Source organism: Psittacula echo (genome assembly GCF_963264785.1).
Source record: "Psittacula echo genome assembly, chromosome: 10".
Lineage (NCBI taxonomy): Eukaryota > Metazoa > Chordata > Aves > Psittaciformes > Psittacidae > Psittacula > Psittacula echo.
In genome coordinates this window covers 6,674,941-6,912,816 of record NC_137741.1, presented here as the reverse complement: position 1 = coordinate 6,912,816, position 237,876 = coordinate 6,674,941, and the positions used below count along the sequence as shown (strand labels likewise).

The window sequence follows — 237,876 nt, the reverse complement described above, 5'->3', positions numbered from 1 at the left end:
GCGACAACAGGCACGGCAGGGATGTGTTATGGGCTAATGATAAGGGAAGGCAAGATAAGGTTCTACAATCCCTGTTCTAGTGACAGGCTTACTGAAATCAAATCTTAAATCAGCAGAAGTAGATAATGCTCTAAAATCTTCTTTTGCACTACTGGGAATCTCATATACATTCTGACAATATTAAGACTGAAAAAAATGAGAGGCACAATTTAGGATGAAAATACAATTACACTCCCTTTTTAGCTTGTGATAGGGGCTTCTAATGTACAACTGCTTCAGTGGCATCCTCCAAGCTGCAGCCAGTCAGTCTCCCACTGCTGACAACAACCTACTCTCCACCTAAAAGTGTCAAGGCATGGGCCAAGAATAATTAGATTATATGCACTAGCATTAAACTCCACTATCACAGAGACCATCCATCTATCTTCTAGATACATCACTGTCCTAGTATAAATATACTATCATGAGTGAGGTTTGTCCCAGTCACACATCCATTCAAGTGCAGCAGTCATACATAATATTGTAACTTGTATTTATCTAAGAGATCAGTCTGTTCTGAGCCAAGTGCATTGGAAGGTCATTCTCAGGACAGGCTTCAGAAGAGGTAGACGTTTCATGGACTGTAGGCAGTAGAAAGACTATAGAGCTTGTTTTGAGGTAAAGTCTGCAGTGAAGTTACCTAAGTAAATAAAATTAAGAACTTAGTACCTTAATTTTCTCCTTGGTTTTACACTGAAAAAAAAACCCCTATGAAATAACTCTCTTAACCTGAAATAATCTTAGAGGAATCAAATTGTTTTTCAAAAGCATGCTAGGTTCAAAGAAATATAAGCATCTTTCAGCTTTCTGTAGTGAAGGAGAGTATCTTGTCAGACAGAGGAGTTTGCCTTGAGAAATATGATCAGGCTGCCTCTCTTGCAGAGATATCTACCATATAAATTTTGGACTTTGTTCAGCTAATGGGTCCACACAGGCCTCAGAGCTAACAGTGGGATGTCCAGATGCTTACCTTAATCTGGAAGCTGCTGATTGACTCCTGTTAAAAATAGGCTGTTCATCTGAAAGGCAAAAAAGACAGGGTATTCTTACTTTTTACACTATATAAAACACAAATGCTTCAAGTAAGATGTTCTGAAAGGTAATATATAATTGAGCAACACTAAAGAGAAACAAGAGATAATGCCAATTAGAATTAGAGGATAAAATGTCTTCATTAGTATCTGTTTTTGTCTCTGTAATGTCCATCAAGAAGTATGGAACATGATATATAAAATGTACAAAACAAGTTAATTTGTTAATATCAGATTAATAGAGTATAATTATTGAAAACTATAGAGCTACTTCTGAAATAACTGTAATTGTTTTGCAAATTTAAACAAATTTAGGAATTTCTATTGCATTAAGAACAGGAATCACATTCTAGGCTTTTAAAGAAGTTGAATAAAGATTTGAATATGCAGCCAGGCTCCATCGTAAGTCTTTATGCAAGGGACTGTTGGCAAATTTCTTAGATACTTAATTTCAGATACTTAGATACAAATTTCAGATACTTAAAATAAATTTATGTCCCAAACCTGCTACTGTAAAAATGAAAAGCAATGTTCTGGGACTTTCTCATACAGAGCCCTTTTTACAAGGTAAAGAATTCTAAAAGCATACCTGCTTCTTTCAGGTTTATCGGCTTCTCTTGTATCTTATCTATGAAATGCCTACCACTACAATCAGATTAAGACAAAATTTTTTTTTTTTCAATAATTTCTATATAAGAATAACTTGTATTTTTTTCTGACAGGTATAACATTCAAATTGAAATATGACATTCAAACTAACATAGCCACACCATTCTTTTAGTCCACATTTGCTACCATTTAAAGGTGAAAATGATTTTCTTGATAGGATTGCACAATTGTAAATGACTATTTCAATTACAATGTAGCTAGCATTCTACTAATGATGGTGAGAATAAAATCCAGCCCACACTTACTCTCTTATAACTTGTGTGGGCAAGCAGTGGTTTTTTTTCAGTCAGCTAATGATGACTACATACACAGAAGGATAAAGCAATGTGTGTTCATTTTACAGTTTTTAAGGCAAAGTAACATCCCTACAGGTTTTCAAACTGATTTGATGTTCTGTCTATGGAAGACATAGATTTTCCAGTATTATACTACTAATATTATTTAACTACAAAAATTAATTCCTCCTCCTTAACCTTCCTAATAATTTCCAGTTAACCACCCTTCATTGCTTTTAACGCTTGATCTCTCCAAAGACAAAGAACTCATTAAGAGTGTCTTGAGAGCTATAGATATACAGGCGCATACTGGGCACTTGAGTTCTTTTAAATTGTTAGTGACACAGAATTTCAGGACAGTTGTATACATCTGAGATTTCTTGGCTGAAAATGCAAAGCCATCCATCTCATTAACTACACTAATACAACTATTATGTTTCTAATTAAAATCTGTTGGGCTTATAAGCAATATATTTATCTTCTCTGCTTCCTGCATAATGAACAGGCCTAAGTAGAATGTAACCTAGTATAGTCTTGAGACATATATTACACACACACACACAAGACAATCACTGAAATACTCGTCTCTGAGCCATAAAGCATCAATGTTGTTCACAGCATTTTTCGTAGCTGACAGTGCCACCTTAGGACCTCAACTCTAGGCAAATATTGCATTTCATATTATTTACATTACAGCATCTTAATGAAAAATTGTCACTTCAGCATAGCTTTATTCATATCAGATACCTCCAGCCAAAGTATTTCCCACCACTATTGACCAATGTGTCTGCTAAGCGCTACCCTTCACTTCAGAACTATTTACACTGAGGAGCATCTCTGATTATATTGTACTGTAGTATTCAATTAATGCCAAAAGCACTTGTTCAACACCATGGTGTTGAATGTGAAACTTCAGAAGGAAGGCATAAAACAGATTAAAGGTGTAATAATAACTGAGTCACACCTAAGGCCACTACACAGTTACATGTTCAGCTATTTTTGCTTAGGTATCCAGAAGGTGGGCACCTTTTTAAAAACATGTAATACTTACATAAATACATGTAATACTTACTTAGCTTGACTTAATCACCATCTGATTTTCAAACTAACTATAGTTGCTTTCCTTACATTAAAATAATACGGGAAAAAAAGGTTGTTTCCTCTTCCTTGTGGCCTCACTAAGCTTTTCAGAGGCTTTTTTCCACATGCCCGAGCAGTGCTCGGGGAGGCGCAGAGGACAGTGCGCGGCGGGAGCCACCTCATACTCCTCCTTACCTGAAGAGGGCTTGGCGGGAACCGCTGGTACTGCTGTCACCCTGTCCCGCTTGCCCTGCCCCGCCCCGCCCCGCCCTGCACAGCGCCTAACCTCACCCTCGCCTTTGTTCTCTTCTCACCTCACCCTTACTCTCCTGCCCACCTTGGCCCACAGTGCCTCCACACGGCCGCCCCGGCAGGTGGTGAGGCATTTGCCTCCAAAGCTCGGTTACCGCTAGCCCACAACGGTCATTTTTAGCTGGGCAGGGGGAAGATAATTAAAATGGGGCTATTCTAGGCGCTAATGGGATTAGAGACGAAGGCAGCGAAGCGGCGGGGACAGGGCACTGCAGCGCGAGATCAGGGCTACGGCATGGCGCCCCTCTGATGGCGGGAGGGCAGAGCAGCAGCTGCGCCACATGGGCGGGAGCGGGATACCCCAGGTAACTGGGGAGGTGAGCAGGACGGGAGCACCCCTGGAACCGGGAGGGAGCAGAAACGGCGGGAAAGGCCTGCTTGCCCATGGGGAAAGGGGGGGGACGGCCCCGCCGGCTGCTCGGCCTGTGGGGCGAGTGGGTAGAGGGGGAGGCCGAGGCCCCTCCAAAGGCCTAGTGAGGGGAGAAGGATGCTGCGGGGAGACAGCCCAGGTGAGGAGGAACAAAACGGGGTGGGGTGGCCAGCGGCCTGGTCCGGGGCAGGTGCAGGGAGCATGACAGGGTGCAGAGAAGGGGGAGCCCACCGCAAGGCGGAGGCGCAACAATAAATCGGGGGGAAAAGCGCGAGGTGTGGGGCGCTGAGAAAGGGAGTGCGACAGCGGGAGGAGGAGAGGAGCGCGGGCCCGGGGGAGGGCAAAGCACGGCGGGAGGCGGAGGAGAGCGTCAGCTGGAGCAGGGATAGCGGGAGCGCGGCGGGAGGCGGAGGAGGAGAGCGTCAGCTGGGGGCAGAGATAGAGGGAGTGCGGCAGGAGGAGGAGGAGAGCGTGAGCCAGGGAAGGGGGGGGGGGCAGAGAGAGAGGGAGCGAGGCAGGAGGAGGAGGGGAACAAGCGCGACGCAGGGACGGCAGATGCCTGGAAATAAAAATTTGATGATTGCATGCAGCGGCTGGAGAGACTCTGTCGGTGGCGGCGGCGGGGACGAGGCAGGGACAGGGGGGGCGACGGCAAAATGAAGTATCAGAAATACCTGACTGTCTTACAGATGGCCATAGGGGTGACCGCCTCCAACAGGGGCAGTCTGATGCCCTTAAAGAGGAAGCTGTGGTGAGTAGGCACAAAAGGGGCTAGCGGCACTGCGGGCCGGGCGGGGAGCGCGGCGGGACGGCCGGGCGGGTCGTCGCGGGGGGTTCCCTCAGGCATGACGACCGCGTGAGGGGTGCCGGGCGAGAGCGGGCCTGCGGCTCCCGGCGGGCATCTCCGGGGCGGAAAGTGCCCGGTGAATTCGCCGCCCGTCTTGTAGAAAACGCCGGGTGGTGCCGGTGGAGCTGTCCGCGCCTCGCTTCGCTTCGCCCGCTCCCGGGCCCGTTGGAGCACACCCGGTGATTTGCGCGGCTGGAAGCACGGTTATCCTGAGGAATGACTCCTTCCCGGGGGTCACCGTACCCTTCCAGGGAGCTTGCGGTCGGGTGACTGTCGGAGCAGGGCTATGGAAGCCTCGGCTGCGGGGCGAGGGAGCGGGGTCTGCCGCCCGCCTGGCATCCCGAGTGTGGGCTCCTGCCCCGGGCCGCGCTCGGAGCCCAGCCCCGGCTTTTGCTGGCCTTAAAAAACGGGAAGACGGAGATACAAGTCTAGTAGGTTAGAGAGTGACACAGAGGCAGTACTGTTCATACATGATAATTTTTATTAAAAAAATTCCACGACTTGTTTCCACTGCTTCTGTGCTCGCTGATTGTGCGCTGAACTGATTGTTCTGGATGAATCAACAATATGCTATGGAAGATGTGTTAAAATATAATGGTGTAATGTGGGTGAGTAGGGCACCGACAAGCATATGGCACTGCAACACCCAGTCACTCATGGACTTGTAAAAGCCCACTGTTAGCTTGATTGAAGAAATGGGATGTGTGTGTGTCATCATCAGGACAATTGTAAGGAGGAAATACGTGAACTCATGAAGTGAGATTTTCTGGGAGGAAAACACTAAACAAATTTGTGCACTGAGAATTTTGTATCTGTAAAATATGAAAAGTGATGTTTAGGTGGCAATGGTCAAACAGTTTTCTTTCAATGTACTTTCATGTTCCTAGTGAAGGAAAGTAAAGTATCATAGAAGGCATGATAGGTAATTTTATTTACAAATAGGTAGTTCATAACCAGAAATATTATCATGTCAGCAGTTGTGACAAGAAAAGGCCTTACATGAGTTGTAGAATATAGGGTTTTTACACACCACTACCATTGTCAGCTAGCATAAACAATGTCAAGGAAATACATCACTTGAAGAAACAGAATGTGGAACTAATAAGCTTTTTGTCTTAATTTCCCAATCGCACTATTCCTTGTAGATGAGAACAAAATTTGGCAAATTTGTGCCTAACTGTAATGTACAAGATAAAATGTCTAAGACAAAAATATGTTGCCATACAGATAAGTTTTATTATATTTAATCAGACGTTTTTATAGTTTATTTGGTGGTTTGATTTTGATTATGTAAGTTACATAGTGTGCCATACCTATTTTATTCTCCCCAAATGCCACTCCTGTCTATGTGCAGCAATGTATGTATTGCTGTGTTACTACTTTTAAGAAGTTAAATTTTGGGTAATATAATGATAATGATTGCTCTATTTCATATTTCCTGTGTCTACTTGGAAATGATTTCTTTGCTGGAGTGTTAAAGTGGAGCTATCTATATTTGCATATTTTAAAAGTAAGTCTGAAAGAACCCAATTCAACTCATACTTAATGTCTTCAATTGAAGTTAGATCAGCTCTGTATTGCCTAGTTTCATGGTGAGAGACTGTGCTTTTTTGAGGTACAGCAAAACAATATAGTGGATCGCCACTAATGCTGTAAGCATTGCATTTCATAACGTTTGTAACTTGACATCATGTTGCTGCAGTGCAAAGTGTTAAGGAAAAATAAGGTTAAATAACTTTTTTAATTTTAAGGAGACCTATGGCTTGAGCATTTGAAAGCATGTCTCTAAGATCTTCTTAGTAATAGGTGATATGATGTTATGTATTCATATTGCCTTTGAGAATTTTAATACTGTTAGGCATAATCTGTAAGGATAGAATTTATGCTTATGAATGAAATATTATTTTCTGGAGAAATGCTTAAGGATACTCTGTCATGTTAGTTTTTTCTTGTTTGTGTGTAGTCTGTATCAAATAATGCATTAAGAAAACCTGAATATTGGAAGAGAATGTTGCTGTTATTAAAATCACTGTGATATTAGTGCGTATTTCTGAAAAGTAAAACAAGAGTGTTCCAATACTCCATCACTTGGAATCTCAAAAAAACTTAAGAAAATGTATAAATCAAGTCAGTCTATAATCAGAGAATGCTTTAAATCTCATTTTGTGTTTAAAAATGTACAACATTATTTAACCTATCAGATTCATAAACTAATTTGTTAATACATGTTGTAAGCAGAAGCAAAGACATAATTTAATAAAAAAGGGTTAAAATACTCATCATCTTGTTGGTGGAGATAATCCACCTGAATCCTACTGAAAGAAAATGAAAAAGGTAACAGCAATATTTTATTTCTTTATAGAGCATCTGTCACTCGTAATTTTTTCCGTCTTCCCCCCAAAAATGTAAGTTCTATTCTGTGATGCATGAAAGCAGAGGTACAAATGAAAAAAAAAAAAAAAACAAACCAAAAAAAACAGAGGACACAGATATACAATGACTGGTTAAGAGTAACTTATTACAAACTAGCTGAGAATTAAGTAGACAGTTGAACAAACAGAAGGAAGCTATGCCACAGGCTTGCAGTGGGAAGTGGTGGGGCCAGAAACTGGTTTGTGTTTAGTGTGGAGCTAGATCACTTTATGATGAGGTTTGCTTGGGGCACTAGAGTTTTGGACTCAGTGACAGAAGAAGTTGCTGGAGTTCCGGACTGCTGATTCAAGCCCTTTCCCACGTTTGTGCAGCACTAATAGAATATGTAGGAACCTAAATGAGATGAGTAGGATGTTTTTAATTGTCTTGCTGGGGGACAGTATTTGAATAAAAACCCCACTATCATCATGCTGCTAGGTAGAGTGCAGCGCAGACTAACATTTGCTAAGGTGTTCAAGAAAAACTAATTACTGACCTGGGAGCACCTTTAAACAGTAAATGGACATAAATATTTACTGAAATCCCGATATGTGCAACCTGAGTGCTTTTACAACAGGGGAATGCTAAATCATTATTAAGGGGAACTACACAAGTAGGCCCTAATTTCTTGTCACACTGAATATTATATTTCTGTGCTGCAAGGAGAAAGAGCAGGCAATCAAAACAAAATAAAAAAAGAGGATATCCTAGTAACCCTAGTAATTTCCTTCAGTAATATTTCTTCCTGTTTCTTACAGCATTTGTCTCTACTTTGAAAGGCTTTCTGTGCTTTGGCTTACTCCCCTTATACTCCCCTTGGTGCAAGGTTGTGCGGAGTTATGAAATAAGACAAAAAGTTTGGTCAGTGCTAAGTTTTCATTGTGAAGAATATTATGGAAATAGCTGAGACTGTTCTATATTTAAATTTTCTGTGTCTTTTAAGAATGGTTGTTGGTTGTCTGAGGCAATCTAGGTTACAGAAAAGAGTGTAGAGGCATTGCACTACAGAATTTGACTTTTAACAGGATACAATTCCCCTGTTTGGTACTGTTGTTAAAAGACAGAAGTCTAGATGTTAAATGATAGCTGCTTCTTGTAAGATACCACACAGGCACTTTTATTTCCAAGCATAGAGGTAAACTTATTTGAAATCAGTGAGGAGTAATCAGCATGGCTGGAATTAAGCGCTCGTCTAAAAGCTTTGTTGACTCAGAGGGTTTGTATTCAGGCTGGGGCTTGGATGTAAAGGTCCAGGCTTATAATGAAGGATTTCTCTTCAATCATTAGAACATCCCTAGAGAAAAAAGTGCCATTGTTTATTTGTTTATGTCCTAAGTAGAGTCATACATAGAATAATTAAATAATGGAAAATGTCACTTTAGTATAGGAAAAAGAAATCATCAAAGATTGAACCTCTTGGGTGTCTCTACAGAGCTACATGGAAAAATACGGATCACCAGAATGGATGTTTTCCATTTTTGATTACTGGTTCTGGTTAATATTTGATTGAAGTTGGGTAACAGTTTAGTTTATTGTGAAGATTTATTCATAGAATCACAGAATAGTTAGGATTGGAAAGGACCTTAAGATCATCTAGTTCCAAACCCCTGCCATGGGCAGGGACACCTCACACTAAACCATGTCACCCAAGGCTCTGTCCAACCTGGCCTTGAAAATGACAGGAATGGAGCATTGACAACTTCCCTGGATAACCCTTTCCAGTGCCTCACCACCCTTACAGTAAAGAATTTCTTCCTTATATCCAATCTAAACTTCCCCTGTTTAAGTTTGAACCCATTACCCCTTCATGTTGTAAATTAATTCCTTTATTTGTTTTCTTTTTCTGATGAAGGTAGGATACTGTGCTTAGAACTGAAGATACTTGCAGAGGTGCACAAGAATTTATCATAGCAGCTGACTGCTCGCGTTGTTTCAAATTTGCCTTTTTTTTTTTTTTTTTTTGTTCAAACAAACATTAATTTTAAGCAACTGTAACTGTTAGGCTTTCAGTCTGATAAATGGGATTAAGTTTCAGCTTTTCCACTCTTGTGTTTTAGCCAGGAGGTGTACTGATCACATTCAGCTGAGTCCAGCTGATGTCCTTTCTGTAGTGTTGAGGAAGCCTTGTCTTCTGATGGGAAGACATAATTATGGAAGTTTTATACATCTGTTGACTGAGATCTGTCTACTAGAGGTAGAAGTTTCTGAGAAGTTTGGATTATATGTTGTGAAACCATTTCTAATAATGTGCTAGAGGTATCTAAATGCTTTTTTATAAGATAGGCAGACAACTTCCAGTATATGAAAAGCGTAATAGTTATGTCAGCATTGGAAGTCTTGTTGGGGCTAAACAGTTGTCAACACCTTGTCCTCTCTGCATTAACTCTGCCATTAATACTACACTTGGAAAATGGATACAGAAAATGTGTCATTTTAATACTTGAGTTTTAAATATTCTGATGTCTTTTTATAAAAATTTTCAGAACTCTAATTGCTAAACAAGAAGAGAATCTTTTAGGTTCTTTAGAGATGTTCAGTCTAACTTGTCTGTCTAGAAAATAACATGACATTAGTCATTTCAGACAAAGTGTAACTACAAAACCATGTTAGGTAATACTGAAAGTTGTTAGTAATTATGTGAAAGGTGAATATAAATAGTTTTTATTAATAAAAAGTTGTTACATACATTCTACCTAAATGTGTTATGATGTATATGAAGTTGTTAGCCCTTGATGTGATTTTGTACCTTGAAGCCGCTGTTGTGTAGGGTTTTGTTAGGCTAGCATATTCATCAGTGGAATACAAATACTGGAAATTTTAGGGTTTTTTCCGTATTTTACAAGCTAGAGAAATAATTTAGAGTCATGGTTATGTAATGTGATATATGATCAGGAACCAGTCAAGGTCAATGAAACTGTTTTAAGAATTGGGGATAATAAATAAGGGCCTCAGGGTCCAGGTAGGTTTTACAAAATGGTTCAATTTTACTTGTCTAAAACTTCCAAAAACTAATGAATTGGGGTGCCTTAATTTAGGATTCCTGTGATGAGCTCCATTAGAAAGGCGGTGTATTTCCCGAATATTAAATGCATTCTTTGAATAGAAATGGCACATTTCAAACAAGGCATCCGAAATTGTTCACTCCTTCAAAGATCTTGGTGCTATATTCTATTTTTTAAAGCTCTAGATTGCCTCGAATATGTAATTCTTAGGCTTTTATTCAAGAGCACTTGTCTTGAAGTAGTTGATAAGCTGCAGACATTTTTAAATGGCTTTTACAAATCTTTCAGCTTTAGTCTGTGATAATTCCTCTATACCCCTGGTGCATGTACTGTAGCCAGTGACTTAGCAATTCATTTATTAATTTTCTATTATTAAGCCATTCAAATAAAAGATGGAAGGAGATGATCAGATGTAGTAAACTTAATTAATAATTAATTTTTTAAACCTAAGGTTCAGATGCCAGTACCATAGAAAATTGCATTGTAGTTTCAGTATTCATTACAAGATAATAAGCTCTGTTTCTCAATTGCAGTGAACACTTCGAGAAGACAAAGCAAGATTCAAAATTGAGAAGGATTTTCAAAAGCTGGTCTTCAGTTTTTTGCGTAATGTAGTTTCAAGTCAAATTCAGACACTTTTGGCCTTGTCTCATGAATTTGAACTCATTAAGGCATATGCTTGTGTTTATCTTGCAACTTTATAGTCTTAACTTTTGAGTTGTATTCCTTGTGGAAATTTCTAGTACTTGAAAGAATTCCTGTTGTAGTACTGCACAAGTGTTACTGGAAGTGTATTATTGAGAATTTCTTTGCTGCATCCAGCATTCTGAGAAGTTAGGTTGGAATAGATCCAAGTCTGTCTCAGGTTTGTTACTGCTTCTTTTTGCTAAAATTGTAGGAGTAGCAGATGCACTGGAGAAGCTGGTGTTTAATTTCTTTACATTTGTCCCAAAGTTTCCTCATTAATCACAGAATCAAACCCCTATGATTCTCTAAATTTGGATATATCGCCTCATATCCTTCCTTTGGTGCAAAATACAGTGCAGAGCTTCCTGATTCCCTGTAATGATATTGATTGGATTTTCCTTTGGTTGGTTGAATAGTACTTTGTTTTCTTGTAAAGACATTGATATAGAAATTAATGATTTTTATAAAGGATTGAAGGGAATCTTTCAATTGTGATATTTCTTCCCATAAAATTATATTTTGGAAGTTAAATGTGATTTTAAAAGCATTTCTGAATCTCAGAAGCTAGCAAGTAATAGCCATAATTTATTCTTCTGCACAAATTAAATGATGGGTGGATTCTGAGGCAGGGAGCTCATCTTCTCAAGTAGCTTTAAAGAGTGGAGCTCCCAAGTGGAAGGGCCTTCAAAACATATCATTAGTTTAGGTCCTTGTTTAAACTACTTAACTTTGATTAGCATGTTATTTTTATTTGATTTTCTTTCCCATGAGGTTTTTCTTATTTGCTGTTTTTGTAAAGGCTTCTCAGTATCCAAAAACATTGCACTTACCATAAGACTTGCACTTAAAGAAATGCATGGTTAGAGGTAAGGCACTGGAATAAGTGGTTTGAAATACAGTTCTAATTGAGAAAAGCACAATGTAGCTTACAGCTGTTTAATACATTTCCTATTAAGTGTAAGGAAGAAGTCTAATATACCAAGTATTTAATTTGCCAGAGGTGCATGTGAAGATTTATTGACCCAAGTGATAAGTAATGAAATAGGCAGCGGTCAGAGATTTTCTGGAAAGAGAATAAACACAGACCTCTAACTGTACGGAAACAGTGGATCTCTCTGTGGGCTCCAACATCTGCATTTGACATGGACTCAGAATATGTACAGTTACCTATATGTGGATTAACTTTATCAGAGATATTTGGAGAGCTCAGTCACAGAAGATACAGTCATACAACAGTAATGTACTGTCACTGTAAATGTTACACTCTGTGGGACAAGAGTTGAGACTGAGCAATTGTCTGTCTTTGGAAATTAGTCCTTAATGATTCTTTAAGATGTTTTAGCAGGGAATCTCTGACATTTTTGCAGTTTGTGTTCTGTGAACAAGTGTGTTACTCTACTAGCCAGGCATGTTTCTCAGAATTTAACTCATATCAAAATATCTGGTGCAGTTTTAGCAGGATGTTTCTAATGTAACTAAAATGAATATTACAGTTAATCTTCAGTTAGAAATTTTTATTTATCTTTGTGGTTAAAAGTTGGCAGTAAATTTACCCAAAGGGAAAAAACCCATCTAAACCCAATTACTGTATTATCAAGAGAGCTTGCATCAAGCAGTTGATGTGTGTGTCTGTGTGCATGTGTTAAAAAAAAAAAAAAAACTACCCAAAATCCTCAGGTATATGAAAACAAAATATTGATTTGGTAATCACAGTAATTCAACAGAAAGTGAAGGCTTTATCTTTTTTAATCTCTTGTTCAATTTATAAAAATCTGTTTGTTTTAATTTTCAAGTGTGTTTATTGCAACTTTTTCTTCTCCCTAGCATTCTGTGAACATGGCATTTGTACCTTCTATCCTTACCGTGAAGCTGTGTAGACCTAGGAGTCTCACTGATCAAACAAGTATCTTCAGCCTGTGGTTACTGTATTTTGCACCTTGAATTTTGTATTTTGAGTGCTAACGTGGCCTACTAGGCAATGTCTTCTTGGTGATGCGTATCTATAAGACATCTTCATCTTTTTTTCTTTTTTGTAAAAACATTTATAGGCATACCAAAGCTGTTAATGCTAAGTAAAAGGACCTGAAATACTTTTTTTTTGGGGGGAGAGGAAACTTAATGTTATAGAGAAAACGACTGAATTACTGTCCAAGGTCTTAGGAAATGCAAGTGATGTGTATTACTTCTCCTTTAAACTAGTTTTTGAACTCTCTTATGGCTGCAGTTGAGAAATTATATGAAACAAGTATAAATCTTTACATTAAGAATTTTATGGGTTTTGAGTGATTCTTGGTGAGCTTACTTGCTGTAATGCAGTTTTCCTTCTTCTAATGTGGTATCAGACTGACTAGAGACTATTTTGCATTTAAAATATTGACCTCAAAAACCTTAATACATTTGGTTAATTGTTAACCCTGCTTACTTGTTAGTAACTTCCACCAAGCTCCTTGAAATATTGATTGCTTACTCGCAGTATTTTAGTTAATGGACTCCGCTGTATATGGTCTATGTGTAGACTACAGTGTGATGAAAGGCCTTACAAAGTGTAGTTCCTTAATATATTGCCTCTATTACTTTAACAGGTCTTACTAATTTCACTACTGTTCATCATTATTCATTGCTAGAATAGCTGAAGTACCATTAGCACTCAAACTGGAAAAGGTCGAAAGCCAAATACTGCCAGGCTCCTACTGATTTAACTGACAGCCATCAACATGTATCACAGGACTCAATTTTTCACTGAATTAATAGAGGAAAATGCTCTCTTTAATTTTTCAGAAGCTAAATATGTTTTCTCCAATTGGTCCTTTTTTCCCCTGATACTTTTCTCTTTTGTACAAAAATGATGAATATGATACGGTTTTGACTACATCTGCAAGCAGTGGTGGACTTGGTCGGAGCTAGATTTCTACATAGTTTTGTGGTCTTATTTTGGCACTTGATTGAAAATAAAGCTTGGAATGGCATTCCTTCTTTGTATAGCATGGCAATGTTTATTTACTTTGTAAATTTTCTGCTTTATGCAAATGCATTGAATAAAAGCATATATTCTTTGTCTAATATGTGGCTTTTTTTGTTTGGCAGGGTAACTCCATCTTCTGAAAATCCCAATGGTGCTACCTGTAGTGTAAGTCAGGGAAAGCCCTCTTTAAGAAGAATAAAAGGGAGAATACACAGAAGCAAAAGTCTTGATAGCATTGATTTCTGTGAATTCACTGTAAGTACCATATCTTTTACATTTATCCTATATGAAGTTATGGGAATCTCGCTAATAAAGCAGTTTTCCTTCTTGTGTTGGGTTTATCTCTGTCAAAATTAGAAAAGGTATTGTGCTTAATGATGTAATAGCAGTTTGACACTGCCAAATGTTAAGAACGGTGATGTCACTTGTCTAACTGGTGATGCGTGACTGGTTTTGTTCTTCAGGCAATACAGAATCGTAGAATGGTTTGGGTTGGAAGTGACTTTAAAGATCATCTAGTTCCAACCCCCCTGCCATGGGCAGGGACACCTTCCACTAGGGTAGGTTGCCCAAAGCCGCGTCCAACCTGGCCTTGAACACTGCCAGAGATGGGGCAGCCACAGCTTCCCTGGGCAACCTGTGCCAGCACCTCACCACCCTTCACAGGGAAGAATTTTTTCCTGATGTCTAATCTAAACCTGCCCTCTTTCAGTTTAAAGCCATTTCCTAGATGTCCTTGTAAAAAGTCACTCCCCAGACTTCTTGTAGCCCCCCTTTAGGCAGTGGAAGCTGCTCTAAGATCTCCCTGGAGCCTTCTCTACTCCAGGTTGAACAGGCCCAACTTGCTCAGTCTGTGTCCATAGAAGAGGTGCTCCAGCTCTCTGACCATCTTCATAGCCCACCTCTGGACTCACTCCAGAAAGTCCCTCTTGTGTTGAAAGCCATGTATAAATTTTGATGTCAGATTCTAATAGTCATCTTCATAAGATGAAGGAATTAACTGGAAATGGAGTAATTATGAAAAATGAATTATATATTTTCAAATTCTGTTTTTATATTTTGATTTTGGAAATTGCCATTAAAATAAAATAGATAATATTTTAGAAAACTCACAAAATTATTATAGTTTTATGTGGCTGTAATAGAGTACCAGAAAAAGAAATAAATGTTCCTAAAAAGATGGATGTGCTTATAGCACTTGAAAGCTAGTATCACAGGTGATATCTTACTACAGTTAAGAAGTAACTATACATAACTGGTATATTCATATTTTTTTCTCTTTGTTATGGTCTAGATATATTTGTCTTAAGGTTTCAGAAAATTCAGTGCGATCATGGTTTCAGGGAATTTGTGTATAGATGATGGTTTAGAGATTTTGCTGAACTGAGAGAGAAAACTTGAACAGTTTTTTACACAATTCAGGAGCAGTTATTTACATTCAAATAATGGAAGAAAATAAATTGTTACTGTGAAAGAGTACGGGGAATGGGGGTGCGTTTCCTCCTATTTATACTGTTCAAAAAATACTAAAATTAGTCCTAAACACAGTACGTTTTCAAACATTTTTTACTCAAAAACATTGAAAACTACACCTGTCAACCTAACTGAGGGGAATTTGGCCCAAACAAATGATACTCTGGTAAATTAATATCATGTAGTTCTGAAATACAAAAATAATGACAAAGGGTATGTTACATTATAAACCAGTTATTAAATATGAGGATGAAAAAGGTAGACAGGAAATATGTGCTGTCTTTAAAATGTGCAAATCAATAGTGATGTGGAGATACTGCCTGGCATTACATGGTAATATAAACAATATAACTAAAATTTTCAGATGCGATTTTAGGAAGCATCTTTATCTAAAGTAAAACAGTGATTTGGGCACGTTACATCATTCAGTTTTTCACAGGTGATAACAGTAGCAGAACTGGTACTTTTTTCTCAGGTCTCTTTTGTTTCCAATTATAAAATCTTGTAGTGCTATCTTTGGGATAAAGAACTTGTTGTTTGCTGTTTAAGGATGTAATTAGTAGCAGGAATTAGTGATTTAGTGTATTGTATGATGTTCAGGTACTTGTAGAATTGCCAATACTGCAAAATCAGGTTGTGTAGCTGGGGAAACACATGTGCGGTGAGCTCATCGTCAGTTCTGTGCTGTCAGTAACTCTCACTGCATAACTTGAAGCTGGTTTTGATGTGTCTATGCAAACTGTTGTCACAGTAGTCATATCAATGTAATCATTACCTTACTAAATGTTAAGAATTCCCTTAGGGAACAAGATTACTGAAACAATAATTTTAGCTTGTGCTACATGGGTCTTCATCTGTGTGGTCCTATTAAGGAGTTTTATCTAAATCTATCTCTACTCTTGGGGCTTTCAAAGAAAAAGAGATTATAGCCAATGGTAAAAAGAATATGTTGCATGCCATAGAACCTTTGCAAAGAGATTTGAGACAGATAATAATAGGTGATGTCTGTAGCATACAAATGTGTAGCATATGTATAAATTCATGTATTAATGCTAAGCATTGATAATTAGGATCAGGAAAGGAAGCTTACTTTTTATTCCGAGGTCTTATGTTAAAGGATGATACAAATTTAAATAGCTAAGCACAGAAATCAGAGTTATAAATATGGATTTTCTTGCTACTACATAATTTAGAATCATACATCATATTTCTTGCTATTGTATAATGGTACTTTTATTGGTTTAAAATTGCGATTAAAAATAGATCTAAAAAAATAATTGAGGAAATTAGGGTATATGCCTAAATCTTTCCAGTGTGCTCGAAGAATAAATGTTTTTCATGTTAACCATCTTTTCCTAGTAAGAAGGGTCAGAAACTGGCAGATAGAATTAAATTGAAATTAAAAGAATTAGTAGAAGTGATAAATTCTTTTACACAATGAAGGGAAAGAGCTTTTTAGAACTTTTTATTTTCAATATGCTGTAGAATATCCATTTTATGCACTGCAAAGATAAAAAGTTTCGTATTTAAATATGTGGATAACTTAAATGTTGACAAACTTGAAGTCATTTGAGCATCCAGCCAACTGTTGGTTTTACTAATCATATAATGAGATTGAGATCCATTAAAAATTCTGAATGTTATTGTATTGTTATTACTTTTCTGTAAACCTGTTGTTCCTTATCACAAAGCAAATTCTTACTGAGGACAAATCCGAACAGCAGGAAGACATAAAAATTAAGTTATATTTTGTTTTCTCCAAGTGTGAGGAAATGTGTCCCCAGTTAGAAGGTTCTGGATTTTCATGCAATATTCATGTAGAAAAAAATCAATATATGAAAATATTGCATTTATACTTTACTGTGACTTCAGCTGTGGGACTCATAAGCTGGGAGGCTCATAAAAAAAATAAAAATGGGCTACTCTTTGCAAGGGTGGGGTAATAACCAGCGTTATTGCTGTGTAAAATTCCAGCTGAGGCCAAAGAGTGACTGCCGTGGGTGCCTTCAGAGGGTTGTCTGAGACAAGGTGATGCTGCCAAGTTTCTTGTTTACCACAGTTAATAAAATCTGAAGTTTGTGATATTAATGGCTTTTAGTTATACCTGTGGCTCTTGTTATGGATGATATACCTAAGAATGCTAGAGAGTTCTTTTTCTATAAAACTGGCTTATTGCAAGCCTCAGGTATTTGTGAGTGTCCAAGTGCATGACTACTGATTGGTGCTTTGCATACCTGTGTTACCTTTCCATAGCTGGCTCACACTGTAGTATCCTTAACATCCTTTTATGAGGTATAAATTCTCCATGATTACAAGTGGTAGGAGTCTGCTGCCAAAATGTGGGGTTTATTTCTTAGTAATACCTTTGCTTTCTGGAGAGGATGATACTGGTGTTTGTAATAGTGATGTCTCTTGTTGCCATTTGCTAGGACAGCAGGTGAGAAGGTAAAGTGGTGAAACAATGTTTAGCCACAGTGTGATGATACAGCTGCTTCCTTAAATCATGCATCTGTCTTCAACTTCTTGCATCCTTTTTCTTTTCTTTATCCTCTCAAGGTATTAGTGCTACCACTTAGTCAGAATAGTTCTTTATTCCACAAACTAAGTGAAAGCTGTTTTATTGCCCTTCAGTTTTTCTTTAAGGAGGATCGTCATGCTATGTTTCCCCAGATAATACCCCTTGAAATAATCAGCTTTAGGGGTATCTATTAAAAAAACCTAAACCAAACAAACAAAACCCCCAAAGGCCCCTGTATTCTTTTGTTGTGTTTTGGTAGAGGGTTGTCTGCAACCTAGAGATGTTGCTGAACTCATTCTTCACATTGCGGAAAGATAGGGAGAAAAGAAAAAGAATAGGATTGTCAGCTCTTGGAGGAAGATGTGGAATACATACTGCCTTGTAGAATGAGCTTGTCACACTACTGTTAATTACACCTATATTTTAATGTTTGTTACACTGAAACTCTGGCTTTGCATGTACTACCCTGTTTAGCAATAGCACTTCTGAGTCCAATTCATCGACAGGGATTTTGTTGTACTAGACACTGTGCAAACACAAAGTGTTTACTCTCAGGAATCTTAAAATCTATTTATACCAATAGGTAAGATGTGACTAACCTTTGATTCTTTAGCTGCATATGGCTTTCAAGCTGTTCAAGTGCCACACTGATGCTAGGGCTTCTGAAGGTCACATTGGGATGCAGGTGGATTTTGGAACTGCCCTGTGTGATAGAGCTGGGGCTGCTGTGGAGTTGTCATTCTCATTTGTGTGTGTGAATGGATCTTGTAGTTGCTGACTATATGACAGATTCTGTATGTGGCTCATAGCATTACAAACATTGGCCATCCCTACAGTGTGTAGATGCAAAGAAATTGTTCTCTTTTTTCCCTATGAGACAGTGATGATGTTTTGTGGGGATGACAGATTTTGAAAGCATTTGCGTAAGGAGCTCATCTCATGAACTTTAATGGAGGTGTAATGTCTAAGATATCTTAATTTTTGTTATTGTAACTCTTTGATTGGACTTGAGAAATAACTAAAATCACCATCTTGAAAACTGTATATTTAAATGAATATGGACTTAACTCTTTCGTGCTAAAATTGGCAGTTGTGGATGAAGGACCTTTCCTTGGAAATCGGAGCACTGCAGTTATTTATAGTATGAACAAGTCCACTTCTACATGTTTTCTGGAGGCAGCTGGTGCTAGTGTGCTTTCAGTAAACATGCACACGTCTTCCTCCCCCTCACTCCCCTTCCCGTCTTTTCCATTCTTTTCAGTCTTACCTTTTTCAGACGTATTGTTCTGTCTCTTCTCGCCATGTACTGACAATGAATTGAATTTGGGTTAAATTGCTATGTATTATTGCTTTAGAGCTCTGTGAATGTCAACATACAAAGTACAAAAGTAACATAGTAGGGTAGGAGATTACCCAAAAGAAGAGAAGATAGACAACTAAGTAGAAAAGGCAGTCTGAACAAAGCACCGTGGAATGCATGACAAAATTGAAAAGTCAACAAAGGAAGAGATACTCTGAAAGTGAGAATTAGATAACGCGTGATTGCTTTTTTTAGATAGGGGATACACATGTTCACCTATAACATTAATTTTTAGTTGACTGTAGTAAGTATTACGCCACTCAGTGAGTGTGATGTTTTGTATACTTACTTGCAGAGGAGATGTAGCAACTCTATTTATCTCTGTGCTAGCCTGCTGTCATTAGCAGGATTCAGTGATTGACCTCACATGCTCTCTGTGGGGATACGTGTGTGCCCAGCATGCTCTGTGTGCAAGGAGGTGCACGCTCCGAGAGCAGCTATGAGTGAGTGTACATTATTTTGCTGTGGCTGTTATTAGGAGTTTCACATGCTTTATAATTTCTAATGAAATTTCAAGGCTGTTTAGAGGCTTTAGTGATTAAGTTCATGGATATTTGTGATGACATCCTTATTTCACTTCTGCAACCTCTTTGGTAGATACTTAAAGCATATGGCAAGCTAAAGAAACAGTTTGTTGTTTGAAATGTCCTTGCCAGTATTTTGGGTAACTTGCAGTGATTAGCCCCACTCTCCCTAGTGAAAAAATTCTGGTGATCGAAACAGGACACTGTACTACACTGCTTTACTAGTTTGTAGAGTGTATTGCTGAGCAAGGCAATCTAGTTTGTACTGAAGAGCATGGGTTTATTGCAGTTTTTATTAATTCAAACCCAAACTCATCTTCCCTTTGAATCATCTTATAAATGGCTTCTGAGGTCATAGATATGATCCTGTAGTTTGATTAATATTTGTTTTTAATAAAATTGTACTGGTTTTATGCTTTCATCAGTCTTGATTTTTCCTGCTGATATTTTAATTTGAGTATGTGTCTGTAAAACTAGTACAATGATAAGTTAATAATAACTCAAATGATATGTGCTGGAGTTTTTTCTTAGGATGGAGACATAAGAACACTGACATTCTTTAAAAAGTCCTGCAGGTATTTTCATCGTCTGTAGATGTGGAAGGAAGAATTCATTAGCACATCTGGAGTCTTGTGGATGCCCTTAATTTATTACTGTTCAGAGAAGCATGGTGGTTATGCAGCTGTTTCCTAAGAATTAAATCCTCTGTAGTAGCTTAGACTTGCTTCACAATATTGTTGTTGTACTGTGACTCATTTATAATAATAATATCTATTGATGGATATATGAACACAGCCCTGACATTATACTGTAGATCCAGTTTTGGCCAGTTTGTTTTACCTAAGACAGTTAAAATGTTAAAAAAACCCCACCAACAAATATTTGTTTTATTTAACTGCTTAACAAATTTTAAACTTAATGAAATTAAAGCACTTTACATAGTTTTTTGGTATTTTATCAGTCATGTACATAGAAACAATGCAGAAAAATAAATATTCCTGGCTTCAACATATATAGTTAATAGCTTTAAATACAGAGAAAAAAAAATACTTTTTTCTTGGTTTTATTGAAACAACCTTTGAATTTACTGGCAGAAATAGAAAAAACTGCAGGCTTTTGATCAAAATTACAACTCCTCTGTGAAAGAGGAGTATATTTTCAGCATTGTTTAGTGTATCATCTTGCTTTAGATCAAGCAACTTTTTAAATCTAAAGTTTTATGTAAGAGGCATTCTAAATGTCAAGGTAAATTATTAAGTCTCAAGCGTAATACTGTGTGAAGCCTATGCAGCCTTGAGATTTATTTAACCTAAGGATGTTAAGATAAATGTAAGTAATTACTATTAACAAGTAATTTAATTTGTTATCTTCTAGATTGTGATTGACCTTGATTTCTATTTCTGAATTGGTTCAGACTGATTGATCTATGTTCCTGAATAAATTCAGCATTCCAGTTTAAATCTACCAAGGATATTAACTCTGTAATAGTCATTATACTGGTGACTGAGTTTGCATTTAATTTTCATTAGAAGTGTTTTTGAGTGAGTACATTTTTGGGGTTATTTTTTATTTCTTTTCAGAATGGCATTATGAATTGGGGCAGGCAGAGCTGTATCAAAATACTTTTTGGCATTTGTTAGAGTAATGACCTGGTTGATTACTTCAGCACCATCATCCTTGGCTTATGATTGTGACTTGTCAGGTCTCTCTCATTTCTTAAAATGTTGGAAGATATGTAGGCCATAGTGTAGTTTGCCTTTAAATTATATAATATCAGATCCCATTTGTGTGGGTGTATAGGCTGCCAGCATAACGTATTCAGTTTCAATATTACAGTGCACATGCAGTTACCTACCAGTGGACTGAAGCCTGAAGCAGGATGAAGGTTCAATTGTTTGTCCTTCAAATAGCCCAGGGATCAAGGGAAGCAGAGAGGTGACTGGGTGGACTGAAGCCTGAAGCAGGATGAAGGTTCAATTGTTTGTCCTTCAAATAGCCCAGGGATCAAGGGAAGCAGAGAGGTGACTGGAAATGACCACTACCTCTGTTTTTGTGATGCCTTTGTGAGCTCCCTTGAATATCTTAATTTCTGAGCTGGATTCTGTATGCATCCACATGATGGATCAGCGTTGTATTAAAAAAAAATTGATGGGATGACTCAGGGAAAAGAATAACATTTATATAAGCTTCTTTAGGTAAATGCTAAACTATTTTTTTTCTTCTGAAAATCAAGGTTTCTTGCAATAGATTAAATACTTTAACGTTTTGTTAGGTATTACATATTTATCTAGTAAATAATTGTTTCTGTCTAAAAAAGTCTATGTGAGTGAATTTAAAGTGGTTTTGAGTCTAAGTGCATTTATCTTTCATGCCAGAAATTCTTCACTGATTTATTTTAAAGTAGAAGTTAAGATCATATTGCTCAATCTATTTTCCTGTTATTGATATATTTTATTTGTTTGACCTTTCTCCACTGCTGTGCTCAAAGAAAGGCAGACTGGTTATATATGAGGAAACAAAGAGTGCAAAAATTTCTGTTGCAGGCTCTCAGCCTTGTGCTTAAAAATAGCAAATAACTGGGGTGTCAGTATGAATGGCTTTTAAAATACATCACTGGACTGTATATGCTGAGAATTCTAGTAGCATATCTGTTTTAATATTTTTATTAGGTTGTTGGTTTTTTTGGGGGGGGAGTCTTGTTTGTTGTATTTCTTTTTTTGTTGGTCAGTTTTGGGTTTTTTTGCTTTTGCTACTTTTCTTGCCTCACCAGTACTGTTTCCCTTTGGAAACCAGGATTTGTGAGTGATTAATTCTAAAGGTCTTTAAAATGTGTTTTTTATTCTTAAAAAAAAAAATAATTTTTTGTTCACAACAGCTGCTTTGAATTTTCTGTCATGAAATACATGTCTAAATGTGGGCACCACTGGCAAGTCTGCAAAGCGATAATAATTTCATGGAAATTGTAATGATCCTATAATGCAAGTCAAGTCAACCTCAGCCTGCAGTCTTCGTGGAGGCAGAAATTATCCTTGCTACTTTTTCCATTGAAAAAGTTGAAATGTCTCCTGTGACCTTGAGGCACCTAGCTTCTGTTACAGTCTCAGAAACAGGATCCCTTGGTCTGTGCCTGGCAATACTGCAGGAAAGCTCCTGGTTAAGGATAGGAATATTGGTATTCCCCACACACTTAAAAAACTTGTTCATGCACTGAAATGAAGAGAAGAATATTTTCTTCCTGAAATAAGGGAACTGATCTACGTGAAAAATCAGTGCATCTTTATAACGTATGCACAAAAACAATAGCCACAGTTATAATTAAGGTCTTCAGCTTTACAGGAGTTTTTAGGCAATGAGCCTTTTGGTAAGTGGGATTCTCTTAAAGTGCCCATCTGTTGGTATTCTCACCAAGCAGCATTTTAGTCTGACAGACCAGCTTGGTATGGAGGTACTTCTGGAGTTTTCCAGGAGGAATAGACACAGATTTGTTTGTAAATGATGCAGACAGAATGTCTGCAAATGTTGCAGTCATAGTCAGTTTTGTTTTAATAAGCCCAATGATGCACTTAGGCAAATATGAAAGGAGAAACCGAGAGGCAAGCGGGGCAAGATCTTGAAATATGTTTGGCCTCATTGGAAGGTCTTTTGAGATTCTTCTTCTTTTTTTTTTTTTTTTTTAAGTTACTATAGAAGAAACTGTGATTTAGTCAGAGTTGCTACCAAAACACTCTTGAAGTGGGTATTTCACAGCACTGGGTTATATTTCTTTTGTTATACTTTAAAGACAGTCTTTTTAGTTACACAGAGAGATTAGAAGATAGTGTGAATTTTGAAACAGCTGCAGAATACCTCTTTTTCAGCTCAGCCATGTTCAAGGTTATCCACCACTATGCAGATGCTGTTGTGCATATCTATATAAATTATATAAAAATATACATGTATTTTACATATGTACACACATGCATGCACTTTGCATTTAATATATAAGGTTTTACTGGTTCAGGTCACTTTTTGTCAGCATGTTCTCTACATACATCTTAGTTTTGTTGACTAGACTCTGCCTGTCAAATTGTAAGTCTCTGTCAGTAGCAAGCATCTCCAGGAGCAAGGCCTGACCCTAAACAGGCAGACCTTCAACAACAGTTGTAAAATGGCATTGTCACAGGTCTGCTTTTACCAACTTTTTTCTTTGGTCTCTTGAGGCTCCAGTGGGTGTGCAGGAACATGTCATTTATCACTGAAGTAAAATACCGCTTTTTTTGAAAGATTCTTCACCATTCCGAATAATGCTTCATCTAGTCCTTTCCCCATCTTTGTCATCTGACTGGCTGAGGAGTATGCCCAGGCAGGGGACAAACGAATTTGCCTATAGCAGATGGCTTATTATAAGAGGATGCGCCAGTACTAATGTAGAAGAATTGACAGGATACTCTCAGCAGTCAAAGTTTTTTTGAAATATGGGCTGTAGCACAAGGTTTTGCTGCAGTCAGTGGAAAAATATTAAAAGAAAGAAAATGTTGTTAAAATAATAGAAATATAATTCTACACATTGAAAATTCATAATAAAGTACATTCCACCCAACACTTAGTCTTCAACCTAAATGTAGAATAAAATAAAAGAGATTGATTGTAAGCACCTTGGAATTCAGACTGCATGAATTTGCAAAAATGCTGTAGCAAATATCTAGGAAAATGGTGGTGGTTTGGGTGTTTTTTTTTTTTTTAGTTAATTTTTTTGTTTTGTTTTGATGTCTGGGGCTATGAATGGAATGCAAATTGTTTATAGTGGTGCTTAGACTGAAAAAAAGAGACTGCATTAGTGGAATAGGGCAGTTAGCATGGGCTGGCTCATCGTTCTTGCAGCAACAAGACACTTTTAGTTTGCAGAGATTCTGGTTTCTTTTGGCACAGATGTCCTTTTTGTCCTCTGGCACAGTTTTCCTTGAGTTTTCAAAGAAATATTGGGTGTTTGTTGCCTGTCTATATCCAAGAAGAGCAGCTTGCTTCTCCCACTGGTATAATATGCCTTTGCTTATTGCTGTCTATGAGGGAGCATTCAGGACTGGATAACCTCTAAAGAGCAGCTGCCTTTGGATATTTGGCACTGTTATTAGCAATATACTATTGGGATCACAGGCTCCTGTAATAAATTTAGCAATCTTGGCTGCACTATGGTTATACTTATCGTGCACCCCTCAGAGCTAAAGAATTTGAAAAGTACATATTCTGTTCTCACTGTGGTGAATGCCACTGCATGAATATAAAGCAAATAAGTGTATTTTTATGAAGATTTGACATTTAAGTTTTGATATCTACTGACTTCGTCCAGCTGTATACTATATTGCCTTTCATTGTGCTTGAGGACAGCCCAAGGGAAGGGGGCTGAAAGGTTGTTAAAGAAGGGGAAAAATCAGCAGATTCAGATCTGTTGCTGTGCATTCTGTGAGGGAATCCTGGGGCTTTAAGATGAGTGCACGAATTAAAATACAATTTTGGAAGGAAAACAGACCATTTTTTAGAACGAGTTCAAAATGAGGAAGATAATGGATGAGTCAGGAGGATTTGTTGGGCTTTATCCCAAACACCTAAAATTTCCTGACAGGAGCTTCGTTTTTTCTTCTACCACAGCAAACTTTTCCATTTAAGATAGTACTTAGAATGGTGCCTGCATTCTGTGGAGTGCTCACAAAAGTGATAACGCACAATTTGCAGCGTAATATATCTTCTGCTGATACATACTGTCTTGTGAAGATATACTGGTATGGACAGCAATTGCAATTCTAAGTTATCATCAAAGCATTATATGTAGCTCCCTGCCAGCAGGATTCTTTCTTATAAACTTTCTGATTCTGCAGATAATCTGGGATTTTCAATATGGAGGTTGTGTTCTTTTCAGACCATGCCTTAAAAAGATTCTTTGATAAACTGATGGGACTAACACACTGTTCAGGTTTGGGATGAGGCATTAGGTGTCCTTGACTAGATCATGCTTCATGACTTCCAAAAAGACCACCTGAAGATCTGCAGTTGTATTTTGTACCTTGGTAATTTTCCTCACTCAGGTATTGCAGTGGCTTTAAATTAACGTTATGTCTTCTGTTTCTTGTTTGCATCTTCAGCTTTTGTGGCTTGTAATATTTATGTTACAATAGTACTCAGAACATGCTGTTAGCTTTGGAGTGCCACTGTTTCAGATGTTCTACAAACACAGAGGATTCAGTTCTCTAAGCATCAAGTGTAGTAAACTGTGTTTAAAAAACCACTATTGCAGTTATATAAATGAAAATTAATAATGTACAGACGGCTTATCACCATAGTGATAGTTAGGGTTCCCCTAATTTTATCTGAAGCAGGGCACTTCGTATAGCTCTTTGCTCTTCAATCTCTTCACTTTCATGCAAACATCCTAAAATATTAAGTCTTAAGCAATATTAAATATTCATAACTTTTTGTCAGGGCCACTGACGTGGACACTCTTCTGTGGTTGCTCTAATTACAAGTGGAAGTGGGTGCTCAGCACCCCATCAATGGGGAAAGCTGTATACGGATATTAGAATGGAACTCATTGAAATGAGGGGTTGCTGGCAGAGCGAAATGAGCAGGGTAAATGTGGGATTGAATGAAACAACCGTGCTGTAGGGGAGCGCATGGGAGAAAACTCAACCAATGTGTTTTCACCCAAAGGCCATAGTCTGGAATGTTTCTTCAAAAGCCGTATGTTCTTAGTGGGAGTATCGTCGAGCAAACACCTAGAGTGAAATAAAGTACATTTGAGAGGAAGAGGGGAATGAGAGTAACAGCTCTTTTTAAAAAATATTTGCTTTTTGAAAAAGGAGGAGAATTCTGAAAATACTAGTTACCATTGTTTTGTTTATGGCTTATAATATGTTAGAGGAGAGAGCAGTCTGTTTTAAAATTATTGAGGATTTCATAAGCCTCAGACATTTTGTTCACCTGTAATAGTGTAGAGAAAGCAAACTAATTTCAGAACATCTGAGAATAGAAGTGGCCACTCGTTAATGCAACTGTTCCTGTTTTCTGCAGTGACAAGAAATGTTTTCTGACAGTTCCTTGCTAGTCAGGAACAAGATGACAAAGAGAAGAATGAGACCTATTAATTCATAATTTTATGCTTCCTGGCTAACTCATGAGCCTGATCTTGGTATTGTATCTAACTAAAGATGGTAAATGCATCTAAACATTTCCTGTGGCAATGCTTAAGAGTTGTCATCTTAGCATATGCTTGTCTAATATTTGGTATACTTACCTAATATGTGAATGTAGTAGATTATATTAGGGCTGGAGGGCTGGGAATCATTCTTGTACCAAGAAAGTTTATGGGGCTTTTCTTTTTAAAGAGGTGATAAAGAACATAGAGAATATTACCAACGTGTGTTGGAATTCTACCAAAGTTTAGCTGGCTTTGAGAGAAATGTGCTGTGTAAACTGTCTTATAGGCTCAAGTCAGAAGTGGGCAGTAATTACCTCAGCTGTTTGAGTAGAAGCCTGAAGTACGACAGTTCCATAGCCTCCAGTCTAGTCAAGATTTTTGTGCGCCACCTTTCCTGCTGATGGATTAGACTAATTGTACTGAGAAGGAAGAAGAATCTTTGCCTATAGAATATAAAAAAATGATAAAATGAGTGCAGGGATGTATACCTAATTGAAGGGGCTTTTAACCAAATGGACAGGAATCTAAAAACTAGCAAAATCTTCCTCTTTGTTACACAATGCATTTTCGTAGTAATTTTGGAAAAATACCAGTAGGGTGCATGCTTGGTCTGCACAGTGGTATGGAGTTGCCATTTACTGTAGTTTTAGTTCAACCTTCTTGATGTGTGTGATGTGGTTTTTTTAAATTGTTCTTCCTGGGGAAGATTTTCATTGTTCCCCTCCCTCATAACTATGGGAACAGCTTTGGAACTTACAATATTAACCAAAAACTCAAATCAGAATGGACAAAAAAAAAATCTGTCAGACATGAAAATTGTGTCGGAAACCCACACTCTGAAGTCACTTATGACTCACAGTTTTGACTGACTGAATGTGGCATTTTGGGTATATTTATGGAAGCCCACAATAGTGGGTTTTGTTATCCTTTGTATTCAATAATTCAACATGTTTTAGTCTTTTTGAATCATGGAAGTCCTTTTGAAATCTTTTTGGGAGTGAGAGTTAGCTTTCAGTTACTTGAAAAGCATGATTAAATAGATTATATAAAGAAAGTGTGATCTGCTGTACAGGTTTTCTATACTTTAATCAGGGGCAGAAAACCTGGGAGCAGGGCCAGAGTAAGGAGTTGGCAGGGATTGTGCCTCCTATAGAAGAGGGAAGGGAATTTGGAGTCTAAACCTGAGCAGACAAGGGGATGGAGGAGAATAAGCCAAAAACAGGGTGTGCAGCTTTGAGGAGAACGAGCAGAAGCAGTGGGAAGTAAGGCTTACTGACAGAAGCTGTTTGACCACACCAGACTGTACCATCTCTTTCACAGCTGGAGTCAACCTGCATGTGGTCTCAAAGTTGCAGTCACCTGCCCTTGTCCTGTCCTTAGGGACAGAATTCTGCAGAGCTGTGTCCCCACATCATTATCTTGCTTCTGCTCCCTCAATAGCAGGTCCCTTGAAACAGGGTTGTGGGCACACAGCCCTATAGCTGTCACTCTTGGTGCTGGAAAGAGCCTGTCAGAAGCCTCTGACAGACCCTCTGCACTACCCTGGGCCCTTCCTGTAACAGAAAGCTGGAAGAAATTGAGGATTTCAGCCTTGTTTTGAGGGAAGAAGAATCATCTAATCTAGCTCCCAGGACGAGTCAGCAGAATAAGTAAATATGTGCAAGATTCTAAGTGTTTGGTATGCAGGTGAATCAACAGCCAAGCTTGGCAGATTCTGAGTACCCGAGCCCCAGTAAACTGTGTTTTTATTAAATTTGAGTGAAATTATTTGGACACTCAATGGACAACCATCTAAGCCTGCTTTCTACTCTTTGATTAAACAGATTTGAATGCACTAGAATGTAAGGTAAATTAATCTTACAGAAGATACTAAAGTATTATACAGTAATATTGTTGTATGTCAAAGGTGCTTTATGAAATTAGATTATGTCAAATAAAAAACTCCACAAACAGTCATTTTACAGAGTATCAGAACCCAGATGGTTCTGGAAATTTCATATTTAAAGAGCAGTTTTGAAAGGATATCAAAGATAACGGTAGTATATTAAACTCTTATAGACTGGTTCTCAGAGTTATGTAGGTTTTTTTCCAAAAACTAGTGACTGAAATTTAGTTAAAGGTAAAGCTGTTTGAATATTGGCAGAGCAGTACAAGAAGTGATACAGCTGCAGTCATTTCAAGTTTCAAGTGCAGAAGTTACCTCTCCTTGGCCAGTCTCTTGGTACAGCAGCAAAGACTTGAAATACAATGCACAATATTCTCCTTTTGATTATTTTTTTTCCTATTTAGTCTGTAAATACACTAGATGAATTTTCAGTCACCTAGGGACAGTTTCTGTGACTTATGTACTCGTACTTTGCTTAGCTATGATTTTCAGTTTATACAGTTAGTCAAACTAGTGAAATGACAAAGCAAATAAAGAATGTTATGTTGTAATGAAGTTCCTTTTGGGGGTTTGAGTATTTTTTCTTCTAAAGGCATGTAAGAAAATCCCGTAGCTGTTTTTGGAGAGCCATCCCAAGCTCACTGGTGGCTGAGAACCACCCATATCACTGTCTGTGATCATGTCAAGTAGGTTACAGGGCATATCACATCCATTGTTGCTTTTACAATCTCTCACTGAAGGTAGTTGAGACATGCCCTATGATACTACAGTAGCAGTGCATAGTGGTTTATACACTAGACTACACTTTCTTGTTCCTTTTTTCCCTCCTTTGTTTTTTAACCATTCCACATTTCCAGACTAATCTTGTTACACTTTTAGTGACAAAAGAAACTTCAAAACTTTTGACAACTCCTTCACTATGCGGCTTTAACAACTGGAATTGTCTGAATTAGGCTAGCTATCTTTTCACAGTTCTACCTAGGCTAAATTTTAATGTGATGTAAATGATGCTACTATGTCAGTTTGAATGCAAGGAAGAAATGAAGTTTTAGGCAGGAAAAGCAGTTAGAAGAATCGATGAGGCAAACTATTTTAACTGATACTACCTGTAACTTTGAAGACTTTTGCGCCTGATTAGGACATTAAATAAGGTATGCAGACCTTGTAAATACAGCTTGATGCTAAAAATAAGTTCTTGAAGGGAATGCTTTTACCACAAATTAATGCCTATAAACATGATAGAAAATTTGTTATATCACAAATAATCTAATCACAGAAAAGTAGGATCTGGTAAATTAGTAGAATTTCTTAGTATATGGTCAAACACTGTTATAAACAAATTAGAAATGTTTCCATGGGGAAGCCTATTGGAGTTTTCTTAGTAATGGCCACATTCTTTTCTTCTTTCATATTGCTGCATTTTCTCCCATTTTCCAAATCTTGTGCTAATTAGCCTCCTACCTACTTTTTCCCAATGCCAATTCTCACTGTCTCACACCATGATGAGTGCTTGAATCCCCTTCCTTCTGTCTTGTGCTGGCTGAAATCCATCTCTCTGCATGCTAAATATGTTAATTAATTTTCTCCTACACTGGACTGATATATAAACTTGTTTTACCTAATCACACATATTGGTCATATTGTTTCTTACAGAATATATGTACTTCCATGTATGTTCTGTAATAAAATGGGAAAATTAACTTAAGAGGCCGTATTTCCAAATATATACTTCTCCATCATCCCTGGAAACTAAAAGCATTGGTCAACCAGAAATCCATCATGAAGCAGTTCATTTCTGGTAGCATTTCTGCTTTCCCTGTCCATTTTTAATGCACTCACGATTTTCTCTGTGAAAAGGTGCAGGAAAGGGAAAGCTGTAATGGTAGTGAGCAATAAGATAATATTCTAAGTTAGAACTGTTCTACTATGAAGTATGTTGCAGTGCAGAGCAGTAGAAAGAATTTGAACAGAATAGTACATTGCATTTGGGATTACAGTGTCTGTGTAAGGGATCATTAGTAAATGACCATTTTGTCCTGATGGATAGGTACAACCTCTGCTACTATTAAATACTCTATTTACATAGTCTTACTATAATAGGGTAACAAATGATAATATGTGTACTGATTACACTAGTACAGCTTCCCGTCTATGAGAATAGCTAGACCCAGATGCTGGAGATGTTTCAAGTACAGGTATAAAGTCTTTCCCTAGATGACTCCATGTTGCTTTTATTTCAAAAGAAATCAGCTTAGGCCTTAAGCCAAAATTTTAATATCGTTTTCAAAACTGTTGACGCTGTTTGTTCATTCTTGAGATACAAATGTCTCCTCTTTGGTGTATAAGCAGGTGAGACGAAGTTTCTGTCCTGAAAACATCCCCTGGCAATGAGTCCCAGTGTCTAACGAGAATTTTAAAATTTTGTTAAATGTGTTTTGTAGTTGCTTTTGTTTTTGTTTTTTGTAACACGTGGTTTTGGCAAGTTTAGATACTAATTTATTAATTTATTAGATTTTCTTTCTGGTAATCTGAGACAAAAATCTAGTCTCACCCATTGTGAGAACATACCAGTTTATCCAGTTACAGGCTTTTTCTTTGTAAAAGAGATTCTTCTATACAATCTTGTATCTTTTCTCTGGGTCTGCAGCCCTCTTTTTAGAGGGAATGAGATTTAAACATGGAATTCCAGTGAAGATTTAGTATTGATTCCCTCAGGAAATTATACTGTTTTCAGTGCTATTCTCCATCCTGTTCGCTGTGTATCTCAGCGTTCTGTTACTTTTCCTTGCCACAATGATCAAATATTTCTGCTAAGCTTTCTACAGTTAAATTAATGGTCACAAAATGTGTTTGGTTTGATACAGCTAATTTAGAATGCTTTTAAAATTTTTTATATATTTTTTTTTAATTTCCATTACTTTGTATTTTTGAGCATTAGGTTTTACTTGTCTACATGTTATCTGTTCATTTGGATTGTTTTGGAATTCTGAAACTTATCATGGCATTTTTAGTTTTGATGTGTCAGGTTTTTTTATGTCATCAGTATATATTTCATTTATTACTCATTACTGTTTCTAGGAGATTTAGTCAGAAGTATGGAGCAATTCATTGCCATAGTGACTGTGAGAATGTGCCATAGTGACACTGTCAGTGTGCTTTACAAACATGGGTGCATCCAGAACCAAACTGAGGCATCTTGCTCAATAAGGACTTTTTGCTACCTCATGGTTTTATTTCAGCTGCTCTACCACATACCTCCTTGCTTCAACAGTGAGGAAACTGCATGAAAGCAGAGTGAAATGAAAAAAAAAGCCCACAACCACATTAATTGAACGGAAATCCTAGGTGAATTTTGTTAATGCCTACTTCTAATCTTTGCTGGTTTTGTCTTTTCATTGCCATATAGTGTTACACCTTATTAGTGCTATCTTGCTTTGTTAGTGCTATCTTGCTTTGGTTTTAGTAGCTTTTATTTAAATCTGCTGATACTCTAAATGGGGTTACTTTTTCTGATGTCCAAGAAGGGAATCCTCAGAAGTGGATTGCTACAATTTAAAAATCAGCTTATTGCTCCCACTAATACAAAATCTGAATTATTGGTAATCATACCTCCTTCAAAGATGTGAATAAAGTTGTGTCTGTTGAAAAAATCTGGCATGGAAGTTACAGAGCAGAGAATTAGTTTTTACACATCCTCCCTTTTTCATCCTTGTCCTTTGGAATGTGGTTTTGTGGACCTGTGTTCTCTGCATTTGCAAAACAGAATGCGGTAGGGTAACTTTTTATGGGTTACTAGATTTTCACAGATTTTGGGGTGTACCACATCTGCAGGCACAGGCCAGGACTTAAAGGGCAGAGCACTACCATTTGGTCTGGTGGGAGGAATGTGGTATAGCCACAGTGAAGGTTCTGTTATCCTGAGTAGGTTTAAAGGTTTGCTGGTGCTTTCAAGTAGATCTAGCTTGAAGCCTCTATTTATTCTGAACATATCTTTGATAGAATCATAAAAGTAATAAGATCATTGTCACTTACTGTTTTAAACAGTCATGTTTAAAGGAAATCCTTGAAACACCCTACATTCTTAAAGATGCTTGTTTTAATTGGGCCTGTTGGCTTTATTTTACCAACTTTTTACAAGCAGCAGATAGAAGGACTGAGAAAGACCAGCGAATTTAGAAACACTAAGATGCTGACTTGCAATAGCTGTTTGCTATCAGGAAGGGGTTTATCTTATTACTTTTCCCTTGAGGTCTAAGTATAGCCCACTCACACACCAGGATATCTAAGTATGTGTAGAAACTACTTTTCAGACCTTTTTGAATCAAGTTGTTTCTCACCTCAGCTGGCTTAATTTCTGTTTTGGCCTCTGCTGGGTTCGCATGTTGAACCTGGAATTCTTTCATTAGTGCTTCTTTAAGGAAAACTAGAAAAACTGCTGACACAAAGGATTTTGCCAGTTGCATGAGTAAATCTTTAAATGTCAGATTATGTTCCAGGTGCTTCATTCTTAGTATCACTTCAAGGCTTAAGTTCACGTTCTATGGAGGAAAGCATGTATAGCATGAATCATGAAGAAACCTGCGGACTATCTTTGAAAAAAATATTTATAGCGTGTCTCTTATTCTGAACAGTAGATCTGAGAATGTTGTAAAGAAGGTTGAAAAGTCTAAAACAGTTAAGGAAAGAAAACCAGGGATGTAGAACTAGAATATTAGAGTAATTTCTGTAACAAATAAGTCAGAGGAACTTTTGAATATTCTCTGGAAACTTTTTTAACCTTTCTGTTTTATCTCCATAAAATCTAAGATTCCTGAAAACACCAGTGATTTCAGCAAATAGATGTACTCATCTCAGCTTTTGAGCCAAATATGCTGCCTCTAGATGAAAGTTGCGCAGCTGACTAATGAAATTAATTTCACTAATTATTTCTTGTAAAGAATGGAAGGTGTGATAACAACTTGGTTTGGAAGGGAAGCATGCTCAGATTAAGCTTGTAGGTCACTCATTGAAGTATGAGGTACCATTGCAGAAAAATACAGAAAAATTCTTTGGAATCTTCTGTTTCAGAAAACAAAAATTCCTCACATTGAATTCTGTTTGATGTTTAGGAGTGTCAAAATCTCTTTTGTAGAAAAGACACAATGTGTAACATCATCTAGCAGTGGACAGAATGTGTAACATCATCTAGTGGTGGGAATATAATAATTACATGATGAATCTTTCTACAGTGATACATATTACTGAATTTGTAAACATTAAAGTGCAGACATGTGGGTTTGTTATTCATGTTTATACAACACTCTTGACACTGCAGGGGTACCTTCTTGGTAAATTTAGAGAATAGTAAGGAAGGGCAGCTTTAAAAATAGTGTGTGGGAGCACAGCTGGGTTGGATGGTGATCAAGCATCTCAGAAGCCCTTTAGTGACTCACTGTCACAGCTGTCTGGGTACTCCAATTCCAGAGCAGCCACTCTCCAGGACAGCCACACTGTTAACCCTGTGATGTATCAGAGCTGACTTGAGCTGCTTCAGAACTACGTGTAGCTCAAAAGCCACATGTTGGTCCCTCTGGCACAGATTGTTCAATTTTGTTATGTCTTATGGTTGTTGGGTATGCTGTTTGGTTTGTTATCCCACTACGTTATGTAGGTATTATGAGGTAAGAAGCATATCCCTTGTGATGATCCTTGTGACAGAATACATACAAGTGTGAAATACAGATACTTAACATCTTTCTGAAAGTCTCTTCTTTGTAACTTCAGTTCTACAACAAACCTTATTTTCTGAAGTTCAACTTCAGTTCTTTACAGGCATTGAGCTTTAAGCAGTGAATACTGATTAACATAACTGACTTTGTGCAATTTGTTTCTGAACAATTTTTTTATATTGTAGTTTCTTTTTGTGCCTCCACTATGTGTAAGGTATTAGACCTTTACTGTTTTTATTTTATATCATATTACACCTTTCTTCTTTCACTGTAACAAAAAAACAGTGTGAAAGCATGAATCTCATATTCCTTGTTTCTTCATTTACTGCTTTGACTACATCATAGATTTTGGCTTGTACAGAAGACACAAGCACTGAGTACTTTTCTGACTCTGAAATGTCTTTTTGCCTACTGCCATCAGAACTGCCTCGTGTACTTTTTCAGCTGATGCTGATTCTTACTGATCTTAATCCTTCTTCTGAAGAGAAATGCCTGTCGAACCTTGTAATACTGTCAAAAATCATGAAGTTCAGAGAATAAACTAGTCATGGAAAAGTCCTGTTAGGTCATCCAGTCTCTCTCTTGCCAGCACAAGTTTCCCCACAGAGGTACTCTAATGCTCTGCCTACTTGAGAACAGTCTGTAGTTTTTCAGCTGGAAACCTACAGATAGATCCATTGTATGTATAGATGTCCCATTGCAACATTTCTGCTATGTATTTGCTTAAACCTTGACCTGGATACCATTCAGGTAATAACTGATTGTCCGTCCGGGGCATCTACGTGTAGCTGTGGTGTATCACGTCCAAAAAGCATGAATGAATACTGGCAAAATAACAAAATGTCTAAAGGGACACATGACTGAGCAGACTTAGTATCCTATTTCTGCTCTCGCCAGCAGTTCTTGCCAAGAAGCTGAGTACCAGTGGCTATGTTTTTTAGTTAAATAGAATGTCAGCTGTCTTCTCAAGCACCTCAGTATTATATTGGGATAAATTTTGAGCTTAGCAAAGCTGCTTATTTCTTTCAGGTTACCTTACTTACAGGGTAGTATGTAAAGCTGTACATAGTACAATCAAAAGTAATTTGTGATACTAGAGGATCTTAAGTAAGTTTTTATGGCTTGATATTACTGAAAATCTTGTTGTCAGTAGTCTTAAGTGAATTCCCACGTGGAGTACTGCATCCAGCTCTGGAGTCCTCAGTACAGGAAAGATATGGACCTGTTGGAGAGGGTCCAAAGGAGGGCCACAAAAATGATGAGAGGGATGGAGCACCTTTCCTATGAGGAAAGGCTGAGAGTTAAGGTTGTTCAGCCTGGAGAAGACTCTGGGGAACCTTACTGCAGCCTTTCAGTCCTCAAAAGGGGCCTATAAGAAGGCTGGGGAGAAACTTTTTAGCAGGGCCTGTTGTGATAGGATGAGGGGTGATGGTTTCTAACTAAAGGAGATTCCGGCTGAATGTGAGGAAAAAATTTTTTACGGTGAGGGTAGTAAAACATTGAAATAGGCTGTCCAGAGAGGCGGTGGATGCGCCATCCCTGGAGATATTCAAGTCCAGGCTGGATGTAGTTCTGGGCAACCTGATGTAGTTGAAGATGTCCCTACTCATTGCAGGGGGGTTGGACTAGATGACCTTTGAAAGTCCCTTCAACTCAAACTGTTCTATGATTCTGTACATCTGAGAGTGTGTTTATTTAAAGTATATTATGTGCCTATTAAAAGTTGAGATATTCTTAAGGAGGAATCCTGCTTCTTTTACATGGTCCTAGGGCATGAGGCTTCTTACCTGCTACAGAGCATGTTGAGCAAAGGCTGGGGTTTGTAGCTTTTAATTTTGGAGGCTTTTATATGTGTATATGTAATGATTTTACGTGGACTCAGAAAATTACTCTCAAGGAATAGCCCGTAAGTCTGAATTGGGATTTGGAGTTCAGTATATTCTTTGGGGCTGTATGGAACAGCTACCAGATCTCTCTGGCAGGTTTCTAAGCTGCACAGCCACTAGTTATAAATTTAGTTTGTAAACTATATGTTGTAGTGACTAGTCACTCACATTGCAGACTTTTGATGAGAATTACCTTAGTGGGTCCTTCAGGACTGAATTCTTTGAGTTACTGAACACTGATCAACATAGCTCATTAACAGATTGTAAAAAGGTGATTCATCCTGAAGTTAAATTTTAAACTCTTTGTAAGGAAATGCTGGAGTAGAGACAACAATTTAAAACATCTCTTTTCTTAGATACATGGTAAAATCTATATATGTGGTTCTCTTGTGAATTTCTGGGTGCAGTGCGCTATATGAAGTATCAGTTCTGTGAATATATGATGGAATCAAAATCTGTAACAAAATTGATATTTTAAATTGAAATATAAAATTCCATATGGGGAAAAGTACTGTGACGTGCAGGCACAGGAGCAGAATCAAGGCTAAGAGGTGGCCTTGCAAATGTGAACTGGTGTATATCATAAGAAGTATGTAAATCTATGTGTATGCATAAATCTAGGTCTTCTTAAAATATTAACTTTGTCTGTATCATTCTCATCAGCAAAAGAAAAAGAAAGATGAACTGGAAAACTGTGCTTGAGTTTGAGCAGTCATCAGTGTTACATAAAATTTTTACACATTGTTACACATTGTTACAGAAAATTTTTTTCTTTCTCCCAGCTAGGATTTGAATTTACTGTCCATGTGAAAACTGGTAAAAATGGGTAGGGTTTTGAAAACTTAAGTCCTTAATTGTTTATGTACTCTTAAACCTCAGAGAGCAATGTAGTTATTTGGACAAAAATATCATGTAATTTATGAAGTTAATGGAAGATAAAACTTTAGACATTCCTTAAATTTTAATCTCTCTAGCGCATGTGATTTCATGTGATTTCTCACTCTCTGAGAAACTGCTTCATTATCTTGCATAACAGTTTGGCAGATCTCCATCTTTGCTCTGCTGAATAAAGGAATAGTGTTTCTGCAGAAACAAGTTTGAGAGTTTACAAGGTGGAAAAGGATGTCTAGGTTTAAAATCCAGTTCTTAAATAACTGCTTCTTAGAAGCCAAGCTTTTTCACTGTAAGTCATGTTGCTCTTATTATTATAATACAGTTACTTTTGTAGGAGCTGAATTTTACAGAAAAGTTTTGCAAAATATTTAGAAGCTGTTTTAATTCCTGAAATAACACGCTGGTACTATTTTCTTTTGTCTTTAGAATTGACAGTTCAAACGTTGGTTTAATTATCTTTTGTAGTTCTCGATTGTTAACTTCATTCTGGTCTCTTTTCTAAGCTTGTGCAAGTATAAACAGGACCAGAAGCAGATAGCTGTTATCATGACTATTTTGTTATGTTGTAGAGTTAAAGGTTTTTGGTTTTTTTACCTAAAGAAAGATGCTATTAATATTTTATTATCTAATCTGCGTTAAAAAAAAAAATCCCCTGTATTTTTTTTTTTCCCTCAAAACACACAAAAAGTCTGGACCTGTAAATTTCAGTTCAAAATTTCTTTCACATACAAAGAATTCCCAGAGTGTGGCTGAGCTTGTGTAGGGGAGAAAGGCTGCATGGACTGATTCTGTGTGTCTCTTTACTATGTGAGAGATGTGAACTTAGTGTCCAGGGTGAAAAGAAGCTACACAGATCAATTGCCTGCAGATTATGTGTATAAGGTTGCACTGGGCTGTTGTTGGACTGAGAGGTCTGACAGCATGTGTTGAAACAATTCTGCACAATGGCCTGAAGCTTCCCATAGCACTGGGGATTTAAGAAGACCCTGTGAAAAAACTCACAAGAAAAGGCACAATTTCTATTCAGTTACTACTGGGATATGCAGATAGTGCTCTATACTTAGCTCATTGTTAATGTATTTTTTTTTCCATGGGGACATATTAGCCAAATACAGTTCTGAAGTTCAAATAATGTCCTGCTATTGGTAATTGTAGTTCTTAAATGCCAGTTTTTAAAGGAAGTGTGGCCAGTCTATGCAGCAACTCCAGACCTGTGCTGTGACTTCTGTTACTGGTAATCCAATCATAACACTGATAAAAAGAACCTGCACATTCTTTAGGTCTGAAAAAACAAGGCACTTGGCTAAAGATTGTTGTGTGGGGCATGGATCTATTCATGTGTGTGCATGCATGCATGGACACTAAAGGTCGCGTTGGCTCAAAATGCCAATTTGAAAATATTCATTTTACTAGTAAACACATCAATAGCAATCACTAGAGGTTTCATTAGATTAATAATTTACAGTCGTATAATGTGATTGATTTAGTTATTGTGGATGCACTTGAAATCTTTTGAGATGCACTTACATAATTTTAATTTAATGAATTAATGGATGAAGCTAATTCCTCGGAGTGTTGTTGAAATTGATTTAAGTGTGTCTACTCTAAGTTGGATATGAAAGTAGTTTAATTAATTTAGAACACTACAACAAAATAATTCACATGTACTGCTATAGCTGATACTTCTGTGTACAGAAGTGGTATAGCATCTTTTCCAGTTACAGAACTTTTTCAAACTTAGTGCATGACCAAAGGAGCAGTCAGCTTATTTTGTTCCACAGACATTCTACACAAAACATAATCAAAGAGGTTAAAAAAACGATCAGACATTCCTACCCTGATTTGCTGTGTTCTGCTGTACAGTTCTGCACACGATGTGAGTGCTGCACTGGTGACAGCAATCATTCACTAAAGAGTCAATCTGTTAATCTGAAATAACTCTGTTTACTAATGATTCAGTAAATTTAGCCACCTTCATAGGCCTTTTGCTATCTATGAAGTAATCAACACACAAAACGTTCTTATTGCTGCATTAGCTGCTGATTTGGAAAATTCATCTGTGTCTTGGGCATGGAAATTTAAATCTTGAGAGAAGTTAGGGAATTTGTACTCCTAATTTAACACTTGATTCCTTTGTTCTGCTAGATTACTATAGTAAGTGAGTAGTTCCTACTATGAAATGGGGTAGAAAGAAAAGCTATTGAACTTTAACACAAGAAGGTAGGGAGAAGGTTTGTCTCTGTCATAGCAAATAGAGGAACAAGCCCTGTTAATATGTTCATGAATGGTGTATGTCTTTGCTACAGAAAAAGGATGAGAATGCTTACAGTCTGTTGTTGAGCTGCCGATGTCCTTAGGGATAACAAGGAAGTTTCTGTTAAGTAACAGTATCTAAACTTGAGAACATACAAGTGAAGTACTGGTAGTAAGACTGGTACTTTAAACCAAAATAACTTGCCATTGGCTAAAAATAAAGTTTGTAGATATGACAGAAAGAGCCCTGGTGGAAAAACATGCCATTGGGACCCACAAAGACTGTAAACTTTTTATGATATATGCCAGCTCCATTTAGATTTTCCTTTTTAAAAAAAAAGAGGGGATGAGTGGACGCAGTAGATGTAATATTTGATTTACACTTTAGGTAAAGTAAGGGATTTTCTGATGGGCATGTTTAAGGATATATACTGCTCACTTTAAACAAATAGTTCTGACTACAGTCGCATTTAAGAGGAAAGCCAAATTTGTCCTTTGGGGAAAGGTACATGGCTTTCAACAGTGAAACTAAACTTCAGCTTATGCATGTGTTGCATAAGCTATACTACAACTTACACTACAACTACAGAACCACTGAATTAAAATTCTAAAAAGTTTCAAAATTTTTGTGTTTCTTTTATTTTGTGTCTGCTGAGTCCAAATATACCCCATGGAAAGAATTTCTTTACATTTGTGGAAGCAGTTGGACTAGTGCTTAGTGAGCTTTTCTACTTCTATTTCTACTTTTGATCTACTTTTAATTGGCCCACTTAGATTTATCACTAATGTACACAGGCTGAAAAATTAAAGTTCTTGCCGAAAGGCAACAAGCGATCCCTAAAACTTAAGTCTGTTGGATCTGTCAGTTGATAACTGAGTAATTCATGATTTATTTCTAGGTCATTTGGGCATATGAGGCAAAAATCTTGCTGATGGTGCAGCTGGTATCTTTTATCCTACGACATTTTATCATCTAGAAGATTTCCTTCTTAATTTGACTGAGGTTGAGTGAAATATTCAGGAAGTACAAGACATGGGATTTGTATATGGCATGTTGAGGAAAAAGATTTTTCAAAAAGCAAGAAGATAATCAAGGGCCGAGAAAGTATTTTTTTTCTTTAAATGAGACAGTATGGACAAAGAGACTCTAAAATTAATAAAATAATAAAATATTATTAAAGGTAATACCATAATGTGTGCAACAATAATACTGAAACATTGAGAAGTGATTAAATGGACTGAAAACCTGAAAGACCCACTTTTCAAAAAGCAGCCCTGATCATAAATAATTGCATGGAGAAAAGACAAGGACTAACTTAAATGAAAGCTCAGGAGAAAAAAAGGTGATCTTTCTCTACTGTGAGTTTGACTTTATGTGAGTAGTGCAGGGTATCCCATGAAAACATCCTAGCAAGTACTTCTTTGCAGCAAAACTTTATCCACTTTAAATACACAAAAATGATAGAAATGTGGTTTAAAAACAACTGTATAGAAAGCTGTCCTTAAGTAGAACCATTATGCAAACCAAGAAATACCACAGATTCCTGGCATTCTCATTCTGTTAGTACTATACTTGCTCACTCCAAGCTTTGTTAAGGAGCAGAGGATCTGGGCAGGGCTGTGTTTCAGTCTGTGATGTACCCTCAAGACTCCCCATATCAAGAAAGCCGCAAGCTGCATCTAAAAAAAGTTTCTTGACCAGGAAATGCTCTTAGGACGGTGAAATTGTTGTTACCAGCCTGCCAAAACCGATCTTGGTAAGGAAAAGTAAACAAATCCAGTGAAAGTAGAAAGGTGACTTTTTTGCTTTCCTTTTAGTATTCCCACAGGGAAGGGTGGAGTCACAGGGAATAATAATACATGTTTCCTTTAACATTTAGACTCAAGTTGATTCCACTAGCAGAGTAAATATCCTGTGTTCCATTAATGTCTTGCACTTTGTATTTTGGAGTGATTTCAGAAATGGAAACTCTGCATTGAATTTTAAGTCATAGCACGTCTCTTTATGGTCTTAGATTCTGATTAAGTTTTAAATTTTTTTTCTGAGTTTTAAGCAAATTCTAAAAGTGATGTTGTGGCTTTTTTTAATAACAGTTATAATCTCTGGACATAAATAAGGCTTTGTAAATAAATAAGGCTAACCTTTGAAATATAAAGGACCTGTTCTCTTAATTATACAGCTGATGCCTAAGACCAGCTTCCAGGATTAGCAGTTTCACATAGTGCTGCCAGTTTTGTATTTTGGGTTTCAGTGTAATCAGCTGTAGGTAGTTTAATACCATCATGCCAAATTCCTGGCTGTCAGTGAGATTCTGTGAGTATCATGGATCCAGATATATGAATCTTTCATGTAAAAATCAATTTCAAAGATCTGAAAATGCAAAGGGCCTAACTAAACTTACATGAATTTTGGCAGAATTCGAGTCTCACAAGAGTTCAATATCTGTAAGAATGAGTTGGTGATAGTCACAGTTCCTCTGGCAAGTGGGAAAACCATGTGCTAATAATGGTAATTTTCTTTCAGTCTGCTCGAAATACATCTGTAAGTTAGAGGAGGCCGAGCAAAATGTTTTACTGGTGTCTGCTTTTATCCCCCTCCCCTTCATTATTTTCATCTCGAGTTGAAGCCCTGTTCAGTTTGCAGACACCTCACCACTGTTCTATATTCACACAAAAGAACAGAGGTTTTTAGAGATGTATTTACTACTCCCACAAAGATGGTCTAAGTGTGAAGAGTTATACTTTCTAATGTTATATAGAAAATATAATGTACATTTCTGTCTTACAAAATGTGGCTGTTAGATATGTTAGGTAAACATTTTGAACATTTTATAAAATTATATGCTTCTTTTTCAGCATGCTTACTTTTAAATGTGAAATGTATGAGACTGGGCTTCTGTGCTCCTTGTTCGATTTTTGAGTTGTATGAATATTTCAGAGGAGAGTTCAAAGCACCATGTGAGAACATTCCTACCTTGCACTGCAGTTAGCTGGAAGAAGAATTAACTAGTATCTGCAGCATTCTTCCAGAGCATTTTTCCTATGATTTATCTTTCCATTGATGGCTCCTCTTGTGGAATTTTTCTACTGTTTTAATTGAGGAAGAATAAGAAATAGTACTACTTTGTTCAAATAGTAGCTCATTTGCTTAACAGTCATAACATTTGGAGCCTTGACAGTTGGTTTCCCACTAGAAGAAGAAGTTGTGATCTAGACTGTAGCACACTTTCTGAAAGGGACTATCTACCAATCAGTTATCTTTATCTTGGAACTAAAGATATCTACAGATGGTGAGTGTATTGTCTTTTCCTTCAGCCCAGGTGTCAATAGCTTAAGTAAAACTACATAAAAATCTATATTAGATGTAGAAATTGAGAAAGCAAGCTCTCTCACTATTTGTATGAAACTGATTTATTGTGACAATAGCAAAGTCTTTCTTCAGACACTGAAAATTATCTGTATGTTAATGAAGACACTGCTGAAACCAAGAGGCACAGTGTCATCCAGCAATTTCCAATCTAGTGGTGTTTACTGTTACTTGCAGTGGTAGCACTGAGAGACCTTAGCTGGTGACAGCATCTTACTGTGCTGAGTTCTAACTGTGTATATATATATATAGCAAGAGACAGTTCTTGTCCTGAAGAGTTAAATATAAAAGATGGACAAAGCAAAGGAAGAAAACATTTTAAAGTTATCCACCAAGGCAGAGAGAGTAGCAATGGCATCTATCCAGGGTACCACTGGACATCCAGGGCAGTAAACTTGCTTTTTTTTATTTTGAGAGGATCAATGCACAAAAATAGATGTGTTGTGTTTTTTTTTTTTCCCCTAGCTATTTCTTTTAGACACCTTGAAATAGAATGTCTGGCCTCCCAAATGCACCCTTTAGGTCTAATTCCTGATGATTCATGTGTATCCTGTGGAATATATGGTAATATAGATTAGAAAAAGCAGTGTCCAGAGTGAACAGTGTTTGAATTGAGCTTTTCTGAAACATTAGAAGAATCCTCCAGATGGCAGAATAACTGTTTCAGTGTATATACAGCAGATGGAGATGTAGTTTTATACCTCGCTACAAAACATTGCTGTTTTCAAATAGCTCTTTCAAATATGGTATCTGATAAAGTAACTGACTTTTTGAAAGCATTTTTTATCACAGCCTGTGGGAAATAACACAGTTTAAGTAGTATTTGCTTGTTATGTTCAGGGTGCTGACTATCTTACTTTTGTTATATTCTTAAATAACTAAAAGTTAGAATCAAACTTAGGCAACTGTGGAGTGGCTTAACAGAGTTTATTAGCGGTGCAAAGAAGGTGGGTATACTAGGAGCATGTTGATGTTTCAAGTCATGTCATGCATTCCATTTATTACTGCCCAGCACAGCAGTGGTGGTAAGGAAGCTTTGGAATTCAACAGAAACTGAAGCAAATTCTGTTTTGACACTTATGTTTTAGTGTGCTGTAATTGCCAAAGAAAATAAACTTTCTTTTCCCTTCAGAAATCTGCCTTGCTTAATGTGTCTTTGGTAAAGTTGTATGGAATAATAATTTTTATGCAGAATTTGTCACATATGCTATCTTCATATTTTTTTACTCTTCTTCTTGTGCCTAGCATTTATCTTGGCTTCTTTGACATCTCTTGAGAATGCATAATCTCTTTATATTTTCAGAATTTCTCCTTCATTATACAGTAAACAGACTTAATTTTAATAAAGAAGATCATACCATGAAACTATTAAATATATTTCAGATTTCTTCTAATGCAATTTTTCTGCTGGAAGCATCAGGAGAAAAAAAAAAAAAAAAGAGAGAATTTTGAGCTATCCAAGTCCTTACAGATTAGGATATATACTGTAGGTAGGTGATAGTTCATCTGCCACAGAGTGAGAGATTCTATACTGTTTTGGCATCTTCATTCTGGCTGCTTCATTTGTGGAGAGGCATCAGATAGATGCATGCCTCCCTTCACTATTGCTTTGGAGTCCTTGCATGATGGTGAATAATTTCTAAATCAGCACTTTGATAAATAAAACATGAAACACTCTTGAAAGATGCTGGTCCAGAGTTCTCCCTTGCTGAAGTACAGGGTTTGCTTTGAGAGACATTTTGACACATGTGGATGCGCAGCCTGTTAGCTGAAGGCAAACAGACATTGCAGTGGTAAGGGACAGCTGGGTCCTGCTGGCTCAGCACACTGGAGGCTTGCACTATAAATGCTGACACTGCATCATGACCGCGGTTCCTAGGTGATCACTCCATTGCCTGTGACATAAGAAATCAGCAGAAAGTTGGCTGAGAAATGATTCATGCAAACTCAAAGAATGAGAAAGCAAAAGAGAAACCACAGCTGACTCTCTGAAGAAGAGGCAAATGGGCAAGTTTCTCCATTACAGAAGTTTTGGCTGGTTCATTCCCGTCCTCAAATTTAGAGCTAAGTTCAGAGTCACGTGAATGTTTTGTCAGTTGTTACACCCTGACATCAATAAATACAGAAAAAATACACAGTAATTTTTTATTTAAATTCACATAACCTGTATAAATGCATAGGGCCTTTTTCATATTAGCTCTCATTCTCTCTATCTATTTTTATGTTTTTGCTGATTCCAGGGGGATCAGCAGAAGGAAAGAACAAATAAACACACGTGGCTTGTTTATCATTCAGTATGCAAAAACACCTTTCGTTGGTTGGTTTTTTTCTTCATTGATAGAAAATTTGGAACACCTGAGTGACTCAAGTCTTTATATAAATTTTTTTTCATTTACTATGGGCCTTATTTTTTGGCAAGTAAAAATTGAAATAAGTGCAGAAAGGAAGAAATGTTCATAAATATTTTTTAGGTTAATGGTGTATTACATTTTAGTTAGAGCACTAAAAGCAATTCCAGAGGGTTTTTATTTGTTCAGAATTTTAAGCGTAGAGTTTGGCCCTGGGACTTTGTGCTTGTAAATAGTTTGCAAGCCAACAGTAAATAGGATTGAAAAGCATTAATTCCTGCATTACTTTCGAAAAGTCATGTATGGTTGCTGGAAATACCAACAAAAATGTTAAGATGAGAAATCCTGTTCTGAGACAAACACTTTTCCTCTGTTATATCTCTTGTCCAAAACAGGCAATGTGTGTACAAATTGAAGTTTGCCCTTCATGTTTTATGTTTAAGCTAAATTAGATGCCTTGACTGCCAAAGAACTTCTTTAACAATTCAAAATGAAAAGCTGTAAAGTGCAGTTCTCTCTTGAAAAAACAACAGTTTGCCAAAGGAAGGCTGTTAATCTGTGCTGTTTGCTAGAGAGGTGCTGTAATGGGGGCAGGGGGAATTACTGTATCCACTGATTTGGCAAAATAGGGGGTTTTTGTGATTAGTTTGTAGAAATGGTGTTGAATGGTAGACATGCTATATTATTGTTAAGTATATGATACATCAGCATGTAAATGAGATAATTTAATCATGGAAATCTCCATACCTGTCAATATTTAGAAGTTATAAAAAGACATAATTGTGAAGAAATACCTTTTAAACTATTTTGAAATGTATTTGCTTAGAAAATATTGTTGTAGATGCAGAACAGGAGAGTTAATTATTCTTCTTGGAATTCTTGAATATTTATTTTAGGCTTAAATTTAAAATGTAAAAAGCAGGCATTTCAGTTGTGTGGATTTTAACTTGGCTTTAGTCATCATCACAAGCACAGAAGATAGATGCAGAGAGGGCTAGGATATTTCAGCAAAGGATAAAAGTCAGTTCAGAACAGGAGGGGAGTGACTTAAACTGTGTTTAGATAAGTTCGATGTATTCACATTGGCAGTTTGTGATGGAATTCATCCTAGATTATTTTTGTAAGTAGCTGAAGCAATCTCTGAAGCATTAGCAATTATCTTTGATAACCCATGGTTATCAATTATCTTCGATTATCATGGTTATCAGTTATCTTTGGTAACCCATGGGGAGAGGTCCCAGTGGTCTGGAGATGCACATAATACATACAGTATCTCTCTTTAAATAGGAGGAAAAAAGAGCTAAGGAGTCAGACAAAGAAGCTTCACTAGTATGAGCAAGATACTAGACCAAATTGTTTAACAACCAGTTTATAGCATCTTGAGGTTAGTAAGGCACTAAAAACATTCAATGTACCTTTGTGATGTACAGATTATATCAAGTCAAGTTCCTTACTTTTTTCAATAGTTAAGTAGCCTGGTGGATAAGAAAAACTCTGAGTGGTGTTACACATCTGACTTTAGCAATGCTTTGAACACAGCTCCATATAACATTCTGATTATGAATTTAATGAAGTAAAAATAGAAATCCACTGTAAACCTTTTCAAAATAACATGCTCAGTGTATTACTGTTGGTGGTTCGCTATCAGAAAGGGTAGCTGGTTCAGGTGGTGGTCATCCTTCCATTGCTATAAGGACAGTTTTCATGCATAGAGTAGGCTTACAAACCTTCTGAATGTTAACAACCTGAAACTGCTTCTAAATCCTTTGAGGGAGGGGTTGGAATTTGGAATGATCTTGATTAATTGAAGAAATGATTTGAGATCAATAAGACATAATTCAGTAAATTCAAAAGCAGACAAAGAAGAAATCAGATGCAAAGCAAAATGGAGTATTAACTGGTTGGCAGCAATAATGCCAAGGATGAATGGGGAATTGTGGAAGGCTGCAAACTGAGTATGTCACCACTCTGATGCTGTTTAAAAAACCCTCAAATGTTAGTCTGAAATGCATTCACAGGATTGTCAATATCAGATGCTAGTGAGACCTGTGAGTTACTTATTTGCTTTTTGGTTTTGCTCTTAGGAAGAAAACAGATAATTTAATGTAGAGAAGAGAGCAGCAAATACTGTATTTTAGAAAAATTTGCCAAGTGGGGTTTGTTAAACCTAGAAAAGGGAAGGAAAGAATAACCATCAGTTTCCAAATTGGTAAAAAGTTGTAGAAACACAAACAGCAACCATTGTTCCCCAGGACCACTAGCTGTAGGATCAGAGATATAAAGTGCTTTGTTTGCAGCAAAAGTGACAAATGCAGGTGAGTGCAAAATCCATCAATACGTACTTTTGCCTTCGGTCGCCTTCCTGTTACATTTAAACAAAGTCATGAACTGTGGTTTGTGCTGAGGTGCGCAGGTACAGACTGTGTTTTGGAGATTTAGTTTTTGACTCAGTGGGAGGGAATGGGCTAAATAATACATGACATTTTAATAAAGGCTAGATCTTGCTCCTACAGCTTTACCTGATTTTTAATGTACAGTCTTGACAGATCATTTGCTGTAATCTGTTAAGGGATGTGTTGCCCAAGCAAAGATGATGATGGGGAGGGCAGCACCCCCAGAACAATTCTTGTGACTCATAGCTTGGTCCTACTTACTCCTTGGGAAAAAGGAATGGACTTTGGCCTGGGTGAATTGTCCTTCAGGCTGTCAGTCAAGCCCTACTGGGCTAGATGATCTCTTGACGTCTCTTACAGCCTCTAATTCTGTGATTCTGTAATTATTTAAATGTCATTTTCTGTGGTCAGGCTAAAGAAGCAAGTTCTATTTAGACATTTCACTTTATGGTTCATTGACTTAAAGAACTGTTCTGGTCTGTTGATTTACTGTGGGTGATAGATGTGCAGCCAGTCAGTACTTGGTAGGGAAAATTAATATTTCTACAGCAGTTAGGTTAAAACAGTTGTCCATTTGTGTGTTCATATGTTTCTTTAAAACAGAAAATGTATTTTTAAACTTGGAGAAGTTTAGAATATGAATAAAATTGTGTTAAAATATTGATACAGTTGGTGAGATAAATGAATGTGAAATATGAATCTACATGGTGAGCTAATTAAATCTCTTGTATACAATTGTTTTCCATATTACTAAAACAGCCCACGTGTTACATCTTAAGGCATATTGTGATCATATCCAATAATTTTATTGGTTGACAAAATAATATCTAAAATCAGTGTTTTGCTAAAAACTTTTAACAGGCTGTTGCATACAGAAAGGTGTCACTTAGGAGCTAGACTTTGTATTAATGTTGTTTCTCTGTTCTGTTACTTTTGGTAACAACTAAACACATTAAAATGTGCATGGTCCTGCTGCATTCCTGTATGTTCATAGTCCAGGCAGATGTATAGATAAGATATATATGGCTAGTTTATCTGTTGTTACTGTTTTTCTGAGTATACTGGACTGAAATATGTGAGGTGAACTCCCTCATGTGAATGACGCTTGTATTGTGAATTCTGTGTCTAGTTATATTATATTCCTTCTTACTGTAGCAGCAAGCAGGCATTTTAGAGAGTAGAAATCTTTTCCTAAAAGTGACATTAAAGCATTTTTTAATCACCTACTATTCTACACTAAACAATATGTTAGGATGTTTGTATTCAAACTTCCAGCCTAGAGTTTTTTGAGGAGAGGGAGAGCATCATTAGAGGTCACAGGCTGAGAAGCTATGTGATGCTCTTAGTGAATGACTGCATTAGAGTACATGGAAATACTGTGTCTCTGTGGGATAGTGTGCTTTCCTTAGTCATGTACTATTTAAAGTAAAAGGGCTTTTAGTTTAGTGTAGGCAGAGCAATTAGGATTACCTTAGGGGGAAGTGTATCATTATTTTGGAAAATAAGAAGCACCATCAAGAAGTTTCTTAACATTCCCAGCTAATTGTTGCAGTACTGAGGGAATTTTCCAGGTTTTGCTTGTATTCTTTAATACCAGTTATTTCTGGTTCCTATCTCAAGTCATCTTCTAAGGGGCCAAAAATCCTACAGAAATGGAGATGTCTTACAAGATAATATTAAAAGCATTGATAGGAGTAGCAAAGAAGCTATGTAGCTAGTAGAATGTAATAATAGAAATACATTAATTTATGCATGTGGGGATGTGGGAAAGCTCTTTCCCTTTCACTGATATCTTAATGTTTGGTTCAAAGTTGAATTCCAGAAGTAGGAGAAATTTTGTTTCAGTAAATTGTTAAGGTGTTTATTTTATTATTGCTGAGAGCAAGATTGTGATAAGCAAAAACACTTCCTGGAAAAAGGTGGAATATTAAAAAAAAAAAAAATAGAATTCAGTGGACTTTCTCTCTCTAATAATGTACTTGAAGTGCTGGTGTAGAAGCTAGTTGCCTGATACTTGGTTCTTTCTGGAGCATTACATAATTCTCAATTTAAATAGTTATATACAGTGTGCAATACACAAGATCCCAAAGCTGAAATTAATCCTCATTCTCAGGCCAGCATGAGGTTTGATATATACTTTCATGATGGACATCCAGCCCATTGGTGAGGAGAGTACCTAGAAGCTCCTACTCGATGACCTGGCTATCTCTGCAGGGTGTTCCACTGCCTTCTCCGCTGTGGGTTAGTAAGAAGCAGGGTGGATCCACAGTGTGGCAGGTCGGTGGTCTGTCCATTTGTCCTGACGTGGTTTTGGCAACTATTTGAATGAGCCCCACTGTGACTTCTGGCGGCACTTTGAAGTACAGGCTTTATGGTGTGTTTCTGTGCCAGAGAACAGAGCAATTTTGTGCAAATTCTTGAGCAAATCCTATGGAGCTAGTAAACAGTAACCACAGTCTGCATTGCGCTGGAAACCAGATTAGTAGTTTGTGTTATTGTCTGTGGTTACAAATGGAGCTGCCACATCAGCTGAGGAAGCAACTGCTTCTGGGCTGGAGCCTGTTGATCCTTATACACATGAAATACTGTGCCACTGCTGATGAATGTAGCAGTACTTCTGAACTATAACCAACATGAACATGAATGTCCTAGAGGAAGGAAAGAAGATGTACTTGTGATCTCCTACTGCATTTGCAGAGCCAGAAAGTGGCTTGCAGTAGTAAGTCACAAGCTTTGAAAGAGACTAAAATGATCCATGTGTGTTGTTAATAAAATCTCCACAGCTCCTTGTCTGGATTCCACTGAGAAGTCTCAGAGATAGCTCATCTCAGCAGCAGGATATCCCTGCAGTAAGGTCTCACGTAAATCTGCCTAATTCTGTTTCATTTCACCTGGGCACATGTGTTTGATTACTCTGTCACATGCTATGCTTTCCTTCATGTCTTTGTACTTGCTTTCTGTTGAGACAGCAGATGGGCTCATCTTTGCCTATGTTAGCAGCAAATTTGGAATCTGTCCTTTTACAAAAATCAATTAAGTCAGCTCCTGTTCTGTGCAGTGGTTGTGTAACTGGAGCTACTGTGTTACCTACTAGACAGGAATAGCTGGGAGGGGGCTCGTTTTGCGTAGGTGGGTTCCAGTAACTTAAAGAAGGGTGCTAATGGCCAAGCTGGGAAATAATATGAACCACTAGAAATGAGGAGGAAGGTTATTTTCTGTAGCAGGCATTTGGAAGATGACAGAACCAAATGTCTGGAATGCTGAAGTGGAGAGAAAATCAAGTAGACACCTTTCTGGTGACCACAAGTCCACAGCTGTCAGAAGCATACTGCGTACTCCTCCATTGCTTCCCCATGGTGACAGATGTCCTACTTTTGCAATTCAAAACTCTGGTCATGCTGGCTTATGAATTATACAAGGGAAAAAACCCCACAGAAATCACTTCACCCACCACTGAAAAGAAGCTACCTCTAGGCTGCAACATTGTCCCTGTTTAACGGTGCAGGACAACTGGAGAGAGCACTTAAAATTTTAGGAAATGTTAAGTATAAGATGGCTATTCATTTTTTAAAAATGGCCAGGTTGCTAACACTCTAAGGTTGCATGCATGGAAACACAGACACGTACGCACTGCTTTTTCATGGCTGTGCATTTTCAACACACTTTTTCTTTTATCTGACTGAAAACAGTACTTTAATGCCGTATTCTATGTTGACCTGGGGGAAAAACTGACTTATTAGATCACTACTATGAGCATTTCTAATAATTTCTAATCTGCACCTTCTCCCTGCTGACCTTTTATACAAATAGATAGCCAAACTAATCTTGGTTAAAGGAAACAGTGAACTAATTTTCCAACAGCTCTGCCCAAAAGTATATTTGCTTTGATTTATGAAAGTTTAAAATCTTCTGGGCATGGGGGATCAAACTTCGTGCATGCTTAGTAGCATTTTTTTTGCATTATGTATGTCTTAAACTGCAAACAATAGCAACAGTATTTATACTCAGGAAATGTCCTGAGTGAATTGTCTGCAGAATAAACTTTCCCTACTCTAAGAGAGGTAAAAATACAGTTAACAGAAGAAATTTTGAGAAAATATTTGAACAGAGAAAAGTACATAGGAGTGGCAGACCACTCCTGGAAAATAGTGCAGTATTATTCTCTGGCGATACACCAAAAACCTGGCAAACATTCAGGTATTGTGGATTGAACTTGGGTGGGAATGGTATTTTAATATAACTTGCCTTTTCCATTTACAGAGAAAATAGCAAATACTCAATGTTATGAAATGAAGAGATGGCTCTAACCCTCCCAGTTCATTAAACAGAAGGAAAAACATTTACTCATTTTCATTCAGGATAACAAGGATCAATTCACATGTTTGGAAACAATCCTTTTTTTTTTTTTTTTTTTTTCTGTCATGTGCAAACATTTTTGTTGTTAATTTAAGCATCCCAGTACAGAAGTAGTAGAAAGTTTAGATGGGCTCCTCTCCTTCTCCTGCTCTCCTTCTCTTTGTGGCATAATCCCGCATTTGCATCCTCACATCCCACACAGTTCAGCAGACATGTGGCTTTCCGAACTATAAATATGTGAAGGCTGTGGTGGCTTTGCTATTGGCCAACATTTTTTGAAATGCTCCATTGCTATGCTCACTTTCTGTTTTCTTGTAAGTACTATAAGATTACTGCTTTGCCCTATCCTCCAAATTCGCTTGAGGTTAAATGCCATATGGGGTTTCCTGTAATTCTAGTAGTTATTTCTTTGCACAGGATCTGGTGGGAGAAAAAACAGTTTGCAGATGACATTTACAGGAGGAGCTGACGGCACATGCTTAAGACTAAATGGAACCGTCAGACACTAATTGAGTCTCATGTCAACCTTACATGCTTACATGCTACACATGTAAGGTGTATATGGAGAACTAGAGCTTGCAGCTTGTCTAGCACAATGTTTGTTTCCAGTGTCAGGATATTCTCTCTAATCGTCTCTGCATTGCACGTACTATAATAGACTGAGAGATCAGCAAAATACTTTTTTCTAAGAGGTTTAAGTTTTGCTATGTGTTTGAAGATGGATAGTCTTGGTTGTTGCTTCTGTCAAAATAAAAGTGTCTATATGATACAGTGGAATATGTAAGCGTAAGTGCTGTCATTGCAAACTGTCTTTTGGAATTTCTGGTAAAGGTTTGATTGATTAGGGCAGCCAGAGCTGAGATTCCTTTCTGTGTAGATACTGTGCTTGGATGACCTTAGAGGAGGAGAGAAAAAACTGTTTTGAAATGTTCTAAATGTATGAACAGGAAATGCATACTTTTCACTCTAATTCTTTCAATGAACTTAATATAAAAATAACCTGCAATTGCTGTAAGGTTAATGGTGCAGATAATTTTTGCTGGAGTTGGGCTGTCTTTGACAGTTCACTTTCATCCTCTGTCTTCCAGGCCACGTGGTGTTTCTCATAGCAGAGTGAGCTCAGGCTCTGTTTAGAAATGCAAAGCTTCGTGGATGCACAGCTGCATGTGAAAGCAAGAATGTTTACTTTCCGAGTAATTGAAACGTATGAGAGAATAAATGTGTGTTTTTTAGTATACATTTTATCTGCTATGGCAAGTTTATCCTGAGTACCCAAATAACAAACATGCTGTTTGAGAAAACAAGCAGTATAACTATCCTACACATCTTGAGCCCCTGTGTTTGTTCAAAACCATACTGACTGTCCCTCAAAGCTTTTTCCATAGTGCTCCCAACTACTTTGGTATTGCTGCAGTGCCACACAGTAACTGAGAAATCACCCAGCAGCTGTGCAAAACACCTTCAGAAAGGCTCCAAATCCAGCTGCTTGTATATATTGCAGTCAGTAAATTAAAAAAATAAATTAAAAAATCAGATTTATATATCTACAAAATGCTCTGACAGTGCTTTGGCATGTATGTCGTGAAGAAAGATGAGCTGTTGCACTTTTTCTTTCCTGAACATTCTTTATGTAGACTTCTACTGTAGGATTACAAGCTGGCAGAATAATGCCTGACAGGAATTGATAAAGAATTGCAACATAAACCCCTGCAGGGCACATTGGGGCAAGTTTGTTATAGGAACAGTCTTCCTCTGTTTACATGAACAAAAGCTGGGTTTGACAGTTTCACTGATCAGCAGCTTTGGGAGTGTGTGAACTCACTGTTATTCTGTGTGGTTTTTTCTACAGTTTTCTCTATGGTAGCAACAATCTCTCTTTTTAAACTGTTCTCTTTCAGAGTGTTCTCACCCTGATTCTCACTGCTATGCAGTAATTTCCAATGCAAAGCTTATAGACAGAGTGTCATTGAACACATTAAATGCAATTTACCTTGAACGTAGATTTATAAATGACAGCAAATGAGGAACATGAATATTGGGGGGCGAAAGTGTCTGGTTTGTAGTTTGGTTTTCATGTTCTTTCCACTGAGGTCTATTTCTATAATTATTAGGTAACAATCCATTCAAAATGAAGATGTGCTCTGACTGAAAGCAAGGTTGCACTGATGTCGGTGCAGATATAGAATCATAGAATGGTTTGGGTTGGAAAGGACCTTAGGATCATCTAGTTCCAACTCCCCTGCCATGGGCAGGGATGCCTCACAGTAGACCATGTCGCCCAAGGTTCTGTCCAGCCTGGCTTTAAACACTGTCAGGGAGGGAGCATTTACCACTTCTTTGGGCAACCCGTTCCAGTGCCTCACCACCCTCACAGTAAAGAACTTCTTCCTTATATCTAACCTGAACTTCTCCTGTTTAAATTTAAACCTATTACCCTTTGTCCTATTGCTGTAGTCCCTGATGAAGAATCCTTCTCTGGTATCCTTATAAGCCCCCTTCAGATACTGGAAGGCTGCTATGAGGTTTCCACGCAGCCTTCTCTTCTCCAGGCTGAAGAGTCCCAAATTTCTTAGCCTGTCTTCATATGGGAGGTACTCCAGCCCCCTGATCATCCTCACGGCACTCCTCTTGACTTGCTCCAATAGCTCCATGTCATTGAGGACACCAGAACTGCACACAATACTCCAAGTAGGGTCTCACAAGAGCAGAGCAGAGTGGCAGGGTCACCTCCTTTGACCTGTTGATCATGCTTCTTTTGATGCAGCGCAGGACATGGTTGGTTTCTGGGCTGTGAGCACACACTGAGGCTGGCTCATTGTTAAGTTTCTCATCGACCAACATCCTCAAGTCATTCTCCACAGAGCTGCTTTGAGTCACTTCTCCACCCAACCTGTAGCTGTGCCTGGGATTGCTTTGACCCAGGTGTAGGACCTTGTAATTGGCTTGGTTGTACTTAGTGAGGTTGGCATTGGCCCACCTCTCAAGCGTGTCAGGGGCCCTCTGGATGACATCACTTCCCTCCAGTGTGTCAACTGAACCAAGTTTGTCATCAGCAAACTTCCTGAGGGTGCATCAATTCCACTGTCCATGTTGCTAGCAAAAGATGTTGAACAGGATCAGTCCCAACACCAGCTCCTGAGGGATACCACTTGTTACTGGTCTCCAGCTGGACATTGAGCAGTTGACTGCAACTCTCTGTGTGTGGCCATCCAGCCAATTCTTCATCCACCAGGTGATCCATCCATCAAATTTATGTCTCTTCAGTTTAGAGACAAGGATGTTATGTGGGAAATGTATTTACTGGACTTAAAGAAATATAATGGTAATTGTAGGTAATTTTCTTCACTTTCTTTTTTTCCCCTTTTCCTTTCTGTTCATTTGTATTCTTTTCCCCTCAGTTTAGGGTGTGACTGCACAGAAAATTATCCTCTCTGGCAGATGGAATAGAATTCCATTGCAACAAAAAATTGCAAGGCTGCTGTAGCTATCCCTGATTTGTATTCTAAAAATAGTAATTTTCCTAACCATATGCTGGGAAAATTTGCATCAAAATTAATGGGAAGTGCAACAGCATTTTCCGCTTTAGGATGGTCGAACTTTTAAGTCCAAATTAAAAAGGACTTCAGTCTATCATTCAGCTTCTTGTTATTTGCTTTTCCTGCTACACCCACTTCCGCTACTTGGAATTATGATTAAACAAAGAAGTAGCAGAATCAGTTGTGGCCAGAGATTCTTGTGTGCCCCTTCTTTTGCCTTGACTTCCTCTAATTTTTTGCTGGCAGTCTCTGTGAGAACAGTTGTCATAAGTAATAAGGTAGCTTCAGGTTACCATTTCTTTGAAAAATTTCTGCTACTTCTAAAACTGTTTTATTGCAAGAGCAAGATATGTAAAGTAAGTCCAGATTCTGTTCTGCAAGGGCTGTGAATTTTAACAGATTGATTGTCCTGAGAGGGAGAAAGAGGTGCAGCCAGGGAACTGCCAGTTCAGTTCACAGGATTCAATTCACAAGCTTCATCTCCAAAGGTGGGTGACAACTGGGTCTGAGTGAATGTTTAGATTCCATTGCTGCACAACATTTCTTTTCATGTCCATAATAGTCATTTATAACATGCACATCATCTTTCATAATAAAGCTATAAATTCACTTCCCAAACAGGTCTTTGTCGAAGAAGAGTTTCATTCTTTTCCTAGTACCTATTGTAAAGGTAGTTTGAATAAGTAGTACAGTCATAAATGATACTGTAATTTCCAGGTAACTTCACAGGGCTGTGAAGTACATGTGAGATAGCCCTTCCATCTATCTAGTGTAGTCTCATTTCACATCTCAGACTGCAGAACTGGAGGGAGAGACAAAGGAGACAACAGAGGACTGTTACATTCAGTGACTGTTGTCCTGCCTCTGGATCTGCAGGCACATTACAACCCAAAGTATTTTTCAGACTCACAAGCAATTTCTTACACAGGACAGGAAACAGCACACATCAGGAGAGCTCTGTGCTTGAAAGAAAGAAATGCACTTTGTAAAATGGTAGAGGGTGCAAACAGTATTTTATTAACAAATAGTAGTCTCTAGACAAAGTTTTCATTAACAAGCATGAGTTAATGTCTTCTGAAGGTTCACTTAACTTCAGTGGGTGAAAAATAACTTTGGTCTTTATTGAAAAGCTATTTAAATATAGTATGATAGCATCGTCACTCCAAGGACAAAATGGCAAGAAAGATAAAAACCAGAACCTTAATTCATGGTGGTTCTGAGGCTGATATGCATTCATTACATCATCAGGTGAATGAGTACTTCAGTGTGGAATTAGAATTTTGTGTACAGAAACAGATGTATTTGCAAATGCTTGTTTAGGAAGCCATCCTGAAAATGAGATTTAATGGCAAAGAGGAAATCATAGCCCTTTATGAATAGTCTGCTTCAACAGTTTCATATCTCTAAAGCCTTTCTTCTTTTCTGCTGAGCTAATTAGAATTTCATATAACCTAGTGTCATCATTTAACTTATAGGATATTCATTCTCTTTAGAGAATTATGCTACTGAAGCATCTTCTAATCAGCCAGTATTAGTCCTATTGTGTTGAGTATTAGCAATAGAATGTGTGTGGGGTTTGGAGTGTGTGAAAAGGAGTCAGACTTTAAATGCTAAACCAGACCAAGAGCTATTCTTCTACTACAAAGAACCAGGGATTTATCAACACTGCTGGGTTACTTTTTGGGTTTTTTTTCAGATTGTGTGCAGGTCTCTTAACTATTAACAGAAAATACATGCAAGGACTGATGTAACCTTACTGTGTTTTCAGTACATACTTACATTATCTGGCACTTGCTTAGGAACTTCAAATACCTCATTATATCTGAAGAGAAAATGAGTGAATAGTTCTGGAAGTTGCATGAATTATACAGTGTAATTCAAAATCAGGTTTTAAGATACTTAATTATAAATCACAACTTCTGACAAGTCTTATGAAAAAAATGCTGCGGGGACATAGTTTTTAAAAAGCTCTGACAATTAATTTATAACAAAAAAATTGCTAATATATACCTCATTTAGCATTGTGTAGATACAGATAGAAGTCTTATGTGTGTAGGTTACTGTGGACCTCATTAAAGCTGAAGTTTATATTCTTTTCAAGTTTACATTACTTTCAAAACCTATTCATTTGAGCTGAAATATTCCATTCATTTTGTTACCTAAAATGTATGTTTTGGAAAGGCTAAGCAAGAGTTCAGGGATGTGTTTATTTTTTTGGCTTGAGGGGCATTCTTTTGTTTGAACAATACTTAAACTAAATCATAAACTGAAAATATCACCTGTAAATAATCGTTTCCAGATGAGAGTGCATAAGAAATTGGCTTTGACCTGCCTGATCTGCATGCACTTGGAATCTGATTTCCGAGTGTTTTCAGCAGGGGTATTTTCTTTATTTTGCTGAGCTCATTATTGTGCACCTAGGAAAGGGATCTCCTTTATATGCATGTATCCTAATGACCTTTGTAGCGAGCTGGCTGGCTAGCCAAGGTCACAATTAAGGGGGGTAGCTCTTACAGTTGTGTAAGGTCATTCATCCAGACTCCTGAGCAAAGAGAAGAGAGAATCCTTTTCTGCAGCCTGGCTGTATTCCTAACACATAAAGTTAGTTAACATATGCAGTTAATAATGATATTTTTACAGCAAGATACTGCAGTGAAATCCCTGATAATATAGCAGAATTGGAAGAGAGACTATACTTTAAACACCTGCAAGAGGCAGTAGGCTTTAGATCATGCTGTTATTTAGACAGGTGTTATTACTGTGCAGGACTCCACAGATACAGAACAATAAGATGATTTCTGCTCAGAGATCCTACAACTTCAGTGAAAAGCAAGAGGCAAGTGATGATACAAAAGTGGCAGCATGGGGAAAAAAAGGGTACAGCAAAGGTCAATATGTACTCAACACCTCTATCTGTCTGATGTCTGCCAAGTTCCTGTAGACAAATGAGAAATTAAGAAGAGTTCTATTGCAGAGAGCTCTTTTCAAGAATTAAGGGGGTACAAAAATGGAAACTTAACGAGCCTTAATAAAGACTGACATATTTGCCAAATTGGAGAGGAGAGCTACTATTTCAGTGTTTAAGCAGATGTGACTGATAGGTAGATTGAGGAGGTCTTCATGTAAGGGAAGGACATGAAGACTGTGGATATAAAGGCAAACTTTTTACTATTCCTTTACTTCGAGTGTATCCTATATTTTTCATAAAATTCTATGACAGTCTCTATATGTCAGTTATCTATACAATTTTTTCTTGCTCGAAATATATGCTTAAATACATAGGAAAAAAAAAATACTGTTTTGTCTTTTATGAAAATACTTTATAGTACTTGTAACTGAACAGTAAAAAAGCTCCGTAACTAGAAACAAAAATGCTGTCAGTTCAGGATTCATTTAAACCTGGTATTTATAAAGTACCCTTACTTACAAAGACTACTTTGAGTAGCTTGTAATAGCAGAGCCACTTGGATCATAGCATAGATGAAAGAGGTTATTCCACTGGGAGTATTAAATTTAAACTAGTCACCTCTGGTTTGGCTTTTGAATTATGACAGGAGAATCAATGATTGCTGCTGTTAGAAGTCTGAGGAAGCCTCTGGCTTACTAACAGTCTAGATATTAACAATTTTGAAGTCTCTTCATACCAAGGGACTATTAAGATGAAACAGTAGCTTTAAATTAAGTACCATCATTCCCTCAATTTGTCTTGAAGGAGAGAATTAATTAGGCTTGTTTATCTGAGAGAAATGAAAGATTAAATTACAGGGAATGCCTGTAAACTGACCCTGTGACTAAGTTGAGTTTGCCAGAGACTTCATCTTTTTCAGCATTTTAGCTCCCATTCTTTTCAAGCATGTTCCCTCTTGCTGTATAAACTATAAAAAAGACAAACCATGAATTAAATTTGTGTATTTTCCTGTTAGCAAAGTCTATGATCCCATGCTTCAGAAATCATACATCTTTTTCTTCTATAAAGGTTAGGACAGTACTGTAGCAAGAATTTTGAACTGTAAGTTCAAATATAGAATAAAGGCAGAATTTTTTGTTAGTGGTGTAATACTCCTCTGACTCTTTAGTTTCAGCTACATCCTTTCTCTTTTTCTGCTTACTCCAGGTGAAAGTACAACACTTTCCATGAAAATGCAAAAATGAGGATTTCAGGACTGTAATGAACTAAATTCCCAGATAGTACTGTGTCAGTATAGCTGTCTTTTTAGCACATTGTAACCTTTTACTATGCCATAGGTGATGCAGTGAAATGAAGAATTTTGACTGTGTTGTAGGTAGGCCTTTCTAGCACCTTTGGACAAACTTTAGGATCTATATCAGCTCCTAACAGAATGATTCAAGGGCAACTTTGCTGCAGTTAGTGCTAATGAGCAATCACCAATGAAAAGGAAAGCAGAAGAAATTTTAAGGCCTTGGAAGTCATTAATCCTGAAAAAATCTTGTAAAATGATTTTTTTAAAAAGAGGGTGTCTGATTTCTCTGCTGGCTATTTTTATACATGTTAAGTTTACTAAGTAACTAATTTCATTGATCTTTAAGAATAAAATTCACAAAGCAATTTAAAGAAACTGCTATGATAGCTTTTCCACTTTTCCCTGCTGAATATTTCACACTTTCATTATATTTCTTCTGCTTCTATTTTTAGTTAGGGCATGCAACTCATTCCATATTTAAAGACCATTCAGAAGCATAGCTTCAAGCTAAGCAGTGGCCCTGTTTGAGACAAAATAGCTTTGTTGAAAGCTAGCTCTCTCTTTACTGTGTGGTAGCAGGCTTTGAAGAAGATCATCTGTATGTGAGGAAATGTAACCTAGATGAAGGTGTTAAGAGTAAAATACCCAGTTTTTTTATTTCTGATTTTGTCACCTTCTCTACAGCTTGTCCAAGTGGTTAGATCTCTCTCTATTTTTTTTGTTTTCCAACGTATTTAGATGGTAAGATGTTTGAGCCAAGCTTGCTTCTTACTACATCATTAGATGTTTCAATAGTATAAATGCAAATAGCTTTAGATGGTAATTGTAAAATATGTTGTGCTTTATATGCTATATGCAGTAATTTACACGTGTGCATGGGCACAAAATGGACTTGCTTTCTCATTTATATGAGGAAAAGCAAGAGGGAGGAGGATCTGGTTATCTATCTGTAGAAAGGAAAATGCTGTTTCACTTAGATGTTAGTCTTGCATGTCCAGCTTCCTCTGCAAAGCATCTCTCTCAGCAGTTACCCAGACAGCCCCCGAAGACTGGTATTCCCCTTTTCTGTCTGACTGAAGGGGTTTTATGCTTCCGTCTTTATTTATGCTTCCCTCTTTATTTATGCTTCCCAACTGGCAAAATAAGACAGATTGCAGGATCCTCCAAGATAATACAGTCTTTTGGATATGTACAAATTATTCCTATCTGAGGGCCCTGATGTGGCTTCTGGCTTGTTCTTCCAGCAGTTCACCTTAAATGGTCTTGGTATAGAAGTAATGCCTGGCTATCCTGGTTAAATTAAGCAGACTTCACTTTGATTATCTTTCCATATTGTGACATTATTATACAGTCACATCTTGCCCATCACAGTTGTCTTACATTACTGATGGGTTAATTAGTCTCATATACTGAGCAGGTTTCTTTGTAGCACTGCAGAGACTTCAAGGAATTGTGACTTTATGCAACTTCTTTGTAAATTCTTGTATTCTTTCAAATTGAACTGTGGGGCTGCTGGAAGTCAAGAATGACGCTGAATGCTGTACATGGGCCAGTGTAACCTTCTGAAGCTTGCTGAAGTCACATCTGCAGTGACTCTTCAGGCATCTGTATAGATATATATGTAGCTATTTCAGTATTTTCATGAGAAATGCTAATAATCAGTGAGAATTCAGTCCAAGCTCATGGGATTAAGAAAGTGCTTGATTACTAAAGAGAAACTTCCAATTTATGTAAACTTATATTATGCAGCGTGACTGCAAGTCTCACACGTTTATTTTTTGTTAAATTCTGACATTTGGAATTAAACAGTCCAAGAGGGAGAGAATATTTCCAGCATATAAGGAACTGTTGTTTTAGTCTGTTTCATGCTCTTCCATTTAATGTGCTTTTCAGTTTCTTCAGAGGATTTTGTCATTGACTTTGATATATTTTCGCAAACATTGTAATTTGACATCATAATTAGTTTTTCAAGTACTTGGAAAATATGACCTGTTATATCAGTTTAAAATTATTACTAAGGGCAATAAAATAATCATTATATGATGATTAATATTTATTGTAGAATTGTTCTCTTGCTTGAGAACAATTGATAATGATTGAATGTAGAAGGAAAATAATGTGGAACTGAAAAGAGCTGAAGAGCTCCAGTCCTTACCAGAAGGAAGGTTTTGCAGGCAGTGCTGAAGGTAATTTTTGCAGTTTATATAATCATACCCAAAACTGTCACTCACCTGCAGTCCCTGGAGACCGTCTCTGAGGCCAACCTTTGTAACCGTATTAGCAGCCTGCATGTCTCACAGAAGTTTCTGAGATTCACAGTAAAAAGTAATGCTGACTTCCATCACTACTGATACTAAAAATCTATTTAGCCTAGTAACATCATGTGGAAATTGAGGATGCTAAAAACCAGGTAGGGCTTCACATCAGACAGACTCAGTTTGAGCTAAAACTGTAACATAGCATCTGTACAGGAAGATACTGTAGTAGACTAATTGGAACTTGCTTACAGAGTCTGGGATTGAGATCCTTCAAACATTTATCATATTTAGTACTCAATAATAGAAGTCACAGATTTAGTTTTAGCATAAGTACATGTAAAAATTGGCTGTCTGTCCTTAGAATGAGATGCTTACTATGCATAGAAAACCTTGGAAAGAGCAGGCTTTTGGGGGAAGGGAGGTGAAACCAGGTGTTAAGAAGTGCTGAGGAAGTGTTTGATCTATGTTTGGTATCAGCAGACCACAGTTCCCCTTAGCAGGTATTCTCATGAAAAATGCATGCCTCTTTTCTGTTCCTGTGGCACAGCAGATAAATGTAGAACGATTTGAAAAGTAGTCCTCTTCAGAAAGCTTTCTAATTTGTTGAAGAAAGTGACTGTGCAGAAGAGTTAACTGTTTCTTAACCACCTCTTTATTTTGGTGACATTTCCTGGGTTTTTTTTAGCAGGAAAAGCAGCTAAACCACAGTCCTAGAAAGCAGCAGTGAGCTTTGTTTATATATTTGTAAGTCTTTTTGTGTTCTGTCTTGAGACTTCATTATCAATAAGACAAAGTTATATTATGACCACAGAACAGTTTTTAATTCACAAATAGAAAGTGTGAAAAACAGTGAACTCCAGAGAAAGAGTGAAAATTACAGACTAGATCTTATTTGTGCATCAGTAGTTAAGGAAAGTCATATATGGTGCCAGAACATGTATTGCATCCTGTGGCTGCTGCTTTCTATATTTGCTAAGCCATGGTGTGGTGGCATGAAGCCAAATATGTCAGGTTTTCACCACCTTAGTGTTTCTCAGTCAGTAGGGAATCCCCACTTTACTTACTAAGGAAGATCTCACCTTCTTTTTAATTAATGCTAAAGGGGTGGAGTTGGAGCTGAGCGGACTGTGACGTTCTCTAACATTGTATGGCCTCAAGGCTTTCAGTGTATACATATATGTTAACTGATTTAATGTTTCTGTGATTTTTACCTAGATGAATGTTTCATTTTGTCGCAGTAATTACATAACGATATAAAAATCCATCATTTAAACCCTAGGCTGTCAACTTCATGATTCTCATACAAATTCAGAAGTTTATGTGTCATACAGAGTTTTGTTTTAGACACAGTATGTCCTCTTAGCTGAAGAGGGTGGTCTGCCAAGAAATGAAATAAAGAGAGAAGGTACATGTGGTGCTGAGGAGGTGAGTAGGAGTCCTATCAAAAGTGTAACTTTATTATGCTTTAACATTTTTTAACACAATCAAAATAACTTTCCACTTTCTGTGTAAGGCAAGAACCTAGAAGAGTGCATAAAAATGAAATATTCTCCAAAATCTGACAGCTGAAAAAAGCTTTTCCTTGAGCATCAGAAATACTGATCTGTGATTTCCTGTGAGCTAGTGCTGGAATGCTCTGCACTTTTTACTGCCACATCTTTCCCCATAAAGATAGCCTCTAAATTGTTCAATATTCACAGCTGTCTTGTCCTTACTCTTCAGACATAGCAGGTAGACAAGATGATAACCCAAGGTTTTTTCCTAGGAAACCTAGAAACAGGATGAGCAGACACTTTCTTACTTTGAACGAGACAACTGATTAATATAATCAGGATTGTCAATCCCATTTGGCACTAGCTATTGTTTAAATATCGTCAGCAAAGCATATTGCAAGCGAGCTTGTAAGAGGAAGCAATATAGTCATGTTGTCATTTCACTGCAGGCTGTTAGTAGTCAGGGGATACATTTACCAGATCTTTTGCTTCATCTGGAAAGATCAGTTTGGAATGATAATCAATTAACATTGCATATTTCCAGTGCCCTTCCAGGTTGCAGTTCTCTTCTTTTTGTCATTAAAACATGTGAATGACTTTTTAGTTTAAATTATAAACGTTTGCGTGCAGACTTTCCTTAGTAAACAGAGTTGGCAGTGGCAGTCAAAAATTTAATCTTAATTTTCAGATTAAATAAAAAAAGATTTACTTTGACAGAAGAAGTAACCCTTTTTAGTAGTTCACCTTTTTTAATTTCCATTAATTTTTCTTCCTACAACTTGCTGCTGCAAAGCACAAAATCATTTTAATAGTAAAAATAGAATTTTTAGATGAATGTAAAGGACATGATGTGAACTGTTAATGGATTTGAGGAGTTATAAAAGCAAAATTCCTCTTTCAGCTGTTTATCACCATGTTTAGATATGTTTGTGGTACTGTTGATATCTGGAATTTATTTTGTTCAAGCTAAAAACCCCTCAAAAACAGTCTAAGCTTTTTGCTAAGGGTTATTTCTTAAGTGTTACTGTTATGACGGATAATGCAAGTTGACAGGATCTATAGTTGAGGGGTAATTCATATGGAATCTGCATTCAAGGGTTATATTTTGGCAGGCAGAGGACATTTACAACTTTAACGAGTTGTGGAGCCAAACCGTGTATCAGGCAGGCAGAGGACATTGCATATTTGGAAACTCTTTAGCAGAATGATAGTTTTACTGCTTTTTAGAGACAGGTTCATGCCAGGCATGTGTACAAACCATTGATCTAGCCCAACTAAGTGTCTTTGGAATATAGTGTCATCACAAAAGCAAACCATATTTGAAATGGCATCAGATATTAGACAAATGCTTCTCCAGCACGTGTCTATGCATGAATGGAGGAAGATTCTACATTGCAGAGGTGACTGATGGCAGTGTTTATTTTTAAGACCATACACAAATGTTATTTCTAGGCTCTGTGAACTGTTCTTGAAGTCTGGTAGAGAAGAATAATGTTCATACATGGTTTAACTGCATTTCCAGTCTGGCAACTCTGTGTTAGAATTTGTTTGTTGGTCTGCATCAGAACATTGTCTGCAGCTGGTTTTGCACTGTTGCATGGGTGGGACACTGTACTGTAGCCAAGGACACCTGGTTTTCCCTTTTTAATCATGGAGTCAACTTTCGTGTGAGGAACTGAAAAGTGTAGCCTCCAGTGAAGTTGGGAGCCTGTCGGGGAAAGTTTGTTGGAAATGTTTGTGTATTACATTGCCAACTTCGGCTAGAAGCTATTTGTGGCTTTGCTTTGTTGAAAGCAGAGATTTAGACTGCAGTTACTGCATAATCGCTGTTCAGAGCAGCATGCACGAGATGCCACCATTTATCAAATGCCCTAGTCCAGGCTAAGTTATTTAGATGCATATGAACTGAACTTTCTGTTCCTGCCTTTCCTCAAACAGCTCAGGCCTTCTCCACCCTGAACTCCTCAGAGTTCAGTTCATTGCTTAAATTTACCTTTTATTTTGCTTAAGAGATCTTAGAGGCAACTGCAATGCAACGAGGCAAGCCGAGTCCTGAGATTAGTTGAATGTAGCCAGGTAGAGAAGTTCAGAATAGGACAGCATAACACAAGAAGGTGACTATCAAGTATGATAAGGACTGTCAAGTATAATAAGGAATGGAAAACAAAGGGGAAAACAGTTAGGAATATGTTGATTTAAGGGCAAAAGTGGGAAGAAGAAAGCTAAAACTAATGGTGGACCATCCTGCCAAATTTTTCCAGCTCAGGAAGCTAGCTCCCAGTCAACATGGAGCCAGTAATTATTCAACTGCTAAATGGGGGGCAAAGTCCCTTTTTAGAAAGTTGAAGGAGAGAGTGCTCTACCCTGAAAAATGATTTGGAAGCAATGTTTCAAGCAGTATACTTGTGATTAAAAAATGCATCATAGAGCGTAATACCAACATACCTAGAAACAAGAGATTTCAGTTAGGATGGACGGGGAACACAAGTGGATTTCTTCGCTAATTTACACAAGTGAAAAATACCTCAATGTGTAACACTGGCATCAGCAGTTTTCAAGGAGTATTATGGTCTCCTACTCTTCATATATGTGACAGACCCATTAGGAGAGATTGTAAATGCAAGCACAGCTTTGTGAACTGGAATTTCTTGAAGTACACTGTGGTGGTGCTACTGACGGTACAGGTTTTTAAAACTGCTATTTTCTTCAGTGAGGAGATCCTATACTTGTAGAGTTTCTCGTTGTCTGACTAATTTTAAGAACTGCAGTAGACAGTGCATTATGCCTGCGCTTAATTAAAACATCAGCTAAAACTTTGTGCAGTCATATTAGGGAGAGGGTGGAGAAAGATTGCTGATTATTCCTTAATATCCTAATAAAACCTTTTGGCATAACTGTGGCTTCTAGTTTCACTCAATTAAGTGAACAAGTCCTGAGCATGCAGAAAGACTTGCAGGTAGACCTGAGGAGAGATTAAAAGCAATGAAATGAGACTAGTTACTGCCAACAAGGAATTAAAACTGAAATATAATAAACCCCACAACCTGTCAGACTTTTTCTTAAATCAGGCATTTTAAGTGGAGTAGTATCTGGTCCTTTCATTTTTCTTTTCCTCCCACCTCTTTTTGCAGTATTTTGGCACAGTATTTGGTATGAATCATGTGCCAGGCGCTTAGGTGCCTTCTGCACTTGCTCAAAATTCTCCATCTCCCAGGGAACAGGGAACAATGTCAGTCCTGAATGACTGCAGGTGGTGGTGGTGCTGAGGAGCAGGCAGGGCTGGCAGCATTCCTTGGGGAGGAAGGGGCTGTTGATCCTTCACGTACCCGTCTGCTGGTAATAGCAGCAGTGTGAATGTGCGATACCTTTATCACACAAGGGCCTGGCTTGGTGGATGCTCACGCAGGGGACAGCAAATTGCCCCTGTGAATTACAGGTTTCTGTACAGCTGCTGACCCATCGTCACAGGTGCCTGCTGGAACTTGTCAATGCTATCACTGTTAACGCATATCTGTAGAAATTCCATTCAGTTTTCCATTGTTTCAAGAGCATCAAGTCTTGCAGCTCCTGTCTTCCCACACCTGTGGTAGCTCTTGGAATCCGGTGCCCTACTTTTGCATTTCTTCAATTAATGTTACAGATTGCTCACTTCTGTTTTTCTCTGCAGCAAAGGGGTTATGCTTACACCTGGGCACAGTGGGTGTTGAAGTGCCTGCAGAGAATAAAACAGTTATCCATTAATGAGATCTGGAGAAAATGGAGACAGTGAATTTCTGTCATGTCAGTTCTGTACCTCAGTGTTTGCAAGGTTTCTAATTTCTGGTCTGCAGTCTCTCCCAGTGGTGAATTTATCTGTGTGGGAGTAGCAGGTGGCAAATAGGAAGTTTAAAGCTGAGAACACCTAGGCAAGTTTTCTTTATTATTAAAATTTAATAACTGTATGTGGTTGTGGAGTTTTACATAGCCCTGGCCTAGTGAGGTTCCTAGCAGAGCAAGGTGGTTCCTGACAGACCGTATGATACCCTCTTGGGTTTCATGATTGTTTCTAGGTTAAAGAGCACATAAGAGGCTATTTTACTGTTCCTGAGTAAATGAGATGCTATTCTTTGTTCAGAAGGCACTTTCTTTAGCCTTTCCAAAGGAAATGTTTAGTACTGCGATGGCAGTAAACAGCAGAAACAGTGATGTACCCGAACAATGTTTCCATTACCATCTTAGCTAATCAGTTGGCTAAAATTCCAGTTGTATAATTAAATTCCAAGCATTAAGTTTACAGAGAGACTTGGGAAAGTATGGGGAGGCCCAGAGAAATACTGATAAAAGAATGAGTGCTTGTTTGACTGCTAACTGCAAAGTGACTCTTCAGTAGCAAGGAGTTCATTCCTCCAAGAAGAACAAAAATGGTTTGGTAGGAATTTTGTCACTGCAGTTACCTGGATGAATTTTATGTGCTGAAGGGGAGCTTAGCACAGCAGCCTAGAGATCCTTAAGACATTCCCAGGGGGAAAGGATTAACAAGGGTAACACTGACATCTGATAGCTTTTGACTGTTGTATGTTGATATATGTTAATTACTAAAGAAGCTTCCATGAAAAATCAAAGTTTTACTTTTATATAAAACTTACAAGATGCAAGTATATAAATATAGTAATTTTATATGTTGTGTAATGATTTATTATTAAGATAGGATATAACATAATAATGTATAATTCATAGGGCATGTAACATAATGAATCCTAAAGGGTCTGTTATACTGTGCATTTTCGGTTGTCTTGTGCAGATATTTTCCCTCTTAGGAAAACTGAAAATCATAAAATTGGAAGCAGAGGAGGTGCAGAGAGTACTCTGTAATAGGGAGAAGGCTGCTGAGCAAATCTTTTTCTTACAGACAATACCGCATTGCCACAAATTCTTAAATGCCAAGGTGCAGGGGAACCAAGATTCTTTCTAGCTGTGAGCTTAGCCATCTAACAGGAGATTGCTGTCTCTTTTAGCTAAAACTTGCATCAGCAATTACAAATATAATAGAAAGTGCTCATTAGTTTCTAGCACTATGTCCTATTTTTCTTTGATTTTTGTAGTGAGGAGAGGGAGCACAGGGCATCCCATCCATCTGGTGCTGAACAGGTCTTTGGAATATTTTCCCTGAATGTTCAGATGAATAATTTGTTGCTCAGGGTTTGCTTGGGACAGAAACAGCACTGTCACAGTCACATCAAAGGAACTTACCCAAGAATCTTCTGCCTCTGTAAAAAAGGCTTCTGATGAAGAGCATCACTGGGGAAACCGGCTTCAGTGCTCAGAGCAAACAACTCATCATGCAAAGGCATGGAGCCTTGTGGTAGCATTGTTTCATCTCTGATACACACCTCTGCTACAACTCAGTGCAATATAGATACAGTGAACAAGCTCACCTTAGTTGGTGCTGTAATAATTCCCTTGCTGCCATGGTCAGAATTATAGTGTCTGAAGAATTCCTTCCAGATATTCATCAAAATGTTCGTTTGTTCTTGCCACTAGCAGCAAATCTGAGTCACACCCCCAGTGTGGCTGAGAAAGAGTTAGTCAGCAGTCTGAAGCCACATAGCACATGCTAAAGTCTTAAGCAGCATGAGAAAAAGGCCGAACAATAGGCAGGAGGATATGAAGTGCCACTCAGTCTCTTGGTGGAACTGGGTAGGACGTGGCTCATAAGACAGAGGAATAGGAAGCTGTGGGATTGCCCCTGGATTGTCTGAGCCTGATGTTCTTCATTCACAGCTATGTGGCAGCCACAATGGCATGTCAGTGTGGAGAACTGAGGAGCAGCTGCAGTGAACACAGACTAAGACCTGGTGAACTGACACTGTATTTGCCTTGTGAGATGATGTATGGATAGCAAAGAAAAAGGGGGAGAAGTGAGGTGAAGACTGTGGAAGCCTGGCATTGTCAACATGTCTTCATAGTGAAAGCACTACAGGGTGGGAACTTATCCATAAATCCATTAAGACTAACTTACATGTGCCACAGACCCCTGGTACTGTGATTTGATAGAAGAAAAACCTTTTCAGGATTTCTTTTTCTTCTCTAGGCAAAATGTTTTGCTAGTCTTTCTTCAGCCCACCTACTACACTGCCATCCTTTATGTGATCCAGTCTCTTCCCCACTTCTCTTACCTATTTTTGCAGTTATTGAGAGTTCAGTTGATTAATAAGGCCCATTTGTGGAGAAAATGTGAACAATGTCTTGATCTTGAACTGCTCACATATCTATATTAGTAAGTCATGGAAATAGACGTTGAGTGCTTCAATTAGGTGTTCTTCCCTTTCCTACCATTTTCTGCTTCTCTTAAGGTTTTAATCTCTGTGTGTCAGAAAATGCCAGCAGACTGTGGGGATTGCCAGAAACTAATAATAATTGAAATTCCGTGCTATAAAAAGCAGTGTACAGTGTTTGAGCTGAAAGCTTTAGAATACTTTCCAAGAATTCCAGTACATTAAATTCTGCTGTGACATTTGACTTACAGCTTGGTAATTTTTTTTTTGCTTGAGCACAGTGTAATGACAGTAAGTCTCAGTCTTGTAAATATGCTCCCACACAAATTCTTCATGACATCACATGTGGGAGTTCACATAATAAAAAAGGAATGTTCCTCTCTCCTTCATGTTTCTTTACAAACCTGTCTTCATCATTTAAACCAATGTCAAATTTTCTTTAAAGACACAATATCTATCTGTCTGAGCTACTAGATCTGGGCTTGGTTGCTTATATTAATGTTCAGAAGTGCTGTATTCTTAATTGACTTTATTGATAAGCAGATTAAAAAGAAAAAAAAGAGAAAACCTTTTGTAGTATTCAACAACAGTTACTGTACTTGATTGAACTGGCTGATTTGGGGTGTTTTAGTGGCAACTGCAGCCTCAGAACTGGCTTAACTAGTTACATAGGGATGCCCCAGCTGGCATGTTGACATAAAAGCAGCACAGCTACCTTCATCACCAGGCTCTGGTTGAGGTTCAGATTACAGAGGTGGAAAGGAGAAAGCAAGACATGAGCTCAGGTCTATGTCTGTACTTCGTCAGATCCTGTGAAACTCCATTAAGGTCCTTACCAATTTAGTTAAAGTTGTACTGATCTGTTTCTGAATGATGCTGGAGACTAAATTTCAGGGGCAAAATGGATGATTTAAATCCACTTTCCACACGATCGCTGATGTGTTGACACTAAACCTACACTGTAGCTACGCATTTATATGCCCATGGGTCTACAAGCAAAATCTGCATCACTGGACCAAAGTAAGAATAACTCCTTTTAGTTTATCACTCACGTACAGGACAAGTAATCTACTCCTTTTTAGTGATCCGTGTTTGGTTAACAAGCATTTGTTTTATATGTATAAAAAAGTGTTGATACTTTGGTATTAGCTTCACAAAAGGAGAGCTGTGTTGAAATGAAGACATTCCAGGTGGTTAGTGATTCTCTTGCAATGCTGTAGCTTCATCAGAGATTGCATTCCCCTCTGAAACTGCCCGCCTTGTTCACAGAACCCAAGCTCTGGCCAAACTGGAACTGTTTGGCACTCACACATGAGCACTTTTCTAGAACAAGATCAAATATTCTGATGTCTGACTGTTTCTCTTGCGCTAAGGCATAATGGAGCTGTGTCAGATTTATTAAAGGGAAAATATTACCAATTTGTATTTTAATTATAATTTGATTATTATTGAGCTTCTTAGTGGTGTAAGACACATTCAGTTTCTGTGTTGCAGTTGTTCTGTCTGTTCCACCTGCACTCTGAAGCAGTTTTGTTACGGTTGCTCAGAAAAATGTTTTAATAAGTTTCTTCTGATAGAAGTACAGTTGCTGCTTCCGAGATTGATCTGGGATACACACTCAGCTGTAGCTGGGAGGAGTGGGGGCCACTGCTGTTGCCTTTGTGTGCCTAGGATACCTACACCTGAAACATTAGTACCTGAATTTCCTTGTTAACAAAAACAATAATGAAGCTTTGCATTGAAATTAAGGATGTTTGTAAGCAAGCAGAGAATGTATAAAGAAAATAGATATTCATGTGTGCAGAATGCTTAGTTGTGGTTGGAATGAGGTTTTTATTTTTTTTTTCCTTTGTTATTTTTTGTTGTGGAGAATTCTGTACAACATATTGAATACTTTGAGGTTAAAAGCTGGTGGGATCTAATTCTTTGCCCTATATTCTTTTAGCATCAAAAGCCATACAGTTTTCTTTGTTTTCCTTGATATTTTTCAACCCATGTCTCCTAATAACTGCTGTCTTTAAAAGAAGTTACTTTAATCTTCTCATAAGACAAAAATAAATTGTATATCTGATTAGCTCGATAGAAGGAGAGTGAGAATGGAAAGCAAAGATGGAAGGGTCATTCTCAGCAATTAGACACCTCTTTCTCCAGTAACAAAGTAATCGCCAATTATACAAGTGAATTCAGATCAATGATAACAGTATTTTCAGAGCCGTGACCACACAACAAAACAACCTTTTATTTTCTGTGGACATGTCCTTTGTAAATCTGTTGTATTTAAATAATCATATTAAATGGAACCTCTGACATTTCTGTATGCTGGCTAGCATCAGTATTTGTTCTGCTTTTCTGCTTTTTCTGGATGCATATATGGTCTCTATAAAATTAAAACAGGAAGACATGCTAATGTTTCTTTTTTTGTATCGTCTGTTCAGCTTTGAATACTTCACACCACGCTGTAAGGTGCTGTGACATATCAATTACTTATAAATGACTTATGTGGTTCTGGTATTACAGTAGGAGTCACGTGGAAAATGCCATGACCATCTGCAGAGTGGAAATCTGGAAACACTGTATTACTATATACAGCATCCATTCATTCTGCATGGCACTGAAATCATTCTGAAGAATACCACTGTTTGGCTATAAAATGATTGAGGCTGATGATACAAACAGCTTTTAAGAGTGCCTGAAAGTATCTGTACAGTACCATATCAATATTTTATATAAGCTATTTCAGATACAGAATACTAAAAATATTAGTCGTATTCTAAGGAAAATAACAGGGTAGTCACATACAAAGCAGAAGTTACAATGGACTGGGCAGTAGTTGAATTTTTTTTAAGACCACAGCATCATCACAAGTAGCAGACATGCAGGAGGACGTGGAAGCCTGGCATTCACAATTCTGTTGCCATCCTGGTCCTCCAGCACTTTTCCAGTGTCTTGGCTTCAGTGCAGGTTTAGCTTAGAGTTTCATTTTTCAGGTTAGGAGTGTTATTTTCATAGCCCTTTTTGCTTCTGACAGTCAAGGAAATACACTGTCATGTTGAGGGGTAGGGGTTGATTCTATTTTTCACTTAACTGGGAGTCTAGTTTCCTCTCATCTTCCTGTGTGCTGCAGTGACATGGAGAATTTCAGAGTACTTGAGAGACTCCAAGAGAGAATTCCCATGATACGCTTGGTGCCGTGTTTTTCCCACTCCAGCTCCCATGGTAGGAGGTCCACTGAGGACATGAAGAAGTATGCTTGTAGCATTGTGCTAATTTACACAGGGAACTGTTGTAACCCTAGGCATGGTCAGAGTTCAGGCAATATAGATATGACTTAATATAATTTTTGCCTTCCTCTGGGCTCCACCTTCCAGAAGAAATAAAGTACAGTATCTACCCAAGGAAATAAGGACAGATAAAAACTTAATTTTAGTTATTCAGGGTCACCTGGTGAGCAGGGGACTAAAATGAAAGATCAGCTTTGAGATTCTTTGATTGTACTCCTGCATTTGGTGACTAAACTCGATTGATTCTTCCACAAAGCTACTGTAATGCTCTTCCTTGTTATTACATTGCATAAATAACCAGCTGTTAACGTCTTTAAAAGACAAATGAAAATGAGGTACGTAGCATCCTGATAATTTTTTCCTTTGAGATAATTGCTGTGGTTGCTGTGCTTCTACAAGCCAGGAAGAGCAACATTGGCATAGACGGAAGGCCTCGCACAGATCAACGTGAGAGAAGAAACACAGATACAGGGCAGTGTTGTAACTCCATGACTCCTAACTTGGTTTGATGAGGATCTTACTGTGTGAGGTGCTAGTAGCAGTGTGTAAGGAATAACGGAAACCATTCCTCTGGAAAAGCACAGGGGCCCCTGATTTAGAATAGAATTTATTTTTAAATGGGGGCTTTTCCAAAATATCTTTGTTCTGCTCTGGGATTATTGCCAAAAATATGTTTTTGTAACATTTTGTAATTGTATCTGCATCCTTAGATAACATTATTTTTGTTGTTGCTCAAAACTGTTAGAATAAGAAGCAGAAAGAAGGAGGTATAAACTCTTACCAAAAGTGCAGGCAGTTACCTAGCAAGACAAAAGGAAAATGACAGAGAGAGTGAAAGACAAGCTGGATTTGAAATGCAGCAAAAATTACTATCTTGCAAAATTTTTCCAGCGTGTGAGTTTGCTACAGTGAAGAAATGTGGCTGAAATGCTTATCATCGTGTTCAGGTGAAGGGAAGTTTACAGGCACCACATGAAGTTAGGAAGTGATTCAGTAGGTTAAAGGCAGTCAAGAGTTTGAGATTGCTGATGCAGCACAAATGAGACAGCAACTCCTGTCTGGGGATCAGGATAAACGTCAGAGAGAACACAGCTGAAAGTAGACAAGTTTTTCAAAGTTGAAAAGTAAAGGATGTCAATGAAGTATTGTCAAAACATTTCAAATTCTGTTTGAAGATAAATAAGAAGATTGTGAATGTAGCAAGGAAATGTTTACTATAATAAATACCATTTATATAATGTATTCATCATAAGTTCTTGAACTAGTTTACAAAGGCACTTACGTTTTTTATTTTTTATTTTGTAGGTGATTGAACTGAACAAATTAAGTGACTTGAGCAGTTACACAGAATGTCAGTAGCACAGCCAAACTACTGATCAAGAGCCACTACATCCAGCAGTCTAAATGTAAAGATGCTACAATATGCTGTTTCATGTAGGTAGCTGTCATTTCTGTGTAAATGAGACCACAAAAAGGCTAGACTGCTGTATTATGATCCCCATGTTAGCTGAGTTCAGAGCATCACAAAACTATTGCTAAGCATCGGAAACGGATGACAAATGTTTTATCAAGATGATAGCTTGAAATTTCTCTTTGCATTTTGTCTGCATTTCACAGCATATTTTAAGTGGCATGTCAGAAAAAAGTAGATTCAGTCTTGCCAGCAACAGAAAGCAAAGAAGGAAGCAGCGGTACTTGGCTCCCAGCAATGTTCTCTTGGGAACAAGTCTGAACTGAGGCAGCTTTAGGGCTGTTTAGTTAAATTAGAGTTTTCCTTCAGTGCTCTGCGTGATGGGGTTGTTCTTTTAAGGACACCACCATTTTGCAACATCTGAAAAAATGAAATACACTCTTAGGAAACAGGCATCTTACTGCATTGCCTAAGTTATAATACGTTCCTGTCCACAATGCACAAAGAAAATATCTATCGGTACCATATGAAAAGAGAGCAGAAACATTCCATAAAACACTAGAGGAAAACTGTCTTTGGCTGATAAGGGTTTTTTTGGGTTTTTTTTAAGGCACAAAAGTCTTGGGGATGTAACAAAGAGCCACAGATGACTTACAAGGAACAAAAGACAGTTGTGGCTGTCCCCATTACTGGGGTTCCGAGGCAGAGCTGGAATGCAGCTCTGCGTGTCAGTCTTCTCTGTTGCTTGCTATTTCTAGCAATACAGGGAGCTGAGTTTTAGAGACTGTTTACATGATTATTTCAGTTGTTTGAGGCTTTGTCCAGAAAATTCATCTTGTTCCTCTATTTTGTTGTTACTTGCCACTTTTAATACTGTGCTGTATTCAGTTTGATCTGTGGATTAAGTTTACCTAAATGAAAGAAAGGCCTGGGTACATTCCAGGCCCCAAAACAACTGTTTCCTACCTTCATTTTATCATCGCCTGAATCACTAGGGAATACAGGCTCTCCTATATTCCCTAGTCATTATATGTCTGAGATGTGCAGCAGCTTCTTTGTAGTCATTATCATGACACTGAAATGGTTTAATAGTGCTTCCTTCACGTGACTTGTCACAACTGGAAATGGTGGTGATTGTCCTGCATGAACTGGATAAGAGAATGAAGGATGAACAGATAATCATAGAAATTTTTAAGTTTGGCACTGTGATTTATTGCCTTACAGTAGTGCTCAGTCCCACAGTCCTTGGTACTACAATCTTAAACATGGTGTACTGAAGAAGTCAACAGATCTCAGAGCAAGAGGATGTGGACTGACTTGGAAAGGCTCCAGTATGGAGTGGCCACAGCAAAAGGAAGAAAAGTGGTTTAATCATAGGATAACCATGCTATGGTGACTCACTGATCATATGTGGATTGCTCCTTTTGCATATCCAGAATCCACCAGGAGCTTTAAGTGTGGACAGGCTTTGGCAAGAAACTGAAAAGCCTGCAAATGTTTCTGCAAACAGAGAGTCCTTTTTTTCTGTAACTTATCAAAAGCGTTGTCTCCTTGGCTGCCTGATCATGAGGATGGCAGTACTCTGACTGTTTTGCTCAAAGCTGTAAGCAACCTTCAGTAATGTGGATAGTTGGAAAATATGCCAGACTTATGTAGTGGCCCTTAAGGAAAATTACTCACTGGAGCCATTTATACCAGCTTATACTTGCAAGGAGGGTGAAGGGTAGGGGGAAGATATTTTGGTCTAGCATTATGGATCTTAAATCCATAAAAGTAAAAATACTGAAGCTGTTCATGTTTGCATATTGAACAGTGCTTAAAGGAGATAAAATACCAACAATTTGTGGAAAAAACTAAGTATAGATAAGGTGGAAGTAAAAAGACATGCAGCTTACTTGGTAATTTTCTCTTTTGGTTCCTGACTCCAGCAGTCATTAAGTTTTGTATGTAAATTATTTTCACATTTAGCTGTTAAAGACAGGAGAAATTCTCTTAGAGGTGCATGCTGAGCTGACCTACATTTTGTAACTCCTACACTATATCTTCAAGAAAGGAATAAGGGGAAAAAAAAAGTAAAAGCACACTGTTTGCCAAATGGCAGTAATGTTTCCTGTCAGACAGTGGAAATTGGGGAAAAAGGTGTAATAAAGCTTACTGCTATTACTTAAAAAGCTTGTAAAAGTGACCTCCACTGGAGGTGGAAAACACTTTAAAAAGCTGGTTAGGGAGGCTGAAAATGTAAAATTAATATTCTGTTGTAAAAACAAACCAATACAGAGGTGAAAACCCTGAGAAATTCTAATTTGCACTGAGAAGAAGCAGTAATCAGAGGACTGTGGAATAATTCACGTTAGAGGGGACCTAATGAGGGCTTCAACCTCCTCTCGAAGCAGGGTTAGCTGTGATGCTAGACCAGGTTGCTCAGGGCTGTAGCCAGTCTGATCTTGAAAACCTTCCAGGGTAGAGATTACACAACTGTAATGCTGAAGGAGAAATTGAGCTCATAAGATAGAAATAATATTTCATAACATGGAAAATTAAAACTCAGTTTATACTTTGCAGTTTAATGTAGCTTTCAAAAAAGCCCACACTGTCTGCATCTGCAGAAACTTCATACTGTGGAAGAAAGTGGCAACAGGTGGCCTTCTTGTTAAGAACAATCTGTCAAATTCCCATACTTTGCCAGTACTTAATAAGCTATAATAAGCTACCTTGCTGAAGTGACAAACACCTTAAGACTCTAAGTCAGGAGAGAAAAAATGAAGTTAAAGTATTAGCAAGTGAATGTGCAATTTGCATGAGGTTTTAATTTTGACTTTAAAATTTTAAATGTTTAATTTTAACTTTAAAACTTAAGAGGCTTAATTTTGTCTTTTTTCATTTACAGTTGTACAGCAGTACTGTGTATTTACCAAAAGTTAATTTCTAAAGCACGTAATAAAAATCTTTGTATTATTTGGCCATATAGACCCCAGTGATGTTTTTCTGTTGTAGAGAGACATGATTAACCCAAGATCACTGAGCTGGGTAGTAAAACCTGGGTGTCTGTGCTGTTTGTGTCTCAAGGGTCCTCCTCCACAAGAAAGAGGTGACAACAGTAAGGTCATACAAGAGAATTCTCTGTGAACAATGCATACTGTCTTCTAAAAAGGTCCTACAAAATTCTTGAAAAAGGGATGTTGAGAAGCAGTATGCTTCATGCTGTGTATTTACACTTTTCTTTTTCTTCAGATACATAGTACAGAAAAAATTAAGAGCCTAGTAAATTATTTTCATATGAAGAAACCCAAAAAGTAGAAAGGAAAATGAAAAAGACTGGATTGGAGAGCATTTACAGAGCTGGAGAGATGTGAGTCTGGTGCAGTCCAGAATTTAACATCTGTATCCTGCTGCTGCTAAAATACGGGTGTAGTCACAGTTGTTTGGCCTTTCGTTGAGAAGTGGAGGTTAATAAACATCCCTGATAATAGAAGCAGGTATGATTTAATCACAGCTGTTACCACAGACAGGACTGTGCCAGTTACGTTTATATTGCATTTATATTTACAGGAACGAGTTTGTTCAGAAGAAAATTATCTGTCTGTGAATCTGTGCTTACATCAAAGTATGTCTATGAAATACTTCTTCCATACAGCAGAGAATGGGAATGGAAAGATAACATCACAAATTACATACTAGTTTAAATATTGAAATAAATGCTAAAAATAGAAAAAGAAATGGTCAGTTTCTGGAGCATCTTATTGTTAAATACATTTCATAATCAATACTGACTTCCTCAGAGAGGATAAAGGGCAGAGGACTGTTTCCACGATAACTATCAGATTGCTTATGAAGGTTACTACAATATTTGTCTTGCCCATTCCATGCTTTGCTGTGCAGTCAGAAACAGATTTCTGTGTTTTCAAGAGCTCTTCAAGCATAATTAGGGGCTCAAAACCGTATGAAGTCTCAGCTGGTGGCCTGGCAATTTGTTTTCATGCTGCAAGTCATTCAAGATTTTTATATGCGTAACTTTTTGATGGAGTAAGCGGATATTCCCAATCCAAATACTGTGTTATACCTCAATTTTTATGCAAGATATAATGCACTCAGTATCCAGCTACGTGCCGTCTTCTGCCCCTTAACGTGGCAGAAAACTAGTAGCTGCTGTGCTCTCTGAGGCAAAGACTGCAATATAATTGTAATAATATTATATAATGGTGCATTTGTTTAATTTGTAATATATTGCAGCAACAGGGTCATTTCTAAAAATATTAGCATTGCAGGGAGTCAGGCTCCTCTAGAGTCTGAAGGTTTCCATAACAGAGGCTCTGCTCGAGGGAAGAGGGCTGTGGCATGCAGATGGAGCATTGAGAAGTGAGCAGAGCAGGTCAGAGCGGGTGCGTGGGGAAGGTGCCTCCAGAGGAAGTGCACTGACTCACTGCGTCCTCTAACCAGCTCCTTTGGGAGGGTTTTGGTGGAGTCCTCTAGGAGAGGTGGAAGCTGCCTTTTCCCTCATCAATGCAGATTGTGGGTGAACACCAGAACTGTCACCTTCTGTCTTTCAGATGACTCCCCCACCAATGCAGGGGGACTGTTTGTCTAAGGGGGTGCAGCCCACAGCCGAATGCACACACTGAATAAGCAAAGAAGTTACTTCCAAACAACTTCAGATGCATGACTTCTTAAAACATCCCTGTTTCCTTATTTTTAAAGAGACTTTTAATAAAGGAGTGCATATGTTGGCTGAATCAATTTCAGTTTCAAATACAAGAACTGTCTCTTCAAAAACAGAGAATGTGCTGGTGCTGTAGAATACTGGTTTTCATGCTATCATATTATATTATTATGAATACTGGTAAAGCAGATTGTACCTAAGTGTACTCCTCACTGAGATGGTTCCTTTCTCTGTCCCTGACTGCCACTCATTAGCGTATAGGTGGATCACTGGCCATCTTCACTGTTAAGAGATACCACATTTTTTGGAAGGAGAGTTGGAGAGTCATGTAAACTCTGTACTTGCCTTGTCAGTGCAGGCAGGAAGACAGAAAATAATGGTTTTATTTAAAAATCAAGAAGCTTATCTGCATATATAACACATACATTTGGGAGACAGCAACCAACTTGTCCTTGAGACCCCTGGAATTATTTTTGCAGTGGCATGAAAGAGGACATGATGCAGATATCCTTTAGTTACACAAGGTAATCTGTTCACTTAGAAACAAAATACTAATTTCTAAATGAAATACAATACATAATGAAATTTTAATTAAAAAGTTTTAATTCAAATAATGTTCATGTGCTCACCATCCGGCTCCAGTCACGACACTAAATCATGTTTTGATAAGATCTCATTACTTGCACTGTAACATTGCAAAGTACTAACACAATGACATGTTCTGAACACATATTTACCTTATTGCTCTTCTGGCTTTTGCTAGCAGGTTGTACAGGATGAGGCTTGCACTGCTGGAAGGAGACATCACTGTTCACACCCTTGTCTCTGGGCCTTTCATGACCATGCAAGGGTAAAGCTGACCCTGCATACTTATGAGTAAAGATTTTGCAAAGCTCAGAATTCATTTGTTGTTTTTAATATGATGGTGGCAACAACTGCTATATTATCCCTGTCTTTGCAGATATAATAAACATCATATGTGATTTGTAATGCTTGTTGAATATGCTTATGTAGATAGAGATTATTTCACTGGTTTTCCCAAATGATCTAAGCATTCAGTGATTACCCCTCTAATTTATTTCTGTGCCAGGAATAATGAGTGGGGTAACTGCTCATGATGCAGCTCTGGCTGAGGAACAGAGGAAGGAGGTTTTGTGTGAGTTACGGCAAATAGTCTGGTGTTCATGGGGGCAAAAGGCCTCCACCTCCCTTTCTCCCCTCCTCCATGTGAATCTCTGTCAAACCCTGTTGCTGCCTCCAGATTACAGGCTTTTAAAGAGAAACAATTAATTATCTTAATAATTTGCCAGGGCCATTAAGGCCTATTAGTGCCGCCAGCACCCTGACACAGTTATAGAAACAGAAAGAAGTAGACTGGGAAGAAAAATAAGTGTACTGGAAGACAAATGTATAAACAAGGTGTTCCTTCTAGTAAAATGTTTTTGTATGCTTTCTGTGGTGATTTAGGCTTACTCTGTTTTTTGCATAGTCTTGGCAGACATGTATTTGATATTCTGAGAAATGTCAGTGTGACACATAGCCAGGAAATAGTCATTGGGCTTATTTCAACCTCGGTATTTATTATTGGGTCTTCAGGAGACAAAAAAGGGAAAAAAGCCTCTTTTGAGGGCTGCGCCTTCTAACGAGCAGCTTTGGAAAACTATGGGAAAATAAGTATAAATAAAGTATTGTGGAAGGCCTTCTTCAAAACACTTGATACATTTAGCATAAGAAGCTGTGTAAATCACTTGAGCATCAAGCATTTTGTTGTCAATTATAGTATTTACTCATCCTAAAACAATAAAAGAAGTAAGAGAATTATGTGTCTCATGAAAGTTCTCACACTTGGCAAAATTGGCTTCTCCAGTTTTGAAAATGCTTTCAGAAGGACTTTCTAGTTAAGGAGCAAGATTTATGGGGATGTATCTTTTATTAGAGCAAAGCATAGCATTGGAAACAATGGACAGGCTTTCAGGCAAATGGATTGAGGTACTGAAAACAGACACACTGACTGGTCTTTGCAGGGAAGCTTGCATTAATGCTTGCTTTTGCTTTACCTGCTCTGAAAACAAGAAGCATTTCAGTCCCTAGGCTCTTGCTTTAGCACTCTTCACAAGTATTAAAATCTCACACATTTAAAAAAAGATATGGCAGTTACAGTTTTTCGGCTTGCATGCTGGATTGAACTGACAGATGTGTAAGGAAAGGATTTAGCTAATGAGATTGATTTAATGTGCACTTTCCTGTGAAGGCTGCGCTACCTAAAAATGTAGAAATGTAAGACATGACACCACATCCAAGTGTGGTGAATATAGTGTCTGCCCTCTTAGCTTTACACTGTAAATACTTTTGCTTTGAATTTTTCTGTACTGTCTGTATATGTCTAGCTAGATTAAAGCACCATTCTGATTAGAGCCTCTTGGCATCACTATAATGTAAGTTGTGGCATGTGGTTCTGTACAACAGGAAAGGTACTCTGGTAATGCAGCAGTCAGGAAAATTTCTGACTGTGTATTTCTCAGATTGAAAGTTGGAGTTTAAGTAAAAATACCCCCTTAGTCATGTACATTTATCTTCTCAAATGCTAAAATTTTCTGAATAAGAAAATGCACAACCAGTTTTAACCAGCAGGACTCAGCTAAGGTCAGAATTGAGCCCCCCGTTCCTGGAGACACATGCCACCCTTGAGTTTCTCTGAAGAGCTTCTGGGTTGGCAAATGTAAATCAGTTTACAGATCTGTTTTCAGTATAAAAGCTTAGAAAGCTGGACTGAATTTAAACAACTGAGAGAAATTAAATAAGTGAAATTTAGATTCTATAATAAGTATGATGACTCATGAAAAACATATCGAGTATTACCCTGTGATCGAATTTGATTTTGTGACTCTTGAGCTAAAATTGTGTTTAGTTATTTCTAAGAAGTATCTTATTGAAAATGTATTACAGGTTGCAGTTAATGGAACCAAGTGTAAAAAGCATGCTTTTGAGTGATTCAGCGACAGCTGGCTTCACTCAGTCTATATACAGCCAATACTATATAAATCTCCAAATCAAGGAAATGCGCCTCTAAGGATTTCTTGCATATTCATGATGGCATATCTTACTGGATCACTTGACAAATATAATGCAGTTATCCAGGGAGTGAAGCAAGCAGTCTTAGCTTAGATGAGGTATGGGTGCCTTACCCCTGTAAGGCAGGGGATGCCTGTTGTCCACAAGTTTGGAAATCTGCAATTGAGAATATGGATGTACTTGAAGTGTAGGTAAATGCTATGTAAATGTAGATACATAACCATTTTATCTTTGCCAGTAAACCCAACTTAAAAAGAACCCATTGGCTGCTTATTCCTCCCTCTGTGCTACAAGGATAATTTTTTAACCAGTATCACTTTAGTTATCCCCATACACAGTTAGCCTGATGCTGCTGTGGAGGTGGTGGCAAGAAACGAGTTATCAAGTAATGTAACAAGAATGCAGGGCTTCCACCACATTAGTATACATTACTCAACTGATTTCATGTGCTGTGACACACTAGAGTCCAAAAGCCAACCTGTGACATGATTTTTCTTTCCTGGCCAAAACAGGTCAGGAAATAATGCAATATCCTCCCACACTGAGCGCTTTGTATTCTATTATTCTCTCTTGCCTGTTACCACTTGAAACTGTTACATAAAATGAAAACTTTTTAACTTATTTTACAAACTTGTCATTAGTTTTATTTGTGTAATTAAAGAGATTAATATTAACCACTCTACAACAGCTACATACTAAATATTCTACCAGGGCACACTGCAAAACCACATGTCTGTGGGAGCTCAGTTTTGCTACTGACTGCAGACATAGCTGAAATATAATATGTAATATAGAGTCATAGAATAGGTAGGGTTGGAAGGGACCTTAAGATCATCTAGTTATAACCCCCCTGCCATCACAGATAACCAGTTGCTCCAGACAATGTGGTGGAAAAGCACTTTTACTTTAAGATGGAAAATATGTAACACTCAATAAATTTGTCTTAAGAAAAACCTGTTGAGGGTGGAGGCTGAATTATTGAAACACGGAGTTAAAACTCATAAAAGGATGTTCTGCTGTAGTATTTGACACATTCAAGTCTCAGGCCTAATTATTTTTGAAAGATGGTTTTGAAAGGGAGCCCAAACAAAACCATTGCAGACCAGTGGTGACACCACTGTGCTATATAATACATGGTTAAGAAAGCTGCAGGGAATACAAATAAGATAACTTGAGTTTTTTCCACTGACACAAACAGTCATCTTTTTAAAGTGATTTTCTTTTAACTGTTTGTAATATCTAGAGGTAGAAACAAAAGCAAATGCTAAGGTGGAAAGGCTTATAACCCTGTGGGTGCGACCATCAGGAGCTTAATCCCTTTACTTACCTCCTAAACCTTACTGAAATCACTTAGAAAGGAGGTGCTACTAGGGCAGAGCTACCAACTAAGGTAAAGATTACACTGGAATTACTGGTGTAATCTGGTGTTCCTACTTTTAAGTACACTTTGAGTTCCTTGACTTACTAGACTTGTGCATGTGAATTTTAAAAGAACAGATAGAGTCATGTACCACCTGTGAAAAGAAAAGCTAGAGGATAAAAATAAATTTTGAGGCTCTAAAAGAAGCTGAGTGGCAGGAAAAAATAAATATAATTTATAAATTTCAGTAATTTAAGTTTCTGCATTTTTGAAATTGCACAATAAAGTCTTTCTTACCTGAAGAATTAAGCAAATGAGCTCACACTTCTGTGGTGTTACCTATAAACTTTGTTAGTAGTTTAACAATTTTCAGTATATGTTTTTGTGTTGAATATAACAATTTTCAGTATATATTTTCATGTTCTATCTGCATGTCCTTCTCATTAACAAAAATGAGATAATTTCCTGTGGTACTGGTTGCAACCACGATATTTGTGCTCAAGAAACTGGAGAAGTGATCTCATGTTTCAAAACTATCTGGGTTGGAAAACTAAACCTGCCAACCCCTTTCTTCCCCAGCTTCATTCTTCCTTATACATGGGGATTTCTTTTGAGTTTCAAGCAGTTTTGTCACTTCTTATCTTGTGCAAGCGTTCCTGGAAAATTTCTAGTTTTGGATAGAGTTGTTTGCTATTAAGGTAATTAAATCAATCAGTTTTATTAAGCTGTCCCTGGGCTGCATTTGCAAAATACATACAGTTTGTAAGTAACAAAGACCGTCATCCTCATATACATTTGTTCTTTGCTTTTATTTATCAATTGCAATTCATCCTTGGTACCTGTTGCTTGTTGTTTGGGCAAGCATTTTTAAGAATGAACTGCTGGTCCAGCTCTCCGAAAACAAAATATGAAAAACAAGAATTCTAGATTAGTGGAGCACATGTGGTGCTTGTCTGTGGTGTGAGTTCATTGGGCTGGAACCATAGCGGCAGTGAATGTACGCCTGCTAAAGTTTCACAGCTGTCTTTGATAATTTTTACTGTCCCCTCTACCAAATAAAATGTGGAGAAAGTAGAACAATTAGGCATATCTGACATTTTGACATCCAGTGGCTACTTATAAGTGAAGTATTTCATAAAACCTGCCTTGATCAGCTGCAGTGCACTTAAATATACAGTTCCAGTCACAAAAACATCTGAGCTGGAAAGTAGGATAGTTTTATGCAATATTTCTGTAATATATTAGCCCTGCTGTCATGAGCCAAGATTAAACCTCACGGGTAGCATTTTCTTCCACGGTGATCCCAGATTTTGTCAGCACACATAATTATACAAAGATTTTCTAAGACCTGGTCCAGACCAAGGAGACAGGAATTTCTTTTTGTAAAGATATCCCAAAATAATAACTGAAGAGACTACTCTTAAGCTTTACAGTGATCAATTCTTCAAGTATTTTAAGGCTTAATCTTACTTTGCCACTGCAACCTACTTTTAATTCTATTTGTACACTTGCCATTTGCTTAAAAATCAATGTCATATTCTGACTGAACAGAAAAACCTTGCTCTGTGTTAAACATGATACTTTTTTTTTAAGGTGTTAAGAAATAACAATGAGTTTAGGACAGCAGGTGTTTATGACAGGCTGACTAGCAAAGTAGGTTGAGTTTATTCCCATTCAGGGCATATCCAGCCTCTGGTGTGTCCTTGAGGTGTATGCTTTAACCAATCCACAAGAAGTAAAGTACAGAGGTTTGTGATTTTGTTTTTGTCTAACAGTTCCAATATGTGAGAACAAATGAGTTACTGGAAGACTTCACTGTATATTGAGCAGTTATCTTCAGTGTTTTTAGAAGAGGGATCTGGAAGGGTGCACAGCCTTTTAAAGAGGAAGTAGATACAGGAAGCAACCTTTAACTGCATGGAAGTGGGAAGAAGATAAGAATCATTACTAGACATCATTACTACATTAATTTTTTCCATAGGGATTCGATTCAGCAGGACTCTGAAATTCTGTGTAATTTTAAGGACATGAATTTCCCACAGCTTTCTTTAAACCTGCTTTCTTATTTCTTGATGTAGAAATAGATACTTCTTTTGTGATGTGCATGGTGAAGTCTAATTTTCTCTTCCTCTTTTTCTTCATTCCTGAAATGCTGAAATCAAGTGGCAATTACAGAACGTGCGATATCAACTGAACTGCCTGACATCATTGACAATATACAGGCATATTTATAGCTAAGTATCCCAAGATTGCTTCATAGTGCAGCAAAACCATCTGATATCTCTGACAGATCTTACACGAATTGTTCTCTTTCTGAGCCACACACACACCACAAAACCCACAGGAAGTTGTCTCTGTAGTGGCTGCGGTTCCACAGTTTCCTTCTTCTCAGTCTTTAAGTGGTCGAAACATTTCATAAAAAGTTAAGTCAACACAAAGCAGGGAATAGACTTCCTGTTCTTGCAGTGTAACAGATACACGTGCCTTCAGTTAGAAAGAAGGATTCACACATCTGACCGTCCTCTTGTGTCCTTCGAATCAATTTAGGGTTATGGTTTATACTATACTGATTAAACAGTAGTTTTATTTTTAGTTTTCCTACCAAGAAGATATAAAAGTACTTTTTTTAGACACCTCCCAGTAGCAGTTATTTAAAGGATGACTAAAGCACTTGCTTTTCTTCAGCTGTTGACTTTTGAGACAATTTTCTCTCTAAAGATGAGGAAGCCATCCTGTTTTCAGGACCAAAAAGGGCAGTATCAGAAACTTAATTTAATATTTTGATCCTTCAGCTAACAGATGGACTTGGTATATATCTGTACCTGATTACCTGATAGGGCATATATATGCATAAACACTGACTCTCACTATGTATCTCTCACTATACATTGATATGTGTGTGTGTATATATATATGTAGACATTTGCTGTTTCCTTAAAGCCTTTTTAAAGGGAACAAATGAATATACTGGAATTCCAACAGTTTTAAAAAGAAAAAAAAAAAACCAACCAAAACAACTTGCTCCAGAGATTAATTTTGTAATACTTTATTAAGAATTGAAAAAAAAATAATAGAAGTATAAGTCAAGGTTTCTTTCACTTAATATAGTTGTTTTATGTTGATTTGACCAACATTTGACAGGCTAAGAAAATTGGGGTTGTTCAGCCTGGAGAACAGAAGCTATGTGGAGACCTCATAGCAGCCTTCCAGTATGTGAAGGGGGCCTATAAGGATACCAGAGAGAGACTCTTTATCAGGGACTGTAGTGATAGGACAAGGGGTAATGTGTTCCAAGCTTAAACAAGGGAGATTTAGGTCAGATATAAGAAAGAAATTCTTTACTGTGAGGGTGGTGAGGCCCTGGAATAGGCTGCCCAAGCTGTGAATGTTCCATCCCTGGCAGTGTTGAAGGCCAGGTTGGGCTGGGCCTGCCTGTGGCAGGGGGTTGGAACTGGATGAGCTTTAAGGTCCCTTCCAACCCAAATCATTCTATGATTCTAACATGTGATTTCACATTTTCAGTATTGATGATGTAGCTTTGCTTGTGAGCAGTTAATAAATGAAGACATGGAGAAGTTTTCCTGAAGGAAGTTTTCCTGAAGTCTTCCTGGAGGAAGAATTTCGAAGAACAGGGGCATGGTTCTGCTATCGCTTTGTTTAAAAACAAGTAAAAACATTTGTATCTACAAACAAATTATGCATTTTACCAGCGCTAACAGAAAAAGATGGCATTTCTAGCTCTTCTGATTCATATAAAGGGTAGAGATGGAGTTTTAAACAACTGTTGGAAGGAAGGAGAAAGGGAACTGGGGAAGGAGGGACGCAAAAAGGAAAGAAGGAAAGGAAGGAGGGACAAAGGAGAGGAAAGGAAAGGAGAAAGGAGAGGAAAGGAAAGGAGAAAGGAAAGGAAAGGAAAATGGGAAAAAAGGGAAAAGTGATGGAGGGAAAGAAAGAGAAGCAAAAGGAAAAGGGAAAGGGAAGACATTAGTCTCTATGTCCAATAGAGTTATGTATGTCCTCTCCCAGACTCCCCAGAACTATTCTTACTCAAGGTGGGGCAGATGAAAGGGATGGGTTTTTTTACCCTGCTCTTTACCAGGTCACCCTCCCCCAGTTTCATTTCATGCACCTCCATACCTTGAAATCTTCCCCCTCCTTCCTGTTGTGATCTCAGCCTTTTCCTTCCTGTTTCCTCTGGTGAATACTTGTAGACTCTGGCAATGAAGCATGTGGGCATAAAAAATGTAACATTCTGCCCTCTGCATGTGTAAATAGATTGAAAAAAATAATCTGAGACTTAGTTACATGTAGGAATTAACAAATAAAAAATCTGCAGTAGTGTTTTTGTGGCACGGGCCAGCAGAGAAGCTTTAGCAGAAGGCTGTGCTGAAACATAAGAGAATGCCTGTGGGAGCATGGCCCTCCTGAGCTCAGCACAGCTGCTGTGCCTCTGCGGGAAAAGGGGAGTGCAGCCATTGCATGTGGGTACTCTGGGAGCAGCCATGTGCCAGAAAAGTTGGGGATGGTGCTGATGAAAGCTAGAGGTTACTGGAAGTATGAGGCTGTCCTTGTGTGTACCAGGGAGAAGGCTGGCAATGTTTGCTCTAAGGGAGAAGGTCCCAGTCGGCTTACTCTGCCCTGCAGTGCCACATTTTCCACGCCATGGCAAGGAGTTGGCCCTTCCCCCTGATTTCAGACCTGCTGCCTTGGGAATTTGCTTCAGCTATTTCCTGGAATATGAATTTGTTTATTTTCAAAGGAGAACAAACGTAAAACTCATACAGTAGCTTTGGATGGGGCATTTCTTCATAGAGAAGTGATTTTGATCATTGAATTATGGCCTCTTTTTAAGAATTTAAGTATTTCCAAAGATTGCATGGAGCATGAAATCATCTGGTAGCATATAAAAAGTACAACTACAAGAAAGTTGTGTGCCTTTTAGTCATCCGTGCTTCATGAAATGTTTGCAAAGTGAGTGTAAAATGTAATCATAGGATCATAGAATGATTTGCATTGGAAGGAACTTGAAAGATCATCTAGTTCCAACCCACCTCCCATGGGCAGGGACTATACACTCCAATTTTAGTTTGGGATTTTTTCTCACCTACTCTCTATTCACTGGAAGCTGATATATCTGATTAGTCATTGAACTCTAAAGACTAAATTATTCAACACAATAAACTATGGACCATAGTGATGCGGCTAATACACTGAAGTTCGAAGCACTTTAGTGGGTGATTCATTGGGAAGTGGTTTGATTAACTTACAATTTGGTCCTTCAAAACTTGGGAGTATGCATTCAGCTTTCTGTGGCACAAGGGCACAAGCTGTCCCTTTGCAGTAGAGTGTGCTTGAGTCCCAACTCCAGCGGTTTTCAGATAGAGCCTCATCCCACATGGTTTAGTCACTCACCTCCCAAAAGTAAGGCCACATCTTTAAAAACTGTTTTCCTAAATGAAAAAACCCCAAATATTAGAAGTTTTCAGTGCTTCTCTTAGTGTTTTAATAAATACTTTCTTTGTAAGAGACACCAAAAACCTTTCACCTAAAATACTTGAAAAGTTTATTTTTTAAAGCCTCAGGCAGCAGTTCATGGTGCTATAGGAAATGCTGAGGCTATGTAGTCATCACCTTAAACCAAATCAAATCTCCAAAGCTGTTTTCTTCTTGTGTCTTTATTGCTTTTATCTCAAGAACAGAATGTACAATTAGGAACTTGAAAACTAATGTCCCGCCCCTTCAAACAATAGACAAACACAAAAGCAGGTTTGAGCCCTCGCTGATTGACATCCCAGTTCTGCAGCAAGTTCTCTGTGTAACTGATTTGCTCCAAGAGCTGCCGGGACCAAGCGCAGAGGAGAGCGCAAATATTAGCTCAGCCGTTCGTGCTGAGCCACCCCGGCGCTTGCAGAGGAACGGCGGCCCGAGCGTGCACGCGTTCCCCGCGCCAGCCGCCTCCCGCCTCCGGTGCGTGCCCCCACTCCGCGGAGCGCAGCGGGTCCTGGGCTAGCGCTGGCGCGGTCCTCGGCCTGCTGCGCTCCGTGTGTTTCAAACCGCCCCCCGTGTTCCCATGGGCCGGCAGTCGCTCGGACCCCGACCGGTGCCCTCCGCCCCAACCATCGCGCGGGGGAGCCCGGCGGCGGGAGAGGCCTGCGGGCGCTTCCGCACCATGCGGCGGCGGGCTGGGGCGGCAAGGCCTGTGACTACCACTCCACCGCCGTTCGGAGAACCCGGGACCGACAGCGGGACGAAGGTGCGGCGGCGGGGCGGAGAGCTTCCACCTCCGCCCCCCCCCCCCCGCCCCCGCGGGCGTGATGGGCCGTGCCGGCAGTCAGACATGTCAGTGGCTGCGCGGGGGGAAAGGCACGCGGCGGCCGGTCCGGGGGGAGGCGCGTCGCGGTATCTCTGAAGGGACGGGAGAGCCAGAGAGCAGCGGGGCCGTTGCCGCCCCCTGTACCCTGAGCGGGCTCGGCGGGACCCGGAGTGCCAGGCACCGCTGGCCACCGGAGAGAAACCGCACTTTTATTGAACTTGAGCCTCCGCTCCCCTTTCTTCTTTCTTTCTCACTCCTCCCCCGTCTCCGCCCCTTCCCCGCCGACCTCCTCTTCCTCCTCCCTCCGCGCCCTGGGATGTTTATTCGGGCAGCTGCGTGAGGCGCGGGTGGTGGTGGGGAGATCTTTCCCCCTCGGTCTGAGTAGTTGTAGGTGCTCACATATTCACTGTACTCCAGGGGAGAAAAGGAAACAAAATGTCTGCCAGGGCCGCGGCAGCTTCTGCCAAGGTAAGTCTCAGCTCCGGGATGGCGACGCTCCTGCCCCGTTCTGATCCCCGGCGCGGTTTTGGCGGTGCCGCCCTTAAGTCGCTTGTGGCGCCGGGGAGCTTGCGCCCCGCCGAGCCCGCGCCCGGCGGCAGCGGCTTCCCTTGCCCATCCCGGGTGCGCGGGCAGCCGCGGGGCCGCTCGGCCTGAAGAGGGTGGGTGAGGCGGGCAGGGGCCTCCCAGCCACCTTCCCTGGGCTCCCGGCGAGACTCCCGCGTGTTGGCAGTGCCGAGGGAGCGCGCCGGTGGCCCGCAGCCCCCAGGCGCGGGGCTTCTGCCCGTCTGCCTGCCTGCCTACCTGTTGGACGTGCAGCGGCGCCCGGCTGGCTGGCTGGGGAGCGTCGCGGTCGCAGGGCCCCCGCCGGGGGACGGGTCCGCGCCGACCCTGGGCGCGCTTCGTACGAGCCGGGCCTTGCTTGGGCGGGGGCTCCCCGGCGCCCGGGAGAAGCTCCCGGTGGCGGCCGGAGCGTGCCCTCGCCGGCTGCGGGGCAGAGGCGTTCGGGCGGGCGCCGCCCGCGCGCCAAGGCAGGCCGTGCCCTTTTGTTCCAGGCTGGAGTCGGATAGTAATTAGGAAAGGTTCAACCGGGAGAGGCCAGTACTGCAGGATTTTTCTGTAGCCGCTGAATCAGTTAGGGATGATTGTTGCTGACATACGGCAAACAGACTTGAGGCGGCAGTAATCCTTTAGAAACTTGCACTGGTCCTCCACCTGATCTGTAGGTGTTTATGGTGCAGGTGCACGTTGCGGGGTGTGTACTCTGACCTCCCCTAGCACTGCCACGGCGGTGAGTAATGCCGAACGTCCCCGAGGGAAAGAGGTGGAGCTAGGAATGCTCAACAGGTTATTTCTCCTTCGTGTAAAATTAAAGGTTTGCTTTGAAACTAGTTTGACTTCAAATTTCCAACTAATTTCTAGCAGTGACTCCTAAATGGGTGTCCTGGTTTCAGTGTGACAAGTTCCCATAGCGTGTTAGTTGGTGTGTTGCTGGAGCTCAGGCTTTGTGGTGTTTGCTCTCAAGTGAAACTATGTGGTTTCGATCTGATGTCACTTTCTGGTATGCACTTACTCAGAAATGATACTCTGCAGGCTGAAGTGAAATACACACCTTACTGTATTACTACTGAAAAGTTTACTGAAAAGTTTAGCACTTCCTGAAATGCTGAGTTACTGATAAACTTATTGGTTGTAAGATACTGTTGGCTGTGGTGATTTTATCAACTCCCAAGTCTTAATTTTACTTTCAGGGTGTATTCAGGGCAATTTTGTCTTCCAGAGTGAGATATAAAAAACTTCAATGCCACTGTTGACCTCCTGAGTTGCATGTCCCTTTCAAAGTGTTCTTTCAGAGATTATTTTAACATACGTGCACACATTCAACAATAAACACCCAGTTGGAGAAGTAACTTATTTTGGGTAATATTTCAAACTGACAGTATTACCTAGCTCTAGAGGCAGATAAAGCATACATTCCTCCCCTGCTCAAATGCATTTATATTTATAGGACTTAAAGATAAATGTTCTTTTTGCTTCTGAATAGTGTTCTGTTAGAATTCTGCTAAATGAGGAATTGTCAGAAATTGCATCAGCTTAAGCTTTGCCAATTTTTATCTTGTATAAAATCGGGGTGCAAGGTTCTCCCTTCCAGTTTAGCATACTTTAAAAATGTAGCTATTCTGTGAGGCTGTGGAAGAATACTGCCTTCCACATGTGCATACACTGTCTTAAAAGGCTTTTTTTAAAACACAGAATAATTATCTGATTGTGAACTGATGTACAGACTGGAGTAAAATTGAAAGTTGAATCTTACCGTAGCAGTTACTTGAAACTACTTCCTGATGGTGTTCGTGTTGCATTGGCCCTTTGAGCATGTATGCGGTATCAGCTAAGCTAATTATACTGAAAGGTATGTTAATTTAAGGATGTTGCAGAATAGTCTCCCTTGTATTTAACTCTTCGCTGGTATGCTTTCAGTTTTTATAAAAATCGGGTATCTGAATAGCATCTCTTAAAGGAGGAAAAATAATTTGTAAGTTCTGTTTGAATTCGTACAGTCTCTTAATAGCTTTTTATCTAAGTTATTTCTTAGATTTTTGGTCTTGATCACAGGAATGTCTTTAAAAACTAGGATCTCATGCATACAGTTCACATGAATTTCCTTGTCAAAACAGAAATGCTTTCAGTTGCTGGGTAGCATTATTTCCTGGGCTTCTGTTCATGTAGTTTTAATAGTTGTAGAGTGGGGGATTGTAAGTATTTTAGAAATACTAGAATATTTGAACACTTCTGTGTTCAAATTTCAGATCTTTCAGTCACCCTTTCTGAACATGGTATCTGGTTTCTCATTTTTGGTATTATAAAGCATTGCAAAAACCTCCGTGAATGTTTTTCTCTTAATATCTACTTAACATGCTTTTTAGCCTTGTGGGCCTTATGTCTTTGGCCACATTTATCTTGGCACACTTGACCAGAAGAGAGCTAAAAAAAAATTAAATTCTTGATTAGCTGAGTAATTTGTATTTATACATGTGGGATTCCTCAGTGGTATGACTGATTGTGTTATGCTGTATTATCAACGATCTTTATGCTAACTTCCACTGCCCTTCAGTTTTGATTACTTTTTCACTGTTATGCTGTGAAAGAACATGGTTTTGGTTTTGGTTTGTTTTTTTTTTTAAAGCTTTTAAATGGTTACTGTTGGTAGTATACAGTTGATAATGGCAAGGGAAATCTTGCTTGCTGTTGAACCTAGTGGTGGCAGAGATTGCAAAATGTAAGGGGCCTAATTTCTTCTGATGTCTTTTTGAACAGTACTGATGGATGCTGTGGGAATGATTGTGTCAGGATATTAGTAATGAGATGTAAAGGTTTCCACCTTTGAGCTGATGGTTCAAATGCAATCTACATTCGTTAAAGAAAACAAAACAAACCAACCAAAACCAAACAACCCCAAAATCCAAATAAACGCTTTAAGTGCTAAATGTGGGGATAGGACTTAATAAATCGTTTAGCCTTTTTGAATGCCCAATCTGAATGCTTGAGACAGTGTGTAAAGAATGCTTCCCAGTCTTTCACCTCAGTCCTGTAATTAATTGAATATTGGTTTTTTTGTAACAGTCTTCCTAGCTTCAGGCTACCACTTTAATCGGGAGTTGAGAATTTGATCACGTTAACAGTTCAAGACTTCCTAACTGCAAGGACTCCTTGGTTTCCTCTGCTAGAGGGATTGACATGTAGTTTTCATAATACGGGTTACAGTTCTACGCCAAATCCTGCTTAATGTATTTGTTTCTTGTAGAGGACATGCGCAAGCTTTTAAAGTGTTTTTTAATGTGTTGTAATCTCAGCTAAGTTTGAAACAGTAATTTGTTTTTCCCGTTGAAGTCTATATGAACTTAATAGATCAATTCACAGACTGTTGGTGAGATTACTCAACTATAACAACAAAGAAGAAATACATACATAGAAAGTGCATTTGGGGAAGTAACACCAAGTATGGAAATAAGCTGAGGATTTAACATCAGAACCTTCCTTCTACTTAAAAAAAAAAAATAAAATTCTGTGAAATGACTGCATTTAATTTTGATAATGTTCCAGTAAGCTGTATTTGGACCTTAGGAAATACTTCTTGTAATGTTTTGTTTTCAAAGAAGAAATTATCTATATGACTTATATTTCGGGTTTGGATTTTCTTAAATTCTTTGACTGTTACAGTTATGACTATTGATAACTTCAGCTATCAAATGATAGCTTAAGTGCTTTTTCAGTACAAATTTTGTTGTAATGTGAGAAGAGCCATGAACCCTGCACACTCTGTAGTCATTATGAAATGCATTTTGGAGCTTGCTTCTGGTTCAGCATCCAGCACAAAGATTACTATAACGTAAACAGAGCTTGAAATCTGACTGTGCCTGGGAGCGAGTTCCACCTATAGAGTGGAAAATCAGTAAGACCTTATCAGTGACCAGGTAGCTGATCTTGGTTTCAAGGAAGAAATCTAGAAATGGGTTGTTGTATGTCAGGTATTTTAAGGTGCACGTTTTGCTACTACTTACGTAATATAAGAGTAGAAGTTGACCTTCTGTTTATGGAAAAAAAGGTCTCAAAGCATTGTACTTTGAATTGGTGCTTGAAGTCAAGAGTGGTCATTAAGCTTGAGTGTATGTCCATGTTTCCATTACAGTGTACCATGGCAGTCAAAACTTTGGGGTATGAAGACTTGTGAAAATACTTGTGATAAGGTCCTCAGCATAAGATGCTAAGTAGAAAACAGAACCGTAACTAGCGAACTATTCAAGCCATGGGTTATGCTCAGTACTTGGGGTTTATTATTTGAAATGTTCTGCAAAAGTATTTTTTGTCTCTGGTCAAAGCACTCATCCAAAAACTTCGATACAAAGTTGAAGTTCTGAGCAAGGAGCCAACTGTTCAGCTGTTCTGTCACTTGTTGTGCCGATAAGCTTGTAGTATGACATAAGACCCTTTTTGTTCTCCTGTACTCTGTAACCAGAGGAAAGGGAATGCCTTGTGTGTCTCAGGGAGGTAGGTGGTGGTGGGGGTGGAAGGTGGAGTACAGTCACCATGTACAGTGGAGAGCATAGAGTGTGTATGTCAAAATTAATAGCCCCAATGTTTGGTTTATTAACACACTATCAAATTTTAAGTGTTTGGTTTAAGAGGGGTAGTATTTGAAGCAAATGCTTATTGTTAAGTTAATAGGATGTCTGAAGTGATGAAGTCTGTAGAGCAAACAACCCTCTAGTTAAGGAAGGCATCAGTCATTTATATTGCCTAAATTTTTCTGTTTACCATAGTAAAATGTAACAAAAATCATTATCAAGCTATGCTTGGTGTTTGCTCAGGCAAATATATTGCTAATGATTTCTTCACTGAATGTACTGATTAAGCAAACAGCCACAGGCAAGTCTTAAAATGAATTCTGTGATTCTGTGCAGTGTATTTATGCTGAGTGCAAGAAGTCCTGAAATGAAAACATTGTCTTGTCTTATAATTATGCTATTTTAGGGACAGATTATTCAAATATGCACTCTACACTCATAAATAGCAGGGGTGCCCTTGTTTCAGAGGGCTGTGACTTCCTGCAGTGAAGGATCTAAGAAAATGGAGGAAGAAATTCATCTTAATGACGTAAGTTCCGGTATGGGTCCTTTGGATCCTGTAGGGTAGCAAGCGTTGCTGAGGCCACAGGTGTGGTGACTTATTCGGGGTCAGTGGTGTCTGCTTGGTTACTCATGGGTTTTCCTACTGTGGTGTATCTGCAGATAAGCCACAAGCCCTGTGGGCTGTTTGAACTATGTAGATGAGCTAGTGCAGGGTTGGAGAACTGCCTCAGTGTGAACAGTATTAGGCACTTTTTTTGCATTTGCTATTCTGAACTTCGTAGAGTTGTTTCTTGCCTTTGCATATCAGGATATCTTTAGACACTTGGAAAAATTAAATACATTGTAGGTGGTAAAAAATGAAATATTTGCTTTATGTTAAGATAGTATTTATTTTCTCGGGAGTAAATTGGTAATATCTAAGGGATTCTTGTTTTCTAATTCATTATAGACAGATGTTCTACCCTCTTGTGGTGGGGGAGGGCAGCCTAGATTCAGTAAGGTGATAGCACTAGGGAATATTGTGTTGGATAAGTTCATGTTCTTATGAGAAGTGGGCAAGCATACAGTGACTGGTTTTGGACTTCATAACTCGTCATAAGGTGTTTTGTTAGCTCTTCATAGCAGAGGAAGCAATAACAGAACTTGTTACTGCTCTGGTAGTCTTTTTGTCTCCCCTCTCCAATGTGTACAAAGTACTGATATGCTAAAAATAGAAATTGAGCAGAAGTAGGCAGTTTCCTTGACCTGTAGTTCCATGCCTTTTTCTATTAAATACTGCACCGAAGAGCAGTCTTCTATATTCCTCACCACTGCTTTTTACATCCCAGTTCTTTCCTAGGAACTTAATTATAAAATGTGCCCCTCCTAAACCAGGCAGTAATTAGATTCCAACTCATCCTTTGGGATTGTATAGGCCCAATAACAGCATGTTTACCTCTGCTCCACTGGTTAAGCAGTCGTTTTAACAGGTGGCCCCCATTTTTGTCTACAGCTTTAAGTTTTTCTTTTAAGTGTTACATGGCTCTGCTTCAGCTATTCGCATTCTAGTCTGGTGACTGTTTCTTATGATGTATCCAAAGGGGTGTAGAATAAGGAAGATGCATAGGGAAAGAGGTGGTGTTTTTTAAACTTGTTAATATGCTTTAGAGCATATGGCCAAGGTTTTGGACATAGCTCTTTCAGAAGAATTGGTGTGGCTGAAAGAATGTTCATTGCCCTTTCCTAAGAACCTTTTTTCTCTAGACCACAGCTGCTACAACAGTGTTGTTGTTGCTACAGTATTAATGACTTGGTTATATTCATTATGAAGTTGGATAATACAAAAATTATGAAGCAGTAACTTCTGGCTGATGAGACACTGCTCAATTTTCTAAGTAGAGTTTAATAAAAGGAAGTAATAACCTTCAATTACGACTAGGAGGAGTAACATAATGAAACAGAACAGATTGTTGAATTTGAACAATGATGTTGGGTTTTGTATTACTTAAACTACCAGCAGTGGTGACATGTGTAAAAGGACTGACCTGGAGTGCATTGGTATTAAATGATTAAAAAAATCCCCAAATTTTAAAGTCTTAATAAATAAATAAAAGCAAAGAGGGGGATATTTACACAGTTGCTTTCAGCTTTATTTAAAATTTAATAGGCTTAAACTATGTCACCTAAAGATTGGGTGTTTCTAATAGAAAGTAACAATCTGAATTACTGTAACTGTAAAAGTCTGGAAGTAACTTTAAAAGGTGCTACTTGACAATGTGGTATCATAATTAGTCATTTGTAACTAATATGGGATCAGGATAGTACCTGAGGCTAAGTATGCCAAGTATTGTTTATCTGAACAAATTCCAAGACTCATAATGAATTTGTTATTCATGTTCATTTTAGATGCCTGGCTTCACCAGAATTAAATCTGGGAGAAGGCCAGATCATGTTAACCCTTTCAGCACAGGGTGGTTGTTTAAAAACACACTTTTCCTGTCAAATCTGGACTCCCTGAAATAATTTTTCCAGTGGGTATTAAGATGTTGAAGCCAAGCTTGAAGGCATGGCTTTTGGACAAAAGAACTTGTGTTTCTTTCAAAATTGAAGTTAAGGCCATCGCATACAGGATATGTTAATATCTCTCTGTTAATATCCCAGCTGTGCAGGAATGGAAATTCCTGGAGGGTAATTCCGTATGAGAGAACTAAACTGACTTGCATTTTGTTTGGTATTTGCCCCCCTATGGATTATGTAGACTGGATTAATCTTCTAAAACAGGGGCCTTTTGCTAGGGAATACAATAAAGGTCTGCAGGTTTATAAAAAGTATATTAATGGCTTGAAATAAGAATGTGTTTCTTCTGAATTGGATGCAGTGCTGTAGAAGCCCTCTGTAGTATGCCAACTTATTTTTTCCAATTTTGCTCATGCAGTTTATTGTAGTTTGTTTATTGTTGGTAATTAGATGGTAAATGCCCCCTAGAGCTACTCAGGAAACTACTGAGGTTTGAATTAGGGGATCTATGAGTAAAATTGTTTGAATACCCTGTCATTATGCAGCTCTAAGTATTTAGTCTGTTCATCTTGCAGCTGCTGATTCCTGTATTTTGCATTTCTTATATGCAGTAGTACAGTTTAGACTGAAAAATAAGTATCATGAGTAAGGTGATAAGTGGGCTGTGGAATGTCATAGTCTTGGAGGAAGTTAGGAAACTTCTTGACCATATACCACTAGGTTTATTAGAATTTTAAGTTTTTGTTTATGTTGCAGTCAGGAGCAGATCTTTGAGTCTTATGTGAAGATAGTATAAACCTATGCACTGTTATTTTCTGAAGTAAATGGCAGAGGCACTATATAACTGCGAAGTTGTCGTTGCCTGTCCTGTCCTCCCCTGTTCTGATATTACGTGTCTTGGCAAAATACGGTCTTTGCCACTCAGTATTTCTTAAACATCTTTGAAACTGAAAATGTTTACATCAGTGTGTTCTCCTTCATGGATGTATTGAGAGTGCATCAGGTGAAGTTAGTCTTCACAAGCAGTGAAGATTCAGAAATAAATAAGCAGATGTGTTCCAAATTACTGCAATAGAGTAATGCCTCTTATGAATTAAGAAGGGGAAACTGGAATAGCTAGGTCTGTGCAGTGCTTAAGTTGTTTGAATACCGGAATCTTGGGAATGAAAGGTTGTCATCTGTTTCTCAAATAGGCTTATTTCATTACCTGAAGAGGCCCCATTCCTGGAAACGTTCAAGGCCAGGTCAGAGGGGGCTTTGTGGAACCTGGTCTAGTAGGTGTCCCTGCCTGTAGCAGGGGCTGGAACTAGATGATATTAAAGGTCCCTTCCAACCCAAAACATTCTGTGATTCACTGGGAGGGAAGATGTGTGTTTGGTTTGTTTCAGTTGTATTTGCCTACTTTTCCTGAGTTTTTGTGCAAACTTCTGCCAGCTAAGCCAAAAGTGAGAGCTATGATGGGAAAAGAAACAGGGATGAAAGTGCAAAGTGGTACTTGAAGGAGAATAGAACAAAAGGAAAGAGAGTGCCAAAGGAAGCCAGATAGTTTTTTAATTCCAAATCAGCTACTTATTGCCTCTCTCTTGCCTCTGCCGTCCCGAGGAAAGAAACAGAAGCTGAGGTGTGTGGACTCTCCGAATAATTATTGTGAAACTTTGTGTTGTATGACTAAGCCTTACTTACAGAATTGGCTCCTCAAGACTAACCGCATAGTTGTATTTAAAAACTGCTATTAAAAATAGTGAAGATTATGGTATTGGACCTGACCTCTGAAGGAACCAGAATAAAAAGTACTGATGTTTTACTCAAGTTGCGGAATTATTATTTCTTGTAGCTGTCACTCCACCACATTTGCTTATTTCTGTTTTCTGTAAGAGAGCTGAGGGCAGTGGGGAGAGGGGAAGAAAATCATGGAAAACCTCTTTTAAGTGCTAAAGCAAATAAAGGACAGTGTGAAGGGTGCTGGGTTTTTATATAGAAATTCTAGATAGTAAGGGCTTCCATAGCAGGATGGAAGTATTTCAAAACCTATAGGAATGCAAACTTCAGATGAGAAATAATCAGAAGTTATAAACAAAATATGCTGAAATGCACCTGCTGCTTATCCTTTTTTGTGCTGCATTTGGGAATAATGGAAATCATCACATGCACTAATTTGGGGTTTCTGCTTCAGTTATAGGATTTATCTGAACATATTCCCAGATAACTGGGAAAGGGCAGAATCTTGACTGTTAAGGTAATTTGGCAAGCTATATTGTTTTAAATGCATATCTGTACTTCCTCAAAGTCTTGTGTAGATAGCCAACAAAACAAGCATCATCAGAAAGTCTTTGATCTTACTGGCTTAACTGTTCAATAGGTAGGACCTGAAATACAGGTTAAGTAAAACGAAGAGCTCACCTTTCTGAGAATTTTCAGGGAGAGGAAGCACTGACCTAATGCTCCCAGTTGTATGAAGAGTGGTAGTTTGAATTAGTTCAAAAGATAGTAACAATTCCTGTGAAATGGAAAACATTTCTTATAAATGACATGTTATGGCTTAGGGTGAATCCTCCTCTTTTCCAGCTAAATAGACTACTTAAGAAAGGGGGGTAGTTCAGAATTACTTGCTTTCACAATATGTCTTTCCCTTTCTGGGGAGAGGGAACACCACCCAGTCATCTAATGGTGCAACCCTTCCCACCCACTGTATGCTCTGTGAATGCTGGCAGGCAATATTTTTAGCGTTAGTAATAGGATTTTTCTGTGTCCATATTTGTCAGCTTCCTCAAATGTCATATGGTTTCTGCCTTCCTGATACTGGGGAGGAGCTGGGGTGGGGGCTGTTGCATGCTGAGAAGAGCTGCAAGTAGGATTGATAATTAGTGCCAGTTAGCCTCATTCCAAGAAGAATAAGAAGGAAAATGGCTGTCTAGCCAATAGAAACTGCAGCTGCCTTTGGGAGAAGGGAGTCAGTGTTCCAAGAAACATCTCCACTGATGCAGTAGTCTCGGTTTCTCTGCTGATGCACTATTAGCTATTACCAGGAACCCATCTTGTTCTTGATCCAGGTGGGTTTCCATCTGAAGTATGAGGTTACATAATTTTTTTTTTCTTTTTCTTCCAACATTACAAGGATACTTTTAAGGCAGTTGGATATTGATAGTGCTAGGACTGTCTTTTTGGCTATAAACTTAGTTTGGCTGACAACAGTGTGAAATTCTTATCTTGTACTTCAAATTGTGCTGGCATAGTAGTTTAAGATGCAAACAGCTGTGAGATGGCTTTTAAACTTGATTGTGGTAGATTTAGATCATGCATTTTGGTAGCCTGAACTTCAGATTACGTTGACTGTCTCCCTCAAGAAAAAATATCAAACATGCCTTAAGTTGTTACTGATAATAAAAATACTTCAAACAAAAGCAAGTTGGAGAAATGTTGTATGGGAGTTTTCCCTTCTTCTCTGAGTGAAGGAAAATTGAGAATTTTCATGTTGTACTTTGTGTTTGTCTTCGGTTTTATTCCCTTATATGTGAATGACAAGCGCTTGAAGTCACCTAGGGTGGAAATAGACTTGCTAGTGTGTAGTGGTAGAGTAAGCAGACAGTGGTCTTCTGTGCAGCAAAAGGGCTACATGGGGCAGGGCGAAGTAAACTATGCCATAAGGTGCAAATGCAGATACCTTTTCTATGAGCCTTGTGATCAGGTTGGTGTGCTATGTGCTCTAGTGCATGACAGGAGAGAAGCACTTGAAATCAAATAGTAGTGTATGCTGGTAGCCCAGAAAGCCAACTGTATGCTGTGCATCAAAAGAAGTATGTTCAGTGGGTAGCGGGAAGGGATTCTTGGCTCTTGTGAGACCCCACCTGGAGTACTGCATTAAGCTCTAGTGTTTCCAACACAAGAAGGACTTCCACCTGCTTAAGTTATTCCAGAGGAGGCCACAGGGATGGTCAGAGGCTGGAGCAGCTCTATCATCAAGACAAGCTGAGAGTTGGAGCCTATTCAGCCTGGAGAAGGCTACGAGTGTAGACCTTATAGCAGCCTTCTAATACCTAAAGAGACCAACCAAGAAATCTGGAGAGGGACTTTTTAGGAGGGTGCAGGTAGTGACAGGACAAAGGGCAGTGGCTTTAAAGTGAAAGAGAAGAGTTTCAGAGTAGTAGTTATTAGGAAAAAAATCTTCTCTGAGGGTGCTGAGGCGCTGGCACAGGTTTCCCAAAGAAGCTGTGGCTGCCCCATCCCTGGCAGTGTTCAAGGCTGGGTTGGATGGGGTCTTGAGCAACCCAGTCTAGTGGAAGGTGTCCCTACCTATGGCACAGGCTTGGAACTGGATGAGCTTTAAGGTCTCTTCCAACCCAAGCTATTGATGTTTCTATGAAATAGTGGGTTTAAAATAGTTTGAATCTTACTAAAATCCTGAATAGTCTGTTGGCAACTATATAATATATAGTTACATAATATATGTATAATACTGAGTTTTTAATCTTGTTAAGTAGGTAAACTGAAGTATCCAATTTTTCTTTTCTAATTCTGGAAAAAATTGAGTAAAGTCAATGACTGGCCTTGCTTTGCTCTGAGTCAATTGCTTGGGATGTTTATAGCTGGCACTAATAAGTTCTCTTTTCTGTTATAGAAAATACCATTTTTCAAATGCAGCTGAATGCTTTAGTGTGAAACTGGATTTTGCCTTCTCTAGCTTTTAACTTCCGGTACAGGACCTTTTGATCTACCCAGTAGTTCCAGTCTTTCTGTGTTTAAAAATTAGTTTTATAGAAACTGAACATTTTAGAATGTTTGTTAGAAAAAAATAATTAAAAAAAAATCCTCAAAGATATTTAGACTTGATAAAAACTATAGACAGTGTTACAAAACTTAGTAAATATTTTTTTTTCTATCAGAAAAAAACATGTTTTAATGTTGCATTAAAACAATTATAACATTTGTATGTTAGTCAGTATATCCTGGATATACTTGCAGTGTAGAGGTTAGTATGTAGCTGACCAAAACATAATACCTAAAATCTGTCTTTACTGTCCTAGCCTTTCAAGCAATGTAATTATGTTGCTTCCAAGTGATAAGCCAAGGCAATTTACAGATTACTGGAATGCTTGAAAACACTGACCTTTCAGGTCACTGTGAGCACTCCTATTATGCAGAGATTGCTGTGGCACTGTTGTAATGTGCTGGCCTGTCACATGCTGACTAACTTGCAGAAAGCTTTGATGCAGCTGTTTTAAAAATGCTTTTGCTGACTGATAGGCACTTAGGCTACTGACTGTGAACAAAGCTGGCTCTCATTCCGTGCTTTTAGCCCCCATTTTCTATAACAACACTTCTCCCCTGCTGACTACACACACAATTCTTATCTGGGCCCAATTGTTGACTTGTCTCCATTTTAATTGTATTCCTGTTAATTTTCACTTCAAAAATAGTTGTGCATGTGAGAGATTTGGTTTATGCAGAGCTGCTGCAAACAATCAGCCTTGAAAAGTTGATGTGGCTTTAAAGAGTGGGTGGATTAGGGGGAGGAAAGAGTGTGTGACTGGGCGAAGCAGGGGAGGGAAGGGATTAAAAAACAGTGGTCTTTTATTGATATTGACCAATACAGTCAGGAGTAATTTCCTGAAATGCAGCATATATGAAGTAGAAGTTTGAAGTCTAAAGCATTTTCTTGAATTGGTGCAAAGACTAGGAAGAAGCCAGTATTTCTTTTGAGTATGTGATGCTTAATGGGCATCATACTTGGTAACAATAATGCCAATACCTTCTTCAGTGTTAAAAGCAGAACTAGAATGTGAATAAAAATGAAACTGACTTGATTTTCTTTTTTTTTATTTAGTCTCTTTAATTCTGTTGTGATCTCTTTGATTTTATTAGTAGCTGCTAGGTCAGGTAGTGCCTGACTTGCAGGGATCATGGGAAGAAGCAAAAATAAGTCCAAAAGTATAAAATGTTTAATTCCAGTAGTCTGACTAGAAGGTTACAAGGATAAACTGTTTTTTGCTTGCTGGGGACACTTAAAGAAAATCCATATTCTCACTGCAAATATGGTGCTGGATGTATGTGGGAAGTGGACATCTAATTCAACTATACCTGTGCAGTAAGCAGCATAATAGACCATTAGTCATGAAGGACAAAGCTTACCAACTCACAACTTAACCTTTGACTCCAGGGAATGTGTTTATATTTAATATAATCTGTTGGTTACTTGTATCTTGGATTCGAAGCCTGTTTGAGTTGAGTGTGTTTGAATAAAAACCCTTTATGTTTGTGTTCTGTTCTGCTGAGACTTGGGAAATGATTGATATTGTATGTATTTATCATGTATGATGTTTTCTACAATTCCAAGACTGAGCTGCTCTTGTGCAGCATGGCATCATTATCTCTTTGTGTGTGGGGAGTGTAACTACAGGTATTCACCCATGTTTACTGCATTTCTGATTACTGCAAAATAATGTACACCCTGTGCTTAAAATATCTTGAAGCAATCTCTTGAATTGCTTTTGTTATTTGACTGAATAGTATCTAGTAACACTGCAGTGAAACGCTTGAAGTTCTAGAAGAATGTAGAGTATTTTTCCTGCTATAGCAATACAGTAAAGACCTCACAATGAGTGAGGAATTTATAGCAGGAAACTAACTGAACAGTGTGATTCTGTAATGAGTATTTTCTTAACATGTCTGCACTCTTTGTAGTGATTGGTAGGGCAAGAAAGTTTGCTTATTGTATATAGTCAATATTTTTGTAGTTGCTCCTTAGCTTCCATAGAGGAAAAAGGTTTTCTGTGGCTCAGCTCAACGTCTGTTAACCTGGATCAATTTACATGGCACAGTGAGGCACTTGTTGATAATGTTAGAGTATCTTTTAGAGGGTTAAATTTCAAAACGAATTACTACAAAAATTAGTTAAGAAGATGCAACTAAATCAATACATGGATACAAGAAGTATAAATTTAGATGTTGTCACTGCACTTAATTTTCTCTTAGAATTTGTGAGAACTATCATGACTATGAAGGTACAAATATTAAATCAGTCAAGCTTTGAAAGCACTCTTTTACAGTAAGTTTTCTTTTGCTGCTCCATTCTGGTTTTAATGTAAAAAGGCTGTACTACAACTGTCTTTGCTGGAAGTACTGTTTTATGTCTCATCTCTTCTTTCTGACTAACTTCTTCACTCTGTTTTTTTTATCCTCACCTATTTAGTCTTCACGATTTTTTTCCAAAGAATACTTTGGATTGAATGGTTTCTCTGCAAACCATGGCCTTCTGATAGTATTTTCCACTGAACTGACTTGTCGATCATATTTGTTGCATGTACAGAAGCTAAACTCTTGAGGTTTCCTACTCATGTAGGAAAATGTTCCTAAAAATAAATAAAAAAACCCAACAAAACCCCAAACAAAAAACACCAGAGCCCCCCCCCCCCCAAACCAACCCAAAAAGACCCCCCAAAACTAGCTAATTTTGCACATCTGTAGGTGATTAAGTTGCTTCCTTCTTTCCCCAGTATCGGGTTCTTGTTGACATTTAACTTGATAGTTTTTTGGGACAACGGTTGAATGAGCTGTAGCTATAGCCTAGAATAAACAGGTCATTGGCCAAAATTATATAGGCATTTCAGCTGTTAACCGAGAGCTTATCCAGTTACTTCTTCAGCTGGTTGGATGAAGAGCTAGAATGTCATTCATGCTTTTTCATTTCAAAAAATGTGCTGAGTAAATGAAAAAGACATCTGCCCATTAAGCACAGATGGGAAATACTTGCGAAGAGGTGGGTTTGATGGGTAGCATGTCTGAGTATAGAGTATATATACGAGCATGTATAGACTTCTATTTTTAGTCCTTTTGTTTTCAGAACTTTCTGAAATATTCAATGTGCTTGTCATTTTCACCACAGCTTGGCTAGCAATAATAAAAATGATGATTACCTAGGGAGAAAGCAGCTTCTCATAAGTCTAAGCCTGTAGTCTCCCTGTTTGTGTTAGTTCTTGCATAATTGATTCTTATTTCAGAGTTGCACTGAAGCCATGACATCCACTGTTAATTTATAGACATGTCTTCATAGTTTTGGGTTCTTCACTTTATCAGTCTTATCTGTGCAAATCAGAACAACTGCTTGAACATAAGTCATTCTTTTTGTTTGTGTGTTTCTAAAAGGTATCAAATTCACTGCTATAGAAGATAATTTCAGTGATGTGTGTTTGTATTAGCTACTTAAGTTGATAGCTTCATAGGCTGAAAATGAAAGTAGCTCCTTAGGCCTATATAGATAGGGAGACCATCAGTAGCTTAACTGTAATGGCAGTTTTCCTAAAAATGTAGCAATGTTCTGCTGTTCAGCCTGCCAACAGAAAGCTTCTAGTATCGGTTATGGTGCTGCTGTATCTAGTTTTTCCTTGTCAGATGTTCTCAGTGGGTGTCAAACTGCTGCCTGTATTCACTGCTTTTTGCTTGTAGCTTTAATACCTCAGTAATTTCTCTCACACACCCTTGCCCCCCCCCCCAGCCTTGTGAGTTCTTTTAGGGTGTGCAAACCTACTTCCTCAATTTTGGGAACAGATCCATGAAGGTAACTAAAGCTTATTTAATTATGAGCATTACTTCTGGTCACGTTGGATACTTTTTCTTGGACTGATACAGAAGGCTTATGCTAAATGTTATTTAAACTTGTGCTTGAGTAGACTAATTTTTTTGGCGAGGGAAGAGTCCCTTAAATGTGTTATGGAAGAACAGCAAAGTGAGACCACCGAAGAGCAAAAATGCTTTGCAGTTCAGTCAGCTGTAACTTTTTATCTGGCTTGTTTAGGCTGACTTCCAAGTGCAAACTTCAGATACTACAATTGTGAGTGTTTCAGTGCTTATCACTTGCTTACATGAGAAGCTCAGATTTCATGGAAAAAGTGTGTACCCAGTTCTTGTAACAGCAGAAAAAATTCAGTCTTGAAAATGTGGTTGTATTGTATTACAAACATGAAGAAAACATAAGTGAATCTAAAATACTGCTTTTGAAAACTATTTCAAAGTAAGACTAATGTTTGCATATAATTATACTCATGCAATGATGTGTACTATGTGGGTATGTGGGACTGTAGATTATTTGAAATAATGATATTAAGCTATTGTGCATATAATGCTCTTCAACAGCCTTTCTTCCAGTTTGGAGGAAGAAGTTAAACCCGGCAGAAACTTAGCACTTGCTGAAGTGTTGCAGTGCTATTGGTCTCAATATTGAAGTAAATTAAATATGCTCATCAGTGATCTGCATTATTGCTATGGCATTGTATGTGTTGTCTTTGGTCTTTTGAGAGTAAATATGGCTTGGGAGCACTGACTCTTAAGAGAAGGCTGTGGGGAGACCATGTAACAGCCTTCCAGTATCTGAAGGGGGCCTACAGGGGTACCAGAGAAGGACTCTTCATCAGGGACTGTAGCAGTAGGACAAGGGGTAACGGGTTCAAGCTTAAACAGGGGAGATTTAGGTCAGATATAAGAAAGAAATTCTTTACTGTGAGGGTGGTGAGGCACTGGAACAGGTTGCCCAAAGAAGTGGTAAATGCTCCATCCCTGGTGGTGTTGAAGGCCAGGCTGGACAGAGCCTTGGGCAACATGGTCTAGTGTGAGCCATCCCTGCCCATGGCAGGACGGTTGGAACTGGATGATCTTCTAACCCTAACTTTTCTATGGTTCTGTGACAGTGTGCTGTCAAGGAAAAATTATACCAGTATGATCATGTGTATACGCAAGCTGATAGTTGGCATATGCTAATGGAATAGTAGAACCATAGGACTGTAGAGTATGGTACAGAACCCAAAGAAGATAAAAGGTTCTGCTTTTGAAAGAGCTCAAGTTTAGCTGTGAAATTCAATTGCAACATTTTAATGTGCACCTTCCCCTTCAAGAGTTGTCTCAAGTAGGGTGAGGGTGTGGGGTGTGGAAGCGCTTTTGCTGTTGATTGCTGCTTTTTTTAATTTAATTTTTCATATTGGAATTATATGCAGAGGGGAAGAACACAGCTAAGTGCGATTTCTGTTGTCTTTCTTCTTGCTTCTTTTTGAACTTTGTCACACTTCAAGTCAGTGTCTTTTCTTTTGTCAGTTAAAGCCTTAACTTGCTTTAGAATGTGAAGCTTGAAGAGGCAAGATAAACAGATAAAGACATCAAAAGTTACACTAAATACTGCCACTGGTTTGTAACCTTTTGTGATTTTCTTAGACTACATTACGTGAAGAATGTAGAAGTTTAATGGAGCTGCTTTCTGTACCAAGAAGAGTGCTGCAGTAATAAAGGGATGAGGTTAAAGTTGTGTTACCAAGTGGATTTTCAGTTTGAAGACTTAAATGTCAGGTTGACTCTTGCAGATTTTTAAGTTTAAGTTCAATGGGAACAACTTTCAAAAAGGGAAAGTTTGCACTTGTTTGTGAGCTTTGGGTTTGCAAATAATCTGTTTTTAAATATAGTTTCAGGTAGCTAGAAGATGCAGTTCTGGTAGAAGCATGGTGCATATTTTAAAATAGACCATATAATTTCTGCCTACATAGTTTTCTCACCTATTTGGGAATGTGGATTCTAGAATGGTGATGAATGGACATGATGTAGTTTTGGTTAAGAATATAATCCTGTGTTCTTGATATGCTTGAATTTGTGGGAAGAGAAGTTAGTGTCATGTGGTTAAAGCTGCTGATGAGGCAGTTTGTTCCACTTAAAGGACTTTATTTTTAATTGCTGATGTAAATACAGACGTAGTTTTGTGACCCTTCTAAAGGTTAACCTTCGGCTTTTTGGATGTGGTGCTTTTTTCCTTTGGTGGAACTGTGCTTTTAGTTTTACTTTGTCTTTATCACCCTAAATGTTCTACTGGGGAAGCAGGTAAAATTTAAACTGCAGAAGAAAGGCCTTCAAGCTATTAGATCTGGAAGATAGTAGTTTTTGGCAATTCTTTACAAAGGCCTCCAAATTTGATAGTTTTTACATAAAAATGCGGTTCTGGTTCACCTACAGTGGTCAGGTAATTTTAAGTGTACTAAATGGCTCTTCATGAGACGAGAGTGTTTTACGGGTTTTGAAATGCGCTGTTGTGCTTTGTATGCATAAATGTAACATGCTGCTAAGGGAGTTCTGATCTGGTTAACCGTTAATGCTCTTCTGCATCTCTGTTAATTCCCTTTCCCTTCCCCTGCTTTGATGTTGCAAACAGGAAAGGAAAAATCCTAACTGTATCTCTGTTGGATGGGAAAAGGCATGATGGTTATGTACATTTGAATACCTACAGCGTTTAATTTGAAGTCTGTGTAAAGCTTTTTGTCCAGTAATTAGCCTGTCATTTTGTTCTAGTGACTGCAGCCAGTGTCTCCTCTACCCTGACTTCAGAAGGGGAGGGAAGGAGAGTGTTGTCTCCTGGCTCAGTGAGGAATGGCCAGAGTACTTCTTCAGCCTAGGATTCATAGGAGTTCATAGTTACTTGTTAGGGGGGTAGGGATGCAGTTTACAGAAGAGAAATCCCCAAAACGCCAGGAGACGCTGTTTTTAAAAAAGGCCTGCTTTTTTTAGTTTAAATTTAATATATGGTGTTTTGCATTCAACTTCTTTTAAGACATCTACAAATTGGCTTAGGTTGTGAACCACTGGTATAGAGAAAGGCAGTGGTGGGATTGTTGCCAGTAGGACATCAGAGGATTGTAATCAGGGCAGCTGTCGGTGCTGGTGGTGTCTCAGGCCTGGTTTTTTTCCTGTTGTCCAGTCTTGGCTGATCAATGAGTTAGTTGCTCTTTTTTAAGAAGATGAGTTTACAATGGAAGTAAAAAGATGTTTCTGGTTTGTTTTGAGTGGCAGGAGCATTCCTGTTGATGCTGTGTGTCCTTTTAAGGGAAGGGAAAGAAGTGTGGAAATGTTTTACTGGTTCTTTCTTGCTTGCTGATTCTTCTGGAGCTGATGTTGTTGGCCATGGCTCCTGAAGAGAAGGAAGCAGATTACTTAAAGGGAAAGGATAATGAATTAGAAGGTAGAAAAACATGCACATCTTCCATAAGACATGTTTGTTAAGTCTTGCTTGGGTAGCAGTGAATCTTCTTTTGCTTTCTGAAAAGAAACATCCATATCCTTCAAATATCTTATAGCCAGGGTTAAGCTTAAGTAAAAAAAGTCCTACTCTATAACTGGCTGTGGATACACAATTGTTTGTTACACACTATAAAGCAGCTAGGGCTATGAAAGTAATTGCATGTGTGCTGTTATGTGTGCTTCTATATTCATAGTCAATATAACCTCCGAGAAAAGACTTGTATTTATTACCTGCTTTTCTTGCCTGTTCCTTTTCCACCTCAAAAAAGCTATCACTAATGCCAGACTGAATTTTTGATTCAGTTCAGGGCAGCTTTGCAAGTAAGAGACACTCTGCCCTGAGGATAAGAGTAGCCTCAAGCTTAGGCTTTGGGTGCTCCTTAACCCTTTGTATATTCAAGCAGCAGCCTGAAGGCTGCTGTTTGTTGAACAAAAGCTGTTTTATGGCTTACGCTCATTCTGACAGAGTTTGCTTAGAGTCCTCTTCCTGCTGTGTCTTGACTCTGCATCACGATTGGGCACCTGCCTGGTTGTTTCACACAACTTAGTGAAACAACCCATCTTTTTTTCTTGGACCCCATTCACCCCTTTCCAGCACTCCTTTGAAACTGAACTTTAACAATCACCTCACTTTTTCTTATTTTAGTGGATAATTTTAATCAATTTATATTATATAGACACAAAACAAAAGAGTGGAAAGGACTTACGAAAATGAAACAGTTAAATGAGCTGTAGGAATATGCTCCTTGGGATTTGGGAGTTCATCTGTAGGTCTGTGAACTGCTGAATGCTGTGTAATGGCTTGGTATAAAACAGGAAAGGACTCGTCTCCTCTCTTCTCCTGTACTGTATTGCTCAGAATTTAAATACTGGTAGTATTGACTAATATTTTTTTATATGTTGGGTTTGTTTTTTTTTCATTCTGCATCTTCAAGTTAAAATATTGCCTGGTTTCAATTAGTTCTATATTATTCAGTTTTGTAACTGGATTCAAGGGCAATTGTAGCATGCTAATTTTTTTTTCTTCATCACTTAGTTAATGTGTTAGCTTTAGAAAGGAAGTTTTTCAGGAAGAAGATCCTGGAGCAGACTCATGTTGTGCATATAAATAGGGAGACTAATTATTTTGAAGTGAAATGTCAAAGCATACTAAATTGTGCTTTCTTAAACAGATGCCTCTTCCCCTTCTTCAAGGTGTATGTTTTGGAAAGTGAGGTTAAGTACTTCATTTCATGGTCAAGTAATAGAAAGCTAGGCATTCTTTATAGGATGGGGATTGTCTTTTTTTGCTGAGGAAAAATGTTTTCTCCACTTCTCAGGGTAAGAAAGTTCAGAAGTGTTTTCCTTGCTGGTAGCTGAATGATCCTTTCAGACGCACTAACATTAACCACTACTGTAGCATTTGTTACCTCGTTCTCCTGTCCAAATCTGACCTTGCCTCTGACCAGGAGGGTATTGCAATGCTGCTATAATTCTCATTTCTTCAATTGCTTACATTATTTTTTTTTTTTTTTCCCTCTCAACTTACTAACACTGCACTTTAAAAAAAACAACAAATCCTCGGACCTTGTGTTCTGTTACACACTTTTTACACCAAACTCTCTGTTGCTATTGGCTCCTTACTCCAAAGTTATTAATACCTTTCTAACCAAAGTAACTCTCTGAAAAGAGCAGTAACATGTAACATTTTTCACCGTCTCCTCCTCTTTAAACTCCCTCATTTTTGTATCCTTTCAACTTACTCCTTTGAATGTGTAAAGTTGATGTGAGCTTAAGAGTTGTGATGTGCTCTGCAGATGCGCTAGCGGCCATGTGACTGCTAAAATTGAATCTTCTTAACTGATAGTTATGCAAATTGGGAGTGGGGAGAAATGCCACCTCTATATGGGTGGTTGTTCAGGGTAGGGAAGGACACTTAAACACAAAAATTCTTAATAAAAGTGGTTGGTTGAGATTGAGAAGAAGAAATTTTGTACCTGTAAAAAGAAAAAAATAAATCTTTCTACACAAAGGGACGTATTTATTCATACTGAGATTCGGGGGGGGGTGTGTGTGTAGGTATCAGGGGAAAGAAGCCCTGTGGAGTTGTGCACCTGCAAAAGTACTTGTCATCTGTCCTGACCAGGCAAAAGGCACAATTTACTGGGTTGGAGTACCTGCATTTAAAATCTTAATGTTGGGATTTGGTAAATTAACCATAAAATGTATTGTTGTGGCTGTATAGGCTTTAAAAAACAACAAAAAAACAGACAACGCTTCCCCACCCCCCAAAAAAAAAACCCCACTTTCCAATGCTCCCCCCCCCAAAAAAAAAAATTCTGAAATGAAACAACCTGCAAAATCAACCAAACAAAAAAGCCTCCTACAAAACCCAAACAAAAAAACCCCAAAACCCTAACACACCAAACGTTTTTAGGAGACATTAACCTGTGTGTGCTTTTGTTTTCTTGTCAAGCTGGAAGATGGCAAGGCCATAACTCTGCATCTGTACTTGGCTGTCATACAAGGCTCTTAAAAGCGTATTTGGTCTGATTGATACTTAAAAGCTTTGAGTACTGTCTTGGGGAAAATCAGTCCTGCTCTGTCCTAGTGGAATGGTGTTTGCCTGTCCTGGGGCTCTTGTTTGACAGAGCTTTAGCGTATAATGATCTAAAAGTGATACGGTGCAGTGCTTGGTAACTAGGTTATGATTTTCTCAATTAGAAATGATGTAAGAGGCATTCTGACCTAGTGAGGAGCTTGGAAGCTTTGGTTGCTGCTCTTCATGTTGGTAGTTTTTTGGTGGGCATTTCTTACACCTGTGTGTTTTGGCTTTAAAAAGCAACGGTCACATACATGAGGTTTCTTATATAAAACTAATACAGTATGATTATGCTTCATGTGGTACTGATGCTGTGCTGCTGTTCTCCACCAAGGGGAAAAAAAACCCCACATGCTTGCAGAACTCCAACTAATGTTCTTAACTAAGCAATAAACACCAAGCTGCATCTATGAGTAGGGATGGAGACTGTGGCTGCAGTTGGATGATTAGGTTTGGTTTCAGGAATGTGCTGGAAATGCATTGCATAGAGTCACAGATTTAAAGCTGGGACTCCAGAGATCAGCTAGCCCAGCCCTCTGCTCAAAGCATTTCTCACTACAGCTGTTTCATGGAATAGTTGCAGAACAGCAAGGTCAGAAGGGAGCTCTGGAGATCATCTACTCCAGCCTCATTCTCAAAGTAGATTCAGCAACAGCAGGTTGCTTCGGTTATTGTTTGGTTGAGGCTTGGACACCTCCAAGGATGGAAATTCTACAGCTTCCCTGGCTAGCCTGCCCCTGTGGTTTGAAAACAAAGCAACCGGGCAGGTAATGCATAATTGGAATTTGGCATTCCAAGTTGTCAATTGCTGTGAAACTGTGATCACAGCTGTGTATGCTTAATGAACTCCACTGGTATGCTTCACTATAGCTTATTTTACTCTGATACGAGGCTGGAGTTTGAGCTTTAACAGGGCTGGCTTACAAACTGTGCCACTAGCAGCATCTGTCAGTGGGATGAAATGAACTGATGGGGAACAGATACATGTAGAAAGGACCACATACATAAGTGTAACATGCACAAGCATAGTATGGGGGAGAAGGGTATTTTTGAGGGTGGAAACTAGTATGAAGGCAGCATGTGCTGCTTTAGCAGTTACTTATGCTAAAATAAGTGCTTTTCAGGTTGCACCCTGACATATAAAGAATTTACATATTTTACATAATATTACATTTAGTTTCTTAAAGATTTTTTTTTTAATCATGAATTAAAATCTGAGCTAGAGTTCATGTTTAAATAAAGAGAAGATAAATACTTTCATTTACATATTAAAACCTAAACTCTAACTTTGGAATATCTAAATCCTAATAATACTGACCTGGGACAGCGTGGTAAAGGCTTAAACCAAAGTAAAACAAAAAGCAAACTGCAAGCTACCTGTGCTTCCTTTTGGCAACTTCACTGGAGGGGGTGGACGGATGGGATGAGGATGAGCATGGGCACACACAGTTTACCACTTTGCTTTTTAGCCTTTCTGTTCTGTTGTGACTTTTGTTCTGTTTTGCTAGCATACTGCCCTGGAGTCGTGATCTGTGAAATGCTGCTTGCCAGCACTTGGAGTTTGTGATCCTGCATGATTTCATTGCCAGCTGGAAAGCAAAAAGGAAAGAAGCAAAACAGACAAGGATCCCAAATTCTAAAACACAGTTTTCCCACGCCATAGAGATCATGACACTCATAAGCTTTGCTTAGCTGCTGGCTGATACTGTTACCATAGTGTGAGTGGTACTCTTCATATGAAGTGACTTGACCTAAGATCATTTGAGATGTATATGTGTTTGGGTCTTAAATTCTGGTTTGTTTTGCCATCTTATTCTCAAGTGTCAGCCTTCTGCTGTTCAGGGATATATTTACTACTGTATCATGAACACTTCTAAAAACACTCAGATTACTGGATCTATAATTCAATATTTAATTATTTCACTAAAATGTGGTATCCCCCCAAATTTCCGCATTCTGTTCTTAATCAGGGTTTTTTTGAAAGGAAGGTCTGCTGTTTTTTGTTTTGAGCAGTAGCAAAACCAACAAAGAGGTTTAATGATGCCAGGAGATCAGAGAGCTGTCTGTGATATGTGAGGCTTGGACTTGAGAGACCATTCTGGAAAAGTAGGTCTTCCTAAAAAAAGAAGTTGGCTGTTCTTTTTTTCAGTTTGGAGAGAATATTGCCCAGAAATCACAGTGAGAGTGTCTGAGCAAAAATGTCTTGCATAAAAATTCTTCAGGAAAACTAGCAGAAGGGACATACATATACGTGTGTGTGTGTGGTATTTTTTGTTGAAAATATAGGAAGTAATCTTGGGAATCTTAGAGCAGGAAGCAGTGGAAATTGTATTTAGTAAGCTAATATTTCATGGAGTTTCATGTGGTTCTGGAAGCATAGGGAGAATTGAGCAGAATGGTGAAAGAACCTAGCTATTACTGAAAATACGCATATATATGAACTTAGTCGTAGTTTTTCTTAAAGTTGTTATTCATGATGTAAAGATGACTTCTGTTGTCCAAGCAGTAGGTATGTACTATTCTAGTAGAGACTTTCTGCCTATACATTGATCTAAGTAAGTGTTGAGGAGTCTGTATGCGTTTTGTTGGTTTTCATTGGGGGGGGGTGGTGGTGGTTTTTTTTTGTTTTGGTTTTTGTGGTTTTGGTTTTTTTTTTCCTAAACTTGCACTGCATGTTGTCATCTGAAGACTTGCTTTAATAATGGTGTTTTTTGTAATACAGGCTTAAGTGTTGGGGAGAACTGGAATTCTTGACTAGAGCTTGGGACCTGTGCAGTGTGAGAAATAGAAAAAAGGAGTGATGCACACTGCATAATTTTAAGGTGTTTAGTACATCTGTTTAAGAGAATAAGGTTAGCATTTCTGTATCCAAAGTAGATGGTCAGTGTTGCTTCCATGGATCTACATTTAGACAGAAGGTGAAATTGATGACTGGTTTCTCTGTTTCAGTAATGAATGAGTTTTGTGGGGGTTTTGTTGGTGTGGCGTTGGTTTTTTTGGGGTTTTTTGTTTGTTTGTTTGTTGGTGGGGTTGATTTTGTTTGTTTGGTTTTGGGTTTTTTTATTTTTTTTTATATAATAAAGGTCTCTCAAGAAGATGCTTTAGTGGATATTTCTGCTCCATTTAGCATTGGTGTGTAAAAGAGATAATCAAATAGCATCAAGTGCATATTGTTTGTCTCTGCAGCAATCCCTGAGCTGTTCCGTCCGATCTCTTAGTCTATCTTTCCTCAAAAATACATTTAGGGTAACAGTCTTTCCTGCTTGCAAAGAGGGATGATTATGTGAACATCAAGGATATAGGCTGCTTGCAAGGTCTAGTACAGAGATACCACAGTTCTGAATGCAAACACCCAGTTTTTGCAGTGTGCGTATTGCTGTGTTTTTCCTGCCTTGGAGTACCCTCCTTTTTGGCTACACTTGCTGTAGTAGTTGGCTTCCAGTATTTGAAATAGCTTGAATATCTCTAAGGTGCTTTGTAGAGTAAACGTGGTGCATTGCATATGTTGTATAAGAAGTGTGTAAGATAAAGCTCTCAGTTGATAAAATCAGTCTTATAGTAGGATTCTGTCTTCATTGCACGAATTGCAGGGGAACAGCTGTTAAAAAATTGATGGGTTTTTTTTGGTTAATTTTTTTTTTTTTTCCATGAGCTGAAGGCTTTTGTTACAAGAGAGTTGGAGGGAAGCTGTTGGAATTTTAAGGTCGCTCTAGTTTAACTAGGCAATGAAAAAGGGGAGTATCTGTAAGAAGTCTTCTTGGTTGGTGTTGGAAGCAACACAGTGCTCCAGCTGAGTGCTAAAAGATGCTGTGTGTGGGGGAGTTGCCTCTTTATTCCCTGCTCTGGGCTAGCTGAGGAAGATTGTTTTCTTTTCTGAACTTCCTCAGGAAGCTGTTTGTTTTGGATATTGACTTCGATATTTTTTTTTTTTGTTTGTTTTTGTTTGTTTTTTTAATGAATGTTAAATATCATCCTCAAGGTACCCAGCAAACCTGCAGGAATTCTTGTGACAATTGCAAATACTAGTTTTTGCAGTAAGCACTTTTAATTCTTGTTCCCATAAGTGCACTCAAAGTGTAATGATTCTGCATTTTAACCTTTAAAACTTTTAAGTTAAGTAGCATCTCACTGCTGGTGTGGGCTTCCAAGGAATAATTGAGATTAATTGTAGAAGCCAAATAGAAATACAGCAGGATAAATAAGGCGTATGAATGTCTGCTGTGTCTTTCTGAAGAGATCAACACTAAATCTAAACTTAGTTCCTTCTTTTGATACAGCCACTTACCAGTTCTATTTTTTTTTTTTCATATCGTGAATAAGAAAGCTATTTCTCAAAGTTGTTGTGATTTTTATCAAGACAAACAGGAATGTTTTTAGACATTGGTATTTTATTCGAAGTAAGGAGTGTGCAAAAGCTGCAACATGGGGCTGCACACTTGGGAGCAAAGGTACTGATCTTTATGTAGTTAAGTTTGTAATCTGGTGGTTCAGTTTTTTGTAGTTTGCTTGCTTGGTTGAAAGGGTTAAAGCAGGGACTTGGATCTCTCACAGATAGATAACTTTCCTCTCTGTTGTATTTTGTGGAGAACAGAAACAATATGCCCCCTGAGGTAGCAGAAGTAGTTGCTTCATTTTATTGTCTGCAGTACAGCTGTCAATGCTGATCTGCAAAATCAGGTTTGTAAAGATACAGAAAGTACTTTATCGCTTTCTGTGGTACATTACTCTTGTGTTGGCCAGAGGAAGACCTGAAAATCTGCCTGTTCTAAGTTAGATACCTAGATATGATTTTCTCTGAGAATGTATTAATCTCGCTGTCCTTAGAAAATAAAGCCAAGAAACAGCCTGCAAACACATCCATTTGCCATACACAGAGCTGGGAATGCTACAAAATTGTCTGTGTAATGGTGTTTAACATGAGCTTAAGAAAACTCTTGAAGCAGAATCATCAAATAATTTTTTTTCCAACACTGAAGTCATGATACTATTATTCTCTTTCTGTTATTTTTATATGTGTAAAGAACCATACATAATAGTATCTGGAGTTTGCAAAGTGCCAAATGCTGTCAGTTCACTTGCCTTTCAGAGATACTTAATGGTCTCTGTTCAGTTACTCTAACCCTAAACAGTAACATCTTAGTATTCTCACACATTCCTATTTTCTGAGGTATTAGGCTGTATGTATTTCTCAGTTCCTGCTGAGTCATCTTGATTTCCCCTAAATCAGTGGTGAGTGACCTTATTTGGGATAGCAAGCTTGGCACCAGCAATCAGCGGGGCTCCGGCACTAACACTGAAGACCTACTCTGTCCATAGCCCTTAATTACAAGCAGTGCCTGCCATTTCCAGAGACTTTGGAATTAAGTCCTTACAAGATTCCTGAGATTCAAAGGTTGCATGAAAAGTGGAGCGCTTTGTGAGCACGGTCTCAAAGCAACACCGCAGCAGGGACCTCGGCTGATGGTGGTGCAGACTAGCTCCTCTGCCTCAGTTGTTGTTACTTAGTAGGATCAGTACCTTGACATGTCTTCATCAAACTTTCAGTCTTGTGAGTGATGCAGTTCTTTACAGATGAGAAACTAATGTAAGCGGTTTGTGTCAAAGCCAACAACTTACCTCAGGCTGCTTTTGAGCTGTTTTCACTGTTCTTGATTGGTGTTTTGGCATGCGGAAAGAATGAAAATAACATGCCACTTGGTTGTCTGTTTAGCTAATGGATATTTGAAGTTTCCAAGTCTTGTGAATTTGAAATTAATGTATTAGTAAAAATCTAGGGGAGGTAATAGCAATAGCTGAGTAGAGGAGATAGTCTGAACAAGAAAATGGAGAAGAACAAGCAAAGAAAATGGAAAGACTGAGTTTCTGCAGAAAGGGAAAAGCCATTAAAAACAGCAGGCAGAGTCAGTCCATTGAGGAGTGGACACCCTGGTCAGTTTTAGGAAGAGATTATGTGAGTGGTTTTGGGGGGTTTGTCTTGGTGTTTTGTGAGGTAGTAAATCTTCTCACAGTTCTTAAAGGCATGTTATGTAGGTCACTTCCTTTCTCTTAGTCATTGGTTAGCTGTTTTTGTTATCTTATCCTACTCCAACTCTTGAGATCACAAGCTCTCTCAGATCCAGTGGAAGGAGTGCTTAGCTGGTTAAACTGTGTTTTATCAGGCTTTGCCGTACCCAGGACCAGTTGGTGTGTTTGCACCGTGCCCTGTGCAAAGTTAACAGTGAGGCACAAGAACTTGCAACCATTGAAATCTGGTACTTGGTTAGCCAAGTAGCTCAAAACTGTGCTGTGCGAAAGTGCCTTTGACTGCTGATGGAGTATTGTACCTGGGTGACATTGCCAGGACAAATGCAGTAAATGAGCTGGTTGGGTTAACTTGTTGATAATCTCAGATAAAAATGAGATGATGTATTTCAATAAAAATGTGAACTGCTATTTTTGCAGTCTTTTAGATTCATGTTGCTTTTTTTTGAATAGGAGCTACTTAGAGTTCTTTCTTTCAGAAGTTCACTTGCAGAGATAATTCTTCACTTGTTGACGAGACGTTCAGCCTGAGAATTTCTTGCCAAAAATAAGACAGAATGAGAGCATCAGAAGTGGGGAAGAAAATCAGTATTCATTAACTGTTTTTAGCAAGCTAAACATTCTGTTTTGTTTCAGAGGTGGCTCTGTGTAAATCGTTACTGTTTTAATATATATCTGGTCTACTTCTAAAAAGCTGGAGAGAAATAATCTAATTCTGGGGTAGAGTTGAACCAGTTTGTAATGCAAAGGAGTAACATTTGGTATTGAATGAAGGGGAATAAAAGCTGCTTGAATGAAGTATAACCCAGTTAAGTTGCATCAACATTTTCAGCAGAAGCGAATCCTGAAAAAGAAATTAGCAGTAATGTAGCACATTGGGGTCACAAGAAGAACTCACTATTTAAACCTGGTTGCAAATTCTGATGTTACAAAATTGGATCAAGATTTCGGAGCTATTGATAGTGAGAGTAGCACTGCAGCTGCTGCTCCCTGTTACGATACAGGACTGGATTAAAAGTTAGGAGTACTTTTTGTTGTAGTGGCTGAGTTACAGTAACTGAAACAAGGATAGATTTAAAAGAAACAAAACACTCTCGCATTGTTTCTGTTGAGTTTGAGATGTTTGTGTTCTGATTCTGTTCTTTCGTTAGTGGATTGCTTGCTTATAAAAGGGGAGAGTGTGGAGCAAAACACTGGGAATTTCCTCTGGAAAGGTAGAAAATGTACAGTACTAGAGTGGGAGACTTCATGCTGTTTGCTTTGTATTTTCTGCTGCCTTTCTGCCTGTTTTCAAGCCTTTGGCTCTGCTAGTTTTCCTTCCTCAAGCCATCTTGTCCTTTCCAATGTTTGCTTGTGGTGGCACATTAAGTAGTGCAAGTGTGTGCTCTTTGAAGCACAAATGTAGGTATGTAAATATTGTCATAATGTTACTGTTTAATTTAGTTCCCCAAAAGAGGACCATGTTTATTTCTGCAGTGCTACTGTACACCAAAGAAGTGAGCCTGTTCTAAACTGTGGAGTCTGTTAAATGTGACCTGTGTGCATAATACAGTAGCACAGGTACTGCAAACTATAGCTGGGCGTCCATGAATTAGTGGTATTCTTTGTACAGCTAGAACAAGCCAAAAGAATATGTTCACAAAAGTGTGAAGTATGTAAGTTAGAATATAAATACAACTGATCACAGTGGAAAACTGAAAGTGGGCTTTGGACCAACTTCATTTACTTAATTCACTTACTGAGCAAGCAAGAGAGCCTACATCGCATATTGTTCTTGTAGTCCTTCCCTTTAAACTCCTTTATAGCTTGAAGTTCTGAAATACATGTTTAGAAATCTATTTTGCTTATTATTACCCTTGCCCCACTTCCCTGGGAGCACGGGAAGTTCAGATGTGACATACAAAGACGGGAAATGTGTAACAAATGAGCTAGCCCTACTTCTCTGTAGCTATTCAACATGAATATTAATGTTACTTTTGAGTGTAAGTTTCTGTGGTGTTGTACAGTCTTCTAGTATAGCTGTTGACAGTAAGTCTAATGTCTGGGTTCTTTTTTCTCCTTAGAGCACAACAATGGAAGAAACAGCTATATGGGAACAACACACAGTGACTCTTCACAGGGTAAGTGCATACAATTGGTTGTGTCTGCCTAACGCAGGATACTGGTAGCTTTTGAAAACAATAGGAAAAAGCCAGGTGTCAGGAAGTAAAAGAAAAGGAAACTGTCATATTTCTTTGTTTAAATTTAGAAGTGTTGTAAAAGCTCCATGTGATAGTACTCTATTTCTTTGTTGGATTTCAGAGATAAGTCTGCCAGCAAATAACCATGCCAGAAACAAAGCTTTAGATTACTTATGTATGTAAGTGAAAGTAGTTAGAAATCTAAGTGTTCATTAATGATTGTGCTGTAATTTATACTTAAATGTTGTAAAACTTTATTTGCAGGGGCATAAAACAATGTAGCTAGTATAAATAAATGTGTTAAAAGTTGCTGTATTTTCTTGTCCCTTTCTTTAAGAAAATAGCGGGTTTGGGTGGCCAGAATGTGCACCTTTGACAAAGGAATGTGTTCGGGGAGTCAGTGAATAGGAAGACAGCCTTTACATTTAGGTTGACTCTTCTCTTACTTGAGTTACTCTTATCAACTTGATTTCTGATGTAGCTATTGTGAGGCTGTACAAGAGACACAGTAAGGAGTGAGTTGCTTAAGGAAAGTCTTTCTGTTGATTCTTTTGAGCTTAGTGTTGTTGATTCAAAATAATCATTGAGAGCCTGCCCTCTTAAGAAGAGAGTGGTTACGCTCTGCTTTACCAGAAGGCTTTCTGACAAAGTACCCTGTCTTTAACTTCAACCACACGTAGAAGGAAAAGTATGAGTAAAACCAAAAATGTGTAGTCATAGTTATCTAGGCTACTTTTCAAGCTTCCAATGATTTTTAGGTCAACAAGTTCTTGCTCAAGAAGTATTATTTCTATATGTAATTGCCTTTCATGTTTTCTTTTGAAGCTGTCCAGTCATCCCTGGAGCCTCTGTAAACTTAAAAATTTTTTGCTCATATTACTGATTAAGTCAGTACTGTCTTACACTCAAAAACAGGTACTTCAGTGAAACCTGAAAATGATGTGTTCAGTCAGTAAGCCAAAGGAATAATGAGATGCTGCGATATGGTGTTACCACAAGCAAATTGTGAAATAATAGATAGGAACTAGAATTACGTCTTTGCACGTAGTCAGATGTCCTTGTATAGTATGGAAGTGAAAAGTGTGGTTTGATTATGGTTTCAATTTTGATACTTCATGTGCCAAACTTCTGCCGACTGTACTGGTTTAACCGTTTTGTTACTTGAGTAGGTATCTTTAATTTGGATTTTGAAAGCTGATGGCATGTACTGTTAATAATTTGATAGTATTAATTTAGCCAATTAAAACCAAACAATGAATATTTTTCATCTGCCAGATAACAAAACCAAAACTCTTATACTAATGTGAAGCAAACTAGTGCTTAGAATTTATCCTTAGCACTGGGAAGAGGATTTAGGAGAGCAACTGCAGATTTGTTTGTGGGATTTTTGATTTTGCTTTTTATCTGTGACATTCTTGTAGTGTTAGGCTATTGAGTAAATGAGATGACTCCATTTTAGTTGGAAGGACCAAAATACATCCAGATCTCAGTTATCCTCAAAGATATCTAGAAGCTACAGAATTGGAATAGACTTGAAATGCAACTCTCAGTGATTGTGGAATATTTTTTGTGTGAGTTTATCTGCTCCGCTTGGCTGAACTACAGAACTACTATAGAACTTCTACTGTCAGCCACACAAAGAACATTCTGAAGAATGGAACTCACTTCCTAGTGAGTCACACTAAAATGTCCCTCTGATTTTGGCTTAGCTGAGGACAGTAAGAAGGCTGTGTATGATGGAATTAAGATACTTAACATGTGCTGAATTTCTGGGGGATAGATGCAAGTCAGGCTTCCCATTACAGGCTTCCTGTTGTATTGGTATGCCTGCAAAGCTCTTTTACCAAGCCTTTTTGTGCCTTTTTGTCAGTATTTGCGTTCAGAAATGAAGTTAGACAAGTAATTGGAAGATTGAGGTCCAGTATAAATTTGTCTAAACCCTTAGTAAGTCCTCCTGGGAAAGTCTGAGAAGTCTGGAGTTGGTGTCAGTCTAGATCAGTTTGTGTCTCTTCATAATAGCACGCAGATCCCTCTTTGTTGTCCCTCCAAGTGTCCCAAAGAAACTATGTAGGAACCAAGGTATTCTTCCGTGGTATTTGATCAAAACTACTTAATGAGTAAGGACCACTAACATCTATTGGAATGAACAGCCTTTAAAGTGAAGGGGCAATGCAAGTAGTGTGTTGGGTGCTGTGTATGTTAGCAAAGTTTTGTAGAATATTCTGAACTATATTTATTCCTGTTTTGAGACTTATCTCTACCCTGTGGGTAATTCCAGTACTGACATTTTTACTTTGTTTTAAGCCTGTGCTGTTCTCTACTATAACTCCATTGCTTCTGTCTATGGCAGAGTAGGATTCCTTTAACTCTTCATGGGCTCCATAAAGGTAGCCAAAACTGTAAAAACGAAAAGCAGTTTAGGTAGTACTCATCAGATTTTAGAAAACCAGTTATCATTTTTATGCGGTTTCTTCCTGAAATAAAAACAAAAAAGCCACAGTAGCAGACACTATAAGGTATTCTATCTGTATAATCAACTGATGAGCTTTTTTTTTTTTTTTTTTTTACATGTCAGTGTCTGAGGGATTAAATATCTTAAAAATGCTTCTGCATTGTTATGGGGATAGTTACTGATCTATAAATCAGTTAATGGCAGTTCAGAAGTTTTAAGTACATTGAAGATGCATGTGTTGGATTTTTCTGAACATGTTTGGATCCTGTAATGACCCTTTAAAAAGGGGTTAGTATGTTATATAAACTTTGGAAGATGAGCCTCGCAGAAGAGAAGGGAATGCTTTACATAGGGACTTCTTGAAAAATGCAGCTTTACTCACTTCTTCTGAAGGGTTTCTGTCTATGACCTTTACTTTCCAGAGATGTCATGCAGATTTGGGAAAGAGCATATTTAATCCCAGTAACTACAGTATATATACATGTTAGCCGAGGCACTTTGATAGTTCAAACATCAGGGGTTTTTTAATCTGTCTGTTTCGGATATCAGAGAGTCTGGAAAACAGAGCACAGAAGCAGTCTGTGTTGTGATTTAACGCAGTAGTTGGTGAGTTCCAGCATGATTGTGCAAAAGTCTTAATAGAAACTTTTTAGAGGAGAAGAGGCTTGAACTTCTAACCAAGGGGTTTGTTCCCTTTCTTTATACTATCTTTCCAACTTAGACTGCTGCTTAGCTTGCAAGAGATTGAGCCAGTGTCAAGTTCAGCTAAAGCTTATTCAGGTAGCTACAGTTCATGTTTTATTGAGAGATCTTCTGCTTTTGTATACTTAACTGTAAAAGATTTAAGGAGGATCCGTGCACTTCATGGATTATGTGGAATTCTTCATACTTGGAACTAAAGCTCTGTGTGTCTGTGTTAGATGTGTCTCTTTCTCCTGAAGAAACTTTCTGCTCCTCCCATGCTGTCATACTGTGAGAGAGCAGAATAGTACATTTTGGGTTGTTTTCTCGTGTGGTGAATGGTGGTTTTTGTTGTTGTTGTTTTTTTTTTGTTTGTTTGGTTTTTTTTGTTTGTTTTGGTTTTGGGGGTTTTTTTGGGTTTTTTTTGGTTTTTTTTTTTGGGGTGTGGTGGTGTTTTGCTTTGTGTTGTCACTACAGTTATCTAACAGGTGATTTTCTGATGTGGCAGATTTAAACAAAAAAATAAATATGTAATTTTAGTCAAGATACACGTTTATATCTTGTATAACCTGTGGTGATCATCTTGTTATTTCCAGACATGGCTAGGAGCTAAGTTCAATTTTGAGAGTAGTTCATTTTATTGTTTATCTCTTAAGCTAAAGGTAGACAGCATGATAAAATGAAAAGTAGTAGGCTGAGGTTCACTGGGAGATTATTTAAAGTCTTAATTTCTTAAAAAGAGTCAGGGTTTCATTTATACTTTATAATGTAGAGTATTTCTTCAGACTTTGATTTATATTATTAGAAAGCATTTGACTAATCATGGGACTGATATATGCATATGAGATTACAGTGTTTCAGGCCTTCTTGAAAAGGAATAGTGTGGAAAATGTGCAACTAGTTGTCGTAATAGTGGTGTTCTGGTTTGCAAATCTCAAAAAATGAATGGCAAGCACCAAGGTAAGATTCATAGTGAGTTTTTGCATCTCTGCTGGCCTAATGATTTTATTTCTTGTCATGAGTGAAGAGCTATGAGAACTTTTTTGTTTATGGTATAAGGAAAGGTAGAGAACATTTAATGAAGTTTGACATAGATGTCTTTGTCTTCTCATTTTCTTTCCCCACCCAAGTATATGGGTGTAATGGAATATTCAAAGACGCAGCAGTGATATGGAAAAGGGGAAATATTACTGTTTTGAAAGAGGTTTTTGTTACATATTTTCATAGCCTATTATATATTCTCTTGGTCTGCTATTTAGAAAATAAAACTGAACAAACCCCTCAGCTCTGGTCTTAAGTAGGCAATTGTGATCCTTTAGACTGTCCTCCTGCATGGCACAGGGTTTCATTTAGTAATTCTTGAATCCCAGCTGTGATTTCTGGTTGATCTGGATGGGCTGCATCTTGAAAAGATGTCCAGTTTTCCTTTAATGAATTAAAATACGTGTAGAAGCAGTAAGGTGTACTCCACCCCACTCCTCCTCTACTTGTTAGGCCAACTTAATGTTCTTCATACCTGGCAACAGTATTTGCTAGCTGTTGGAGTTGATTTCTGAACAGTGAATCTCCAGACTTTTGTTCTAATATTGTACGGTCCTATTTATTCACTGCTTACTGGCTATATCTTGACCAACTTTTTATGACCTTTATTTTGGGGGAAATGGGAATGAATATCGTGTCTTGCAGCCAGGTGCAGACTGCCATGTAGCTTCTGCCGTCTCTTTATGAAACTCCTTCCTAAAGCTGGGTCATGTTTGTCAAAGTCTGAAGAAGAAAGGAATAAGTCTACCAGCATGGAGTGTATGCTGTGTGAAATAGGAGATATTGACTGAAACCTCATCTTTCCCGTCCACTGACTGTCATGTATAGTCGAAAACTTCAAAGTAAATTCTTGAGCAAAATACAGCACTTAAGTGGTAATATCCTTCTGACTGTTTGCTGGGCAATGATGGGAGAAACTAGATAGTTTGTAAATCAGTTAACATTTATAAAGTTTATTTCCCACCCCCACTGCTTCCAGGCAGAAATGTAAGCATCATTCTTGATCCTGAAATAACTAACAAGAACAACTTTTCAGAGACATTGACCTTGCTGTAGTGGCAGGTCACCCTAGAGGGAAAAGATTGAAGCAAATTACTTTTGTTAAGGTGCAGATGATTTGCAAGTGCTGACAAGGTTTTGATGTATTTAATGGTACAAGTGATCTTGGTATTCCTAAGAGCTGAGCCTGCAGTCGTACTACTGTAGTGTGCTGTGATCCTGTTGGTTCCTGAGCTAAGTGAGGTCAAGCTGGGTAAATGCCATACTGTGAAACCTCAAAGAAAGTGTTGCAGGATGTGATACAGGTTTGAATCAATACCTTGATACTGTGGTATGGTGTGTTGTGCTTACTGAAGATTGAGGTCTCACTAATGACCACCCGAGGCCCAGGCCATAAAAAAGTAACTCTAATCTCTTGCTCTTGGAAGAAATTGGATAGTTAGGCTAAGACTCTATGCCTTCTAAAAGTGTTTATTTTTAATCTCTCTCCTGTTCTTGAATCGCATGACATGGTTCATTGATCCTTCTTTCTTACAAAAAGTTTTGTTCATCCCATAGGACCTTTCTGTTTTTGATAGAGAAATGTGAATTTTGACCATGTAAATATTAGGAAGTAAAAATATTCCTTATGTTATAGGCCCCTGGATTTGGTTTTGGTATTGCAATATCTGGAGGAAGAGATAATCCTCACTTTCAGAGTGGTGAGACATCAATAGTAATTTCTGATGTGCTGAAAGGAGGCCCAGCAGAAGGGCTGCTGCAGTAAGTGCCAAACTATACCTATATTCTGATTTGGGGGAGGGCATTCATCTTTGTCACTGGTAGGTAAGCCTCCCAGTTGTTTTGCTGTCAAGATACTTATCTGTAATTGTTTGTATAGTAGGTTTATAATACAGTTAGTCTGGTCAATAACACTCATTCCCCCTTATTTTCCCCTTAGTGTAAAGTATTTATGTTGTGCATTGTGATGTTTTCGATTTAGAGAAAATGACCGTGTTGCAATGGTTAATGGAGTTTCTATGGATAATGTCGAGCATGCATTTGCTGTTCAGCAGCTGAGGAAAAGTGGGAAGAATGCCAAAATTGTAAGTGAATGTGTTAAAGATTTAAGCTTACTTAAATTTTGTAGTTATAGAGCAAAAGTGAAATGGTGTACTGTCTGCTGTGAAACACATGCATGATGCAAGGTACTAGAATAATACCTGTGTGGTGCTGAATGTTATAAGTGATGATCAATATGTGTATATCATGTGGGTCACTCAAATTTATTTATTATTTTTAATGTAAATTATTATATTTAGGTAGTGTAGCACTGGATATTTTGGACTCCTTTTCTTCATGGTAGAGTTCTCAGTTTGTCAAAAGCACTCTTACCAAGATTTTCAAAGGCTTGTGTATGCTGAAGGACTTTACCCACAGTTCAGGCACTAGCACCATTCTTTTTATGTTCAGTAAACAGTTTGCCAACATAAAGTATAATTACTTTAATTCCTATAATTCTGTAGGCTTATTCAAAGTGGTTTGCTTTTGAACTTTGCAAAACATACAGGTCATCACTTAAGGGTAGTAATCTGGTGTTCTGTAGAAGTTTGAGATTTTTACAAAAAATTAAACAGAAATGCACAATGTCTAACAATTAGCTCAAGAAAACAGCCTCTAGGGCTTGTAGAAAAGCTTTCATGCTGACAAGTTTCTAGTGCTCTTCTGCTTTTAATATACTTGTAAAAAGTGTGTCATATTTTGTATTTGTAGATTTAGCAATTAAAGCTTGCACAAACCAGAACGTGAGCTGTGCAGGGCTTTCAGCATCTTACGTATTTGGTGTACAGATTAATGTAATGAAAAGCAGTTAACGAAAACTTGATGCTATAACTTGGTTCAGTTCTGTAATATGTAGCAAATAAGCCTCTAAACAGGCTTGAGGTTTTTTCTGGAAACAGCTGACTACTCTAGTGTAAACTTTGAACTTTCAGTGAAAATGTTCCTCTTCTTCTGTGGCTTCCCTGAATATTGCTTTGAGAGGCTTCAGAGTTGAAGAGAATTTCTGTCAGTAACACTGAGTGTATAGTAGGTTATATGTTAGGAAAAGGAAGTTTTTTAGCAGTGCCAGTAGCTGATCTGTGGGTTTGAGCAAAGGGAGAGAACATTCAAATGTGCAGCTCCGAAGACAGAGTATTGTGTTATGTATTATTGTAATATGTTATCATTTTGCCACTTTTTGGGAAGCAGGAAAGGATTAAAACAACTGTAAAAACAAACATACCACTCAAAAAATGTTTCTAGTAATCTGTATTGATTGCGTAGAATTCTTAAAGTGAGGATTGAAGAAGTCAGGGCATTCATAAATACATACGTGTTTTCTTTTGAGTTTTGAGATTGGCTTGTCTTCTGACCTTCAGTAACAGCATTAGCATTACCCAGTCAGAGGCTGATGTCTAGTATTTGGTTGTAGACTATCCGAAGGATGAAGAAAATTCAGATTCCGGTGGCTCGACCAGAACCTGAACCAGTGTCTGAAAATGAGGATGATAGCTATGATGAAGAGATACGTGATCCAAGAAGCAGCCGTAGTGGTTTAAGTGCTAACAGAAGGCATGAAAAGAGCTGGGTAAGAGATCGGAGTGCTAGCAGAGAAAGAAGCTTATCGCCAAGATCAGACAGAAGGTCAGTTACATCAAGTCAGCCTGCAAAACCCACCAAAGTAACACTGGTGAAATCAAGGAAGAATGAAGGTAACTTCTATGTAATTCTCTTGCTAAGACTTCTGCTGTTTTTTAAAGGCCGGCTGCTTCATTCAGTGTTATGTTAAGTGCTTCACTGTATGAACAGTGCTGTTAACAGTTTGTTGGCCCATTTTACCAGTAGCTAGCTGAAAATTTAAAAACTGCTACTGTGTTTCTGGTGATATTTTTCATACTCCAAAATACATGGGCTTAATGTATCATATAATGTAAACAAACCCCAACTGTGCACCTGACATTTGGTATTCAGTGGCTGCATACTTTCCATATGCTTTAGTTGAGTCTTCAGTGCCTGTCTTGTTTGAAAAAGGACAAATTGTATGTAGTGTCTAAATTAAACTATTGAATAACAGCTATGATAACAGGCAGAATTAGAAAAGAGATTGATATAATGTAAACCCATAGTGTAATTCCACTACAGCCCTTCATGTGCCAAGTTCACTGTCCTCTTTCTGTTTCCAGTGTAAATGTAAGTCTTCACATACCTCCCTACTTTTTTTACTGCTGTTTCATCAGTTCTCTTTTTTTATTGTATTGCTGATGTATAAAGAGTATGGTCTACGGTTGGCGAGTCACATATTTGTGAAGGAAATATCACAGGATAGCCTGGCAGCACGAGATGGCAATATTCAGGAAGGAGATGTTGTACTAAAGGTACAGTAAACGGTGGTGATGTTGGCTCAAAGGGAAGAGTGTTGTGCAAATGTTCTTAGAATTAGCTGTCTCTTGATAGCATAATTATTGTTGGTAGAAGATGCAGAATTTACTAAATTATATCAGAGATCAATAAATTGAAGTATAAATCAGTATTTCTCAGATATTGCGCCATTGAGCAGTACTGGAACTTGCCTTCAGTTTAAATGTTGATTTTTTTTTTATTAATTTTTTTTCCCCCTTTTTTTTTTAATTATTTTTGTAGAAATCAATATATCCAGGGATTTTTAATTCATGCTAACAGTTTTTATTTGAAGATACTGATGTAAATGTGTTGGTGCAGAAAAACATGCCATTCCTTACTCTGCTGAATATAGCAGTGGTGGTTCAAAAACCATAACTAATACTTTAAAAGTTTTGTATTGATGGTAGAGGCTTTGTCTTTGAAAGGTGAAAATAATTTTCCATATTATGTTACATAGTTTGGATTAGCCTAGTAGTCTTCCATTGTATGTTGGTAATAGGGTAAATAGCTTGGATATTTCTAAATATAATCTGTGGATATATGTATCTGGAGATTCACTGTTTTTTTTTCAGTCAGTTTATATGTGCTTTTTTTTCTCTTCTAGATAAATGGCACAGTGACGGAAAATATGTCCTTAGCAGATGCAAAAACACTAATAGAAAGGTCAAAAGGCAAGTTGAAGATGGTTGTTCAGCGAGATGAAAGAGCTACACTGTTGAATGTCCCTGATCTTTCTGACAGTATTCATTCTGCTAATGCGTCAGAAAGAGATGGTGAGTATGAATAAACTTGATTTCCAAACGGAGAGAGGAATTCCCTGTGTTGTAAAGATGTGAAATAAATAAGTGGGATGGGAGGAGGGGAGAAGAGTTACGAGTGAAATTGTCATGTGGGTAAATTCTTGTTTGAATGTGATTGAAATCTAGACCTTCAAAAACTATAGAGAAAACTATAGAGTTCTGATTCTCGTAATTGTTCTGTCAAGAATATTAGTTTTCAAAGTAATAAATAGAGATTCAACATCTTCATAAAAATTCTCTGCAAAAGCTTATTTCCATTTGAGCAGGTCATGCCACCATTTTAATTACAATCATTTCATGAAAGAAACAACTTTTATTTAACAGACATTTCAGAAATTCAGTCGCTGGCATCAGATCATTCCAACCGATCCCATGACAGGCCCCGCCGCAGTCGTTCACGATCTCCTGACCAGAGGTCAGAGCCTTCAGACCATTCCAGGCATTCTCCACAACAGCCCAGCAACGGCAGGTGATGGCAGCATTATATTACTTTTTTTTTTTAAATCAACTATTTAATGTGACATACAAGTTGTAAAAGTACTTGGATTTAAAAATGTGAGTAACATGGTGCAGAACTATGATAGCAGTAATACGGCATTCTTTGTCTTGAGAGATGCAGCTGGTAATGATACAAATTTTCTTAGACTTCAGGAGAAATCGAATGTTTAACTTCAATGTTATCTCTTTTTTAAACATAACCTTAGAGCATGGTTGTTTAATGCAATGTACGTTTGATAGCGATATATTATTGAAGCATATGTAGTTACATTTTACTTTTAGAAAGCAATTAACTGCAAGGATATTTGAGAAGATTAGCAGCACAGTTCCTGTTGAATGCCCAACCTGGGTAAACATATTGAAATCTTGCTTTATTTAGGCACAGGCTTTTTATTTTTCTCACTAGCCGCTTTAAAAGTTACCTTCTGTTTCTGCACATTTTGTTTCTGAATACGTTTTGTTTCTGAATACATTTAAACTCTATCAAATAAAGTGTATTGCACAGCAGATTTAGCTTTTGGAATGTAGTTTTTAATATTTGAACTTGGTAGTAGGACTTTCATGATAATTCTGAAATAGACAAGTCTTGCTTTTATATGAATTTAGAGAGAAAGTAATCTTTTGTATGGTTTGGTACGTCTTCTTCTGTCATGTAAAACTTTAGTCTTGAATAATATAAATATGTCCTGTTTTGTATTTCCAGTCTGTTAAAAATTGACATTTTCATTTATTGACATAGAATGTCAGTATTGGATTTTAGGTTCTATTAAATATTTGTAAGAGAAAAGTTTACCTTCTGAATGCTCACAGATGATGGAGTAGAAGTTAAATTGATCTGTTGCAAATTCCAAATTCAGAGCCTGTATTTGATATTTTACAGATACTGTCAAAAATGCAGATACTGTCAAACCCCAGTTGCAGCTAGCTGTTCCATAAAACAAAGATAAGCCTGACTAGTTACTAGCAACATTTTGTTTGCATAAGGGGAAAATAACATTTGCACCTTTTAAGGTTTGTAGTGTCTTCTAATGGCTTATAAAACTGCAAGGCAGATCTTATGTGCACACACACCTGGTTGGGTCATGGTTTACAAACATCCCTATTTCTCTTCCATATGTGTTGTTTGGAGGGACCACAAATTTGGCATGAAAGTTTGTTTTCAGATAGGAACCCTGTATTAATGGAAAATCTTAAAAGCAGCATCCAAGATGCTGGGATTTGATTCTGAAGGTTGAGATACCTCTGTTGCTTTTTAAAGCCTTTTTTTCTGGACGTGCATTTCTAATGTAGTGTGAAAAGGGCTTGTGGAGGGAGAAACAACAAAAAAAAAATCCATCAAAACTGAAACTGTGACTGACTTACCCTAGTGTTAGTGCTTTCCTGTTCTATTACAGTGGTTTAAGTACATGGTCACTTCCTCCCTATGGACTACACTGTCAGAAGAATTAAATCCTTCCTGAGAAGGAACTTTGAAGTTATCTCAACTCTGAATGCATCCGTTCTATCTACTTTATGAACAAGAACTACCTTGGCATGGATTGACTTCCTGTTGGACATGTTCTTTTCAAGATCAGAAAATCTGGGCCCTGAGCCATGTAAAGAAAAACATGTTAAAGGCAACTTCTCTTCGTAGTGGTTATTTGTGCAAGTTCGGATCTGTTGTAAGATAAAATTAGCTGCAGCTGCTTTATAATTTAAAATTTGGTAGACAATCTAGAAGAAAAAAAGGCTTGAGAACCACATCTGAGCTTAAAGATATATTACAAACATACTGAAGATAATGAGACTTTATGCTCTGTTAAGTGTTTGTATGTTAATGAGGAGAGAAACTGGCTTAACTACAGACTCATACTTTCAGGTGTCCATTAATGTGCAGAAATCTGCCAGCAGACTTGCTTCAGTATTGCTTTGGGGCCTGGTAGGGTCTTCAAGACTTCAGTATTCCATACAGGTATATACACCAGTGTGACTGCAGTTTTCCTGGATATAGAATTTCCGTAACAATTTCTGGCAGTGACAGGTTGCTGAGCTGAACCCATCCTGAAAAGTGGCACTTACAGCCAGGTCTTGGCAAGCCTCAGTTTTCATCTCTGGGTTGCTGTTTACCTGTTGAAAGAACTCCCACTTGGGAACTCTTGTATGCTGCCTTCCTCACCCGGATAGTAGAATAGCAAAAACATTTTCTGGTATGTTTAACAGTTTCTCAAGAAGAAAGATGTGGCAGTTTGGAGAAATCTCTAGAAGTCATCGTTACTTCTGGAAGGATGACGTTGACTTCTCTAATACAGTTGTCAGTTTATATGCGGCATGAGATATCTGTCTACTTTCAAAACAAGTTGAGAAACTGGAACGCAGGACAAGCATCAACCCTGTTTTGAATGTACTTAGGAAGATGCTTCTTGGCTGTCTTTACATGCTAAACTTTTTGATATGTGCTAAAAACACTTTTGGAAGGAGCTTGCATGTTCAAAACTTGCTGTGCAAACAAACATTCCAACTGTGTATTGCAGTCTCTTTCAGTTCTGAAGTAATAGTCACAGCTGATGGCAGTAGTGTATAGGTGATGGCATTTTATGACTGAAAGTCATGTGCTTGTTAGATATACTTTAAAAAGAAAGGGGTGGAAAGTGAGGTAAAGGGGGCCCTGACGCAGCAGAGATGTTAAACAATAGTGTCACATTGCACACAGTGAACAATACATGGTGTCTTGGGAAGCGCAGCTGTCAGGGTTTAAAGAAGTTTCTGTCACCCAGAACCCAGTGACAGCATCAGTCAAGAGTTTCCTGTATCATCTTGTAATGTGAAATACCTGGTGTTTGCCAGACAATTTGAGTGAATCAAGAAAAATACTACTCTCCTGCTGTTCTGATTTTCTTCCTTTTCGTTCTATCACTATTTGTACTTCTGTCAGCTTTTTTGCATTCCAACTTTGTTGTCTTAGGTGGAGTAAAACTGACCTTTTGCAGGCATTGAAGTTGTCGAGGTTTATTTGTCTACATGCATAGCAGTAACCCAAGTCTAGAAGGTTATTGCTTCAGATATTTACCCACCACGGTTTTGTGCTGTGCTCTCAATGTCTCTGTTTTAGTTATTGTTCTTGGGAGCTGTTTTTTTCCATAATTATGCTCCTTTTTCTATATGTGGGTATAAAATCAGCATAAAATTGCCCTAGTTCTGGACTTTGTGGAGAAGAAATATAAAATCAACTTTGTTCTCATTTAGTAACTGGGGTATTTTTAAAGCAAAACAGAGATACTACTACTTTGGAATAATGCTTCTGTGGAGTGTTAAAAGATGTGTGGAAACAGCTAGGGAGGGCTCATGGGGAAATCTACGGTAATATCTTGTTAACTGGTGCTCATTACCCAAAAATCTGTGGACAAGGAGGGGAATTAGTTACAGCTTACACTGCTACAGGACTTTTTTTTAAGACACTTAATCTGCATTTAAACTGCTAAATGCATGTGTGTCTGTTTTAATGAGCCAGGAAGTATTTTCAGGGGAATGAGGAGTTCCAGTCATGCTTTAGTCTGGTGTTGGAGGTGAAAAATACAAGCTTTTAGCTTATATACTTAATTTTGTGTGCAAATTAAAATATGCTGGAAATCAGAAAGAGAAGTAGTAAGATTTTCACAAGTGAACTTGGGGAGCAAAGTAGAAAGATCAAGGCTAACTTCTAATTATTTTGGATGTAGTGGTTTTAGCATAATTTTAATCAACTCTGGAAGCTCCCGCAAAGGGGTTTATCTGAATAAACGAGGCACAAATAAGTATTTTAAAAATTAGGCTGCTGTACTTGTTTTTACCAGTGACTTGCAACAAGATGGTTGTTATAATGTAAGGGTGCCAGTGTCTTCCCAGATTGTTGTGACAGCAGTATTTCCAGTGTTTTCCTGTATTCTTTGTGTGTGTCTGTGTGTTTCTGTTTGGTGGTGGCTTTTTTTTTTTTTTCTTTTTAGTTGCCTTCAGGCACACAGTATTAGAACTGGCAGAAGAAAGTGCTGAAAAGTCTTTGGTGTGTCTTGGCTGAATAGTCAAGCTTTGTTTCTGGTGTTTAAGACTTCACATTGCTTCAGGAAAGCACATTCTTCTTGTATTTAGATGTTTACTATTTATTCTTTTTTGCACGTCTTGGATGAATAGATTTGCCAGGATTTTGTTTCCTGAGTCATACTTCCAACTCTTGAAGTATCAGTTTTGATTAAAAATATTTACTCTGTAAAATGATTTTTTTTATTATTATTTTTGATATATTTGAACTTTAAGGGAATTGATACTCATTATTGCATAGTAGCACCATCTAGCTGTTGGTAGTGGAAGACTTGACAGGTATCTTCTTTATGAGAGGAGATGTGCTTGCACCTACTGACCAGCCCATTGTTCTCTTTAAGGAAGTACTTTTTCCCTCCTGGGCAACTGAGTCTCTTACTACATAAAAAACTGTGATTTGTGTCTCTTGTCTCTGATACTTTTTATAACCTTGTTTATTTGACAGCTTTCAGCAATTGAATAGATACTTCAAGCATCTCTTCACATTTTTCTTTCCTTTTTTCTTTTTTTTTCTTTTTTTTTAATGTACATCGTCTTGAATTAAGACTGGCTCTTTGGTATATTGATCTACTTTTGTTTTTCCAGGTGATTATTAATGCTCTGAGCCTATTAAATGATTTAAGTTTCAAAAGATAGCAGTGTAACAGCGTTTTGACATACAACATATGTACTGTTCATTTCTACTATGTTATAGCTGGTAGCTATACCTTTATTATAACAATATAAGAATGCCTGATCTTTTGAGCTAAAGGAATAGAAATTATGTTCTATGAGCTTTAGTCTCATCATGTAGAGAACAAGAGTTTTATTCTTTCTTTTTGAAAGTTTTCCTATATGTCTTTGTTTTACACTGGAAACATTTGTAAGAAATGCATAAGAAGCAGCGAGTTGTTGTATTACTAAAATGCATGGATGACTGAGAGTATGAGAAGCACTCCTGTCCTATAATAGCTTGGATTGAAGGCTTTACAGTCTTCTGAAGACTAAGATATCAGGGGCATGTTTGTGTTCTACCTTTTATCCCTGCAAATCCCTACCCAAGAGCTGCACTGACAACACTTTTGTTCCAGAGCACATGGCATACAAAGGATCAGATACATTAGCTTGATCACAGCAAAGCTGAAGAATTAAGTCTAAAAATCCATGATTTCTGTAGGGAGGTGTATGAAGACAGCCATCATAATTGCTCTTCTCCCTTTCTTCCCTTCTCAATTTCTTTGAAAGCTTTCAATATAAAGAGCATGTGTATGACTTATGTGCTTGAAGTGGAGAGCAATATGTTTCAAAATGTCCTTCCTCTTTCTAAATAGCTGTATCTAGAGAAGTCCTTTATTAACATGAAGTTAGGGAAAAAATACCTGGATTAAGAAATGGTAAAAATTATTAATAATGTGATAGTATAAGAACAAAACCTTGTTAAATAGTAATCGGTAGTTCGTTACTCACTAGATGTGAACTTCAAGAATGAAAGGATTTATTCTTTAGTCTTAGTAGATCAAAGTCATAGAAACAATTCTATATGTAGAATGGAATCTTTTTTCTGATATAGTCTTCGAAGCAAAGAAGATGAGAGAATAACTAAACCAGGAGCGGTCTCTACACCTGTAAAGAATGCAGATGACGTTTCTAAAACTGTGGAAGAGGTAGCAGTCGAAAGAGCTGAAAAACAAACTCCACCACTTCCAGGTAAAAACATTAAAATATAGTAACTGTACGTGTTGCTGAGAATGGATGACCAGTGAAGACTTCATGCCATTGCATATTTGTGGAATGATTACTAAGGTCTTAAAACACACCCAAGTCCCAAGTATTTTTATTTCTGAATATTAACAGTCTTTGTAATCATACCCCCATTTGTATCTTAAGAGTTTTGGTCCTGGAAACCTAATCTGTGGGGTCTGCCCATTATATAGGGGTCAGACTTCAGTGTTTAGAGGTGTATGTGTAGGTGATGGTCATAAAGAGTTTGTCCTGATTTCTCAAGCAAGGTTAAGGTCTGCTGTTTCTCTTCTGAGAGGCAATTAGTAGACTGGTTTTTAAGGGTTACTGTAGCAGACTATATTTAAGCAAGGTTAAGGTCTGCTGTTTCTCTTCTGAGAGGCAATTAGTAGACTGGTTTTTAGGGGTTACTGTAGCAGACTATATTTAAGCAAGGATATAGGCAAGCATGTTTAGAACTACTGCTCCTGAGACAATTCAGAACACTCTGAAATGTTCTGTTAGCGTAGCACTTGCTAATTACAGTCATGGACCAAGAAGGCATTTTAACAAGTGCAGTACATCTGGCAAAACCTCCTTCATATTTTTCCAAAAGGGAAGGATAAGCTAAATGGCAGCAGATAAATGCCAGTTGGTGTAAAAGAGACAAAAAACGTAACAGTGGCAAGACATTGTTCTGGGCAGGCTGATTTGTAGTATTTTTGTTTACAGAATGAGACACTTGCAGTGAAATTTTAAGTGGAGGAAGAGGAACTATGCAGGTGGCTTAGAGGTGGCTCTTGAAAAGCTGGGCCAAATGAGGAAAAAGCACATTCAAACTTGAAAATACGTGCAGTCATAGGGAATGAGCGGTTACACTCCTGTGTATAGTATTTAGTAGCTCAGTGAAGAATTGGAGGAGTTATGGTGTTGATAGACTCTGAAATTTCTTGAAAATGAGAACAGTAGAATTCCTAATGCAGGAGATACTATTTTAAAAAAACTCATGGAGGGTGACCTAAAGGAACAAAATGCACATGAAGTAAGTTTATATTTGCTAAGATAGAAAAAGGATGTGGTAGTGAGATTGCATGAATTCTGTCTTTTTATAAAATATTAAAGATTAATAACTGGCATAATTCAAAGCCAGCCAGGATAGGAGACATTTGAGATGGTTCTTAATCCAAAATAATGTACTAATGATTAGTTTGAGGGACTGCCAAGCAAGTAATAAGTACTGTGAGGATTTTGACAGTTAGTGAGGAAGAAGGAATTATTTGTTACTGTGTGAATGAGAAGATGCATATGGAAATACTTAGTTTGGATGGGAGGAGATGTAGGCCAATACATAAAGATAATATTTAAATTTGTGTCTGCAGATAAAGTGAACTTGCTATAATATATAGTCTGAGAGAAAAAAGTGCAATAAAGGATATAATCCTTTAACAGCTTCACAGAAAGTGCTACGGAAATCAGGATATTTCAAAGACTGTAATGAAAACGTGGTTAGAAAAGTAGTTGGTAGATTCTGTGGCAGCTTGCTGCTTAGACTGAGGGCAAGAAAACTCATGGTTGTTTGTGTCAAAGGAGGGTGGAAGGAAAGTATTTGTTCAGAGGGATTCATCAGAGGCTGAAATTACCAATTTCAAACTAGTCCATTTAGTAATTTGAAAAGAATACAGAGTTGTTGTTTGAAGCCAGCCTCGTTTGAAATCAATTATTTTCAAGTGTGCAGAGATAAGCCTTAAATAGAGTTTCTTTTAAAATAACCAACCAAGTAGCAGAGAAGAGCCCCTGTTAATGTTCATTACTAAGGGAAGACAGCAGTGGCAGTTTCTTCTTAGTGACTCGAGAGAATCTGTGCAGCAAAGCCATAGTATGGGCTTACCTTTAAGAACCACCAACTGAACCAAAGGAAGCATCAAAATCTGCCAGCCTCAAGGCATGCAGCAGTACTTCAAGTGTAGTATTTTCATTTCAGAAATTGAATTCTTGATGGAAGAGAGCCCATGGAAAATGTAAAAGTTTATTTATATCAGTTAAATCAAGGTGAGAGACGGGAGGGTTGAAAGTGGTCTTGGGATCACACAGCCTTCTAGTTCTCGTAGTTCTACAGTGTTCAGAGTACTTAATGAAGTACAAAGGAAGTTTGGGGATTTTTACTGAAGTAATACTTAGGCCAGTAATCATGCTGCTTTGAATGGCACAGTGAGAGTGTCTTCTGTTGTTCTAAGTTTCTAATATTTCACTGCCAAGTGTGTTGAAGTAGGCTAGAGGTGGGTTACTGAATAAGTCATTAGTTTTTAATAAAGCTAAGCTTTACTTTCTCATCTTTAAATGACCAAATGGATATTTGAAGTCTTTTGCTATTTTGATAGAACCAAAGCCAGTGTATGCACAAGGAGGTCAGCCAGATGTTGATTTACCAGTCAGTCCGTCTGATGGCCCTTTACCCAATTCAACCCATGAAGATGGAATGCTTCGGTAACGTAACTCTGAATTCTATTCAAATATGCCTGGTTCTTGAGCAAACCAAGCTTTTACGTAAAGTGACGAATAACCTGTGTAAATGGTCTAATGTCAAGTCCAATATGCTGTGCTGATGCTTCTGTTCAGAAATATTAGGATATAGACTTAAGGTTTATTCCTGCGTCTTGCTGGCGCTTATATTGTTTAATATGCCATTTTAAAGTCTAGTAATTCTCTGTGGAAATGAGCAGTTAGAATGATCAACTAGTGAAAAGAATCTGCAGTGTTTCTCTCTTTCTGGGTGCCCTGCCCCTCCTGCCCTGTCCCCATCTCCAGGGAGAGGAGAAATACTGTAGCACATTCTTTCTCTTTATAAAATAATCGGAGAGCAGTGACTAAAGGTCACTACAGAAATGTGCAAAGTTGTGACATGGAAATGAGTCTGCTTCAACTGGGATCTCCTTTATTGACATTAGTGTACATGAGAATAGATTCTAGTTTGGTTTTGTCTCAAATTTATCTAAATGTTTTTAGAACCAAAATAAACGTATATGCCAGGACAGCTGTTTATAGGGAGGAACATTTCTGGAAGAGTGTCCAAGTGTCTCACTTAAATCACTGTATGAGTGTAAGACAAACCAACCCCAGTAAACAAGTAAATACAGGGGGGTTTTTTGAAGTGCTGCTAATGAGTGTGTTGTAATGCTGCAGTTGATAAGCAGTTAATGATATGGATAGCAAAACATTCTCTGATTTAAATGTTAAGCAAATTAGTTCTTTGCATATGCTCAGTCTAAAATTTACCAGCATATTTTATGCTATTACATCTCTTAAGTGAAATATTTTCTAAATGTTTAGGCCAAGCATGAAACTGGTAAAATTCAGAAAAGGAGATAGTGTGGGATTGCGACTAGCAGGTGGCAATGATGTTGGCATATTTGTAGCTGGTGTTCTGGAAGACAGCCCTGCAGCAAAAGAAGGATTAGAGGAAGGCGACCAGATTCTCAGGGTATGTCAAAACCAATGACAGTACAAATGTTTTCCTGTACCAAAGTAGGTTTCCTTTCTGTAGCATTGAATATATTACCTTTGTAGTTCTTAGAGGGGTTTTTTTTTTGTATGCACTTACTCCATGAATTAATGGCAGCAAAAACTCCTGTTACTATACTGTTGTTAGGAAGGCTATTAAGTTTTACATCCGATTTCTGAGATTGATTCAGTTGATAAAGTTGTTTGAGTTTGATAACTGTTCAGACACTGAATTGTGAGGACTCTTACTGGTGGTTTTAGATGTTCCATAATATTGATCTAAGGAACAGCTAACGAACAGCTACCTATTATTCTGGAAGCTATGGTTTATTGAGAAATAATGTGGGACTACTCAGAGATACAAGAGAAACCTTGAGATAGATGCACTTGGTATGAAACTGAATTCAGAAAAAAATCGTAGCAATAAGCTGATACAGGTTTCCCGTTGTATAATTAAATCTGTTATAATAATGCCGTATGCTAAATCAAACCAATTACTTCATTGATACCAGGTAAATAACGTAGACTTCACAAATATCATCAGAGAAGAAGCTGTCCTTTTTTTGCTTGATCTTCCTAAAGGTGAAGAAGTGACCATTTTAGCACAGAAGAAAAAAGACGGTAAATATTTGTATATTGGGAGCAATGTAGTAAACTGCTTGGAACAACGTAAGAAGTATAGTGAATGATGACTAACTTCTGGCTTCCAGGAAGTTGGTGCCTTATGAAGACTGTCAAGTTTTGGGTTTTATATGGCTTTGGGATAGGTTATTACTACAAATGGACTAGAGATTGAAATTGTAACAGTACCTCCCCCAACCCAAAGGAACAAAAAAAAAACCCTAACAAAACAACCCCACCAAAACCTCACTGAAAGTAACTCCTGGCATCTGATAGAAGTATGGCGTGAAACCTGGGAGGCAGCAGGAAAGTCTGTTGGAGTCATACCATTGTATCTTGGGTTCAGCCGTAACTGTTAACAGCTGAACCCAGGACACATTGAAAATGAATGATTATACTGTGTTGCACGCACAAACTTCTTTCCCAGTAAGATTAATTCCTTCCAGGTGAACTGAATTGAACTTGCACTGGCAGAGAATTTCTTGCCTTGAAAGCTGAGTTTATATTGGTAGATTAAATTGGTATTAATAGTGATGCTGTTTAAAATGGAGCAGCTTTGAGACATTCCAGCTTCTTGAAGTATTATTGTATATTGAAAACAAACAGAAGGTGAGGCACTGTTGCTCTTGTGAGCATTAGGACATCACTTGAATTTACATAACACATTCTACTTTCGGTTTTCTTTTTCCTTTCTTCAGTCTATCGTCGCATTGTTGAGTCTGATGTAGGGGATTCCTTCTATATTAGAACTCATTTTGAATATGAAAAGGAATCTCCTTATGGACTAAGTTTCAACAAAGGTGAAGTGTTCCGTGTGGTGGACACTCTGTACAATGGCAAACTGGGTTCATGGCTGGCAATTCGAATTGGCAAGAATCATAAGGAAGTCGAAAGAGGTATCATACCTAACAAAAACAGGTACGATATTAAAATACATAAATTGCTGGTTTGAAGTTACGATTTTAAATTCTGCATCTGTAGAATGAGTGATTGCACTTGGCTGCAGGACACAGGTTTATAGAACTGGTTTAGTCAGAAAAAGTGACACAGTGTTGAAACAAGTTGAAGTTAAATATCTAACCTGTGTATTTGCTTTTAACTCCTGTACAGTCCACAAAAACACTAAAAGCTTTCTCTTCAATACAAGAGACAAGGCTATGTAATGCTTTAGAAATGTGTATCAGCCTCAGTAGTTCAATCATGTTCTTTCTCATACAGAAACAACAAAAGCTTGATTCAGCATGTGGTAGTGGGTTTTGGAAGTATGAGCTTGCTAGTCAAGCATTACTTCAGAAGCTGACTTCTGTGATAACTGGTTGGGATTTGTTGTTGTCTTAGAGCTGAGCAACTAGCTAGTGTACAGTACACGCTTCCAAAGACAGCAGGAGGAGATCGAGCGGATTTTTGGAGATTCCGAGGTTTGCGTAGTTCAAAAAGAAATCTACGAAAAAGCAGAGAAGATCTTTCTGCACAACCTGTTCAGACAAAGTTTCCTGCCTATGAAAGAGTTGTTCTTCGGGAAGGTATGGCTTTATTCTTACTGTTGCAAATGTGATTTGCTTTGTCATAGCCTACATGTAGAAGAGTGTCTTGCATTTGTTTTAAGCAATCAATGCATTTGGACTTTTTTCTTTCAATTCTAGCTGGGTTTCTCAGACCCGTAACCATTTTCGGTCCAATAGCTGATGTGGCACGTGAGAAACTTGCTAGAGAAGAACCAGATATCTTTCAAATTGCAAGTAAGTGTGGAATCATGTTTTGTGCAGTTATAAAATAGTCAACTTCCTTTTAGCTAGACAGGTTCTATGTTACTTTAGCTGTTACCATATTTAACAAGATGTTGATAGTCTAAAGGAACAGACAAAACATAAGCTCTTTCACTGGTTGCTTAGAATTCTCTGAGGGTTAGAGTAATATTAGTTCTGTTCATAGCCTTCTCAAATTTAATTTTAATTTGGTACTTTATCCTGTTTCTAAGTGCTTTTGTAAAGATACAGTGATTTTTCATGGTCAAATCAGTGGGCTGATTTTAATGTATTATTTTGAGGCAGAGGGAATATCTTCAATCAGAATTAACATTTTGAGCTATGGAGTGGTTTTATCTTAATGAGTCAATGTAGAATATTTTGTAAACTTGCAACAGATTTTTTACTGTGTCATTTTTACCAGAAAGTGAACCAAGAGATGCTGGTACTGACCAACGTAGTTCTGGCATTATTCGTCTTCACACTATAAAACAGATAATCGATAGGGTAAGTCTTCTACTGTCACTGTACTTTTAGCACAAAAAGAGGAAAACTGGTATCATCAAATAAAGTGTTGGGTGTTTCAAATTTAGAAGAATAAGTAATGAGTGTGTTTAAAAATAATTTTCTTACGTTCAAAATGTGTATGTCTGTGTTGCCTGGTGTTGGAATTTGTTTGTTTTCCAGTATTCAAATAGGAGAAGAATTTGAATCAATACTTTGAGACAATGAACTCTGTAAAAATAACAGCAAATAGATTTCTGGAGGATGTTAAAGGGAAAAAAAAAAAAAAAAATCTTGAGTGATTCACTTCTGTGCTTCTGTCATTTTTACCACAACAGGACAAACATGCTTTATTAGATGTCACTCCTAATGCAGTGGACCGTCTGAATTATGCCCAGTGGTATCCTATTGTAGTGTTCCTAAATCCTGATTCTAAGCAAGGTGTAAAAACTATGAGAATGAGGTTGTGCCCAGAATCACGAAAAAGTGCCAGAAAGCTGTATGAGAGAGCTCACAAGCTACGCAAAAATAATCACCATCTCTTCACAAGTAAGTGATTACATGTACTAATTTTAGTGTATCTGAGAGAGAGGGGGAGGTGTTCAGTAACCAACAGCTTATTGGTGCATGCATTGTTTGCACGTAACTGCATAAATGTAAAGTAATATGAAATGTCAAAATGATGTTTCTAATAATAGATCTGGTGGCTTTGCAAGTTTGTCAGCCGAAATCAAACGTGCATAAATAGGAAGATGATGGCTAAACTCAAGTGTTGCTTTATTCCAACTTACTGTTAACTCAGTGTTTCCTATGGGAAAAAAATGTACCAAACTATATCAGGCTTTAACTTTGCTTTGAATGCTAATGTTTGTAGTACTGTTTGAATCTCATAGCTTTAACTTACCAGTTTATATTGCTTTTATTACTGGAGGTACAGATCCTTCTTGTAGTTGCAGAAATCATAAGTCAAACTAACCTCCTGTACTTGTAGCTACCATTAACTTGAATTCAATGAATGAAGGATGGTATGGAGCTCTGAAAGAAGCAATTCAGCAACAACAGAACCAACTAGTGTGGGTTTCAGAAGGAAAGGTAAGAAATAATGTTTAGGGAGAAATGACAAAACTATTTATGAGAAGTTACTTGTTCTTTTGTTGTAACTGGTATTACAGATGTGGGCAGATACTTGTGGAATTAAGTTTGCTTTCCTTTTTAATTACTCATTTTAACCATCCTTTGAAGATCTAAAGCAGTAATGCCTCATGGCTGTGTGAACTGATTTGTCACTACATGAGGTCAGTTGTTCTGTTCATGAGGGCTGTACAGTTGTCCTTGTGAGGGAGAGCGTAGTCAGTGAGAGCTTTTTCCTGTTGCCACTGTTAACTGGAGGATATGCTCTTGCTTTGAAGACTTTGTCAGGATTAGGTGCTTTTTCATTAGAACTTTTGGGTGTTTTGCTGCATTGGTAGTATGGGCTGGGATTGCCTTATGATAAATTTTTCACTAATATAAAAGTAAGTGGCATATTCATGTTCTTTCTGACCTTTCTGGGACCGGTGTTCTCGTAGTTGCGAGAACACAGTTACAAAAATCAGAAGCTGGTATTATATGTTCACCACTAAAACTCCACTTGCCTTCTCAAGCTGCATGTTAACACTATGTACATTAGATCCATCCTCTTGAACTAATATCAAGCAAAGTGCCAACTGTAAGTAAGCAAATGATTAATCAGCTATTGCTACGTAATTCTTAATTAGATACATCTTTATTCTTATTTCCCATATATATATATATTTTAACCTTAAGTTAATGATTCCAGTATCATAATATCACTTTGAAGTGTAGGTTTGTATCTTTTGAAACACTGAGTTATGTGAACACTATACACTCTCCCATTTCTTACACTGACAGTCATATGACCCCTTAGTAAAATGATTAAAAGAGCTAGACTGCAGAAAAGGCTTTTAGGTGTAAGCTCAACTTCTTCAGTGATTAAAACCTGATTTCTCCTCCTTCATGATACTCTGAGTTGTTGAAATCTCATATTCTTGCTATGCTGCTGGATTTGGAGTATAACTAACTTCTTTAACTACCAGACTTTCTGTTGTGGTTCAGAACAAAATGGATGCCTTCCATTTGTTCAGGTTTAATTATTCACACACACTCAAAAAAATCCTAGCTTTACAATGCAAGAAAAAGGGCATTCTTGAAAAGGTATTTCAAAGAGCATGTACTCTAATTTTGTTTGACACAGGCAGATGGTGCTACAAGTGAGGACCTTGATTTACATGATGACCGCCTTTCTTACCTCTCAGCTCCTGGTAGTGAATATTCTATGTATAGCACAGACAGTAGACACACGTCTGATTATGAAGACACAGATACAGAAGGGGGTGCTTATACTGATCAAGAACTGGATGAAACTCTGAATGATGAGGTTGGGACACCTCCTGAATCTGCTATTACACGTTCTTCTGAACCTGTTAGAGAGGATTCTTCTGGAATGCATCATGATGCTCAAACTTACCCTACTTACACATCTCAAGCTCAGCCACAGCCAAATCTCAGAGTTGATTCTTCAGGATTTAAAACAACTACTCAGCCGGTAAGAAAGTAATTCTGTACACTGAAGACTGTACATTTACTTCAGGTTCTGAGTTGTCTTGAACAAGAAATCTGTGTTTATGGTCTGCTTACCAGTATTGTGAGTGCATACAAGAATCTGTCAATGGCAACAGCAATATGTTACAGTGAGTTAGAGAATCAGCTTGACTTATCTGTTTCAGTGGCTCATTCTGACAGTAGGGGTATTGAAGTACCATTCTACTCTAAATGTTTTGCTTTAATGATCAGCATAATTTCTGGAAGTGCTAGTGCATGATACATTCAGTACATTTCATTCTACATCTAGCTGCATTGATCAAAGCATCATTTAAATTATATTAATATAAATCAAAAAGTCATACAGTGGTTCAATAGCAGTATATTTAAAATATTTTAAACACTTCACAGAAAGCAGAAGCCTCACCTGCAGTCCCTTACCTTTCCCCGTCGCCTGAATCAAACCCTGCAACCTCATCAGCCTCCGCAGTAAATGCTAATGTAAACCTAACTAATGTCAGACTGGAGGAGCCTACTGCTGCTCCTTACAACTCTTACCAACCACAAGCGGGCCCCTTAAGAACATCAAGTACTGAGGGAGCTCATATAGTCCTAAGAGAACAAGAGTCATCATCCTTATCGCCGCATATAGATCCAGCAAAGGTACCTGTGCCACATTGTTGCGCTGATTTCCTGCTATACATCAAGCTAGCACATGATCTTTTTGTTTTGCCCTAATTTGGAGAATTCCTTCTAATTTTTTTGCTATAAGAGATCATGCAGGTTACAAAAAACAGTGCATCTGAATTGCTAAGCATCATCTAATGTTTTGTGTGCATGGCTTCAAACTATATGCCTTTCACTTCTCAAAAAGATGATACGTTATTAAAAAAGGCTGCATTCTATATTTTAATTTTACTTTGTGTGACTTTTTAGCTTGTCAGTGTTCTGCTGCTCATTAATGAGGCCTTGGGAAAAATCTGTTAGATCCCTAAAATGACACTAGATCTTGTATACTTTAAATCATGCCAAATCCTTGATCATGAAGGTGAATCCAATTGTTGAGTGACAGTATACTTCCTTAGCAGTGCTAGAACTAACTTAAATATGTAAGTCAGTTTGCTTCTGCTCTTCTCATGCCCTGCAAAAAAGTATGTGTGGTCTCTGTCACCCCTGCCCTCCCTCCCCCCTGACACCAAACCTCAAAGGTGAGAGACTATTAACTTTGTCTTTCCCTTTTAGTCTACTTAATTGTTTTTGCTTAAAAATAGGGCTGGAAGGCCTCACTTGAATCACCTGTGATTGCAAAGAAAACCCTGCATCAAATTATTCTGCTTTTAAACAAAATCAGAGCCAATATTTAGAACTTAGATTTGCTTAAAATACTACATTTCAAATGCAGCTGCAGTTACTCTGCATTTTAACTGAGAACTGTGCCTCTCTTTAACAGATATACCGAAAGGATCCATACGTTAATGAAGAAGCATCCAGACAAAGCTATGTCTTGAAACAGCCAGCAGTTAATCACCCAGTACAGAGACAGGAAAGAGACCCAAATCTGATCTATGAATCCCAGGCTCAGTATGCAGAAAAACAACCGAGCAGGGACTATGAACAGTCAACATACAGATATGATTCTGCAAACTATGTAGATCAATTTCCTCGTGGTTATGACCCTCGCCTACACTATGATGAGCGTGTGCCTCCCTATGAGGAGCACTGGGCATATTACGATGAAAAACCGCCCTACAACCAAACAAGAACAGCTTATGAGCACCAGCCTCCTAGAGATCTTGATTCCAGACAAAATATAGATGAGAGCACAGAACGCAGCTATTATCCAGCACAACCTCGTTTTGAGGAACCCCCTACAATGAGCTATGATGGCAGACCTCGCTATGAGCATGCACCCAAAAACTTTAGCTTACCACAAGTGAGATATGAAGATCAACATACTGTTGGATATGACACACATGGCAGATACAAACAAGAAGCTCAGCCATACCAGTCAGCCATTTCTCGATCTCCTGAACCGAAGCAGTACTTCGATCCACATGTAAGGGCCTATGAACAAGGTCCTCCTCAAGCCTATAGTGCTAAAGCTGGACAGTATGAGCCTTCTCATAGCACTTCAGGTGTTTCTCTTCCTCCTCCCCCTTCATCACAAACAAAACCAGAAGTTTTGCCTTCTAACAGTAAACCACTGCCTACACCACCATCTCTAGCAGAGGAAGATGATGATCCAGCCATGAAACCACAGTCTGTGCGAAGTCGGGTTAAGATATTTGAAAGAAGAAGATCACCATCTTTGGAAAAAATGAAGGACCCAAGTGATACATCAACTGTCAAGGTAAACCATTTGAGATTTGTGAGGGTTTTTTATTGGTTGGTTGGTTGGCTTTTTTTTCCTAAATTGCCTGCTTCTTGTTAATGAGACTAGATTGCAAGAAGTAAAATATTGTCTTGGAAAGCAAGTTTTACTGCTTGTGGAATAGCCTCTTAGCAACCTAACTGCAGTATGTTTTAAAAGCAGAAGCTAAAAACATTGTGAAAACAGTGACGGGGTTCTTGCCGTGCTGAAAACGACTCCAGTTCATCTTTCACTAGTATTTCATTCTGTTTTTCGTTTTGGGTGAGAGGAGGCAGTCTTAGTTTTCTTACTCTTAAAGTGCTATATCTTTCTAAATGTTAGAATCTGAGAGACTATGCTGTGCTTTTCTTTACAGCCTCCTGAACTAGCACCTAAGCCTACACTCACAACTGCAAGTGGTCCAAAATCAACTTCTCAAAGCCATTATGAACAGGACAAAACAACTTACAGGTAGATGCCCAATTGGTTAATTAAATATAGTTCTTGACATGAGATCAGAATATTCAGAAAACTTACTTTAGGGGTTCAAATTGGAAACTAGAGTGGGGAGTTGGGGTGTGTCATTATGATTTCTGTGTATAATAAGGCAGGGCATAAAGTCAGTTCTCATGCATATGATTTCTGGGAAGTAGGGGAAGGATGCAGTGTGTCTTTCCAGCATTTTTTGAGGAGGGTCTGTCTCAAAAAAATTTTTTTTTAATATCTTTTTATTTATTGTTTTTTAATTTTGAGATAATTAGAAAGTAAATGTAAATGGAATAGGTAAGGTAAAAGGGAAATAAAGATTTTCTTTCTTCATGCTATTTCACAACTATCTTAATTTCCATGTGGTATAGGTTAAAAAGTCAAGCTATGTAACTGTAAGAATTAAATGTTGGTTGCCTTGTTACTAACTAGGTTATAAAAGTTGAATTCTAATTCAGGTATTTATGCTTGTTAACTGAGTAAGGCAACTGTGTATTATTATTCTTGGTTAGGGCTCCAGAACCACAGAGACCTCAAGTGAAGCCACCTGAAGATATCGTGCGTTCAAATCATTATGATCCTGAAGAAGATGAAGAATACTACCGAAAGCAGCTCTCATACTTTGATCGCAGGAGTTTTGAAAATAAGCCATCTGCGCAGGTTCCTGCTAGCCATCATTCTGAGCCCACTAAACCAATACATTCACAAAATCAGCTGAATTTCACCAATTATTCTAAGTAAGTTTGGGAGGTTTTTTTTTCCTTTTGAAAAAGGAGCGAGGCATGTAAGACTAAACCACAAGTTCTGCCTCTGTCAATGGAATTCCAGGGGTTCAGGTATCTAATTTCTTATTCACTAAATCTATTTCTCTGTGTAGATGTAGCTTTAGATTGAAAACACATAACTGCATAGCTTTTTATTTTGGTAAATGAATAATTCTTGTAGGTTTCAGGACCTTCAACATGTTACTTTTTTTTCTTACCACTTACTAACCTAAAATTTTGGAATTGTTTAGGTTGGAAAAGAGCTTTAACATTGAGTCTGACTGTTAACCCAGCACTGCCAAGTCCACCACTAAGCCATGTCCTAAGTACCACGTCTACATGTCTTTCAAATACCTCCAGGGATGGTGTCTCCAAACCTTCCCTAGGCAAGCCTGTTCCAAGGAAGTGCTTGATAAACCTTTCAGTGGAGTATTTCCTAATGCCTGATCTAAACCTCCCGTGGTGCAGCTTGAGGCCTTTTACTGTTGTCTTATCCCTTGTTCCCTGGGACAAGAGACTGACACCCACATCACTGCAAGCTCTTTTAAGGTAGTTGTAGAGAGCAGTAACATCTCCCCTGAGCCTCCTTTTCTCCAGACTAAACAACCCCGGTTCTGTCAGGCACTCCTCATGGGACTTGTGCTTCAGACAGTTCACCAGCTTTGCCCTTCTCTGAGCACACTCCAGCACCTTGTAGTGAGCGGCCCAAAACTGAGTACATTATTTGAACTGCAGCCTCCCAGTGCACAGTACAGGGGGATGATAATTTTTCTGGTCCTGCTGGCCACACTGTCTCTTATACAACCAGGATGCTGTTGGCCGCCTTGGTCTACTGGGCAAGACCTGGCTTCTATTCAGCTGTCTGTCAACCAACACCCCCAAGTCCTTTTCCACCAACCAGCTTTCTAGCCACTCTTCCCCAGGCTTGTAGCATTGTGTAGGGTTGTTGTGGCCCAGGAGCAGGATCTGCCTCTTTGCCTTTTTGGGAAGCACAGTTTGCTATAACCCATTGATCAAACCTTTCCAGATTCCTCTGTAGAGCCTTCCTATCCTCCATCAGATCAACACTTGGGTTTAACTTGGTGTCGTTTGCAAACTTAGTGAGGATGCACTTGATCCCTTCATCCAGATCAATTATTATGTTCTATTTATAGTGATAAGCAGAACATCACAAAATACTCAGTCTAGCTAATAGTGAGTGCTTAAATATCGTCAAAGCCAAGGTTTTGGTTTATTCCTATTCTGCATGCGCTTAGTCTGCAGACAGTTTGTACATATTAGCAGTATTTGACATTAGGAAACTAAGCCTTCAGGGAATATTGCTGAGGCAAGAATTTAATCTGTTGATGGAAACATCTGTTTCCTGTGTTGTTCTGCTTCCTTTATTTGGAGCATTTTGATAAAGAAATTGTGTAAGAGTTCATACACAGATTTAGCTCAGGTAAAGAACTGGTCATCTTGAAAGATAGTTAATACAAACTTTGTGAATACTCTCCACAGTTACCTAATTTGTTTTGCTTCAAACTATAACAATGTGTTTGTAGCTGTTACTGTGAAAATCTGTCGTGGCTTGCTGCTTGCGGGCTGAAAATGGGGCATTTTTGAAGGCTTTGGTTGTATTCCTGTTTGATAGTCTGGACTACCCAGCTGAAAACCTGGTAACCTCTCCTGGGTTTACTTGTAACAGTTACTTTTCTCCTTCTTAGTAGCTGGTGCAGTGCTCTGTTTTCGACTTTAGTCTGAGAGCATTGCTGATAACACACCAATGTTTTTAGTTGTTAAGTAATGCTTACCCCGATAAAGGACTTTTCAGTCTTATGCTCTGCCAGTGAGGAGGGGGTAAGGGAAGCCAGGAGGAAGCAGAGACAGGACACCTGACCCAAACTAGCCAGAGGGGTATTCCGTACCACAGCATGTCATGCCCAGTATATAAACTGGGGGGAGTTAGCTGGAAGGCCCAGATCACTGCTCAGGTTGGGCTGGGTATTTGTCAGCGGGTGGTGAGCAATTGTATTGTGCATCACTTGTGTTTGTTATTTTCTTTTCCTTTTCCAATTTTAGTTTTATATTCTCTCCCCGTGTTATTTCCCTTATTATTAGTGGTAGTATTGTACTGTACCTTAGTTACTAAACTGTTCTTATCTCAACCCATGGGATTTATATTCTTTTGACTCTTCACCCCATCCCTCCGGGAGCTGTGGCAGGGGGAAAAAAAGGGTGGAGTGAGCGAGCAGCTGCGTGGCTCTGAGTTGCCAGCTGGGTGTAAACCATGACACAACCTTAATGTAAATGACAACTTTAGAGGAAAATAATAAACTAGCTCGCTGAAGTTTCACAGCATTACATGTATGTACATGTCTTTCATGTACTTGATAAGCTGTGTTCCAGTCTTAAAGGATTTGACCTAGGTCTCTGAAATCTTGTTCTCTATTTGTATTATATCATCTGTCATCTCCAGTCTCTTCCTTTGTGGACTGAAACTATTGCAATCTTTCCGAAAGCTTGATCAGTTTTAAGGGATTCACTTTTCTGATCAAAAAGTCTACATATGTTAATTATTTCTTATTTTACTTTCTTAGATGTCAAGGAAGGAATGTGTATAGTATTGTATAACCAGTTCCGATTCTCATTCAAGGATGTTTTTTATCTTTCCTCTTCACTTGTCCGGTGTCTTCTGATGGAAAGATGGGAGCATGTATTTCCTACTCTCTGGGCATTATAGAAAGACACCTAAAAAAGGTCTTAGCAGGCCTGGGTGCATTGTGGTAGCTTTCAGAATTATGTTTCCATGTACAAAAAACAGTGTTACCCATAGATTGTTTGTTTTGTTCTGTAGGCATGGATTGTGTTGTCATTGTAAATGCAAGTAATGCTTTGGGAGCTATATTATAAGCTTTTATCAAGTAATTGTGAAGACTGTAAAATTCTTCAGATGTAGTGTTGTAAGCTTTTGATGCACTTCTGTTACCCTCTGTAGTGTTGTGACACAGTGAAAAACGTGAGAGATGCACACAGCTACTGATTTTTGCTGCAGAACAGCTAATAGTTGAGGGACGTTGTTCTATGGTTCTACCTGCTACTTCTGTCTGCCATGACACGTCCATGCTTTGGCTGCTCAGTTCTTCTTTCGTTTTCTTTGTGATTTAGTGTATAACTTCAGGGGTTGTATTTATGGGAAGGTGATGTCTTACTGCCACAGACGAATGAGATTAATACTGGTTTTAAGGCTGATAGTTTCAAATGTCAGGGGACAGAAATGTATTGTGTTTTTTCTTTATGAAAGAATGTAACCCTTAGGAGGAAGGGACAGACATGGGAAACAAAATTTATCCAGTACAAATAGACAAAGAATAAAATATTAATGGAAGAAAGTGGGAAGAGATAAACAAGAACACTATTCAATTGGACAGTACTGTCTCTAGAAGCATACTGCAGTGTCCATGTGTGGAAACACAGAACAATTGCTGTATTGAGAAAGCATTCATATTTAGTACTCTCCTTTTGCCAGCTTCCAGTTTATACCCTGTTACTTGTTTGTTATTCATTTATTTTTCCAGTCAATTTATATGGTAATGGCTGTTCTGGGAATAAACTCTTCTAAAAATAAATAGGACTAAATTTGGGTGATACAGGAACTGTTGATGATGCAGTTGCTAGTTCCTGCATAATCTGTGTAATGTATTCTGGGTACAGAGGACCAATTTTATTTATTCATGAGCAAATAGCTACAGCTTTTTCAGTTTTACAAATTAATGTTAAACATTAAATTACACAAAGTCCTTTCTCACTAAGTAGTGTGAAAGTATGTATTTTTCCCATTACATATGTACAAATTTCTTTTACTCTTACTTTGTTAAGGTTTTATTAGCATAATTTAGGAAATTATGCATTAGTAAAGCTGCTTTGTATGGGCATTGCCATATCTGCATGCTAGAGTTGTCAGTAACTGTGGAATAAGGGATAGTTTGTCTTGATGTGAGAATATAGTAGAACTTGTAAATGGCTGTTTCAGTGGATGTAGTTTGAGCAATTTATGAGGCTACTATCCGTGTGGTTGAAAGTAGTGGATTTGTCCCTGCTTGGTTCGATGTAGATAAATGCAGGAGCTTGACATGCTGCAAAATGAGGTAGCTTATCTAAGTTTTGTATTGAGTAGGGTTAAGAGTACTCACATAATCAGTTACGGCCCCATCTGAGGAGGCAGGAAGGAACAGTGTCCTATATTAACCTTTTAAACTGCTGTAGCTGAACTCTTTAAATGCCTGTCACAGAGCTAGAGTTTTTGAATGGGAATTGAAGGTCAGCAGTGCAGTTTGATAAGTGTTCTGCTGTGCACTGAAGCTATAACCTGCTGCTCAGTGGTTCCTTTCAGCTTCATTTCAAAGTCAAGTAATGCGTTTTTTAAATGAAAAAGAAAGTGAAGTGGGAAACAGCTTAGAAAACAGCACGTCAATAATTATAGGAACTTCACTTACACACTTAGAAGTTGTAAGCAATCATTTTGTTGTGGGCTACTTTCATTGCATACAGATTCTGGACAATGTGGCTGACCCTTAGGTAGGAGTTTGCAAGAGAAGAATGTGCTTCATATTAAGCACAACTTGGTGCTGGTGTGTTGTCACATCTGTCTTCTGCTCCCTCCATTAAAATGAACTACTTCCATATTCCTCAGAAAGCTGGCAGACAATCCTGATGAGGTGTGGAGTGTGTTGGTTTGGGGTTTTTTTCTGTGGCCTTCTGCAGTGCTGTGCTCCCCTGTTTAATATTCTCCTCAAAGTAGTGAATTCAGGTGGGCAGTTTTCTGAGAAGGCAGCTACAGCCTGCCTGGAATAAAGGCACTAGTGAGTAAGCATACAATAATATCTTCTGTTGTTGGGTGAATGGCTTTATATAAACCAGTGGGAACAGAAGCTTAAACAGCAGATCTAAAATGATCTTTTTTTTGGTAACACTGATTGTAGAGCTGTTCATACGGATGCTGTTTAGCTCACTGAGCATGACATTCATATGGTCATCAAGCAGACTTTCAAAAATTGATCATCCCTTTTCTTCATTGCGTAACATACTCCTCTGAACTGTAACATGTGAGCAAGATAACTGTTAAAAACCAGGGGAAAGCAATCAGTATACTTACAGTTTTGTGTCTCTTCTAGTATTCGTAAACAGTTCTTCTAAGATGTTCTTCTAGGAATTGCTGAACACAGAAACATTTCTATGTTGTAGGCTCTGCTATTGGATGAACTCATAATGCTTCAGAAACATTTGCTGTAAATGTACTCACAGTACATGATCTGCTGTACAAAACTATAATCATTCTGTGTTAAGACTGATAAAATCAAAGCAGATTGGACCATGAGAGATTGTTAGAATATGGGTCTTAGATTTTGCTTAATTTTTCAATATATTGAATAATTTTGATACAGATTGTAACAAATGGCTTAGTGTAATCTTGTTTGTTCTTTTTCAATATCTGTTCATTTGAGATCTTGACTGTTTCCTAATTCACTGACAAAATCTCAAATTCAGTAGGTGTTCATTGTATGTATGTATATGGTAAAGATATCAGAAACATCACCGTTAAAAGTAGTGTGACTTTGTTTCAATGACCTTGTCATATGAAAGCCACTAGGACTAGCGTAAGAAGTATGGAGAAATAATATGCTCAAAATAGAATGACTATTTTCTTTCATTCTTCTATTGCTGTTTGCTTTGCCATCACCTAGATTTCTTGGCTCTTACACTAGCTATGACTACTTGAAAAGGAACATCAAGTGGTAAGACTGTTGTTGATGTGAGGATGTTTTCAGGTGTCCTCTTCACTGTTACTTTTCATCACAGGCATTATGTGCACTTAAAACTTTAAACATGCAAATTTTGAAAGTGCAATCTGTGTCCAAAGTTAAAGGTATTTCAACATTTATAATTTCCTGGCTGAAAAAAAAGTCTGGACAAATATTTCTAGTATAAGAAGAATTGTTTTGAAAATTACATTTAATTATTATCTACTATATGCACATAAAGCTAGTGAAGCTTAAGCTGATTACATCTCTAATTACGATGGCATTGTTCAAATGCTAGGTGTATTTAGGAAAGTTGAACTTGAATGCATTGTCTTATTGGCTAATTACGCTTTTCATAAAAATCTACCCCCCTCCCAACCCTCAAAAAAAAAAAAAAAAGTGGCTTTACATTTTTGTCTTGAAGATCTGCTGAATTAGAGAACACGTTTTTGTTTAAATTACCCCAGAGGAAACTGAAAAATTAAGATCTTTTAAGAAATTATGCAAATACACCTGAAATGTCATCTGTCTTTTGTTTGCCATGGTTTGTGTTACTAATCTTCTTCTAAAGATTCAGTGTTGTCTTAATCTCTTGTGCTTATCAGTAGATGTTTTTATACTTGAGACAGGATATAAAGAAAATCCTATTTTAATATTTATAGGAAGAGATGGAAATCGGGTGATCATAGAAGAAAAAAGAAATTACAGTGGATGCAGGAGCTGAGACTCCTGATGAAACTAAACAGTCAACTGTGGGTTGTTTTCTTATTTCAACAGGGGGAAAACGACTGATAGTGAATCAACAGAAAGGTCTGTTGGTGAAAAACGCTATGAGCCAATCCCTCAAGTTACAACTCCTCCTCCTGCTTCTGCAGTCCAGTATACGCAGCCTCAGTCTATTAATAGTCCTGTCCTGTCTCTCCCAGCACATCATAAGCCTGCACTTTCTGAAGGTGAGCAGTTGGAAAGCTAACTTGTCTCATGTGGTAACACTTGTCAGATGCTTATGTGGTTGCTTTAGCACGTCTGAATTAGTAATTGTGGTGTTTTTAACTGAAATGTGGAATAATTATTAGTGAAAATAGCTTTTATTATAGTGAGATTGAGTGAAATAATTGTGAAATAATTGGTGCTCCTATCTGAAACTAACTTCCAGGTGTTAAACAGTTTCTGTAACTGTCTTTTCCATATGTAGAGGTCTCAGCAAAGATAAAGTAAAATTTCTAGTGCTTAGAGAATCTCTATGGTACACTGGTAATAATTGTAGGTGTCTGAAACTAGAAGAAAAAATCGGGTTTGTTTTCACATTGTAAGGATTGTCCAGTCCAGCTGAATTTTCTGTTTGTGTGAGTGCATGATAGCATTGCAGTACTGGTTTTTGGGTTTTTGTTTGTTTGTGGGTGGTTGTTTCTTTGGGGGGTGTGTGTTGGTTTTTTGTTGTTTTCAGTTTTGTTTTTGTTTGGGGTTGTTTTTTTTTTGTCATGGTATAAATCAGTCTAACCTTTTTACTGAAGGGTCGTACCATTGTATCCAATTTACCTATTTCATGAAACTTTAGATAACTTGCCTGAACATGCAAAATGTAGTAAGAGGATAAATGATCTAAGAGAACTAAACTGAACCTACATATATTATATAAAATAGATTAATAATTGACTAAAATGTATTCATATGACATAGTGTATGTGACTATACATACATTCCTGATGGGCACTGACAAGTTATGGTATTTTTATTTGCATTGCAGTTAACTCTGTGTCTGACCCTCCTCCACCTCAGAATAAGCCAGCAGTTTTCAGATCCTCTAGAGAGGACACTGTGCAGTCCACGTTTTACCCTCAGAAAAGCTTCCCTGACAAAGGCCCCATTAATGGAACTGAGCAGATACAGAAAACAGTCACTCCTTCTTACAACCGCTTTACAACAAAACCTTACACTAGTGCTGCAAGACCCTTTGAGCGCAAGTTTGAAAGTCCTAAATTCAACCATAATCTCTTGCCAAATGAAGCTCAGCATAAACCAGAGTCGCTGTCAAAATCTCCAAATTCTCCTCAACCAGTTTTGAAAGCACACAGCTCGTCACAGCCTCCTGAGTTTGATAGTGGATTGGATACCTTTGCTGTACAGGTCGACAAGCCTAAATATCAACCAAATAACGTTAATGCTGTGCCTAAAGCCATTCCCGTAAGGTAAGCTGCTGCTTTTTTCTTTCCACTAGCACATCTATAGCAGTTTATCTGTGAAACTTGTGAGAAGTGCAGATTTCCCTCTGTACTTTCTGTGCTTCCAATTTCTGTTGATATTATAGTTGAAAGATTATCACTGTAATTTTAATTGTAAAATCAGTGCTAGTCTCCTCTAGGCTGTGCTCTTCTAAAATGCTAGAGGCAAGTATGCCGTTGACTTTCAGGAAGAAAATACTGATAAAACTGCTAGGCTTTCTGTCTTGCATTCAGCCCTTCAGCACTTGAGGATGAGGAGGAAGAAGATGGACACACTGTTGTAGCCACGGCAAGAGGTGTATTTAACAGCAATGGTGGTGTATTGAGCTCTATAGAGACTGGAGTTAGTATTATTATACCACAAGGAGCCATTCCAGAGGGAATAGAGCAAGAAATATATTTCAAAGTCTGCAGAGACAACAGTATACTTCCACCTTTGGACAAAGAGAAAGGTAAGAGCTGGCTCTTAATTATTTAATTATTATTATGTTATTTAATACAATTAAATAGTAAACAGTAAAATAGTAAACAGTATTATGTTATTTAATACAGTTCTTTTCTAACAGCAAAATTAAATACAAAAATACTGTAATACACTTCAATATGTAACATTTCTGTATGAAGATACAGTGTACATTTTGCAAGAAGTTAATTAAGACAGGCTGAGAAAGCAAGACAGGCTGAGAAAGTTGGGGCTGTTCAGCCTGGAGAAGAGAAGGCTGCATGGAGACCTCATAGCAGCCTTCCAGTAACTGAAGGGGGGGCTATAGGGATGCTGGAGATGGACTGTTCATCAGGGACTGTAGTGACAGGACAAGGGGTAACAGGTTCAAACTTAAACAGGGGAAGTTTAGATTGGATATAAGGACGAAGTTCTTTACTGTTAGGGTGGTGAGGCACTGGAATGGGTTGCCCAGGGAGGCTGTGAATGCTCCATCCCTGGCGGTGTTCAAGGCCAGGTTGGATGAGGCCTTGGGTGACATGGTTTAGTGTGGGGTGTCCCTGCCCATGGCAGGGGGGTTGGAACTAGATGATCTTAAGGTCCTTTCAACCCTAACTATTCTATGATTCTAAGTGTAAGGGAAACAATAATTGCTCAATATTGAAAGTTGCAAGATGGAGGCCCTGAAATATAACTGGAGAATATTGAATTTGTAGACTTAAGTACTGATTTAAAACTTAGCTAGTGCACTAAAGAAGGTTCTAAATTAATTTTATATATCTTTGAAAAAACAGACTCCCTCACAGTGCAGGGGTTTGTTCTTATTAGAAATATTTCATCTCCCAGTTAGAAGCAAAAGCACTAAGCAGGAACTAATTTGAGTTTAATATCTAGAATTTACTTCAATACTTGAAAATACTTAGCTTTTTTTTTTTTTTCATGGTTTTGAAAAGTACTCTTTTATATAAATATTTTCCTGACAGTCTTATTCATAAAGGTTGAACAGTGTCTTTAGTTAAGCAACTTTTTCATAGTAAGTCTGTCTTTCATACCACTAGTCCAGTGTACATGCATTTTTCTCACCTGTCAGATTCTGGATTTTCAGGAAACTAAATGGGTTTATTTAATAAATTCGCAGTTAAAGCATTAGTTGCAATCTGCAGTTACTTTGAATCATTATAAAGTGAACATAAGGGTATTCATTAACTGAATAATCTTACATTAACGTTTGGAGTTTTAAACTGAGAATAGACCTATATATTTGCATCCTTATATTTTGACTGTTAGAATAAGGGTCATAGGCTCTATTCAGCCTAGTGTGCCATAAATCCGTACTGGCAGAACACTGCAGCTGTACCACAGAGAGAAATATGAACAAACTGCTTACAGATTTGGGGATTTGTTTGTTTTGATGCACATGCTTAGAAATTAGTGGCCAGAAAAAGCCCAAACCCAGTGTGATTTAATCATCGCAGTTGTTCATCCTTTTTAATTTAGAAATAATGATACATTCCATTGAAAAGCCAGTTGAATACTCTCAAAGAGACAATGAGCAACAGTCTAGCTAGGTGCTGTTCTTTACTGACAGGTCAAAAGGTTCATATTTTTCTCTAAATTGCTGAGTAGCTGTGCAATGTAATTACTAATACTTTGAACCTATTTCATGAAGAATTATTAATAGGTTTTTTTTTTCTCTTAAATACAGGTGAAACACTTCTTAGCCCGTTGGTAATGTGTGGGCCTCATGGACTAAAATTCCTGAAGCCAGTGGAGCTGCGCCTGCCACACTGTGCGTCTATGACCCCTGATGGTTGGTCTTTTGCTCTAAAATCCTCTGACTCCTCGTCGGGTATGCTGTCCTCCCTCTGTCCTTTTGGGGCTTTTGGGTGCTATCGTATAATTTAAGTTAATTTGGCTAAAGGTGATGCTGTGTAATACAAAGAACTCAATCATTGTATTTGTGTCAGACTCTCCCATTTCACTTCCATTACAAATGTCTTTCTTACATTTACTCATGGTGCCAGTTCATAGCTAAATCCATGATAGCAGAAAAAGAATAGTATCTCTAGTCTATTAAATATAATTGTATTTTTCTATTCTGTCTTCTTTCTTGAGGACTGCTACAGCTGAACACACTTGAAATGATAGTCGCACTAAAACTGAGAGGAAATTATATGTACCTCTGATTGGCCTTTGTAACATAACTGTTGTTTGTCTGTTGCTTAATTAACCATATAGGACTCTGCAAATCTTAACAATCTGCATGCTCATAAATCACGATTTAACGCTTGTTAACTGTTTCCACGTGTGCAAGTTGATGCTAACAGTTCAGTCATTTAAGAAAACTATAGTGTTCCGTAAAAGCATTTGCAATTCATTCTAATGTAGCTGGATTTTCCACAAGACTTTTCTTGGTTGCTTCTGCCTATTTCTCCTCTACTGCCTTTTACCCAGAATTTTCTGGTTGATAGTAAAAGTTGCAACTAGGTTGCAATTTAATTTACCTGTTCATTTTTACCTCACTCTGGCTTTCTGGGATGAGGGGAGAATGTGTTGGCTGAAATTGTCAGTGAGGAGCCTAATTGAGAATTCTGGAAACGTTTCAAGCAATTTCATGAAATGGCTGTGTGGTTACAGAGATTTTAAAAAGGAATATTTGCACATCTGGGGAAAAAGTCTTAAGGTTTTATTCAGCTACTTTCAAAATCTATGGTGGAAGTTTCAAACCATTACTGTGTATGTATGATCTAAGTAATGACTGAATGATGTAATTCTGTATAGAGCATTTAAGCCACCATGTATGCATATCTTCTGTCACTAATGTATCTATCACTGTCAACACCAAAGCACTGGTGCTTTGAAAGATTAAAGCATCAGTCCCCTTGATGGGGATTCAATAACCTAGAAGTATTAATGGCAATAATTTTCAGTTGTTTTTTACAAGCTATTATATGCACGTGTTGCATGCATCTATTTAACAATGTGAGTATACAATGGCAGTGTTAAACCCCAAACTTATAAATCATAGGGTCCCAAAAGATATGACAACTGTGTACAAAAGTGACACGACCTTCCTTTGTAACTAATAGCACCTGTTCATGAACTTACTTGAAGTGAAGGGAGAGGACTAAAATGATCTGAACAATAACTGAAGCTACTGAGACATTTTTCTCCCTTTACAAAGTGGGATGTGTGTGTGTGTGCGTGCGCGCATGTGTGGGTGAGAGCAAAAGCGTGTATATTTAAGCCCTAACACTTTCTGTACTGTAAATATAACACCACATTCTGTTAATCTGAAATGGGATGTATATCATAACATTGCTTTTTTTGAGACAAACTTTAAAATTAGGCAATTCTGTCTTATGATATGTAAGTAGACCATACTGTGTCTTAAATAAATAATTGTTTTCTCTCTTTCTAAATTAGTTGCTTATGGGACTCTGATTTTTGAGGTGGCTTTATAATAACAGCTTATAGAATTCTGGGTTTTTGCTCTCTTCAGTTGTCTGCCTCATCTTTTCTTGATGTATCCATGTTCTGTCCTAAAAGTGACATTCATTTGCACTTACTAACATCTTTCTGCTGCATTAAAGCTTTGTATACTGATACGTTAAACCCCTTCAAAAGCTTGAATGATGCTGGTATTAAAACTGACTTGGGAAAAAGTTGCCTTTTATGGCCACATTTATTAGAATGTATCTGTAAAAAATTCTGGAGGATTGTCTTTTTTTTTTTTTTTTTTTTCCAAAGCAGTTCTATGTAAGTATGGTAAAAACTTCCTCAACAGGTAGCGGATGCACTGGCTACAGTCTAATCCTTACTATGTATTTAGGAGGAAGGATTGGAAGATTGCCATTTGTTTCATGGGCAAGACTAGGACCTTGTTGTCCTACAGTCCTGTTTTGCCTTTCTCCCAAATATATTTGTTCATGTGAAGTTTTGGATGGCTTTTCCTACATCTGTAAAATGAAAACTTCTCCAGCATTATTGAGCTTCTTGACTGAAACAAGTAGCTGTTTGCACTTTCTAACTGTTTGCACTCTCTAACTGTACAAAGGCCACTTCTATTCTTTGTCCCCGCATCAGATGTTGACATCACTCTACACCAGTGCATTGTGTACTTCATTATGTTTTCATGAGTTCTTCAAGAAAATTGTGGAATTTACATCAGTCTTAATAGAGAGGTCTCGTGTTTGTGTGACTGGGTTCTGTAGCTTGTTGCACGTTTCTCAAGGCAGATCTGTTTCGGCCAAGCTGTCAGTTATCTGGAGGGCTTAAGAGAACTCAGTGCATATTTTCACTTTTCTACCATAGTGCAATGATAATACCTGGTATGCAGTGGCAGCATTTAGTAGTGGTTTTAGGTTTAGATACTTGAAAAACAGTTGGCTGTGCAGATGGAGTATAACCTTTGTCTGGTGATATGGCAGCTGATGACTTTGCCTTGTAACAGAATGTTACGCAGAACCTTTGACCATGAGTGGATAAGATCTCTTGTAAAGATGAAGTACATACCAGTTAAAACTAGAATTCTTTTTAGAATGTCAGTAATTCAAACTTCTAAATGAGTATACTGGATGTAGCTGTAAAATAACTACAGTCTTGTCAACAATAGTTTTCATAATAGAAAACTACCAGTGTGTCGTAACTTCTGATTTGACTTACCTGTGTTCGGAACTGTTTGAAGAAATTTCAAATGCATCCTACCCAGATTAGCTTTTAAAATGTCTTATTTTTCCTGGCACTTTTGGAAAGGGCCAGTGAATACCCGATACACTGTTAACACTTCTCAAATGGAAAGCACTACCTTGGTGCTGTAGAATGACTTGTATTTAACAATTCCCAAGTGCCACAGCATCTGTTTAGAATAACTGATCTTTCTTATGTTACATAGAAGTGTAAAGGGTTATTGTTTCAATAATAATATAAACTGCAGGGTTTAAAAAACAAAACAAAACAAAAACAAACCAACAAAAACCAGCCCCCAAGCAAACAAACAAAAAACCCAGACCAGTGTTGATTCAAAACTTAGACACTCCTGTCCAAAAGCTCGGTTGTTCAAGATGCACACTGTTTGACAGCAGATACTAAACACCAGCATTGTGTTTTCCTCCCACAGGTGAGCCCAAAACCTGGCAGAACAAGTCTCTTCCCGGGGATCCAAACTATCTTGTTGGAGCAAACTGTGTCTCAGTCCTAATTGACCACTTCTAAATACTAAGTTAGCTGATTGAGTAAATAATGTGAAACTGAGATGGACCTTATATATAAACTGAACCACTCTTTCAAGTATTAACTGTTCTCTAAGTGATAATGGATCTTAGTGTTTAAGCGTCTTGCTTTAACTAACAATGGTTTAGCAAGTACACTCTTTGAGCCATGGTCACAATACATGCCACAAGCAGGGAGAAGGGTACAGTGGGAACAAGGTGGGTTTTTTGCAGGTTCTATATGCTTTGTTTGGTTGTTCTTTCGTGGGTATTTTATTTCTTTATTTTTTTTTTTAAAGGGCACTACTAGTGTTTCATTGTTTAAAATCTGAAAGAACCAATAGAACTATATTCAGAGGACCTGAATTTGATTCATACTCACTGGTGAAAACACAGAATTTGGCCTGCATTTTTATGGCTGTGTGTTTGTAACTCACAAGACTACATTTTGGTCTCTAGTTTTTAAACAATTTCTGGTGTACATGTCCAATGAAATGGCAATCAACTTGGGGTAGCACAGTTCAGATCCTTTCCTCTGCTGAGAGGCTACTGTAAACATATCTACTTACTGTATATGGAAACATTGTCATGAGAACAGGGGGGAGGGGGAAAAGCATGAGGGATGACTATGGTTCAGTTGCCTCTGTGGATTTGTAAATTTAACCACGTTATTTCAGACCTATTAACCAGCAGGGATGCCTTACCCTCATGTTTTTAATAGTCTTAGCTCTCATAGTTCTCCGTATTGAGTTTGTACGGCTTTTGTGCTTACCTAGCATGAGGTCTCTCATTAGAGACTGGGGAAAAGAGGCGGGGGGAAAAAAACACAGAACAACAACTTGTGAGTTTGGTTTAGAGAATGAGTATTGTTTGTGTTCATCAGCCAGAAGAGAACCAGAAGAATATGATGGTATGTTTTCTGCTATGCATTTGAAAATTTATAGATGTGTTAGACTGCTTGTATATAATGCGTGCATACTACTTTTGTTCCTGGTTTGTAAATTAACTTTTATAAGCTTTACCTTTTTATATATATATAAATATATATAAAAACAAAGTTTCTTAAGGATATCTTTGTATTCTCATACCTTTTGAGCCTTGAACTTTGACATCTGCAGCAATAAAGCAGCATTTCTACAATATATGAACAAGGACATTTTTAAAAAAATGCACAAAGTTGTTACCTTTTAAAGTGCTGCATTTAAAGAATATAACTCGGAATTCTCTACTTTGATTAAATTCTTGAAAAGTATCCCTACTGTAATTTGTCATAAGGATGCTGTACTATGTGCCCTGAAATGTATTTTTTTACTAATAGACGATTTATTACGGCACAATGGCACTACTACTGTTTAGATAATATACCACTGCATTCTGTTAATGAGTTATTAGCTATTCAGGTGTGGCTGATTTTTTTTTTCTCTGCAGTTATTAAAATTACACGTTTCTAAATATACAGAATAAAACTGTTTTTAAAATAAAGGAGATTGTAGTACATTATTGTTTTGGAAATGCATTTATGTGAAAATGACAACTTTCATTTTTGCCTATGTAAGGAGACAGCTGGAGTCTGCCTAATGTTTGTACACAAAGCAGAGCTCTTTTGTGGAGTGAGTTGGAGTTGTCTACACCAGGGCTTCTGAAATGATGAGTGTGGATCCATGGGAAATACACGGTACAAGTAGGAGTGGTAGGCTTGTCCCTTGAATCACTCTGTTGGTGCTAGTGTGCTTGTTATACCTACTCTTCCAAATAACTTGGGTAGTGTTGTAGCATGTAGATTTACACATAGTCTAGTTACACAGTTTTAAGGATATTCCTACAGACTGCTGTTATCAGGGCTGTTTGGAGTACTCAGTGGCTAGTTAGAATTTATTTTAAAATGAGACTATGGAAAGAGTATGTAACCTCATGTGTCCATTCTGTACTTCTACTGACCAGTTAGTTTCTAAGGCATACCTCACCCTAGAAGATGCATTCACTACTATTGTTACTAAAGCACGCAGAAAATTTGACTAGCAAAAAACCTGTTTGTATCAGGATGCTGTTTTTCGTTTGTCTTAGTGATGAGATATTGGTGGTATTTTTTTGTATCAGCAGAAAGGGCTCAAAATGGCATGCAAAGCATCTTGGAGAAAATTCTAATGCTAAAATTTCTGGACTGTTTACAGTGGTGTCATTTGTGTCCTGGGCCTCCCGAGTCTAGTATGCTGTAAAGTGTAGCTGTCCTGAGTTGCTTTTACTGTAGTGATCCAGATGATCTTTCTGCTCTTCTTTTGAAGAGGTCAGGGTCATGTCTTCATACCAAAATGAAGAAGAAAAGGACAGCTTTTGCTCTGCTGTCTTTTCATAAATGAAATGACAAAGTTGATTGTGTTAAAAAATGTGGCAGTCCTCTCCTGCTAAAAGCAGCTTGTCAATGGAGTTGTCCTTTGCTGTCTGCATTTTGCTGTAGGAGCATTTATCTAAGTGGCTAATTGAAACCACATGCATATTTTACTTGTTGTTAAATCCCAATGCTTTTGAATTAAGCCATGGCCATGGAGAATAACTGAGCTAAAAGAACATATTTTCTCATTTTAAAATAGCAGTGGTTTTGAAGTCTTTATCTCTGCAAGAGGTTACCTTCCTTACCTTCTTTATGCAGGTTAGGCTCTACAGGAGGTAAGTTCACATGTAATACTTCAGTTTAGTCTAGTTCTCCATTCACTATTTATTGTGAATTTCAAAACCAGCCTCTCCCAGTTATTCCTGTTGGTCTCAGAGAAGTACTGCAGCATTAGCACTGCAAATTTGATAATGTAAAATAATGTAAAAAACTACAGCAAATTTAATAATGTAAATCTTAAGTCTTACACTTTATAACGACTTCAGTGGTGGAATCAGTGGCTACAGGATTGCTGTTCATCTCCGACCTCAGTTCTTGGTTAAAATAGCTTTGGTTTTGTTTGTTGGGGTTTTTTTTTGTCTTTTGGATTGTTTTTTTAAATTATTATTTTTATTTGTTGTGGGTTTTTTGTGTGTGTGGTTTCGGGTTGGGGGGGTTGATTTTTGGGGGGTTGTTTTGTTTTGGGTGGTTTTCTGTTGGGTTGTGTGTGGGTTTTTGTTTTGGTTTGTTTTTTGTTGGTTTGTTGGGTTTTTTTTCCAAAGCAATAACTGAATATTCAACTACAGGTACACAAACGTTACAGGTGTAAAAATGTGGGGCTCTTCCAGTGCTTGCCAAGAGCAGGTGAGGCCCAGCATAAACTTTGGAAGGTTTGGTTGGTGGGAGCAGTGTCTGGATGTTTTCACTTTTGGACCTGGGCTCTGCGGAGCTTGAGAGAGCATTACAGGTCTAGAGAGCAATATGTGCCAAAACAAGCACAGATTGCAACTGTTGGTGGGGCCACGCTGTTGGGAGGGTTAAGGCCTCACCAGCTTTTCTGTCCTGACACCTTTGGTGTGGGATCAGCAGCTGGATGTTTTCACTTCTGGAGCTGGGCTCTGCAGAGCCTGAGATAGCTGGCCTCAGATGGCATTGTAGGTGGAGAGCTTTAGGTACCTAAGCAAGTGCAGATCCCAGTGTTGGTGGGGTTGTTACAGCCTTTGATAAGGAAAGGTGAGGCCCAGCAACAGGCGGCACCTTTGGTGTCGGAGCAGTGACAGGATGTTTTCACTTTGTGGGCTGGCCTTTCAGGACCTCAGGAGTGCTATGCAGAGAGGCATTACACAGAGAGAGTGTGTAGTGCTTTGAACCCAGCAGCCATGTAAGTATGATGTGATGGGAAGGAGAATAAAAGGAATGAAAAACCCAGGGCTTGAGACCAGTGTCATAACTGAAGTACAGTACAATGCTACCACCACTACTACCACTGCGAGTACAATGATACGGGAAATAACAAGAGGAGGGAATATATAACGGGAGGGGGAGATGAACAAGCAACCTCCAATTGCTGAAAGCACGAGCCTGCCCCTAGTGCCGGAACTAGCGCCTTGCGCGGCGCCATGCTACTCCCGCGCACTGCGCATGCGCCTGACGCCGACGGCGCGCCGGCGGGTCCGCAATGGCCAAAAGACCCCGTTCCCGCGAACGGGCGGTGGTGGTTGGTTTTTCCTTGGAGGAGTTAGCAGCGAGGGTCGGACAGTGACCTTCAGCCACTGCATGATCGCGTGGCTGCTACCGTGGAGTACACGAACGCCATAAGCATGTGCGGAGCACGGGATGCAGTACCGAATTCTGGCCACGCGACGGCAGCAGCGATCGCCGCTCAGCGACATCTCGCCTCCCCTACCTGCAGTACCGAATTCTGGCCACGCGACGGCAGCAGAGTGCGGAGAGCAGCGACACATCGCCCCCCTTCTGCAGTACCAAATTCTGGCCACGCGATGGCAGCAGAGAGCAGAGCGCAGCGACAAACCGGCCCCTCTGCAGTACCGAATTCTGGCCATGCTCTTACAGCAGCGAGCGGCGCTCAGCGACACACCGCCCCCCCACCCCCTCACCCCCCCACCCCTGCAGTACCGAATTCTGGCCACGCGATGGCAGCACAGCGGCGCTCAGCGACAACCCCCGAACTGCAGTACTAAATTCTGGCCACCCGATGGCAGCACAGAGCGGCGCTCAGCGACACACCGCCACCCTCTGCAGTACCGAATTCTGGCCACGCGATGGCAGCACAGAGCTGCGCTCAGCCATTGCCCCTCCCCCCTCCGCAGTACGAAATTCTGGCCACGCTATGGCAGCACAGAGCGGCGCTCAGAGACAACACCCCCGAACTGCAGTACCAAATATTGGCCACGCGATGGCAGCAGAGAGCGACTCAGCGACTGACACCCCACCTTGCAGTACCGAATTCTGACCACATGACGGCAGCACTCATACTCTGTGGTGAAGAGGCTGCCGCGTGAGCAACGACCACTCCTCAGCCCAATTTACATCTTTCAGGGACATCAACTACTTACAGGGTGGACGGTAACTCTAAAATGGAGCAAAATGAAACAAACATTTCACTACTCTGCAGAAAAAACCTGAGTTCAAGCCCTTTGCAGCAGCAATGGGAACATGTGCAGCACAATAGTATTTATTATTTTTGTCCTTCTGAAGATATTTAGTTGCTTTGATTTGTGGGAATTAACACCATTAACGCCTTAAAATCCTCTGCTCAGTTCAGCTGGTGCTGTGACTGCCCCTCACACCTTCCTTCCAGCTTCAAGGAAGAAAGTTATGGTCATGCATGTGACTGGTTAATTTGCATAAATTGATAATTATTGCTTTATTTTGCTAACCTGTTAATTATCCTCTGTATTGTCTGTGTTGATTGAATAGATTGCTGTAACTGTAAAGACAAATCAGATTAACAAATGCTAGAAGACTAGAGGTATGTCAGAAAATTAGAGAAAGGCAGGAAATCATGCAGGCTAGGCAAGCAAAAAGGAAAGGAAGGTGAATATGTAAATGTCAGCGGAGATACATCTGTGCAGCTGGAAAATGCCAGGCTGGAGAAGAGGAAATGAATTAAAATATTACACGAGTATCTGCAGGCTTCTGCTTCCAATGTAGTCCTGCTGACTGTCTGGAGCCAGAGGACCAAGTGGCAGGGACTTGGGTTTCATAAAAAGATTGCTTTTACTCTTGGGTCTTTTAATCTCCAAAGGTGGAGGAGTTTGAGACAGATACATTTCAGAACTGCAAGTACATGGCAGCTGCGTTAGATGCGGGTAGGTGGATAATTCTGTAAAGCAAGTTTGTCTGTCTTAGAAATCAAAGTTGAAGCCCTGAGTTAAGGAAGAAGACTTGTGGCAAACAGGTTTGTGATAGTATTTAAGAAAGTTTGTATTACAGTCTGACTCTTAGATTATTGCCAAGGTGAATGAATGATTTGCCAGTAATTACCAGCTGGAGAAGTTTGATGTTGCCTGAGGGCTGTTCCAGTTTACACATGCAGGTTTTCCACAAATGTGACAGAACTATGCGACTTTTCCCAGTTTCTTCTTCAGGCACTGGTTTGGGGGTTGGTTGGTTTGTTTGTTTGTTTTTGGTTTTGCATGTTAGCAAAGGGTTTAACCTTTTTACACCTGGCAAAACTGCTGTAGTGTATGTGTCTAATCATGTACGGTCAGTCATTAGAAAAAGTACTAAACTGTGACTCCTGATTAATTTGAATGTTTCAGATATATATAAGTAGATGTAAAACAGGTGTCCCATATGAATTATCATTTCATCTAAGAACCAAGGTTATTTTAATAATCCTTAACTCCAGCTCACCTGTGTTTCTGTGCTGAACAGTCTTTCTGATTACTTCAACCATCCAAACTAGAAAAAGCTGTGTTCATTGAGTGTGGGCTTTAACTAAACTGGCATGAGCAGCTTGCCTGGCCTTTAACTTATGAAGATTATCCACCCTATGCCGCTGAATAAAACTGGAATGTCTCAGGCACCAGTCGTTAATTTCTGGTTCTCCAAGAACAATCATTTTGCCCTGAGTTTAAAGCTTTTACTCATCTACAGATAACAAGTGGAAAGACTGTGTATTTAATAAGCTACTTGGTAGGAAGTGTATCTACCCAGGTAAATAAGGGCATATTTCTTTTCTTCAAATTTTTGTACTATACTTTTTGGTTAACACCAGAGTTATTGCTGCTTTATTTTTTGCCAGGTTCCCTTACCAAATAGCTCGGATGACTCTTAACAGAAAAGCTTTTATAAAAGGAGAAATCAATAAAGACCAGACCTGGAAAGTTTTCCCTAATGTTTTTATGGTTTTTACCTTGTAGCAATTGGAAATGTGTTATTTCCTTTTTTCCCCTTTATCTTTTCAGTAATGTGTACATGTTTAAGAAGAATAGGTAAATACCCACCAGGGGATTAATTTCTGCTTCTGTGTCCTTTACAAGAAAATCCACAATCTCAGCAAGATACTTTGAGGAGTCTACAATTTAAATCACCAGTTAATATATAAAACAGTGTCTTGACAGTTTTATTTTTTAAATGATATTAAGAATTTCTGAGCTGTTTTTCTCGGCCAACTAAGTCTTTGACTTCTGTTCTATAAAAAGAATTATTTTTTTCAGTGAAGGATAAAAACCTATTTGCAGATGCTTAAAATAATTCTTTAACTAAGCTACTAAAATCCAGATGTAATTTTTAATGAAATACTGATATTGTGCACTATTGAAAGTGGTTGCTTTTTGGGACTTAATTTCTTACCGTAGAAAATAATCCAATAGACTCTGGCGCTGTGAAATCCAATCATTTTAAAAGACGGTATGAAGCAGATACTTCTGCCATGTGTTTTACTCTTGGCAATGGGATGAGGTAAGCAATCTGATCACTGCTAGCAGTTCTATATATATCGAGGTGCTGCACATTTTGAAATTTTATAGAAGAAAAGTGGCACGGTTTAACGCACCAAACTTCTGTCCAAAGCTTCATGTATGGTATTGGATATATATTTTTCCATGTTTTAATTTCTTAGACCAAACTCCCAATTGAAAATAGTTTTGCCTACTTCTACTAACGCTTGAAAAGAAAATACCAGGTGGTACCTAATTTTATGTAATTTCTTTTTATTTTTGCAAAATGATTACATTTTCTGCCAGGCCAGGGACGGGGGCCTGGGAAAGACATCTCTCTCACTTAAGAAGGAAAATAATTCTGACTTTTAGGTTGCCTCTTGTAAAAGCCACAGGGCAATCTGCTTTTCAGATTCGTGACACGTACACAATTTCAACTTCTAAGCAGTAGTAAAATGCAGGGCAATTATCTTGATTTCAGTGCTGTCTTTAGCACTCCAGGACATTCATCAGGGCAGCCAATCACACAGAGAAAGTAATTCCAAGGTACATATTTCTGAAGAAGAGACCCAGACTATTTTCAGCTTAAAGCTTGGAAATAGTTTCATTTTTATCTACAAAGCTTTCCAGTTTAAAACCCCTTTGTCTTACATACGGAAATAAATCCTATGGGTTTATATATGTTTAAATTATGTTGCTAAAGGATGCTATTTTTGTAAAGCCGACTTTGATAATCCTCCATTTAAAGCCATGAGAAAACAGAATAACAATGGGTATAAAGTAATGGCAGTTACTTCCCTTTATTGTCTCCTTCTGGTCTTCTACTGCCTGATTAGGGTAACAGACCAATACATAGGTACAAGACGGTGCATTCAGGAATCCACATGTAATGCCAAGTCCCTAAACTGATAAGTGAGAGAATTGTTCCTCTGTTGCACGATCACCCTGCCAAAGGCAGCGTTCTGCAGCCTACAAGTGCAGATGTGACAATTCTCTTTATTTCTGTTAGCTCTTGGAAACACTTTGGGCATTGGTTTATTACAGGGCTCTTGATGATTGTGAGGTAGATGCTCTTGATTTTAATACATCCTTTAAAAAAACTTTTGGAAATAGACACTTGTGTTTCAAGCACAGACAGAGCTTAGTCAACTTCTGCTGATCTTCTTTTTGTATTTTTTACATTTTATATTCTTTTACTATTTTTATTCATAACATTTTTGTACACAGAATCAGGGTGGTTTGTGAATTCTTCAATCATTCACTTCCACAAAAAAATGCTGCAAAAGATGGAACTGGCAGTGACACTATACATACGAATTGCAAAGTGAAAATTTGTCTGTAAAAATGCAACGGATGCTTTTATTAGTATAAAGGGTGGGAGGGATTATTTACTTTGTGAAATATTCTTAGCTACAGGTCTATCAGAGATAGTTGTCCTGTTTTAAAGAAAAATGTTGAGTCATCAGAGGGCAAATAACACAACAGCAGTGCCACTGTAATGGTTAAACAAGTCTACAGGCTTAACCCTACAATCCTTGCTTATTCTGGTGGGCAGTGGCATGTGTTGTCTTTGACACATTTTAGTACCTGCTAGCAGAATTTATTTTTTTTCTTATTTTCAAATTATAAAGCTGGTGAAGCAGGGTACTTCCTGCAAGATGTGATTACAATTGTATGTTGAAGATAAGTAAAGCAGTCTTTGGTATTTGCTGTCTTGCCCTCTTTTCTCTTCCTGCACTTTTCAGAAGATTAACTTAAGGAAGATTGACTGCTAAGTGGAAAGAAATGCAAACTTAATTTTTAATTCACTGGAATGCCAGCTTCTGTTGCATATGAAATAGAATGTTGTTATATGGTGAATGTGATATGAATTCTTATATGCTGAATGTTGTTGCATATTGTTCTAAGTCTGATGAGGAACAGCTTTGGAAACTAGGGTTGTTTAGTCTGGAGAAGAGAAGGCTCGGGGGGGACCTTACCATTCTCTACAACTACCTGAAAGGAGGATGGAGGCAGGAGGTGGCTGGTCTTTTCTCCCAAGGAACAAGGGATAGCACAAGAGGTAATGGTCTCAAGCTGTGCCAGGGGAGGTTTAGACTGGATATTAGGAAAAATTTCTTCCCTGAAAGGGTGCTCAGCCATTGGAACAGGCTGCCCAGGGCAGTGGTGGAATCACCATCCCTGCAAGTGTTCAAAAACCATGTAGATGAGGCCCTTAGTGACACGGTTTAGTGGTGGACTTGGCAGTTCTGGGGCAACAGTTGGACTTGATGATCTTACAGGACCTTTCCAACTGAGTTGGTTCTATGATTCTGTGCTTAAAAGTTAGTGAGAATTTGTTGCCCTTCTGTTCTGCCAGTGATACAGACTTCTTATTTAGATGTTTGTACCCATAAACCAATTTCATTACTTCTCTAAAAATGGTGCAGGCTGTGTAAGTTGTAGTGCCTAACAAGCTATTTTCAGTACGGGGCTAAAGATGTATGAAATTCACTGAAGTTGAAAGTGGGGTAGAATAATCTACCAGTACGGTTTCTAGTATGAAGCAGTTTTCTGAACTGGTTGCGAGCTAGTCTACACTGACAGTAATGAGGCAATTATCATAGAAGTGGGATCGTTACCATGTTGGCTTCTGAGTTTAGATGTTTTTTAATAGGCTAATAGTAAGGTCCTATATCTAGTGTTCTTCTGGCTGTCTTTAGGAAATGATAAAATTATTTGTTAAAAATTAGTATATTATAGTATTCAAATATAAACATGGCCACTACAAAGCTTTCGTTAGTACAATTCCAGCAGAAATTTCAGTAGTGCATCCCACTTTAAAGTACACTCAATGATACAGCATTGAAAGCATTTTTAAAAATCTATTCAGCAAAATAACTTAATTTAGAGTTAGGGACAGTAATACTCCCCAAATTGCTCTTGGTTCATTCTCAACCAAATCCAGCAACTGGGAGACTACAGAGAGAGCTAAGTGTATCCAGAGCTAATTCAGATCCTAAGCAACATCGATTTACACCTGAATGCTCTGGATGATTGGAGTAAATGAGATGTGATCTCAACTCTTGCAGATCCCTACTGGAAGCCAAAATATTTTTTTTTTCCTGTTAGCCTTATTTTGTTATATTGGAAGCAATGTACGCACTGATTACCTGGCAGCTTACCCATGTCAGGTTGACAGCCACCTAATGAGCGTGTGGATTTGCAGTGCCAGATCCTCCTCTGGACTGCCCACAAATATGGGTTTTGTTTTATGTGCCAGTTAGAAAGTCCTTGGAAATTAAATTGCTTTATACTTAATGAATATAATAATACCAGCAAAGGGAGTTAGTGGGGTGTAAATTCACACCCCAGTATAGTGAGTCCTAACTTCTCCAAGCCCTAAGGTCATTTTACTCCTAAATGAGACCACCTAGCTAGAAACTTTATGAAGAATAAAGGCATTTAAACCTCTAATTGTCCTGCTGTTGAATAACCTTAAGCATTTCTGGCTGGTTGGGGAATGAGCTGCTTAATCATGAGGACTGTAGAGGTTCAGTTTGGTTCTCGGTTTTGTTTCCTGTTGCTATCCTCCTTCACTCTGTTTGGCAGAATATTGTAACACAGACTCTTCCTTGACTCTGAAAGGTATCTTTTGAAGTAGTGTTTCCAAAGTTGGATAGCAAATGGCTCTATTTGATTTAAAAAACAAAAAAACCCCACACAAAACATGGAAGTTATTTTGTGTGAACTGGTATGAACAAAAATTCAGTGTGATCTATTACCATACATCCCCACCTGCCTTCTTCTAGCTGTTCCACCTGGGCTTTCAGATGGGATGTGTCAGCAATGAATTCAGAAGTATCAGCTGAGGCTGAGTAGTGGGCCAGGGGTGTGTGTGGTGATGGTTTCTGACTGACTCCCATTCTGTTCACGCCTAGTCTGAGGAACTAAGACATTGTAAACTGACTCTCCTTTTGATGACATGTAGTATTAATTTAGTACTATTCTGAATTAAGACTAAAAACTTACAGCAAAACAGCTGTCTCCTCAGTGTAGTTTTCTCACGTGCTTTTTGAATCTGTTTAAAAATATTACTTGTACATGTGCTTGAGCAGTATTTTAGCCATGTTGGGGTGACAGCACTATTGCCTGCTATCCTAACTTCTTTTGTGGAACAGCCAGCTATTTAAGTTAAAAATGGCAAGCTGCCTTTTTTTGGTTTTTTGAGGGCTTTTTGACACTTTCCTGTCAAGGCACAGCTCCTCACTACCACCTCCTTAGGAAACAAACTATTTTAGGCAAAAAAAAAGTTCTTGAAAGAAAAAAGACAGGACCTCATGAAAAAAGATTTAAGCTTGGTTTTCAGGTGGTGCTGGGATTTATTTTTTGTGAGAATACTGCACTATTACAGGTATGTAGACTACACATACCAATTCCTGTATAAAAAAAAAAATACACTGCTATAGCCAGTCATGGCACTATAAACGCATTAACCCCCCAAATAGTTTCACTGCCTAAACTATACTGCTGTATAGTGAGACAATGTTCTTGGTTTAGGATTCTCTTTATTATACGTAGGCCTCGCTGTTTGCAGGCAATAGGTTACCCCTGTGATTTCCCTTCTGCAGAAAACTGGCTTTGAAATGTGCTTCAGGTGTTGAGGGTTACTTTGTTGCGTTGGACATTGTTATCATGAGCAGCAGCGCAGAGGCTTGTTCAGGTAGCTTTGATACTTACTTCTGCTAAGGCTTGGTTGTGGTTCGCTGTGGGGGAAGGAGGGAGGAAAAAAATAAAGTTAAAATGACGCTAAGAACTGTGCCATTTGCACAGCATCAAAGAACACACCTGGTGTCCCCCCCGCACGAAGCCCCGGTGCGGGTGGTTTTCTGTTCGGTGCGGGAAGATGGAGCCTGCCGCTTTCTCTCGCCCAGCACGACTCGCCCCGGGAGCTGCCGGGCTGGGCCCCTCTCTTCGCACATGACGCTCCCCTCACAGGGCCGGTAGCCGCTGCTCCTCCTGCTGCCGCTTCTGCCCGCCATTGGCCGTGAGCAACCCTTCCCCTTCCCGCCTCTCTGACACCCCTGCGCGGCAGAGACTGGAGCCGGAGCGGAGTGCGGCGCTCCAGCTCTCCCCGTGCGTGCGCCCAGCTACCGGCGCCGGGCCGCGGCCGCCCCCGCCGGCGGCTGAGGGCGAGCCGCGCCCGCGCGCTGTAGCCCTGCAGCCTTACCTCCTCCCCCTCCCTCCCGCGCCCGCAGCGGTGAGAGGCGACGGTGGCGGCTGCCCTTTTCCCGCCCTGCCGTGCCCTCCGGCCGGGGCCGCGCACGTCGCCCCGAGCGGCAGGGCAGATCGTCCTCCATGCGCCGCGGCTGCCCGCCGCCCTGCAGCGCCCTCCCCGCCGGGCGCAAGGGGCAGGAGGAGGCGGTGCCGCCCGCCCGCGCCGTGAGGGGCCCGGCGGAGGATGCCGGTGGGCGGCGGCGGGGCGGTGCGGCCCCCCGGCGGGGCGCGTTCCCTCAGCCCCACCGGGCTGTCCCGCAGCTTGTCTCGCTTGCGCGAGCACCACGCCCGCTCGCGGGCCATGCTGGCCTTGGGGGTCACGCAGATGGTGCTCGGCTGCCTCATTGTGGCTGTCAGCTTCGCCGCCCTGGCGCTCACCACCTCGGCCCGCGTCCGCCACTCCTGCCCCTTCTGGGCCGGCTTCTCGGTGAGTCGGGGCGCGAGGGAAGGGGGGCGGGGGGCAGCCGCGATGTGGAGCTGCCAGCAGCGCCTTAAGGCTGCGAGTCCGCACCTCCAGGTGCGACACGGGCAACGGCGTGTTCGGGCGTCGTTCCCCGTCACTTGGGCAGTCAAGAGGCGCGGGGCCGGAGCGCGAGGCGGCTTCCCCGCTCCTCGGCGTGTGGGCGCGGGGCCACCCGGCTGCGAGGCCGTCAGGTGGGAGATGCGCGTTCTTATATGCCGTGTGCGCTACGGTTCCTTCGACCCGGCCGGTCTGTGAGCCCGGCAGCCGTGTGATCGCACTGCGTTGCCTCTGGAAGCATTAGCCAGAGCGATTTGTATTTTATCAACAGCTTTGGATCAAAGTTGGGATAACAAATAACCTTTGGCATTGACTCAGTGGTTGTTATCAGTTTCACTGGTTGCTGCTGCTGTCCCTGGCATTTTGTGTATGGGTTCAGATTTAGATGCTGCCTGAGACTTCACCCTAAGGTACGGCTGTTTCTTAAGGTCTTAGTGTGAGATCGTGCTTGGATGGGAATTCAGTCATGAGGTATGTGGTGCTGAAGGGGGTAATAAAGTAAGATGAGCACGGCAGGAACAGGTTTTAAGGTGTACAATATGGAAGACTTCTCTGCTGAGGAGGAGAATACGAGTGCACTAGGAGGGCTGGAAAGGCCTCTGGCTTTAGGGTACCTAAAAGGCCTGCCATGGGAGAGTCTGGGATGAGCCCCTTGGGAGAGGCTGTTGGTCCCATAGGACTGGGTATCTGACAGAAGAACTCGTTTGTTTTGAACGAAAATGCCCAAATCTGGGTACTCCTCTCTCCTTTGTGTTTTTCTTGTAGACTTTCCATTGTTTCCTGTTGGCATAATTAAAAAAAAAAAAAAAAGTTACTCTTTACTCAGGTGGCCTCACTCGATGCTGATTATTAGTGTTTGCATGTGTGCATGGGTGCACATATGGATGCATTAGTGGCTCATCAATGTTTTTCTGATACGCAGTGAACTGGGACTTCACAGTGACAAATATTTGACATTTCTGAAGGCTGTAGTAGCAAACTGCATTATTGGTGAAGATTTGCTCCATTTAATTTAATATAATTTTGGTTTCAGGTGTGTCTTTTCAGGCCCTTTAGTGGAATGGAGAGTTTTCAGTTTTAAAAGTGCTTGGTAGACACCAGAACTATTAGATAAATTATTTGGGTTATTCAGTCCTGGGCATGTGGCAAAAATGGTATAATTTTAAAAAATAACTGTTTAATATGCTCTTAATATTTTTCTTTTTTTTTTTTTTTTTTTTTTTTTTTGTTATTTGCAGTGCAAGTGTAATTTGGGCTAATTATTTCGGCGTTTTTCTTGATTTCATGAAGATTTTTTTGTAATCCAAGAGACTTCAGTTTCCACTATCAACCTTGGTATTGTAATAGTTGTTCTTTTGAGTCTGAACTTCTGCAAGCTAATATGTAACTATTCATTGTGATGAGGTGTGAATTTTAAATTAAGAATCTGGCTGATTACATATTAATGTGCTACTAAACACAGATTCAGCACACTTGGTTTCTTATCTTGACAGACCAAGCAGGAATGTACGCAACTGAGTGTGTATTCCAGTGAGCACAATTTTTTCAATAATTCTTTTTTTCCCCAGCTCCTGTAACCTTTGTGAAAAGTGATTTTTGGGAGCATGTTACCAGCATGCTCTAAGATATGCTGTTTTTCTCATTGTGGATGCCTTCTGTGCAATATACCCTATAAAAGAGTATGTTTTCCAATTAGATTTCATGAATGTTACTTGCTCATTATAAAGAAGAAAGCCATGATTCCAGCCTGTGGTGTGACTTGGTAGAAGGCACAGGGAGAGTATTGCAAGGCTGTTGACTAGGCGGCCTTATTATTCTGTGTTAGCAGCATGAAGCAGGTATATGTTGCTTCCTAATTAAGAGTTTACTTTTTGAAAAAAATTCTACCGTGTACATGACCTATTGGGGCATAAGAATAGCCATGCTTTCCTCCTAATCTCCTTAGGTCTAAGTCTCAAGAAATAAGGTAAAAATAGAGCAGTGTTCAAGTATGGTGAGCCCTGAAGAGCTTTTTGAGGCCAAGTTAGTTGCTTACATGACCTTTTCTAAAAGCCTTTTGAGGTATATGGTGAGTTACAGAAAAAAACCCAGGTATATCCATCGCTCACAGCTGAAGAATATTTCTGTGGAGGAGTGAACATTTTCAACTTGCTTCTGAAAGGTACAATTAAATAAATAACTAAAGGCAAGTTAAGTGACATGAGAGAAAAATAATGGAAGTATCATTTCTCTCTTAGTGTCAAAATCAGGCATCAATATTGACTTCAGACTACTTTTAACTGAGTTGATTTATGGTCAGGTAGCAATTCTGAACCTTTTTGTGTGTGTGCGCGCGTGAATGATACACTGTAATTTTACTCATTAGAAATGCACTTCCTAAAAAAGAGTGATCTTGCCATTGGCATTTTTAGCATTTTTTTTGACACCAACCACCCTGTCGACATACATGAAGGCTGCAAAAATTTGCTAAGTGTCATTTAAATGTTTCTGAAAATAATTTCCCAACACTTGTAACATTCTAGCTGATTAAAAAAAACCAAGAAACAACCCAGGCTGCATGTTGCACTCCTCACAGAAAATTCTCCAATCAAATGCAAGGAAAGGTTCTGATTTCTCGTTTTCTTTCTGGAATCAAATCAGTTGACTGTACCAGTGAGAGCTTATTTACAGAACAAAGCAGCATAATTTCCATAAAACTTTAAAGAATTCAAAGCTTATTTAAGTATCATCCCATAAATGAAAGCATTTTGCTTTATCTTACTTTTTATAGCATCATATTAGGAAGAGAAAAAAATACTTTCACATGTTCGTGGAGCATTCTCAGAGCACACAAACTTGATTCATGGGGGATAAAATGAAACTAAGAGATGTGCTTTAAGAGCATGGAAAATTAAATCTGACTGCTAGTAGGTATTAAGGGACCAGACTAGAGCCCATCTCGAGTAGTCACCCATTGAATACGTATATAGTGTGAATGCCTTCTTACGAATCAATTCTTTTGCCAACAAATTTGCTCCTGTTCCATTTACTCTTTGCTAATTCAGAAACTGTAAGGCCAATCTGAAAACTCCTGTATTGTGCAGAGAATGTGAACTCCTTAGAGATTAGCGGGATAACAGCCCAATGTATGGGTGACTGACTTGCTTTAGAATTATATATATATAAGCTTTATAGCACTGTCTATTTTAGGAGGTGAGGAGAAAATCTCATGCTATGATATGCTCTTTGCTCATCACCCTCTGAAAGCTTTTTTGGTTTGTATTTTAGGACTGTTGGGCAGCTGCTTTGCAGACAGACCAACATTTTGCCAGTAGTTCTTTTCACTAAGCAGAATTTTACCCCATACTGGTTACTTTGATGTAAGTAATTTAATGCAGGTCAGCAGAGTGAAATAGCCAATTCTGAGTACCAAATGTGAGTGCTCTGTGTGTGTTACTTTTGAGTACCTCAAGTATTTTGAGTACTTTCAAGCTAAATTGCAGTAAATGAGAAATACTCTGAATTACTGCTGCATCACTTAAGGTGAGACTTTTTTTTTTTTTAGATAGATTGTGATAAAAAGGGAATAATTTACAATATTCTAATAAGCATAGACTTGCTTTTTACTGCTATGGTATCCAGATAAAAATGAGAAAATATAAGCACTATGAAAAATAAGTATTTTTTGCTTGGAGGAGATAAACTGAATGTAACTTTTGTATTTCTGATGTTTACAACAGCTTGATTTAAACATAGATTGTTGAAATAGCATTATAAGTTGAAATCTTTGTGTCTAATTTATGAAGTAGGAGCTGCTAACTTTGCAAGCTTGCTTTTCATTTTGAATATGAACTTTCTTCCCTGCTAGATGGCCATCATCATAATTTATGTTCTGCAGAACAAGCAAATAATGTCCTCTTTGGTAACTATACAGTTTTGTTACTCCTGTCACATATAAAGAGTCCATCTCAGCAGAATTATTTTCATGTGATGGGTATAATATACTTACGAGATTGTTTTTGCTGCTGCTTGTAGCAGAAAAGAGCATGGCTTAATCTGAAGATTTTAGATAAGCCTTCAGTGCCAGGAGAGATAAAAAGACAAGTTTTTTAACTGAACACATTTAATCCAGAGGCACTGAGAAATAATAAACATGTAGCTTTAATGTCACTTACATCCACTTTTCAGAGAGGAAGCTTGTTTTCATCTAGGTGGAACTTGTGAATGCATCTATTAAGATTCATGGAAGATTTTTGACATGCTACAGAAAGTAAGACTACTCTTTTTAGTTAAAAAAACAAACAAACAAACAAAACAAACCAAAACCGAATTGAAAGTTTCAGAGTTCAGAGTAAGGAGCCAATGGACAATTTAATTTATTAATCATAAACACAAGTAATTATCTCACTCTTATGTATTCTAGTGATTGCAGTTCTAGCAGAAAAGTTAAACCAAACAGTATTCTTTTGTTATAGCAGTGACAGCATTTGTTGGTCAATGGTGCCAAAAAGGGAGGTTTTCAATTTCTGACTCTGTAAAGAATCATCAAGAACTTTCTAAGACACACTCCTTCAAATAGCGCTGTGAACATGCGGCTAGCATACTGACTGGAATGTTACTTTGAAAATAATATTGGTAGAAGGTGGGTTTGTGTTGTATATTGAAAGTAGCTGTGGTTCAAACAAATTTTATCTTTCCAGAGACTAAATCCAAAACCTTTTGAAGTGTGGTGAAAAATCAGATTAAAAACAAGAAATGCTGCGGCATTTCTGTACAGCTTAAAGTGTAGTGTTCATGGGTCATGAGGGGTAAAGGAGGCAAAGGCTTGAGTCCTGTGTTTGTTTTGGTGTGAAAGGAGCTCAATCTGTTTTACATGTCCCAGGTGATCCGGACTATCAAGCTACTGTCTTGACTCTTTACATTTTACCCCTTAAATGAAAATTTTCCTGGGTGGGAGGAGACCACTTACACATTCTTGCGTGAAGTTTCAGTTTTGATGTTCACGATCTTAAACTAAAAAATATATTTGGAAAACTCTTAATGAAAGCATGGGATCTCCAGATGAAGAGTAGTTCTCTTGATGGCTTATACACTCATGTTTGCAGCTGAAAAGTACATGTTTTGGTTTTGAAAGTTTATTGTATCTATTGCAAATTGTAATAATCAAGAAGTATATTGATCAACCTGTCTATTGAACCAAATGGGTGCCTTTGCACTCCTTTCTGCCTTTACAGTTGCTTTCTGAAATGCTAATTTAAGTTGCATAAGATTTGAATATTTGTTTTGCAGTAGTTTTAAACAGAATAAAATGACATGTGAAATACATTTTCATTACAACTGAAGAGCAAAAGGGGCCATCAAAAAAGAGTTTTTCTCAAAGTCTGGGTTATAAGAGATACTTGAAAAAGTTGACTAAAGGAATGGAGGTTTATTTAAATACACCTGAGTGGTATAAATAATTTTCATGCTTAAGATAACATATTAAAGCTAGAACAAAGCAAGGCACAAAAAAAGAGGGGAGGGAGAGGGGAAGAAAGAAATTAAAAAAGACAAACCATGTAAAATAACAAGTGCATGCCCTCGAGTCCGTATTATCACCTGTAGGAATCTCTTACAGCTGAATCACATGATATCTCTAATGCAGTTACCACAAAACTGTTTGCATGGTAGAGAGAGAGAATAGCGAGGACAAGACTGGAAGACAGGAGAGATGGGGTGGCAGGTGTGCTTTTTTTGTGGGTAATATTGTACAGAATGGGCAAAACGGTAACAATTCGTCCATGTTGTCTTTTATGCATGAAAGTAGAAATTGTATCGGCAACGGCTGTCCTTTCAGAAGGACATCAGTAATGTTGCTATGCTCGGCAGAAGTCAGATTTAATACATAGGCTTATATCCTTCGTATACTCAGTTCTTCATGCTTGTTCTGGTAGAAGGGGGGACTGTAGCCTTTTTGAAGAGTTCTTGAAAGATGTATCTCTTGCCCTTTTTATGCTTGTGTAACAAGCATTATTCTGGCCCTACATAATTTAGAAAGTCTTTTAAGAATTAATTCCTTTCCTCCCCTTAAAAATTTCCCTTCCTCATGAAATCAGATCATAGATTTGAAATAAAGCTTCACCATCAGACTGTACTTTTTCATGAGCCTGCGAAATACCATTACAGTAAAAACATTAGTATCTGCTTCTGAAGTTCATGTTTATTCAGTAAATGTCTTCTTATGTAGCAAAGTAGTATAAGTAGTCAATGCAGCTTTTCCTTTGAGCTTTTAAAGAACTTGCAGTATTATTTGACAGACTAATGTCTGTTGGTACATAACATTTGCCCTTTGAGTGGAAGTGAACCATTATTGTAAAAGCAATAATGATAGTACAGACAATAAAGGTTCTTAACATATAATAAGTATAGCCAACATCAGAATGGCATTTTGCTGTCCACCAGAGACCATGTAGTCATCTTGTTTAATACAGACCATGTGCTTATCTTCCTTAACCTAACTTACTGTGAATCAAATGTCAGAAAGCCTGAATATCAAACCATCTATTAGGAAAAGTTACAACAGTAACAATACTTGTCAGTTCTGGGTGAGAATTGTCTGAAATGTTCAGTCATATCCTTCATTGGTTGGTGGATATGAAGTGATTAGGAGAAAGTAGAAGGAAGCAAAACCATTTTCTATTGCTGACTTTGAACCTTTCTCTGAAGTCGTACACTTTTTTTGTAGAACTATAATTCATCACCAGACAAACTGTAGATGTCCTTCTGCTTGTCAGTTCCTTCTTGTGTCCTGACAGTTTAAAACTTGTGTTACAGGACAGACTATTTGAGGCTAACTTGAGGTTTTGTCTGGATCAGCTGTTTTGGTTCCAAAACTATAAAAGTAATTTTCTTGCCTTGTCTGGTTAATATTTTGAAAAAACAGAGAAGATAAGAACGTGCAGAAAAGGAGGCAGTTTGAGAGTCACAGTTACTTTTCAATCTTCAATGTTTCTGGAACAATTTTATATTTTTTGGTATTCTGAAAATTCTTCCCTTCATCCATGACAAATAGAATGCTGTAGCAAAATGTAGTCACGAGCTGTAGCCAAAAGTTTTGGAAACAAGCTCATTGATAAATTAGAGCAAGATTTTAAGCAAGATTTCCCTAATACAGAAAGGTCTGGAAATACTTCTGGTATTTTTCAGTGCGTTAAATGTATGACATCAAAGATGTTCGACCAATAAATTTTTACTTCCTTTGCATGCAGTATAACTGCTTCAGGATCAAGTGTTTCAGACAGATAATTTCGGCAGTTATTGATGTAATTCTTATGTAGAGTTTAAGAAGGTAAACTGGGAAAATATTAAGAGTATATTTTTGCAAAAAAATTTTGGGTAAAACATCATGGGACACAACACTGAAACTGAGTCCTGTTTCAATCATTTGGCCAGTAAGTTAATTCTTTATGCAAGGAGTCATCTGATGAAAGCAGGCAAAAATACAAGTAGCATCTAGCAAGTCACCTGTTGCTGCAGAAGTGAGTCTTGTAGTCTTATCCGTTAGATAGTAGATGTTCAACCATGCATCTGTTTTCCTCATTATTATTTAAAAGCAAACAGAGGTAAGTTCTGTGTTTGAGTTGTATTAAGGCCTACCTTATAGGCAGGATGAAACAAAGCAGATGGATATGAAGTTCTGACTAAAAGCATAGAACATTGGAAATGCTAAAGGTAAATAGGATGTAAAAAGCTTATACTTAAAAATAATATGATGCTTTGTGAAGTGTTCTGTTTTGTGAAAGCAGAAAATTCAACAGTCTCTGTAATTACATTTGTTATTTGCCCACAAGGAACCTGTGGTTTAACAATAATGCATAGTGATTTTATTAATCAGTAGGCTCTTGTGGAAGTGAGAGGCTTGATGGTATAAACACATGCAATGATACTTTGGATGAAGTAAAAATTCCTTTTTGAGGAGATCAATCTGAAGAAGATAAGTGATTTTATAATTTTACAAACACAGATTTGCGAAAAAGGATTCCATTCTTTACCAATTAAATTACCAAGGAATGGACTGAAAAGGTAGGCTTATGTATTAGAAAAGGTGGGGACTGTAACATGAAAAAATACACCTCATGTAGCTATTTTAGAATGTAAAGTTATAGTTGGATGAAGTGTGGTTTACCGGATTTCTCAGAAGTAGGCACTAACTTTTTGTCAGGTTCAGTGTAAGGCAATAAAATGTATTTTTAGCATAAAATTAGTGGGTTTGTGTGTTAAAGAATGCTTTTATCCTTATCTTGGAGAAGTGCTTGTTCCCCCAGCTGCCATTTGAAATGCCTGTGGAGTGGGAAGATGAGGATAAGCAAATAGTGTGTTCTCAGACAGGATTCACACCTCTTCAATCCCAAAAGTACTTTCTTAAGAAATGTGCTATCTGTTCCTTCTGTATTTCAACATCTGACAAGTGATGTGTTATTTTAGTAAGCTATAAATATGCTGTACCATTGGATAACAAGGTTGTATATACATGCTGAGAGAATTGTGATAATCATAGTAGTGGTGAGTTCTTGCCCTTCTTTCCCTGAGGAATTAAAATTTTTCTAGCCTAACCTGCCCGTATCTTTAAAAAAAACCCTGTAACATATTGCAGAGACAGTGAGCATAGCTGTTTCACTAACCCTGAGATATGTAGCAAGGCTTTAGGGAATGTATTAATAGATAATGGAAGGAATATTATTATTGAAATTTAGGATTATAATAGCATTAGTAAATGTATAGCTTCAGGGTTTATAATACCATGCAATTGCAAACATTAATCCTCTTAAATTAAGAAAGAATTTATGTACAATCCTTCACTGTGGGGTTTTTTTTTTTTGTTTTTTTTTTTTTTTTTTTTTTGTTTGCTTGTGGTTGTGTTGATTTTGGCTTTTTTTTTTTTTTTTTGTTATGCTGGATTGGTTTTTTTCTGTGGGTTTGGGTTTTTTTTGTTGTTTGTTTATTTGCTTGTTTGGTTTTTTCTTTGGTTTTTTTTTTTTGGTTGGTTGAAAAGTGGGGATTTCTAGAACATGATGTTGAAACAAACCAGAACAAGGTAAGCTGACAGCCAATCTTTCAAGAATGGACTGCTCATGGTAATTTTAATTATTTTTTTTTTCCCTTACAAATTGAAGGTTAGTTGTTCAGAAAAAAAACTTAGTGATAGCTAGAAAATGCTTCTTGACAAGATAAGAGTATCAGAGTTTTGACAGTAACTTTTCTGTCTATGGAAGTAATGGTCTCCAATTCCTGTGTTGAGAAGCTAGGAGCTGTACATGGATGCTTTTGTCAGGTTGCCCAGGCTCTTAGCTCACAGTAACCTCCTGTATGCTTTAAGGCAGCCACCAAGTGTCCCTTCTATCAATAAATTAAATACTTGCAGCCTTTCCATCACGTCCTGTAGACCTATGATATTTTCCATCACTCTTTTTCATCATTTAGCTCCTTAATTGAAAATGCTGTTCAGAGAAAAGTCTGCAGAGTCCTATGTGATAATTCTTGACTGTTTGGTAGTAAAAAATGATTAAATATATTTAATATATAGTTTTTTCAACTGGTGGTGCATTCACTATAGGTAGAAAAAACAAAACAAACCAAGAAAGCATTAAACTTGTAATTGATCTTAATCATGTCCTAATTTAATTATATGAGGAAGGCAACAGACATCACAGTCTTAAAGTTTATGCTTACAGCATATGGTGAAAAGGATGAGAGAATTATTTAGAGGTCAAAATTGTCTTCTGCCAATAGAATTACCTTGTTCCGCACCAACAGAGATAAAAGGTTGACTTTCAAATGACACAGACTTGTTAAGGGCATAAAAATAATGTCATAAAAATGAAATCAAGGCAGAGAAAAAGCACTAGTGAGATTGATTGTGGTTAGTAAGATATTTGGCAATCTTCAAGTTTTAAGTACACTTACTTTATTAAATAGTATGATGGTGGTACCTGGGCTAGCAACGTTACTATTTATAAAGAGGAAGTGCAGATTTGGATTTGGAAGCTGCAAATCACAGGTGTGATCAGTGGTGAAAGAATTATGAAAAGGCTGCTTGTATAATCTCATAGAAACTACCAGAAACCCGAAAGAATTTTTTTGAACAATGACATACTAACTAACATTATTTTCCTAGGCTTTAATCTAACTTGCTGATAGATACCCCTGCTGATGGCGGGGGGATTGGAACCAGATGATTTTTAAGGTCCTTTCTAGCCCAAACCATTCTATGATTTGATAGCCTCTGTTGGGTCGAAGAAGCAGACCCTCATATTTTTTTTATCAAGACATTTATATGGCAAAACCAAAAATTCCCAGAAAAGTGGAAGAAAAAAAAAAAAAAAAAAAGAGGCAGATAATAATAAAAATCCTGTCTACATGTTAGTTACATTATGGCAAAGCCAAACCAAAGTAAGTTAACAGGGCAAGTAAAGATAACATGGACTTTAAAGTAACACCAAAAGCTAACTTTTTTTCTCTGTATATTGTTTGATCGTGGACACAAGCTTCATGGACATGGCACTTCATAGAGTCAGATGATAAGATTTGAGATTTACTGGAACAAAAATGCATTCTGAGTGGGGTTTTTTTGTTTGTTTTTCCTTTTTCCTTCAGGCTACTGGCCTGCATGAATTAAATGCCTAATGGTATATAACTGTCTGGGCAGCAGCAGTAGCTTAGCAACACCAGCTAGTGCTGATGCCAAAAAACAGTGTTGGCTTTCATCATTTTAAAATGCCAGCTGGTCCTTTAATAGTCTTTCTATATTTAGAGATTAATTGATAATTGTGTTTTAAATTGTAGACCTGGGTTGGGTTTCACTGTCGAATTATTTGATAAAGAATCTTGTAAGCACAGAAGACTTTGACTGTAGGCATTGATATAAAATTCAGGAAGGACATGGTAATAACTATAAATCCCAAAATGAATACTGGTGATACTTCAAGATGAAGAGTACAAAGAAAGCTTCTTTGCTTCTTATTTGCTGTGAGTGCACAATCAAAGCTGCTTAAATGTACTATGGGAGTGTTAAACTGGATTCTCTGGGAATGATGTTTCCTTGATAAATAGTAATGCTTGATAAATACGTGCTCTTGAAATATATAATTTGGAAAATAAATGCATTACAAATATAGACAAACATATTTCTTTGTCTAGAATACATCAAAAATGTATTTTTTTGTGATGAAATATAAAATTACAGAATTGTGTACCCGGAATGTGTCTCAGCAGCTCAGCAACTCTGTTTTCACTGTGAGATCCATCTATAAACAGCAGTGTCTCTAGTTGAGTGTTTGTTCTGATATTCCTAAATTTGTGTAGGAAAGTTTCACCTGTTACATATCTCTTTCAGCACTTAACTATTTCTGTACTAGTATGAATCTTGTATAGTAACTGTAAATATCATAATACGTAGTGTAAATCTTTACTGCAAGCTAAGCCTCTTTTGGGTTTTTTTCTTCTGTTCAGTGGACAGAAAGGGAAATTTTGTTGTTGTTGTTGTTTACTTGTTGAGGGTTTTTAAACCCACAAGAAAACTTCCACTGGTGAACAAAACCAGGTCTTTCTAACTTCACTTACAAGTAATTTTCTAAATCTGCCAACTTTAGTTCTGACCTTGGTTCTCTACAGTAGGTGGGCAGATTTAATGAGATATACTCAAGCTGGGCAGAGTATTCTTGCTGAGAATCTTTACCAGTGCTTACTGCAGCACAATGCACACTGTTCACTTTGTACATACAATACTCCTGCTAATTGGTTCCCATATGCAGTCTATCTTTTTATGTTTCACTGTCACTCTTTATTTGTGTTTTAATTCCTGGTTAAACTAATCCTCAGGTTCTTCTCTGCAGTTTTCCCCTTATTCTGCCAGTTAGGGCCCCTTACATACTGAAACATTAATTTCTTTTTCTTGAGTGTGTTACTTTTCAACAGGGTTAGAATTCCTCATTTGCAAGCATCTTTTAATTTCCTGTTTGAAATACTTGCTTTTAATTTCTAAAGGTTCTTGGGCCGTTCTACAAGTGTGTCTTCCAACTTCAGGTCATGCTTGAATGGTTATTTCAGTGCCCCCACAAGTAATGTGTTGGTTTGGATGTGCGCTTCTGAAATTAATTATGCAGTTGTTTCCACACTGTGCTTTGGATCATCTTGTAGAACTCTCTGAACATGCAAACTGGATTCCGTTTGGGTAATGCTGAACTGGAAAGTGTGCTCCAGCAGCATGTCTAATGCAGTGTAGCTGCCCCTGAACAACCAGAAGCCCTCACAATACCAATGAACCCTTCCAACGGCAACAAACCCCACACCCCACCACAAAAAAGCTCAGGACACCCCCAAACCTCGCCAAACAAACAGTGCTTCCCTGAAACGTGGATGGTATGAATGTCAGCTTCTCAACAGCAGCTGTTCACTCTACAGCTCTGTTCCTGTTGGCCTAGGCTACTTCCTAGTGTTGACACTGTTATGAATGTGGTGTTTTGGTAAGCTGTTCATACGCCCTACACTAATCTTGTATAACAGTTCTTTTTATTGGAATAAACTCTCAGGTGGTAGCTAGTGAATCAGATGTCATTTTGCCACTTTCTGTGGGCTGTGCTTAGTTGAAGAACTCAAATTCATCTTGGTATTTTTTCTGTATGCTGATTTGCATTCCTACTCTGGAATTATTAGTAGTGTTAATTATCTGGTCATAACTGTAATTTTTCAAAAAAGCCAAACAAGGTATTTTTATGTAAAAGGTCAGAGAGTTTTTCATGAAACACGCTTTCCTACTAGCTAATGGACTCGTATTTTCACTATGTGTTGCTAGAACAAGCTTTATATGTCCCTTTTTACTTTTAGCCACTTTTGTCTAGTTTCTAGTTTAGTCCCTACAAGATTCTGTAGCTACCTTTTAATAATTTTACTGTCTCTAGTTCATTAGAGCTGCTTTTGGTAGTAGGTGTAACAGCTGTCATTGAATTGACTTCTGTAACAAGCATGTGGGATGTTTCATGCTTGTAAATGTGCCAGTTACGAATACTTGCATGTATTTTCTGGTTCTGTCTTCTCTCTTATTGTTTCTCTGAGGAATTAGTGTACAGATACTTTGAGAAAAATACTCTTGTGTTTATATAACACTACTAAACAGCTTTATAAATTGCAACCTGTCACTATGCAACTCAACAACTCTACAACAAAAAATTATTTTGAATATTTAATAATTTTTCAGTCAAAACACTTGATTTTGTTGTTGAAGTTATTTGTTGTGCAATGGAGAGCAAATTACAGCCATTTGCTGAAGGGTAAGCAGTATTACACATTCATATATGTATATAATTTGTCATTTTCAAGAGACAGTAAAATGAAGGTTGGTATTTTCAGAGTAGTTTAGAAGTATTAATTATATGATTTCCTTTCAATGTTGAATCTTACTTTCTTCACCTGCTTTGAAAATCCCAGGCCAGGAGTATATTCTAACTAGTAACATGGCTTGATAAGTCAGTGATGTCTCCCGTTCCGCTATCATAAAATATGAAGATGGATTTTATGGCTTAAAAATGACAGGCCATAGCAGCATACAGAAAGACAGTTTACTTGCCTCCCTGAAGGATGACTAAATGCATGGTAAAAAAAATAACTGTTTTAGTTTCCAAATATTGACAGTGAGTTTTAGGAAAGCACTAAGTGTGATGTCTTGTGCACACTGACACATTAAAATGCTCAGTATGAAGGCTTAGCTAGAGCTCAGGCTTTCTTTACTATTAAAAGTACTTCTGGGAGACTGCACAGAAGTAAGGAAGGGTGAGCATTCAGGGTGTAAACAAAAGTCATTGAGGTGTTGTATATTTTGATTTGGAGAAATCTCCAAGGACTCGCCAACAAAGTTTAAGTTGACAAGCAGGTATTATTTATTGTGGTGCTGGGAGACACTGGGGGATAACTCCTGCTAGTGTGTCCCTCTCGAAGTGCTACACAAGCTGTCCTTATATAGTCACTAAGCATACATATTGATTACATATATGCATATTCATGAGGTTACTTATGTATTACATCATTTTTCTAGAAAGTTTCTCCTGCATGTGCACAAAAATGTGGTAGTGGTCTTTGGTGGGTTGTTTCCTTCCAGCAGTCTTCATCACTTGGCCGTTCCTTGAACTTTCATCCTGGCAGTCTGAAGCATGCACAGTAGATACATGCTTACACCAGCTTAATTAGTTCGGTAACACTGCTGACATAAGTGAATGATTTCTTCCCATCCTTCTACTTATTTACAGTACATCCTGAACATCTACTAGTTTCAAATACTCTTTTATCTATGTGTCCTGTTTTGCTTACAATAAATACTGCACAGTCATAAGGTTCTAACTGGTTTTCTTAAACGTTACCTGAAAAGCCTTCTTCATTGTCATTGTTACAGAGTCATTGTTACGAATTCCACCTGGGGTCCAAGCCTCTTACTTACAAGCAAAATGTTTATTCAATTTGTAATGAGCTATCCTTCATTTTAGAGAAGAGATTCAGAGCAGCCCTGTGGAGAGGGACTTGGGGGTGTTGGTTGATGAGAAAATGAACATGGGCTGGCAGTGTGCGCTCGCAGCCCAGAAAGCCAACTGTATCCTGGGCTGCATCAAGAGGAGCGTGACCAGCAGGTCGAAGGAGGTGATCCTGCCCCTCTACTCTGCTCTCGTGACACCTCACTTGGAGTATTGTGTGCAGTTCTGGTGTCCTCAACATAAAAAGGACATGGAACTGTTGGAACAAGTCCAGAGGAGAGCCACGAGGCTGATCAGGGGACTGGAGCACCTTCTGTATGAAGATAGGCTGAGAAAGTTGGGGCTGTTCAGCCTGGAGAAGAGAAGGCTGTGTGGAGACCTCATAGCAGCCTTCCAGTAACTGAAGGGGGGGCTATAGGGATGCTGGAGATGGACTCTTCATCAGGGACTGTAGTGACAGGACAAGGGGTAACAGGTTCAAACTTAAACAGGGGAAGTTTAGGTTGGATATAGGGAAGAAACCCTTTACTGCTAGGGTGGTGAGGCACTGGAATGGGTTGCCCAGGGAAGTTGTGAATGTTCCATCCCTGGTGGTGTTCAAGGCCAGGCTGGACAAAGCCTTGGGTGACATGGTTTAGTGTGAGGTGTCCCTGCGCATGGCAGGGGGGTTGGAACTAGATGATCTTAAGGTCCTTTCCAGCCCTAACTATTCTATGATTCTATGATTTTGTCAAGAGTTCTTTCTTCATCTTAATTTGGGGAACATAAAATCATGCAAGTGACTTTGTTGCTGTGTGGGGAAAAGCTACAAATATCAGGGTGACAGTGATACAGAAAGATCCAAATTCTGAAATGTTTTTCGTTATGATTTGTACTATTAATGGTTTCCATTTAGGTCTCAGGGATCTATATGAAAACTGATTTTGCTAATTAAATGCACAAAAACCCACAATGCTGTTAACTTGTAAGCCATTTGTAAAAGGTAATGTTTAGTAAAAGAGAGTTCTTCCTTTAGAGTTGTAGCAGTGTGGTTCTACTATTTTTTTTTAAATATGTACTTTTAAAATGTATGATTTGAGAACACTTCTCTTTCTGACCGCCTCTCTTAGTAGAAAAAGACTGGGTTTCTTTGGCTTACTCAAGTTGTAAACCAATTAAAGTGAACTATTCAGACCAGATTCAAGTAACTTAATTCTGTTACTCTAACAGAATTGGTTGACAGATCGTAGTATATAATAATGTGGAAGTTTGCTTTTCCTTTGAGTATTTGTAAACCAAGATGGTTAAATTTTGTCTCCCTGGCTAATAATTGCTAAATAGGAAGTTTACTATCAATTCAAAAATCTTACATATATCAAAACGGTGCAGCAGGTTGTAGGGTTTAGAAGCTGCAGAATGGGTGTGATAGCTGCATTGTCAAAATTCTTAATTGTAAAAACTGGTTTTTATTTAGTTATTTTTAAGTATTCGTAACCCTTCTGTCAGGAAGTGAGGCAATAGCTTCAGTGAAGATGAGAATAGCTTTGATATGTGAACATGAGATTAAGTGGGGGTGGATTTTCTGTTGCTGGCTTTCAACTCTTTAATTTCAGAAAGGCATTTTTAAGAAATTAATGACTTTTTATATGGGTTTGCTGTCAGGGAGATAGCAAGAAATTGTGGATTTTGGAACCAGTGTGTTACTCGTACTGAAACATGTGGGCCTGAATTGGCACCATGTGCCTTCAGAATAATCTTTTTGGCAGAAGGTGTCACTTTCAAAAACACATCTCTGTTCGGGGCCTATGCCCTAATGAAACTGGTACAGCACCTTGTAAGTGGGCTTAGTGTTTTTTTAACAGATGGAGTTGAATGTTGTCATGCCAGTGAATAGCTTGCAACTTCATCCTAGGGGTAGCAGATCACAGAAATGAAAGGTTTGGAAGTTTCAGTTCCTTTCTTCAGCTTAATATTTTGTTACCTTCACTTGGGGATCTTTTTTTGTACCATCGTTATTGTTATATTCTGAGTTTTATGAAATGCTGTACAAACTCTCTATATTTCATCTTGTGTCAGTGTAATGACTTTTGGACAGAATTTAGCAGCCATTTATGAGCTCTTTGAAATACTGCATAAAGCAATTGAAATCAGTAGGTAAAATACCATATTTATTTGAAAAGAACAGACTGCACTGATGACAGGTCTCAAATAATTACATTAAGAGGTAAGTTAAAAGACATGATAAGATGTTCTCCTTAGCCATTGTCAACATTGTTATATTTGGCACCATGTCTTTGGAACTTTAGATGTAGCAAAATGCTGAGGAAGGCTGGCAGGAGTGGGAAAGGAATGTTCGCTGTGTCTGACTTCAGGGATTTAATTTAGATGCACATTTTCTAATCCATGGTCTCTGCAGTTAGTGGAACTCAAAAACGTCCTGAAGAAAAAAAATAAGGCTTGTTATGTTTGAATACACAGTGGTTCAGCATTTTGACATGTAAATTAAAGTTTTGGAATGTCCTTTATTACATTTAATAATGTCATTAGTAATAACCTGACTATGGCTGTAAATTTTTGTGTAGCTTGAGATGTAGTGAGAGATTATTTCTGTGTTTTAAGATCTATGTAGTGATCCATGCATAGGGCTCCGTAAGTGCAGAACAGTGACAAGAAAGTTTTGTTGTCTGTATCACTTGCTTGACATGAACAAATTACTCTTCTGTGAATTGTGCGTTCTGTCGTACAGTGTCTCTGCTGCTTCTCCTTAGATTCACTGATCATTCAGACAGTCTTTCTGAAGTTTTCAGAATATGTCTGCATAAGAGATAGCTTAGCTTTCATGTCAGGTTTCCAGCTTTAAAGGAGATACATTTTCAGCTACACAACGGAATATTTTAAATTGTTATTTTTTATATCTGAAGTAAATTTTTTTTTTTTTTTTTTCTTTTTAGATTGCTAGAGAACTTTGATGCATTTGGCTGTACTTACATTAATAGTTACAACATTGCTTTTCATTTTAATGATGGTTTTAAATTGGATCACAGTGTTTTGTAACATTTTTCTGACGGAAGTTTTATGACTTCACTACATTTGCCCTCAGGTTTTTGTATCTCATTTCTCCAGTTTCTGTCTGCTGCAGATCTCCCTGTTTAAGCACTTACCTGCTTCCCTTTATTTGTGTTTAAGAACCAACCAACCAACCAAAAAGCTTCCAAAACCAAACTCCATTGTTGATTGACAGTGCTCCTGTCTTGGTAATTCACCTGGTTTTGCTCTAGTGTGTCAGAGGAAAGAAACAAGTTACTGTCTTTTTTAATTCTTGTTATGAACAGAAGTAGCAATTTTTCTGCCTCTCCTGAAGTTCTACTGTGCTCTGGACACAACTCATCTGCAAAATGATCAGTGATATTCAGCAGTACTGTTTCCTATAAAGCTGTCTTGGAATTTCTAGAACAGGCTGGTTTTGAAGTCCTGCTGTAAAACAGACTGAAAAAATGACATGTTTCCCTGTGCTTCTCATATGTTTAGCTTTGTTTACTAGTGCATGGCTAAGGAAGTTTTCTGTTCTCCAAAGGAATTATTAGGATTGTAGTGGGTGAGGGCCCATCTATTACCACCAGTTTTTTGTGGCAGTCTCCATAGGAGGGATGTCAGGATAGAGGAACGGTTTTAGATAACTACAGCTGGGATGAATTATTAATCTATAAAAGTGTCTTTCCTGAAATGATTTTCAAGTAAGTCCTGGAGAACTTATTTATTACAACATGTTAAAAGTGGAATCTGACATATGGTATAAGGCGCTCAAGGCACCTAAAAAAATCTCTGCAAGTTCATTAAATTTTGCAGCATTAGAGTGAATTAGCAAAGAGCTGTCTTAATTTGCAGAGGGCCAGAAGCATGGGAAGGTGAGATGTCCTAGTTAAGTGACAGAGCTTTTTTCAGAATTTGGAAATGTACTATTTGCAAAATACACCCCAGGCTTTCCAGCTTTTTCCTTAATATTTTCTCATTTTCTCTTTTTGATTCCATCGCTTCCCCTCCCCCCCCTCCATGTCATTACACCTTCCAGTAGTTTCAGTGATGCTTTTAGTGATTAATCGTGTGACTGCTCATAAACCTATAAAGAAAAGTACATGGAATGGAAGTATGGTATAGAATCATAGAATAATTAGGGTTGGAAAGGACCTTAAGATCATCTAGTTCCAACCCCCCTGCCATGCACAGGGACACCTCACACTAAACCACGTCACCCAAGGCTCTGTCCACCCCAGCCTTGAACACCACCAGGGATGGAGCATTCGCAACTTCCCTGGGCAACCCATTCCAGTGCCTCACCACCCTAGCAGTAAAGAATTTTTTCCTTATATCCAACCTAAACTTCCCCTGTTTAAGTTTGAACCCGTTACCCCTTGTCCTGTCACTACAGTCCCTAATGAATAGTCCATCCCCAGCATCCCTATAGCCCCCCTTCAGTTACTGGAAGGCTGCTATGAGGTCTCCACGCAGCCTTCTCTTCTCCAGGCTGAACAGCCCCAACTTTCTCAGCCTATCTTCATGCAGAAGGTGCTCCAGCCCCCTGATCATCCTCATGGCCCTCCTCTGGACTTGGACTTGTGATACTATTTTTGCCAGTGCAAGGTTAAACCAAGGTTTTATAGTATGTGTTATTATGGAGAATCTGCACTGTCTGGGGACACTTTCACAGTGAGTAGGAAGTAAATTCTGAAGTGGAATGAGAGGATATAAAGTTCCCTTATACAATGAAATGCAAAAATGGCTGAGAATATAATGTTTTGGGGTTCTTCCTACCTCAGGAAATGAAAGTAGTGTTATTTTAAGAGTAATTGAAATTTTTTACTAGAATCATTTATTGAAAGAATTGCTCAAATGAAAAAGATTCCTGATTCACATTAATACTGACTTGAATGCTGGATGTCGTTGTCTTTCGTTCGTGATAGCCCTAATCATTCTTTAATACAGTTTATTTCTTCCTCCTTCTGTAAGCAGTATATCAGGAAGTGGAGGCTGAGATTAATTTATTATGTCCATGCCATTTTAGAGATCAAATTGAATTTCTTTTATAATTCCCTGTTTCTGTGTGTCCCAGATATCTCTTCTAGATCTCTGTGACTCCAGAATCAGCAAAAGTATATTTTGTTTGATCTTTGATATTCTGATCTTGCTGTCTGGGCTAATCTTGCATCTAGTTCTGCAATTGAGAAATGCTCAGGTTGCTAGACTGGCTTAGGATAACAGAGCTCCAAAGCCATGCATATGCTGTCAAGTCGCTCATTTTTGCTTCTCAACAGGGACTCAAGTGGCTGCAACTAATTTGGGTTGCTGTGGAATGTACTGGGTCTTTTAAAGTCACTGTGCACTTGAGACAGTTTAAATTTCTTAATGTTCCATGGGCACTCTGTCAGGTTGTTTCATCAAGACTGACATATTCCTGGTCTAGAGCTTTGGTGCAGTCCCACTCATATTTTGGTTATTTGTTCTTGTAAGGTGAGTCACTTGATATTCAGGACTGTCTTATATTCAGGCAAATTAAGCTCTTCTCAGCTCTGCAAAATGTATTTAGCAAAAAACTCAATACAAATGCCGAATTATGCGTGTGCTCCCATGTACTGTATTGAGGCCGATTTACTGGAGTAAGTCTCGTTTTCTACTCTTTCTGGAGGAATTTTTTTACAAGTTGATTTACAGATTGCTTTACAGGTGTTACATTTCAGTCTGTCTGCACCAAGATAATTCTCCAGTGACCTAGTCTCTATGCTATATAAATAAAGATGAGTTTTAAAGGGAAAATCTCTCAGAGTAATATGCTGGACAAGTTACTTTTTTCTGGCTCTTGGATGTTGCTGAGTTCCTGTTTGTTAGAGTCTTCACTCTCCTTTCTATAGATTCTGCAGTTTTCTTTTGAAGCAGAAAGGAATATAGAAGTAGTTGTATATAACTTGGCATAAATGCAGCAGAAAATTTTGGTAAGATGACACACTTCATTTTACTGACGTGAGCTCAGAAATTCCTCTCTTCTAAATTCCTCTAGTTTTTTAGATTTGGTCATGTTTGGGGTTTTTTGGTGTAGAAATACTTTCCCTAGAAGTATTAGTTAGGTTAGATGGACTACTAAATTACCCTGAAATCATTCAAACAAAGGATTGTTTTTTCCTTTGTTAAAGCTTGCATAGAATATATAAAACCAATATTTTCTTAGTGTCAAAACTGGAATGGGTTTTTTTCAGGCATTCGTAAGATGATTTTAAGCAGCTGTGATTTACAAATAGTGATCTTTCTTGGCTGCATTGATGGCTTGAAAAGTTGTTTTATTTCCTTGTAAAATTAAATAGGAATGACAGATAGCTGGGGGACTGTCTGTAGCTGGATAGTCTATTAGAATTAATGAATTTTTAAATAAAACTATATTGCTACTTCTTACTGAAAATCAGAATAAAATATCGATATTGGGGGTTTGGATAGTCTTGTGATAGTCGATACAGATTTGAGGATTTCTAGGAAAAAGATTTTTAATTAGTTAATTTATCTGCTAAAAGAATCCCCTTTACTTTTTAAAAAGAAGTCTCCTCTAAATCTTGAACACATATTAATGAATACATGTTATAGACTCAAAAGAGAATTGTATTAAAATATTCAATGATTTAATGTTACTTGGATTGTATTTTGAGGCTGAAACAAGAAAAGGGGATCTTTTTCTCTAGATAGAATAGTATTTTTATGACCGCATCTGTTATCTCTTTTGTTTTTCTTGCAGTATGAACTTTTATGTGTTAGGGTTTATTCAGGTTTGAAGTATTCTACTTTTCCTTTTGAAATGTGAGTGATTCGAAGGAAATAATCTAAAATTAAAGAAATAATCCCTTAGTTTAATGAATCGTTATTCCTCGTCTCTTTATGAGAGAACATTCTGATAGTTATATTAATATGGAAGATATCACTGAAATTGTCTTTCTCTGTGCTTGAAGAGATAAAGGCACTGACAGAAGAAGCCTCACTTGGTTTTATATTTGCGTAGGGGTATTTTTGCAACTTCAAATCAAATCATAATATGCTTGGTTTAAGGGAGAAATATTTATCCTTTTGTTCCTCAATAGCATGAGAAAGAAGAAAGTTAAGAAATGATTGCAAAGAAAAATGGAGGTGCATGTTGTTCTGTACGCCCTGTGCAGTCTTTGTTTTATTCTATCCTTAATGGCAATGCAGCAAAGTCTCTTAAGACTGAAAGCCATACTAAAGGCGAATAGAGCAAAGTAATTCATACTAGGAGTTGTCACTGAAGTAAATCAGATTAACAGAATACAATTTTTTGTTTTGGTCTTGGGAAAAGTTGAGAGGAGTTTCCATAGAGAGAAAAAAAAAGAAAAAAAAAAACCACCAAAACAACAACCCCCTGAAAAACCCCAAAACAATGTGCAAAACAAGTCATGTCCCCCCAGAAAAACCCAACAAAACCCACAGCCACAAAAACCCACAAAACACAGCCCAACAACGGCAACAACAAAAACCAAACAAACAAACAACCAAAACAAACCCAACCAAAACAAAACACACACACACACACACACACACAAAAAAAAAAAAAAAAAAAAAAAGAGAGGGGTGGGGGGAAAAAAAGAAAGAAAATAAAAAAACAAACACAAAAAAAGTCCCAAACCAACCAACAACCCAAAAACCCACCAAATCATAAACAACAGTTCTTAGTTCTGAGGAGTTCCTTTCCCTCAGCAGGGATGGGACATGACTTATTAGCGTAATTCCCAACTGTTGATAATCAAGTTCGCTGGTAAGTAATCTCAAAGAAAAAAAGACTTGTTTTTCTTTTGTAATTGAAGCAGAACGACTAAACCAGGCAAATCTGATGGTCTAGGTTTTTTCTATAGTTCTCTTGCAGCTGATGCTTCGTATCTGGTTGTCTTGTATTCCTCTGTCTTGTAGACAGATTTTTATATTGCTGTTCTATCAGTTTAGTAGTTCTGTATAGCAATATTGAATGTTATTTGTGATTATTTCCCAAATGCCTTTTTTGGTTTGCCTGCTTGCCTACTTAAAATATGGCTGGCACGCTCAGAACCGTTGGGCCCACTGTTGAAGTGAGGACCTGGAGTATAAACCTGACACCATGATAAGCAGGGAGACAAAGACACAAGACAGATGCTTTAAACCGATCTTCTAAATCCTGCATTACTACTGTAGGCACCAGACAATTTGAGTAACAAGTGACTTGTAACAAGTATGGAGTGTAATAGTGAAAAAACAATACCTCTGCAGTTACTAGTGCAGTGATCAAAGAATCATCTTCATTTCTGTAGCATTAAGGGTGGAGAAAAGCTGCTGTTTTAGAATGCTGCTATAGAGGAAAAAATATAAGAAAATGTTTTTGTCTCCTAGTAATGGCTGAAAATTTCTCATATGAACTAGTGAAAACATTTGAATTTTGATGCATTATGCTGGCAAACTCTCTCAATTTTCTGTGAATTTGCATAGAATGTTAAAACCTTTCACAGCAATTTCACCTCTGTCTCTTACACCCTCAAATAACTGCAGACAAGTGAGATAGTGCTGTCCCTTATTTCACTGTCCCCTGCATAAAGGTAACACTTCAACTGCAGTCTCACCTTTAAGCCTCTGTTATAGCTCAAACTGTCAGACAATCTAAACCAGGTTTTTAGGTAGCTGTTTTCAAAAGGAAAACAGATAAGTTTGCTTTCTTGAGAATAGCAGAAAAGATAGTAAAGGCTTAATCTTAAGTCTTACTGAAGTTCCTTTGTATTCAGGTTAGTGGTTTTAAAGCCTAACCCTTTTTATCATGCTGTGAGAAAATACTGTGAACTCAAAGGTGTCAGAAGTGTGTATCTAAGTCAGAAAGGCATTCTTAGCAGTTCTGTGTTATGTGATTCATGGGCAAAGAAAGGGATACAGAAAAGCTGAAGTCAGTCTTCTCCTTCAGTTTTGTAAAAGCAAGTTCCTTTGAGGATCTGTTATTCTGTTATTTATAATAAAATGTTTTAATTTTATTATGAAATTGAAGAAACTCATATACAGAGTGAAATGTTGCAGTTATGTGTAACCCAAGTAAATAATCTTTCTTTTGTGTTTGCAAGCTGAGCAAGACTTTTCTTAAAATAATACTATATTATTGCCATTCCTGACTAAACATAAATGGCGAGTATTCAAATGTAATTATCATAAATATAATTCCAAGAAAATATAGTGAAAATTATAAATACTAAAGAAGGTATGTCGAATTGCAGAATGTATTAGATGTTAGAAGTAACAGTTACTGTGATGTTAATAATATCCTCTGCTTGTTTTTATATGTATAGTGATAAAGAAGTGTCCATTTTCAGCTGTTTTCCTACTTACAGCTTTGCTATATGTATTTTGTAATCCTGCATGCAGCTTTGAAGTAACAAATAAGCAAAACTAAGGTTTGTGGCTAGTTTTCTGCTGTTCTATGATCCTGTTTCGCAACTGTAACGAACTGTTCAGATGGATAGATTGGATTAAATAGTTTATTACATACTCTTTTAAGTTTCAGTGATTCTGTAGGTTCAGAAAAGTATCTCTGTTTTGAAAATTTATGGGTTTGTTGCTAACAGCTACACGAGTATTAAGAATAAATTGTGTAAACTTAATGGATTTCTTAAGAGTGCTTGGATCACGTTTAGTAAAAAGGAACTTTATTATCTTACTGGATGCTAAATTTTTTGTTGTTTGTACTCTGAAAAACTTGGAAAGTTCCAGAAATTCTTTGATTGTATACCTGGATTTGATTAAAAATGGAGAGTATAAGTATATATTCTATCTGCCACAGTTCCTAAAGGAGTTGTCTCTAGGACTTGAAACGGTAGTGTGGCCTTTGCTAACAGCTGAATTTCCAACTGATAGTTATCTTTACTTCTAGGTTTGGATGCTTATTATTTTTTAAAAGCGCATCAAAGTCTTACCAAAGCCAGCTCATAAAATACAATTGATTAAGTAATTTTAAAAGCTCCTAAATGTTGCTTTACCTAGAATTTTTAGTGTACCTGCAGTTCCTGTACTCTTCCTGAGAAATAATTTCGTTATTTGTTTTGTTCTTCTCATATATTTACATTTCCCTTGGAGACCCTTATGATGAATCTAAATGCTGAGCTTTTCCTGCTCAGTCATTTTTTTTTTTTTTTTGTCGTCTTGTACATGCTGTTGAAATATCCATAGCTAGGATATGAATGAGGACCTCTGTGTAATTTCCTCCAGAAGTGTTGAGGCCATGTCTCTCAATGAAAGTATTTTCTGCTAGGTAATGGGATGACAGTACCCTTGTTATTTGACATACTGTGCAATGAGAAGCTGGTGAAAAGGTATTTACACTTGTGGCAGGTACCCCTGCCCTGGCAAAAGCTTCTGGCCATGGACCAAAGCCTGGGAGAGCTCCCACGTGGTGCACTCAGCAGGTGCAGAGGCAGTAAGTTGGGTCCTGAGCCAGTGGGAGGCTATATGACCATATTTGGTCACAGCTCAGGTTCAACCAGGGTATAAAAAGACCCCCTTGGGCAGGCATTTTGAGTTGCTGCTCCTCGGGGCAGCAGGTCTGCAGTCAGGGACTCTCCCTTGGGTTGGGGTGCCGTCTAAAGGAATTCCACAAGGTTGAGAGAACTCCCTTTTAGGTGAGTGATTCCGCACTTTGGATCATTTGCCATAAAGTTTAAGAATCAGCAGTGTACTGATGATTCCTGCAACATCCTGAATCTGTAGTTAGTGTTGGCAGAGCTTTAATTGAGTTTGAACAATAAATTTCATTTTTTTTCAATTTATTGGTACTGTGACAACACTGCCCAGCTGAGCGAAGTTAAGAGGCTAATTTACTTAGGCTCCAGGGGTAGTCAGTGGCTAGCAGTGAGTGCCTTCTATGTTCCTAAGTAGCTTCCTAATACAGCTGCATCCTTTAGAGGAACCTATCACTTGTGACAGTATGGGAGATGGAGAAATATAGTTATGTGCTTTGGGTAGACTTCCCACATTTTGTTTTCCTTTTTTGCTGTTTTCAATGACAACTGAACCTCATTCTGTGCCGGGACTGTGCTGCTTTGTGTCTGCAGCGATGCAGTGTGACAGAAAGTATATGCTGCTTCAGGTTATACAAAGAAAAATGGCAAATGCCAGGGAAATCCAAACTTGATCACTGCCCTGAATCTGGTGCCTATGTATAGCTACATAGAAATAATATTAGAACTGCTTTTGTTGGTTTTAGAAAATTGATTGCTGTAAAACCAGTTCTTAAGTTTGGAGAACCATGATTTTACTACCTATAAAAAACCCAAAACACAGTCTGCCAATTTTGTAGTTGATTGTTACAGTTTTGTTGTCTTTGGTTTTTGCCATGTTGCATTTTCTGTGATAAAAGATAGGGTATAAATTTGTGTTAGAAATGATCCTGTAGAGAATCTTTTATAAGTAAAGACACCACTATCTAATATACCCCCTAACCAAAGACTCTTTGAAATGCCACACACAGGTTGTCATGTTCCTACAAATCAACAGCAATAACTTGAGAGAATCTTCCTTGATGGCATGGGAGTACTGAGGCTGATTTTCTTCACGTCAGCTGCCAGCTAGGAGTTTGAGATTAGCTCAACTCATGAATTTCACTTATTAGTTAATCAGCAAGCTTCAGTGTGGTCCTGTCTGTTTGATATTGCTAGAAAGCCAATTTTCTCTGTTTAGTGCTTTTAATATTTGAAGGCTTTATGTCAGGACAGCCATCACTGTCACTGTTTTCCTGTTAACTTCATCAGTGTGTACAAAGAAAAGCTGTGGGCCAGAGCAGCATTTGAAGAGGTCCATCTCTCTCAGCATTCTGCAGCTTAAAATGAATTTTTTCGCTTCTTGGATGGTAACTCTTGACAGTTAACATGGGAAGATAATTCCAGAAACAGATATTACATGCAAAGTTACCAGTCCCTTCTGATAGAAAATTAAACTTAGTAAAATGAAGCACAGTTTTTGAAAAGAGATGACACTTATCTCATCAATACCATCTATTCTGTTTTGGATTTTGACAGCTAATTTTCAAAAATATCTAATTTAGATGGAGATTAAATGCTGAGGTCACTTTGAGGTACGACTTAAAATTCTCAGAGTTGCACTGAAAATCCAGGAATGTTACAGTCCTGTCTTGATTGATTCTTTTTTAGGTTGTGTATCAGTGTGTGTAAAATCGTCCAAATCACTTGTGAGTAAGTATTAGTCTGCCCGTCTTATTTTCAGTTTGTCCTGTCTTAATGAATAAAGTATGTCTAAACAACTAAAGTAGGTACATAGCTTTGTTTGTGATAGTCTTTATGTTACTCTTGTTGAGTCTGTGGTCAGCCAGGCTGCAGTAATGCAAACATTGAGAGTGTGGGAATCTTACTGGGATGCTAATTTCAATGCTCTTGTGAATTTTTTGCAGGCAGAGACAAGTAGAACAAATCAAGGAAGCCCTGCCAGTGTTTGAAATATAATTGAGTTTGATGTACTATGTAGTCAGTTTTCTTTGCCACTGACCCTGGAAAATTTGTTAAAATGAAGGCATTTGACTGTGTGATAAATTTGGAAAATGGTCACATTTGAGCTTAATCCACTTAATATTTCATGAAGGTATTGTAATTTTTTAGGTGATGCTTAAGAAGATGATTTAAGGTTTCTTCCACTGACTTCTCAAGAAAATTCAGTAAGTCATATTATTAGGACAGGGAACTGGGTGAGTAGGGGGAGAGGTGAGAAGGAAGTGAAGACATTTTAATTGACCCCTAAGCTAAATCAGTTCTGTTCCCAGTTTCTCTGCAGATAGTAGTATGGTGATACACATATTGTTTCATTGAGGCAGAAAGAACAAAGTATTTACATAAGGGATAGGGAAGTGACAAAATTGTTGATGCCCTTTAGATTTCGTGGTGATTATGTCATGTACAATACATTTCCCTTGTAAATAAGATGAGTTGTAAGTAAGATGCACAAGGCTTCATTTGTACAGCTTAACAAAAGTGGAGGTTTATTACAGTGAGAATACAATGCTGATCAGCCTAATGCCCATATGCGAATGACTGTACTGTGTGAAATTAATTTAAACTGTAATTTTTGGTCACAGTGGTGGATCTGCCACTAAATGTCATACATAATGCTAGCTAATCTGGAATCCTTGTTAAGCAAGCATGTTTAACATTGCCATGTGGATCACTTTTTCTGGATTTTTGCTTCCTCCATCTGTGTCAATGCAGATATATCTTGTATAATGTAGCTTTTATTTGCCCATCAATGATGCAGTAAAGAACTGCAGTTTCTGCAGGTCTGTGTTTCTTCTGATGTAGAACAATTTTTAGAATAAAATGTTTGAATATAGAGGTAACATAAAAATGCTCTTAAGACTACAAGATATTTTCCCCTCTTAATCTTGACACAAAGTGCCCATTATGCTTAATAGGGTCCTGCCCTTAGACTCAGATTGGACTCCTTGGACCTAATTTTTCACTGGCGAGGGGGTTTCTGTAGAGTAAGTGACTGAATGGCCAGTTACAGCATTAACCTGAGTGGCTGCAAGTATGCTAGGATGTCAGAAACAACTTGGGAGACTGTTGGTGTGCAGATAGCAGTGCAAACCTGGGAAAATTTAATGAAGGGCTAAGCAGTCTTGGCGTTTGCATCTATATTTGAGTTGGTTTATACTATTTTTTTTTTTTTTTTCTTTTTTGTTTGCCCCAGCAGTGCACTTGAGATCCTTCTCATTCAGACTTTGGGAAGTATAAAGTAACGGACCTTATAGAAGATTAAATACTAGAAGGCAGACCACAAGATCTAGCAAATGAGTCTGTGTGAGGTGAGGTCTCATGGAGATTGGTGTTTTATTCTTGCCTTATTTACAGAATCAAGATGGGAAAAGTTTGAATTTGATGATCCAGCTTGGCTTCATAAGCAGTGTTGTACAAGATGGATTTCTGAATGTAGTGTTTCAGAGTTTGTGTATTTTGATCTTGTTTATCATAAATTACAGCTTGCTGTTGAAATGTGTTTAGTGTTATGCATCAGTAATCCTTTGGAATCTCTTATGGGGTGAAAATAGACATTAGAGTTTCTCTCTTATGTTTATAGGATTCCCTCTTTCCTCAGTCTCTTTGCACCTAAAATGGCTCTGGGTTTTGATTTTGGAAGTGAGGTTATACTTTTTTCAGTGTTTGAACTAGTATTGCCCTAATAATCCATTGCATTAAAATCACTGAAATAGTGTGTCACATGCTCCCCAAATCTGTTGCCTGCTGACAGCTTAAGGAAGCTGTGTATTGGAATTAGTCTCCAATTAGTGGGTTTTTGGTCTTGTTGATTTTTAGTTCTTGCTTAATGTTTGGCTTGAATCTTGGGGGCATGTCATATGTCAGATATTGGTGGAAAACAGCTATTATGTTTTAAACTGTAAATCCATGTCAGGATGCTACCAAAGAGCTTGGTGCAAGAGCAACTCCTCTGTTAGATATGTGAAATACAAACTCACTCCTCTAAACGAGATAACAAGGTTTTATTGAGGGACGAAGTCAATAAAGCAAAAGCAACAGCGCTGGGCGCATGACAGTAGCCAGAGGTGCAAGTGATTAGTATTTGTTACAGGTTTATATACTTTCACTATTGCATTAGTCACATACATATTCATAATTCCCACATATAGGTGGGGAATATTATAACTAGCTCCAGGAACTTATTATCATAAGTCTCCTCCTCTTGATGTCTGCGCACTGCTCTCCGGTGATTGTGGGCAGGGGTCTTGAGGATGAAGTAAGCAGTCTTCCTCACAGTGTACTTTTCACCTTTGGCACAGTTGGATGCCCTAGTGGTTATACAACTAGCTGAAACCAGCCATATCTGTAATTCTTCTGATAACTAGCAAAGATTTAAAACAGTGTGACCTTCCTGCAAAATTTATTGCAGGTTGGGCAGACAAGGAGTATCCCAAGCTAGCAGATGTTTGGGAGGCTCTGTCTCTAAACTAACTGATAAGTAGAAGGATGGTGTGAAATAACTCATTCATGTTTAGTGGGGCCACTAAATCCTGTTATCTCACCACAGACTTACAACACAAACATTGTTCTTTAAAGCTAAAGATACTTTAGAAGACTAGTGTGAAACAATTAACTCATGTTTAGTGGGGCCACTAAATTCCACAGACTTACAACACAAACATTGTTCTCTTTCTACAACCTAAGTTAAGCTAAAAAAGTACTTTAACTCTGTGTTTTCCAGGGACTAGCTTTTCTTATTTCAAGTCGTCCCATCCCCCCGCCCCTCTTTCTTTTACCTTTACAAATCCTTTTGCTATGTGGCTCTGTTTTGCTCTAGAGTTCTGGTCCTTTCTAACTTGTTATCTAATCTTGTGTCTTTAGTGAGCTTTGTTTCTGATATTGTAAACTCATACAGTTATATCCACATAGCCACACCTATGATTTGCAGAAGAAAATACATTTATGTGTTTATCACAGCTAGATAATTCCAATAAGGTGCATTCTCTTTTGTGATCTTGACGGCTTTCATTAAACAGTGGGATGTCATTAAAATCTCATTTTCTTGTGGCTGCATTGTAGAACTGGATGGATGGTTTGTGTTGTTGGACTGATAACACTGTTTTCTACTTATCCAAGTCCTTTGCTGTTCCTATCCAAACCAATTGGAAATAGACTTTTTTAAGTGTCAAGCGCAAGGGTTGTCACACAGCAGACATCTTATGCCTTGTATGCAGCATGTCTAAAATGCATTTTAAATCTTCAGTAATCATTAATGAGAATGATTATAATTAAGGCTACAGCTAATGCTCTAAATTATTCTAAACGCGTTACATTCTTTATTCGGTCTATTTTGGCTGTGTATTAGCATTATTTTATTCATACAATTTGATGCTGACAGGCTTTGTGTCAGGAGTTCCAGTATCTGACTGTTATGAGCAGGAACCTGGCTGAAATTTAATACAGTTGTTACTGGCTGCTGATGGCACCTGGATTTCCATTCTGTGGCATCCAGACTGGAGAGGACTGGGTGCAGGTCTTTCCTGATCTTGTCTCAGCAAAAAAACGGTTGAAATATGATTTGTTTTTTCAGGTAAGTGTTGAGAAACATTTTCTAGTCATAGTATAGACATACCAAATCAAACCCAGTCCATGATCATTTAGGATTATAGAATAGTTTGGATTGGAAAGGACCTTAAAAGGTCATCTAGTCCAACACGCGCCCCGCACCCCCGCCCCCACAGTGAGCAGGGACATCTTGAACTAGATCAGATTGCCCAGAACCTGGAGCTTGCTGTGTGCTGGTGATATGCAGAAGCACTGCATTTTATCTGCATCTGGAATCTCTTCTGAGTTTGAGGCAAATACTGTTATTCTTAATGTTTAGATCACTTTACAATGCACCTCAGCTTTCATCTGTTGAGAAATTGTGTCAGTAATTGAAAGAGCCATCCTCTCATTTCACTTATCAAAAGCAATCTCACTCTTCATTCTTATAATTGTTGGAAGAGCCCAGCAGCAAAAATCTGATTAGTGATTTCCTAATGCTACTGGAAAACAACATTTCTAGAATAATATTCTGTCCTGAGTCAATGATACAGATCAAGATTGCTGTGAAAACTGATCAGGAAATGTCTAAAAACGTTACCACAATGTTTTTCTTTGTCACAGCAACATGATGGATATCTTTTTTTCTTTTTTTCTTTTTTTTTTTTTAACAACTGAAACGTAAGATGAAAATTCTGGAAGTGAAGTCGTCAAAGCTGACTAGTATCTCTGCCTTTGTAGTGGAAAAAACGTGGTGTCTTTTGTTACTGGAGTTAAGATAATGTGAAGTTTTAACTATAATGAAATCACAAAGAATTTTAAATGTACCAGTATTTTTGGAAGGAAATTCAGTTCTTGGAGTTTCTTTCCCCTCACAGAAATCACTGTTGTAACCTGTTGTATGAACTGCAAATAAAGGCAAAGAAAATAAATACTCAGATGAGAAAACATAAACACTGAAATGTATATACTACTGTATATAGTTCTGCCATATTGGCCGAACTGCTTCTACTGTAACTGACTTCTTTGGTTCACCACTGCTTCAGTAAAACCTTCCTGCTCCAAAGATTGATAAACTATCCAGAGTTGATCTGAGCTATTGTAGGGATGTTGAATAGCATGTAAAATTGGAAAATTTCTTCAGTCAATTATTTTTAAAGAATTACTTTTTTAGCTTTCAGTTTGCACATTAGGAAACATTTAGCAACTGGGTATGCAATAGTGTTGCTGGTGGAGTTACTTAAAACTAATAGTGGTCTTTCGGTTCATTCGTAGGTCATTATACAGGAAGGAATTTGCTCAAATTCTGTGGGGAGCATCGTTTTAATTTTAGAGAATTGCCCCCGAAGCTTTTTATGTGATCTCTTGCAGTATCTCGATAGATCTTGTATTTAGTTACAGCTCTTCCCCTGTGAAACAGCATGTATTAAGCTGTCTTAAGTAATTTGTTTATTTCAAGTTTATTCATAAAATGATCTAATGAATTTGTAAGCATGGAGGATTGGTTGGCAACTGCTTGGTTTCCTTTCTGTTATTATTAGCCTTATGCTAATGGCTTGGTACCTTATTAGTGCTTATGGATTACATTATGGGACTTATAAAATAATGTAATAGTGTGTTCTGTGAACATGTTTAATAAAAAACAGATTAGAATTAAGACTGTTTTGGGAGTCACGTATCAGCTCTGTACCTAATATCTTACCTGAATCCCTATCCATTGCTTTTAATACAATTTGCCTATTTTAGTGAAGTTGAGCATAACAGACCTGAACCACTTGGAAGAGTAACAAATACAGAACATAATGGTTTCTGTTCATAATTTGAAAGTATATTGTTCTGATGTATGTGTGCTCCATGTGCTTGTTTTTCTCTGTATGCCAAAGGAAAAAGTAACTTTTTTGATTAATACTTTTTCTACCAAATTTTTTTGAGCGTGTACTGTGATTTTTACCATTATGGTTTGTTACTTCCAGAAAAAACTGCAAATGTGAAACAAGGAGATTTCTGATGGGCATGGAGCAGATTTCATAGGAAAACAATAAAAGCTCATCCTAAAGCTTAAAATGAGATCAAAATTGCATACTGGTGGTACATTCTGGTAGCTGTGTCAATGTATTAGGTAATTTTACTGTCCTCATCGTATGGAGCACCAAGGGATTTTGTTTCTCAGCTCCTGTTTCCATGGCAATTAGAATTAAGATTAGGTTTAGGTTCACAATGGTTAATGGGAGAGACTAAGTGATGATGCAGTGTTTCTGTGTCTGGAATATACTGAGTCTTTTTAGAAAATATCTCAAAATTATGCTTAATTTGTTGCTTTTTTGATTGCCCTTGGGTTGGTTATATTTATCTTGTGGTGTACAGATCTTTGCTTGCAGTTAGCCAGTCTGTTGGTACTTGTGCTCTTTGTGTTCATAGTGATGTACTCTTTAAATAAGAGAACAGTCACTGGATTCTAGTAATAGCTGCACATTGAAGAGTCAGTTTGCCTATCGGGCAAATAAATAGCTATATTAACTGTTTTAAAAGTTCATTAGCCTATGACTGATCTTTGCAGGATTTTGAATGTGATGAAATGGTATGATTTCTATTAGCATCCAACTATTTAGGGTGACTTTCTTGAAAGACCATGCCAAAACCATGCTGCTGTTACATATTTGTCTATGCAGTTTTCATGCATGTGTGTATGTATATAGAAATATATATAAACCCCCTCTTTTTTTTCTTCTGATACTTGTTAATATATTCCCACTGCCCTCAACCCAAAAGATTTTCATCCTCACTATTTTTCCAGGAATTGGTATTGAGACTAATATTACTGTTAGATTTATTCTAGTCCACTTTTGGCTAATCCTCATGTATCATAGTTCTTTTTCCTGTAGCTTGTATTTCCCTTACCATCATTTTGCACTAATGGATTGCAGATGCTGCAGGGAGTATCATTATAAGAAGATTATGAGCTCTAGTACTAATAGGTCACACTTTTGTAGTCTCTGAGTATGTGATATTTGTGACATTACTCCCACAATATTTGATACATGAATTTTGTTAAATAATTACCTGTTAAAAGGGCTACTGTAGATTTCACAGAAACATCATCCTTGAAGATATTTTGGCTGCTGATTTAGTCTCTCTGAATGAGGTACACCTAGATCCAAAGATAGTTGGGGATAGAAGTACTTTTTAGTTGTTCAGATACAGTTGAACTTCACCCATCCAGGAACATTTGAATTGGCACAATTAAACCTTGCAGCAGTCTGTACTCCTGTGGAGGGGAGAGGGCAACCTTGAGAGGAGTCAGTGGTTTCAGGCACTTCTGAAGAGAAACAGTTGCTGTAGCACTTTGCTGACAGAAAGCACTAGACGGTACTGGTATTTAGATCCATAGCCATAGTAAATAAGGCAGCCTGCTTACTGTTCTGCCTTCTCCATTCAGTTGCCTTGCAAATCTTCCTTTTTGTGCTGTACCTGGTTCTTCCTGGTCCACCCCAACAGATGTTTTTCCAGTGTGATGTTAACAAATTCTGGCAATGGGAATTCCATAACGTACCCATTCCACATGCATGAACGCCTTGAGTGTTAGAAAGTTTTTCTTGGTGTCCAACCCAAATCTCCATTAGTGCATATGTAAATCAGTTGTTTCTTGTTCAGCCCTTAGTGTACTTCAAAACACAATTGATCAACCTTTTCTGTGTAACATTCTTGGGGTTTTTTTGAACCTACTGTTTATTTATTCTTGTTTATTTTTGAAACTGCAGTCTTCCCTCCTATAAAATCAGATTGCTTCAACCTCTCCTCATAGGCAGATTCTTTAAGAAGACACATTCAAATAGAAAGTGTCTGGAGAATGACAACAAAATAAGTATTTGAAGTGGAGAGCTTTCTTTTGCATGAGACATCCCTGTCAAAACTTTATTTTAACCTTAAGAGCTCCTAAGCAAGGCTTCTCATTTTCCAGAGCAAATAAACAGAAAATAGAAAAATTCTAGCATGCATTAGGAAAATGTTATAAAATGATACAGAAACACCAACATACAAGGTTTTTGTGTATTCCACTTCGAGTACAGCAGATCAAATACAACATCAAAATGTAAACATGCCCTTGGACTTGCTGAAGAATTATGGTACTGGCAGTTGAGCTCCTTAATGTCTTAGGAGAAAAGGAGAAAATGAAATCTGAGTTCCAGGAAGCTGCAAGTCCTGAAATTGTGAAGAGGAGTGATTTATGATTTCTTAACTGCATCTCAGCTCCTGTTATCGAGAATAATTAAAGGTGACTGACAGCTCTATACATTTTTTCGAGTTTGTGAAAGTATTCCTTTCTCTGACACTAGTTTTGTTACGGTCTTACTGTTCTGCATGCCAGTGTGACAAATCTGCTGTTACAAAATAGCAAGGTCTTTCTTAAGAAAGCATGACAAGTAATATTTTTGCAGCCTACTTTTAAAATCTAGATAAAGATGAAAATTGAAGGTGGTTTTTTTTTTTTTTTTGTAATTGTGCCAATATAATTTTCTTAATGCCAAGCTCTTTACAGCAGCACATTGAGAGGCAGGAGGCAATGGGTGTAAATTGAAACCTAGTTTCAGACTAAGTCTAACAGGGGAAAAACACATTCCCCATGGGGACAGTGACGGTGTCGGTAGGTCCTGGAATACATGTGCTGATAGGCTGTTTGATTTCTAGGTTATCTAGATACATTAACAATGTACATGTTTGAAAGCATATACATACACAGCTGTAAATGCCTACATTTCACTCTTATGGCCGTGCAAATTTTGCTGATACTTCTGTGATCATATGTCTATTAGTAATTGTAGTCATACAGTGTGTCACCAAAGTTCTTGTATATAATCATGGTAAATATTCATATCACGTTTCTTAAAATAGTTTTTTTCCCTTTCATTTTGAGATTCACTAAATCTGCTTACAAAACTATGTATGATTATTTATACTGTTAGAAACATAATTAGAGTGTGCCAAACTGTGTTAATTCCCCATACAATACCACACACAATTTTGGCTTAATGTTAAAAAAAAAAAAAAAAAATTAAAAAAATTCTGATTGAGTAAAGGGGTTTGGGGTTTCTTTGGTTTGTTTGTGGGTTGGTTTTGGGGTGGGTTTTTTTGATGTGTTTTTCGGTTGGGTTTTTGTTTGTTTGTTTGTTTGTTTGTTGTGTTTTTTTTAGTGAGCACTTTGAACTGAAATCACACCAAAAATACAGTGTTGCTGGATAGTGTGGGAAATACGGAGTCCAGGGGAAACTTTTATTCTGTAACTCTGGAAGATTTAATCAAAGTGCTCATGTCTATTAGATTTAGTTGGGATGCAGTCAAATAGAGAGTTGTAATACTTCTCTTGGATGCACTTTACTGTTATAAATTGATTTGTTATGACTGTGTGCCATCCTTCTCTTTTCAGAGAAGAGGTGTCCAAAGCAAGGCACTAACTTTCACTTATGTGGGGTATAGATAGTTTGAAATACCACCAAGTGGTATATAATACATAGATACAAAAATAGTGAAGTAATTCTAAAATAACGTATTGGAAGTCTTCAGAAATCGTAATTCAAGGGCATAAAAAGAAACAAACAAATGAAACCCCAACAAAACAAACCAGAACCCCAACCCCACCCACCCAGGAAAACAAACAAAAAAAAAAAAAGGCAAAAACAAGCAATGGTCTGCACTCTAATTTAAAATAACATTGGGTGTCAGAATCATAATGCTTTCCAAAAGCTGGAATTTCAACAGAAAGGTCTTATATCTTTTAGCTGAGCCACACAGGTGGCATCTAGAACCCTTGCACATCTTTGATTGTCCTTACACCTTCTGTTATAGGTCTGTTTGATTAACAATTAAATGAAACTGGTAAGAAAGACCCGAGTAATGAGAAGTATGCATCTTCTCTGGCTTTTTTTTGATTTTGTACACAGCAAGCGGTGCCATGTAACTTATCTACAGGTAGAGGTAAATCATTTGAAATTGACTTTTACTGAAACCAGTCACACTCCATAAAGCTCTTATAACTCATTTAAGCCCTGCTTATGTAGTTGTGCCTTTTTTTACTTTAGTATATTTCTATCTTGTCTTTTCTAAGGTACTTAGAATAACTTGCATTTGCTAGTGGTACAAGGTAAACTATTACACTGCAAGATAAAAGGGTTGATGTGGCTTTGTCAGTTTATACCTGACCTGCTAACATATTACAGGTGATTTAAAGAGACAAGAGTCCATTTTGTTTTTAATTTCAGTTATTACTAGAGCTCATTTATACACCACCACCTACCCAGAATACTCTGTTCCTTTAGTAGGACAATTAAAGTCTCTAAATTATATGTTGTAGTATTTCTCCTTTTTTCTGAAGTTAATTTGAGTGTGTTTGAATTGGCGTGTCATATGCATATCGCCATATGTTTTGATTGGAAGGAAATGCGGATAGATTGGATGTGCTATGCTATGGATTCTGTTTATTCAGATAACACAGGAACTAAGGATAGCCAGTATTTGCATTATTTGCTACCTTAGAAGAAGGCTAAGATGGGATTTCAGCAATTAATGTGAAAAACTTGTATGCTTAATTTAATATTAACTGAATCCATTGACTAAAGATGTGTCTCGCGTTTACAAGCTGAAAAAGAGAGGAACCCAAAAATTTGTAGAAAAGTAGCAGATGGCTTGATACACGGTGAATCAGCCTGAACAAGAAAGCTGGAATAAGAATAGACAATAAAACCTGGAGTTTCGTGTAACTCATATGCTCTATATTAGATAGAAAAGCATTGCAAGATTCCAAGTTGTACTGAGAAAAAAAGATAACTTGTTATATTAAATTAATACTTAAAACATCAATGATTTTGTGTTTCTGTAGATGTCTTTTCCTACTGTTTCACTATGTTCAATGTGGTTTTGGTTAAATGAATATATAAATGTTTTGTGTAGTTCAGAAAAGAAGTTGAAAGTATACTAGAGAGTGTATTATGTACAACAACCATTTTGAAGACTTGGAAAGGTTAAGATATATCGAGAGACTGCATCATCTGATCTGTCCCCAGAATCTGAGCCCTCTAAATTTGTAGAAAGTTACCTGAGTGTGAAGGGTTTAAAATGCTGGAAAAGACACCATCAAGGGCTTTTTTAAAAAAATACTTTGTTTGCAGTCCGTGTACTGGAAACTAATTTTTACCTTCTGTTTTTGTCCTGCCTCAGTATGTGTGTATTAAAGTAAATGCCTCTTCTTCATGCATGAGCACAACTTGCATTAATGATAATGGAGTTTTCATATGCATGTTGAAAGGTGTTCATAACTAATGTTCCTGCATTTCTAATGCTGCAGAAGTCAACACTAATGTATTCTATTTATTCTTTTCTCTGTGGATCAGCGCTGTTATAGTCAGCAAGTACATGTATCTGTAGCAATTCTGCCTAAGGAAGCTGGAAAATTTAAATATTTTGAACATATTTTTAGTAGCTTCGGTTTGTTTTGATTATTATATCAGGCCGGGTGTCACTGCAATTCATCAATAGAAGTTAGGTCCAATATATTAGATAAATGTGTTATGTAGGGTCTGAAATCAAACTATGCTGCCAACAAAAAATGCATGTGTTCTGGGTTCAGCAGTAGCAGTCAGTTTTTCTCCTTCTTAGTAGCTGTTGCAGCACTGTGTTTTTGACTTTTGGCCTGGGAACAAAGCTGATAACACTGATGTTTAGACTGACCAAGGACTTTGTGAGTCTCATGCTCTGCCAGGGAGGAGGAGGGGCCGGGAGGAAGCAGGGACAGGACACCTGACCCAAACTAGCCAAAGAGGTATTCCATACCACAGCACGTCATGCCCAGGATGTAGAACTGAGAGTGGCCCGGAAGGGCTGGATCACTGCGGGGTGGGGGCGAGGTACCAGTTGGTGAGCGGTTGTATTCTCTTCCTTGTTATTTCCTTTATCATTATTACTATTAGTGGCAGCAGTAGTGGTTTGTGTTATACCTTAGTTATTAAACTGTTCTTATCTCAACCCGTGGGAGTTGCATTCTTTTGATTCTCCTCTCCGTCCCTCCAGAAGCGGAGGGAAGAAAGGTGTGTGGGGTGAAGTAGACTGCGTGGTTCTGATTTACGGCCTGGGCTTAAACCACGACAGCATGTAACTCTTTGATCTTGCAAGGCCTCTGTAAATGTCAAACACTGTTGTACATCAGCTGAACAAAAAGGATCAGCTCTCTCCTTGCTTCTTCAGGGATGCACAATGCTGTGGATATATCGGGCAGGAGGAGAAGGAGGGGTTTAACTCATGGAAATAGCCACAGTAAATGAAAGCAAGGATTTGCTACTCTTGGGTAGCACATTAGAGTAGCTTTCCTCTGCACATATGACTTGGTGACTGAGTAGTACTGGCTTATGTATGAGTATTTTATGTATCAATACAGGCTCTGTTTTGGGAGGCAATTGCTTATTTTTCCTAAAGGGTTTTCTTTAATAACCTCACAATTTCAGCCATCCTATTTATTTAATTGAGAAGATGTTCCTATATAGCCTGCAGATAAACTAGCTAACCCTGTCATTTTTATCTTTTTGAGTGCAGTTTTCACATTACAGGGTTATCAGCCCAGACACAAGTTCTCATACAGCAATAATAAGCTAACAGAGCCATGTGAGCAAATTTAATTAACTGCAAAAATGGATTTCTCAGCTTTTCCCTGGCTTGGCCAACATGCAGAAGTATGTACCTTTTCTGCTGTAGGAAATGCTGTAGAATACAAACTATGCACATTTGTATGTAGAGATTATCTGTATAGTCTTTGGTATCCATATCCTGATTTTGATTCACTTTTTACTGTGTGTTTATGCCTTCTCATCTGTTGCACTTATACTTGGCTTAAAAATTAAGATTTTACTATGAAAAATCTGCTGAGTTTTGGTTGGGTGGGTTTTTTTGTTTGTTTTTTTGTTTGGTTTTTTTTTGTTTGTTTGGTTTTTTTTGTTTTTTTGAATGGTATAGCTGGTAATGAAAATATAAAAATGTGCATTTTCTGGCATGCTGTCTTCCTGAATAATGTTTTCAACAGCTGCAGCAGCTATGGATATTACAAAGTTGAAACATGCTCATAGTATGAATGTCCACAGACTAGACATAGTGAAAACTTAAACTGAATACTCCACAATCCAACTTCTCCATATAACCAACAGTTCTTTCTCCCCAGTTCACACCAGGCATTAGCAGACACACTGTTTCCATCCTGATTCCCAGTCCAGTCTATGCTGCATCTGTAGTGGCTCCATATAGATATGGTTTTAATTATTATGCTTTATTATACCTGAAAGATGGTTAGTAAAGCATGACATGGTGCGAATGGTGACTATCAAAGTACACGAGTTAGACAAATTCTTTTACATGTTTGAGGTGAAAAAAAAGACACTCAGACCCATGAAATATATACATCATGCATTCTTTTATCTGCTTTTTATTTCTATTCTAGTTTCATAGAATCATAGAATGGTTAGGGTTGGAAAGGACCATCTAGTTCCAACCCTCCTGCCGTGGGTGGGGACACCTCGCACTGGACTGTGTTGCCCAAGGCCTTGTCCAACCTGGCCTTGAACACTGCCAGGGATGGAGCATTTACCACTTCTTTGGGCAACCTGTTCCAGTGCCTCACCACGCTCACAATGAAGAACTTCTTCCTTATATCTAACCTGAACTTACTTCTGTTTAAACCCTTTACCCCTTGTCCTGTCGCTACTGTTCCTGAGGAAGAGGCCCTCTGGCATCCTTGAAGGCCCCTTTTATATATTGGAAGACGGCTTTGAGGTTTAGAACATTTAATTAAAAATAATCAGTAATGAAAAGTTTCCACCTTTCTTGTCCACCCCAGGGTCAATATCCTTCAGTCCATTGCTCCAGTTTCTCTATTTACCCGTCTCTTTAACAGTTTGTGATGCTTATGGTGCCTCAACTGTAACTTGCATGTTATTTTCAAAATACCTAAGGTCAGCTTTAGGTATATCAGTGTCTGAATCCTGCTTGCTTTTGGCTTGAAGTGGAGGGGGTAATGTATCTGTATGTTAAATACAAGTTTTAAATGTTTGTATGTGTGCTTTTTCAAACGTAAGATCAAGTAGTATGGTTGGGTGGGTGGAAAAAAATCAAGAAGCCCTTCTGCTCATTTAGCTGGATACCCTGGCTGATTCTGTGATTGTCCTATTTTTACTCCCCTTTTTGTGAGCTAATTTTTGGTGATGCTAAGAGACCACAAGATTTACCCTAAGCATTTATTCTTCTTTAGTGTTGGTAATATTTGGGACTGGGAGAGAAGATATTTAAAGACTTATTGTGATCTGATCATAACTAATGGGATCTGGCAGGTGGTTTGAGATTTGTTTTAAAAACAGCATAAGTAGTACTTGTGCTTATTTCTTATTGAGAATAAAATTAAAACAGTGTCCTTTTAGCAGTTGGTTTCCAGCACTCTGGAGATAGGCATCAGGGCTGTGTATTCATTCAGCTTCATTTTAGTACTTTTTTTTTTTTTTTTTTTTTTTTTTTTTTTAGTGACTCTGGTGTAAACCTCGTGTCTTTGGTGACTCTGCTCTCCTTATTGCAGGTGCTGTTGTCAGGATTGATCGGTGTTGTTTCATGGAAGAGGCCCCTTTCACTTGTGGTGAGTGGCAATGTGGCTTTAATAGTGTTATGCAGACTCTAGGTAAGTTATCTCCCAGTGGTTTTGTGTTTGTGTACAAGCCTAATAGTTCTGGGGATATTTTCTAGTGCTGTTATGTATCCTAATATTTATAACCACTTAGGACAAAAATTTTGGAACTTTGAGGTTGTATTACATAAGCTATATATTACATAAACTCTTTATGTAATAAACTAGATTATATATCATATATCATAAATATTATGATAATATTTTTCTTCTATCTGTACTTGTCTTTGGAGAGCTGTAATATTCATTATGTGTTAAAGAGTGCAGACATCTACTGCCACTTCCTTGGTATTGTTACAGTTCCAGCTCTCTTTTAAAAAGTAATAACATATGGTTTGCTAATTCAGATGTAAGAACTGATATTATAAACATTTTGATAAATGTATATGTTTAAAGAAAGGCAACAGTCATATTGTAATTGATGGCCTGGAATTAAAATGACTGAAAATAATGAGAATTGTTGCTTTGTAGATATGCAGTGTGGCTTGTATTAACAGTCATGAAATGTTATAAATTTCAATAATCTGTTTGTTAATGTATTTTTTAAATTAATACTGAACTTAGAAAAGTGCTTAGTCTGTCACTGTTGTTCTAGGCAAACAGACTGTTTGTCTGCATTTATCTTTGCGTTTAATTTAACTTGCCCAAGATTGCACCTCAAAGAAATGTTTTTCAACAAAATATCTGGATGGCAAGAAAGATATTCCAAGTGAGTAGCTGTTTGTTGTCTGCAGAACATTTTTTAGCTATATTATGTATGTTCTGTTGTGAGATTAGTGTAGTAACATAGTAATGAAAAGTAATTTATGCTTTGTATATGCATATGTATATGCAGTTTCAATTAACCTATTAGATTCAAATCAGTCTCATTAAAGAGGTGAGATGACTGTGTCAGTAAGGATGTATTAGCAGGTAAATACTCTGTGTGAAAAAGCGTGCATGTGGTAATATAGTAACATCTATAACATTTGTACCATAGTTAATACTAAAGATGGTCCCAAGAAAAAAGAATGTAGCAGAAAGTATTAAATGGAAAGACTGATATTGGTAAGAATAAGCCTAACTAGAACTTCAGGTATATCTTGTAATATTATTAACTAAAGCAGTACTGTTAAAGCTTCTGATGTATATTTTTCTTCTTTTCCTTTCCATAATTCACTTTTCATAAAGGAAGGACAGAGATGGAGTTTGTGTTGATTTACTGGTTAATGTGTTTACCAACAGATGAACTCTGTATAAAAATTAAAATAATTCCTCTGAATTGAGTCCTTGTACAACTGTAAAATCTAGCTAAGACTAATACTTTTCAGAATAGTTGCTTGTAAGCAACTCTAATTGATGCTTACATCATTGGAATAAACAGTATTCATGCTTCAGAAATATTATTCAGGTCTATTAAGACTTGGCTTTGATTCCTGAACACTCACATATTGTAGCTTCAGTGAGTCTTTCAGATATCAATTAATTCAGTGAAATGTAAATAGGCAATTGTGGTCAGTATCAGTCAAGGAAATGTGCTAATGAATCATATTTCTTGTGATCTGCTTATACAATATATATGCGAAACACATGGTCAAGAACTAACTTTTAACCAAGTTTATAGTATTATAAACAACTATATAATCAATTACAATATATGTCTTTTTGTTGCAGTGTTACAAAACCTGGCATTGCAGGCAATGATAACAAAAAGAAAAATATCTTTAAAATTTGAAGCCATGAATAATGCTTTCAAAAATTCAACCATACACCATCTGAGACATTCTGAAAACTGGTAAAACTCTAATAATATTCATCAGGTGCTAGCTTCCTGCATATTTTGGATTTGTGACTAAAACAGGGTTGATAACACCAGTCTTTTCGCTATTGCTGAGCAGTACGTACACAGTGTCAGTGCTTTCTCTTTTTCCCACTATGCATCACTTGCTTTGTTCTTTGGGATTTTTCCTTCCTCTTTGCTTGTTATAAACTATCTTCATCCCACAAGCTATTTCACTTTTGCTCTTCTAATTCCCTTCCTGTCCTGCTGGAAGGGGGAGTGAGCAAGCGGCTGTGTGGTGCTTAGCTGGGGCCAGGATCAGACCCCTCATACTGCTGATTCTGGTTTGCTCAACGCTGTATTCATGCAGCTTTTTTTCACAGGTGCAGTGTCTTTCCTTTGTGAATGTATTATTTTCTGCAGGCATAAAGAGGAAGTTGAAGCAATAAACACAAATAATAGTTAATCAGCTATTAACTTCTGTCTGTATCTTATCTGAAATGTATTATGTAGTATTGCTATAGCAATGACTAGGTGGTTGCATGCATCTTGGGACCAAAGTCAAAATAGAATAGTCATGTATTTAAAAGACAATAACATGAGTGGTGTTTCGTAATACACATTCAATAAAAGATTTACGAATGTGTATGTACTAAGAAAATTTTACTGTGATATTAATATGCAGAAATTTAATTACACGTAGAAGCCCCCATGCTAAAGTGTCTTTGCATAACTTAATTATCTGAAGGCTTCACCAGATTTTGTTAATTTATCTGAATTTTATTGGTCACCACTTAGTCATCGGTTGCTTATGTTGCCAAATTTCTTTATATATACAAGGAATTCAGTGTCATCAAACCTGTTTTTAAATTTGTCAGAGGAGATGCAGTTGGGCAAAGGAGATCTTTAAATTGCTTATGCATTAATTTTGAACAGTATTTTCCTTATATTTGGGATATTTCCTCATTAAGCTTTCTCTATTTTTAATTACAAGCTCTCAGAGAATTTGTAGTGCTTTGGGGAAATCTTTCAAGAGTCGCTTGTTGGAAACTGGCTGTGTCAGTACCACTGCTTAAAGTTAAAACAGGAATTTCTTCCTTGTAGTTTGTGGAAGTGGCTGAAAACTGAGGTTGAACTACCTTGTGCAAAACTTTAAACTGCAGTGAGATTATTTTTGTATTATAGTCTATAGGAATTGCTAATCTGTTTGTGCTAAGGAGATTAATTCAGCCTCTGAACTCAGTAGAAAGCCTCTCTGTTGCCATCTGGCATTTGGGTGAAAAATAGTTTAACATTTCTAACTGAAACTTTTACAAAAACCTGATAGATTTAATTATTTGTTTTCAAGGATCAGAAGTCTGTGAATACTGATGAACACAACACAATTTTTCTTATAAATATGTGATCTTGATTAGTCAGCTACTTAAAAGCTCTTCGTATGTAAATCTGCATTCCAGGTACAGTTCCATGCATCAGTGAGCATGCAAACCTGTGCATACACCTTTAGTTACTAACCTGGTATAAAGGCTCAAAAATCTGTTCTGTACATTTGGCTTTCAGGATGCTTTCTGTTTTCTTTCTTTTGGCTTAAATGGAAGGGGACACTGTTTCAATCCTTTATCCCTTCAATGAACCATTTCTTCATTACTTCATGCCTTTAGTTTTTGGTGGTGGTGTTTTGTTTGGTTTTGGTTGTCTTTTTTTTTGGGGGGGGAGGGGTTGGGTTTTGTTGGGGTTTTTTTTATAGGCAGATAGGATTAGGAAAAATAAAACAGGACTCATCCTTAATAGCAGCAGTTCAACCTGCACATCAGGCACAAGGTTGAACTTGAACTGCTGTGCGAGGTTTCAGATTGCACCTGTGGTAAGAATCAGTCATATAGTGAACTGACTTTGTAGAAAATACTCATCTTGGATCACCTTGGTAGTTTGCTGCAAAATGAGATATTTTCTTTGTAGAAGTCCTGTGAAAAACTTGAGCTATTTGAATACCAGGCTTAAATCAGTTTCTTCAGTAAAAGTCTGTAGAAAAAGATGTATACCTGTTGTAAAAAAAGAAATTACTACTAATTTTAAGTACATCCCATATACACTTGCGCCACAAGATGCATCGATATGTAAAACTGGTCCAAATGTTTCCTCATTAATTATCTCATATCACCAGATAAAATTTCTGCATATAGCTGAAATAACCAAAATACAGGAAACATACCTAAAGTGTATAGAAATAATGTATAGGGAGTTTTCCATATTCTTCTCAGTGATATGGCATGTTGACATCTTCCTGGCCATGCTTACTTAGCCTTAGATCCTAGAGTAGTTTAAGTGGTGAGACATGTAGCTTCCTTTCAGTTGAAATCTGATTGAAATTTTTGAATTTTTTAAAATAAATAAATAAATAAGATAGAAATGGTGGTGGTGTCCCGTTTCGTGTCCATCCCCTCTGTCCATCTCCTTTGTTGTCTGTCCCTGTCCTTGTAGAGAATTGGTTTTGGTAGCTGGAATAAATAGAATCTATGTAGTGGAGAGATAATATTAGCATATATTGGTAAAGACTGTAAGAGAAAAGTTAAAAAATGCACACCCTGGGAGAATGGCAGAGAATAAAGGCATCCATCACCTTGTACGTCATTGTTGACTTTGATACTTGTGAGATGTTGAGATGAGATGCAGAATATCACTCTGCTTTAACAAATCAAATCCCTTAATCACTGCAGTATCATTTCAGCATGTGTATTCTTTGAATTCATTGATCAAGATGTTCATTAGGAGCCCTGCTATTTATTAGAAAGTCATCTTTGAGGCTGAAGCATTAGTTTAGAGGTTAACAAAACAGTGGGTAAAAAACAACTATATCATACATACTGGAGTTTTGCAAAGTTTCTGATAAACTGGGGTATCATTAAATACTGAGAATTTCTTGCTTTCAAAAAGAAGCTTGGAAAGTTGTAATCACTTCTGCTTGTGAAACAAATCCCATACTGGTTGATAAAGTAGCTCTTCTAATACAAAGCTTTAAATTTTGCTCAGAGCTGGTGTGGACTGGAGTGTGAACCCAGGCTTTGAAATTGAGAGCAGAATGTTTTTCTTTAACCTCTTTTCTAGGAGCATGGAAGGAAAATACTCAAATTCAGAGGAGCTGAATGATAAATCAAGGGGAAGAGAAAGGCATAGGACTAGGACATGAAGGAAGAATTAAAATGTGAGTCAGGCAACATGAGGGAGTCTGAAATCAAACGCTGTTGAGAAGAACAGGACCTAGATGAGCAGAGAGAAGTGAACCAAAAGCATGTCAGTAAGAAATCACACAATTGAATCTCAGATTTTTCATTGTGATTTTTAAATATAGTGCCATAAGCACTATAACTAATTAATCCTGACTTAAAATAGAATTGGCTTTTAGGTTTGTGTGACTTCAGTGAAGAAAGTGAGAGATGTAAAAAAATTTTTTCACCATAACTGGGGCATAGTTAAGTTTCCTTTGTCTCTTCATTTCCTCTTCTCCCCTTCACTGAGGCATAGTTGTATAAAGCACTGACATGGCTATATTGCTCTGGTAACCAAACTAGATCAACTCTCTCTGCATACTGCTGCAGTGAAACTGTAATTGTACCAAAGTCTGTGAAACAGTATCTAAAAATGAGGCTAATGTAATTATTGCTAACTATATTCCAAGTTACATCAATTTGAAAGCAGATTTGAAATACATTTCTGTTTCTCTCTGTGGCAGTGTGTTCCGCACCCCTGAGCATGACCTGTATTTCCCATAACTCTGCTCAAGAGATAACCACCAGTGGTGGTGGTAATGGATGCATTTGCTTGTGATGGCTGCATCCATCTCAAAGGGGATTTGTGGGAGACAGATGACAGCACAATAGCTAAGGACTAATCTGAGCAGTATGTGACCCCCGTAATCATAGTGCTGGCGAAGATCCAACTCAATCCAAGTTTGGAAAAAACCCTAACTTCTGCAGTCAATATGCAGATGTCACTCAGTTATCCTACTCCATAGTTGAGCAGCAGTGGGGCTGCATGCCAGGATCTCACCTTGAGTTAGGGATGTGTCTCAGGGTTACTTCTTGAGGTTGAGAGATTCCTTGTCACAACATATTCTTGGTAAGCAATTAATAGCTTGCTAAACTTTGAAATCTTGGCAAAGTGATATAAAGGAATGATTGTGTTTTGACATAAACCCTTGACAAACTCTGAGACTAAGTCTGGATCTAGCCACAGCTAGACCCCTCTCTGAGAAGGAGTTTAGAATGTAGGGGGTCCTATTTGAACCTCATGATTCAACGGGAGGGTCCTCTGACAGTTTTGTCTGACCCTGTCCCCTGTGCAGTAAATACTCAAGTGTACTTACCATTTAATCTGATTAAACCATTGTTGTTTACTATCAAATTTTGCTAAGTCACTCTTTTTATGTCAATAGACATACTGCTATTTCTATCTTAAAAGTGAAATGTGTCACTCCATTTGCAACACTGTCAAAGCTGCTTCAGTTTGTTATTTATTCCAAGCAGATTCTCAGAGTAGTTAAACCTGAATGATTTTTTTTTTTCTTTTTTTTTTTTTCTTTTTGGTAGTAAATGCTATTTAAATTTCTTCATTTAAAAAAAAAAGAAAGAAAAAAAAACCAAAACAAAAAATTTTTGACCAAACCAGACTAAGTGAATATCAGATCTGGGGCCCTTTTCAGTCAGCCAGTAACTGTCATTTATTCATTACTTCTGTATGTGCTTCCAAGGATGTATGTACCTTTCCTATTCTGGTTCTAGTAACTGTGTCAGTGGTCTGTGGGAGACTTCTTGAGAGAAATACGAGTACTTGCCATTTATCTGCCTATATTCCAGCACCCATGGCAGAAGCTGTGGATCTCTTTATGTCTTCTAATGTGCAGTTTGTGTCAGTAAGTTTTTACATGCTCCAAGGAGGGCAATTTACTGAATGCTGTTCTTGAACTGGAGACTTTAGTGAAAAGAGCAGCTGAAGAGGAATAGGAGAGAATTGGAACAGAACTGAACAGGCCTGCTTAGCTGCATCCTGATTGATCCATTCCCACAAAAGTTGGTTGTAGGTCATTCATGTTTTTTTTCTTCAGCTTCTGGAAGCAGTTAAAGTTTCAGTAGTAACAGGACAACCACAATGTTTATTCTTTCCTTTTCACTAGGGTATTCTTATGTTCTATGTGCATAAATTTTCATTTCCAAGTATTTGAAGATATAACCAACTGTATAAGAAACAAATAGGAATTTCTTAGTGTTTTGTTACATCAATTACCTTGATGAATAACATAACCAGGTAAAAATTAAAAATATTTTATAGAGATATGCTATATTTAGTGACTAGTTTTGGTCTGTAGTTGTGCTGAAGTTTGTGTTTTGTTTTTCTGTGGATTCAAGTGATCAGATTTTACTGGAGCATTTCTCACAAAGTACATTTCAAAGGTATTTGTAAAAGATGCATGTAATTTTTGAAGTGTGTATACAGAAATGTGCCCTATTAATTAGTGCTGTTATTCAGAAAATAGATGTTATCATCCACACTTGAGCAGTCCAGCTTGAATTTTGGTATTTATGATCAGTCTGTAGAACTTACAGTATCGCATACAGTATTTTATTTACTATGCATTAACACTATGATAAATTATGTTTTCTCTGAAACTGTAATAGTGTAGTTAAGCTTAATTTTTATTCTTAGGCTAAAGCACTACAACATCTGGATGTCATCTCAGGCTTTTTCTGATGTCCTTCTGAGGCCTTTTCTGGTGCTATGCATGGATCATAAATAGAGTTTTTCCTAGAGAGGGAGTAACTTTGAGAGGCTAGAAAGTAGTCTGTCAAATGTGATGAGCTTTTCTATTGGAATCCTCTTGATAAATACTTGTGCCTTAAATCTGAGGGGTTTGTTTTATTTTCTTTCTGTAATGGGCCTTTTCTGAATCTTTATTAGTTTGGAACACTGTTATCGACTTGTTTTCTCTTATTTAAGCTTTTGGTCTTGCATTTCTCCAGTCTTCCACCAGAAGTGTATTAAGGAAGTGTTGCACTTCAGTGAAACTGCTGATTGCCAGAAAATTGGGCATGCCGTTTTGTTGCAGTATACCTGACAGAAGAGGAAGAAGGAAAAAAAAAAAAAAATGGAGAATGACCCAGTAGAGCTGTGGACTGGGAGAGAAAGAACCAACACTTGAGATGAAAACAGCAAGTGAACCAAAGAAATCTGTATAAAGGGGGAGAAAAGTTGTCATAGAGTGAAGCATCCATTTAGAATGAACATTCTGTGACCCCTTGTACAGCTTAACACTTCGTACAGCTTTTTCTTGTCTTGTTTTATCTGTCTGCATCTCTCTGTTGCCCTGTCTACAAAGGCTGCCTGTTCCTGAGCCCAGCTGCCACCAGCTGTCACCCAAGTCACAATCTAGACTCCTTTGTTGAGCATCCATCTGCTAATTATTATCCCCAGTGGCAAAAGTTTAAAAGACCACAAGCAGCTTTTTCTGAAGAGCAGACAAAGCCTGCTGGGGCATAACACTTGCCTCTTCCTAAACAAGCACATCTTAATTACCCTTAAACAGACCTTTCTACTTCCCATCTGCTCCCATTGCATTGTGTTGCCATGGCAGCAGCTATTGCTAGCACAGTACCATGCAATAGGAAACTGTCACAGTTCCAGTATTGTTGCTGCTGCTTATAATTAAGAGTATGGCATGGGTGCTACATTTGCCTCTCTTCAGTCCATCAGTAATTCTCCTGTTCTCACATGCTTTCTAAATATATCTGCTAATGGTTCTTCCATTTCATTTGCTCCTTCCCTTAGAAATGCAGGCTGCATCCCATCTGGTCCTGGAGTTTTTGGCACCCTTTGCATAGTATAATTTCTTCAAATCTTCCTTGGTGTGAGTGGTTTCCTTCAGTATTTCTTCTCCTTGGTAAATTAATCTTGGTTTCTGACATCTGCCTCCCTTCCTTTGTAAGCACTGGGGAAAAGAAATTAGTTCTAACAGGGGTGTCTCTGTCTTTCAGTAAAATACTTAGTTCATTCTTTAGAAGTGTGCAGTCATCTTTATTGTTAGCTTTTTGTTTATATGTTGGAAGTGTCATGTTATTTACCTTTGCTTCCATAAGTAACTCTCCTTTCAGTCTTGATTAATTTTTTAACATTCTGAATATTTAAGTCCCTTTCCTGTTCTTCATCTTACATGCAGCTTCTGACCATAAAGCCAGTAGGAATGAAAAGGTTAGCTACCCTTAAGCCATAATAGTTGGTTAGAAGTTTACATTTTAGGCACAACTATGGCTAAATGCGTTTTACAAGATGAATAGGGGAAGTTTCTTAACCATATCAGCTCAAGAAAATTTGGGGCATTTCGAAAACTGCGTACAATTATAGAAATGTTTGAAGGCTAAAAAATAAGTCCCTCATTTTACAAAGTTATACCTTCATAAAAAAGGACAGATGTAATTGTTAATTTGTATTTGTAAAATGTTTGAGATGTGAAACAAGAACACATTGTTTACTTTCTTGAGTGATATTTTATGAGTGTTAGGCAGACATGTCAAGTGGAGAAAACTGCTGAGATAAAGTAAGCCTCTAATTCTTAAAGTACAGTGGACATTAAGATACCTTAAATTTATTATTGCTCTTGGTATTATGGAAGTAAACCCCTGTACTTAGGGGTTTTTTTTTCCATATGAATGATAATGATATAAAAGATTTTACCAGAACAAACCTATTTACACCAAGGAGAAAAGGAGTTGGTGGCAGTAGAAAATGTAAAATGTTTGAGGGACTCCAAAGGAGAATTAATGGAGATTAATGGGGTTTTTTTGAGTGGTTTTGGGGGTTTTTTTGGGGGGGTTTGTTTTTTTGAATTGTTTTATTGTTGCTTGTTTTGTTTTGTTTTTAACAAATAAGATTAATAATTTGATGCTGAACTTGCAAAAATGAAATTGTTTCAATTCCAGCAGTTTCACTGACAGCTGTAGTGGTTTCTAAAAATAGTAAAAAGGTAGTAAGACAATTCATTGCAATTGATGAGAAATTGTGTGGAGATGATAGATAAATGATGATATCTTTAGTTTTCAGATTACAGAAATAAAATATCAGTTCTTTGGTCCCTGATATTTGGTGTAGTCTTGAGAATTTTGGAAGCATTGAAGGGTTTCCAGAGTGAAATGAATCCAGGTATGAGCTTTGAGAGTAAAGTCAACATGTTCTAAAATTGTAAGTACATATATTGAACAAAACATACGCAAAACCAACTTCTTGTGATATTTTTTCACATTTCTGTCGGTTTTGGCATCTCTGCCTTGTGGAGTACCAATGCAATTACACAGTGTAATATAGAAGCAAATTGATAATAGAAACAAAATCTATTTTGGATTTGCAATTCATTTCCTACTGAATTTTTACAGCTACTAGATTCAGACTTCTGCTGAACTCAGTTGTTCACTATTTATGTACAGTTAGTAAAGAATAATCTAAAAAATAATAATTGCAGAACATTTTTAACTGATGACTTAAAATGACTTTGTAGGCTTACCTGGATCCCAGGTTGTTCATGGTTCAGCATTGTATTTGCTTATATATTGCAATATTTAGTTGCTTAGTGTTGCATAGGAAAGCTGTACAAATCTGTATTAATGCAAACAGAACTCACTGAGTTGGATGCTATGCTTTCTATTTCTATACCATAAAATAATATGGTTTTGGAGGTGTAACTGTAGTTTGCTAGTCTCTACATATGTAGTTAAACCGTGTTCAGAACAGGATAAAGTTTTTCTGCATTTTGTCGTCTTTCATATTTTATTAGGATTTTAATTCAAAAGGATCTGTTCAATCTCATCATTGACATAATACTTTCATATTAAGAAAAGACTGATGTTTATAACTAATACAGGTGTCTCTATTTAAAAGTAGAAGCACAAAAGCATTTAACACTTTTTAAAATATGTGATGTAATGTAGTGTTAGAATGAGGCAGTGGTTGGTTTTCTGCTAGACACTAGATTTTATATAGCCATGAGCAGCAGTAATAATAATTTATCTATGTCTTTGTTGTAAAGTGCTTAATTCTAAAATGTATGTATTTTGTGCTCAGGAAAAGAGACAACAACCAAAGAAATATAGTAAACAACAATTTTTTTTCAATTTGGCTTTTCCTAAATGTGTTTCTTTTCAAACATTTTATGGTTGCATAGAAATTTTCTACTCAATATGTGACCTTTACTTGCCAGAAGAATCTTACCTCTTTTAAGGGTGGGGAGGGATAAACTAAACAGACTCCACAAAATCCTCTCTCTCCCCCAAAATTACCATATTCTGAACTGGCTAGATTTTAAGCTTGATACAGTCATAGTCCTCAAGGCAGTGCTGTAAGTGATCAAATAGAGCCACCTTCAAAAGAGGGGCGGGGAGAAAGGATGTCTTTCCTGTTCAAAGATAGAAAGCAATGAAAATTGTCTTCTTTGAGTGTTTCAAAGCCTTGAGCTCCCTGCACACTGCATGTGCAGTTTTTCTTTAACCAGCCAAACTATAATGAGGTTACATTAAAATTGAACTGGAGAAAACCACTGTCCACGTTGAAGCCTTACCTCACAAACTGATACTGAAAGTGCTCATGTACTGTTGGCATAATTTAGCAGTCATGGCTTGCTAACCTTGCTTACCTGGCAAAAGCCTTCTTCCCTAATGATGAAAGTAAAAGTATTCTAGTGTTATAGCTTTCAAAGAAACTACATAATTGTTCATTAATAAAAGTAATTGCACGTAAGTAGCTAATTGCTATTACTGTTTTGAGAGAAATGCAAAATACCTGTTTATCTTTAGTCTTTACAACCTGCTTCTCTAATTATGCTACTGCCAGGAGGGGCTGCTTGCATAGCCTTCTGATGCCTGTCCTTGTCAGCAGGAAAACATGAGCTTTTATTTCCTCAGGGTGTTCTGCTGCAGATGTTGTGGAAGGTTAATTTATATGGAATAACATTCCACCAACACTTCCATGGAGGTGAACCCTTCCAGCAATGTGACACTTGTAAAAAGTAAATATTGCATATATGGATGACACTATTAATGCAGTTGCTATGGAAGTCTAAATTCAGTGTTTATGTAGATTTGTTTTAAAGTTATTAGGTTACTCATCCTTTTGGGTTTTTTTTTAATCAATATGTTTCTGCTTTACTTATTTAGCTGGCTGTTTTGTTTAAATATATATTTTTTTATATACAAAACTGGTATAGAAAAATGACTTCTTTCTTAATCTAACCATGTTCAGCTATTGTCATGGAACATTTTTGAGAAATAGTATTTTATTAGGTAATTTTTATGTCCTCACAGAATATGTTGGAAGGAAAATTAAACTGATATGGCTGAAGTAGTTACAAGTTTTAAATCTGGCTCATGTGGTCAAAGAGAGAATGGACTACTGTTAGAGCATGAAAAGGGTTTGAAACAGGCTGAAAAGTTTATTTTAGGTATGAAAATTAATTACTGCAGATCAAGATCTTGAAGTCTAGAATGGCAGGGAGACAATATAACCAGCAAAGCAAATAATAAAAGTATCTGGAATAAGCTTTTCATTTTCAAGTAGGACTGAAAGTTACACAGTGCTTCATTCTCAAATTACAGCTCAAGCACTCTATGAGCTATAAGATTTTGTATAGTAGCTTCTTTTTATGCTTCGGGGGAAAAATCCTTTTTTTACCAAGCTTCCTAGAATTATTTTGTTCCTTTTAACACGCTTCAGCAAGGTGTGTCAGACTGTTAATTAGCATCCAGATAGCAGAATAGATGCTGAAGTATCTAGTTTTGAGAATTTCTACTTAATATTTCTGAGCTGAGAGCATGAGGGCTTTATTACTAAATCAGGCACCCTGTTACAGTTCCCTAAAAATATTAAAATAAATGGCAAACTGATTCTGCTGTAATATAGCATTACAGAAATAACAAAAACATATGACAATGCTAAACTCACTGTTGTGTTGCAGTGCTTTACTGTGATCACACTTGAGGAAATAATCTGTATGGCCGTCAATTCCACCTTTTTGGCAAGTGTTGAGAAATAATTTTGAAAGAGATATAATTTTATCATGAAGCAAAAGAATTGCTGTTGTGAGACAAATAATGGGAAGTTGAATTGTTTTGTTTCTCATGCACTTGCAAACCATTAACAGTATTGGTTTGATTGCCATTTCTGTGTAGTAAGTTTTTTAAATGGTTTCATTTTAAAATTATGTGAGTTAGGTATTCTATAATCTGTTATTAAATGAAGTTTGAGTTTCGTCTTCCAATATTTTTACATTGTATGCTTTATAGCTGAATAAAATAGAAGAGCAGAAAGGATCAATAAAATCAGGTACTGTGTCCTCTTAAAACAACAGCCCAAGCAACCTTGATCATGAACCTGCAAAATTTCCTTTGGAGTTATGGCATATAGTCCAGAATGTGTTTACAGATATTTCTTGTTGTCTTTGTGGTGAACACTCCTTCATGCTCATAGATACATTATTCCACTCATTAATAAATCTTACTAAAATTCCATATCTTAGTCTAAATTTGTCTAATTTATGCTTATTTTTAACTTAGTTGAAGAGCTGCGCTTTGGTTTTTGTTCATGGTAGCACCTAGCATTGGCCAAGGATTGGAGATAGAGCTGTCCAGGCATTCTACTATGATGAACTGGTACAGTCAACTGGTAACAGTTACCTTTGTAATGGAACTAAGGAAGAAAAGATGCAAATTTTTAAAAGGTTTTTTTTATTTTATATTAATCTTCTCAGAATCTGAGTAGCTTTATGGGGAATCCTTGCTTTTCTCAGTAATTTTCCAAGTGGCTACACACTGCTCTGTTTCTTCTTCTGTCCTCTGTGCAACCTCGCTGCTGCTGCCTGCTCTTTGAGCTTTGCTCTGTGCAGAGATGCCCTGGCCCATGTTTTGCAGTTCCAGCAATCTTCCTTGCCTTGAGTAAGCTCAGTTGCTCAGTAAGAGTAAACTTATATGGGACAGGCTCCACTTAATGCAGGTGCTTCTTAAGCAAAATACCATGCTGCAAGTTTTGATCTATTTCTACAGTACTTTACAGAGACATGCTCATTTGCCTTCAGCTATTCTTGTTGATTCATAAATCATAAATGTGTATATTAAAATGTATGTATTTTAAACCACATTAGATATGTCTATATATATTTAATGTGATTGAGAAGTTCAGTACTTGGTGTTCAGCAATAGACATAAAATGCTAGGTGTTATTGGGAAAGAAATACAGAACAAGCCATAGTATCTTGTTACGTATGTCACAGTTTAAACCCAGTGCTGAGTGTAGTTCCAGTTGCTTCATTGGAAAAGCATAAGATAAACGTGGCAGGAATAATGATAGGTATGATGACTTTTTGTCTTGAATAAGACATCCAAATTTACAAGAGTCATTACTGGCCTGAAAAAGGTCAATAAGGCATAATCATTCATAATTTTTCTTAGCAGAAGGTGACTCCAAATGAAATGGCAAGTTTTAGAAAAAGGAAGTATTTTTTTAAACAGCTCATGATGACATCACAAAGCCTGTGGTAAGGGAACCATTTTTAATGCAGACTTCATGCATGTAGTTCTGAAGCAGCACTTCAGGTATTGCTTTCCCAGAAAACATAACTCTATGTGTATGGGAGATAGCACTTCGAAAGAGCACACTAACTGTTTTATATCTAGCTGAAAGATTTAGGGGTACTCCTCACTTTGTAGGCATCAGTTAATTTTGTTGTATGTCAAGTCCTGCTACGAGCCGACTGGGTAGATACTTGTCCAGTGTGCAGTGTTAACTGTGCTGGGTCTCAGTGTGTAGCAGTATTTTTACTGGCTTCATCCTTAATACCAAAAGAAAATTGTCATTTGAAATGCCATTCAGGTTTTTATCTAGCACAATCTTTACAGAGAGTTGTGGGGGTTAGGCTTCTGTTGGTGGAATTGTTCTGTGATTGATTTCACTTGGAGGGCTCTGTTGATTATCTCATGGTAATTTGTGGTAATAGAGGAGGATAGTATTTAGAACTATCCAGAAAGTGAATATTAATAACATGGAGAAGAAACCAGAGTTACTTAACAGTAGTTAAGAGTTCAGGAAGAGTTCTATGTATGTATTGACCTTCTGCCTCCATTGTTTTGTAGTCTGGACTTTCTTGATTTCTTGCTTGAAAGAAAGAACATAATATAGTCTTTGTGCAAATATGGAATAAAAAGAAAGGGCAGTTAATAAACTGGAATATAGATATTCATTAGGCACAATATTTTTTGCCTTGAAGGTCTGTAAAATAATAGTTATTCACATATATTCATAGTATTCATTAAATACACGTACATTCTTAGACTTGTATCCTCTTAAGAGAGTTGAGGATGTTGCAGAAGTGATGACTAGAAAGTGATGATTTCTATAGCTCTTTCCTTATTTTTAGTATAGTTCAGTGAATACGTTTTCCAAATTACACTTTAAATATTTTTAATCAGTTACCAAAAATAACATTGTGTAGGAAATGTGAAAAAGGAATAACAGTGGTCAGAATAGGAGAAATAAACAATAACTGTACCGTGTTTTCAAACATTTTCAGTATATGCAAGCCTCTTTCCTGGTGCTCTTTATTTTTAGAGGCACGTTTACGAATTTTACTAAAGGTAGGACTATAAATAACTTCCTTTATAGGAGAAAGATATCATAACCTCAGGTTGGGGCTTAAATAATTTTTTTTTCTTTTGATATGGAAGGACCTTTATTACAGCTGTCCCTTGTAAAGGCATGGTGAGAGCTGATTTTTCATTCTGTGCAGCTGTCTGTGGTGTGGTCTCTTCTTAAATGTGCATGTTGGGATTCAATGATAAAAACTCAGTCTTGATATGCTCTGCATGTTTGTTCTTAAACTGTTTTCAGAAGTATGTAATTCAGTTAAAACCTATCTCTGGAATATTTAAGTGGGATAATTCATAGTATCATAGAATCCCTTGCCAAATTTCAGTTTGCTTTCTTTAGCTAACACCCGTCCTGTGGTAATGCTTTGCATCAGGTTAATATGGTAGAAATAACTGGCATTTATCAGAGCATTCATTATAATTAACCATTTTTCTTTTGATTGGGATTTTCCTTTCTAGTAATCGTTATTTGCCAGAGAGGTCATGACAAAAGAGAATTTACAGAGAAGTGCATAATGTTCGTTACAGTTGTATTGATAGCATTAGGCCATAGACTGCTAACTGCCTCCTTGTTAGAGTCCCAGAATGTAATATTTCTATTTATAGACTCATGCATGGGGGATGCTCTTTTCTGATGTCATTCAAATAATTCAGAAGCAGAGGTTATTCTGAATACCCAGTGTGTGGTTCCCTTTTCCTAAGGGGACAGAAATGACTGAAAGACAAGTATCCCCTAGTTTTTGTTTCAAAAGTAATTCAACTTTGAGTTAAGACGTGTTCATTCTACTGAAGAACACATAAAAAAGTCTTCCACAATCCTTCATGTCTTTTGTTTATGCTTTGTTAGATGGTTTGATCAGTCAGATGAAGACCTGTACAGATACTTGACCTAGCAAAGAAGTCTCTAGACATGACCCATGTATGAAATAACCCAATATGCTTAATTTCTTTATCCAAAAGGCAACGTACCTACCTCAGACATTAAACTTTCGCTAGAAAGTAAGCTTTAATTTTGCCTGTGAACAAACCACAATGGAATCACTTCAAAGCATTTGCAATACTTCAGAAAAATATAAGCATAACAGCATAAATCTGTGGAATATGTATATAGGTATATTATTCAAAGAAACATGAGTAGGTTGATGATACTTTTTTTCTTTCACTAAAGTAATCTTAATGATTTATGATGCTTTCTATACTTAAAAGTTAACACAAAAGGGGAGGAGATCAAGCAGTTGTTAAGTATGAACGTATTGTGGGCTGAGTGAACAGCAGGACTGTGTATGATCTGGCATCTTTTCTGTTTTCTTTACTGTTACTGCTGGGAGAATGAAATAAGCCAGTGCATTTGTTTTACTTGGTGGAAAGATAATCTTCATAAATGTTGGTGACTGGCAAGCTGATTAGATCTTGAAGGCATATTATTCCACTTTTGATTGGTTGATACGAAAATTCTTGTTTTGCTATTCAACACCGGCATAAGCTGCATTATGGTGGATAATTTCCTGTGTTCTGTGCCTCAAACACTTTTTTCTCCACTTAGTAAAAGGAGGAAATTTTCAAAAGATATTTGGCTCTCTTATTTTTGTTTTGTACTGTATTATTTCAGTAAAAGCTCTTACAACTAAAATTTTTATCTGGAAAAAAAAAACCAGAAGAATCTAGTAGTTGATTATTATTCTTTTGAAGGATGATGTTCAGTACTGTTGCTCTGAGCATGATTTCTGCTTTAAGCTAGCATCATTCTATTTGAAAATTTCAGTAATGCAAATTAAACCAGATTTTTCTTGCCTGTGAGGGAGTGTAAAGGGGACCTTCATGTGGCTCTGCCCCGGATCTTCTGCCATAGCACAGAGCTAGTGCAGCCTTTTTTTACACTGCTGCATTCTGCCAGCTTTTTGAAGGAATAAAAACTAATAGGGTGGGAAATTTGCTGAATTGTATATTTATTTTTGACTCTTCTCCAAAGTTTTGGGAAGTATAACTCTTCCTGCACAGCAGGGAGAGATACCTGCATCAAATGTGTAAGTATAATCAGAAGACTGAACAAAATCGTAGTGAATTTCCCAGGGTATTGTTGAAACTAAGCAACATCGTAGTTTAGCTAAAGACAAAATCACAATTCTTGATCAGTAAGTTTACTTATAATTTAATTATTCAGTCTCATATATGCAGTATTTTTGTTTATGACTTATAAAGACAAATAGAACTCTAAAAGTTTGGTAAGAAAACAATACCATGAATCTGGTTTCCTCTTATTGAGCAAAATACAAATGGTGAACATAACATATACCTTTTTGAAGAGGATTTTTCAGCAAATTTCAAATCACTGAAAAAAAAGGGTTTGTGTTCACATTTTCATTTTTTACTAGTACTCCAGATGTATGTGTAAAGCCATAATTAAATAAATCCAGAAACTTCAACAGGGAAAGAGTCTGACAGAACCTGGAGAATCTGTTAGTGTGACCCAGTCCCTAAACTTTCACTGAGGCTTTGGTTTCTGAATAGGTAGAATAAAAGGAAAGATAAGGTTGTGCCTTATCTTTTCCACTACAGGTGGTTATGGTGCTATGGTTGGCATCTTAAAGATCAGCCCTAGCTGTATTAAACTAAACTATAGAAATTCAAATTCCATTACATAGATTTAAAATTCACCAATTTTCTTTTGATAAATTGGGTAGAGGAGGCTGGTTTTGAAATTTGTAGTCTTAGATCAAAGTTTTTAAAGTGATGATCAAGTAGCATAGAAAGTGTTTTATTTCAGGTAAAATCTGAGAGATTCACAGAATCATATGATCATAGAAGTTGAGGCTTCTGCAGAGAAACAATGTAATTGTTTATTAAATAGAAATTGGTAGGATTGCTTGCTGTTGCAGACTGTCCCTGCAATCAAATATTCTTCTTCCCTGTCTTCCAGGAGTACTCAGAGATGATCTGTTAGGCTCTGGTCTCAGCCTCCCCTTGCGTTGGAGAACTTTTTCTCCTTGTGGTGGAGACCTGCTGTGAAGGCTTGCTCTTTAAATAGTTTTATTCTTAAAGACAGAAGTTACGAGAAGGTCAGGAGAAACTTCTTAATGTAACCTGAACCTCAGAATTGCTTAGAAAATGAAATGAAAGAAGGAGACTAAGGTTATGAAGAGATTTAAGCGATTATTAATTTATTATTCCAGGTGCAAGATGACATCTCCAACTGCGAGTTATATCATTTTAAATCATTGCCTCAGACCACAGCTAATTAATTTTGTAGAATTATTTTAGGAATATGGTAACAATTAAAGTAGGAAGTCTTATTATTTTTTTGTATAGAAGATCAGCTTTGACTTCTCCAATTAATTAATGCTAACTCCATGTAGTAATAAATCGATTGGCTTCACTTTTTGCTTATATACTAATTCTTGGTGAATCAAAAGCTTTTGGAGCTCAGTGGTATTAAGCATAGTCATGAATTCTGGGAATATTTTGTCTTGTTTATATGTCATAGCTAGAAAGGTAAAGAATGTAATACTGTAGCTTTAAAGCGGGATTAAGATGTCATAGCCCTTCAGTGTCTGACACTTGTTTTGTGCATTCCTCAGTGTAAGCTCTTGCCCTTAACATTTGCTTAACTGCATTTTACACTTTTTACTGATAGCTTCATACTGCTCCTGCAGGTGTATCTCACTGAGCTCTTGAAGCAAATATCAGTAGCTCACTTCTAGAGGAAAAATTTAATGTGGAAATTAGATAGACTTCATTTCATGGATAATGTATATCTAACTTCATCTACAGTGTTTCATAATGTGGTGTTGGATCTCCATTATAATCCACAATGACCACTCCTTCAGAGGGCTGCAGATGTTTATTTTTACTGCTGTACCTGTGCTAATCTTAGGAAAGACCAACTGTGATAAAAACATTAAGCCACTGAACCTATTTTTTTTTATGCCTGTTAGTGTGGTAATTGATATTTTTATGCCTCCTTTTCTCTATTGTGGCTTCCAGTAAGATGAGGAACTCAAAAATCGTGAGAACAGTGTAACTAGTGTGTCCTATTCCATCAGTGAAAAGCGTTTTTGGTATTTAGCTGAGAAGCATTAAGGAAAGATACTGAAGTTCTTAAATTACTTTTGTTAGGCTTTTTGTGCTCTGCAAGAGCCGATGTAGTTGCAAAAGGCTTGCATAGGACCTGAGTTTTCCCTTCTAAATGCATGCCTGGGTGAGGTAATGGCTTGCCTGGAGCATTGAGGAGTGAGGCATAAAATAGCAAAACAAGGAATACAAATGTGAAAGAGAACTTCATTGTTTGATACTTGACCATATCACTGGTGGCTGTCACTTTTAAATGCAATTTCTATACAGAATGTGAGTCTTAGACTCAAAGAGAAGAGCAGATATTTGTAAGAGCATGTTTAGATGATTTTGACAGAGTGCTGAATTCTTCTCTCTTGTCTTTGCATGTGACAAGAGGAAGATGTTATTTTGGAAACACCAATAAAGTTTTCATCATATGATATGGTGAAAGTACTGTAAAGACAGATAAACCTAGCATAGGTTGTAAACCATGTCAGCTGTGATGCTTGGAAGAATCTGAAGCTGGCAACTAAAATTTGTAACACAACTTCTGTCCTTTGGTTAATAATGTAGAGATTACAGCGGGTGTGCGGTGAAGTGGTGTTTGTTCAGTTTTCCAGAAAAGTGCTTGTCATAGCTTCCAAATCTGTTTGGGATCTGTCTTTTCCTTAAGGTATGTCACTAAAGAAAGGCATTTGAAGTAAACTTGATACAGTAGGTGTTCCTTCAGCATAGGTGACTCTATTTTCTTTGAGCTTTCAGAACTTTGTAGACTTTGTGAGCAAAAGGATCTTTGAGCAACAAGTGCTGGATTGGTTCTACCAGGGATTAATGAGGGGACAACTTAATAAATGTTTTAACCATGAAAAATTAACTGCTATTCAGTGTTGTAGCAGAACTATAAAGGGGATTTGTTGTTGAGATTATACACAGTTCTGATTAGTTTATATTAAAGATTACATGTCAACAAAGGACTGGATTTCATCAGCATTAGCATTGCAGCATGTATTTTTCATTTTCTGTGAGCCTACTCAAGTCAATAAACATCAAGTTAGAGGATGTTTGCCTTTTGTTACTTTGGTGGGTTTTGAAATGCTGAGGTTTCATATGAAAACTGTACTTGTCAAAGAAATGGTGTCTGATGTTTGCCTTTGTTTGAATCAAACAGATTTTCATGTCTGTTTACACACCTGGCTACTCCTTTCTGTAAGGCAATCGGGACTTCTTTAAAAATGTGAATTTTCATGTCTATGGTTCATGTAAGTGATATGATACAACCAATAACGTGAATTTATTTCAGGAAAATTTGCAATACAAGGTTAGTAATTTAAATACTGGCAATATAAAAAATAAATAGCAAAACAAGTAAATAAAAGGAATCAATTTCCTTTTTTGGTGAAAGTTCCATTAACTGTTTAAATGAATTTGCAGTTAAAGGGCTGGAACAAGTATGTAAAAAACATGTTTCATATGTTAGAAATCTCAGTGTTTTAACAACTATCACCCTGTCAAGTATATTAGTTTTTGCCTGTATTGGCAAAAATAAGTGCATAAAGCTCATGGGTTACAATGTTTAAAAATACAAAAGAAATAGTAATGAGGTGTTATATAAATATTGAGTCTGCAAAGTATCAATCAGTGCAGATTTTATACTACTTAAAGTATGAGTGTTTCTCTGCATATGTGACAGTATACAGACAGAGATATTATCTAGTTGTCCGTTATTATATGGTAGCAGTATGCCTTTTTTTTTCCCAGAAGCTTTGACTTAGACACAGGTTTGTCATGAGTTCTTTTTCATACAAACAACATAGGAGTGTTACATTGTAAAAATAGTTGAAATATTGTTTTCTTTCAAAATATGCAATGGGGATAAAATTTAACCCTTACATGTATCAATCGTGAATTTTTCAGTCAAGTTGGTGAAGAGGGAAACTATTCAAGTTCTCGGTTTTCATTTGAAAAACACTAAAAAAAAAAAATACAACCATTGCCAAAAATAGTCATGGCACATGCATTGACAAAAGATAACATGAGAAGAGTGAAAGATTATAAACTATGGGCATTTATATAGAAAAAAAAGATGCAAAAGAATTTCTTATGAATTTCAGATCCCTCAATAGGAATTGTTATGACTGTTATGGGAACATGAACAATAAATAT

General features: G+C 37.9%; 1 protein-coding gene across 1 annotated transcript; it reads left to right on the top strand.

The window, feature by feature from the left end:
- Nucleotides 1-3,655: 3,655 nt before the first annotated feature.
- TJP1 (tight junction protein 1) lies at nucleotides 3,656-162,295 on the top strand (the record flags this gene model as incomplete). The annotated part of the gene is given in 31 exon segments (XM_080626152.1): nucleotides 3,656-3,697; nucleotides 3,700-3,711; nucleotides 4,466-4,527; nucleotides 13,809-13,941; nucleotides 119,980-120,036; nucleotides 125,907-126,031; nucleotides 126,252-126,354; nucleotides 127,722-128,001; nucleotides 128,561-128,664; nucleotides 129,294-129,462; nucleotides 129,814-129,958; nucleotides 135,587-135,723; nucleotides 138,114-138,219; nucleotides 139,063-139,213; nucleotides 139,746-139,854; nucleotides 140,553-140,772; nucleotides 141,193-141,377; nucleotides 141,498-141,593; nucleotides 142,024-142,106; nucleotides 142,442-142,652; nucleotides 143,095-143,195; nucleotides 144,358-144,708; nucleotides 145,116-145,367; nucleotides 146,155-147,054; nucleotides 147,431-147,525; nucleotides 148,053-148,277; nucleotides 154,862-155,037; nucleotides 155,832-156,273; nucleotides 156,541-156,758; nucleotides 158,454-158,597; nucleotides 161,868-162,295. Coding segments are annotated over 31 exon segments (5,529 nt in total). The 3' UTR covers nucleotides 161,963-162,295.
- Between the last annotated feature and the right edge of the window lie 75,581 nt (nucleotides 162,296-237,876).